Source organism: Moschus berezovskii, chromosome 9, assembly GCF_049115385.1.
Source record: "Moschus berezovskii isolate FMDL1 chromosome 9, NW_MosBer_1.0, whole genome shotgun sequence".
NCBI classification, from domain to species: domain Eukaryota; kingdom Metazoa; phylum Chordata; class Mammalia; order Artiodactyla; family Moschidae; genus Moschus; species Moschus berezovskii.
The window spans coordinates 42,570,001-42,822,331 of record NC_142468.1 but is presented as its reverse complement, the minus strand read 5'-3'; the positions used below and the strand labels follow the sequence as shown (position 1 = coordinate 42,822,331).

General features: G+C 40.3%; 3 protein-coding genes across 3 annotated transcripts; 2 read left to right on the top strand and 1 right to left on the bottom strand.

The window, feature by feature from the left end:
* Positions 1 to 24,414: 24,414 nt before the first annotated feature.
* On the top strand, positions 24,415 to 78,181 carry SECISBP2L (SECIS binding protein 2 like). The gene is made up of 18 exons (XM_088839591.1): positions 24,415 to 24,623; positions 31,892 to 32,070; positions 34,503 to 34,827; positions 36,921 to 37,056; positions 42,977 to 43,209; positions 43,501 to 43,525; positions 43,872 to 43,987; positions 49,666 to 49,800; positions 51,271 to 51,351; positions 51,879 to 52,046; positions 52,319 to 52,460; positions 55,605 to 55,774; positions 56,525 to 56,657; positions 58,261 to 58,423; positions 60,247 to 60,467; positions 61,415 to 61,569; positions 65,655 to 65,874; positions 73,927 to 78,181. Exons 1-18 carry the CDS (start codon positions 24,600 to 24,602, stop codon positions 74,607 to 74,609), a joined length of 3,309 nt encoding a protein of 1,102 aa, XP_088695717.1. The 5' UTR covers positions 24,415 to 24,599; the 3' UTR covers positions 74,610 to 78,181.
* A 36,470-nt stretch (positions 78,182 to 114,651) lies between these two features.
* On the top strand, positions 114,652 to 251,285 carry SHC4 (SHC adaptor protein 4). Its single transcript, XM_088839590.1, has 12 exons — positions 114,652 to 115,619; positions 163,473 to 163,543; positions 191,845 to 191,908; positions 197,226 to 197,345; positions 208,565 to 208,618; positions 212,077 to 212,128; positions 221,038 to 221,161; positions 222,680 to 222,851; positions 224,893 to 224,953; positions 233,918 to 234,097; positions 247,397 to 247,650; positions 248,823 to 251,285. Exons 1-12 carry the CDS (start codon positions 115,035 to 115,037, stop codon positions 248,976 to 248,978), a joined length of 1,893 nt encoding a protein of 630 aa, XP_088695716.1. The 5' UTR covers positions 114,652 to 115,034; the 3' UTR covers positions 248,979 to 251,285.
* EID1 (EP300 interacting inhibitor of differentiation 1) lies at positions 202,003 to 203,778 on the bottom strand. Its single transcript, XM_055436440.2, has one exon. It carries the CDS (start codon positions 203,689 to 203,691, stop codon positions 203,116 to 203,118), a length of 576 nt encoding a protein of 191 aa, XP_055292415.2. The 5' UTR covers positions 203,692 to 203,778; the 3' UTR covers positions 202,003 to 203,115.
* Positions 251,286 to 252,331: the final 1,046 nt, after the last annotated feature.

Genomic DNA, 252,331 nt, shown 5'->3' with positions numbered 1-252,331 from the left:
AGCAGGATTAAATAAGTTGGTGACGTCCAGAGAAATTTGTTTTCCAAACAAAGCAAACAACACAAGCAATTACATGGATGTTACAGGGAAAAAAAAGACAAACATTTTTTTAAAAAGCAGGAAATGCTGCACAGATTTTATTTTAACTCTCACAAGAATCTTGGCATGAAGGTACTTTTCACCAAGGCACAGAGAAGTCACTAAGCTCTTAAGAAGCAAGCTGGGATTTGAACCCCTGATCCAGGAGAGAAGTGCTTGACTGCTGCACTATGAGCAGAACCTTCTGATTCTGCAAAAATCAGATAATAGCAACTTGCCCTAGGACAGCAGCAGATGGGTTCAGTGAAGTGAACAGATTTGAACACTACTAAAGAAGCAAGGACTGATGCTAAAGCTGAAACTCCAATACTTTGGCCACCTCATGCAACGAGTTGACTCACTGGAAAAGACTCTGATGCTGGGAAGGATTGGGGGCAGGAGGAGAAGGGGACGACAGAGAATGAGATGATGGCATCACCGACTCTGTGGACATGAGTTTGAGTGAACTCCGGGAGTTGGTGATGGACAGGGAGGCCTGGCATGCTGTGATTCATGGGGTCACAGAGAGTCGGACACGACTGAGTGACTGAACTGAACTGAACTGAAAGAAACAAGAATAAAAGGACTTTGTGATTGACTGAAAAAGAAGCAGGAAAAAAGGAAAATATTAGTATGCTTTGAGCCTAAGGAACAGAGGACTCTACTAAAAGTGAAGTATGTCAGAGGCAAGGCGGCTAGCGGAAGGTTTGGGGCTCCAGGTTATCACTGAGGACAATCCTCAACTAAGATACCTCCTTCAGTAACTGCCCTATTTTTCTCTCTTCCAAAACAGCCAAACTTATAATTTTCTCTTTACATTTCTTTGTTTCTCTCTCCTTCTACTCCAGTCTGGCTTCTGTCATCATTCAACCACAAAATTTGATGTGCACATTTCAGCTTTTGAAAGAACAACTTTAGCCCAAATACTCCTCCTCAGAGAGCCTTATATCCAAAACCTTAATGACATGTCTATTTGGATATTCCATGGATGCCCCAGGGAGAAGGCAATAGCAACCCACTCCAGTACTCTTGCCTGGAAAATCCCATGGACGGAGGAGCCTGGTAGGCTGCCATCTGTGGGGTCACACAGAGTCGGACATGACTGAAGCAACTTAGCAGCAGCAGCAGCAGCAGCAGTGGTTGCCCCAAACTCAGGATGGCCCAAACAGAACTCATCATCCTCCATTTTGGTGAACTATCAATAATTACCCAGATAAGAAATACCTAGGCGATGTCTTTTCATTTTTAAAACAGCTTTATTGAGGTATGATAGACATACTTCAATAAACTACTTTCTCATCTGCATTTAAAAATACTCAAACTGTAGTTTGTCACTTTACTGTCATTATGTAAAATTTTAGTTTCAGTTAAGTTCAGTCGCTCAGTTGTGTCCGACTCCTTGAGACCCCATGAATCACAGCACGCCAGGCCTCCCTGTCCATCACCAACTCCTGGAGTTCACTCAAACTCATGTCCATCAAATCAGTGATGCCATCCAGCCATCTCATTCTCTGTCCCCTTCTCCTCCCGCCCCCAATCCCTCTCAGCATCAGAGTCTTTTCCAGTGAGTCAACTAATCGCATGAGGTGGCCAAAGTATTGGAGTTTCAGCTTTAGCATCAGTCCTTCCAATGAACACCCAGGATTGATCTCCTTTAGAATGGACTGGTTGGATCTCCTTGCAGTCCAAGGGACTCTCAAGAGTTTTCTCCAGCAACACAGTTCAAAAGCATCAATTCTTCGGTGATCAGGTTTCTTCACAGTCCAACTGTCACATCCATACATGACCACGGGAAAAACCATAGCCTTGACTAGACGGACCTTGGTTGGCAAAGTAATGTCTCTGCTTTTTAATATACTATCTAGGCTGGTCATAACTTTCCTTCCAAGGAGTAAGTGTCTTTTAATTTCATGGCTGCAATCAGCATCCACAGTGATTTTGGAGCCCCAAAAAATAAAGTCTGACACTGTTTCCACTGTTTTCCCATCTATTTCCCATGAAGTGATTTACCAGATGCCATGATCTTTGTTTTCTGAATGTTGAGCTTCAAACAAAATTATAAAAATTTTATGTAAATAGAGTCACAGAGCATGCACTCTTCTTTTACTTAGTGTAATTATTTTGACATTCATTCATTATCCATTCATTCATCAAATACTAAGTACCCACTCTGTGTCAGGCACCGTTCAAGGCACTGGACACACAGAAGTAAACAAATCAGACATGTGCCTGGTCTCTAGGAGCTTCGAGCCTACTACAGTGTACTCTTACCCTCTAAGAAGAATCCATAACACCTTCCTTTAACTTATCCAGCAATTCAATTTGATTTGTTGTTAAACAATATTACAACATTGAAGGAGTTTTTAAAAGAAAAACATTTTATCTAAAATAGCTAGATCTATGGGTGTTCCCTGGTGACCCAGTAGTTAGGACTCTGTGCTTTCACTGCCTTGGGCCCAGATTAATTCCTTGCTCGGGGAACTCACATCCTGCAAGCTTCATGGGTGGCCAGAAAAAAAAAAATTTTTTTTTTTAAATAGCTATAACTTCTCATAATTGTTTTGATTTTTCCATGTGCTTTACTAGTGTATGTTCATATATAAAAACTGGAGGCAAACTAAATGTTTGTCAGTATGCACTTTCCTGGTGGCTTAGACTGTAAAGAATCTACCCATAATGCAGGAGACCTGGGTTAGATCCCAGGGAAGATCCCCTGCAGAAGGGAATGGCAACCCACTCCTGTATTCTTACCTGGAGAAGTCCATGGACAAAGAAGCCTGGCAGGCTACAGTCCATGGGATCCTAAAGAATCAACCTTAGGTTGCAATCTGTACCTTAATGTCATGTGGCATCAGTGGGTAAACAGGATAGCAGTAATGTAAGGAGAAGTACCTATGGTAACAGTGCTCTTTCTTTGTGATAATAAATTAACATGGGTTCCAAAGTCATCAGCCATTTAACATTCTGAAAAATATTTCTTTGTGGTGTACAAAATTTACTTTTCCACCAGCAATACAATTACTCAGCCTTTTGTGGAAAAAAGAGTATAAGGAGTACCCTTCCAACACTGCCAAGAGGGCTAGGTACTTTCACAAATGTTCCCATGGTACCCTGTGTTTAATTCAGTCACAGCATCAATTATATTGTGTTTTGATGTCTGGTCATTTCTCTCCAGTGAACTATGAGTAGCTTGATGTCAGGGACTGTGTCTTTCATTAGGCCCATTACACATTCTCATTAAAGGAATTGTTTTTGTAATAGTGCATCTAGGGTTGTATGTGTCTTATGCTGCTGCTGCTAAGTCGCTTCAGTCATGTCCGACTCTGTGCGACCCCATAGACGGCAGCCCACCAGGCTCCCCTGTCCCTGGGATTCTCCAGGCGAGAACACTGGAGTGGGTTGCCATTTCCTTCTCCAGGGCATGAAAGTGAAAAGTGAAAGTGAAGTCGCTCAGTCGTGTCCGACTCTTCGCGACCCCATGGACTGTAGCCTAACCAGGCTCCTCTCCCCATGGGATTCTCCAGGCAAGAGTACTGGAGTGGGGTGCCATTGCCTTCTCCTTATAGTAGCCCCAAAAAACGACACTAGGTCAGAAAGTCCTTCTCTATAAAATGACAGGATTAAATTGCACCCTTGCAAATGTTGAGGACATCATTTTTCTCAGATTCTTAATACGTTGAAGTGATTTAGAACTGCCTGAAGTGTTCTCCCAAATCCACCCACTCTTGATTCATTCTTTTTTTTTCCCTTTCTGGCTACACCAAGCAGCATATGGGATCTTAGTTTCCTGACCAGGAATCAAACCTGCACCCCTTGCACTGGAAGCTCAGACACTTAACCACTGGACCACCAAGGAAGTCCCCATTCAGAAATTTTGTTAATAAAGAAGAGAATCTGAAACCCAGGGTCTCCATTAAGCACTGTATAACTCCAAGCATATCAGAGATGATGGGATAATGAGATGAAGATTCTCTGGGGATCTGCAGTCTTCTCTTCAATAATAAATCACTCTAAGTGAAGAAGCAGCACAAAGGATCACATATGATTCCATTTATATGAAATATCCAGAATAGGTAAATCTATAGAGACAGAAACAGTTCAGCAGTTGCCTGGGGCTGGGGGGAGAGGCAAAAAGCTGCTTTATGGGTAAGGATCTCTTTTGGGGGGTGATAAGATGATTTGTAACTAGATTGGAAGTGATTCTTGCATAGAATTGTAACTGCATAAAATGCCACCAAATTGCACACTTTAAAATAGTTAATTTTATGCTATATGACATTTACTTCAAAGAAAAAAATACAAGTCACTGATAACTTTGAACTAGGTCAAGATTTATATCAAATTTCATGCTCTGAAGTTACAGATAACATGGTATTATTTAACTGCAGACACTTAGTAAGGGTCTACTTAAGTATCTTATTCATCCTGAGTCTATAGTTCCAAAAAAGTCTCTTTGCCAATGGGCTTTTAAAATGATGATGCTAATAACAACAGCCACTAACATGTATTGTGTGGTTTCTATGTTCAAGGTACCCTTCTAATCTCTTTAAGGATGTTAACTCATCTAATTCTTATAGTAACCCTATGAGATGGGTACTGTCATTGTCCTGATTTTACACTTACCTAAATTTGGCTACGAGAGCCACAGGTGGCAAAAGTGAAAGTTGCTTAGTTGTGTCCAACTCTTTGTGATCCCATGGACTATACAGTCCATGGAATTCTCCAAGCAAGAATACTGGAATGGGTACCTGTTCCCTTCTCCAGGGGATCTTCCCAACCCAGGGATCAAACTCAGGTCTCCCACATTGCAGGAGGTTTCTTTACCAGCTGAGCTACAAGGGAAGCCCATAGGTGGCAAAGCTGAGCTCAAAACTCTGACCTGACCTATTCAAAGCCTATGCCTGTCATTTATGAATCTGGTTAGACAACTGATACAGCCCATGGTGGTACATACAACTTATATAAAGCAACCTTGTGTGATAACCAAGCTCTTCACGTTTTTCTCATAGCTAAACTATATATCTAGTTTTCAAGTGAATGAATGTAGTAATGGGGACTAGTTGGTGAACAACTCCCTTGAAGGAAGAGATGCCAAACAGAATTGACTCAAAAGATGCTTACTCCTTGGAAGGAAAGTTATGACCAACCTAACAGCATGTTAAAAAGCAGAGACATTACTTTGCCAACCAAGATCCGTCTAGTCAAGGCTGTGGTATTTCCCGTGGTCATGTATGGACGTGAGAGTTGGACTGTGAAGAAAGCTGATCGCTGAAGAATTGATGCTTTTGAACTGTGGTGTTGGAGAAGACTCTTGAGAGTCCCTTGGAATGCAAGGAGATCCAACCAGTCCATTCTAAAGGAGATCAGTCCTGGGTGTTCATTGGAAGGATTGATGCTAAAGCTGAAGCGCCAATACGTCTGGAAAAACAGTGGAAACAGTGTCAGACTGTGTTTTTTTGGGCTCCAAAATCACTGCAGATGCTGATTGCAGCCATGAAATTAAAAGACGCTTGCTCCTTGGAAGGAAAGTTATGATCAACCTTGATAGTATATTAAAAAGCAGAGACATTACTTTGCCAACCAAGGTCCGTCTAGTCAAGGAAATGGTTTTTCCCGTGGTCATGTATGGTTGTGAGAGTTGGACTGTGAAGAAGGCTGATCGCCGAAGAATCGATGCTTTTGAACTGTGGTGTTGGAGAAGACTCTTGGGAGTCCCTTATACTGCAAGGAGATCCAACCAGTCCATTCTAAAGGAGATCAATCCTGGATGTTCATTGGAGGGACTGATGCTAAAGCTGAAACTGCAATACTTTGGCCACCTCATGCGACGAGTTGACTCACTGGAAAAGACTCTGATGCTGGGAAAGGTTGGGGGCGGGAGGAGAAGGGGACGACGGAGAATGAGATGGCTGGATGGCATCACCGACTCTGTGGACATGAGTTTGAGTGTACTCCGGGAGTTGGTGATGGACAGGGAGGCCTGGCGTGCTGTGATTCATGGGGTCGCGGAGAGTCGGACACGACTGAGCGACTGAACTGAACTGAACTGAACTGATGCGATTAGTTGACTCACTGGAAAAGACTCTGATGCTGGGAGGGATTGGCGGCAGGAGGAGAAGGAGACGACAGAGAATGAGATGTCTGGATGGCATCACCAACTCAATGGAGGTGAGTTTGAGTGAACTCCAGGAGTTGGTGATGGACAGGGAGGCCTGGCGTGCTGTGATTCATGGGGTCGCAAAGAGTCGGACACGACTGAGCGACTGAACTGAACTGAACTGAAAGGGGACAAAGCCAGAATGGGCCTTATAAGCTCTTAGTCTCTTGGGAAATACCTTGAATTCTGCCGACATCTATTTCAATCAAACTTTTGTTTTTTGGTTGCACTGGATCCTTATTGCTGTGAATGGGCATTCTCTAGTTCCAGTGTGCGAGCTTCTCATTGTGGTTGCTTCTCTTGTTGCAGAGCACCAGCTCTATAGTGCACAGGCTTCAGTAGTTGTGGGGCATGGGCTTAGTTGCCCCGTGGCATGTGGAAACTTCCGGACCAGGGATAGAATCGGTGGCCCCTGCATTGGCAGGTGGATCCTTAACCACTAGATCACCACAGAAGTCCTCAGTCAGACATTTTCAAATGGCACAGATGTTCTACATGTAGGTTCCTGCCTTCCTTCCCAGGAGTCTTCATCTCTGGAAAGGAAGAGTTATACATTCTCCACAAAGGTGTCATTGGTAAGATCAGCTGTGTGAACACTGTGATGTTGGAGAAGTTCTGGCTTGTTCAGTAGTTCTGGGTTCATCAGTAATTCTGGCCAAAAAAAAAAAAAAAGCTCATGAGACAACATTGTGGGCAAAGCCTTTATTGATTTTTGAAGGGCTGCGGCTGAGAAAACTCTTCCATTTTTGTATGTGTGGCTGTTTGTTCATCCTATTAGGTTCTCTGAAGTATCCTGAGGCATATCTACTCAACCTTCTGAATGTGATGCAATCCTTGGACTGCAGTGTTCTGTGAATAATCTAGATCATCTTGATGTCAGGTGATGTGACCCTATGGCATAAGTTCTGGGCTTCCCTCCAGCAGCATTTGAATAGTGTATGTTTTTAAGGTGGCCCTTCTGCATCCAGAATCCATGCTCTACATCTTTAAATCTGTGGCTCACCACATGCTCTAAAAGTGCTTCATACACCTGAAAATGATCTGCAAATATTATGGGACACACATTCCTTGTGTTCAGCTACTTCTGTTGGCCAGAGTTTCTGCCTTAGTTAAGGACAGCATTTAAAGGAGCACAGGGTCTCACTAGTTGAGGCCCTTTTGAAATGTCAAATATTAATTGCTCAAGGGGCACAATTGGAGGATTTGATGGTGAACTCCATAAGCCTTAATATCTCATTTAATACTCTCCTATATGTCGCACTGAAACAGACAGCCAGGGTTTGCAAGATGGAGTGCAGTGCCCTCATAGGAGGTGAATTCCCTTTTTTGAAATTAAAATCCCCAACTGTTGACTAACATCTGTGGTAAGAAGTGTGCCTTAGTCAACACCATAATAGACATCACCTCTCAACGTGCTGCATGCTTGCTTCACAACTGCCTACTTGTCATCTCTACTTGGGTGTCTTAGGCAATCTCAAACTTGTGTGTGTGTTCAGTTGCTCAGTCATGTCCAACTCTTTGCAACCCCATGGCCTGTAGTCCATCAGACTCCTCTGTCCATGGGATTCTCCAGGCAAGAATACTGTTGTGGGATTGTATGTCTTCCACGGAATCTCAAATTTAATATGTACAAACTGAACACTTTGCTAACTATCTTCTCCTAGACTTTTCCAGTCTTAGTAAGTGGATCCATTATTATTCACCCATGTTCAGATTGAAAATTTAGAGGTGAGCTTTGAATCTTCTCTTTCGCTCACATTCAGTTCAGTCACTCATTCATGTCTGACTCTTTGTGATCCCCTGGACTGCACACCAGGCTTCCCTGTCAATCACCAACTACCGGAGCTTGCTTGAACTTATGTCCATTGAGTCGGTGATGCCATCCAACCATCTCATCCTCTGTCATCCCCTTCTCTTCCCACCTTCAATCTTTCCCAGCATCAGGGTCTTTTCCAATGAGTCAGTTCTTTGCATCAGGTGGCCAAAGTATTGGAGCTTCAGCATCAGTCCTTCCAATGAATATTCAGGACTGATTTCCATTAGGATTGACTGGTTTGATCTTGAATTCCAAAAGACTCTCAAGCATCTTCTCCAACACCACAGTTCAAAATCATCAATTCTTTGATTCTCAGCTTTCTTTATGGTCCAAGTCTCACATCCATACATGACTACTGGAAAAATCATAGCTTTGACTAGATGGACCATTGTTGGCAAAGTAATGTCTCTGCTTTTTAATATACTGTCTTGGTTCCCTCACAACCCCCATCCAGATCTTCCAGATCCTCTTATCTTTATCTGCAAAATATATTTCACATCGAAGAGCCCTTGTCCTCTTACTTTAACTACTGTAACAACCTTTCAACTTGCTCCCCTGCTTCCACCCCTGCTCTCCAGTGTCTATTATTTAACCGGAGACCATAGCGATCTTTCTCAAGCAAATCAGATCTTGTGACTATCTACTGAAATTCTTCCAGTGACTTCTCATCATGTTTACAATCCAATTGAAGCTACTTGTTATAGACCAGCAAGCTCTGCATACCTCTGTGATAGAGCTTCTTTCCTCTGCAGTCTATTCTAACCTAACTGGTTTTCTTTTTTTAAAAAATATTTTATTTATTTATTTGGCTGTGCCAGTCTTAGTTGCGGCTTGTGGAATCTAGTTCCCTAACCAGAGATGGAACTTGCTTTTGGAGCATGGAGTCTTATTCACTAGAAAAGTCCCCTAACTTGTTTTCTCGCTTTTCTTCAAGCTCACCAAGCTTATTTCCATCTCAGAGCCATTGAACGTGCTGTCCTTTCTGTGTTGAATATTCTTCCCCAGCTGTGTGCATGGCTCATTCCCTTACTCCTTTCAGGACTCTGCTTAAATGGCACTTTTTCAGTGAGGCTTTCCCGGGCCAGTCTGTCTAATATAGCCATTCTACATTTTTTACCCCTTTACCAAACTTTAATTTTATTTATAGTATATACACTTGTGACATATTTAAATATGTGTTGAATACATGAATGAATGGTGTATCACTCTTACCAAGAGTGCTAGGGAGTGAATTTTATCACCTAATTTTGTCCAACTTTCTACATAATGGTAGTGTATTTTTCCCCTCTGAATATAGCATGTGTATTTCTCCCAGAACACCCTTTCCTCTGGCAGGAAAAAAGAATACCTTAATGCTTTTGAAACTAAGTCCAAACTAATCACACTAACATACAATTTCAATAACAGAAAGGCACAAAAAACACCAATCTAGATCTCAGAAGGAATACGAATGAAGAGCACTGGGCCCCAGATTCCCACAGCATGCAAACATCTTCCCCCGAAGCAATGGAATTGCAAGATGTTGTACGAGACGTAGTTCAAAGGCTGCCACAGGATTGCAGGTAGTATAGGCAAAGACTCAGGACTGAGTTAACAAAAATCCAAAGAACTTTGAAAGTGCTACAATGCTATCAGGTGCTAACCCACAGGACCTGACTTCAGTGAACATAGGGATACTGGGTGGTTTGGGCTTATGTGTCTCTCTCAGTTCCTTTCTGGGTAAAGCATTGCAGTATGAGTCATACTCCAGAGCCAGGGCTGGCAGCTGTTTTAGGGCTGCATCCTTCTGAGTAGAGCATTTACAGGGTGATAAAATAGGCAGAGAAGAAAAAACTAAAGGATGGGAGATGGGAAAGGTAGGGGCAGGATGGGAAGGAAGAGCTGGAGAGGAAGAGACTTGCTGCGGTGGGATGGAGACAGATAAGGGTAGGTGTGGGCGGGATTCCCTCAGAACTCCCCTTCACCTCCTGCCCCTCCCACTGCCACCCCTTTTAGGCTAGAGTCCCAAAGAAGTGTCTCACTACAAGGAAAGCATGGTCTCCTTCTGTTCCTTTGTTTACTGTATTCAAATTCCAACTTTGCCACTTTTTAACTTTACCGAATCTCATGTAAACTAATAACTAATTTTTTAAAAATATCTATGTAGTGGCTTTTATTTTACTTTTTGGCCACAGGGCATGTGGTGGTCCTATCTTAGTTCCCCAGGCAAGGATGGAACCCATGTCCCCTACAGTGAAAGTGCAGAGTACCAACCACTGGACCACTAGGGAACTCCTTCACGTAAGCTAATTTAATGTGTGTTTCAGTTTCCCCTTCTGAAAGAAAAAAGAAAGACAATTCTTCCCTTGAGGATCACTGTGAAAATTCAATGAGATGCTTTCTGGGAGGGGTTCAGTACTGTTTCTGGCACAATCAGTGTAAGCTCTTGTTATTATTACTACTCAGCAAGGGGTCATTTTGAACAGCCTTTACATATCTTCATTCTTGACTGCCAGGGAGGGTTGAGCACAGCTGGGAATCCAGAGACCCCAAGGTCCCCTGACTGGTGAAAGCCTGGCCTGTTACAAGTAAATGTGAAGAAATGGGGCAGACGGCCAGAAACAACAAGCCTGGGATTGCTACAGTTGTCTTCCTTAAGGGTTCTGCCAGCTCAAACTGTGGAAGGACTGGGAAAGAGGCTGGCATTTTACAAGCACGTGTGCATGTGCGTGCTCAGTCGTGTCCAACTCTTTGAGACCCCATGCAGGTGAGACAATAAAAACACCTTGCCATGTGCTTTCTTGTTGACTCTGGTGCTGATGGATCTTTGGGGATGATACCACCATGCGGGAGTTTTCCCTGTATTTCCAACACAATTTTAGAATTTTATGTTGTTACCTTATTTGTCCTCTCAACATTTATCAAATACCACCTTCTACCTACAGGCTGAGATAATGCAGGGCCTAGATTACCTGGAGAGGGAGGACTGATCTGATATAACGTAAAGATGCCAGCTGTTGTTGAAAGGAATAGGAGTGATAGTTGAGATCCTATGGAGAAACCCTGTTGTGTTCTCAGGTCAGTGACAGGTGTCTGGACCTCCTGGGTCATACATTAAGTTGAGTGAAGCATTCTCTGGGATCAGTCATGGCCTCATCTCTCAGAGTCCCCATGTCTGCTTCTGGCTCTTCCCCAGCTCTCAGATCTCCTTTATACAGACTCTGGGCAGGGGGAGCAGTTATTTCTTCCTACCTCATTTCTAGAGAGTAAGCCAACATTCCTTTGTATAGTAGTTCTGAGAGCCTCTAGGTTACATAAACTAAACTATGTCCTATAGATAGCGATGCATGTCGATGCACAGAAACTAGAAAAAAAATCCTTCATATATTAAAAAGATGAGGTGCTGAGTGACTTTCTTTTTTCATTTTTCTCTTATTGCTACAGTATTATTAGGCAAAACATTTAAAACTCGAAAAAAACATTCTATCATCTATAACATACATTTCTTTTGATGGTATTCTTTGGAGTGGGATTCTTTTCAGAGGCTTTATCTCTGCCAGCTTTAGTTATTTAGCTAGCACTTGTTATTTTCCCTTCTGAGACTGATACATTTCTTGCTCAGTCTAGCTGATTAGAAGCCTTAGAAAAACTTGGTACATACCAAGGTGAATAAGAGTTATATATTCACAGGTTCAGCTTCATAAATTCCTGGCTTCAAAAAATCAAGCCCTGCTAATGAAATGAGCTTCTGCTGGCTCAGAAAGGACATTCCAGAAAGAACCCACGTTTGGGGAGCTGAAGACATGAGTCACTGACTTGAAAAAATCTAAACAGCTTGTTAACAAAGGTTTTTAAAGTCAGGGCGAAAAAAATCCCAGGTTGAGTTGAAGGAGATTTTTCAATTTCAGATTTACATAGCACTTCAGAATGAAGGGGAAATATCAGAGATTTATTGTTTTCACTATAAAGGAATGTCCTCTAAAAAGACTGAGATTTGGAACAGTTCATGAAAATAATCTGAAGGATATCATAATAAATCTGGAAAGTTATTTCCTGTTTCAAGCTGGCTTGGCTTAAAGACCTTACCACCATAAAAATAAATGTCATGTCTAATTTTTATGTGACTCAGGTTCCTTTATGGAATAAACTCATTCCTTTTCAACTCACTCTTACCTAAACTAGATTATTCATAAGGCAGTTTATAGTTTTATATGGTTGATCTTACCATCCACAAATTATTTTTGGATGTTACCATCTTCTGTTTTTATTTTACTCACATGCAACCTGTATTCTTGCAAGAAATGAGGGGGCGTGGGGTTGCCACTTAAGCCTACCACTTAATTCCCTCTCTTCCTTCTTCTGGTTAGTGTCTGATTCATCTGCAAAGGCAGGTTCTTTCGTTCATTCAACAAACATTGTTAAGCAACACTGTTTTCAAGGAGTGTACACTCTGAGAAAGGAAATAATTACATAAATAATTATATACAATACACAAACAATTTAAGGTAGAATGTGGCACAACGAGCTAGTGGAACTTTGAGGAGGACCTTTTTCATCAAGGAAATGAGTTTCAAGATGGGACGGGCACACGGAGTAGAAAGAACCACATGAGCAAAGTTGGGGAGGTAGGAAAGCGCAGAATACATTTGGAGTAAGTAGTGAGCTGTCCTTGAAGTGTTTAGGCTGGCTAAGGAGCAAGTTCAGAGTGTCCAGTTGGAAGAGCAACAGTTAATACACACTGAGGGCTTCTGAGTTTCTAAGCATTGGGACTACCCAGCAATGGACAAAACAAACAAAACCCCTGATCTCGTGGAGTTCACATTCTAGTAGAAAATGATTATCAGTAAACAAAATAAATAGCATTTTAGGTGGTGATGAGTACTGTGGAAAATGCTAGAAGCAGAAAGGGACTATGTGCATACCTATGTTAAAGAAGGTAGTCAGGGAAGGCCTCAACCAAAGGTCACATACATTCCAACTAAGGTCACAAGTTAGAGCTTGAGTCCTGTGGGATAACTCGGACAAGAGTGGCAGCTTGGAGGCTCTCAGGTATGAATAGGGGAATAGCAACAACCTTTCCATCATACCACTGATACTGTCAATGGGACCTTTTTTCCTATCAGTTTTCTATTACTACATGGAAATTTTGGTGGATTTATCTTATATGGAAAAAACAAGCAGATATTACCTCTAGTAATTTTCAGTTAATACTATCTTTATGCAGCTTTAATTCCATGGCCTGTCACTTTAAATACCTTCTTGACATTAGATCATCTGACTTTCCTGAAAAAAAACGAGATATATACTCAACTTCAGCTATGTTCTAGCCTTGTTATATGGCCAAAATGCCAAATTCTCATTGGTTCAGCCACTATGGAAAATAATATAAAGTTTCCTCAAAAAATTAAAAATAGAACTATCATTCAATCCAGTAACCCCACTTCTGGGTATTTATTCAAAGAAAACGAAACCACTATCTTGAAAAGCTAGCTATACACCCTTGTTTATTGCAACACTATTTACACTAGACAAGATATGGAAACAACCTAAGTGTTCATTGACAGATGAATGAATAAAGATGTGATATACGCATATACAAATATTATCCATTAAAAAAATGGAAATTTTGCCATTTGTGAAGAAAGCTGATCGCCAAAGAATTGATGCTTTTGAACTGTGGTGCTGGAGAAGACTCTTGAGAGTCCCTTGGACTGCAAGGAGATCCAACCAGTCCATTCTAAAGGAGATCAATCCTGGGTGTTCATTGGAAGGACTGATGCTAAAGCTGAAACTCCAATACTCTGGCCACCTTATGCGAAGAGTTGACTCACTGGAGAAGACTCTGAGGGGTTGGGGGCGGGAGGAGAAGGGGACGACAGAGAATGAGATGGCTGGATGGCATCACCGACTCAATGGACATGAGTTTGAGTGAACTCCGGGAGTTGGTGATGGACAGGGAGGCCTGGTGTGCTGTGATTCATGGGGTCGCAAAGAGTTGGACACGACTGAGCGACTGAACTGAACTGAAGGTAGACCTTGAGGGCATTATGCTAAGTGAAAAAGGTCAGAGAAAGACCAATACAGTACGATATGACTTATAAGTGGAATCTGAAAAAAATCCCAGACTCATAGAGAACAGATTGGTGGTTGTCACAGAGGGAGGAGAGAAGGTAGTTAAAATGGGTGAAGGTGGTCAAGAGGTACAAACTTCCAGTTATATGACAAGTCCTTGTGTACTGTGCCTAGGGTCATGTCCGACACTTTGCGACCTCATGGACTATAGCCCACGAGGCTCCTCCGTCCGTGGGGATTCTCCAGGCAAGAATACTGAAGTGGGTTGCCATGCCCTCCTCCAGGGGATCTTCCTGACTCAGGGATCGAACCCAGATCTCCCACATTGCAGGCAGATTCTTTACCTTCTGAGCCATCAGGGAAGTCCTTGGGATGTAATGTATAGCAAGTGACTATAGTTAAAAATACTGTGCTATGTATTTAAAAGTTGCTAACAAAACTGATTTTAAAAGCTTACATCATAAGAAAAAAATTTCTAACTGGTGATGGATGTTAACAACTTATTGTGGTAATCATTTTATAAGATATATGTATATCAAGTCATTAGGTTGTATACTTTAAGTTAATACAATGTTATACATAGATTATAGCTCAATTTTTTAAATTGTCAAATTCCTAGTTCACTTTCTGGCAATCCTAAACTTGGTATGCAACCCCCATCAGGTGATCTCACTGGGTTACCATCATTTCTAATCAGCATGACTATATAAGCTATGGGGCTTCCCAGATGGCTCAATGGGTTAAAGACATAGGAGACACAGGTTCAATCCCTGGGTCGGGAAGATACCCTGGAGGCGGAAATGACAACCCACTCCAGTATTCTTGCCTGAAAAATTCCATAGACAAAGGAGCCTGGCAGGTTACAGCTCATGGGGTTTCAAAGAATCAGACATGATTGAGCACATGTCACACACATATATAAGCTGTAAGAAAAAGGTACGTCAGAGAGCATTATTATTAATATATGGATATATACTTTTAAATATAAGTAAGCATTTTGGATGGAATCCTTATGTTGAAATTCTATTAATAGTTTAAATATAGAGTAAAGTAATAATGTTGATTATGAAAGTTGTTAATTTTATGTAAAAAGATTATGGAGAGCTTTCCAATATTTAAATAAATAGGGGAATTAACTGAAAGTTAATACAAGAAAGATTCAACTAGATAATTTTAGGAAGAAAATGATACCCTCTTGAGCCAAAAATATACATTTAATTTAGTAATAAAGGCATGCAGAAATAAACACTTGAGAAATTAAAACTCTAAATGAGAGTAACAATCTTAGATCTGCTTATGAAAATATTCATAAAGTATTTTCTTCAGAAAACAGCCCCTCCAGCTTCTAAAGGGTTTCTGTGAAGTTGAATCTTCTCCATTGGCCAGGAGATAAAGCAAATAGAATTTATTGTAGTCAGTTTCTATTAGAAAAGAAGGGAAGTTTAACAGCAGGTGCAATGTTACTATCATATTACATATTACAATATTACTGTGTAGAGAAGTACTCTATACAGAAGAACTAACCAGAAAATACTTTGCCCCTCACCTGACTGTAGTTGAGAGTAGGCTGTTCTTTAAAATCACAATGTGTAGTGGTGTGACTTCAGGAACATGTAGAAACTACAACGCTGAAAAGTTGTTCCTGCATTAGTTGAAACTCCTAAAGTTTGACTACTAATTTTTTTATGATAAAATTGTAATAATAACCCAGTTCTTATATAAACATTCAGATTTGTTCTTATACACTGTGTTGCAGGTGGATTCTTTACCATCTAAGCAAACAGAGAAGCCCTCTTATACACTAGAAGGTAAGTATTAATTTTAACATTTATCTTTTCAGCACTCAGTCAAAACATGAATTCCATGCACCTCTTTGAAATCTTTTGAATGGCTTTTGAAATTAAAGTTAAATCCTAACTCCTTATCATGGCCTATAAATTTCTAACATGATCTGGCTTGGCTCTGGTTTCATGTACCACTCTCCTCCTCTCGCTACTCTGTTCACACTTGTCTCCTCCTGTTCCTCTAATGACAAGATTTTTTCCTCCTGGGGCCTTTGCTCTTATTTCCCTCTACCTTTTGTATTCTTCAAGTCTCAGGCCAGATATCACCTTCTTAGAGGTCAGCCTATGAAAACGGTCCACCTCTGCCTTTATCTGCATTAATCACATTAGCATGCTTTATTTCCTTCATAACATTCATCTCCACGTGAAATTATCTTCTTTTTAAAATATACTTATTATCTGTCACCTAGACTTAGCGGTAAATTCCATGAGAGCAGGAACTTTGCCTTGTTCAACGTTGTATCCTTACTACCTAGACTAGTGCCTGGCATAGAACAAGTGCTCAAAAAATATTTGTTAAATAAATGAACATGTAACATGACATACATGCTGTCTGTTTTGACTGAGTCCCAAAAGGACAGTAGATAGGTGCCAATTTCCCCTTCATTTAAAGTCAGATGTTAGTCTACCATGTAAAATACGCCAAGAAATTGTGGCTCAGTATTATTCATCACTAGTCTCCAGTTCAAGGTTGGGGATGGCTGGGGGGGATCTGATGACTCAGAAGAGGTATTGCTTTGAAGATACCTGATATGTACTCACACCGCCCACGGGGGAAAAAAAGAGATGCTTCCTCTTACCTCAAGCTAACTGAGAGGAAGTTTCAGGGAAATACTTGGAGGACTTGATACATGTCACCTGAAGTCTGAAGGAATACAGGGACCTGGGATCTGAATCTTTCCTGAGAAAACCAAAGTCAGATCAGAGAGAATGCTGCAGACCAGCTGCATGTTCACCAACTGTGGGTACACATGACTTTTTCTCAGGAGAAAGTGTACTTATGTTAGCAATTTACTTTGTAACACACCAAAAGTAAGATTGGTTAATGGGATGCTTGATGGGTGGATGGATGGATATGTGATAAATAAAGTGTAGCAAAATGTTCCCAGGGATGGTGGTAAAAGCTGTTTTAAAAGGGAATCCAGCAAGAAGCCTGTTTGGCTGAGCACACAAGGGATCTAGCTGAGGGTTGAAACTTCAGAAACCCAAGGACTGAAGGCTAGGATCATTAGTGATGGCCTGAAAGTGCCATGCATGGCATACATCTGAGACCTCTGAGAAGTTCTACCATCTTCTCCTTCACAGCCCAAACCTTGAGGCATCTAAAACCTTAATCAGCATGTAGTTAAGGAAAAGGAGGCAGACATAAAGATAGAAAGCAAAACAAAAGTAGCCTGTGTTGCTTCCTCTACTGCAGTTTCCAGCCTGAAGGAGAATTGAGCTCGGGAAAAGGGAAAGGTTTAACCTGTAATGAAGTCTGTGTGATCTTCATGAGATTTCATCCAACACAGGGGGGAACAAAAAGTGACCCTCAGAGAATTTGAAGTCAAAATATAAAAACATTCACACTTTACTGAATCCTGCTCATTTAATACAATGTACATGTCTAACAAAACCCAACCCTGGCTGAAAGAATCCTAATTTAATAGCCTATCACATGTTCATTTATTCAACAAATATTTATTGAGCAACTTCTATCTACCAGACATTGGTGTAGGTAGCAAATTTACAACAGTGAAAAAGATAAGCATCTGGCTAAAGTAGAGAAGATTTATTTAATTTCTTTAAAAAAAAACCTGAAGTGTAGTTGATTGATTAGTTTCAGGTATACAACATAGTGATTCAATATTTTATAGATTATATTCCATTTAAGGTTATTACAAAATAATGGCTATCTTTCCCTGTGCTGTACGATATATATTTGTTCCTTATTTATTTTATATGCAATAGTTTGTGTCTCTTAATCCTGTAACTCTATCTTGCCCCTCCTCCCTTCTCTCTCCCCACTGCTAAACACTACTTTGTTCTTACATTCTTGAATCTGTTTCTGTTTTGTTATACACATTTGCATGCTTTATTTTTTAATTTCCACATATGTGATAACAGAAGAGTATTTGTCTTCCTCCATCTGAATTAGTTCACTAAGCATAATAGTCTCTAGGTACATTCACATTGTTGCAAATGGCAGAATCTCATTCTTCATTATGGTTAGGTAATATTCCATTGTGTATATATGCCACATCTTCTTTATCCATTCATCTGCTGATGGGCTTGGGTTGCTTCTATATCTTGTTGTTGTTGTTGCTGTAGTTCAGTCACTCAGTCATGTCCGAGTTTTTGTGACCCCATGGACTGCAGCACACTAGGCTTCCCTGTCCGTCAGCAACTCCAGGAGCTTGCTCAAACTCATGTTCATTGACCCAGTGACGCCATCCAACCATCTCATCCTCTTTCATTCCTTTTTCCTCCTGCCTTCAATCTTTCCCAGCATCAGGGTCTTTTCCAATGAGTTGGCTCTTCAAATCACATGGCCAAAGTATGGGAGTTTCAGCTTCAGCATTTGTCCTTTCAATGAATATTCAGGACTGATTTCCATTAGGATTGACTGGTTTGATCTCCCTGCAGTTCAAGGGACTCTCAAGAGTCTTCTCCAACGCCACAGTTCAAAAGCATCTGTTCTTTGGCACTCAGCCTTCTTTAGGGTCCAGCTCTCACATCCATACATGACTACTGGAAAAACCATAGCTTTGACTAGATGGATCTTTGCTGGCAAAGTAATGTCTCTGCTTTTTAATATGCTGTCTAGGTTGGTCATAACTTTCCTTTCAAGGAATAAGCGTCTTTTAATTTCATGGCTGCAGTCACCATCTGCAGTGATTTTGGAGCCCCCCAAAATAAAAGTCTGTCACTGTTTCCATTGTTTCCCCATCTATTTGCCATGAAGTGATGGGACTGGTGCCATGATCTTGGTTTTTTGAAGTCTGAGTTTTAAGCCAGCTTTTTCAATCTCCTCTTTTACCTTCACGAAGAGGCTCTTTAGTTCCTCTTCACTTTCTGCCATAAGGGTGGTGTCATCTGCATATCTGTGGTTACTGATATTTCTCCTGGCAATCTTGATTCCAGCTTGTGCTTCATCCAGCGAGCATTTCTCATGATGTACTCTGCATAGAAGTTAAATAAGCAGGATGATAAAATACAGCTTTGATGTACTCCTTTCCCAATTTTGAACCAGTCTTTTGTTCCATGTCTGGTTCTAATTGTTGCTTCTTGACCTGCATACCGGTTTCTTAGGAGACAGGTGAGATGTTCTGGTATTCCCATTTCTTTAAGAATTTTCCACATTTTGTTGTGATCCACACAGTCAAAGACTTTAGTCAATGAAGCAGAAGTAGATGTTTTTCTGGGATTTTCTTGTTTTTTCTATGATCCAGTGGATGTTGGCAATTTGACCTCTGTTTCCTCTGCCTTTTCTAAATCCAGTTTGAACATCTGGAAGTTCTCGGTTCACATACTATTGAAGTCTAGCTTGCAGAATTTTGAGCATTACTTTGCTAGCATGTGAGAAGAGTGCAATTGTGTGGTAGTTCAAACATTCTTTGGCATTGCCTTTCTTTGGGATTAGAATGAAAACTGACCTTTTCCAGTCCTGTGGCCACTTTTGAGTTTTCCAAATTTGCTGGCATATTGAGTGCAGCACTTTAGCAACATCATCTTTTAAGGTTTGAAATAGCCCTATATCTTGGCTATTGGGAATAATTCTTCTGTTAACATTGGTGTGCATGTATCTTTTCAAATAGTGGGACTTTCATTTTTGGTCATATACCCAGCAGTGGCATTGGTGAATCATATAGTATTTCTATCTTTAGTTCTTTGAGGAAACTGCATACTGTTTTCATGGTAGCTGCACCAATTCACATTCCCATCAACAGTTTAGCAGATTCCCTTTTCTCCTCGTCCTCACCAACATTTGTTATTTGAAGACTTTTTAATGAGAGCCATTCTGACAAGTGTGAAATGATGTCTCCTTTTGCTTTTGATGATGCTGAGCATCTTTTCATGTGCCTGTAAGCCATCTTTATGTCTTGTTTGGAAAAAAAAAGTCTATTCAGCTTCTTCTTGCACATTTTTAAAATTAGTTTTGTTTTTTTTAAATATATAGTTATATGAGCTGTTTGGGCTTTCTTGATGGCTCAGCAATAAAGAATCTGCCTGCAATACAGGAGACACAGGAGACTCAGGTTCTATCCCTGGGTTGGGAAGATCCCCTGGAGGAGGGCACGGCAACGCACTCTAGTTCTCTTGCAGGGAAAATCCCATGGACAGAGAAGCCTGGTGGCCTATGGTCCATGGGGCTGCAAAGAGCTGGACATGACTTAAGTGACTGAACACTGTATAGCACAGCACATGAGCTGTTTATATATGTTGGATATTAATCCCTTATGGATATCTTTCCATTTCTTTGTATCATTTTCAAATTCTTTCATTAATGATTTACAGATTTCAGAGTATAGGTCTCTCACATTCTTGGTTAAGTTTATTTCTAGGTACTTCTTTCTTTTTGATGTGATTGTAAATGGGATTATTTCTTTAATTTCTCTTTTTTGATAGAGACTTCAGGGTTTTCTATATATAATATCAGGTCATATGTAAATAGAGTTTTTCTTCTCTTCCAATTTTCTTCTCTTCCATTTCTTCTTTTCTGATTGCTGTGGCTAGGAAAAGTAGAGAAGTTTTGTTTTGTTTTTCATAAAATGCTTTTTAAAAAATATTTATTTGGCTGTGTCAGTTCTTACTTGTGGCACATGGACTCAGTAGTATGGTGCAATGGGCTTAGTTGCTCTGCAGCATGTGGGATCCTAGGTCCCCAACCAGGGATCAAACCCACATCCCCTGCATTACAAGGCAGATTCTTAACCACTGGGATACCAGGAAATTCCTGAGAAGCTTTAAAAGTTTAAAAAAACATTACAGAATGGTAATATTCTATATTTTGATAGAGATTTGGGTTACATAGGTACATGCATTTGTTAAAACTAGAGTTCAATATTTATTTATAGTGTTTATCTTTTGATGTAAAATTTACACATAGTAACATGCACAAGTCTAAAGTGTTTGCTGAGTTTTCAAAAGTTCGTGATCATCACAACTCTGCTTTCCTCCACTATCAGAAGATAATCTTGCCTCCCATTTCACTGATAAAACAGAAGCCATCTGACAGGCAATCTTTCAACTTAGAAATGTAGCCATATCTCTCCTTTCTTCTTTTCGTCACTGTAAACAACATATACCTACTCCCATCTGAGGTCAATTTCTTCTCCTGGTTTTTTATCCTATCCTTTCCAATCTTCTCAGAAGCCTTGCTTTAGTGGATTATTCCTCTCCTCCAGAACTCTCATTTCAAGGAGAGAGCTTGCTTAAGAACTAATGCTGGATTTTCTCTACTACCTGAGTCCTCACACATGCCATTCCTTTTCCTTGGAAGAATTTCCCTATTTCCTCCCCTTTACTTATCATAAAGCCTACTCACCCTTCAGGTGTTTCCTTAGATTCTATTTACTTAGATATACTTCCCTGACCGTCCATCCCACACTATGTCAGAAACTATTGAGGTTCCTGTTTCATGACACTCAGCTCACCTTTATTTGTTTTATGTATGTCTTGCCCACAAGACAAACATGGCCTCTGTTCTCAGTGTCTTATTAACTGCTAACCTCCAGTACTTAGCCTAGCACCTAGCACGTTAAGTATCTGTTGCTGAATGAAAGACTTAATTTAAATTCAATCATCTGTAAAATGTAATGTTTTTAAATGTCTTCTCTTCCTTCATAGATTTAAATTTTTATTCTAATAGCTATTAGAATAATAGCTTTCCTATGATTGTGTTAAATTAGAAGGGCACTGTGACATTTTTGTTCTTATAATTTTTCATAAATCTGTTCTAAAATTTAAGTGACTGTCTTATATATAAAAGATCCTCTGCAAGAACTATTTCATAGTCATAAAAGTTCTATAAAGTGGAAAGATCCTTCAAGATCCTATATTTCAATTTCCTGAGGTCATTCTTTAAAGAAAGAAAACAAAAGTACTGTGGTACTTTTATGACTGTACTGTTACTGAATTTTTACTCAGATAGGGGCAACCCACTCCAGTGTTCTTGCCTGGAGAATCCCAGGGACAGGGGGAGCCTAGTGGGCTGCCATATGGGGTCGCACAGAGTCTGACACGACTGAAGCGACGTAGCATGCATGCATACAGGGGTATCTTATGGCTAAAGGCACCATGGGGGAAATTCTGAAAATTCAGGGTTCTTTTTACCTTTCAAGTGTGAAGCAAGATGATCATCTGTTAGTTTACATAACTACATATTATAAATAGTTTAGTTTTTCTGAGCAAACCTAAATTCATTCAGCATTCACTGATAGACACTAGAGACTTAACATTACATGAATCACTCATGTATGTAACCATCATATACATATGAGCCTAAGCACATAAACACAAACACACACATATATGTACACACACGCACACACAAAATTTGAGGAAGTAGAACTACTAAAACTAAATAAATGAGAAATCTTTACATGCAAATATGTTTCTCCTTAGAAATAATGTCTGCTGCCAGCCTTGATGTAAGTCTTATTAAGTTTACATAACTTCTTTCACCAGGTCAAAATATAGTACCAACTTAAGTACAGTTGGGGGCTCCACAGACCACCTCTTCTTGAAGTGGAAGTGGAAGTTGCTCAGTCGTGTCCAGCTCTTTGCGACCCCATGGACTGTAGCCAACCAGACTCCTCCATCCATGGCATTTTCCAGGCAAGAGTACTGGAGTGGGTTGCCATTTTCTTCTCCATCTTCTTCAAGTCCTATTCAAATAAAGCTAGACTATTGAACCAGACTAACTGAAAAGGCAATGCAAGTTTTTACTGAAGCATAACAAAGCAAGCTTCTCAAAATTCTTCTCCAACTGTGTAACTCCATACCAGTCCTTCAAAACAGGAGCCACCTCTACTCGCTTCCTTCCTTAAGTATAATTTAGCTTTTAGGCTTTGATGCTGTTGAACTGTGGTGCTGGAGAAGACTCTTTAGAGCATCTTGGACAGCAAAGAGATCAAACCAGTTAATGTTTAAAGAAATCAACCCTGAATATTCACTGGAAAGACTGATGCTGAAGCTCCAATACTCTGGCCAGCCTGATGCCAAGAACTGACTCATTGGAAAATACGCTGATGGTGGGAAACACTGAGGGCAGGAGAAGGGGGTGACAGACGATGAGATGATTGGATGGCATCCCCGACTCAATGGACATGAGTTTGAGCAGACTCTGGGAGATAGTGAAGGACAGGGAAATCTGGCATGCTGCAGTCCATAGGGTGGCAAAGAGTTGGGCATGCCTTAGCAATTGAACAGCAAGCTTATATAGCTTTTAATTTTTTTTTCTTACCCTGGAAACTGACCAGCAAATAAGAACTCTTAGGGTATGTGTTGGAGGATGTGTTGGAGGAGATATCCAGAGGCAATCCACAGTGATTACCAAGTGTCCAATTTCATGGCAGTCTCTTTCTTCAAGGAACTAAGGAACCGAAGATAAGAGGGACAGTCAACAAGCACGGTGGAAAAGCAACATACCAGAGTATGTTACCTGTTGAGTGATGGGAAGAATTAGGGGTTCTGAGATAGGGTAAAGAAGCCTGAAGGTGAGCCTAGGGTTGAAGCCGGTCCTTGACAATGAATTACCTAACCACTATTTGTGGAGCTTCCTGTCTCAGCAGTCGCCATACTGTGGCATTCTCCTTTATAGTCAAGGCTTCCTTTAGCCAGATGACATAAGAAAGAATAACATATGTACAGGCAACTAAAAGCTCTTCCGATATACCAGAGGTAGTTTGGGATGAGAAAGTGGTCTCTGGGCTTCCACGGTGGCGCGGTGGCAAAGAATCCACTTGCCAATGCAAGAGACGCAGGAGACACCGGTTCCAAGCCTGGTTTGGGAAGATCTCCTGAAGTAGGAAATGACAAACAGCTCCAGTATTCTTGCCTAAAAAATTCCATAGATAGAGGAGCCTGGCGGGCTACAGTCCATGATAGGGTTGCAGAGTCCCACAGGGCTGAGACTGACAGACTCAAGTGGTCTCCGAGGTCGCTAAAGACTAAAACGCGCGTGTCCAAGTGGCTCCACACTCCTTAGTTTAGTCGTCCAGAGGAGCAGTTACGTCCCACGCAAAGCGCAGAGTGGCTCAGGGAACATGCTCCTCGGAATGTCCAGCTGGCCTCAGCCTCCAGAACGGCCAGCTCCCGTTGGGTTTCCGCCAGCTCAGGCCGCCTGCGATCACCCCGCCCACTGCCCCTGTGGACCTCCGCCCCCTCCTTTCCCTTCCGTGCTCCGCCATTTCCGACTACGCCTCTAGCCCGTTTGGGTCCTCCTCGGCTTCCGTCCCAGATGATCCCTCCCCGAGGCTGCCGCTGCCTCCTCCTCCCGGAGCTGGGGCCGCCTCCTCTGCCAGTGGCGTAGCCGGACTCTGCGTCGCGGCCAGCTAGATAGGGGCGGAGGTCCGGAGCCCGGTCTCGACCCGAGCGGGGGGCCATGGAGAAAGCGGCCCGAGGCACTCTCCACACCGACTAACGCGGGCCCGTTGCGGCTGCAGGCACCATGGACCGAGCCCCCGCAGATCAGGTACGCGGGCTTGAGCCAGGCCGGTCGGGCCGGGAGCTGGGGGTCGCGGCTTCCTCCTGGGCGGGCCCTGGTCTCCGAGCGTGGGCCCGGACGGCCGGAGCCCTCGGGTTCCTGCTGGAGCAGACCTCCTTTCCCCGGGATCCTGGCGGCGCCCCTCTCCTGCATTGTTTGAGATGCTGTCTCGAGCTTGGGGGCTTTTCCAGCCCCGATTACCCCCGGCCTGGGGATTTGCTTTTGGCCCCCCTGACTTGTTTGGTGAAAGGGGCCAGAAGATTCTCAAGCGGTCCGTTCTTTCCCGAGAGAGGGTTTATAACTTCACCAAATTCTAACCCCCCTCCCCCTTCCCTTCAGGTCTGGAATGTGTTTTCAAGGTGGAAAGGCTTCTCACTTAGTAAAACTGTCAGGGAATGTGATAACTACAGATGAAGGAGGGGTTATGGGCTTTTTAAGATCTGCGTTCCCTTGAGCGAAGCATTGTTTTTGCAGTGGTTTTAGGGAGGTGTTCTTTTTTAAATATGAAATACTGCGGTTTCCCTTTGCCCTTCTAGCCAGTTATTTTGCCCCCCCAAAAATAGTGTTTTTAAAACATCGCTTTTATATTTTAAAGATGTAGGACCCGAAGGACGAGTTCATTTCCGAGCCCGTTTTCGTATTCACGAAGTTTCATTAGTGTTTCAGTTGCATCAAATTATTGATTATCCAAGCTAGTAGGTGCTGGGAGGCTTGGATGGTGACAGTGTTTTAAAAAAGGAAAAAAATCTAAAATGATAGTTTTCTTCCCTCCAAAAAGTTTCAGTATTTTCCATTCTGAGATCTGTATGAAGGGATTTAATTTGATGAAATAGAAGTTTACTAACTGTCCATTCCCCCTCTTCAGTTGAAGGCCTTGCCCAGTAATGAACTCGGCAAATAGGTGAAGGAAAAAGAGAGATTAGGGATTAGCCTGATTACTTTACAAATGGATAATTAACACTTGAATAACGAGACAAGATTTCCCAAATTCTTGATTTTGTATATATGTAGCTGGTGTATTTATGTGTATATATGTAGCTAGTCAGAGGGAGTTCAGATTTTGAAATCGGGCTCTTTCAGCAGACAGCAGCTTCCTGGTTGTGGATATTTGTTTTTTTTTCTTTGTATAAAAATCTTTATTTAAAAAAACTTGTTTGAATATGACTGAAAACACAAACGAGTTTTATGAAACAATATGTGTATTTACCAAAGCAAAACTGATGGGGGCTCCTTGACAAATCAATGCAGGCTTTCCTGTGACCCAAGGTATTTTATATGCCCCCTATATCCAGTTTAATGAAAAATAATTTTTCAAGGTACCTATCAGAAAACGCCTGAAATTTCAAAGCCTGAGAAGTGAATAAGAAATTTTCTTGAATGATTTTCCAGTAGCGTGTCACTAATGAAAGGGTTAAACATTTTGTTCCTTCACTAGGATGACAGAACTATAACTAGTAATGCTGTCATGTATATACTTATGGTTCCATGTATATGGTTCCATGTATATACTTACGGTTCTTTTCATCCTAGAGGAAATGTAATTAACTATTTAGATGGTAACTTTTAGCATAGTTGTTTGTATGTAATTATCTTGACAGCACGTGCAATGAGCAAATTCTTTAAAGCCTCTTTGTCTTTCATCCTGTATCTCTCCAGAATCTGCAACCTGTTAAAATCTTGTAGAAATTTAAGCTTCAGAAAAAAACATAAATGTAGGTTTTCCGTTGAAGAATTTTTCTTGTTTTTTTCTCTCTCCAGTACCTCCTATCTATTCCCTTAGCCTATCCTAGGGGATTATGAGAGAATAATTTTAATCAATTCCTCTTTCCCCCACACATATACTCACAGGAAGCTGAGATCCCAAGAAGTGTTGCTACTTTGCCTAGTTCATGCTGTAGGCAGTTAATTCAGGGGTCCATGGATGACCTGGAAGGAGTCTCCTTCATTTTAAATTAGCACTTTTCTGATGGCAAAACTCCATTATTTTCATTATATACTCATATTCGTCATTGAAAAAAGGCACAGAACTATTAATGATAGATTAGGCGCTGGAACTGAGATCTGTCCACTGTGTGGAGGTCTTGATTGCTTTCACTATACCACTGAGTAATGTAATGGCTTTTCCAAGTTATTTGGAATGTACTTTTATGTTTTTACTAAATGAATTTAATAGGTAAAAGTCATTAAAAACAGATGCCACATGTACTGTATTTCCATTTTTCTCTCAAAACATTTATTTTAAACCAGTGTTGGTTTATATTCAGAATTTCTGGGAATGTCTACAGCGTTAAAACTTATGATATTATAGTAGTTGATTATTCATAGAAGTTTGATTTTTAAAGAAAAGTACTAATACAGACTTTCTGCATTTGTCTTAATCTAAGTGAAATCCTTGGAGTATTGCACAAATGTAACTTAAAAATATCTAAGCGTGTTTTGCCTGAAGACATTCATGTTGTAGTTCTTGGCATTACTTCTTGTTTATACATATATAAAATCTTTGTATAAAAGGATAAATTCTGTGTGTGTTGATCAAGATTATAAAAAGAAAGTTACTGGGAATACATGCTAGCTAGTAATCTTAATTGTAGTAATGACTATTTGAAAAAAATGTTATAACCATAAGAGAATCTCAGAATAACCTCTTTTAGCAAGACTGTTTTAAATCAAAATGAGTAGCTTATTTTAATTGCCAGAGGTAGTTCTGAGAAAGGATGCTGCTTGGTATAGTGCATTTAAAAAAAAAAAAAAAATCTGTTTTGTTTATTTAGCTGTGCCGGATCTTAGGTTTTGTTTTGTTTTGTTTTCTGTCCTTAAAGGGGGGAAAAATTGATATAAAGGGATGTGAAGACTAAATAATGGAGTTTGTTTATAAAGTTTTTGTATTTCTATTTTTAGGACTTAGGACGGTGTTTTGAGATTTTTTTTTTTTTAAATATACAATGACTTTAGAAGTGACAGAACACTTGAGGTTGACAGTGTCTTTGTATTATCAAATAATTTAAACTCTGGCTTAGTTTTTAGTACATTAATGTTATTAGATAAATTCTTTTAAAGTAATTTGCAATATTATTGATCACTAATGCCTTTAAATCTTAGAAAACAAGATGTGTGATAAGTGTACATGGTTTCTTGCAAAGAGCTGTTTACCAGTGAAGGTGTTATCTGGCTTATAATTTTTTCTTTAAATAATTATAAATGTCAAATAGAGTCAGCACTGCAAACTAAATATATTCTAACTCGGTGGACATGAGTTTGAGTGTACTCCGGGGGTTGGTGATGGACAGGGAGGCCTGGCGTGCTGTGATTTATGGGGTCGCGGAGAGTCGGACACGACTGAGCGACTGAACTGAACTGAACTGAAAATGTTTATTATTCAGTAATACTTAGAGTTAGCTTTTATAGATCCAAGTAAGCAATTGCCTTATCATTTTAAAAATGCTTTTGTAATCAAAACGAAAGTAACTAATGCTCATTTAGTGAAAATATCATTTGGAAATTTAAAAAGGTATTTTTCCCCCTAAGCTTTTAAGTCAAAGGGGAATTTAAAAGTGCAATTAAAATTTTTTTAAAACATAATAAAATACTGCATATTAAAATGTATGGGATGTGGCTGACGCTATACTCTGAGGCAAATGCATAGTCATAAATGTTTTCGTTGTTCAGCATTTTAAAAGGAAGTTAAAAATTAATCATCCAAGGAAAGAAGTGGGGGCGGGGGTGAGAACTCCTCAAAGAAAGAGAGAAAATAAATAGATATTCCAAAAGCTAGTATTTAGAAAGTTAGGTTTTAAAAAAGTATCATCAGTTTAACAAGATTAAATGTGGTCCATTTTAAGAAAAGAGGGAAAATGTATGAATAGGAAAGCAAATAGAGAGAGTCTAAGTTAAATGCTTTGATTTTTCTCTTCAGTATTTTCTAAAGTCTTGGAAAACTTGATAACTACTGATTTATTTTGCCAAGTGGCTTACTTTCAGTAAAAGACATTCCAACCAGAAAACAATAAAGCCAACAGGTATCTCTTAAGCACTTCTTCCTTCAGAAGACATTTATTTTATCTTTGGTCATGATATGTAAAACATCTTAATGTTTGATATATCCTATTTACCTTAATATAGCAAGAACATGGAGGGTTTCCATAGTCTTATTTTTTCTGTAGGTGTGTACTACATACTGACATTTCACTGTGGGAGCATGCTTTATTCTGTTCTACTTCAGTTTTGATTTTAAGTGGGTGTCATTTTTCTGTTGCTTAATCTGGGGAAATTATTTGTTCTCTCCTGGAAGTCCTATCTCAGAGGAATTTAGTATGCGTTTTCTGCTGATGTGTGCGTCATGCTCCTGTGGTGCTCTCTTCAATACAGGAGCTCAGTGTGTATTTGTTAAATTATACAGGTGCTCAGTGATCTGAATGCATTTGTTTAATAAACTTTTAAATAAAGTTTCTATAGTTTCTTGTTCAAATACAGGTTTCTAGGATTATGATTTTTCATTAACTTGGAAAATTCTGAAGTAATTTATGAAAGATAAAGGTAATTTTACAGTACAGTTTCTGTTGTTTTTTTTTAAGCAAATAGTAGTACAGGAGTAGATTTTGTTCTGTGTTTAGACTTCTTCCATATTTTTATTTTCTTTAAGGAGACAAAAACTTGCTATAAAATTTCTGATTTCTTAACAATCATGGCATAAATAGACTAAACGGAAGTACAAACTGAGGAGTATCATTGTATGAAGTAACTAGTTAATTTTTTCATAACATTTTGTTGTCTACTATTTAGGACATTTTTTCCTTTAATTTCTATGTTAATATAATTGAAATAACTGCCAAAATCTGTTGCTTGCTTAACGTATTATCTGTATGACCTTTATTATGTGAAATTTTAAAAAATAGTTTGCCATATGAACATTACTTTTCAGGCCTGAGGACAACTGAGGCTGCATTTTGATGTATGATGCTGAAGGCCCCAAAGTCACGACAAACAACTTTAAACATAGGGAGTTGTAACTATAGGAGAAAGTTTACCAGTCTGTTCCTACTAGTGACATCTTCTGTTTGTGCAGCTGTTGACTACAGCAGCTTCTCTTTTTTGTTAAAAACAAAGGATCATTTCAGTGTTTGTGAGTTTTAGTGTTGAATACCAATATCTAGAATTGCACTTAGAATAGAAGCCAATACAGACTTTAATTTTTGGGGGACATATACTGAGTATATGTTCAGATATTAGTTATAAATTATGCATGACACTTTTTGAATAGTGGTGACCTAAATTCACAAAACATATAAAGAACAGATGAGACTAGGTATAAAAAACTTGTTGCAAGTTTTTTTTTCTGTTTTTGGCTAGTCTGTGTGGCTTGTGGGGTATTTGTGTCCTCACCAGGGATTGAACCCATGCCCCCTGCAGTGGAAGTGGAGTCCTAAACACTACACTGCTGGGAAAGAACAAGGATATGAATTTTTTGTTAAAGTAATTTATGAGTTGGTATTATTTGGGGGTATCAGGAAAAGTTATTTTTAAATTGCCTTATTTCTTTATATTAGTATTCTTACTTTTTTTTCATATGGGACTAAGAATTTAATATAACCATATACCTTGAATTAGAAAAAAAAATCCAAGCGTCTTCTAGCCCAGATTTATAAAGCTGTTCAGGAGTCTCATATGTTCAAAGATTGATATTTTATACTGAACTGAACTGAACTGATACTATTAGCATTTGTTTTTGCCTCCTATGTTGGAATTCAAGAAACCAACTCACACGTTATTTATGAGTACAATTACGTTATCTACTTCAGATTTGGTCAGTAGTACAAAAGTAGACCTCAAAGTTACATCAGGTGGGGAGGAAGGATATTGAATTGATACTGCTTTATAGTTCAGATTTCTTCCCCTAGACATGTGTTTTGGAATGTTCACAGTGAACTCTTTTTGAACAGTTTCGAAAAAGGCTGTATATTCAATACATATATTTAGCATGTAGAATCTTTAGATTTTTTTGGATTTTCTACTGATTACTTTTGTGAGAAACATGCATGAAATTTATTCAGAGAAATATGCCTTAATGGGAGTTTCTAATAAATGCCATCCCAGTGGGGGAAAAGTTCTGGTTAGGTCTGTTGCTTTCACATAGTTGATTTGAGTTGTTGAAATATTGGATTGCATTCCACTCACTGGTTTCGCAAAACGTTTATCTTTTAATATTGTTATGTTTGTGGAATTTTTCCCCCCAAGTCACCTTGAGATGTTTGTGGTTTTTTAACTTTCTTCTTTTACAGAATGTGCCTATAGATTATTTTATACTAAAATTTTAAGAATTTTAGTTAAATATAGCAAACACAGAAAGAAGAATGTCTAAAACCAGTGTACAGCTAATGAGTTATTGGATGAACACCTTGTGTCACCCATGTTAGGATATAGTATTTTGTCGGGTACCTCAGAAGCTCTCCCAGGTGCCTCTTCCCAATCACAGCTTCCTAAGAGTAATTCCTATCCTGACTTTCATGGCTCTTCTTTACTTTTCTTCATAGTTTTGTCCCCAATTTGTGCATCCTTTGTATGGTAGTTTATTATGTCTCTTAAACCTTTATAGATTTATAAGAAAAGATAAAAATAAGCTAAAATGGAGCACGTATTCTGGATTACCTTATTTACTCGGTTTGTTTGCTGGAAAGCTGAAGTGCTCACTTTTTTCTCAATTTATACTGTGAAGCAAAAGTTTTTTTCTCCCTTGTGCTGTTTTTTTCATTTATTGTAGACATTATCCTTCCTTTTAATTTAACCATACTAATCTAATTTCCTGCAATGGACAGAAATACACTTTTTTAGGCTATTCAAACAAATATAGAGTAGTTATCCTTCAGAACTTTGTTCAGTGATTTCTTTCCACTGACAAAATTGACATAAAACACAATGTTTTGTCTGAAGAGCGAGTTTGTGTTTTGTTTTGTTTTTTTACTACCAGCTTTATTTTTGGACTCTGAGGTATGACTTCCTTGGACTCTTGATTTTTTTAACAGCTTTGGTTATGTAAGAAATGACTTCATTGAAATGTAGTAACCTTTGCTAAATTTTTTCCTCCAATTGATGGCTTTGTCTAAATAACATAATCAGGTTAAATTTTTTAAATTTGACCTTGCTCTTCCTTTGAATGTTTTGTGAATAGTGAGAAGACTGTCTCTTTTATTGTTAAGTTATGAATTTGTATTATTTAAGCTTTTGCTTGTTTGCTAGTAATGTGTTTCACTTTCTCTTTGAAGAATGTCAAGCTGTCAGCTGAGGTAGAACCATTTATTCCCCAGAAGAAGAATCCTGATACATTTATGATCCCTATGGCACTCCCAAATGATAATGGAAATGTTTCTGGTGTAGAACCAACTCCAATTCCCAGCTACCTGATAACCTGTTATCCGTTCGTGCAAGAAAACCAGTCCAATAGGTAATTTGCTTATTATTATTTTCTCTTGGTGGGGGAAAAAGGGGGTAGGGAAATGTAGAAATTTGCAAAGCACATTTCTTAGTTTTTTCCTTTTGTAACTTTTAAGTATTAGCTGTTTCTCTACTTTCTAAGAGGAGTAAATGAAACCAAATGATGTAGAAATTTAAAAATTATTGGGATGGATTATTGTTATTTTCTCATTCTAAGAAAATGGAATTCTTTGTATCTCCTATAATAAGTTATTGAAATTTTTTTTGAAATAAACTGACTCAAAGGGAAGGAATTATTCAGAAAGAGGTGAACAGAAACCCTTTTTTTGAGGATAGGCATATAATCCTAATTGCCAAGACAGTCTGTTCTAAGAAGAATATATCAAGGGGTAGCCCTTAACTTGGAAGCTTTTGTGGCCAGTTAGCTTATTATATCTCTGGACTCTTAATTGTAGTTTAAATTTTGTTTCTGTGCTATAGTCACAGAGTGATTTAGCAAAATGCTTACAGCTCAGTTACTATGTGACCTAGTGCTTGGGGTGTGTCTTGTGATAGCTACAACAGCCTTTCCAACCCTGCTTAGACTGTCTGAATGATTAGCACTTCATTGGTGTAGTTCATTTTATTGCTGTATGAAAGTACTTTCAGCATGTTTCATATTATATCACGCATAAAAATTGTACTTATCTAGCACTGTAGGCTAAATAGATGAGGTAGCTGGACTCTAGCCTTTGCCCAGCCACCCCTGAGGGCTAAGGCAAGTCAATATTTCTACACATGTTTAACCATTGTGTCACACTAGTGTGTTCAGGCACATTCTTTGAGAAATTCTGGATATATGAGATATATAGTCAGTAAATTACTCTCTCAGGTATTAAATATTCAAGTTATTACTCTAGAACTCCTTAATAGTTTGGGGCATTAGGCACAGTAGAATCTAAAGGATTCTGCACAATTGAGTCAGGGTAATATTACATTAAAAATCTTTGAACTATATTGGACTATGCTTGAAGTAATTTATAAACTAAAAATACTATTGCAGTATTTGACAAAGTGGCCAAGTGTACAGTATAATAAGTTTAACTTTTCTTATCTTACCAAATAATCTTTGAGAATTCATGAATAGGCCAGCCATCTGATTATTTGAAAATATTTTTAGAATTATGGCAGGGAACATTTTTCCCTTGTGCTTTGTCATGGAATAGTGAGGAAAAGCTCTGTAGTCCAGGTCCCTATGACCGTGCTCTCAGTCGTCAGCGGCAGCTGTCTGCAAGGAGGACTGATGTGATGGGAAGGACTCATGCTTTATGGGAAGACATCACACTAGAAGAACTCTAATGCTGGAGATAAGATGACACTGAACAAGCTTGCCTTTTTTCTTTTCTTTCTCTTGGACCTCTGGCGCCTGCTTCCATTGTCAAGAAGGGGAGCCAGGGAAAGAGCTGGACTTGGCCAAGTGGTTAGGGGAATATGGGAAAGGAGTAGGAGGCCCTCAGCCTGAACTGAAGAATGGAGGTGAAATAATCAAGTCACCTGCTGTAAAGACCACCTTATACAATGATCACCTGCCTTACCCTGCTTTTTGCAGAAGGCTGTTACAGTTAGTTGCTGCCATTGAGTGGGGACTTTGGACTGCTATTACTGGCAGATTCAGCAGATAGTTGTTTAACTTTTAGGCAGACATATTGTGAGGCTGAGGGAGAGAGCTACAAATAAGAATACTCTGTACATTTTAAATTTTGGAATGCAGTAAACTATCAGGTTAAATTTCTTTGTGTGTGTGTGTACGTGCTCAGTCGTGTCTGACTCTCTGTGACCCTTTGGACTATAGCCCACCAGGCTCCTCTGTTCATGAGACTTTCAGGCAAGACTGCTCGAGTGGGTTGCCATTTCCTACTCCAAGGGATCTTCCTGACCCAGAGATCAGACCCACAGCTCTTGGATCTCCTACATTGCAGGCAGATTCTTTACCACTGAGCCATCAGGGAAGCCTGAATTCCTTTTTACTGTCAATTAAAATTGTTATTCAGTTCAGTTCAGGTCAGTTGCTCAGGCGTGTCTAAAAACTAATTATAGCAAGGAAATTGATAAAAAATGATCTCTTTTTCAGAATTATTATGAGGCTACAGTTGGTGCTAGTGGTAAAGAACCCGCCTGCCAGTGCAGGAGACTTCAGAGTTGCAGGTTCGATCCCTGAGTTGGGAAGATCCCGTGGAGGAGGGCACGGCAACCCACTCCAGTATTCTTGCCTGGAGAATCCCATGGACAGAGGAACCTGACAGGCTACGGTCCACAGGGTCACAAAGAGTTGGACACAACGGAAGCAGCTTAGCACATTTTATACTGTTATTTTCTTTTATTAAAATAAGTTGAAAATTTGCTTTGTATTACTTTCAGACATGCATGTCAATAGATTTGTTCTTTTTTGATTTGCTTTTACAGACAGTTTCCATTATATAACAGTGATATACGATGGCAACAGCCTAATCCAAACCCTGCTGGACCATACCTTGCTTACCCCATTATATCTGCTCAGCCACCTGTTTCTACAGAGTATACATACTATCAGCTGATGCCAGCACCATGTGCACAAGTTATGGGTTTCTATCATCCTTTCCCTGCACCTTACTCCAACACTTTTCAGGCTGCGAATACTGTCAATACTATGACCACAGAATGCACTGAGCGTCCAAATCACCTTGGACAGGCCTTCCCATTGTCTGGCCATCGAAACAGAAGTAGTAATAGAGGACCAATGGTACCAAAAGTAAGTGACCAAATTTGATTGGCTTTTGTGTTTGATATTTCTGTTGTTAGTGGAAGTCATTTGCTACTTGTATTGATTAGCCTTTACTACTGAGTTTTACTTTTTAAAAAACAGTTAAGGATGTAGCATTTTTAAAATAACTTTTTCCATTGTTTTTGTTCCTCATTCTTAAATGGTGGTATGATTTACAGTCATTTTCAAGTCTGAGAGTTTACATAAGCATAATGCACAAATATTTCCAAATTATTTTAATTTAGTGATAAAAATTGCATAGTGACACAGTTTTAGTAAGGGATTAGTGTGGTTCCTTTCCTAGCAGTGTTAAGTGGCTAATGTACATCTAGATGTTTCAGTCTTCAGAAATAAGCAGGAGATATTATGGAAAAGAATATTGTGATGCATTAAGTCTCTTCAACTTCATTGTTTTCTATTCTGTCATTTTTAGTAGGAACAGCACTTTGTTCTTCAGAGAATGCTTTACTATATTATATGAACACAGGGTCTCCTAGGGCTAAAGAAAATTAAAGATAAATGTGCGAAATGACTTTTTGTCAACACCAGCCTTTTAACTAACTTAAAAAAAAAAGACACAAAGGCCTTGAAATCACAGGAGAGTTAAGGTTAATTCTAGTTGTCTGTTTCTTAACTAAAAGGTTACTTTTCTATTGAAGCCATAGTGTCAAAGCAAATAGGAAAAACCAGATTTCTTCTCATCACTTTTGAGCTAATGGAAGGCAGAGTGATCAGATGCCTTTTACGTCTGTTATTGTCAAGGAGTTCATGCTTTCCTAGATTCCGTTAGCTCAGCCTCTTCAATGAAAAGTCTATGCTGTCTTCTGGCATACTTTTTTCAGGTTAAAATACAAACAAGCTGCAGAAGTTGCTTTGAAAAGCTTATTAGTTTTTGTCCATGGAAACTTGCTGGGTCAAGGGAAATCATTTTGGGATATCTGAGAATGAAGAGAAATAAGTATTGGAAATAGACAATAGTATATAACTTTCAAGTATCGAAGTAGCATGGTTTCTCAGAGTGCATTTCCAGCACTTTAAGAAGTTATCTAAGAAGTTTAATTTAGAGTTCTTTTGTATAAATTACTATTAAGTGGTGGATACTCATATTTTAAAAAAATGAAGGAAAGGATCAGCTTTTTAATATTTTCTTTTTAAAGTCTAAAGCAGAAATTTCTTTTGTACATCATTGCTCTCATGAAACTAAAATTGAGCTTTTGGATAAGTTACCACCCTTTTTACTGATATTGCCTTTTTAAATAAAAATTTATAACCCCTTATTTGATGTGATTATACTCATTATTTATTATTAAGAAAATTAAAAATGCAAATGACAATTAAAATGAATATCTCATTAATTATAATAGTATTAATGGTTATTTGAAAAGTAGTATATAAATGTGTATATAATACATCATATAGCCTACTATGATTGGCTGTAGATAATGAAATCCTAACACAGTAACACTCTAATACTTTGGCCACCTCATGCGACGAGTTGACTCACTGGAAAAGAGTCTAATGCTGGGCGGGATTGCGGGTGGGAGGAGACGGGGACGACAGAATGAGATGGCTGGATGGCATCACCGACTCGATGGACATGAGTTTGAGTGAACTCTGGGAGTTGGTGATGGACAGGGAGGCCTGGCGTGCTGTGATTCATGGGGTCGCAAAGAGTGAGACACGACTGAGCAACTGAACTGAACACAGTAACCCTGTTTCCTCATGGATTGAGAGTCACTCATTTGTAGCCTACATTTAAGTATATTTTTAACGGATGTACTTTGGCCACCTCATGCGACAAGTTGACTCACTGGAAAAGACTCTGATGCTGGGAAGGATTGGGGACGGGAGGAGAAGGGGATGACAGAGAATGAGATGGCTGGATGGCATCACTGAATTGATGGACATGAGTTTGAGTGAACTCCAGGAGTTGGTGATGGACAGGGAGGCCTGGCATGCTGTGATTCATGGGGTCGCAAAGAGTTGGACACGACTGAGCAACTGAACTGAACTGATTGATATATTTTATAATGTTTATTAGTACATTGAATAAGATTTTAATTTTTCTTTACTTCAATCAGCAACAACTTATACAACAGCACATAAAAAGCAAAAGACCACTGGTGAAAAATGTAGCTATTCAGAAAGAGACAAGTGCAGCAGGTCCCGATAATCGATCAAAAATTGTGCTACTGGTAGATGCTTCACAGCAAACTGGTAAGGCAAGATTTTTCTTACTATATACATCATAGATTTAAAAATGTTTTTTATTTTATTGAAATATAGTTGATTTACAGTATTGTGTTAATGTCTGCTGTACAGCAGTGATTTCCTTTATACATACATATACAGTATATTCTTTTTCATTTTCTTTTCCATTATGGTTTATCATAGGATACTGAATATAGTTTTCTGTCCTCTACAGTAGGACCTTGTTGTTTATCCATTCTATATATAACAGTTTGAATCTGCTAATCTCAAACTCCCAATTCACCCCTCCCCTAGCACCTCCCCCGCACACACACACTTCGGCAACCTCAAGAGTGTTCTCTATGTCTGTATACATTGATTTTTATCTTTTGTCATGCATTGACTTTGTAATTATAGACTCTACCACTTTTTAGGATTTCGGACTTTCAATCTTCTGTTTATCCTGATACTTTGTGAAATTCTTTAGGAAAGATAAAACAGTCCCATGTTCTTCAAGTTCTTTCAACTTGGGTGCTGGCTTACGTAGTTTTGAGCAGAATTTGAGGTTTCCTTATCCCCTTATAATAGTGAATCAGTTCAGAAATCAGAGATGGAATTTTGAAGACATTGTAGAAATTTGAGGGACTCATTTTAGTAGAAGTTAGAATTGTACATATTTTATTTTTATTTTTCATATGTTTTTTAATAACTAGATTAAAATCCCTTTAAAAACATTCTAAATATATCTTTATAGAAGACCTTATCAAGTTTTGTGCACCATATTTTAGTATAAGATCTGAACCAGACCTATTAGCAGTAACGTGTATCCTCAAACAAGTAAAAATTTTGGGCTAGTTGTATATCATTTTGTTAAAAGTTTTACCAAATGAGGACTGTGTAAACATTAAAGTAAAAAACTTTATCCTGACAATAGGTAAGAATTAATAAGTAGTCTTAAAATTCTCAGTTTTCCAGTTATATATGAAATTTCATTTTGTAGCCCTGATAATTAGCTTAATAGCTATAGAGTAGATAGCTGTCTTCTCTCACTCATTGTCATTTAAAAATCCTTATTAATGATCCAGGACTAGATCTGTTCAAAGGCATGTTTGCTTTTTACCCTTTACAGTTTTTAAAAAAATGCTGTCTGGCTTGAAATGAATTAGATGGTACATACTTTCTTTCATTTGTACTGTACCTTTTATATTGGACATCCGTTCAGTTATCCTTTGACAATTCCTTAGGTTCATTAGGAGTGAGAAAGAATCTGGGGATCAGTTAAAAAACAGCTTGCTGATAGTACAATCATTGTATGGTTTGTGGCATAAAGTGATAAGATTAACAGACCGATGAATGCTTGGAATGGTTTATGATAAAGAGCCACAAGGTGATATATGACAAAGTTCTGTATGTTTTGGTTGTTCCTAGACACAGTGACCCATTTCTACATGCTTTGAACCCTAGAACTACTTTAAAAATTTGTTCTAATGTCTTTGGTTTGCTCATTAAGTGACCACAAAGACAACCTTCTGAATCTCAAGAATTAGAAAGCAAAAAGATGAAGATATAATTTGAGTAGAAGATTATACCTTCTATCAGGATTATTATTCTTCAGGTTGTTCTTAATTTATCAGGATGAATTGGTGTCAATTATCAGTAGAATGCAAATTATAGCTTAAGAAATTTGTAATACATTTTTACTCTTGAACACAAGCTTGTATTATTTAGAAGAGTTTAGTAAGATGGCTAGGTATAAGATAATACACAGAAGTTAATTATAGTGTGTTCCCAACAATCAGAATTTAAGAGAAGATATCATTTACAATAGCAACAAAAATATATTTTCTGGGATAAACCTGACAGAGTGGAAAACATTTATACTGAAAACTAACTTTATTATAGGACATTTTAAAAAAAACCTAAATCACTTGCTCATTCAGGATGATTTGATGTTGCAAATGGCATTTTCCCCTTTGTTAATCTACAAATTCAGTGCATTTCTGATCGAAATTCCAATGGGGATTTCTGGAGAACTTGACAAGCTAATTTCTAAAATAAAAGAGCACTGATCTGGAAAGAGCCACGACTTCCCTGGAAAAGAATGTTTCCTTTTGGGAATTTACTGGTGGGTGAGTGGCTAGAACCCTGCTTCCGTTTCGGGGAGCATGAGTTCAGTCCCTGTTTAGGGAATTAAGATCTCACGTGCCACGTGATATGGCCAAAAAAATAAAAATAAAAATAATTTTTTTAATTAAAAGCATTTTTTAAAAGTATTAAAAAAAGAATTTTTTTCCTAGATAGCAAGACCTACTCAGTCATTTAATTTTTATAGGCTTATATAAAAATATATAAAATACAGTATACAAAGATTAAACAGAACAGAGTCCCAGAAGCAGACCCATGTATGTGAAAACATATACAAGGAAAATGACAGAGATAGCATTACAGACCCTTAACATACACCTCATGCAAATCTTATGTTTTTAATTATTTAATTGATTGATTAATTTTTATATCATGCATATCTGTTCCAGATGGATTAAGGACTTATCGGGGTCCAGCCTCGATATGGCCCAGGGTATCCTCAGGATGAACGGCGTCGGCGTTAGAGAGAGAGAGAAAGAGAGAGAGAGAGACAGGGGCTGATGATTCCTTGGTTTACGCTGGAAACCAATAAAACCCCAGCACGGGGCTTGCTCTGTTTACGTAGGCCGCAGGCGCCCTCTCGAATCACTTGAGGCACCCCACCAGGGTACCCCCTCGAGTGGGTCTTAGAAGCCCAGGCAGATAAGTAAACTCAGAGGGCCCAGCGCTCCAAGGATCTCAACCAGAAAAAGGAGAATAGAGAAAAGGATGGAAAAAGAGAAAGAACGACACGGGGAGACCAAGCTTCAGTGAGCAAGGCCCAAAACTTTATTTTCCAGTGCTGCTTTTATACCCTAAGTTATGCGCATAAGAAACACAGAAAGGGAGGTATAGATTCACACCAAAATCACGTGGGGTCAGCAGTCTTGACCCTTATCAGGATCAGGGCTTATTTTTGTGTGATAAAAGTTTTAGGTGATTTACATCATCTTCTGGCCAGGGGGCCTGCTAACAGTTTTATGGCCCTCTCTCCTAACAATAGGTTAGTTAGCAAGTAAAAGGCTTATATTCTTTTAAGGTGACTTTCCTAAAGTTAGGTGCATAACAAAGTTGCATTCCTATAAGGCACTGGTGTAGTGAGCTGCAAGAAAGGAACTTATTAACTTAAGATCTGATGTGGTTAAATCAAAGGCTACTACTTATATTCTCTATATGTCGATTAATATATTTCCAAGGATACAATAGATAGAGGAAATTTTGCAGCAAGCATTGATTCAACAATGAAATCTTTTTTAGTACTACTCTAATGATTTTAACTTTTTCAACAGATTCCTGTATTTTAGAATATTAGGCTTTCTGTCCTTGCATGGCTGGGAGGCTATAAACAGTCACATTCGTAGTTGTAAGAGCCCGGACAAACTTGTCATGCAAGTTAGAAAGCTATCAGAGGGGCTTGGATTGGAACACTCCTATTAAGCTGAGGAGAACTTTTAAACTACAGCTCTGAATTAACGTTTTCAGAGAAAGGTGGTTGGGGGGAAGCCCCTGTAAGTATTAGAGGACTTGGTAAGAGGCGTAAGATAGTAAAGCAGTCAGACTCCAGTTTTCTTTGGGGTAGATGCTCAGGTAAGTCCAGGGGGTTCCTCGAGCCCTGATTAGCCTTTGCCCGTCAGGCCTCTTCCCCAATTGACCTTTGCCATGGGTAGGATTTCCCTCGCTGGCTCCCGGCAAGGACTTAAATGAGAAAACCACATGTAGAAGAAAATATAGGCAGATATCTTTATGATTGCATGGAGAAAACTATAAAATTAAGAATTTCTATTTATCAAGAGTGAATGAAGGGGCTTCCCTGGTGGTTCAGTGGTAAAGAATCTGCCTGCCAATGTAGGAAACTCAAGTTCAATCCCTTGTCCAGGAACATCCCACATGGCACAGAGCAACTAAGCCTGTGCCACAACTTTTGAGTCTGTGCTCTAGAGCCTGGAAATGCAACCACTGAGGCCACAAGCCACAGCTGCTGAAGCCTGCACGCACTAGAGCCTGTGCTCCACAACAAGAGAAGCCACTGCAGTGAAGTCTGAGCACTGCAACTGCAGAGCAGCTTCCAGTAGCCTCATCTAGAGAAAGCACACACGTGCAGCAGCAAAGACTTATTAGCACAGCCAAAAGGAAAAAAAAAAGAGTGAAGGAACAAGTCACAGATATTGGAAAGGATTTTACCATGTGTGTAACTGACACAGTATTAGTATGAGGACATATAAAGAATTCATAAGAATCAGTAAGAAAATTATCTCACCTTGTGCTCAGGGCCCCTGGAATGCAGTGCTGCCAGGGGGCTGAAACACTTTGGCAGAACTATAGGAATCTTTGTTTTGACCCAGTTGGCCTACTGAGGACAGTGTATCCAAATGGAATCTCCTCCCAGAAAGAAAAGGAACTGTTTGATTAAAGGTGTGTATACTGCAACGGTACACAAAAAACCACTGAAAACTTCTCAATGTCCTGTAACAGGCAACACGTCAAAAGAAGTGCCCAGGACATCCACTCAGTGGACTAATATGGAACCTTCATATATTATAATTAACAAAGAACATATATATAATTAAATAGCACAACTAAAAATTACATTGATTCTGTATAAAAGTTATATATAAAAAAATTGTGATTGTGAGAAAAGGGTTGAGGGGAAAAATTATGTAGTGAAAGGAATTTTAGTGGTGTGTTGGGTTAGGAGGAGTTGGTAAGAGGTCTTATTTTTTAAAATGTCTTGTAATTACAATTTGTGAAATACAAAAATGAGAAACAGGCAACTTAGTAGAAAAATAGAAATCAATCAATCCAAAAGTAAAAGTAACAGGTATTTCACCAAGGGGAAGACATGCATGGCTATTCCCAACCTCATTATTAAGCAGGAAAATGCAAATTAAAATCTGCAATGAGCCATCTTTTTATACCCAGCAATTGGGAGAAATTACAGCCTAGAGGACAGCGTCTAGTATTTGGTGAATATGTGCACCAGCAGGGTTATTTATATCCTCCTCTTAAGAGTGCAAACTGTTTTAACCACCTTTGAAAATGATTTGACATTACCAAGTAAAGTTGAACATTACATGTAACCGCTAAGCCTGCCAATATTTACCTTAGAGAAACCTTCATGTACATACATACATACTCTTACATCTATATAAGAATGTTTACAGAAGTACTGTTGTTGAGAGCAAAACCCCAGAACAACCCAAGTGACCCATCGGTGGTACAGAGGACAAAGGCACTCTGGTATATTCATACACAGGCATTCTAGATTTCAGTGACCTTAAATGAGTTATAGCCACATGCATCAAAATCTCAAAACCAGTCAACATTTAGGGGAGAGAGCAGCGGCAGGAAGAAGCAAGTCACAGAAGAATGTGGATGTATGATTCCATTTTTATAAAGGTAGAATTGCAAAAGTACATAATTTATGTTTTGGAAATACTGACGTCTACAGTAAATCTATTTTAAAAAGTGAAAGAATGATAAACACAATTCCGAATAGCCTCTGAGGGAGGAAGAGAATAAAGTGGTGGAGGAAGCATGCAGTGGACTTCAAAGGATTGGTGATATTTAAATGGATGATAATGGTTTGCTTTAATTATATAATATTAAATACACAAATAGTTTGCAGATACTGTCTTCATAATAAACACATGTTATAAAGCAACTTGTCAGGAACATCTTTTGCCGATCTTTTCAAAAAGCTTCCACCTGTTTTCTTTGTTTACAAAGTTAGATATGGTGCTTTTCTTACAATTTTAATGATAATTTAAAAGAATTGGTCAGCTTGTTCCTCAAGAGGAATTGTCACACTTTTCTTGCCTTACAGATTTCCCATCAGACATCGCAAACAAATCTCTCTCCGAGAGCTCTGCCGCAATGCTCTGGAAGGCCAAAGGCAGGAGGAGAAGAGCCTCCCAACCAACGGCTGAGTCCTCTAGTGAACAGGGAGCTAGTGAGGCTGACATTGACAGTGACAGTGGCTACTGCAGCCCCAAACACAGCAACAACCAGCAGCCTGCTGCAGGGGGGTTGAGAAATCCCGATTCTGGCTCCATTAGTGTATGTGACGTTACTTTATCTTCTCATTGTCATCTGTGTCAGTGTTCTTTGTGTCTTTGCCTAAAGCCGAAGTATCTATTTTCATTAATAGTTCCTATAATACAATGGTTAAAAATGTGTTTTGTATGTATTCCTATTAATAATAAAAATACTTATGGAGAAGTATTTTTTCTAAAATTATAATAAGCGTGCTTCACAGTAGATGGAATTGTGAAATGTTTTGCAAGGTATATGGTGTTTACTCTTAAGCAGAAAATAATTGTCTTTTTTTTTGTTTGTTTCTATTTTTAGCATGTGGACTCATCTATATGTGCAGGTACTTATTTTCTGCATAGTGTTTTTGCTCTATTTTCTTCTCTGTCCATGTCAGTTTTGCTTTTAAATGAAGCTTGCTGATGCTGCAAAAAAAATTAGAAGTCTTCCAAAGAAAAGCAAGTTAATTTGAAAGTATGGTTTTGTTGATGAAGTTGGGAAAATGTCAGTTGGAGGTATTCTGCAAGTTGACACTTAACATTACCAAGAACTGCAATGCCACTTAAAGTTTATGGAATTTTCCAGTGTTACATTTAGAATGACTGAGTTTCAACACATGATGTTAGGGGGCACTTTAGGTTTTGGCATCTTTATAATTAAATTATATTTTAAAATCTCATTTATTATAGGTGGTGTAAATTGGTCTAATGTAACTTGCCAGGCAACTCAGAAAAAACCTTGGATGGAAAAAAATCAGACATTTTCTAGAGGTGGAAGGCAGACTGAACAAAGAAATAATTCACAGGTAATTTCGATCAGGTTGGAGAAATAGGTGTGAGATGAATTATTATAAATTGTGGCTTTGAAGAGCGGTGTCCTTAATTTTTGGAGATGCATGTTTTGTTTAACATGGTAATCTGTAACTTTGAAGTAGTTTAACCAATGGAACTATTATTTAAATAATGAAACAAAATGGTAACATGTTGAATAGATGGGATATATATATTGTACCTTTTTCTACTTTTCTCTATTTAAGAAATGTATTTGGATATTTTATACTTAAAAAAAGAATACAGTCCTGCTTCATCTTCTGTGACTTTTTCCTATCTATATAAAACAACATAAAGGATATTAATGCCTTAAATATTGATTTTTTTTGACCTTCAGGACTGCAGCCTTGTCCATGTCTTGACTATAAACACCACAAACCATGCTTAGTGCTTATTGCAGTACCACAGTGATGGCCACCTCGTGCTATAATGTGGCCAGACTGGGTAGCTTCCTGGGTTTGGGAAGCAAGATTTAGCTGCAGTACAGCAGAGCAAGTTATATACAGCCACAGACTTCCAGTAACTATCTTCCTGCATTGGTTGTTTACGAAATCAGGGAGGTGTTGGTTGGTCAGTATTTTTCCTTATTTAATTTTTAGATGGCATTCCTGGATTTCTTAAATCTTGTTAATGGGAATTAAAGTTACCATATGAGTAGATCTAGCTGAATTGAAATAGAAGTAAGTTAATAATGGATTGAATAAACCAAATATTTGCCTGTGCCTTTGCCTCCCTGAAATGAAGTTCCTTAGCATTAATTATGCTGTCAGGAAAACAAATAGAATAGTGCCCTCTTCCCTACAGTTACTGCAAAAATGAGTCGTTGTTTGTGGCAGGCTTGTGAAGCAGTCTAGCTTTATTTGATCAAAAACAAGAGAGCTGAAACAAGAATTGTTTATATAGATTAGATAAACAAAATCTGTGGAATGTTTGGTCAAGTACTAAAATTTTATCTTGAAATTGTAACTGCTAGACCTGCCAAGCTTGCAGTCTCAGCTTTGGTACATTTGATATAAGCAGTCCACTAGAGAGTAAATAATCCCAATACGGAAAAATATTTTCTCTCTGCCTCAAAGCTAATGAGAATGGTGAAAAAACACAAAACAGAAAATTATGGAAATGCATAAACATTTATTTTGTATCTCTGGAGCCAGATGTTGAACAATGTGTTTTCTTTTCTACTTCTGAGGCTTTGTTTTACTTTTCTTAAGTGTGCAGTTGTTTGATTTTTTGATAGGCAGAATCTGTTTTCTTTTAAGTCAAAATATTTTCCCTTTGCAGTTTCTGATTGTTTAAAGTCTTAAAAAGCCTTTTAGAAATGTAGTAAATATTTTCATTTGTATTTTCTGCTACTTTTTTACAGTGTAATGTTTTCAAAACTTTTTTATCCAAGGTTTTCTTTTGAAGCATGGTACAACATAATGATGTCAATTTTCACAGTAGTTAACCAGTTGTCTTAATGTTGTAATATATTAATTTTTTTCTGATTTACTCTTTCAGTCACCTGCTAATTTCTTATGTTTTATGTTCTGTTTTTGAGCTTTTTTCCCATTTATTATTAGATTTGTACACCTGTACTGTGTGGTTTTAACTACTGAACAAGGACATGATTAATACTTTTACCAGCATCTTAACATTTGAAACAGCAGATTTTTTTCTATACTCTGCTGTAGCCTTAATTGTAAATGATAAAGTCTAAAAATTTAAGTTTTATTTTTTGAATAAAATAAAAATGGTTTTGTGAATAGGTTGAAAAAATATGTGAAAAAGGTTATACAACAAGCAATCTCATTTGTATCCTGTCTCCACATGTGTTCTCCTCTTACCTGTACCTGTGTATTTGCCCAGAGTATCTTCATGTCATTATAAGTAAATATATAAGTATGTATCTCATGTTTTATTCATTCTGTTTTGTGCTGTGTTCACATCTCTTAACAAAGTATCAGAGAGATATTGCTGTATTATTTACTTTTCTTTTTTTAAAGCAACTCCTAATGTTGTTGGGGCTTCCCTTGTAGCTCAGTTGGGAAAGAATCTGCCTGAAATTCAGGAGACCCAGGTTCAGTTCCTGGGTCGGGGAGATCCCCTGGAGAAGGAAATGGCAACCCACTCCAGTATTCTTGCCTGGAAAATCTCATGGACAGAGGAGCCTGGATGGCTACAGTCCATTGGGTCACAAGAGTCAGACACGACTTAGAGACTAAACCACCACCACCACCTAATGTTGATGAATCCTTGTTATTTTCTGGAGTCCTGTTGATGGACACTTTAATTGTTTATAAACTATTGCTGTTGTAGATATGCTACAGTGTTATTTTGAAATCTGTGTATAGAGCAATAGAATATATTCCTGGGTAAGTATTGCTGAGTGAAAAGGTGAAGTCACCTCTGTTATTTGATAACTATCACCAGATTGTGCCATTTTGCATTCTTAACAGTAATGTGGAGAGTGCTTATTTCCATAGAGGCTCAGAAATCATGTGTTTTCAAGATTTTGCATTTGTGCCAGTTAGGAGAAATAGTGTATTCATGTAGTTGAGCATCTTTTCATACATTTAAGGACCATTTGTACTTTTCTGTGAACTTATGTTCTTTGCCCATTTATTGTGTTTTGACCTTTTTCTCTGTTTTTGTACATTCTTAAATCAGTTTGATCAAGCTCTTACCAAATTTAAAGAGATTTTAAGAGCCTTTAGTCTGTTTTGGAGAAGGCAATGGCAAGCCACTCCAGTACTCTTGCCTGGAAAATCCCATGGATGGAGGAGCCTGGTAGGCTGCAGTCCATGGGGTCACTCAGTCGGACACGACTGAGCGACCTCACTTTCACTTTTCACTTTCACACATTGGAGGAGGAAATGGCAACCCACTCCAGCGTTCTTGCCTGGAGAATCCCAGAGACGGGGGAGCCTGGTGGGCTGTCGTCTATGGGGTCGCACAGAGTCGGACACGACTGAAGTGACTTAGCAGCAGCAGCAGCAGCAGTCTGTTTTATGAGTTGCAAATATTCTACTAGATTTTCATTTTTATTTTTGACTTTGCTTAATAATTGCCATGCACAAATTTGTTTTAAATACTGTTGATTTTTTATAAAGAAATTTGTCTGATTTCCTCCTATGTGTTTATACTCTTTTGTGTTTTTTACATTTAAATCTTTATTCCATTTAGAGTTTGTCTTAGTGGATGTTGTGAGAAATGGGTCTTATTTTGTGTTTTTCATGTGGCTACCCAAATCTCCCACCACTGTGAATTGACAAGTCCGTTACTTCATGTATTTGAGATAGCCACCTTTATCACCTGTTAAATTTCCGTATATTTTGAAATCTTGTTTCTGGATTTTCTGTTTTGTTGTTTGGTTGTCAAATTAATCTATCAGCTTAAGGAGAATGGACATCCTTTATGATGTGGCATCTTTCTAGAAAAAAAAATACATCATTCTCATTGTGAGTCACTTTTTTATGTTCTTTAGAAGTATTGTATAGTTTTCTGAAAACAAATTTGTACATATTCCTCATATATTAATTCTTAGTGTTTTTGTTATGTAAATGGAGTATGAAAACTTAAACCTTTATATATTAATTTTATGCTAGTCATTTAAGAATCTTAATATGTATTTGTTGTTTCTGCTTTCTTCTGTTCTGTATGCCCAGTCTCTACTAACAAAACTCTTTTAGAGGAACTTAAAAAAACAAAGGTTCATTCCAGGAGGTAATTGAAATACTTGCATATTTGATCCCCATGAACTTTGTTGGAACCATTAGTTGGGGATTTTAATTTAATCCTCAAATTTTGTCTCCAAGAATTAAGTTGCATTTATTTTTTTAAAAAGTTATTTTTGTGTTGTAACAACATTAATGCATATATATTAACTGTGGTTTACAAGAAGGCTAACATTTTGATGTAATTGTAATGCTGTTTGGAAGGCAGATTTACGTTTACTTTTTTGTGATAGTGACTGTACAAAGGAATGAAGATTTCTACTTAAGAATTATTCTCTCGCTTCCTATTCATCCCTATGTTGGAGCTTGATTGTTAGTACTCATTTCAGTGTGAATAATTTATGTGAATTAAGTCGTTTCTTTGGTACCTGGACATTGTAAATTGTGTTTGTTTTACCATCCTTGTGTGAGCTTCTTTTCATGAACCAATTTAAAAAATACTGTATTGTGAAAAATTTTAAACAGACATTAAAGTTGAAATAATTTTATAGAGAACATTCATTGCTAATACTGTCAAAGATTTTTCTAAAATTGGCTTCATCACATGGTGTATTTTTCTATCCATCTCTCTATCCATGTTCATGAGTCTATTTTAAGATGAAGTAAATATTTCAAACCAAGAATCTGTTGGGTACCTGGAAAATTATCTAGTTTCTTAACAGGTGCTGATAGGTTTAGGAAGTAGCCCAGTTTTCACAATAGATCCTCTAAGGAAGAATTATATATACTGTATGACTGTGCTCTAGCTTATAGTTCTGCCACACAACCTACTTCCCAAGACAGTATAAAAATTCTGTTTCTTATCAGCAAGTCTTTTTAGACCAGTTAATTAGCATGAGAATTGCCAGGTGCTTCCAGGGCTTTGTGTGCATATTTTTTATTTCATATCCAAAGCCTGTATACCAGCACCTGAAGTCCAGGTCCACTTCAAGTTCTGTTTATTATTAGGATTCTTGAGTAACTGGTAAAGAAAACTGTACTTTTCATATCTTCTCTAAAGTGTCCTGGTTAAGAAGGGCATTTCATATAAGTTGCATTGGGTACTTAAGAGAGGGAACTTAATTGTCTTAAGATAATGCTTTTTCTTTGTATGACAGTTGAACATTTTGCAGATGTATTAATAGGATAATTTATGTGACTTGAGATTTTTACACTCTTAAATCTTTTCTTATAAACAAAATTTTAAATTTTTAATATTTCTTAGGATTAAAAAATATGAAAACTGCAGATATTAAAAGATCTAAAATAGTTTTTTATAAAAAGGTAATGCGTAGTTTCTCTCTCAGTGGTAACATCATTCAAAACTATAGTGCAATGTCACAACCCCAATATTGACATCAATGTAGTCAGGATTCAAAACAGATCCATTACTACAGGGATCCCTTATGTCACTCTTTTATAGCCAGACTCCCTTCCTTTCCTCACCAGCTTCTCCTTAAACTCTAGAATCCACTAATGTGAATCTACTAATCTGTTTCCCCATTTTATGATTGGGTCATTTCAAGAATGTTGTATACATAAACTGATATGGTCTTTTTAGGATTGACTTTTTTCACTAGTGTGGTTTTTCTGGAGATTCCTACAGATTATTAGTTATATCAGTAGTTTGTTTTTATGATCGCCTACTGTTTTATAGGGTGAATATACCACAATGAGTTTATACTCTCAGTGAAGGACATCTGGGGTGTTTCTTGTTTTTGGTATTACAAATAAAGCCATTTTAAGTGTTCATGCATGGAGGGGAGTAACTTGCACTAATTATCAGATTTTTGTGTTTTCATTATATTTACCTCATTTGTCAACCTTTTATAATAAATTATGCACTTTATGAAAATTTGTTGAGTTGTATACTCTTGGGTACATTTCTGTATGTTATACTTCAGTAAAACATTTCACTTAAAAATAATACATTTCCCCCTCCTCTGGGGTTTATTTAGGTTGGATTCAGATGCCGAGGACAAAGTACTTCCTCAGAAAGAAGACAGAATTTGCAAAAGAGACAAGATAATAAGCAGTTAAACCCCAGTCAGTCTCACAGAGGCGACCCAAATTCTGAGTCTTTATATTTTGAGGTACTTATTTCAAACTGTAAATTGTTATAGCAGATGTTCCCATTAAGAAATTAATTTTTATTACATTATGATAAGTACTTTTTATGTCTTAACCCATCACTGCTGTTAGATTGTAAGTTACCTAGAAGTGTTGACTCACGTTTTTTCTTGGTTATATATAGTTAGCCTAAACATCAGCTTTATTAATGTTTATTTTTATAAATTTTTGTCATGAATATTCATCATTTTGGAGTAACATGCAGAGATAGAACTTAATTTTATATGAATATCACCTAATATGAATCTTCTCCCCAACTTTAATTATCCATGTTGAGTCTCTTTTGTTAAGACTTTCAAATTTGAAAATAGTTAAATCTGGTTAATTTGTGCTGCTAGTCAGGGGAGTCTTGAGAAGGAAGATAAAAGGCTATTTTACTTTCTCTAATAGGCAGACAGTTTATATTCTAATGGCAGTGTTCTTATTACTTATTCATCTAACTGGCACTCATTGGAGGCCTGTTATGTATTTAGTAAGGTGCTCTGCATGATACATTAAAATGAATAAACACACTACCCTTAGGGAGATTAGTTTGTAAAGAGGAATGTAAGCATGTACACACCTGGTAATTCTTAGGTGTGGTTAGAGTTGAAAGGAGTAGTAAGTTTTGGGTTTGAGGCAGGATAGGGTTAGCGTTTGGAATAGGTTTTAAAGAATGAGTAGAGTTTGTGTCAAGATGGTGAACAACATCCCAGGTAACTCATTTGAATAACTCATTTTTGTTAACACAGTTTCTGTAAAATGGCTTAATAGTTGGGTTTTAAATATACTGGAGGCCAGAGGCTAGAGATGAATAATATGTTACATAAGCTTGATAATTGCCCTAAAGGACTTGAGAGTGCATCTGAAGTATTGTATCAAGAACGGTACCTGTGGCAGATTTTTTATTTACCCTTAATCATGATTCATTCCATAGTTATATTTAAAGGTATTAGATAATTTTCAGTGTAAAGGAAGATATTGGTTAAGAAATTACTCTGAATAGGGTATTTATTTTTATTTTTTAACTTTTAATCTTATTGCTAGGTATATGTAGCAGTGGGACAGGGAATATATTAATGAAATTCATATGAAGCCATTTCTTTAAAATCCAAATTATGTGAAATGTGATAAAATTCTTTTGAATTTCTTTTTATTTACCTTGGGTACTACCTTGGATAGAATTAATAATAAAAATGGAGTTATAGATACAGAAATCCCAAGGATGAATGTGTGGCTGTGTCCCCCTCCTTGAATAATTAAATTAGCTTTGTGTTAGCCTGTGAGAAATGAGACTTCCTTTTTAAGACTGACTTAAAATAGTTCAATACTGAGTTAATTACTTGAGTTGATTACGTCCCCATTTCTCATTGCTCTCAAGCATTATAAAAGGTTGTTCTTAAGAATTTATTGCTTTGGACTATGTTTTTACTTAAAATGTGGAACTATTTCAGGATGAAGATGGAGTTCGAGAACTAAGTGAGATTGGAAACGCTAAAGATGAGAATATGCAACAGAAACTTTCTTCAAAAGTAGTAAGTGACTTTTTAAAATGATAAGTAAAATGTATGAATGTCTTTTGAGCCATGTGTTGGAAAAGAAATACTACAGGGAAGTATAAAGACTTGGGCAGATGGTATTGAAAAAACACCATATTTAGTACTGATTTAGTATTTTCAGCATAGCCAGAACAGACACTGACCTTCGAAATCCATAGTTCCATTTCAGAGCAGTAAATACCGTTTATTAAATGACATCATGCAACATACAGTCCATGATAAAATTTCCCCAGTTGTTGCAGAACTTTACTTCGGAGTGCTTTTGTTTTTAGCACAGAATCCAGATGGTTATGTCGCTCACTGCAGTATGCTGTTTGTTGCTCTCATTTTCCAGTCTCCCAGTCTGGAATGGTCCTGCCACCTCACTCTGTTCTTCATGACATGGAATCTTTTGAACAGTCTAGCCCAGTTATACTGTGGAACTTCTCATATTCTAGATTGTCTTTCCTTATGATTAGACTTTTATGGAATCACTAAAAAATGTTTTTCTCTGGTTATCATAGTTGGATGATTTACCAGAAAACTCACCAATCAATATAGTTCAGACTCCAATTCCCATTACAACCTCAGTTCCTAAACGTGCAAAAAGTCAAAAGAAGAAAGCTTTAGCAGCGGCTCTTGCCACTGCTCAAGAATATTCAGAAATAAGTATGGAGCAAAAAAAACTACAGGTATGTATTCATTCTTATGAATAAATATGGTAGTTTATTTGGTAGGTTTGGGGGAGAGGGTGGACAGAAGAGTGACAAATACAATTATCTTAAATTGCCACTTTTTTTTACCTGATCGCATGGCTTGCAGGATCTTAGTTCCCTGAGCAGGAATTGAACCCACACCCTCCACAGTGAAAGCGTGGAGTCCAGACCACTGGACTGCCAGGGAATTCCCTTAAATTGTCACATTTTCATATTATAACAAAAATGTTTTCATATTTATCTTGCAGGAAGCTTTATCAAAGGCAGCTGGAAAAAAGAATAAAACACCTGTGCAGCTAGATTTGGGGGATATGTTAGCAGCTCTGGAAAAGCAACAGCAAGCCATGAAAGCACGGCAAATTACTAATACCAGACCTCTGTCATATACAGGTAATATCATTCATCTGAGCAATATGTTATTTGACTTTGGTAATATATTTTGGATATTGTTAATCTAAATTATATACACCTAAAATAAAATTCAGAGTAATTACTCAGCAGCTCCTCTCCTGCCACACTGTTACCTACCTTTCATTCACCCTTACCCCAAGTCTATCTTCAAAGGAGTTATCTTCAAATATAAATTCAAAACTCTCCAGTAACTCCTCATCTCATTTGGAGTGAAGCCAGAGTTCTAAGTCTTATCTCAGCTGACCCTGTTACCTTTTGGCCCTCCTCATCATTCTCTCTTGGCACACGCTGCTTTAGCCACTTAGCCCCTTGCTGTTCCACAGACACTTCTAATGTGCTTCTAGCTCAGTTCTTTAGGCTTGTTCTTTCCTTTACCTGGAACTCTCTTCCCTCAGGCATCAGTATAGTGTGTTCCCTTAGGCCCTCTGGATCTCTGTTCAGATTTGTCAGTTGGTACATATCACTAACCAACTTTGAAGGTATCAGTAAGTATCACAAGTAATTTGGCTCTATAACTGTTAAATTATCCAATTTAAAACCAAATGGGAAACCTAGGAGTTCTTTATGTATGTGAGAGAAAGAAAGTGGGAAGGAGAGAGAAAATAATCTCACTTTCTCCTGAAACAGGTGTATTTTAACAAATCTCATCAGAGTTAGGCTCAGCAGCTTTGAAGTGCTCCCTCATTTGTTTTCATAGTCTTTGTTTTAGAGGATGAAGAATAAGAGAAAGGAAAGGGTAAGGCGCCAATAAAAAGCACTGATGTTGAGAGGCAGAATTGAATTTTCTGTTTCTTTTGTTCCTATGTAGGATCTGCTGTTTTTAAACAAAAAGATAAGTAACAGTTTATAGCTTTAATGGTGTGTGCAAAATGTTTAAACCTATAGTTAATTACCCATCCAGTATGAACCTTAGCTTAGAGTAACTGTTAGTAAAAATAATATTGAGTACATCCCAGGCTTTAGAGTTACATGCTGTTGAGACGAGGAGAGTGGTAGTAACATCTTACTAAGAGTAAAGGAGCCTGGGAAGTGGAACTGAGAGTTAGCAGTGTTCGGGGTCAGTGTGGTCTAGGGGTTGCATGCCAGGGCTTTGGATTTGAACTATCTCCTGGATCCTGTTCTTCCATGTATTCCCTTTGGCAAGTTATTTAATCTTCCTGTGCTTCAATTTCCTCATATTAAAATAGAGATAATACAGTACCTGCTTCAGGATTGTTTTGAGGGAGTAAATGGGATGATACATGTAAAGTGCTCAGTAACGTGTAACTAATTATTTAGGGGAAAAGACTATTAGTCTGTGATACTTCAAGTGGCTTATTATATTACAACTTTGATTCATTTAACACATGTTAATATATATAAATGTAATTATCTACCTGCAAAGCATGGTGTCAGGAACTGTGGAATTACAGATATTATTAAGATATGTCTGTGGTCAAAAAGATTATAGTGTAGTCAGAAAGACATAAACACATAGCTCATAAAAAACAGTGCTTCAGGAAAGGTGCCAGCAAAGTTTAATGAACTTATAGAAGAAAGAGTGGTTTATGTCAACAGGGCCATATGGGAAGGATGTTATAAATGACTTCATATGTGATTTGAACTGGACTTTGAAGGGAGAGTAAAGTTCTTGACAGAAATGAGATTAACCTCTAACCTGCTTAAATTGGTAAGGGTTGATTACAAAGAAATTAGCTTTCTTGGGAAGTCCAAAAGAAAGATGGGACTATGGCACAGATGTAAAGGATTTTAAGAAAGTTAATAGGATTTTTTAATTGATGGAATGTGGAAACAAGTCAAAGATGACTCCAGACTCGCTGACTTTGAGCATCGTGTTGGTGGTAAGGGATATGATGATTCCAAATAGACTAAGGATCAGGGAAGAAGAATTTTCTTGGGAAGAACAGACTCTGGCCCTGTTGTATTTGAAATGTTAGTTAGGGAGATCTTGATGGTTCCTGTTTAACAAAGTTAGGTATATGCAGTTCAGGTTAGAAGTCAATACATTTCAAATAGGGATGATTGTTGTAATTGGAAATACGTAAGATTGTCAGGGGAGAGAAAAATTAGGATAAAAGATGTAGAACGCTCAGACTTAAAACACAGAAGGAAAAAGAACCAGGAAAACAAGTTTGGGAAAAAGTAAGAAAAATAGAATGGACTGTAACAGAAGATGAGGATAAAATTTTCAAAAAGGGGAAGGATATATTCTTTGCTAACAAATGCTAAAAAGAAAAAAACTAAAAGTAGAGCAAAGACTCAAGAATTAGATTTGGCAATTGTAAAATTATCTTTGCAATAGCAGTTTCCAAAAAGTGGGTAAGGCAGGATCTAGGTTATAATGATTTGAAAAGTAATGGGAAAACTGACTATTTGGAAGTTAAGAAAGAGAGAGGGAGTGGTGGTTCTTTAGAAGCCAGTCACGGGAGAGGTTTGCCTGCCTTTTTTCATCCTTTCATGTAGAGGAGATTTTAACTTCTTTTGGGGAATTAGGGAAGAACTTGAAAGATTAAAGGGGAAAGGGATAGAGCAAAATCCTTGAGGAATTACTCCTGAGATGGGATTACTAGCAGAGGTGATTGGTGAGCCTTGGGTGAGAGTAAGGATGCCTCCTCTCAGGTGGCTTAAAAGCTTATATTGGAAAGCATCTGCTCAGGGAAGTAACAGGAAAGCTTTTCGGCTAGAGTGAGAGGATTGAGATGATTAATAGAGGCAAGGTTTACTGAAGGATAGGCGGTATGCACTGGAGAATGAGGGTAACAATCAATCAGGCATAAACAAATTGCTCTTGAATAGTACTGAAGAATACAGCTGAGAGGGACAATCATCATTCTTTACCGACAGGCTGAAATGAGGAGTGACAGAGTACTTACCTTATATAAGGGTCATTCTTAGATTCATTAGCAATAAGAAGAGGTACAGAGTTTTGACATTTTAGAGGTAGGATGTTTCTTTGGAGCTGTATCTGGGGGACATTTCATGGCCATGTACTGCTTCTGCTATTATGATGTCAGTTTTCCACAAGAAGAGGATGTTCTTGTTCTTAGACATTTATCATTAGAAATTTTGAAAGTATTTGGAGCTGCCCATAAGAGTAAAACTAATGTTCTTGTTTGCTTTTAGTGGTCACTGCAGCTTCTTTTCACACTAAAGACTCTACGAACAGAAAACCTTTAACCAAAAGTCAGCCCTGTTTGACATCCTTTAATTCTTTGGACATTACTTCCTCTAAAGCAAAAAAAGGAAAAGAAAAGGAAATTGCAAAACTAAAACGGCCCACAGCACTTAAAAAGGTAAATCAAAACCTGGGGATGTTTATTTTACAAGGTAAATAAGGGTTTATATCTGTTTTGCAAATGTAGTTGTGGCATTTTAGCCAACAAATTATTGTGGAAAGTTTGTTAAGCATGCGTCTTCATGATGACTAGTTAGTTAATATGAGGTTAGGGTCTCAGCATCATGACTATTTTTCTGTGTTGACCAAGGCCCTGGAGAATGAGTTCTGTCTGTAAGGCTAAAACAAAAAAAATTAAACATTTAGGTAGCCAAAAACTTTGGACCCTAGGAATCAGAAGCCTGAGGTTGTAGTACCAAGTTAGTACTTAGTGTTTTGTTTTAGCAAACCTTTCTTACCTTCATCTTCTTCGTCTTTAAGTTGGGGATAATATCTGCTCTCTTTAACTCAGTTTTGTTATTAGGAGGAGCAGGATGAGATAATATATAACCAAATAAATCTAATGTAACTCTGTGGTCTGGTTTCCAAACTTTTTATTTTACCTATTTTGGGGGAAGCCCTAGTTTGTCAACTCGGATTTAAAGAATGAAGCAGATCTGGTTTAATAACTGTAGTATTATATTGACTCCATTTATTTTGGATGTAGTACTTCCTTCAGCTTCACTGCCTAAAATTACATTTACTTTTTTGCCAGTTTCCATGTAGCCAGACAAAATCCTCATGTCCATTTTTTAAGTGTGTAATAGTGAACATTTTAATCATTCAGTACATACTTAAAGAGTAATTTAAGACTGGTAATGACTTTTAGGTTATTTTGAAAGAAAGAGAGGAAAAGAAGGGCCGTTTAACTGTGGACCATAATCTTTTGGGATCTGAGGAACCAATAGAAATGCACTTAGATTTTATTGATGATTTGCCGCAAGAGATTGTTTCCCAGGAAGGTAAGATCACTCCGTTTCCCTTTCTTCTCATAAAATGGTCCAAAGTTTTTTAATTGGTAGGTAACAGCACATCACTAGTTACTCTCCTAAATATGCTCCATGTTTTATCTACGTTTTTTTTTATATTTGAGAGTTTATTTGGAAGATGCTCCTGTAAGGAGATATTTAAAGGAGGAGCAGGTGTTAATAGTAGGTCTGTGGCAGTTTTGAAGCTTAAATCCTGAATTTATTGTGTACTCTCATAATTATGATCTCACTAATGTCTCCTCTGTAACTGTCACAGTTCCTTTTATTTTGTCTTCTTTTATATCCAGAACACAGTTGGCTATCTTTTCTTTGCAGGAATGCAGTTAACTATTGAACAATGCAGGTTTGAACCGCACAGGTCCACTTGTACACAGATATTTTTCAATTAATTTTGTGGAATTAACACATATGCCACAAAGAGAGAATTGTAAAGCTTGTTGCAGTGTAGAGTCCAGTGGTTGATAGGATTCAGTCCCCTATAGTGGGTCGCCAGCACATGATTCCAAATGGGACCTCAGAAAAACTGCAGATACCTTCAAAAACTTATACTACTGTGAAAGAAAGATTTTGAGAGAGACCTGACTAGGTCCCTTTTTCTACTGCTATTTATTCTTCAAATTTCAGCAAAATATTTAAATCCGGTTTACACGTAGATGTAGTAGCAGTGTTCCATTGGGTTTAGAAAAATAAATTTACCTCTAAGAATTGTTCCAATATATTTGGTTAGGGTTCCCCTTTACTCTCAGTTAAACATCTTTCCCTTTGTATTTAGGTGTTATCTGTTTATCCATTCATCAACAAGTGTTTTTGAATACTTACTATACTTTAATAACTGGAGTGGGGGTGGGAAGCTAAGGAAATGTAATAAAACTATGTAGTGGGCCGTCCCTGTTAAAATAAATTTACAGTCTAGCAGAGAGATAAGGTATATATGTAATTTTGCAAATTAATGAACTGGACAAATACTAACTCATTTCCTGAGTTCATCTGTTTGAGAAGGAAGCAGTAACTAAAGGAAGCAGTTGAGTCAAAAGATGACAAACGTGGCTACCTGAGCCCAGGAGCAAAGACCAGATGAAAGAGAAACTTGGGTGGTGCTTGGAGAGTCAGGAGTGGTGTGGAGGGAATGAGAGAGGTAGAATCATCATTGCTAGCAGCAGTGGGAATTTTAAGGCAGTTTTTAAAAATTATTTCTAAGAAGTGGAAAAATAGAAATACAGGAGGCAGGTAATATGATCTGGAAAGATGTGCAGAAGCAAATACGTCTTTTTGTTCTTCAATTTAGATCCTCTAAGGGTACATGTTTTAGGTTACTTTGCCTTCTCTCATCTTTTCTGTGAAGACTTATAGGCTGTGCTTGATTTTTTTTCGGAGTATATTTTAAGACCTAATAGGAAGATTTGATATTTGTAGTATATGAGAAATGTTTGTGATAGGAACAATGCCCAACTTGTAGCTTCTGGAGAATTTGAAAGTGACGCAAAAGAGACTGCCATTCTAAGTTGTTTTGATCGGTATAGGGCTTTTCAGCATTTGAAATTTCTAAATTCTTTCTCCTCACCCCACTTCTCCACAGATGCTGGACTGAGCATGCCCAGTGATACATCCCTGTCTCCAGCAAGTCAGAACTCTCCGTACTGTATGACACCTGTGTCCCAGGGCTCTCCAGCTAGTTCTGGGATAGGCAGTCCAATGGCATCTTCAACAATAACCAAAATCCACAGCAAAAGATTTAGAGAGTAAGTTTTAGTCTCTATTGAGGTTGAATAGTTTAAATATCTTGATTGTAGTTCTGAATTTAATATTGTATTATTTCTTGGTCGGTTGAGCCAACAATACCAGAGATCTTTCTTTCAGATTTAGTTTAGCAGTTGGTTTTATTATATGGAAAACATTTTATCTGTGTTCATGTAAAAGTGATTTGACAATAAATATTCTTTTTATAGCAACTAGTGTTCATCCCTAGGAAATTTGGCCTCTTAGAGCTTATCTGTAAAATGCCATAGTATGACATTTTCCCTCTCCAGTACTTTTGCTTTTCGGTTTATATTATCCTTCAAAAAACTCTCTAATCAATGACAATTCTACGACCCTACTATATGAAGTCAACCTATTACCTGAAGCTATTTGTTTTTAAGTGTATATTTCCAAGTTTTAAAATGCCCATCTGTGAATAATCTTGAATTGACGGTCATTGCTCTGAAGGATTTGGGAATATGAACATTTGTGTGGATGAATTAATTTTACCTTTATTCTTTCTTGCTTATGAAAGAATCCCAGGGTAAGAGTAAAATGTGTGTGAATTTTATATTACTTTTATATTACTGTTTTGAGCAAATACTTACCACCTAGATTTGAAAAGTTAATTAGTTAAGTGTCAAGTAACAGATGTAGGGCAGGTAAATGCTTGGAGAATACAGTTTTGCTCATGTATGAAATAAACAGCTTGGAAGAAAAGCAGAATAAAGAAAGTTGCATTTTTGGCATTTTATTCTTTAATTGCATTCCTTAATTTTGTGTATTTTATTAATCTTGTGTACAGTCTGTCCGGTTGTATCTTCTGTTCTGAAGTAATGTCATACTCGTACGTATTTAAACATTTTTCACATAAACATTAGAAAAACCTCCAACATTATTTTTTTCACTAGAGAAAGGCAAACCTGGATTTTCCCACCATATAATGTTGTTTACAAGTGGCAATTTGCAGGCCTGGCATTCTTAGATTAGAAATTACCCCAGTCCTCCTTGTTAAATACCTGCTTATGATAGAGATTATGGATGAGAACTAGCAAAGTAGAATATGTAAGTCGTTTACTTTCATGGGGTCGCAAAGAGTCGGACATGATTGAGCGACTGAACTGAAATGACCTTACTTTAACTTGAATGACTTCCTTACCCTTGAAATTAAGTACTGTAGTGGCTTCCCACTTCACTTCCTGTTTTCTGAGCTGTGGCCATATGTTATTTCACAAAGAGCCCCATTCAGTGGCTTTGCTCAATATAAGGGCGTGTGACTTTTACCTCTAAGATCTCTTTGGTTTTGACTTCAATTTAGTTACTGAATTCATCTTGTCTAGTCATAGATTTTCAGAGTTAGAGGGACCATTGAAGCTATCATCCCTATTTTTATGGTTCAGGAAGCCAGTGCCTGGAGACTGTGATATATCCAAGCGTGGATTATGAACTGTTGGTACTAGGCATTTGGTTAGCTTTTATGAAATCAATCTATTTCCTATTAGAGGCATCCTTAGTATTCATTGGAATAAAATAACTGTATGCATTATCTCCTTACCAAAAAATGCCTGTTTTTATCTAAAAGAAGGCTAATATTTGATTCATACCCTTAGGAATTTAGTAATTAAGGTGTTTAGATAGTACTTCCCCGAGGTCTGTCCTTTACATAAAAGCCGATCTGTTATAATTCAGAAGAACTCTGTTATTTTTCTCATTGATTGAAGTATTTAGGAGATTAAGACTTGGTTTTTTTAAAATGAAAACCTGTTACTGGATGTATTTTTTTCTAAGTAATTTTATAATTACCTATTTTTGGTTTCCTTTACAGGTATTGTAATCAGGTTCTTTGTAAAGAGATTGATGAATGTGTGACTCTTCTTCTTCAAGAGCTTGTCAGCTTCCAGGAACGCATCTATCAAAAGGATCCTGTGAGAGCAAAAGCAAGGAGACGGCTGGTTATGGGTCTTAGAGAAGTTACGAAACATATGAAGTTAAACAAGATCAAGTGTGTTATAATTTCTCCAAATTGTGAAAAGATCCAATCCAAAGGTATGAGCATTTTACTTTTGAAGTGTCTTGATATTTATGTAGTATAATTGTGGAACATACAGTGACTTTTAAAAGTGGAAGCCATTTGTTTTCTTTAGGAGAGTTTAGGTATAAAATATAATATTGAACATGAGGAAAGAAAATGAAATATTTCGCTTACTTCATTTTAATAAAATTGAGATCAGATTGTAAAGAAATCCCCATTTATGAACCCTGGTGAAGGATTTAGGTTGAACCAACCAAGTGTCCCCTTTGTTGTAAGAATTTTTTCAGTAGAATTTATTTACAGAGGTAAAGAAATGCACTCTTATAAGTTTACTACTTTAAAAATTTTTACATTACCCTTGATAGCTGTTTTCTCTTAAAAATAGTTAGGAAAAAGATAAAAGTGTCTGTTTCTATTTGTCTCAGAAATCAGCAGTAGCAAAGGCCTTTGGGTGAGCCAGCACACAAGTACTTTGTACCAGGTCATGCACCCTTTTTTGTCCTTTTTTCATGGAAGAGCCACTTCAGATGTTTGGAGTAGACAGATGCATCAATACCAGTAACAGGCATATTCTGCACAGGGGAGACATACTAGTAAAAAGAGTCATTTGTAATTGGTCTTCCTGCATGTGATGGGCTGCTTACATGAGCTGAGAGATTGGATAAAAGGCATCAGCTACTATTAACAATCTTAATTAATTAAAAAAATGAAAAGTATTATATTGAAAATTGATTCCTGTTGTGCTAATCCCTGTGGAGAAATAAAAATACTGGCATTACAGGAATATGGTATTTAACTGGGGAGAAAGAAAATATGTACCATAGATAGGAAAATGTGTAGAACAGCCTAAGTGACCCCAAGCATTCATAGAATCCTTTGCTGCTGTGTCTTTTGCTTTAGCTCTAGGGTGCTGAAATAGCTTCATTTAGGAAATAACTAAAATAAAACCTCTATGTCTTAGGTGGCCTGGATGAGGCTCTCTATAATGTTATAGCCATGGCACGGGAACAAGAAATTCCATTTGTGTTTGCCCTTGGAAGAAAAGCTCTAGGTCGCTGTGTGAACAAGCTGGTTCCTGTTAGTGTAGTGGGAATCTTCAACTACTTTGGCGCTGAGGTAAGACTTAGAAGACACCATCCCTCAGTGCCCTCTGCCACCACCCCTATAGTACATTTTCTTAGGATACGTGCCAGTGTTGTGTTTGAGAATTTGCCGAAGTGATATGCTGATTCTCCAGGAATGAGTGGAAAATTCTTGAGTATTACATTTCCTTTTTTAGTGTTGAGAACATTTATGTAAGTTAATCCTATAGCATTTTGAAAAGATTTTAGCTCATATTTCTGCCTCAGTGGTTTTTTTTTTCCCTGGGTTCAAATATGTAATACTTGATAATATATATAATTGCAGGGTAAAGATGTCCAGTACTGTGTAATGTAAAATAATTTTCTTCAGTTTCTATGTTGGGTTTATTGTATGCTATTAGGAGTCAAGCGAGAAAAGAACCCTTTATTTGGAGAGGATTTTCCTTTAGAAAACCAAATTCCTAAACCTGTTGAGAGAACAGTTCTTCACCTTTGATAGTTGTCTTCCTCTCATAGTCTGCTAACACAAACTTTGCCCATAGGAGCTGCTAAATGATAATGTTACTTATTTAGACTAATACTTATTAACTGATAACATAAGATTGGTAATTTTTTTGTTTTAATATGTGGGGTTCTTTTTAGTGTATCATTTGACTTTATTGTGATTTTTTACATTGATGTGTTTTCAGTTATATTTGTTTTAAATTGTATACAATCTGGTGCATAAAATAATACTTTTATATGAAGTTGAAGCTAAAGTATTTTGTGCCACCCCTGATGAAGTTTCCCCTCTTCTCAGCCATACTGTTTGTGTATATTTAAGTGTCTCTTTCCTGTCCAGTCCCTCTATTTGTATAGTCACATCCCCCTATTTATTCAGTTTCTCTCCCACTTGCCATTAAATTTTCTGTGTACCCACCTACTCTCTACAGTCATGTAATTAATATTTGTGCTTGCCATGGGAGCCCATGCTTTTCTCAGTTATAGATATCACACTGCCTTGCTGTAGTTAATGTGTTTCTTTGTATAACTGAATTCCTTGAGGGCAGGCCCCTTGTCTTTGTGTCTGACAACCTTTTACATTACTCGGGAATGAACAGGTGATAAACATTTAATAAATTGTGTGGTAGATGTATATCTGTCTCCTGTATTAAACTATATCTGAGGATTTGGATGGTAAATAGCTCTATGGTAGAGACATATAGGCTTCGCAGGTGGCTGAGTGGTGAAGAATCAGTCTGCAATGCTGGAGGCGCAGGTTCAATCCCTGGGTCGTGACGATTCCCTGGAGAAGGAAATGGCAACCCTCCCCAGTATTCTTGCCTGGGATATCCCCTGGACACAGAAGCCCAGCAGTCTACAGACCATAAGGTCGCAAAACAGTCAGACACAACCTAGTGACTAAATAACAACAAATGACGTATAATAAAAATGTAGCCCTTTTTTGTTCACTGTTCAGGTTTGTGGAATAGGATTGAGATCAGGAAAAGTAGACATGTTTGTTTTTAACTGTATTGACTTCTTACTGAATTAGATGTATTAAGTTATTTGAATTCTTTTATATTATAAAATGTTTGCCAGTTTTATTTGTACATTGCTTTACTTGCCTTTTTCATTGTGAGGTAGGTGAGTTGCTGCTGCTGCTGCTGTTTACCAAACACTTTCAAAGAATGGAGGTCAAGGAAGTACTGATACATTGTCAAGTATGTCTACTCGCAGTAAATATGGTAGCCCATCTAAGTTAAATTTACCATCTAGTAAGAAATGGAGAAGGCAATGGCAAGCCACTCCAGTACTCTTGCCTAGAAAATCCCATGGATGGAGGAACCTGGTAGGCTGCAGTCCATGAGGTCGCTACGAGTCAGACATGACTGAGCAACTTCACTTTCACTTTTCACTTTCACACATTGGAGAAGGGAACGGCAACCCACTCCAGTGTTCTTGCCTGGAGAATCCCAGGGACGGGGGAGCCTGGTGGGCTGCCGTTTATGGGGTCACACAGAGTCGGACACGACTGAAGTGACTTAGCAGCAGCAGCAGCAAGACTAACCTTTGAATTAAGCTTTTGGTCTTTACACTGATACTAGAGACTTTTATTCACTAACAGCTTCTCTCTTCAATTGTGTTTTCTTTTCTGTCATTTTACTTCCAACAGTTTCTGTGTTTTATTGTATTGTAAAACCACTGTAAATCTCAAAATTACGTATCCATATGCCTGTTTTCTTTGTTGGCTTCACTTAAGTGCATGATTTGTTGAATATTGCAAAGAAATATTTATGACATGTTACATGTTTTTAATGAAATCCATCCTCCTTCCTTTTTAAAATTAAGTAAATCCTGAATATATTTTTGATACTACTGTCTCCCACCTCTCTTCAAAAATCAAAACAATTAGCAACAGTGTTTATTGTACCTGCTGCTGTAAGGTATTTAAGCTGAAGCTGGGTAAAGCATGCTACTTACATTTTTTCTTCTCAAGTTTAATTTATAGAGACATGTTTTTCCATAATATGATGGCACTTTTTTTTTTTACCATGCTTTCATGTTATGGTTTATACTTAAATGACAGTGCTTTATTTAGGAAAAAAACAGTTGTGCTGTACTTTTCCTCCATTTTCTAAAAACATAATTTTATATACATAATTAAACATACTCTTACAGGCAGCCAGATTGTATCTACCACCTGAAATTTTTTACTTAATGTGTGGGTATATATATATATTGCATTATGTTACTGAATCAAGACATTAAAGAAGAGTAGAATGTTGTTAAATTGTGATGTAAGAACCACTAAAAGGACATTTCCTATAGCTCAGATGGTGAAGAATCTGCCTGCAGTACAGGAGACCCGAGTTCAATCACTGAGTCAGGAAGATCCCCTGGAGGAGGGCATGACAACCCACTCCCGTATTCTTGCCTGGGGAGAATCCCATGGTCAGAGGAGTCTGGTAGGCTACAGTCCATGGAGTCACAAAGAGTCAGACATGATTAAGTGCCTAACACACACACACACACACACACACACACACATACAAGAACCACTAAGTTGTTCTTTGATTATCTTTTTGTGACTCTGTAAACTTCAGTTTGCTTTAGATATTGTTATACCTCCTAGTTACTGAAGTACAACTGTAATGCTATATGAATTTTGCCATTTTACTAACATGTGTGCTCCATTATTTACCATTTCACTGGGATTGATAGTTCTATTCATGTTCATTCTGTTTTACTGATGGAAGAACATCTGGTTAACTCTATATTGTATTTCTAGGTTCTTTATTCAGTTTTTATAATTTGTCTTTCATCATTTTCAAGGCCTAGCTAGCCAAACACTAGCTAGCCAATCACTTGACTTCTGTTTGGTCTTTTTAAAAGCATTCTTTCAATAAACAAACATTATAGGGAGCTTTTAATTCCTGTGGAGACTGCCATCTCCTTCTACATCCTTATACATCACCCTGCATACACCCACTCTCTTATATTCAAACCCATATAAGATTCTTCACTGCTCCCCAAACAAGCCTTAAACTTAGTCTGTGCCTTTGTTTATGGTTTTGCATGCTTGGCTAAAAATGCACTGTCTCCAACCCTCAAAGCTGTGCCAGATTTTCAAGGCATATATCAGATGTTACATTGCTTTATGAACTCTTCACTGATACCCAGCAGTTAGATGTTTCCTCTATCTCTAGGTATTTAAGGTATTGTGCCTTGAATCGTCATTGTCTCCTCTCCTCTCCTTTCAGCCATTTAGAAGGTTCCTTGAGAGCAGAGTGGTGGTTCCAGTAGTCTCTGTACCCACTGTAGTGCTAGATGCTATAGGGTACAGTTGTTGAATGAATAAACTCTGTTGAGTTAATAAACTCTGCAAGAACTTTAATACAGTGCATAATTTAGTGGCTAGTACTGAATCAAGAATTTGCTTTAGACTTGTGAGAATCAATAAGTTACAGAGAAAAAAGAAAAGTTACAATATTTTATAGTTTTGTGGTTTGCATACCTTTGAATTTTGTGCTGATGAAAAGTGTATCCAGCCCTGAAGGAGTAGAGATATTTATTGCTAATGATAGTAATAAAGAGTGTAACACAAAATGGACTAGGCAATATCTCTTCTTTTTTTAGAGCCTGTTTAATAAGTTAGTAGAACTCACTGAGGAAGCCAGGAAAGCATATAAAGATATGGTTGCTGCAATGGAACAGGAGCAAGCCGAGGAAGCCTTAAAGAATGTGAAGAAGGTGCCGCACCACATGGGGCATTCTCGGAATCCCTCTGCAGCGAGTGCCATTTCTTTCTGTAGTGTTATTTCTGAACCCATCTCTGAAGTAAATGAAAAGGAATATGGTAAGTTGTTACATAACATTTTAAGTGACTGAAATTTTGAAATAGTTTAATGATTAAAGTCATTTTAAAAATTGCATTAAGCACATCCATTGAAAGTTAGGAAAATATATGGGGCTGAGAGTTTCTGTTAGACCCTGAAATTAGTTACATTTCCAAAATCTTAAAAAGAAAAAAAAATCCCAAAGGGATTTAAAAAAAACAAATGTACCATTCTTCTGAGCTATAACTAAGTAAATTCTAGGAAGTTTTATTCTAATACTTTATACTGTTTTTTAATTCACTGTCATTCATATAAAAATACTTATTGAACATCTACTTTGTGCCACACCATCTGGGTATAAGGAGAGATTAAGCCTAACATTATGTTTATTCTTGTGCAGTTTGCAATACAGTGTAGAGAAAGCTATTATCCAGATAATTTGAGAATGTGACATTGGGGCTAGGAGGTGATTAAGCCCTCATCTGTTTATATAGGTGAAAATTAAAACTATTAAGGTTAGGGCATGTGAGACAGGTGAACAGCAGTGGATGAAAGACAATTCTGTAGGTGAAAATCTGAAGAAGAATTCTTACAGGAAGCCAAGAATGAGTGGTCAGAGGGTTTGTCTCAGAAGCAAAACATTAGCAAAGATCCTGATACTTTATCCTTGACTATTAAAATTTTGTATCTAATAAGTAAACAAAAGTCCTGAATACTATTCAGTCTAAACTTAGCAAACCTAGACGTGTGACATTTGTCCTGAGTTAAATCTGCTGCTGCTGCTAAGTCGCTTCAGCCGTGTCTGACACTGTGCAACCCCATAGACGGCAGCCCACTAGGCTCCCCCATCTCTCGGATTCTCTAGGCAGAACACTGGAGTGGGTTGCCATTTCCTTCTCCAACACATGAAAGTGAAAAGTGAAAGTGAAGTTGCTCAGCCGTGTCCTACTCTTCGCCACCCCATGGACTCCTCCACCCATGGGATTTCCCAGGCAAGAGTACTGGAGTGGAGTGCCATTGCCTTCTCCGGAGTTAAATCTGATGGTAGTCAAAAAGAAATACAGCATTTATGTGTAAGATTTAAGGTAACAAATATTGACTGTAGTCTACATCTTAGTAGTTAGTTGCCAGGTCTCAAAGATAAACTGCATGATAAATTCCTAAAGCTGTGGATTTAGGGAAATGACAGTGATCTGGGCACATTTGGGCACATGATAAAAAGCACCTGTCAAAGACTTAGGAGATGTTTTCAAAAAGTACCAGATTTAAAGTGTTCAAAGATTGAAGCCTTGATTTTTCCACACTCTGCCTGGGGCATTTAGGCATAATTGACTAACTTCTGAGCGTCAGATTTGTCTTCAGTAAAATGAAGAGGGCTCATCTAGGTCCTATAAGGTTTTATTCAAAACTAAAGTTCTCTAAACTAATGGTTGAATTCTAAGAAGAGTTATGATTATACTGTGGAAGTGACAGATTCAGGGGATTAGGTCTGATAGATTGAGTGCCTGAAGAACTATGGATGAAGGTTCGTGACATTGTATTGGAAGCAGTGATCAAGACCATCCTCAAGAAAAACAAATACAAAATGGTTGTCTGAGGAGGCCTTACAAGTAACTGAGAAAAGAAGAGAAGCTGAGGGCAAAGGAGAAAAGGAAAGATATACCCATCTGAATACAGAGTTCCAAAGAATAGCAGGGAGAGATAAGAAACCCTTCTTCAGTGATCAGTGCAAAGAAATAGAGGAAAACAATAGAATGGGAAGGACTAGAGATCTCTTCAAGAAAGTTAGAGATACCAAGGGAACATTTCCTGCAAAGAAAGGCACAATAAAGGACAGAAACAGTAGGGACCTAACAGAAGCAAAAGATATTAAGAAAAGATGGCAAGAATATACAGAACTATACAGAAAAGATCTTCATGACCCAGATAACAATGATGGTGTGATCACTCACCTAGAGCCAGACATCCTGGAATGCAAAGTCAATGGCCCTGGGAAGCATCGCTGCGAACAAAGCTAGTGGAGGTGATGAAATTCCTGCTGAGCTATTTCAGGTCCTAAAAAAAATGATGCTGTTAAAGCGCTACACTCAATATGCCAGCAAAGGACATATTATACTGTTATGTATAATATAATACATATATTATACATATATATATGTAATATATATAAATATATAATTAAATATTATATATAATTATATATATTATATATAATTAAATAATTGTATAATATAATTTATATAATTAAATATATATATTATATATTACTGTTATATAACAGCTTATATGTATTATATAATACATATATATTACTGTTATGTATAATATAATATAATTTTGGGCTCCAAAATCACTGCAGATGCTGATTGCAGCCATGAAATTAAAAGACGCTCCTTGGAAGGAAAGTTATGACCAACCTTGATAGTACATTAAAAAGCAGAGACATTACTTTGCCAACCAAGGTCCGTCTAGTCAAGGCTATGGTTTTTCCCGTGGTCATGTATGGATGTGAGAGTTGGACTGTGAAGAAAACTGATCGCCGAAGAATCGATGCTTTTGAACTGTGGTGTTGGAGAAGACTCTTGAGAGTCCCTTATACTGCAAGGAGATCCAACCAGTCTATTCTAAAGGAGATCAATCCTGGATGTTCATTGGAAGGACTGATGCTAAAGCTGAAACTGCAATACTTTGGCCACCTCATGCGACGAGTTGACTCACTGGAAAAGATTCTGATGCTGGGAAAGGTTGGGGGCGGGAGGAGAAGGGGACAACCGAGAATGAGATGGCTGGATGGCATCACCGACTCTGTGGACGTGGGTTTGAGTGTACTCCGGGAGTTGGTGATGGACAGGGAGGCCTGGCGTGCTGTGATTCATGGGGTCGCGGAGAGTCGGACACGACTGAGCGACTGAACTGAACTGATACATATTATACTGTATATATTTATACATATTATACACAAATACTCTTATTGGTGTCAGATGTATTTGGCAACAGACATGAAGCCCACTGATGTGGCCTCAAAAATTAGAGTGTTTAATTATTTCACTGTGTTGTCAAGATCTCTAGGTTTTTCCTTCTCTTTTTCCATTTTCAGTCTGGGACTTCTTGTGCTTCTCATCTCATATCCATAAACAGCTGCATTGGCCCTGGTCATCACAACAGTAGTCAAAAAGCAGAACGTTCAGGCAGTGGGCTCTTCTTTTCAGTGAAGGAAACAGTTTTCAGAAGGCTTCACCTTTTGTTTCATTTGGCCAGAGCCAATCATGTCACTGCTTTTAGCTGCAAGGGACATGTGGGGAAGAGATTATTTGGCAAAGGAGAATGGGATAGTTGTGATAGTCTGAGAACAATTTTAATTCCTCCTGTGGGACTGAGCTCAAGTCCATCCCAAGTCTGGGGGCTGGTAGGCAGGAGGAAAATGGGGAATGACTGTTGGGTAGACAACAAATAGTATCTTCCATGCCATCCTTGTGTAAGGTTTTTAAAACGTTCTTTTGTGATTTCCACAGTTTAAAGAAAAAACAAAGCTGGGAAAGGATTGCTAAACATTGGTAGAAACAAAGGCTCCTGTCATAGTCCAGTGTTACTGTTCTTTGTGTGCACCTTAATTGTTTTGTTTGCTTGTGTTTTCCTTCCACCTGAGCTGAGTCTCAGTTCTGTCATACTTATGTGAAACAGTTTCAAACATAAATCCCAATTAAACTGTAAGTTTTTTGAGATAGAAATTTGGCAAATAATGGGCACTTTACATATAATAATAATAGCTCACTTACTGAATTCTTTCTAGGCACCTTTTTAAACTCTTCATGTTTATTAAGACATTTAATCCTCTTGAGTAGTCCTTGGAGATAAGAAATCTTGTACAGCATTTTACAGATTAGAAAGCTAAAGTGAAATGAGGTAAATAACTTGCCATTGTCACACAGCTCATAAGTTTCCATGTAAAACCTATATTCTTAGCCAGTGTGATGTGAATTTCCTGTCTGTTGAATGAATTCTCAGTAGGACCATACAGTAGGTTTTCAATAACCACTTATAAGGGAGGACTACCTCTGTCTGTCTGGAGTTTCCAGCTCATTCTCTGCCACCACACCTTTTGTCAGCTCTTGAAGTGACTTGGGTGTTCCTTTACTGTATACAATCTAAAGATGGATGGCTTCCTTCTGTGTACTAACTGAAGGGAGCATATGCATACCTCATCCTCTGACAAACCCAGTCGTGATTTGAAAGTTGAAAAGGAACTTTCACAAAGAACCAGATAACAAAACAGAAAGCACTGAGGGGTTCATAAGCAAAGAACAGCTGTATTGAATAAATTCTGCTAAAATAAGCAATTTAGAAGCAGGTTCTCTTTGGATCAGGAATATTTCCAGGTTTGTTGAGATCTTTGATTCTGCCTTTAAATTGCTTCCTAATCCCTTCTTCAAAAGTGGACTTCCAGATGTGCTGTTCTGGCTTTAGACTGCCTATATTTTTCCCTCCCTCTTACCCACCAATCCCTCATCCAAAGATGGCATTTTCATACTTGCTCTTTTCTCCTCCCCATCATGTGTTTGTGTGCTCGTTAGTTATTGATCAGGCTTCACCTGTTACTCTGAGGTGGCAGCCTGGGCCCTCCCCTGCATATGTGAACTCAGTGGCTCTTTGATCATTGTGGTAAATCTCTTGATGGCTAATCACAGAGTCCCTTGTCTGTGTTTCCAAGGTCATATCTCCCTTTCCTTTCCAAAGGACCCATCTGGCTTTCAGCTTACCTGCCTAGCAGCAGAATGCCAAAGATAGAACCTAGAGAGAGATCAGCTCTACTCAGTCTTACGACCTCCTTTCTTTCTCCTGTTTCTTTGGCTCACTGTCAGGGGAGAGGTGAGGCTTTTTCTGAGACCCCATGTGAATTCTTACAGTGCTTTTGAAAGAGGAAAATAAGTGTTGGAAGGAAATATAAATGTATACCTAAATTTTGTAAATTTTTTTTCTTTTTAAAGTTATTTTCTGCATAATTAACTGTATATGTGGAATTTTCGTTTATTGTAAAGGCTTATTTTCCCAGCGCATACTGCATGCTAACCTAAGAACACAGAGATGGATGGGAATGAGGAGGGAGGAGGGGGTAGAGCAGCAAACACAAAACAAATGCATTTGAACCAGATATGCAGGAAGTGCTATGGGACTTCAGGTTAGTGACCGTCTTTCCTAGAAGTCAGGAAAGGCTTTACCAAAAAATGACATTCAGGAGTAGTTATCAGAACTGAGTAGGACTCTGAAGGGGAAAGGAGAAAGCACATTTCATACGGAAAGAACAGCTTATACAAAGCCAAGCATAGTAAATAGAAAGGGTATGAATTCTGTGAGCAGTGAGAATTCAAAGTGACCTTGACCTGGAATGCATGACAGGGTTAAAATGAATGGGACCAGAAGGAAAATTATGAAGGGTCTTGGTTATATACTAAATTAAGGAGTTTGGATTACTAAGGTAATAAAAGCCAGTTAGTGATAATGGTCAGTTCACAAAGCCAATTAGATAGTGTACATGTACAGCAAGGTAAATAAGGCCATAATTAAGGCAATAATGACCAAATTTAAGTAGTTTTTGAGCTCTGGGTGACATGATATAGTTGTGAGTTCAATGGAGAAAGAGAATTAAGGATTACTGTAAGGTTTCTTCTGCTTTGAGTCTGAAAATGACGTTATTAACTGAGAAAGAATAAAGGAGGAGCACTAGATTTTTTGTCATGAGGTAGGAATGCAAGTAGAGAGACCTGTTCTACACTTGAAGTAGCTACAGGGAAGAAAGATTTTTTCCCAAAACCATGTGCCCTAACTTCAGGTGGCCAAAATATGGGATGTAGTGACAGAGGATGAGATGGTTGGATGGTATCACCGACTCAATGGACATGAGTTTGAGTAAACTCTGGGAGTTTGTGATGGACAGGGAGGCTTGACACGCTGCAGTCCACAGGGTCGCAAAGAGTTGGACACGACTGAGCAACTGAACTGAACTGAGCAACATGTAATTGATAGGTGGCACTCAGGTATATTTGTATGAATAGACTTGCTTTATCACTCCAGTTTGATCATTATTCCTACAAAATGAAGATATCAGCTACAATGCGAATAGAAGGAAATTTTTTAAGAAAAGGCAGAAGTAAGGAAGTGGGACTACACCAAATCAAACAGCTCTCTGCAGCAAAGCAAATCATCAACAAAATGAAAAGGCAACCTATGGAATAGGAGAAAGTATTTGCAAATCATATATCTGATGAGGGGTTAATATCCAAAACATACAAAGAACTCATACAACTCAGTAGCAAAGAACAATCAGATTTAAGAATGGACAGAGGATCTGAATACACATTTTTTCCAAATAAAGACCAGTAGGTACATGAAAAGATGCTTAACATCACCAGTCATCAAGAGAAATCCCAAACAAATCCACAATGAAATATCTCCTCACAACTTATTAAAATGGCTATTGTCAAAATGGCAATAATTAACAAATGTTTGCAAGGATGTGGAGCAAAGGGAACCCTTGTACACTGTTGGTCGGAATGTAAGTTGGTGTAGCCACTAAGGAAGACAATATGGAGGTTCCTCAGAATATGAAGATGAGAACTATCATATACTTCTGGGTATTTATCTGAAGAAAACAAAAACATTAGCTCAAAAAGAGGTATTCACCTCTGTGTTTATTACAGAGTTATTTATAATAACTAAGATATGGAAGCAACTTAAGTGTCCACCGATAATTAAAGAGATAAAATCAGTGGTTAAAGAAGATGTGTGGGTGTGTGCCACATACATTGGAATATTATTTAGCCATTAAAAAGAATGAAATCTTGCCATTTATCATAACAAGCATGAACCTTGAGGACATCAGTGAAATAAGTCAGAGAAAGACAGATACCATATGATTTCATTTTTATGTGGAATCTTGAAAAAGAAACCCCCCCAAGCACATAGATAGATAGAACAGATTGGTGGTTGCCAGAAGCATGGGGACCAAGGGTGGGTGAAATGGATGAATGAGGTTAAAAAATTACCACCTTCCAGTTGTAAAGTAAATAAGGCACGGGGATCTAATGTACAGCATTGTGACTACAATAATAATATTGTACTGCATATTTGAAAGTTGTTAAGAGGGTAGATCTTAAGGGAAAAAAAATTGTAATTCCGAATGGGGATGGATGTTAACTAGACTTCTTGTGGTGATCATTTCTCAGTATGTGCAAATACTGAATCATTATGTTGTGCACCTGAACCTGTTATGTTTTATGTCAGTTATATATCAGTGATAAAAAATTAAATGGAAAAAGTAAAACACACAAAAGGTATGTGCGAGGGTTGCTCTTCATCTCCTGACTCTTAGTACATTTTTGATGTAAACTGACTACCTGTTGTTAAAAATAGTACATACTATCACCACTGTATTATATAGTAACATTATATTTTTGGCTCCAGGGTCACTTGGTAAGCCAAGCAACATATATATATTATAAAACACACTTTCACAAATGTTAGAAATGCGTGCATGGCTTCTTTGCTTATAAATGGAAACACAAGTTCCATTATAGGCCAAGAGACAGCTTTTAGATAACTTGCTAAACAAGCACAGTGTAAACCTGTCAAGTCAGAACTCTTTCTTTTCTTTTTTTTAAACAGAGCATTTCTAATGGGCATTTTGGCTGTGCCATCTGTGACTTATGGATCCTTGAGCCCGGGACACTTCAGGGCCAAAAAAAAAGTTAGGCAGTTCGTTGATCTTTGTGAATACATGGGTTTTATATATGAGAGTCAGTGAGCTTCTGGTACTATTGGATCTTCTGCATTCTGAAGTATTAATATACTTATTTTGGCCTCTTTGTTTCTTTATGTTAAATGTACTGATTTACAAAAATGTTTTTGAGAGGTGTTTTCCGTTTATAACATTTAATCTAGTACTAGAATAAGCTAAGTTTTTAGTGTTTTCAGTTAGTAAGCCAACAGATTTCTGTAGCCTATTCTTCCCACTTCTAAAAGTTACATGATTCTGAAACAGTGTTCTGGTTTTTAAAAAATCTGTTTGATATTTGCAGAAACAAATTGGAGAAACATGGTGGAAACTTCAGATGGGCTGGAAACATCAGAAAACGAGAGAGAAGTTTCTTGTAAGCACAGCACATCTGAAAAACCCAATAAACTTCCATTTGACACAGCCCCTGTTGGTAAGCAGGCATCGTTAGTGACTGCAGGCAGTACTACCTCAGCTACAAACCCTGGAAAATCAACAGTGGGCGATAAGGAGGAAGTGAAGCCAGATGAGCTGGAATGGGCCTCACAGCAGAGTACAGAGACTGGCTCTTTGGATGGCAGTTGCCGGGATCTTTTGAATTCCTCCATCACCAGCACCACCAGCACTCTTGTACCTGGCATGCTTGAAGAAGAGGATGATGAAGAGGAGGAGGAGGAGGAAGATTATGCTCACGAACCCATATCTGTAGAAGTGCAGCTCAATAGTAGAATTGAGTCTTGGGTCTCTGAGACCCAGAGAACGATGGAAACTCTTCAGCTTGGAAAAACCCTGAATGGTTCTGAGGAAGATAATGCAGAGCAAAGTGGGGAAGAGGAAGCAGAGGTGGCTGAGGTGCTAGAGCCAGGGATGGATAGCGAGGCCTGGACTACTGATCACCAAGCAAGCCAGGAGCAGCAGAAGCCCAGCAACTGCAGCTCACTGAACAAGGAGCACTCCGATTCTGATTATACACCCCCAGATCTATAACTCAGGAAATGTCAGCTGTCTGTCTCTTAACTACATAAGGGTTACAGCCATTATAAATCTTTCATGCTTCATCTCAACATTTTGCACTGTCTAGTATTTAATATATGTATTTAATTCCTGACAAATATTTTGTAGCCTTTACTTGTTTTGTGATCCATAGCTTAACTGTTAATTAGCATCTGTGTCTTTCTAAGAACTGTGTGGAAAATTCAGAATTGTTTCAGCTTTTTTATGGACAATAATGATTTTAAAAGAAGACCAGGTTTTAAAGAAAGTAATTTTAAAATGCCTATTTAGTCATTTTGAAAGCTACAGATCGAGGTTCTAAGGACAGGAGCAATTACCAATGTTTGCTTCAAGACTACACCTCCTATACTTGTAACTGACCAAAAAGTTGTTTGGGTTTCTTTAAAATAAAAGAAACCTGGAGGTAGAGTTAGAAAACTTAAAAAATGGCTGAGGGTAATTAAGTTCACAGTGATTTGTGTTAAAAATTGATGCAATTTGTACTCAGTCCACAGATGCTAATTTCAGTAGTCACTGATCATTATAATTGATTAACGTTGGTTGGCTAAGTAGAGCCTCCAGCACTTAGGCTGGCAAGAGAGCCACCTTAGCAGACGAGAGCTGGCCTTATTTGTGGAAAGTGATAGGTGTTTAAATAGTGGGAAGTTGCCCGTTAGAGGACCTTCTGGCTTCTGGTTCACATTTGCTTCTTAATTACCTCAGGAATGCTCTTGTACATAGTTGCATTTGCGTAAAATTAGGCAGATTTGACAGGCGAATAACTGTAGCCGGTTGTATGACTACAGCACTTACATGTAAATTACCCAGAAACAAAGTCTTACACTCGTGTGTTCTCTTGCCTGCTTCTGATTTGGGATTCTCTGGACTTCAGATATGGATTTGATTGGGTATTCAGACTTGTCCAGAGTGAAAAACCGTTGCACCTTTTAAGAAAACTACTTTGTCCCTAACCTTGAGCACCTGCTACATAACACTGACCATAGTTACTGACAGGAGTCAGGGAAAGGAACTGTATGCAGTTGTAACATGTATCCTGATAATCAAGGCTTGGAAGAAGTTTTGAAGAAAAGAGAAAGTTGTTCTAATTGTGCCGAAACTGTTAGATTTCAGAGTTTGCAGGTAGGTGCAGGTATTAATTCTAGATCTTTGTTTATCTCTGCCCTTCTGGGATGTTTAAACTCTAGGGAGAAATTAAACTTATTGAGCTAAATGTTCTACTAATCGGTCACCACCTGTTAGTAACCTTTGCAAGTTTATAATGGTGGGAGAATTACGGATTACCTTTTTTCTGTCTTCCCTCCAACCACCTCCAGTTGGCCAATATGTATGTGCATGCACACATACACACAGATGCATGCCAGCTTTACACTTTGACCTCCCATAAGCAGGCACAGAACTGAAGAGGAAGGGCTGTTTTCCTTGTCCAGGTTTTATGGGGCAGAGAGCTTTGCCTTACCGAGGTGAATTGGGCAGATTCTTTACTGAAGCATAGGGACTACTGTTCTGGTATTGATGTTTTATAATCCTGGCATTTAATTACTGGTGAAACCAGATTCTTGGTTGATGACTTACTTGTTTGTGAATTGTGAACGTTTACGAGCATTGCTGTGTAGGAAATGTCAGTCTTAACAACTTTATTAGTGTGCTAAAAGGGGACACTACTGTAGTGTCCTGTCTAAACTGTTCTTCATCTTAGACTTCTTAGGCACAAAGTGTCTAGTACTTACAGGAATGTAGCATGTAAGGAATGAAGCCTCTCAAGTGGTAATCATGGATTTATATGTGGCAGATCTTAGTGTCTCTGTACATTTGGAAGTGTTCGTTGATTTAAAGAAATGATAGAGATTTTGAATTACTGACAGTCTTAAAAGTAAATTGAAAACTTTTCATACTTTTTAATGCTGTAAATTTCCTTTGCTTGGTGTCAGTGATTCAGAATAACTCTTGATCTTAAAATAATGAATAGCTTTTCAAAGGTTTCTTATATTTTATACCTCTACTGAATGAGAATTGTCATTTTAGATTTTTGACATTTGTATCAAAAGGGAAGTTGAGGAAATCTTCAGAACACCAGTAGCTTTGAATTTTGCTATAGACTTCAGAAGTGTTCAATTATGTGTTTGATAAATGCCCTTGAATGTGCAGTATCTTCTGCCAGCAAAGCAAACCAAGGGACCACAGCGTTTTTATATGAGACAGTTGACCTTTAGAGGACAACCCAAAATTTATTAAAGGAAATGCTACTATGTAGGATGTATGCTTAAGTAATTATTGATAATGTCTTTATAATTCATTTCCTTCAGATAAATTCTGGCATGTGTGTATATTGTATGCAGGTGGAGGTGTGAAATTAGGAAAGGGTTTTTTCCTGCATCTGGGTGAGTGGCTCTTTGGAGATCTAGAGAGATCTAATGGTAAGAGTAAGGGTTTATCATCACAAGAAATAAAAACCATAGTGATTTTTTCTTCGTGTGTAGAGATTGTTTTACTGGCAATAATTGATATTAGATTTCTATTTCAGTACATAAGTATATGAATTCAAGTATGAATTGCACTCCCAGAATTAGATTTCTGCTTCAGTAGGTTTGTTTGCTGTGAAGATTACTTCTCAAAAGACAAAATGTTCATATTAGCTTAACTCTTGGTTTAAATATGTTTGTAAATGATGTAATATATTTCTTTTGACTAAAGATGGGGGGAAAATGTGTGTTATACATTGAAAAGTTTTTAAAGGCTTTGACTGGAGGTCATTTTTGCAGAGATGGTATTTTATATGCTTCCAGTATTTGGAAAAGAATTAGTCAAAAGGAATTCACGTAGTTTAAATATTGAGAAATTAATATCCAAATAATGTACTTGCCTGATTTCTTAATAAGCTGGGGAGGTGGGTGGGGTGGGAGTTACAGTGTGCAAATGAGTAGTGAATGCCACATTCATTTTTTCAACTCTAACATAAAACTGTTCAATCCTAACACATTGTTACTTTAATATATGTATAAAGAAGTATTACTGTTTGTAAAGCTGCTGTTTGCTTAAAAATAAACCTGTCATTTAAGTATTTTCTGTATGTTGTGCCAACAAGGTAGAACATTAACTTATCCATTTAAACACTTTATCTATTTCTTGATTTTCAAAAATTTTTTGTGAAGTAATTTATTATCTTCCTCCTACCTTGTTCCTTCCAAACTTTACACACTTCCCAGAATCAACCAAACTGTTTGCCTAATCTGAAATCTGAATCCTAATTAATGATAAAAATTTAAACTTTGTTGGCACATCACACTTTAAAAGGATTTGTATTATTTTGTAATTTAATTTCTAAATATACCACATGAATTTATAATTTAATGTCTTAATTGTAATGCTCTAATTAAAAGCTGGCAAAATTATTGTGAATTATAACATGAAGGGATTTTCATCTTGTTCTTCTGCTGTATGAAGGATGATTGTTATGTCACATTTTAGAGGGTAATAACAGCTTTTTTGCACTATGTAAATACTAGTGGAGATTCTTCTGTAACTAATAAAATGATTATTGAAATGTAGTCTTGTCATTTCAGAATAGGCGCTTAAGGAATTTATGACTTTCCCAACATGTAGGATAGAGAAAATAAGAGTTAAGCTTATGGTATCCCTTAGTGCTCTCCTGGATTAGTATAAAGAAGGTTATGAGATGTGCAAGACAAAGTCATTAGTAAAAATCTCTGTTTTGGATGGTTAGTGTGATCTGTGTCATGGATCTAACAATCTCTCCAGAGACCATCTTAGTGTTAGGAAAAGGCGCCTACAAATTCTATCTCCTTTTTATGCTAATTACTCTGTGCCAGACATTGTTCTAAGCCATTTCCCAATGTTAACTCATTAATCCTCACAGCAACCCTGTGAGATAATACTATGATAATTTCTCACTTTTTAGATGATGAAACAGTCTTGGAGATGTTAAGTAACTTGCCCAAGTTTCAACAGCTGATAAATAGCAGAACTAGGATTTAAGTTCAGTCCTGTGGTTGGTATGCTTTTTTTTTTTTTTAAATAATTGGATTGTAGTTGATTTACAATGTTGTGTTTCAGGTGTACTGCAAAGTGAATCTGTTACACACATCTGTATATCCAGATTCTTTTCCTGTATAGACCATTACAGAGTATTGAGTAATAGAGCATGGCTAGTCGTTCACAGCTTTTAGCATGCAGTTGAATGTTGGTGTGTACCCATTACCTTGCACCTCATTCCCAGACGTCAGTTACCCTGGCACCACTGGTGGTCTTTATCAGCCATTGGTCATCGCCCCAGTGGGACCCTCCCCCAAGCAACCACCTGTCAGTCAGCAACCGTTAGTTGGTCTGTGGAGAGGTATTTGTTGCACAGAGAGTAAGGTAAGAAGCAAATCCTGGCCTTTTGCTTGGGGCCCTCCAGCTCACCCAGCGTTGGGCCAGTGAGTGAGCAGTGGGACCCAGGGAACAGACAGAGGGCTGTGTCCTGCAGGGCTGTAGAGCCCTCACCAAGGCCACTGACTGACCAGGCCCCGGCTCTGAGGCAGCAGTGAACCTCTCCCCAATCCCTGCCTTTGTGCAGACCACGAGTCTGTTTGGGTGGCCTGAGGAGCATGAGGGTTGGCTGGATCCTGGGCGCTTGGCTCCATTAGCGATGACAGTTGGACAGGTTCTGGGGATCTGGCCCTGAGGTAGCCAGCTGCCAGCTGAGATCTGCCTCCTTTTAGCCAGGACAAGGTCCTCGGAGTGTGAAAGTCCTGAGAGCCTTGCCCTTCTTGTCAGGACAGATTTGGTAGAGGTTTACAGGAACATCATTCCCTGTCCATGACCAGATCTCAAGAAAAAAGGTTCTGACACAAGAAGTTTGCAACAGCTAACCACATCCCTCACTCACCTTTCCTAGAAAAGGGCTTTGCAGAAAGCATTTTTGGGAGTTTGGGTTTTTTAAGGCATGAGCTACTCATCTCCTTGCATGGCCTTCAGTAAACTTTCCTCTGTTCCAAACTCCAATGTTTTGGTATCATTTGGCCTCACTATGCGGTGGGCACACAGACTTGTGTTTTCAGTAACAGGAGTATTTGTAACAGCAGGTTGAGTAGAGTTCCCTGTGCTATATAGAAGGCTCTTACTAGTTATCTATTTTATATATTTTAGTGTGTAAATGTCAGTCCCAATCTCCCAATCAAGTCTGTGCTTTTCTTCACTATGTCTTGTATGTCAGCAGAAGATGCTCAGTGTGTGCAGACTAAGCAGTGCTTCCCCTCATTGTCACGTGTCCTGCAGTATGCCATGTGCCATGTGCCAGGACTGAACTGATGGCCCCAGAGACTGAATTTATTGGGCCTCACCTGATCACCTCTTGCCTGGAGTTGTCCTAGATCTTGTCATTATATTGCAATTAGGGGGAATCTGAAAACTCACCTGTTAGAAAATAGTAGGTTCTCTAATTTTCATGATGAAAACAATTTTTAATGATCACAAAGAGAAGAATCACAAGTCCTTTCATATGTATTGTAATAGTTCCATTCTTGAACCAAAATTTCTACTGACAGAGTTCCTTTCCTAAGAGTGATCAGTTTTTCTTTGAGCTGACCAGAAGAGGGTGTGCATGGCACCTGAAAACAAAGTGACTATGTAATATTAATAAATATTTTAAAGTGAGGGGAGAGGAATGAGAAGTTCCCTGAACTATGGGCCTTACCATAAAAGGTGGTTAGTGCTGAGTCGAAGCTCAGAACTCAGGAGCCATACGTATAGGTATCTTTTCATTTTAGAAAGAAAGCATCATCATTTAGACCATATGTTAAGTTCAATTTTTTGAAATTTCTAAATTAGCAATTCAGTATTTTAGCTTGACTTGGATTCTGTTAACTTGTATGAAATACGACACCTGCCTTATTAGATAATAGGTATTAATGGCAGCCTTGTGGATCATAGGGCGAAAGCATGTTTCAGTAGAGCTCCCACAATGCAGAATTTGGAAAGAGGGGAAGATGTTTCCATTTGGGGCCCAGTCTCAATTCTTTTATTTCTCCTTTTCCTGCCCCTCTCATTTTTTTTTTCACACTCTGAATAATTATTTGGCATCCTTCTGCCAAGCAAAGAGAGGTTTCAGTTCAGTTCAGTTCAGTCACTCAGTCGTGTCCGACTCTCCGCGACCCCATGAATCACAGCACGCCAGGCCTCCCTGTCCATCACCAACTCCCAGAGTTCACTCAAACTCATGTCCACAGAGTCGGTGATGCCATCCAGCTATCTCATTCTCGGTCGTCCCCTTCTCCTCCCGCCCCCAACCTTTCCCAGCATCAGAGTCTTTTCCAGTGAGTCAACTCGTCGCATGAGGTGGCCAAAGTATTGCAGTTTCAGCTTTAGCATCAGTCCCTCCAATGAACATCCAGGATTGTTTATTCTTGCATAAATGAGTTGGATAATTGTGTGGCTATAATCTGACTGCCTGTATCCAAATGTCCAATTTGGGTACAGAGGGTTAGAGCAAGTAAGATACTGAATTGCATAAAATTTGAAGCTCCTAACTGAGCATAGTATTCTTTAGCCAGTTGCTGAGAAACCAGAGAATGCAGCTGTGAGTTAGTTAGCTGTGGTTTGGGGACTGGAGTAGTACAGGTTTCTGTGGAAGGAATGAGTGCTTTGTAATAGCCACAGCCTTCCCATGGTGGGACTCTTGATTTAAGGCAATTTTGATTGTACCCTTATCTGTTACAGGAAGAGTGATGTGAGTAAAAGTGATTCCTACTTAACTGTCTAGACTCCTCAGCTTATCTTTTCCTCTTTTATTTCTTTAGTTGAAACATTTGCTTTGTAAGTGCTCTGCTTGAGAATAGGATACTGATTGAAATTTAAGCAGTTAATTTTGTGTATTAAGGAGGAATAAGAGAAATGTTTGAAAATCATTGGTTTCTCATAGTGTAACTGGGAAGGGTTAATTTTGAATTTATGCTGGCTCTGCTCCTGTGATTTTAACCCTCATCCTGCCACTTTTATTGTTTATGTGTGTTAGTGGCTTTATCATGTCCGACTCTTTGCAACCCCACGGACTGTAGCCCACCAGGCCCTCTGTCCATGGCATTCTCCAGGCAAGAATACTGCAGTGGGTAGCCGTTCCCTTCTCCAGGGGATCGTCACAACTCCAGGATTGAACCCAGGTCTCCCACATTGCAGGCAGCTTCTTTGCCACCTGAGCCACCAGGGAAGTTGGTACCCAGAATGGGCCATGGTAGTTAAGTCAGTCAACCTAGATTGCTTGAAAATTTGAACTGGAGGTCACAGAAAGTGAATTTGAGTGGGTGTGCCACCACAGTGGCTGCTGCTGCTGCTAAGTCACTTCAGTCGTGTCCGACTCTGTGTGACCCCATAGACGGAAGCCCACCAGGCTCCCCCGTCCCTGGGATTCTCCAGGCAAGAACACTGGAGTGGGTTGCCATTTCCTTCTCCAACACAGTGGAGAGGCCACTAATGCTGAAAAGGCCTCTGTGCACCAGTGCTGAATCAAATCTGAGAGAGTTTGGGGTGAAGTAGAAAAGAAATCACTTTATTGCTTTGGCAGACATAAGGGGACACAGCAGGATCGTGCCTTGAAACCCTGGAGGATTTGGTGAGGAATTTTATAGCAATGGCTTCTTTGTGGCTCAGATGGTAAAGAATCTACCTACAGTGCAGGAGACCCTGGTTCGATCCCTGGATTGGGAAGATCCCCTAGAGAAGGTAACCCACTCCAGTATTCTTGCCTGGAGAATTCCATGGTCAGAGGAGCCTGTCAGGCTACAGTCCATGGGGTTTCAGAGTTGGACACGATTGAGCAACTCTTTCTTTATAACAATGGTTCAAGTTGCTGATAAGGATCAGTATGTGTGCAGGGTCTGCACTCCTTTAATTTGGTCTCAGGTGGTCTCCGGATAAGCTTCTATATTTCCTTTAATCTGGCCTCATTCGGTCTTCTGATTAGCTTCTTGAGGCTATCAAACTGTGATCTCTGAAATGAAGAGTGCTAATAACATCTTCCTTTTGTTGGGGTTTTAGTTCTGTAGAGAGCTCAAAGATATTGTTATGTATATAACTAGAGGTGGAAAAAGGGCCCTGCCCCAAAGCTGTGCTATTGTTTCTTTGCTGCTTCTCCCTTATCTCTGCACCCCCTCTCTTCCCTGATCAGCAACTGTTTGAATCTAATCTTTGGGACCCTGGGAAGATCATGGATGCTGGAGTCTATTCATTACAAACAAGAAACAGAGGACATAGAAAGGCTCTCACGGTGCAGGAGCCCCACAGGGTTCTGCTCAGTTTCATCATAAGAAAAACAGAACAATGATCTGCCTTCTATGCTGACAGCATATGTTATGTGGATCTCAACAAACTGTGGAAAATTCTGAAAGAGATGGGAATACCAGATCACCTTACCTGCTTCCTGAGAAATCTGTATGCAGGTCAAGAAGCAACAGTTAGAACCAGATACAGAACAACAGACTGATTCCAAATCTGTAAAGGAGTATGTCAAGGCTGTGTACTGTCACCCTGTTTATTTAACTTATATGCAGAGTATATCGTGAGAAATGCCAGGCTGGATGAGACACAAGCTGGAATCAAGATTGCTGGGAGAAATATCAATAACCTCAGATACACAGATGACACCACCCTTATGGCAGAAAGTGAAGAAGAACTAAAGAGCCTCTTGATGAAAGCACAAGAGGAGAGTGAAAAAGTAGGCTTAAAGTTCAACATCCAGAAAACTAAGATCATGGCATCCGGTACCATCACTTCATGGCAAATAGGTAGGGAAGCAGTAAAAACAGCGACAGACTTTATTTTGGGGGGCTCCAAAATCACTGCAGATGGTGACTGCAGCCATAAAATTAAAAGACACTTGCTCCTTGGAAGAAAAGCTATGACCAACTTAGGCAGCATGCTAAAAAGCAGAGACCTTTGCCACCAAAGGTACATCTAGTCAAAGCTATGGTTTTTCATGTAAAAATGTATGGATGTGAGATTTGGACTATAAAGAGAGCTGAGTGCCGAAGTATTTATGCTTTTGAACTGCAGTGTTGGAGAAGACTCTTGAGAGTCCCTTGGACTACAAGGAGATCAAACCAGTCAATCCTAAAGGAGTTCAGTCCTGAATATTCATTGGAAGAACTGATGCTGAAGCTGAAACTCCAATACTTTGACCACCTGATGCAAAGAACTGACACATTGGGAAAAGACCCTGATGTTGGGAAAGATTGAAGGCAGGAGGAGAAGGGGATGACAGAATATGAGGTGGTTGGATGGCATCACCAACTTGATGGACATGAGTTTGAGTAAGCTCCGGGAGTTGGTGATGGACAGGGAAGCCTGGCGTGCTGCAGTCCTTGGGGTCGCAAAGAGTCGGACACGACTGAGCGACTGAACTGAATGCTGACAACTTTACATTTTTAACCTGTTCCTAGGTATTTGATCACTACTATTTTTTAATTATAGAGAGCTTATCTGTTTTTGACAACCAACAGAGTCTTACAAAAGTGATCTTTAAGGTTTCTTCAAACCCAAGTGGTCTTATGGTTCTATGAAGAGAAGTGTTCACCATAAATGCTTTGAGAACTTTTTCCCTTTGTGGTCACATGTGGCAAGAACAAGCATTATGTCAGAGTGGGTGGCTGGGGGCATAAAGAGTGGTCCCAGGGCTTCAGTGGGGTCTGCATGTGGGACACAAGAGGATCAGGGTCCTCCGTCCAGGTGGAACTGTGGGTGTGAAAGCCTTTCAGCCACTCCAACCACAGTACTACACCCATGTAGGACATCCAGAGCCAGGGTCCAAAGCCTTGAGATCATCCTTGACCCTTCTTCTTCCTACACATCACAACCTGTCAGGAAATTCTGTTAGTTTCATACCAAAATATATCCAGAATTCAATGACTTTTCACTCCTTCCTGTCTTCACCATCTCTCACCTGGATTCGCACAGCCATCTGCCCCTTGGTCCCACTGTCTTCACTCTTATGCTCCTGTGGTCTGTTCTCAATATAGCAGCCATAATAATCCCATTACACACCTAAGACAGATGATGCCAGTTTTCTGTTCTAAGCCTTTCAGTGCCTGCAACTCACTCTACAGTGGTCTACATGTGTGTGCACACAAGAGGCCTTCTCTGACCTCATCTTCTGCCGCATGTTTCCCCTCAACCCTTGCTCACTCTGCTGGACTCTTTGCTGGATTTGGAACACACCTTCCCTAATAGCTCAGTTGGTAAAGAATCCACCTGCAATGCAGAATTACTGGGTTGGGAAGATCCCTGGAGAAGGGAAAGGCTACCCACTCGAGTATTGTGGCTTGGAGAATTTCATGGACTGTAAAGTCTACGGGGTCGCAAAGAGTTGGACACGACTGAGTGACTTGCACTGTCACTTTTCACCTCAAGCATGCCGCTGTCTCAAGGCCTTTGCACTGTCTCTTTCTTCTGATAGAAAGTCTATTTAGCCCACCCACCCAGTCCTTCTACCTCCTTTGGGTTTTTGTTCAAATGCACCTTAAAAGTGAGGCCTCAGGGGAGTCAAGGACCTACTTTATCTGAAATGTAGCACATCTTTATCATTTTATTCCCCAAACCTGCTCATCCCCCCACCTCATCTGTATTTACCAAGCTCTAAAGGTGTGTCTAGTCAAGGCTGTGGTTTTTCCAGTGGTCATGTATGGATGTGAGAGTTGGACTGTGAAGAAAGCGGATCACCGAAGAATTGATGCTTTTGAACTGTGGTGTTGGAGAAGACTCTTGAGAATCCCTTGGACTGCAAGGAGATCCAACCAGTCCATTCTAAAGGAGATCAGTCCTGGGTGTTCATTGGAAGGACTGATGCTAAAGCTGAAACTCCAATACTTTGGCCACCTCATGCGACGAGTTGACTCACTGGAAAAGATTCTGATGCTGGGAAAGTTTGGGGGTGGGAGGAGAAGGAGACGACCGAGAATGAGATGGCTGGATGGCATCACCGACTCTGTGGACATGAGTTTGAGTGAACTCCAGGAGTTGGTGATGGACAGGGAGGCCTGGCGTGCTGTGATTCATGGGGTCGCGGAGAGTCAGACACGACTGAGCGACTGAACTGAACTGAACTTTTATTCATCTTGTCTCTCCTCCCTTGCTAAACTCAGTGCAGGCCGTGACTTAGGACTGTTTTGTTTCTTCTTACCCTCAGCACCTAGCACAATGCCAGGCACAAAATAGGCACTCAGTAAGTCTTTTGAATTAATGAATATAAAAAGGCTTAAGGAAGTCAGCATTTGCAGAGAAGCCGTGCTCTGTGCAGCCACTCATACTCTCTGACTTCTTGACTTCCCTTGTTTTCCCTTTTGTTTATGATCTGGGATTGGAAGAACTAACCTGAAAGAGAAAAACTTTAGAATAGGGGGCTCCCAGAGATACTCTATATTTAATGGTCCTATATTGCTGATAAGGCTTCCTAGGTGGCTCAGTGGGTAAAGAATAAGCCTGCCAACTCAGGGGATGCAGAAGATGCGAGTTTGATCGCTAGATGGGGAAGATCCCCTGGAGGAGGAAATGACAACCCACTCCAATACTTTTTCCTGAAAAATCCCATGGACAGAGGAACCTGGTGGGCTACAGTCCATGGGATCGCAAAAGAATTGGACATGACAGAGTGCACGTGTCACTGATAATTCAAAACAAATGGTAGGTTTAGTATCTAATGATTCCTTTATATGTGGAGGTGACAAGTATGTGAGACATTTCTATGAGATTAAACAGGAAGAGGGCAAGAATACACAAGCAACTTCTGATATTTTTGTAATGTTTCATTTTTAAGCTATATGATCAGTACATAGAGTGTGGTGTATTATTCTTTATATACTTATTATATGCTTGATATATTTAATAAAAATAATCAAAAGGAACAGGCCAACTAAAATACAACCATTTTCTATTCTGTAACTGATTTCCCAAACTTTGTACTCAGTCTGCCTTCAATACATTAACAAAGAAAATTACTGCAAAAATGTAGCTGGAAGTCAGGACTAAATCCCTGTCTTTATTGATTTAGCAAATAGTTGCCAATAGCTACAAATTTTATCTTCTTGCCATATACCAGAAACTGTCTCATTTCATCCATCACCTGGCCTAAGTTAGGTAATGAGAAGTATGGCTCACACCTATGGCTTTCCCATCTGCTCTCTTGCTGGAACAAGGTGCTTTAATCTTCATGGAAAGATTGAATATTGTGTTGGCAACCCACTTATCTGGTTTCCTTAGCAACAAGAACATAGTATTTAAGGTGATGGCATCCCTTGCTCAGAATAGAAACTGAGTAAGCCTGATCCTGGTGCCCTGAGTCTGCTCAGGGATATTTTACCTCTTCAAAGACTCTTCCACACCTGGCTATTCAGGCAGCAAACCGCTAAAGCGACAGTTACCTAGCAGACCACTGGACCTGTTTCTACAGCCAACTCACCCTTGCCAGTTATAATGGCCCCTATTTCCAGTCCCTGGAAATATTGACCAAATTTTCTATTCCAAGAATTGAAGAAAATTTTTTCATGTCCTTGCAACTTCTGCAGCAATTTAGGTCAGCTGCCACCAGTTTCCATGAAATCTGAACAAGACTAAAGATGATAAAACTGCCTAGGCATTTAAGACAAGTACAACGGGGTGGGGGGCAGGGGAGAGCTTTTAAAGGAAATTGCTATTAAGGAACTGTGGCCAAGCATCTACTGTTTTGTCAAACAGAGTTTAACAAGTTTCCTTATTGTCAGACTTTTTAGAGCTTCTAATATCCTAACATATTTTGACTCTCCATAAAGGGAAAGATTTATTATAATATCAGGCAGCAGTTCCTCAACATGTTGGACCATGGAACACAGAATTTTCCAAATTTACTTGGGCATAGAGTGTTTTCTCTGTGGAAAAACGATGAATATCCTAGGGAACTAGTTTTTCATGTAATGAGCATCAAAGCATGCTGCTTACGCAGTGAAGGTCCAGGAAGATGGGACACAAAGGACACTTGGACTGTTCGAACTCAGAAGCTCTCAACCAGGAGGGATTATTTCCCCAGGGGACATTTAGCAATGTCTTGAAATACTTTTTATTGTAACAACTGGAAAGGGTGCTACTGGCATCTCACAGGACAAGACCAGAGAAGCTGCTGAGCATCTTACAATGAACCAGACAGCGCCCCTCAACTGTCAACAATGCCAAGGTTGAAAAACTCGACTGACTTAATGTCAGGATGTTTGATTAGTCCTGAATGGGTTCAGGATCACACAGTGCAATCTCTTTCTGGCACAGGTTTAAACATTCTCTAATGTTCCAGAGTGAACTTATCCAGACACATCCAGATCCTCTGGATAAAACAGGCCCTTCCCCACATGCCCTGGGGAAAAGGATGAGGAGAGTTCACCCGGAGCTTCCGATCACATGCCAGTGCCTCCTCCCACGAGTCCTATTTGTTTTCTCCCGTCACATGGGGAGGCGTGTGAGGAGCAAGAGGGCAGGGAGGTACCGCTGGGAAGGGCTGCTGAGTGAATGCTCCAAGAAAAGCATGAGTCAAGTGCTTACAGAAGTCCTGGGGAATGAACCGGTTTTACCCTAACCATACAATGGACTCAAGCAAGAGTGGTGAGGACAACACTGTAAAGTGGAATTCAGCGCCTGCCCTGGTGAGCGGCGTTCCAGAGCAGAGGCATGGAAGCCTCTGCTTGTTCCTCTAACCTCTTCTCAGGCAACAGCTGCCCAGGCCACGCCCCTTGGGCAGATGCAGGGGCTTGGAATTGCTTGAGCAGCCTTTGTATTCCTAGACAGGAGTGTATATGTATGTTAATTGCTCAGTCGTGTCCAACTCCTTGCGACCCCGTGGACTACATATAGCCCACCAGGCTCCTCTGTTCATGGGATTCTCCAGGCAAAAATACTGGAGTGAGTTGCCATTTCCTTTTCCAGGGGATCTTCCCCACCCAGGGACTGAACCCAGGTCTCCCCACTTTGCAGATGGATCATAAAACTCCTACCTACACTGGATTACTCTCTTCTTTAAGTCGTATCTTGGTTTGCCTAGGAGTGAGGAGATCCCTGAATTCATTTTAAAACCAAGACCATCCTGGCTAATCTAAGGAGAGTTGGTCTACTATTGTTCATAGACATAGGGAGACTTATTAAATCACAAAAAGAGGGCCCTTTATTATATCTAATTGAATTAATGAAGTATTGATGATTATGTGGCTATGACTGAGTTAGATGCCTTGGTAGAGTTGAGACAATCACAGTAGTCCTGACCCACACAAGGTTATGTATTAAGTGTGTGCTAGTGGTTTGCTTGGAACTCAAAACATTTTCCCAAAGAAATCACATTAAAGCATTGATTATACTTCCAAGTGAAATGGAATGATAGGTACCTCACCCCTACGGGAAACAAAGCTATTGGAAATGCAGTGGTTTATCTACCTGGGCGGACATTGCTGCTGTAATTTCCCCTTGTTTCTGGGAGAAAGTGCCTATCACTCAGGATGATAGGTACACACAGTTTCCTGATCTTCCTGACTCAGGGATTAAACCCGGGTCTCCTGCATTACAGGCAGATTCTTTACCCTCTGAGCCACCAAGGAAGCCACCTCTTAACACATGCAAATGAATACACACATGCATGCCCACATACATGTATGCATGTGTTCTGTTTTTTTTTCTTTTTTTCAGTGAAACCCAAATTCAGTTCAGTTCAGTTCAGTCGCTCAGTCTTGTCTGACTCTTTGCAACCCCATGAACCGCAGCACGCCAGGACTCTCTGTCCATCACCAACTCCTGGAGTTCACCCAAACCCATGTCCATTGACTCGGTGATGCCATCCAACCATCTCATCCTCTGTGTCCCCTTTTCCTCCTGCCCTCAATCTTTCCCAGCATGAGGGTCTTTTCAAATGAGTCAGCTCTTCACATCAGGTGGCCAGAGTATTGGAGTTTCAGCTTCAACATCAGTCCTTCCAGTGAACACCCAGGACTGATCTCCTTTAGGATGGACTGGTTGGATCTCCTTGCAGTCCAAGGGACTCTCAAGAGTCTTCTCCAGCACCACAGTTCAAAAGCATCAATTCTTTGGCGATCCGCTTTCTTCACAGTCCAACTCTCACATCCATACATGACCACTGGAAAAACGATAGCCTTGACTAGATGGACATTTATTGGCAAAGTAATGTCTCTGCTTTTTAATATGCTGTCTAGGTTGGTCATAACTTTCCTTCCAAGGAGTAAACTTCTTTTAATTTCATGGCTGCAATCACCATCTGCAGTGATTTTGGACCCTAGAAAAATAAAGTCAGCCACTGTTTCCACTGTGTCCCCATCTATTTGCCATGAAATGGTGGGACCGAATGCCATGATCTTAGTTTTCTGAATGTTGAGCTTTAAGCCAACTTTTTCACTCTCCTCTTTCACTTTCATCATGAGGCTCTTTAGTTCTTCTTCACTTTCTGCCATAAGGGTGGTGTCATCTGCATATCTGAGGTTTTTGATATTTCTCCCTGCAATCTTGATTCCAGTTTGTGCTTCCTCCAGCCCAGTGTTCCTCATGATGTACTCTGCATATAAGTTAATAAGCAGGGTAACAATATACAGCCTTGACGTACTCCTTTTCCTATTTGGAACCAGTCTATTGTTCCATGTCCAGTTCTAACTGTTGCTTCCTGACCTGCATACAGATTTCTCAGGAGACAGGTCAGGTGGTCTGGTATTTCCATCTCTTCCAGAATTTTCCACAGTCCATTGTGATCCACACAGTCAAAGGCTTTGACATAGTCAATAAGGCAGAAATAGATGTTTTTCTGGAACTCTCCTGCTTTTTCGATGATCCAGCCCAAATTAGTGAGCTCTGATTGTAGGAGAAAATTGACAGTTGTGTGAATATCAGTACTCTACCCATTCTTTTAAAAATGTTTTAAGCAATAATAGACTACAAAAGTTTTCAGTTAAAATAACAGTTGCTAATTTTATTGATTGAAGTACAGTTGATTTACATTGTTGTGTTAATTTCTGCTGTATATCAAAGTGACTCAGTTATACACATATATACATTCTTTTTTATATTCTTTTCCATTATGGTTTATCCCAGGAGACTGGATATAGTTTCCTATGCTATTCAGTAGGACTTGGTTGTTTATCTGTTCTAAAGGTAAAGCAGTAGTTTGCATATACTAACCCCGAATTCCTTGTGTATCCCTCTCCTTTTCCCCACTCCCCTGCCACAACCACAAGTCTGTTTTCTGTGTCTGTGAGTCTGTTTCTATTTTGTAGATAGGTTTATTTGTGCTATATTTTAGATTCCACATATAAGTGATATCATATGGTAGCTGTCTTTCTCTTTCTGACTCATTTCACTTAGTATGATAACCTCTAATTGCATCCTTGCTGCTGCAAATGGCATTATTCATTCTTTCTTATAGCTGAATAATATTCTATTATTATGATCATCATCTTTATTGACTCATCAGTCAATGGGCATTTAGGTTGTTTCCATGTCTTGGCTGTTGTGAATAGTGCTGCTATGAACATAGGGTTGCATGTATCTTTTTAATTATAGTTTTGTCTGGATATATGTCCAAGTGTGGGATTTCTGGATCATGTATGTGGTCTGTTTCTTACCCAAACTCCCACCCCAGTGGGACAGTGTGAGAATCAAGGTTTCCTCTGCTGGGGTATTCAGGTCTCAGGATAGACATGCTGGTGTGTTCAGATCTCAGGTAGACATTCTCCTATCTGTGGCCTTCAGATACTGATGACTGTGATGGGAAACCCAGCAGACTCCCTAGAGACTGTCAAAGAGAGACGCAGGGCTGACAGCCTGTGATTGGGGACGTCGTGAACTGAACCCAAGGCAGAGTTTCCAGGACATAGGATCTTTGATATGGAAAGAACCAAAGAGATGATTCAGTTCAAGTCCCTCATTTACAGATGAGGAACATGAGGCCCAGGGAACTGAAGGGGCCTGCCCAAGGTCACAGACTTTTGGAGGCATATTTAAAAAACCAGGCTTCCAAATCCCCAGACTCTTGCCACTCCATCCTTTGCCTTAGAAACTAAGAAAAACCCTGGGGGTGTCCCCTTACTCACAATTCTACTTTTGAAAAATAAATTCTCCAAGGAAAGCTTTGTTTTCTGGCCAAAATAGTTGTGCTTGCTGAGTTGGGAGTGATGAACTCCTGAGACAGAGATTGTCAAACTTCGCTGCCCCCCCAACACCACAGACCCTGTAGCTTCCCTGCAGCTGGATCTCCTCTACATGGAAAATAGCAACAGGGCAGCACCACCAACCACCAACAACCTCTACCAATCATCACCGTACTCACCTCCACCAGTCGCAGAGGGGGCTGCCTTGCTCCTGGCCATTTTCTTACCTCTGTAAATGTTCTTAAGCCTCAAGAGCTGTAAGACCACTTCCTGTGGGTGTGTGATGGTGATAAAGAGGGGGAAATACAGAGGCTTTGCAGAAAGATTTCATTCTGGTGTTTCATGCTATTCTGGCCACAGATGTCTGCTGGACTATTAAAATCTCTTTTCTAACCTGGAAATGCCAATTAATTCTCTCAAGGCCATGCTGCTTTTTGCAAGGGCCGGTGTCCAGCTGAAACTCCAATACTTTGGCCACCTCATGCGAAGAGTTGACTCACTGGAAAAGACTCTGATGCTGGGAAGGATTGGGGGCAGGAGGAGAAGGGGACGACAGAGAATGAGATGGCTGGATGGCATCACCGACTCGATGAACATGAGTTTGAATGAACTCCGGAAGTTGGTGATGGACAGGGAGGCCTGGCGTGCTGTGATTCATGGGGCCGCAAAGAGTCGGACACGACTGAGCGACTGAACTGAACTGAACTGAACAGGTGTCCAGAGCGGGTAGACATGCTCTGGATATTCAACTATTATATTAGTGATGCGCGAAGTATGCCAAGTGGTTCACACGTTACAAAATGCTCTTGTAAGACTCCCCTTTCCTAGACTCCTGTAGCCTCAAAAGGCTGGGCCATTTTTCCCCAGCATTTTCCCAGCCCTGACACTTGCCCCAACTCAGCTACTGGTGTTGACATTTCAACAGTGTCACTCACCAGATAGATGCTTTCTCCTTCCCATCAGCCTCGATTCTCTTTTTCTCAGATTTCCGCTTCCTTCCCTTTTTCTCTTCTTCCTCTCCCTCACCCCCCCATCATTGGTTGGCATAGAGCAAGCTCTGCTTTTCTGTCTGCAACAAATACTTTCTGATTGCTAAGCCCTCTGGTTAGGTCCTGATGATAGAACAGTGAATGGATAGAACTGATCCCTGCCCTCCGTATGTCCTCAGTTTAGTGGTTCCTTTACTGCCAGACTGACCAGGGTCACCAGGGCTGCAGCATCTTGCCTCCCATTTATTCACAGAACTTAGGGCTGGGGGGGATTCCTTCACCACCACCCTCATTTTATTTTACACAGACACATACATTCACATACATACACACGTGAGTGCTCTTTCTCAGTCTCTCAGTCTTTCCCCCTTTCCACTGTTTAGATTTTTTCCTAATAAATCCCATATATTTTTAGAAAAAAAAATGCTTGTTTGACCCTGTGAGGACAAGAGCACATCTATTCCTGTACTCATCTAATGGATGAAGAAACTGAAAATAAATTTGATTATTATTCAGATTTATCCAGTGGCAGAGATGAGATTAGAACCAGGGTCTCCTGGATTCAGTATCTTTTCACCAAAAATAAAGTAGTCTTTTAAAATATTCTAATTGTCTTTAACAAGAATACTGGAGTGGGCTGCCATTTCCTTCTCCAGGGATCTTCCTGACCCAAGGATTGAACCTGTGTCTCTTGCATTGGCAGATAGACTCTTTTCCACTGAGCCACCAGGGAAACCCCTTTAACTAGACACATCATTCAAAATCAAAAAGTGCACAGTGAAAAATAAGAATACTCCCTGCTTATCAGCTATTCCCACCCTGCAAATGCAACTTCCTGGAGACACAGCCTTCCGGAGCTAAACTAGGCACAAGCCAGCAATATATGGGTATGTAAATACATAGTGTGTGTAAACATAAATGAAGGACTGCTTTTATTCACTAAATGTGTTTTCCACTTCTGCATGTTCACTGCCTTCCATAAGCATCAGTAAGGCTCATGTGGCTGGGAGGAGTTAGACTCACATGCTCTGGAGTCAGGCAGATCTAGGGCAGATGTGGCACTGATCATATTCATGTTACATAAAGTTTCCGTGAACTTCCATGTTTTCATCTGACAAATGTACATAATAACATATAAGTGAGGCTGCATCTGTAACGTGTTCGGAACATAATACATGTGCTCAATAAATGATGGCTGTTTCCTTTGTGCCTACTTTGTGCAGAACCTGTGCTGGTACAGAAGAAAGGAGATGAGTAAGATAAGATGTTGGCCCTTGAAATCCTTATCATTTAAAATAAGGGAAAGGAGATCTAATAAGCAAGCAAATTATCATATAGCAGAATGATTGGAAGTACTCAATCAACGTAGAGGATAGGAGCATAGACTCCTCTAGATTCAGAATTCTTGGGTTCAAATCCCATTTTAAATAAGTTATCTTTCCCTGAGCTTTTTTGTCTACAAAACAGAAGTAATAGAGTTGGAAGGATTAAGTAAAATAATGCATTTAAAACAGTGCCTGGCACATGATAGAGATTCGATAGTGATTTTAATAATTATAGTATCTAATTCTACATATGAATAAATGCCACAGTAGAAATATCTACCACAATAGGTGCCAAGGTAGCAAGGGGAGAAGGTAGCATTACGATGAAATGAGAACCACAACTTCAGTCCCTCCACTGGGACTCCCACCTGCCAGGCCCTGTTGCTGGCATTTCACCTGCATCCTCGCACTGATGCTCCCAGCCTCCCTGTGAGCAAGGCGTTACTCCCTGTTCATAGAAGGAAACCAAGGCAGAGGCAGAAATGGCACCTTCACTCTCATCCTCCTCATACCACCTGGATCCCCATATAAGAGAGTCACTAAGACTAGGACATCAGGGACCAAGGGCATTTCCTGGATGGCATCTCTCCTTGCTCTCCAGCCGTGCATTGAGTCCTGCTGTGGCTTGGGACTGAAGCAGGAATGAGGTGACTGCTCCTGCATGAGGGACCAAGCGCCAAATCTCGAGGCGTACCCATGGCCACTCACAGCTGTGATAGACGAAAATGTGCCAGACCTGGGACCCGCCCAGCTCAGGAGAATTGGGATTCCATCGACCCCTGCTCTCGCCTCCCCAACATCTAAGTTTCAAGTGGAGACTGGAGGTAAGAGAGGGAGAGATGAGGAGCAGAGATGGGAGTAATTGGGCATCTTATTAAAGGAGGGGGAGGCAATCCAAGGGAGTCCTTTCAAGCGGCTCCCTGTGCCACTGCTGTGATGAGTGCCAGCTGTGAGCAGCACCAGCATGGCTCATACGGAGGTGGCCTAGGGGGGTGCTGAGTAGGCAAAATATCAGAGTCTAGTTTCTGTTGCTATCATCACTGTTGTTAATGAATGCTATCATTTAATCATTTATATGACACCTTTTAGTTTATGTAGTACTTTAACATTTAATTTTGGCTCTACTGGGTCTTTGTTGCTGGGCCATGGGCTTTCTCTAGTTGCAGTGAGTGGGGGCTACTCTAATTGCAGTTCACGGGCTTCTCATTGTGGTGGCTTCTCTTGTTGAGCATGGGCTCTAGAGCGAGGGCTTCAGTAGTTGCAGTGCTTAGTTGCCTCATGGCATGCTGAATGTTCCCAGATCAGGGATGGAACCCGTGCCCCTGCATTATCAGGCAAATTCCCAACTACTGGACCACCATGGGTATAAAAGTCCTACTCAGCACTTTTATACCGATCATTTATTTCAAACGTGCTTGCAGTGTTTCTGTACAGTTGGGGTATGTGGGTATGGGGAGGCTGGGAATGGCTGTTTACCACTGCTCACTCCTCACTTACTTCTGTTTTCTACCTTCTACAGTAGACTGGAAAGGTATTATTAGCCTAGTTTCAGCAATAAGGACACTCAGGCTGTGAACATTTAAGTCTTGCCCAAGGTCACAGAGCTTATATGTGGCCAAGTCAGGGGTTTGATCTATAGAGTTCTTGTGGTAACATGCTGTGATGCTCCATGTTAATACCCTATGAGACACAGATTCTGCCCTGTACCAAAGAGCTTCTTGGTACTACATTCTTTACCAGCTTAGAACAGCTCGTGTCCCACAGCCTACTGGGCCTGAGGGAGTAAGATTCTCATTGGCCTATCTGAAATCTTCTACTGTGTTCTAGGGACACTTCCCTTACCTAGGCTTTGGCGCCTCTTATGGGCTCAACTGTGTTTCCCCCATACTCTTATAGTACAGCCCTAACCCCCAGTGTGGCTATATTTGGAGACAGGCCTTTAAAGGGATAATAAAGTTTAATGTGAACCTAAGGGTAGAGCCCTAATCTGATAGGATACGTGCTAAGTCACTTCAGTCATGTACAACTTTTTTTGACCCTATGGACTGTAGCCTGCCAGGAGCCTCTGTCCATGGGATTCTCCAGGCAAGAATACTGGAGTGGGTTGCTGTGCCCTCTTCTAGGGGATCTTCCTAATCCAGGGATCGAACTCGAGTCTCTTATGTCTCCTGCATTGGCAGGTGGGTTCTTTACCACTAGCGCCACCTGGGAAGCCCCAATTTGATTGGATAGGTGTCCTTATAAGAAGACGAGATACCAGCATGCTCTCTCTCCACACATGCACAAAAGAAAGGCCACATCAGGACACAGTGAGAAAACAGCTATCTGAAAGTCAGGAAGAGTGCTCTCACCAGGAATCAACCCTGCCAGCACCTTGATTTGGTGCTTATAGGCTCCAGAACTACGAGTCTGGTGTTTAAGACACCAGTCTGTGTAACAATATTAGGAATAGTCAGATTTTAAAAAACAAATGAAGAAAAAAAAACTTTATTTGAAAGTTGATTACCATGCTAGGTACATTTGCATAGGCTTTCTCTTTTAAGGCTAACAGTAAGTGAGCAGCAAGGCTAGGAATGAAACTCAGGTCTGAGATTCATAGTTTGTGTGTCAGCTCATTTATTCATTATTTTGCTGTTGTTTTTAACTATCTCACCTCTCCAGAGCAAAAGGGAAAATTAAAAAACTGAAGTATGACTAGAGAGAGAGAGAGAGAGTGTGTGTGTGTGTGTGTGTGAGTGAGTGTGTGTGTGTGTGAGAGTGTGTGTGTGAGTGTGTGTGTGAGTGTGAGTGTGTGTTGGGGGCTGGAGGAGTTCGTGAATTGCTCTATGTTACACTTACTCCTCTCTCTGCTTCAAACCCCTGAAATCATTCAGGAATTCATCCAAAAGCCTCTTTTTCCGCTTTAGTGCCAATAGAGACCTGGACCAAGACAGCTGAACTTGTGCTAGTTCAAGGCGAAATACAGCAAAGGTCAGGTGGAAGCACAGTAGCCTTTAACCTCCGGCCATGGACCTTCCGCTGTTGATCAACAGGCGGCAGCTATCAGGCCAGATCACAGGGGTGTCCACTCTCTCTCGGGAAGAAGCAATAGCAGCGTCTGTCCTGCTGACAGCTGGTTAGGGTCTGGTGGAAAGAAATGTGTTCATCACCTGTTCTCCCCACCCCAACACAGGCAAATTCTTACTGCTCTGTAACATGTTTGTGGGCCCCTTCAGACTCACTGGTTCCAGCAATTCATACTGGCCTTCCTCTTCTTCCTTGGCCCTGGTCAGAGGAGGCAGCTATTGACACAAATACTGACTGATCTCCCAGCTAGCAGGCAAGCACATTGCTATTTTCATCTGAATTTCCAGCATCTTGGAGAAAGAGCTTGGCCATTCCTATCACCAGATCCCTGAGGAGGGAGGAGAGCCTGCAGGCTCCTTCTGTAACCTTCCTCTGACTTGGACTCAGAAGACAAAGGTGAACTTGAGTGCTGTGGGGACACAGCTTGCCTTTATGCTGCCACCAGGCCCCGGGGCTGCCTCCTCTCCAGCACTGAGGCCCTTTTGTCCTGATGGGGCACCCACGGCCTGACTGCACACACTGTTAAAGCGCAGTTTCAGCTCCCTCTCCCCCTCCTCCGTGAGTCGCTGTGCCTGGAGAGGGGCTTTTGAGTTTTAGGAATGCACACTGGCCCTTTTCTTCTCTGGGCGCCTGCAGCTTTGATGCTGCGCGCCTGGCAGCCTGGCGCTCCGCTGCTCTTTTTCAGGGAGGCCGTGCGAAAGCGCGCACAGGGCGCTCCTCGCCCCGGGTTTCCCGGGAGAGGCGCACAGCCACCCCCCCCCTCCCCCCGGCACCACCCGCGGAACCGGCCTGGGAGGAGCCCCGCCCCGTGCCGGAGTTCATCTGGGAAGCTGATCATTCAGCTCTCTTTCCAGAACTTGTAAACAGGCATCCTCATTGACCCAACTCATTCTATGATCTTAAATTTCTTTCACTCTAATCCTATTATTAAAAATTTCCAAACGTGCAGAGAAGCTGAATAATACAGTGGATACACAATACCTATTAGCAAGTAGCATTTTGTATGGAAGGGTTTAGCTATAAGGGCAATCACTGAAACTCAAATACCACCACTTCTGTTTGTTAAATTATGGCACATTTGCGTAATGGTGTGCATGTGTGTTCAGGCGAGTGGAACTCTTTGCCACCCCATGGACGGTAGCCCGCCAGGCTTCTCTGTCCATGGGATTATCCCTGGCAAGAGCGCTGGAGTGGGTTGCCATTTCCTTTTCCAGGGGATCTTCCCGACCCAGGGATCAAACTCCTGTCTCCTTCAGCGCCTTCATTAGCAGGCATATTCTTTTACCACTGAGCCACCTGGGAAGCCTGTTGCATAATGGTACCACACAGCAATTAAAATAACATTGTACATTTAGTGACATGGAAAAATGTAGGGTTCTTGTTAAACGGGAAAAAAAGCGGTAGGAAATTGTATGCACAATATTATGCTATTTTGAAAAAATGTTTGTGAGTAGGGAAAGAAACTACCCTGAGGTTATATATTACAATATTAGCAAGATTGCATCTGAATTATTATATCAATGAATTTGATTTTCATCTCTGGCTTGATTTTAGTTTTTTCAATGAAGTACTTCTATGTAAGGTAAGAAAATGGATTTAAAACATGTATGGTCAGTTCAAGAGGCTGACATGGCTCCCTTTCCAGCACCATTTATTGTAACAGGAGTCCTGGGCTGCTCCATCTCCTATGCAAACCCAGCTTCATCTCTTGTCCTGGCCATTTAGAGCTCTACCAGTCCTACCCAGATTCCCAAATATGAGCACCAGGCTCTCTTTCCCTTCACTGTCCCCACTTTTCTGCAGCAATCTAGATTACTCCCTTTCATCACAGACTCTTTTAGACAGGGAGTTTCTTAGCCACTGAAGAATAGAGTCCTAACTTGCCATTCACTCCTTGCCCCTTCCCCCCTCCCTCTCACACCCCAGCCCTGGAAGATGAAATTCCTCTTCTTCAAGAGAAGGCCAGGGCCTAATCCAGGGGCTCTATGCTGCCCATGGACCCCAAGGTCTTTCTTTGTGAGAGACCTGGCCCCAGTTAGACACCCAGGAGAGGCACTGCTTTAGTGTGGGTTCTTCAGGAAACTTTAGCACTAGCTGGATAATATTTTCATCACCATACAAAAAATGGTGCTTTCAGAGACAACAACAATAAGAGCTATCTTTGTACACATATTTTTAGTTATTTTTAGTTCACAAAGTAAACTCATATAATTTTATAGTGGTTCCCAGAGCAGCATCAAAAATGATTTGGAGATGGACAGAGTTGCCAACTTTTATTTTGCCATGTAAAACCATTTAAAATCTACCATTTTTTATCATCATTACTTCAGAATAAAAAAGACATTTTACCATACATACCAGAGAAGGCAATGGCAAGCCACTCCAGTCCTCTTGCCTAGAAAACCCCATGGATGGAGGAGCCTGGTGGGCTGCAATCCGTGGGGTCGCTAAGGGTCGGACACGACGGAGCGACTTCACTTTCACTTTCACACATTGGAGAAGGAAATGGCAACCCACTCCAGTGTTCCTGCCTGGAGAATCCCAGGGATGGGGGAGCCTGGTGGGCTTCCGTCTATGGGGTCACACAGAGTCGAACACGACTGAAGTGACTTAGCAGCAGCAGCAGCAGCCATACATACAAAATAGAACAAGCTCGAATAAATAAATAAATCCAGCATTTAAATTTAACTTAATAAAATCCTTACTATATAAGATATATAGATATACATACATAAGATACATATAATATATAAGATATATATATACATCTATATACATTTAATATTATTACTATTTCTTTATAAACTTCAAAAGCTTTTTCACAAACACAGGCTTAGGAACCAACATTTGGGAACCATTTTTCCATTGGGTTTGATGCATATGATCAACTACTTGCAAGTGAGAAAACTAAGTTTCAGAGATTATCCACTCATAAGTGGTTGAATGAAGACTCAAATTCAAGTCTTTTTGATCCAGAAAGAGCGATTTTCTCCTGCTCCAGATTGTGTCTGTGTAACCAGGCTGCCTTTGTGGTTATTCCAGGAAATAGTTGACAGAAAATAGGCCTGATTTGCTTTTTCAAAGTCTTGGCTAGACTTGGGTCACTGGAGTAAACTCAGTGGATCAAATTTTATCTTCGATCCAAAAATCACTGAGCTCATTGGATGGTATTAGCCTTTCAGAGAAGTTCCTCCCTAATTTCATTATTTGCTTTACCAGCAAAACTATCCTTACAGTTGGTTTCATGGGTAGGAACACATATTAGACATCTAAACTACCTGTATGCATCTACTGACTGATGCCTGAAGTCCTTCAAGTTTGCTTACCTACATTGATGTGTTTGAAAAACAGATCATTAAAAACCTGGGAATAGAGTGGGAAAAAAAGGTGAACAGTATATCCTTTTAATACTATAGAGAAGTCTTGTTTGACAGACTTAACCAAGATTATTTAATAATCGAGGGAATGTAGCTGTGTGACTTTGCTTTTTACTATTAATTAAGGGCTCAGACTCAAGTTACATGTTAACTTGTAGGCCTCGTCTAGAATAGAGGCAAATAATTTTTGTCCAGTAGAAAAGATAACCCCAAAGGTTATGGTTTTATGGTCCTGTAGAACATTAACAAGTTTTGTCCCTAACTTGGCAGACTTAGTTCATTATACCTTTCCTGGTAGACTATACAAACTCCTGTTCTTCCAATCCCCATTTGAAACAACTTTACCATACTGCTGGTTCCATCCCTCAGTTTGATTCCATTTAACAAACCACATAAAATGTATTTAAAGGCAGTTACCACCAATGCCACTTTAAAATAGTATCAATTATTTGCCTCAATGTGAATGAGAACAAATTTTGAGGGTCTGAGGAGGATGAGGGAGAGGTTATGTGATGGGAAGGGAAGATTAGCTAAACTTGTTAGGACAGTTTCACCAGAATACCTTCATTTTTTCACATAGTTCCTTTCTCCTTAAGCACCGGCCAGGAGAATGGCATCCTAGAAGCAGAATTTACAAGGAATAATGACTGGAGAAGAGGTTGAAAAGTTAGCTGGGGCTAGCCATCCTGAGAAACTAGAGTTTGATCATATATATCATGAGTCATTAAAGGTTTAAATCCAGGAACTGCGATGATCATATTTTTGAACTAGAAAGATAATTTTGATAAGAGTATATTGGATGTGTGGAGGGAGAATCTCAGTGAGAGATGACCATGGTTTGACCTGTATGTGAATACAGGTGAATGGAAAGTTGAGTATAAAATCAAATGGTAATTCAAAGGAAAAACAGACAGATTTGGTGAGTGATGAGGTATAGTGCATGAAAAGAGCAAGGAGTCTGAGATGATAACTGGATAGATGGAAGGATGATGATGGTGATCAAAGTCTGTATTTTTTACTTTCCAAACTTGAAGATTGTCAGAAATTTGAACTTATGAGTTTGGACTGAAAAGAAAATTTGAGGGCTAACTGCATTGGTTGTGAACAGAAGCCATGTACATGAATATGAGTGTTGAAGAAAAACATATCATTGGGAAACTTCTCCACCACTGTCTAGAAAACAATTGTATAGTTCATCAGAAGGCATCCTCTTTAATAACAGTGAACTACTGCCCAATGAACCGTGAACAGTCCATGGCTTTTCAGAGCCACGAAAAATTCACTGCCCAACACTTTAGCAAAAAATATTCATTCTCCACAGCCATTGTACTTTGTGGAATTGGAGACTTAGGAAGACAAAGCACATAAATATATGTTTTGGGACTGTAAGATTAGGCTGGAAACACCTCTTAGAGGTCATGTTGCAGTCCAGAGAAGTGCAGATGACCTGACCTAAACCTTACAACCCCTCATGTCTTCCCATCTATTGACATGCCTGATAAGAGCAGAGCTGAGTATGGCAAAACTTGTCTATCCTATTCTGTGCCCCTCCCCAGACCTGCTTTCTGCAAGGCTTTTTATTTGACCTCCATACTCTACCTATAGGATCAACATGATGTCAGCCTGCAAAAGTAGAGAGAAAAATGTAGTTAATTGCCACGTAACATCACCTAGCTTCAACAATTATCCACATGCAGCCACCTTGCTTAGTTTGTGCCCCATTCCCCTACTTTTTCTCCACTGTTAGATTATTTTTAAGTAAATTTCAGTGATCACATCACTGCGTCACTAAATATTTCCATATTGTTGTTGTTCAGTTGCCAAGTCATGTCTGACTCTTCCAGACCCCATGGACTGCAGCACACCAGGCTTCTCTGTCCTTCACCATCTCCTGGAGTTTGTCCAAGTTCATGTCCATTGAATCAGTGATGCTATCCAGCCATCTCATCCTCTGTTGCCCTCTTCTCCTTCTGCCTTCAATCTTTCCCAGCATCAGGGTCTTTTCTAATGAGTCAGCTGTTCAGCTCAGGTGGCCAAGTTATTGGAGCTTCAGGTTAACATCAGTCCTTTCAGAGAGTATTCAGGGTTGATTTCCTTTAAGATTGACTGGTTTGCTGTCCAAGGGACTCTCAAGAGTCTTTTCCAGTACCTCAGTTTGAAAGCATCAATTCTTTGGCTCTTTGCCTTTTTTATTGTCTAGCTCTCTAAAAAGACCATAGCCTTAACTATACAGGCCTTTGTCGGTAAAGTGATGTCTTTGCTTTTTACACACTGTCTAGTTTGTCATAGCTTTTCTGACAAGAAGCAGTTATCTTCTAATTTCATGGCTGCAGTAACATCCGCAGTGATTTTAGAGCCCAAAAAGAGAAAATCTGTCACTGCTTCCACCTTTTTCCCTTCTATCTGTCATGAAGTGATGGGACCAGATGTCATGATCATAGTTTATTGAATGTTGAGTTTTAAGCCAGCTTTTTCATTCTCCTCCTTAACCCTCATCAAGAGGTTCTTTAGTTCCTTTTCATTTTATGCCATTAGAGTGGTATCATCTGCATATCTGAGGTTGTTGATATTTCTCCTCACAGTCTTGATTCCAGCTTGTAACTCATCTAGCCCAGCATTTTGCATGATGTGCTCTGCATATAAGTTAAATAACCAGAGTAACAGCAAACAGCCCTGTCACGCTGCTTTCTCAATCCTGAATCAGTCAGTTGTACCATACAGGGTTCTAACTGTTGCTTCTTGACCAGCATACAGGTTTCTCAGGAGACAGGTAAAATGGTCTGGTATTCCCATCTCTTGGAGAAGGAAATGGCAACCCACTCCAGTATCCTTGCCTAGAGAATCCTGTGGACAGAGGAGCCTGGTGGGCTGCTGTCCATAAGGGTCGCACAGAGTCGGACACGACTGAAGCAACTTAACAGCAGCAGCAGCAGCATTCCCATCTCTATAAGAGTTTTCCACAGTTTGTTAAGATCCACACAGTTAAAGGCTTTAGTGTAGTCTATGAAACAGAGGTAGATGTTTTTCTGGAATTCCCTTGCTTTCTCTATGATACAGCAAATTTTGGGAATTTGATCTCTGCTTCCTCTGCCTTTTCTAAACCCAGTTTGAACATCTGGAAGTTTTTGGTTCACGTATTGCTGAAGCCTAGCTTGGAGGATTTTGAGCATAACTTTACTAGCATGGGAGATGAGAGCAATTGTCCAGTAGTTTGAACATTCTTTAGTACTGCTTTTCTTGGGAATTGGGATTGAAGATTGAGCTTTTCTAGTCCTGTGGCCACTGCTGAGTTTTCCAAATTTGCTGGCATATTGAGTGCAGCACTTTAATAGCATCATCTGTTAGGATTTGAAGTAGCTCAACTGGAATTCCATCACCTCCACTAGCTGTATTGGCAGCAGTGCTTCCTAATGCCCACTTGACTTCACTCTCCAGAATGTCTGGCTCTGAGTGAGTGACCATACCATCATGGTTATCTGGGTCATTAAGGTCTTTTTCGTACAGTTGTTCTGCGTATTCTTTTCATCTCTTCTTGATCTCTTCTGCTTCTATTAAGTCTTTACTGTTTTTGTCCTTTATTGTGACTATCTTTGGATGAAATGTTCCTTTGGTATTTCCAATATTCTCGAAGAGATCTCTAGTCTTACCCAGGATTGTGTTTTGTCAGAACTCTCCACTATGACCTGTCCTTCTTGGGTGGCCCTAGCATGGCTCATAGTTTCATTGAGTTACACAAGTCCCTTTGCCATGACAAGGCAGTGATCCACAAAAGGGAAATAATTCCATATGTATCTTTAAAAGATAAGGACTTTTGGGGTGGCATAATTTAGGGAAAATTTTAAGATGTTCTAGATCAGAACATATGGGCTCAATATCTACTTAGCCTTGCTACTGTTTACTACAACTTCTACCTTGGACCTCTGTTCTGATAATAATATGTGTGTGTGTGTCCAACCCTTTGCAACCCTATGGACTGTAGCTTGCCAGGCTCCTCTGTCCATGGGATTCTCCAGGCAAGAATACTAGAGTGGGTTGCCATTTCCTCCTCCAGGGAATCTTCCTGACCCCGGGGATTGAACCCATATCTCCTGCATTGGCATGCTGGGTCTTTACCATTGAGCCACCTGGGAAGCCCCATCTCACAATGATAGCTAGCTATTTGTCACACACCCATTGAGACCTTACAGTAATGCAGTGTATGTGATAGACGTTATCTTCCTTATATAGATAAAGAGAAACTGGGGCTCAGAGAGGTGAAGTAACTTGCCCATATTTCTAACAGTAGGCCACTCAAAGAAATCTAGACTTTTAAAATCATTCTTCCAGCCATTGCCTGCTGCCCAGTCTGAAATCTACTTCATATTTTGTATTTGCTACAGTAGCACTCCACTCCTGGTATCAAAATCTGTATTAGTTTTCTCCTGCTGCTACAACAAATGACCACCAACTTAGCTTAAACAACAGAAATTTGGTATCTTACTAGTCTATACATTAGAGTAGAGATCTGCCATAGGTCTCACCAGGCTGAAATCAAACTGTTGGCAGGGCTGCGTTCCTCTCTGGAGGCTTTAGGAAAGCATTCAGAGTTTTGTTTTTTGTTTTTGCTCATTTTGGGTTGTTAGAATTAAGTTCTTTGCGGCTGTTAATTCTAGTATTCCTATTTCATTGTTGGTTGTCAACTGAGGGCCCTTCCTATCTTCCTTGACTCATAACAAGCCGTCTTCTTAAAAGCCAGTAACATCAGGTTGAGTCCTTCTCATGCTTCAAACCTCTCCTCCTTTTTCTGTCTTAAATTTCCCAGCTCTTACCATAGCTGGAAAGGGTTCATTGCTTTGAAAGCCTCATGTGATTAGATTGGGCCCACCCAGATAATTCCCCCATATCATGATCTGTAATCTTAATCATATTCTGTGATATTGTGATTTATAGTAGGAAATATATATTTGGTCTAAAACTTATAGAATTTCTTGGACTTTCCCTGGCTATCCAGTGGTTAGGATGCCAAACCTCCAATGCAGAGGATGCAACTTCAATCCCTGCTAAGGGAACCAAGATCCCACAGGCTGTGCCCCGTAGTCAAAAATAAATAAATCCTATAGAATTTCCTAAGTGATAAGAGCAGCAAAGTTATCTTTTGTCATATTGATGCGGTGACTTTTGGAAAGCACCTCATTAAAGTGGTAGAGGGTTGGAACTTTTAGTTCCAGTCCTCAACCTCTGGGGAGGAAGGAAGGTCTGGAAGTTGAACAGATTGCCAGTGACCAATGATGTAATCAAGCATGTCGATGTAAAGAAGCCCCCATAAGAACCCAAAAGAATGGGGTTCTGAGAGCTTCCAGATTGGTGAACACCTGGAGATTTTGAAAGAGTGGTGCACTCAAAGAGCGTGAAAGCACCATGCTTCCCCAAACCTTGCACTATATGTCTCTTCAATCTGGTTGTTCCTGAGTTATGTCCTTTCATAATTAACCAGTCATCTAGTAAGTAAAATGTTTCTTTGAGTTCTTCGAGCTGCTCTAACAAATTAATCAAACCCAAGAAGGAAGTTGTTCGGACCCCCAGTCTTTAGCTGGTCAGTCAGAAGCACAGGTAGCAGCTTAGGCTTGGTGTTGCCATCTGAAGTGAAAGGCAGTCTTGTGGGGACTGAGCCCATAACCTATGGAATCTCATGCTATATCTGGATATAGTGTCAGAATTGAGTTGAATTGTAGGATACGTAGCTAGTGTTGCCAAGAGTTGCTTGGTGGTGTAGGGGAAACACAGCTACTACACACACTGGAATCTGGTCATTAGACCACCTTTTACATTTGCAAAGTTTCTTTTATCATGTTTCCTATATTACAAAGTAGATATCTTTGGGGGTCTTTAGTCTGCCTACCATATTATCAGCATCCCTATTTGAACCCAGTTTGGTCTGATTACATTCGGACTTTCTTCGTCAGACACCATAGTCGTTTCATAATGACCCAGAGGCTCTGTTTATTGTGTATCCTTGTTCTTGCCACTGTGTATATATCAGTGCTTTGGGCTGTAAGTAACAGGTACCAACTAACCAAGAGCCGCTTGAGTTGCTTAAACCAATAAAGGTTTATTTTTCTCACATAATGACATATTTAGAGATGATCGCTGTTCTTGTTACAGTGATTCAATAATGCAGTGATATCAAGTCTGTGGGCTTGATAACTTGGCTGATCTTTCCTTCATGATTGCAAAATGGCTGCCATAGCTCCAGACAGTGCATCCACATTCAAGACAGGAAGATGTGGGAAAACAGAGGGGAGGCTCCAATTCTCTCGGCCCCTTGTATTAGGAAATCAGATGTTTCTCCAGAAGCCCCCATGAAACTTTCATTACATCTCACAGACCAGAATTGTGTCACATGCCCTCACACCCTCCTGTTGCAAGGAAACCTGAGAAAGTGAATATTTAGTTTTTCCTAGTGGAGATGGGCAAAGGAAAAGAGGATTGGAATGAAGTTCAGATTAGCCAACTTATAATGCCAAAATTTCAGTTGGTCTAGGACCCTGCCTTTGGCTCTCTTTTGCCAATCCACAATTAGAATTGGTATCCTGCTCCTGGGTCAGACACCTCCTGATGACTGACCACCTGGCCAATACTCACTCACTCCTTGTAAGATATCCCTGACCCCAATTAACCAGTTATACCGCCATCTGGGTACATCTCCTGTTACTGCCTGCTGCTGGCCCTAGAAGCACCTGGCCACCTTTCAGAGGCCTAGAGACTCCATCAGTCCCTTTGGCTATGCACAGACAAGTTTCTATTCTGAAAGCACCTGTTTTTAAATGAGTCATTTTAAAGCTTTGTGTGAGTGCACATATGTGCAAAATGGTACACCTTCATGCAGAAAAAAAGGGGAAAATAGGCCACATTGACCAAAGACATTTTAATTCTATGGTAGCTTTAAATTCCATCTAGGTAGAAATTCAAATGGGTTTATCTTTCCTTTTCTCCTTTGCCTTTAGCTTCTCTTCTTCTCTCAGCTGTTTGTAAGGCCTCCTCAGACAGCCATTTTGCCTTTCTGCATTTCTTTTTCTTGGGGATGGTCTTGATCACTGCCTCTTGGACAATGTATGACCCTCCAGTCATAGTTCTTCAGGCACTCTATCAGGTCGAATCCCTTGAATCTACACCCATTTGAATTCAGAGTTTCAAAGAATAGCAAGGACAGATAAGAAAGCCTTCCTCAGTGATCAATGCAAAGAAATAGAGGAAAATAATAGAATGGGAAAGACTAGAGATCTCTTCAAGAAAATTAGAGACACCAAGGGAACATTTCATGCAAAGATAGGCACAATAAAGGACAGAAATAGTATAGACCTAATAGAAGCTGAAGATATTAATAAGAGGTGGCAAGAATACACAGAAGAACTATACAAAAATGATCTTCATGGCACAGATAATCACGATAGTGTGATTACTCACCTAGAGCCAGACATCCTGGAATGTGAAGTCAAGTGGGCCTTAGGAAGTACCACTACGAACAAAGCTAGTGGAGGTGATGGAATTCCAGTTGAGTTATTTCAAATCCTAAAAGATGATGCTGTGAAAGTGTTGCACTCAATATGCCAGAAAATTTGGAAAACTCAGCAGTGGCCATGGGACTGGAAAAGGTCAGTTTTCATCCCAATCCCAAAGAAAGGCAATGCCAAAGAATGTTCAAACTACCGCACAATTGCACTCATCTCACAGGCTAGTAAAGTAATGCTCAAAATTCTCCAAGCCAGGCTTCAACAGTATGTGAACTGTGAACTTCCAGATGTTAAAACTGGATTTAGAAAAGGCAGAGGAACCAGAGATCAAATTGCCGACATCCTTTGGATCATCAAAAAAGCAAGAGAGTTCCAGAAAAACATCTACTTCTGCTTTATTGACTATGCCAAAGCCTTTGACTGTGTGGATCACAACAAACCATGAAAAATTCTTCAAGAGATGGGAATATCAGACCACCTGACCTGCCTCCTGAGAAATGTGTATGCTGGTCAAGAAGCACCAGTTAGAACTGCACATGGAACAACAGACTGGTTCCAAATCGGGAAAGGAGTATGTCAAGGCTGTATGTTGTCACCTTGTTTATTTAATTTATATGCAGAGTACATCATACAAAATGCTGGGCTGGATGAAGCACAAGCTGTAATCAAGATTGCCGGGAGAAATATCATTAACCTCAGATATGCAGATGATATCACCCTTATGGCAGAAAGTGAAGAACTAAAGAGTCTCATGATGAAAGTGAAAGAGGAGAGTGAAAAAGTCGGCTTAAAACTCAACATTCAGAAAATTAAGATCATGGCATCTGGTCCCATCACTTCATGGCAAATAGATGGGGAAACAGTGGAAACAGTGACAGACTTTATTTTCTTGGGCTCCAAAATCACTGCAGATGGTGACTGCAGCCATGAAATTAAAAGATGTTTGCTCCTTGGAAGAAAAGTTGTGACCAACCTAGGCAGCATATTAAAAAGCAGAGACCTTACTTTGCCAACAAAGGTTCGTCCAGTCAAAGCTATGGTTTTTCCAGTAGTTATGTACAGATATAAGAGTTGGAGTATAAAGAAAGCTGAGTGGTGAAGAATTGATGCTTCTGAATTGTGGTGTTGGAGAAGACTCTTGAGAGTCTCTTGGACTGCAAGGAGATCTAACCAATCAAACCTAAAGGAAATCAGTCCTGAATTTTCCTTGGAAGAACTGATGCTGAAGCTGAAACTCCAAGATTTAGGCCACCTGATGGAAAGAACGGACTCATTGGAAAAGACCCTGATACTGGGAAAGATTGAAGGCAGGAGGAGAAAGGGATGACAGGGGATGAGATGGTTGAATGGCATCCCTGACTCGATGGACATGAGTTTGTGTAAGTTCCGGAAGTTGATGATGAACAGGGAAGCCTGGCATGCTGCATTCCATGGGGTTGCAAAGAGTCGGACATGACTGAGCTACTGAACTGAAGTAGAAATTCTTTTGAAAATATTACTATAGCAGAGAAACTATTTTTTATCACAATATCTATTATATTCTCCTTTCCCAATAACAGACTTTGGTTTTATGTGCAGCAGCCATGTACCCAGACAAAAGACTTCTTCATTCTCAGATAAAGAAGACTTCATTTTCTCTTACAGCTAGTTACAACCATGTGACTAAGTTCTGGCTAATGTGATGTAAGTGGAAACATTGTATTGGGCTTCTAGGACTTTTCCTTAAAGAGAATGGGCCTCCTTTGTCCTTTCATCCATTTCAATGTTTGGAGTAGAGGTGAAATAGCTGGAGCTCTATCTGCCAGTTTAAACTATGTGGAAAAGAAATGTACTTTAAGGATGGCCGAGAGCTGACACTGTCCTTGGCGTTCCTACCTCCAGGGAAATAAATTTTTTTGTTCAAGCCTCTCTTATTTAGGATTTTTGTGTTATTTGCAACTGAACCTGACCCTAAGTAACTCATCTACTTTTTGTCTACATGATGTCTAACTCTACATGGCACTTTCATGTATATTATCCCATTTTCAACAGATAGGAGAATATCCATTTTCCTGTTTCTATCTGGTCCTGGTTCCAGGAGAGTCAGTGATGGCCAACAGAAACCATTAGACAGCTGTTTACCTACCCAGGTTGAAGACCATGCGAAAACTGGAAATATTGGGTTCAGCAGGCAAAAAGAAGATGTTGTTTTCAAAGTTAATGACAACTCTAGGGGAAACTCTGCCTCCATTTTTTGAAACTAGGCTCTGACTGTTGGAAACCCAAGCCTTCTTCACTACCTCACTTCTTCATCTTTAAAATGGCATTGGTCTCTGCCAAGAACTTAATATAAATATTGTCTTGTGGAAATTTTTTTTCTAAAGTAGAGCTTCACCAATTTTTCATTCCTCACTGATTGGCTGTTGGACTCATCCTTGGTGTAAATTCTTCAGGAGTAGGTATTGCCCAAAGACAGCTTTTCAGGAGTACATCTGCTTTGTGATAGACATGGTATCCATGGCTGGAGTAAGAAGTGCTCTGATGCCACCTGCTGCACTTTGTTCCAAGGTAGCAACTGGTCCAGGATCTCCCAAAGTTATTTCTGTCTTGTTCTATTCCCACCTTCCTCTACTCTCTAGCACGTCCTTCCTCTACCCTAACTCCCACATTGGGTTCTCTTCCAAAGTTGGGCAGGCCAACTTTGCCCAGGTCCCCTTCTCTCTCACTCCTCTAGGAAATCCTAGCAGGACCTGGATAATTCTATCATGGCTCACCCTGACCCAGCATTTCCTTGAAACTGCCTGTTATACCCAAGGAACCCAGCCTGGGCAGGCTGTCCCTTAAGGTGACATTTTGATTCACAACAAGGCACCCTTGGAAGGGGTGAGTTGTGTGTGTCTCAAAGCAGAGGCGGCATACACAGTGGTCTAAGCAGAACCTTGCTTTCCAAGGGTGGTGATGAGAGGGGTTAATGCACTCTGATGGTTTAATGACAATCACCATTTTCTCATCTATTATTCATATTTTTACTCCTGGCAGTCCTATGAAGTATTTTGTGTGAATTTTATAGATATGATCTGCAAAGAGGAGAGGGGAGCAAAAACTGAGTTAGTGAGCACTAAGTATAAGTTAGGGTCTTGCACACACTGGCTGCTATCACAGCAGGGAGAGGCATGCAGCTGTAATGAGTCACCACTTGCTTCTACACGAGACCTGCTGCGGGGCCTGTACAAGCCAATAAATCAGAGGAGCTTACTATAAACTTGGAATCTTGACTGTCTCTTCTGCAGCACAGAGATGACAGGCCTAGGATCTAGACTTGAGCTCTCTGGTGCCCTGGGAGGCAGTGGAGTACAGTGGCTACAGCACTGGCTCTGTAGCCAGGCAGAGCTACTGGAGAGATTCTGGCATCATTGCTCAACAGTCAGGGGGACCTTCACCAAGTCACTGAACTTACTCTGATCCTATATTCCACATTTGTAAGGCAGTGATGGAAATTAGTGATGGTCTTCAAAAGTTGTATGGTTGAATGTGAATGAAGGTAAACTGTCTTTTGTTCCATAATTCTTAGGTCTCATTAATACTATTTTCATTGTTACTAATTGAAGAAGATGTTCTGACATTCTGGGAAAAAGGAAGTTATCTGCCTTGCCCACCCACCCACCTGGAATGGAGATCTACTCAGTTAATAAACCTGCTCTGAGGTTGTTGGGGCAGTTTTTCAGCTTCTGCCTTTGGACTGAAAGCTGCCTGGCTGGGCTGGCTGAGCCTCTAAGGCTGTTCCCCACTCCCCAGCTGCAGATCTGGTTTCTTTCACCTCATAAAAGGCCCAGGCAGAGATGACTGTGAAAGCCAAGATTTCCAGGGTCCTCAGGGACAGAGAAGCAGTCCACAGAGGCCATGGCTGCTTTCTTACCTTACCTGGTCCCACCTGGTTCCCCTCCCTCCTCACCCTTTCTGGGACTCATTCCTGAAGAATAGGGACTGGTCTGAGCCCCCGACCAGAACAGTGCCTGCCTGGGTGAGCAAGCTCTCCTGGGGTACCCCGTCCTCTAGGCATGAAGTGAAAGTTGCTCAGTCATGTCCAATTCTATGAGACCCCATGGACTGTACAGTCCATGGAGTTCTCCAGGCTAGAATACCAGAGTGGGTAGCCTTTCCCTTCTCCAGGGGATCTTCCCACCCTAGGGATCGAACCCAGGTATCGACCCCAGGGATCAAACTTAGGCATGAAGACTCAGCAAAGATTCACATCAACTTGGCAGGCTCCTATTGTTCCTTCCTTGTCCAGGCCCATGTGAAAGTTAGAAAATAGTTTCTTTGAACCGTGCTGGCTTCCTCAACTTCTGTGCAGTGCTATGCTTAGCTGCTCAATCATGTCTGACTCTTTGTGACCCTATGGGCTGTAGCCCATCAGGCACCTCTGTCTATGGGGATTCTCAGGCAAGAATACCGGAGTGGGTTGCCATGCCCTCCTTCAGGGGATCTTCCCAACCCAGGAATTGAACCCAGGTCTCCCACATTGCAGGTGGATTCTTTACTGTCTGAGTCACCAGGGAAGCCCAAGAATACTGGTGTGGGTAGCCTATCCCTCCTCCAGGGGATCTTCCCAAGCCAGAAATCAAACCCAAGTCTCCTGCATTGCAGGCAGATTCTTAACCAGCTGAGCTACCAGAGAAGCCCCAACTTCTCCTACTTTGTGCTAATTTTTCTTTTTAGTTGTCTAGGATGGTGTAGACTCTACTCTGTAGGGAGTAAGAATACCAGCTTCAGGGGCAGGCAACCCAGGTTCAAATGGCCTTTCTTTACACTGTCAGTCATATACTTGGTGAGGCAGGCACTGTGTGGCACACGGTGCCAAGTGCCCTACAGGGATTATCTCGTGAGCCCTTATAGCATCTCCATTAGGCACTGTTCCTAACAGATGAGAACATTCAGGCACAGAGAGGTAAAGTGACTTTCTCAAGGCAGCATAGCATGGGATCTGTAACAACAAGGGGGGAACCCGTGGGAGAGAAGAAGAGAGGTGAGGTGGAAAGAAAAAGGAAGTTTGCTTTTACGATTTTGCCCAGAGCCTGTCTCCTCAGCCCCAAGGATGTGGAGTCCAACTGGCTTAGTCACTCCCCTCAGTTTTGTCAGGAGAAGGTCTGATGGCAGAGAGAGGAGATCAGTGAACATTGATGGGAAATTTTATGAAGATGCAAAAAAGCCTTCCCAAGGAAAAACCATTCTAACAGGTTTGGCAGACAGGATGTGAAAAGGTGCAGAATTTCTGGGGCAAGCCGTGGGGCGGTGGGGGGGAAGCCAGAAGTCAGCGAGGATGCATTTTTAGCTGGTCAGGAGTAACCATTTAATTCTGTGTCTGGATCTCAAGGGAGTTCGGGCCACCAGAGTCAAAAATATACATGAGCCTAATGCAGCCTTATGGGCAGTAAAACAGTGAAGGTGGTGTCCCTGATTCCAGGGGCAGCCAATCTGTTTTAATTTTTGAATTAATGAGCAATTTCAGATGCAAAAGCCGTGGCCCACCAAGAAATGTAACTTTCAGCTGAGATTTTCTTCTCTCTTCTGATATATGCTTCCCACATCCTCTCAGTGTTTCAGTGCTTTCCTCTTCTCCATTCCAGAAAGAACCTGCATTTCCCTTTCTCAGCTCCTTTGCCGGAGTGGTGTGTGCTAAGTCTCTTGCAGTTGTCATCATGTCTTCAGAATGCATTTGATAGGTACAGGAAGTTGCACCAGAGGGAGATGGAACCAGCAATCAATAAAAAAAAGAACTATGTTTCTAAGAAGAATGCATCATGGGCTTCCCACAGGAGTTGTGTACCATATGTTCTAATATCTGTGGAACAATGATCTAATTTTTAGTTCTTCTGCTTGGCTTTCCCAGCCATCTCAGCGAAAAAGAAAATGGAAATTTTAACCTGCTGCCCAGCTTACTGATGACTTATACTAAAGATTGCTTTACCCTTTAACCCCTTCATTGTTATCACAGAATAAAATCTCTCCCTTCTCTTCCTCCAGTTTTATTTCTCCTGGCTACTAGTTTAGTATATTTATGGTGCATGAGTCATCAAGCTGCCCTTTGATTGGATAAAAACCAAGCACCCCTGAGACCATCAGTCAATTACAGCTATTCTCAGCTTCATTCACAGATTTATTAGCTTGCACACACAGAGAGAAATTCATTCAGCAAAGTTCATTCATAAAAATTTCAACACGCTGCGTATCATCCTGCACATTTCAGCCTTCTGTTGCAGAGAGGCTTCTGCAAGCTCTGAGAGGAGTCGGGGAGGGAGGGAAGCTCTGAGCCAGGGTGGGCAGGCTGGGAGGGGTTCTGAGGAACACGGAAGGACCACAAGTCAGAGAAATAATGCGGAGGAGCGCCTGTCACTAGTACTGCTGGCTTGTGGCCCAGATGGGATGCAAGACAAGATCTTCCAAGAGAGGGCAGCCATCAGGAGAAACGAACACAGGCAGAAGGGCCTTTGGCTCATATAGACGTTTCCTTTTTTTTTTTTAATGAACAATCACTGGAACAAATAAAGGGTTAATAGGCCAGACATTGCCCCGCCCTGTGGGAACCGGAGGGAGCAGGTTTGAAAGTTCCTGTGTGCAGAAGGGAGGATGGGGGTGGGGGGCGCTAAATATTTCTGCAAGGCTCCCGCACCGCCGGCGGCGCGGCGGGACCGGCTGGCTGGTTCTCCGCCCGGTTCTGTGCCCAAGAGTAGGAGGTGAGCGATCCTCGCCGCCGCGAGGCTGGGTCCAAGCTTTCCCAGCAAGGAATCCCCGGCGAGAACACCGGGTGTTGCCGCTGGGCCACAGACGGGACCGAAATCAGCTGGGTAGGCGTTTTCCCCTGGGCTGTTACCCTCGAGGACCCGGAGCCGAGGCGGGCGAGCGCGAGAGCGGAGTTGGAGAGCTTGCTGCCGCAAGTTGCATGGGGCATTAAGGCATTTGTTTTCCGTTCCGTTTATCTAGCAGACGGCGAGGCGATTTATGCAACAGTATCCTGTTTCAGCACTGCCAAGGCTATGCGAGAACGCGGTCAGGACAGCCTGGCAGGACTCGTGCTATATGTAGGACTCTTCGGGCACCCCGGGATGCTGCACAGGGCCAAGTACAGCCGCTTTCGGAATGAGTCCATCACGTCCTTGGACGAAGGCAGCCCGGGAGGCTCGACCGGGAGCAAGGGCTCGCCGCAACCTCCTTACCCCGCCCTGGCACCTCACCTGCCCGCTGAAGATGCTGCCTTGGCCTCCCAGGAGAGCCCCACCCCATTATGCACCTTGATCCCTCGCATGGCCAGCGTAAAGCTGGCCAACCCAGCCACCTTGCTGAGTCTGAAAAACTTTTGTTTGGGTACCAAAGAGGTACCTCGACTCAAGCTCCAGGAAAGCCAGGACCCGGCTCCCAGCAGCCCGGCTTCCCCTGAAACCAGTCTCAATAGGGCCGTGCCAGCACCTCCGCCTCAGCGGGACCCCCTGGGGCACAGGGCGACCTCTTTAACTCCTAACGCCTGCCCACTTCCCGGCCCTGGGGAACCAACCCCCCGGAACATACAGGACAGACACTTTGTGCAGCACCTGTTGGGGCTGGGCATGAACTACTACGTGAGGGTAAGTCTATTTCCCTCTCTGCACTCCTTCTACAAGGGGCATATTCTCTGCTTTCTGAAAGGGGCTGCTCATCATCTGGAGTCTTAGGTTTGGATAAGTCATCATGGGGCTTCCCAGGTGGTGCTAGTGGTAAAAAACCCACCTACCAATGCAGGAGACCTAAACGACATGGGTTCGGATCCCTGGGTGGGGAAGATCCCTTGGAGGAGAGCTTGACAACCCACTCTAGTGTTCTTGCCTAGAGAATCCTATGGACAGAGGAGCCTGGCAGGCTATAGTCCATGCATAGGGTCCCAAAGAGTCAGACATGACTGAAGCAGACTTAGCATGCAAGCACATAAGACATTGTGTAGCTGGAGGGGGCAGAGAAGGGAAGGTGGTCTTATAGGTTTCCCTACAACTATCTGGCCTGTATTGAAATCACACAACTTTTGGTTCAAGGGCATGAACTGGTGCTACATGTTAGTGCAGGTAGTTGCCAGGGGTAGGGGCAACCTCTCATAGAGAAAGCTGAGATGTCCCTGCTGGACTGAGAACTCTGTACAAGCAGAGTCAAGAATTTCAAATCTGATTAGTGATTAAGACTTAGTAAATTATACTGGCCATTGTGTTTCAGTAGAGATTTTTGTGCTGGAGGAATACATAGTGTGTAAGAGACCTGAACTGTTTTTTAAAATCTAATTCAACATTTAACAAACACTTCTCCAAACATGGCTGAGTCTCTAGTCTTGTGTTAGGAGGTAGCCTTAGGTCTTTGGGGCACACTTTTTTGTCTTTATTGCCTACACTGTGGCCGTGGGGCCTTGTCCATGAGCCATGTGCAAAATCAAGGTCCTTATTGGCTTTGCATCTGCCCTTTTCCATTCCATATCTGAGTAAAAGAAGATTTGGCTTCTTTTCTTCTAGTGCTCACAATTTCAATCAGGGAAACCAACAAATACAGGTGAAATAATAGAACAATATTTAGCAACATGTATCTGGTGTGAGATGCTGAGGGAATTCAGGAAAAGGGGAAGGTTGTTGTGGTCTGGGATTCATTCATAGGGGAACCCTCAGGGGAAGGTGCATCTTGGAAGAGCTATCAGATCTTTATTGGCAGAAAACAGGAGATTCCTGGCAGGGCAAGAATTTTAGCAAAGTCCAAAGGCAGATATCATTGTGGTTACTGCAGGGGAGCATCATGCTGGGCTTAACTAAAAAGAGAGGGAATGCTGGAGGGTAGCTGGTGGTAGGGAGCGTGACTGGCGCATAGTTGATGATCAAACAAATATGAGTAAAATAAGGCAAATTACAGACAGATCTCGGGTAGCTTGGGGAAGAGGGAACAGCTGACCAAAACTCTTAATGTAACACTGACTGGTAAACAGGAACCCTCAGAGGTTTATAAATCAACTACAACCTCATGAAGGTGGTTTCAAAAAGACCAATCTGTGAATTTATTTGTGAAGCAGGGAAAAATTAGCAACTGGGAGGCTGATAAGAAAGCTACTCTAGTTTAGGCACCAGGGATGGTAACATGGATTAATGTGAAGATGAGGGAAAACAGATGAATATGAGTCTCTGTGAAAAGAACCTCAATAGTCCTGGATGACTGAGCAGATCATTTCAGATCATCATACAGATAACAGACGGGTGAACATTTATTGAGCAGTGAGTAGACTGCTGAGTGTGTTTCTTGCTATTTATAGTGGCTGTGGGTGATTATTGATAGAGTTGTGAGGAAGGAAAGATAACTTCAGATGTAAGTCTCCCAATGGGATTAGCGATGTCAGTGATAGAGTGAGTTGGGAACAGGGTCACATTATGTTTAAAGTAATGGTATCTAACTGGTTCTAATTTGTAGATAGCAGTTGTGTAAGACTAACACTCTGGTGAGAAGTCTGACCTGAAGGTAGACATTTGAGAGATAGCCCAATAACTGTATCACACACAGACAATTAAGATCTCAAAGAACATTAAATAATGAATGCTGAAAGGGTTACAGGGAAAGCAGGCTAGGGGCAGCCTTGGTGAATTGATAACAAAAACCTCCAAGGAAGATACATTTATAGGACACTCAGCTCTTACCCTCCCTCACAGTGACACAGCTCATCATGGAAATAGTTTCATGTATCTACTAAAAGTTTGTGCGTACTTCTTACTGGTCAAGCTTAAGCATCCTCCAGGCTCTAATGGGAGAATGTGATTCTCCTACCCCATGCTCGGCACCTGCCTTCCCATCACCTGGACATCTGTCTTCTGCTTTGCTTTTCCTTCCCTCTTGTATCTCCTTCCACCTCCCCACACCAATACACATGTACAGTTTCCAATGTGAAAGAGTTGCTGTGTGATCTCCATTTCCCTAGGGAATGTCTCCACTGGCATTTTAGATTTTTAATGAGGATGCCATCTTTCTTTTTCCTGGTGATAACGACTGAGCCTAGGAAAAGTGCTGACCTCATGATCTATGTGAGTCACACTGTGTTGCCAATAGACAGTGACATGAAACACCAGTGAACACCTCTTTTAGGAAGTCAAAAATACATGGAACACCCTAATTTATTAATTTTTTATAAAACCCTAGCTTTGAAAGATGGAAGGAACTCACAATTTATCAAGCTCAACGCCTCGATGAAGAAACTGAAGACTAAGTGCCACACAGGCGAGTCAAAAGAAGAGTTAGTGGCAGAATCCAGTTGCCCTGTGTGTGCCAGTGAAAATTATTGTGCCAAGGAAACCAAAATTGTAATCTCATCTGTAGAAAAATGTGCATAGGAAGAGTTAAATCAAAGGTTTCTTGATGATGATGGAATCAGAGTAGAGAAGTGAGACAGATACTCTTTTTTGAGGAATTTATTTTATGACAGTAACACTTGTTTGTAAATTTCATGTGTATAACATTACATTTCTACTTCTGTATACACTACAATGTGCCTACCACCAAAAGTTTAGTTTCCATCTTTCACCATAGAGATGACCCCTTTACAAAGCTGTTTCACCCCTGCCCCTTCCCCTCTGATAACCTCTACTATATCCTCTGTATCTGCATGTTCTGCTTTATTTATTTTGGTTTTTATATTCCACATATGAATGAAATTTATGGTACTTGCCTTCTCTGTCTGACTTATTTCACTTAGCATAATACTCTTAAGGTTCATCCATATTGTTGCAATTCTTTTTTATGGTTAATATTCCATTGTATATATATATATATATTTGCGTGCATGCTAAGTTGCTCCAGTCATATCTCTTTGTGACGCTATGGACTGTAGCCCACCAGGCTTCCCTGTCCATGGGGATTCTCTGGGCAAGAATACTAGAGTGGGTTGCTGTGCCCTCCTCCAGGGGATCTTCCTGACCCAGGGAGGGAAGGAACTTACATCTGTCTCCTGCATTGGCAGGAGGGTTCTTTACTACTAGCACTACCTGGGAAGCCACGTAATATATATTTCACATCTTCTTTATCTGCTCATCCATTGATGGGCAGTTAGGTTGTTTCTATACCTTGACTAATATAAATAGTGCTGTGATGAGCATAGCAGTGCATATATCTTTTTGAGTTAGGGTTTTGAATTCTTTGGATGAATACCCAGAAGTGGCATTATTGGATGGTATAGTAGTTCTATTTTTAAATTTTTGAGGAACCTCCTGTTTTCCATTGTGACTGTACCCATTTACATTCCCACCAACATTGTATGAGAGTTCCCTTTTCTCTACATCCTCACCAACACTGTTTGTTTCCTTTTGGATAATAGCCATTCTAAGAACTGTGCAGTAATAAGAGAGATTCTTGATGGCTAGTGGACATAGGGACAACTCTTTTAGGCAAAAGACAGCCATATATTCTACTTTCTTATCCACATCATGTGAGTGCTCCTTTGTTTTGCTCCTTGCCCAAATCTGTTTTATTCATTCTCTTATCTGTTGAGAAAATATGTACTGTAGACCAAATTTGTGACAGGAACTATTCCAGGCCTTAGGGACACATCAGTGAATTAAGAGAGCAGATCTGAACCCTCATGGAACTTACATTCCAGTGAGGGAAGCTGAGTCATGATTGAATAAACCAGTAAATATGTATGTATAAGTAAATATAATATGTCATATGTAGTAAGTGCCAGGGAACATTAAAGCAGGCGAAGTAAGAAAGGCAGTTAGTTGGGTGGAATTGGAGGATATTGTATTCTTTTTGTATAAAAATGGCATAGTTAGAGCTCCTTTTAATTTTGTTGTCTTGTGTCTTTTATCTTCACAATAAGTACTTAATTTGCCATCTACTCTAAGTTAGAGTTGACTTTAGGTTAGATATTCTTTAAAAAATGACTATTTTTTTTTGGTCTTATGATATAAAATCAGTTATACAGCTGAGAATACTTTATGAATCCCAAGAAACTATTTTTGAGTAACTTTCGTTCAAGCTCAGACCTTAAACTGCCTGAAGGTTTCTCAAGTGGGCTAGCAAACCATTCTTTGAGAGATACCAAATTAGAAATGGACAGCCAGACTGGGTCTGAGCAGAGTAGTGAGGTAGGTGAGATCTGTAAATGTGGCCACATGGTGATATTTGTTCCCACCATAGTATTACATTTCAGTTTTTTATGAGGTCTTTCCAATTCACTTTGTCTAGCAACAAACATTCATGTGGAGGTCTCCCAGGTGTCCAAAATGGTATGTGTATGGTGAGCATGGAAAATATACAACGTGACCAGTGCTCTCATGTGTAAAATGAGAGAGTTGATCTCAGTGACCTTGAAGATCCCCATCACCAGCATTTTTCTCCTTCTTCCAATCTTATTGAGATATAATTGACATACAGTACTGTGTAAGGTTACAGTGTACAGCATACTGGATTTGACTGATATACATCATGAAATGATTACCACAATAAGTTTACTGAACATTCATCATCTCATATATTAATGGATACAAAAGAAAAGAAAAACAAAAAATATTTCTTTGTGATAGGACATCTTAGGATTTACTGTCTCAGCAACTTTCATATATAATGTACTGCAGTCCCAACACCAGCATTTACAGGCACTAAAGCTCCTTTCTCCATGTGGGAGGTATTTAAATATTAGTTTCCTTTCCCATACCCAGTTCCCAGATTGCCTACAACTTAGTTCAGAGACTGAATAAATCAGAGGCAAAGAAACTAACCTAGACAGAACTGCCACAGGTTAGCACAGTAGTTCTCACAATAGAACATGGAGAAAGCCTCTTTTCTCCAGGTGAGGACATTGAGACTCAAAGAGTGTATTGTCTACCCTACACTTTACAATGTAAGTAAATAGCAGACTGAAGATTCAAATCCAGGTTTATCTCACTCCAGTGCTCTTCTTCCCACCCTCTCCCCTTACCTCCAAGCAAGTCAGGCAGTCCTGCAGGTTCATAAATGGAGTAGCACAGATGAAGGACCATAGTGGGCAGCACTTTTTATAGGAGCAACCCATAGAACTTGCCTGCTTGCATTCATTTGCTTGATTTCAGTCTCCTCACTTCAGCTGCACCCAGTGCAACCATTTCCACAGACTGTATTAGTATCCTAGTGCTGTTGGAACAAGTATCACAAACCAAATGGCTTACAACCACAGACATTTATTCTCTCTCAGGTCTGGAGGCTAGAAGTCTGAAATCAAGTTATCTGTAGGGCCATGATCCCTCGAAGGCTCTAGGAGAGAATCCTTCAATGCCTCTTCTAGTTTCTGGTGGCTGCTAGTAATCCATGGCATTACTTGGCTTGTAGAGGCATCACTCTTGTCTCTGCCTCTGTCTTCACATGTCTTTCTTTCCTGTGTGTCCAAGGACACCAGTCATTGGATTAAGGCTCTCACTAATCCATTATGACTTCATCTTAACTTGATTGTATCTGTGAAGACTCAACTTTCAAGTAAGGCCACACTCATGGGTTTTGGGGGTTAAGACTTCAACTTACCTTTTTGAGCTATTCAGTTCAACCCATAACAGTTCCCCAAAACATTTATTGCAATGTGTTTGCCCACAAAAACTTTCTTGCCTATTGGGCTCATCAGTTTTGGGTGCAAATACGATCTTTTTACTTCCTTTGTAAATCTCATGGTATGTTCTCACCATCCATCTTCCCTTTTCCAATGTTGTATCTTAATACTGAGGCTGTAGACTAGTATTGCCTATTGTCTACACTAGATGTGGTCCATGGTACTATGATGTTACGTCTGCCCCAACTGTCTTTTTTGTAGGAGAGCACTGGTCTAGGAATTATGAGGTCTAGGTTAAAGTAATGGCTCTGACACTAGCCAGCTGTGTGACCTGGGATGAGTCATTTCACTTCTTTATTTTCTTATATTTGAAACAAAAGTGAACAGAATGCTATCTATGATCCTAAGACCCCATGTCCCCTTTCCCAATGTCTGAAATCTCCTATTAGGATCTGTTTTCTGAAGGAAGTAAATTTTCACACCTTTGTCTCAATAGAAAGGAGACAGAATGCCCTTAGCACCCTCTTGCTAACCCTGAGCTGGCTTCACCAGTAAAGCAGAAACCTTGCACTAGCATGGGTACGGGTTTTCAACATTTTAGAGAGATGGTGAGACAGGAGTCAGGTGGAACAGTATCCAAGTATGGGATTCCAGAGGAGTAGAGGGCAGGCAGGTCCAGGAGGCAGGTCAGTGTGAATGATGGTGGCCAGTACTCTGGGACCATGGCTTTGCTTACTTGGGCTAGCCAACGGGGCCATGCTGGGGCTTGGCATCCAATCCAAGGTCTATAGGAGTACCAGGAATTAACCCTTCTCTGTTTTCTCTGGGCAAATGTGATAAAAGAAAAAGGCCCTGCCACACACATCAGCAGTCTAATAACTCTAACCTTGAAAGTGGAAGATTTCTAACCCTGGGGAACCCTTGAAGAGACTGTCCCATGGTTTATGCAAAATTGTGGGACCTTGGTTGTGTGGAGTAGTGGTGTGTGCACAGCTAATGGAAGTGGTTTTCTGCCTCTGCTGTTTCCCCCCACCCCCCCTTTTTTTTTTTCGGAGTTATTGGATAAAAGAGACATCATACAGGTGGGAGGAAATAATTCCAGCTAAAACTGACTCTTTGGCAATGAGGGTATTATATTTTCTTACTGTTTCTTTCTTGAAGTAGATGTAGAAGTGGATTCTGCTATAACTTAGGAAAATCCTGGCATAGTTGACCCATTGTTCCTGTTCTCTTTAAAACTGAACATATCCCTTGATCTGACCAGTCCCTGCTCACCCCTGACCACTAGAGCATTAGTTGGAAGATAGTGTTTCAGAGATCACCATATCCAAAACCTTCAGTTGAAGAAAGCGGCTCAGAGATGTGAAATGACTTGCCCCAAGTCACACAGAAACTTAGTGATAGAACCCAGACAAGAACTGCCAGTTCTCTGTTCTGTGCTTAGTCATTCAGTTGTGTTCGACTCTTTGCAACCCCATGGACTGCAGCCCAACAGACTCCTCTGTCCATGGGGATTTTCCTGGCAAGGATACTGGAGTGGGTTGCCATGCCCTCCTCCAGGGGATCTTCCCAACCCAGGATCGAACCCAGGTCTCCTGCATTGCAAGTGGATTCTTTACCATCTGAGCCACTAGGGAAGCACAGTTCTGTCTACAACACTTTTTTTTTTTAATTGAAGTACAGTTGATTTACAGGGTCATCTTAACTTGACGTGTATAACATAGTGATCTATATATACATATATTATTTTTCAAATTATTTTCTCATATAGTTTATTATAAAATAATGAATGTAGTCTCTGTGTATACAGTAGGTCCTTGTTGGTTATCTATTTTTTATTTAGTAGTGTATATGTCCAGCATTCTATTTTCTGCCCCTATCTTGCCTCACCTCCCCTCACTCCCCAAACTAAATGTGCTATGCCAAACACATCTACATGATTGAAATATTGAATACATGTCTTTTTTAAAGACCAGAATAAAAATATTTTTCTGATAGGAAAAAAGCCTTTAAAAGCAATGAGAAGGAAAAGGAGAGCAAGGAAGGGTGGAAAGGAGCCCAAAATGCATTGGCTTTGCCAGTTTTACCCCTTTGTTTATGGAGGTCCCTGTGGGTGGCAACGTGTCCATGCTGGACCAGGACTTGTACAACATGCATGGACTGACCTTATTTCATTCATCTTCTAAAACCCTTTGGGGCCATTTCGCATATGTGGCTTTTCCTTTCACTTCCATTTTCATGTTACTTTAAAGCTAGTACCATACTGTGTCATCACATGGGTTGGATGGAAGCATCCCTGTTTCCCAGTGTGACAGTCTCATCATAAGGAGAGTGATCTAGAAGATACACAGGGCTCAGGCTGCAAGGCCATGTCACAGTGTCTTCCTCAGAGCAGGGTTATGAGGTAGCTGGGGTCTCTTCCCCTCTCCTAAAAGTTATAAGCTCTGGATCTCAGGGTGGTCTGGTCAGATTTGCAATGAAGTATCAAAATCATGGTGACCAAAAGATGTAGGCCTCAGTGTTGTGCGCAAGTAGCCACTGCATGAAAAGCTTGCATTTGAAACAGTTTTCTGAAAGGATATTTGGGAAAGTCAAGAGGCCTCAAAGAGCTGGACTTTTGAAAACATTTGTTGGGGGGCATCATATGAGAATTTATTGATAGCATAGCAATGATGGTAAGGAAATATAAATTTGCAACCATAAACTCAGATGTACAAGTTCAGTTCACTCAGTCGTGTCTGACTCTTTGTGACCCATGGACTGCAGCACGTCAGGCTTCCCTGTCCATCACCAATTCCCAGGGCCTACTCAAACTCGTGTCCATTGAGTCAGTGATGCCATCCAACCATCTCATCCTCTGTCGTCCCCTTCTCCTCCCATCTTCCATTTTTCCCAGCTTCAGGGTCTTTTCCAATGAGTCAGTTCTTCGCATCAGGTGGCCAAAGTATTGGGAGTTTCAGCTTCAGCAACAGTCCTTCCAATGCATATTCAGGACTGATCTCCTTTAGGATGGACTGGTTGGATCTCCTTGCAGTCCAAGGGACTCTCAAGAGTCTTCTCCAACACCACAGTTCAAAAGCATCAATTCTTTGGCGTTCAGCTTTCTTTATACTCCAACTCTCACATCCATACACGACTACTGGAAAAACCATAGCTTTGACTAGATGGACCCTTGTTGGCAAAGTAATGTCTCTGATTTTTAATATGCTGTCTAGGTTGGTCATAACTTTCCTTCCAAGGAGCAAGTGTCTTTTAATTTCATGGCTGCAGATGTCATTAAAATATGTGTGTGTATATATATATATTTAAACTGTAAATATTTAAAATCATGTGAAATCCATCACTAAGCCCTCTCTTGTTTGTTTGACAATATTTTCCATTTTGGTCACTATTTGTCCCCCAATCTCAGGATCACATAATGAATCAAGGGGATTAATTTGTACCCCTAAATAGGGGCAAGGCCTCTGACCTTCAGTTCGTTGTTTGTGGATGGTTCCCTAAAGGCAGGAGCACCCCAGCATTTGAACTTCTTTTGCCCATTCGGATGTTTACCCTCTCTGGGAGCCCCTTCTGAGAATCCAGCCTCTCTAGCTGCCCCTCCAGAGACCTTGTGTTTCCCTAGAGGCTGGCCAGGATGCAAATTGGGATCTGTAATGCTTAGAGGCCCACCAGTTTCAACCACCCATTGCCTTCCCATTTATGCCCCTGAAGAACAGGGATGACCGATGGTTGAAGCAAGCTCATGGGAAATCCAGAAGCAGCCAGAACCAAAGAGGTGATGCTTGAAGGGGGACCCAGAACGAGGGCAGGAAGAAGAGGGCGGACACTTAAGACTGGGGGAAGATGGAATGAAGTTGAAGGCGCTGCTCCCATTCGGCAGGGCAGACACTGGCAGCCAAGGATTCCGAAGGAAAATGAGGCTGAAGGCAGTTCTTGGGAGGAATTGGAAATCATGTGACCTGTGGGAGGTTCATGGGATTGAGAGAGGGAGGGAGGGAGGGAAAAGAATGCAGAGTACAGGCAGTGCCTACCCAGAAAAGAATCTGGAACACAGAGGTCATAAACCAACAGTTTAGTGACATATTTTGTCTGGTCAAATTAGAAAAAAAAATTTTTCTTTTGATCAGTGCCAACATTTTAAAAAACCAAGAACGTTCATATAAAACTGGATTTTTCTGGCTTCTTAGAAGAGCTGACAGCACTAGGCTAGCCATCCCACATGTTAACAGATGAGTAGAGGTGGGCACCGAGCCACAGTCCCACTGTTTCACTCACTTCCATCTGTCCGAGTCCCCACCTACCCAGCCCTCCCCCGCAAGGTGGCCGAGTTTGATAACCACCTGTGACATTGTCTTTTGTTTTCCACTTTGGAATACCTGGGAGAGAAGCTGAGAATGTCCTCTTCCTGGGCACCTTGGTGAGGCTTCTTTCTTTTTTGCAGTGGGACGGAGTATTGGGAATGGGTGAGACCCAGGAAACCTGGATGTGGCCTTCTCCACTCAGAGGGTCTCTTCCCATCCTAACAGAGTTGCAGAGTTTTCTTTCTTTTTTTCAGAGTTTTCGAGAGTAGTGGGGCTCCAGGACTAGTGCAGGCCATTCCTATTTTGTGAAAACGTGTCAGGCAAAGTTGGTTTGTGTTATCAGTTCTTTGGGATGATGAATTTTCCTAGAGAAATAATGTCGAAGGTTGATAAAGCTTTCTCGTGTGGGGGAGAGGATTAAGTGAAAAAATATTTATGTATAAAGATTAGCACAGAGCTTGTCACATGGTAAGTCTCAGGTCAGGGGAGAAGAATGAACTTTCAAAGTTCTAGGAGTGCCTTTGGGCAAAAAAAAAAAAAGAAATAGACTAGCTTTGATTTTGGTGTTTTTACCATTCTGTTTGGCATCCTTTCCCCTGGCCAGTGGTGCCACCCTGGTAGAACTGTCTTCCCTAAGCCTTTCCCTATGGTGCTCACCAGGGCAGGCTTGCCCTCTTCTCTAAAGTTGGCTACTATTTCTTTACTAGTCAGCATTCCTCTTCCCTCAGTACAGCAGAGGGAAAAGCATTTGCCTTTGGAAAAATGTTTATTACTTCATCTAATCTTCATTGTAGTATTTCTCAAAGTTTGCCAAGCATCAACTATATCAGTTAAAAATACTAGTTAAAACTGAAAATTTCTACTTTACTCCCAATCCCTTCCATCCCCCTGCTCCGGCCATCCTGAATTTGCTGGTTCAGAATCTCTGAGGCTGGGCCCCAGAAATCTGCATTTTAAACAACTCTATGATTGGAGAAGGAAATGGCAACCCACTCTGGTATTCCTACCTGGGAAATCTGACAGATAGAGGAGCCTGGTGGGCTATGTTCATGAGGTCAAAAAGAGTCGGACATGACTGAGGGACAGAGCACCACTATGATATTCTGATGCACAGGAAATTTGGGAACCTCTGCTGAATCCGGCTGGTGCAGTGGTTCTGTCAGGGGTTATTTTCTTCTAAGGGGATATTTGGCAATGCCTGGAGACATGTTTGGTTGTCATAACAGGGGAAGGGGAGGGGAAGTACTGGCCTTTAGAGACTGGAGGCCAGGGATGTGGCTAAACACCTTATAATGCTCAGGACAGCCCCCACAATGCAGAATTCTCAGGCCCAATGTGTCAATAATACTGAGGCTGAGGAATCCTGAGTCACAGGGATGAAGTGCATAAACCTGGGCTGTGCATTTGGAGGTAATTGTGAATAAAAGAATCAATATCTGATTCAGCATTTGACTCCTAAAAATCTAACCCAAGTAACTTCTAACTTTCTCAGGCCTTCTTCTTTATCTTCTCTCTCTCTTTTTAAAAAAATTATTTATTTATTTATGTGGCTGTGCTGGGCCTCAATTACAGTATGCATGGTCTTTGATCTTCATTGCAACATGTGGGATCTAGTTCCCTTATCAGGGATAGAATCCAGGCCCCTTCATTGGGAGCACATAGTCTTAACCACTGGACCACCATGAGAGTCCCTCTTTTAGTCTCTCCAAGTCCACAGATTCTCTAAAATTATAGTTTTCTTTCACCTCTACCCAAACAATGCTGCTGTGGCTTCCATATCAGGATCTCAGATGGTGGGAAGGAGAGTAAGGGCCCTATGTTGTTATGACTCAGTTGTCCATCAGATATGTCCACACTGGCAAAAGAGTTGACCTTTACTCAGGTGCTTTCTGGGCTCAATGGCATTTGTAGACTGACTTGGTATCCTAACCAGGGTTTCTACCATTACTGATACCTTCCTTTCTATAGGGAAATGCCTTCAGAATTTATTTATTTATTTATTTAGGTAATTAATTTATTTTTTATTGGAGGCAAATTATTTTACAATATTATATTGGTTGGTTTTGCCATACAATGACATGAATTCGCCCCGGGTTTACATAAGTTCCCCCTCCTGAACCCCCCTCCCACCTCCCTCCTCCCTTTATCCTCCCTCTGGGTCAGAATTTAAAGATAACTTACAAGTAGATTTTAAGAACAGAGCCTGTCTTGGGTTGGAAACTTCCTTTTGTTAGAGGGAAAGAACTGCTGGAAAGCAAGCAGCTTGAGCAGAAAGCATGTGCCCTATAAGTGTAACCCCAGAAATTAGATTTTTCCCTTCAATGTCATCAGAGAATAATTTATGTGAATCATTCTTTGGGGAATGGTGAAATGTATAATTCAAACCTTTTTTTTTTACATAGTGCCAACTCTGGGACCTTGAAAGGCATTGTCCCTCCGTGTCCTCTCTTCTCAGCATGACTCCTTTAACCCTGGACACAGGGCTCAGATGGATACACTGACTACAAAGTACTGTTTCATAGTGAGTTAGGTGATCCAAGGTCACAGAACTCATCAGCTGCTGAGCAGGGACTATAATTCAGGCTTCCCTACTCCTAGGCCAGGGCTCTTTTCACTACCTTTTGTGAATAAGATGTGATCTTGCATGAGACAGTTACAGAAAGGAAAGGAGCACAAAGGTATCCACACAAATTCCTGGAATATATGGCAGCGCTTAATAGATGACACCAAAGTGAACCAAACAAACTGTGTGGGAATTCAGGGAGGAAAGGGGACTCCTTCCATTGAGATGACTGTAGAAAACAGGGTTTCTGAGTCTTGAAAATGGATGGAGTTTCCATAGGCAGAGATGGAGGAAGAGTGTTCTAGGCAAAGAGCATGACAGGGTGAGGCGTGGAGGTGGGAAAGTGGAGGACATATTTTGAGGAACAGAGAGTACAGTTGGACTTGGATGGATGATGTGTTAGGTATGTGCTAGAGATCAGAGCACGGGCTGGTGCTATAACAAAGTTGTATAGTATCTGAGAAGTTGGGTTTTCCAACAGAAAACTGTTGAATAATTTTTGAATAGGGGAATTGCAAACTTGGAGGTATGTTTTAGAAAGATTACATGGGCTGCAGTGCTCAAAGAGGACCCAGAAGAAGGGAGGCTGGAGAACAGGAACCCAGGTGAGAGGTGGGTTGGGAATAAAGGCAGTGACAATAGAAACAAGGAAAGATGTGAGACCCACTCAATGAGGACAGGATTAGGAAGGAAAGGTCTGGGCATCAGGGGTGAATTCCATTTAGCATGTGCTGCCTTAAAGATGACCTCAAAGCATCCAAGTGGAAATCTCCAGAAGAAAATGGGATAGTTAGATCTGAGGAGAGGGTCTGTTGTTGTTGGCATCAAAGCCCAGGGAACGGACACGGCTACCAAAAGGAAAGTGTAGAGCAGAGAGATTAAGAGTTGGGGGCATGCCACATTGAAGTCCTCTGTGAAGGGGGAGGAAGAAGCCTTGATGAGCAGGATAGAGAGATGACAGGGTCCTCTAGGGAGAGAGGGGAGAGAGTTTCAAGGAGAGAGAGGTTGGATAAAAGAGTATCAAACCCATAGAAGATTCAAGGAAGATGAGAACTGAGAAAGAGCCGTGGTTTGGCCTTTTATCTTCTTACTCCCCGTCTCCACTAAGATATTCACATTCAACTGCTGCAAACCAAGCATAGAGCTGGATGTTCCAAACCTCCAGTCTCTCCCCTTGCCTTCTCAGAAAGTAGCATCTCCCACTTTCCAAGTTAAGACCACACACTCTGTCATACGCCACCCAGCCTTCACTTATCAAGTCCAGTCAATTCCACCTTTAGGATGTTTCTCGTGCACCTCCATTTTTCTCCACCTCCACTGCAATTTCTAAGTAGGATGCTCTACTAAGCAGCATTTTCAGACTTAATGATCAGCTTCTTATGGAACTATTTCATGAAACACACTTTGTGAAACTCTACAACGGTAGCTTTCAATTGAAATTAGGAGATAAATCATCATAATATAAGACATATACCTATAGAAAGTAGATACTTCAGGGTACTGGACTGTTAGACAAGTTCTATTTGGGTAGTCAGAGAAGGATCCCAGGGGATATGGCATTTAAGATGGTCCCTAAGGTTGAATGTTCAAGCAGGCTTTAGAAAAGGCAGAGGCACCAGAGATCAAATTGCCAACATCCGCTGGATCATGGAGAAAGCAAGAGAGTTTCAGAAAAACATCTATTTCTGCTTCATTGACTATGCCAAAGCCTTTGACTGTGTGGATCACAATAAACTCTGGAACATTCTGAAAGAGATGGGAATCCCAGACCACCTGACCTGCCTCTTGAGAAACCTGTATGCAGGTCAGGAAGCAACAGTCAGAACTGTACATGGAACAACAGACTGGTTCCAAATAGGAAAAGGAGTACTTCAAGGTTGTATATTGTCACCCTGCTTATTTAACTTATATGCAGAGTACATCATGAGGAACGCTGGGCTGGAAGAAGCACAAGCTGGAATCAAGATTGCTGGGAGAAATATCAATAACCTCAGATATGCAGATGACACCACCCTTATGGCAGAAAGTGAAGAGGAACTCAAAAGCCTCTTGATGAAAGTGAAAGAGGAGAGTGAAAAGGTTGGCTTGAAGCTCAACATTCAGAAAAGAAAGATCATGGCATCTGGTCCCATCACTTCATGGGAAATAGATGGAAAAACAGTGGAAACAGTGTCAGACTTTATTTTTTTGGGCTCCAAAATCACTGTGGATGCTGACTGCAGCAATGAAATTAAAAGACACTTACTCCTTGGAAGGAAAGTTATGACCAACCTAGATAGTATATTAAAAAGCAGAGACATTACTTTGCCAACCAAGGTCCGTCTAGTCAAGGCTATGGTTTTTCCCGTGGTCATGTATGGATGTGAGAGTTGGACTGTGAAGAAAGTTGAGGGCCGAAGAATTGATGCTTTTGAACTGTGGTGCTGGAGAAAGACTCTTGAGAGTCCCTTGGACTGCAAGGAGATCCAACCAGTCCATTCTAAAGGAGATCAATCCTGGGTGTTCATTGGAAGGACTGATGCTAAAGCTGAAACTCCAATACTTTGGCCACCTCATGCGATGAGTTGACTCACTGGAAAAGACTCTGATGCTGGGAGCGATTGGGGGCGGGAGGAGAAGGGGACGACAGAGAATGAGATGGCTGGATGGCATCACCGACTCTGTGGACATGAGTTTGAGTGAACTGCGGGAGTTGGTGATGGACAGGGAGGCCTGGCGTGCTGTGATTCATGTGGTCGCGGAGAGTCGGACACGACTGAGCAACTGAACTGAACTGAACTGAACTGAAGGTTGGATAGAAATCTAACCATGGGGATTATTTTTTTAAAAGGATATCCAGATGGAGGGGACATAGATGAGGAAATATAGGGTATGTACGAGGGAGAGCGCTGATTTCAGTTTGGCTAGAGTAGAGACTTTGTAAAAAAATCAGTGGATAGTAAAATTTGAGCCAGATTATATACAGCAGGCCTTAAATATCAGGCTAAGGAGTTTAGATGTTTAAGCAGAGGCATGAGGATTCATTTGTGACTGGAGGTGGGGAAGCCCTTCCAAAGGTTATTGAAGAGCTAATCAAGGTGAGAAGTGTCTAAATGAGGGTCTTGGTAGAGGGAGTGAAGTAAAGAAACACTGGTAGAGACATCGTGGAAGAAACATTTGATGAAGAGGCAGAGAGGGAGGGCAGATTCCAACCCAAACTTTTACCTCTAAAATTTTAAGGTAAATGCTTAGGGTGAGATGGGAGGATATGCCAGTAAAAAACATAGGGGATCACAGAAGGAGAAGCAGAGTTGTAAGGTGAGAGGTTTCATTGCTGACATGTGGAGCTTGAAGTCACGGAGAGTCATCTAGACAAGAGGGAGGTATCCTGCTGGCAGGCAGAGTTGGGGGGAAAATCTGGCAGGTTAGTCAAGCTAAACAATTGGGTGTTCTTATCTGACAATTGAGTGAAGCAGAGAGATTTTAGGTAATTTTAGAGGGTGGTAAAGAATGGAGTGTTTTCTAATGTTGTGGGTAGTAGAAGGCCTTTTTTCTGACGAAATATTTCGTGTACTGTATACTTTTGACCCTTAAGTTAAAATTATATAAATATGCTTTTGTATTGTTGAATCAAGGCCTTTTTTTCTATTTTATACATACAGTGCTTAATATCCCCTTTCACCATTCTTGCATAAATTCGACTCGTAGTTTATCATCTACATTCCTTCTTTCAGTTTCTTTAGAATGCGATGAGTTCTCAGACACGTCTTCAAAGCAGTCTGAGTACAGAATCAGTTTCATTTTTTAATATATCCTTTAGAGTTGACTTATCCACATTTAATTTAACGTGATAAGGAGATCAATCCTGGATGTTCATTGGAGGGACTGATGCTAAAGCTGAAGCTGCAATACTTTGGCCACCTCATGCGACGAGTTGACTCACTGGAAAAGACTCTGATGCTGGGAAAGGTTGGGGGCGGGAGGAGAAGGGGACGACGGAGAATGAGATGGCTGGATGGCATCACCGACTCTGTGGACATGAGTTTGAGTGAACTCCGGGAGTTGGTGATGGACAGGGAGGCCTGGTGTGCTGTGATTCATGGGGTCGCGGAGAGTCGGACACGACTGAGCGACTGAACTGAACTGAACTGAACTGATTTTAAAAAAGCAACTTAAAGTCTTTCCAAAGTTTTGATGTAATTCTTAGAGAAATTATAACCTTTTAAAAAGAATCCACACTCTTCTTTTGTTCAATATCTACTTGTTGCTGTTGTTTTTTAGTTGCTAAGTCATGTCCTATTCTTTGTGACCTCATGGACTATAGTGTGCCAGGCTCCTCTGTCCTCCGCTATCTCCCAGAGTTTGCTCAGATTCATGTCCATCTAGTCTGTGATTCTATCTAATATACTTGGATGATGTGATTTCAATAGCAATTACAGATGCCATATGCAAGTATGGCACAAATACAGTGGGATTCTTGGTGAGTCCACAATTCAAATGGTGGCAGCAGATGTAGACATTCCAGTAACCTGCTGGCTGCAGCAAGTTGGTGAAGTGGTAGCCAGTTAGCAGAGTTTATTGTAGTATTGTGTGTTAACTGTGTAGCAACTTGGTTTGTTGATATGTCTCAAGATCCCTAATTTTTTGTTGTCACATGGAAATATTTTGTTGCATAGTTGTAATCAATGAGCATGTTTTCCATTCTACTTTTTTTCCTACTAAACTTGACAACATTATCTTGCAATTGAAGAGCAGACAGCATTTAATGAATACTGTTGTACTGACTCTCCAAACGTAAGGTTTCTGTTCAGGGAAAGTGATACATGCAGAGAGAGTGTCTGAAGACAAACTAGGAAATATAAACCCAACTAGGAATACAGCAGATATCCTGACTGTCCATGAAGAATCCTATTCAAGACCCTGTTTTCAGGAGACGAAACTGAATCAGCAGCTATAAGGGTCTCTCTGGGGATTGAAGTTTAAAATTTAGAAATTCACCTATGGCCCTAAACCTTTCTCTTTAAGAAAAGCAAAACACATGCAGGATTTGAGTTTCCTCCACTATTGTATATATTTACCAGCTTGAAACTAAGAAGGCCCACCCTTTTTTCTCTTGATAACAATCTGCATTTTATAGGGTGCCCTTTGCATGTCCATGACATTTTGTAAAATTAAGCAAATAGAATAACTGTTACAAGAACAGATAAAGTTGTTTTTCAAGTTTATTTATTTTGGGCTCTTCTGGGTCTTTATTGCTGAGCACGGGCTTTCTGTAGTTGTGGTGAATCGGGGCTGCTTTTCGTTACAGGGTGTGGGGTTCTCATTGTGGTGGCTTCTCTGGTTGCCAAGCACAGGCTCTAGGATGCCCCGGCTTCAGTGGCTGCAGCATGCAGGCTCAGCAGTTGTGACTCACAGGCTCTAAAGTGTAAGCTCAGTAGCTGGGGCATAGTTGCCCCTTGGTATGTGGGATCTTCCTGGACCAGGGATTGAACCTGTGTCCCCTGAATTAGCAGGCAGTTTCTTAATCACAGGACCACCAGGGAAACCCAGGCAGTTGTAATTTATTCTTGGTAACTTTTGTTTGTCTCTTGGAAAAAATACATCTCTCAGGTGCAATAACATTAAATATTAGAAATATGCTCTACTCTACCAAAAACCAATTTGACTTTACATATCTCTTTACCACACTCAACAAAATGGATATATTTTAGCTCTTATCTACTCGGTGCTCCTAGGAATACAAAGCCCTCTTGGATCCTGATAAATGAGGTTGTTTTCTCATTTGTATTTTCCTGAGTTCTTTGTTTAACTTTTCTTTATTGTGTTTTCTGAAACGTCAAAGGTAATACCTGATCATTTTGGAAAAAATTCCAACAATGCAGAAGGTAAAAGGTAAACATTCCTTCTCTAGTCTAGGGTAATTTGCCACTATTAAGTTTGTTTTGTGTTCTTTCTGACTTTTTTCCTGAGCATTGCATATATGTGTGTGTGTGTATGTGTGTCTGTGTGTGCACGCATGCATGCTAAGTTACTTCAGTTGTGTCTGACTCTGTGTGACCCTATGGACTGTAGCCCATCAGGCTCTTCTGTCCACGGGGATTCTCCAGACAAGAATACTGGAGTGGGTTGCCATGCCCTCCTCCAGGGGATCTTCCCAACCCAGAAATTGAACCCAGGTCTCCTGCATTGCAGGTGGATTCCTTACCTTCTGAGCCACCAGGGAAACCCATATAAAAATATACACACACATACAGACATAGTTGTTAACACATATGAGGATTATATTAGGCATCCTGCTGCATCATGCTTTTTTGGCGGGGGGAGGCTCTAACTGGTAGATTAGGTTGGGGCGCCCTACTGTGTCAGTACATGCTGATCCTCAGTGGTAGCGTGGTGTACCAGAGGAGGGTCACGCTTCTGGTTTTTCCTCTGCTGAGAGACAGTTTGCTGACTTTCTTGGCCCTGAAGGGAGAACTCACTTCCCTGTACTGTTTCAGCTTGCTGTCCTCTGTCCCTCAGCTTCTCTCCTCACCTGCTCAGTTGCTTCCCCAAGTTGGGTTCTCTCAGCCCCAGGGGATCCTGGTCTTCAGTCTAGGGACATGTACCTCCATGTAGTCTGTAACTGGGGATGCTGAGATCATCAAGACAGACCATTTCCCCAAGGGAAGTGAGAGAAGCTTAAGTAATATTCGTCACTTTGCAACAACTCAACCTGGTGTGTGGGCATGTCTGTCGATGTGAGCATGTATATTGCTTTGGAAGGCCAAACCCGGGTGTTTTCTCTGAATATTTCTATTAGAGAAAAACACTGGGATTACATAAATTCTGGTGTGCATTTTTGGCTGGCAATTGGTTCATTCTTAGTATATAGACTAGCTTATTTAGGGCTAGAAAGGAAGGCATCATTTTAGGTTCTTGGTTTCTGTTTCATCATTCAGCTTTGCCTTAGCTTCTAGAAGTCAAAACTGATCATATGTGATTACCTTTGAATGGATGAGTGAAGGTGTAGACTCGGGGGTGATACTCCTGGGCAGATAGGATCCTCTCCCTCCTACCCACTGACCAGAATGACTTTGCTGGGGAGCACTGCAAGGCCTGGTATTTCAGCCAGGAATGGAACCTGTGGGGTGGGATGGAGGAGAACCCTGGACCAAAGGCTTGAGTATTTTTATGTTGGTTTTCTTTTGATTTTCTGAAAGGGTGTTAGAGATGCTATCCAGGTGCTCTCTCCGGCAGCACATATACTAAAATTGGAAAGATAATATTCAAGCTAAATGAAGAGATACTTGGAAAACTTTTTGATTTGAACATAAAATATCTTGGAAGTACTGAAAGTTTGAAATAAATGCCTAAAACTTTTCAAGATAGTACATCCACTCGCACCGCTGACTCCCCATCACCACACATTGTGGATGGACAGCTCATGGGAGCTCACACACGCCTGGTTGCATAATGCTGGACTCTTAGAACCTGTCTGAGTTATTTCAAGTATCTCTTCTTAATCCCTTCAGATACAGAGATGAGTTAAAAAAAATATGTTAACCCATCTGGAGTAGCTCTAAGCTGTTCACTCCAAAACAAAGAAATCCTTCTTCAGCACCAGACCTTAACATTCTTCCCCCCTGCCTCCAATTGCAAATTGATTTTAAGCAAGGGAGAGTGGGATCTTAGCTCTTATTTATTTATTTATGTATTTATTTGGATATGCTGGGTCTTAGTTGTGGCATGCAGGATCTTTGATCTTTAGTTGCAGCATGCAAACTCAGTTGAGAATCTTTAGTTGTAGCTTGTGAACTCTTAGTCTCAGGATATGTGATCTAGTTCCCTGACCAGGGATCAAACCTGGGCTCCCTGCACTGGCAACTTGGAGTCTTAGCCATCGGACCACCAGGGAAGTTCCAGATCTTACATTCTTTCTGTTTTACAACAGTCATAGGTTGCAAAATTCTGAGAAAATAAAGACTAAGACTTCAAACAGTGCATCACTGTGCCTGGCCCAGTGATAGGAATGCTCTGTGGAGGGAATATTCAGAAAGTACTGCACAGAGGGCAAAAAAAGAGGAGTGGATGGAGCCCTGCAGCAAACCCCAGCATGATGCAAGTGCAAGAGATTCTGGATTGAGGGGTGTGGTGAATTTCCAAATCTCTCTACAGAAAATAAAAGAATTGGATTTTCTAACTAGGCTGTCAGCTATGAAGGGAAGGAGCAAGAGGAGAAGGAAAGGAAAGGGGGAGGAGAAGGAAGCAGAAGGGTGAGGTGGGATGTGGGTAGTGACTGTGGGAGGCCCCTGGGTCCTGGTAAGGAGTGAGTATTGATCTTGGAGGCCTCCAGGAAGCGTAATATGCATACTCACGGTTAATATATTTATTTATGATTTATATCCTGCTGAGTTCCAGAAAGGTTTTAAGGTGGCTCACCTGCTAGTGAGCTAATGCTTCCTACACACACTGAGCAACGCTGAAAAATGAAAGGGCAGAAACTCTGTGAGTCATCACCCAACTGTTTAAGTGAGCTGTGAGCTAAGAGGGAGGCTGTTTCTTCTGAATGAGGTGCCCACGATGCTGTCAACACTACTGGTAGGAATCCTGATAAGTCAGGCTCATTCATTTAGTTGACATCACCAGGAAATCACTGAACTTCTCAGATTACTGAAGCTTCTCCCTTTAGAAGTCAGTCTTTTAGAACTTGAAATATTTTTATATGGAAACTTCTGTCTAATGAAAATTGTATGCTTCTTTCTCTTCAGAGATGCTTGATGGCTGATTGAAAAAAATTTTTTGAGAAGGAAGTGCCAGATTTTTTCCCTCTAGATCTATGCTTGATTTTTTAATAACAGTTTTATTGAGATATAATTCACATGTCATGAAATTCACTTTTTAAGTATACAATTCCATGGGTTTTCATATTAATATATTCTCAGAACTATGCAATCATAACCATTGTCTGGTTTTAGAACATTTTTATCACTCCAGAAACAAACCACGTACCCATTAGCACTCATTCCCCATCACACTCTCCAGCCCCTAGCAGCTGCTGGTCTACTTTCTGTCTTCTGTATTTGCCTGTTCTGGAAATTTCATATAAATGGCACCATGTAATACATGGCCCTTTGTGTCCGGCTTCTTTCACCTAGCATAATATCTTCAAGATTCATCCATGTTATAGCTTGTATCAGTACTTCATTCCTATTTTTGGCTGAGTAACATTCCATTGTATGGATAAACTACATTTTGTTGACCTGTTCATTAGTTGATAGATATTTGGGCTATTTCCACTTTTTGGTTTTTATCACTAATGCTGCAGTGAGTGTTCATGTATAAGGTTTTAAGTGGATGTGTGTCTTTAGCTTTTTTGGGTCTGTATCTGTGAGTGGATACAGATTAGAACGTAACCTAACTTTTCTTCTTGTGAAAACAGATCTCTCATTCTAATAATCGTAGTGCTGTGCTGGGACCCTTGGACGTGGGTTAGCTCCTCTCAGTCACCACCCCTGACCTCAGACGTGGGGTAACTCATCTCAGGTGCTGCCCCTGACCTCCGATGTAGGGCCTAGAGGAGCTACCCCACATCCAAGGTAAGGAGCAGTGGCTGTGCTTTGCTAGAGCAGCTGTGAAGAGATACCCCATGTCCAAGGTAAGAGAAACCCAAGTAAGAGGGTAGGGACTGAGAGAGGGCATCAGAGGGCAGACAGACTGAAACCTCAATCATAGACAACTAGCCGGGCCACAGCCTTGTTTAACTCAATGAAACTAAGCCACCGTGTGGGGCCACCCAAGATGGCCGGGTCATGGTGGAGAGGTCTGACAGAATGTGGTCTGCTGGAGAAGGGAATGGCAAACCACTTCAGTATTCTTGCCTTGAGAACCCCATGAATAGTATGAAAAGGCAAAAAGGTAGGACACTGAGAGATGAACTCCCCAGGTCGGTAGGTGCCCAGTATGCTACTGGAGATCAGTGGAGAAATAACTCCAGAAAGAATGAAGGGATGGAGGCAAAGCAAAACCAACACCCAGTTGTAGATGGGACTGGTGATAGAAGCAAGGTCCGATGCTGTAAAGAGCAATATTGCATAGGAACCTGGAATGTTAGGTCCATGAATCAAGGCAAATTGGAAGTGGTCAAACAGGAGATGACAAGGGTGAACATCAACATTCTAAGAATCAGCAAACTAAGATGGACTGGAGTGGGTGAATTTAACTCAGATGACCATTATATCTACTACTGTGGGCAGGAATCCCTTAGAAGAAATGGAGTAGCCATCATGGTCAACAAAAGAGTCCGAAATGCAGTACTTGGATGCAATCTCAAAAACGACAGAATGATCTCTGTTTGTTTCCAAGGCAAACCATTCAATATCACAGTAATCCAAGTCTATGCCCTGACCAGTAATGCTGAAGAAGCTAAGTTGAACAGTTTTATGAAGACCTACAAGACCTTCTATAACTAACACCCAAAAAAGATGTCCTTTTCATTTTAGGGGACTGGAATGCAAAAATAGGAAGTCGAGAAACACCTGGAGTGACAGGCAAATTTGGCCTTGGAGCACAGAATGAAGCAGGGCAAAGGCTAATAGAGTTTTGCCAAGAGAATGCACTGGTCATAGCAAACACCCTCTTCCAACACAAGAGAAGACTCTACACATGGACATCACCAGATGGTCAACACTGAAATCAGATTGATTATATTCTTTGCAGCCAAAGATGGAGAAACTCTATACAGTCAGCAAAAACAAGACCAGGAGCTAACTGTGGCTCAGAACATGAACTCCTTATTGCCAACTTCAGACTGAAATTGAATAAAGTGGAGAAAACCACTAGACCATTCAGGTATGACCTAAGTCAAATCCCTTATAATTATACAGTGGAAGTGAGAAATAGATTTAAGGGACTAGATTTGATAGCTAGAGTGCCTGATGAACTATGGACGGAGGTTCATGACATTGTACAGGAGACAGGAATCAAGACCATCCCCAAGAAAAAGAAATTAAAAAAAGCAAAATAACTGTCTGAAGAGGCCTTACAAATAGCTGTGAAAAGAAGGAAAGTGAAAAGCAAAGGAGAAAAGGAATGATATACCCATTTGAGTGCAGAGTTCCAAAGAATAGCAAGGAGAGATAAGAAAGCCTTCCTCAGTGATCAATGCAAAGAAATAGAGGAAAATAATAGAATGGGAAAGACTAGAGATCTCTTCAAGAAAATTAGAGATACCAAGGGAAAATTTCATGCAAAGATGGGCTCAAAAAAGGACAGAAATGGTGTGGACCTAACAGAAGCAGAAGATATTAAGAAGAGGTGGCAAGAATACACAGAAGGACTGTGCTAAAAAGATCTTCATGACCCAGATAATCACGATGGTGTGATCACTCACCTAGAGCCAGACATCCTGGAAGTGAAGTCAAGTTGGCCTTAGGAAGCATCACGACAAACAAAGCTAGTGGAGGTGATGGAATTCCAGTTGAGCTATTTCAAATCCTGAAAGATGATGCTGTGAAAGTGCTGCACTCAGTATGCCAGCAAATTTGGAAAACTCAGCAGTAAGCCACAGGACTGGAAAAGTTTAGTTTTCATTCCAAACCCAAAGAAAGGCAATGCCAAAGAATGCTCAAACTACCACACAATTGCACTCATCTCACACGCTAGTAAAGTAATGCTTAAAATTCTCCAAGCCAGGCTTCAGCAGTACCTAAACTGAGAACTTCCAGATGTTCAAGCTGGTTTTAGAAAAGGCAGAGGAACCAGAGATCAAATTGCCAACATCCACTGGATCATCGAAAAAGCAAGAGAATTCCAGAAAAACATCTATTTCTGCTGCATTGACTATGCCAAAGCCCTTGACTGTGTGGTTCACAATAAACTGTGGAAAATTCTGAAAGAGATGGGAATACCAGACCACCTGACCTGCCTCTTGAGAAACCTGTATGCAGGTCAGGAAGCAACAGTTAGAACTGGACATGGAACAACAGACTGGTTCCAAATAGGAAAAGGAGTACATCAAGGTTGTATATTGTCACCGTGCTTATTTAACTTATATGCAGAGTACATCATGAGAAACGCTGGGCTGGATGAAGCACAAGCTGGAATCAAGACTGCTGGGAGAAATATCAATAACCTCAGATATGCAGATGACACCACCCTTATGGCATAAAGTGAAGACGAACTAAAGAGCCTCTTGATGAAAGTGAAAGAGAAGAGTGAAAAAGCTGGCTTAAAACTCAACATTCAGAAAACTAAGATCATGGCATCCCATCCCATCACTTCATGCCAAATAGATGGGGACAGTGGAAACAGTGGCTGACTTTATTTTTTTGGGCTCCAAAATCACTGCAGATGGTGACTGCAGCCATGAAATTAAAAGATGCTTACTCCTTGGAAGGAAAGTTATGACCAACCTAGACAGCATATTAAAAAGCAGAGACATTACTTTGCCAACAAAGGCCTGTCTAGTCAAGGCTATGGTTTTTCCAGTGGTCATGTATGGATGTGAGAGTTGGACTATAAAGAAAGCTGAGCGCCAAAGAATTGATGGTTTTGAACTCTGGTATTGGAGAAGACTCTTGAGAGTCCCTTGGACTGCAAGGAGAATCAACCAGTCCATCCTAAAGGAGATAAGTCCTGGGTATTCATTGGAAGGACTTATTTTGAAGCTGAAACTCCAATACTTTGGCCACCTGATGGGGAGATCTGACTCATTTGAAAAGACTCTGATGCTGGGAAAGATTGAGGGCAGGAGGAGAAGGGGACAACAGAGGATGAGATAGTTGGATGGCATCACCGACTCAATAGACATGGGTTTGGGTGGACTCCGGGAGTTGTTAATGGACAGGGTGGCCTGGCGTGCTGTGGTTCATGGGTCACAAAGAGTCTGACAGGACTGAGCAACTGAATTAAACTGTACTAGCACCCAGGACCTCAGAAGTTAATGAATATGTTGGGTTGGTTGTCTTGAACTCCAAGTCCCCATATGGCTGAGCTTTTAAAATTTGTATATCTTTTTTTTCTTTTTGTTTTATAATTTTTCAGATTCTTTCACTTAGTCAGCTGTCACTCTTCGCTTTTGATGGTGAGCCTGTTTCCAGGACCCGAAACTTCATTGTAGGTTTTTGAGCTCCTGAGAAGGCCACCTTTTACAACTGTATCTAAATCAAGAGTTAAGGGGCTCTGAGAATATGGTGGCCATGGAGCAGATTTAAAACTAATTTCAAAACCTGCAGCTATATCCAGTCATTTCATAACTTGGAGGATAGCCACCCCAACCTATCCACAGATATGTAATTATAAGATTTAAATGTCATTTGTTATGAGCCACAGTGTTTCAGAGTAGCTTGTTAACAACATTATTCAGGCAATGTATTTTTTTGTGTGTGTTCAGTTGTGTCTTATTCTTTGCGACCCCATGGATTGCAACCGGCTAGGCTCCTCTGTCCGTGGAATTTTCAGACAAGAATACTGGAGTGAATTGCCATTTCTTCTTCAGGGAATCTTCCTGACCCAGGGGTTGAGCTTCTGTCTCTTTCATCTCCTACATTGGCAGGTGGATTCTTTTATCACCAAGCCACTTAGAAAGCCCCATTGATGTAATAGCTGACAAATATAGCTACTGTGAAGTCATCAAAAATCATATTTTGGAATTTTTTAAAATAATTTGAGACAAAACTGAAATTATGGTGTAATTATAAAATTATAATATAGTTGAATTTATGAGATAATGTTAACTGAAAATCTCAGGATAGAAAGTTACTTTTAAAATGGCATTAAAAATATTTTTATACAGTATATACATTGTCAAAATGAATAAAATAAATAACCAACATGTTAATAATGACCATTTCTGGTTGATATAGTTATGCTAAAATTTAGCTTTTTATTGTCTGTCTTGAAATAGGAGCTCAATTAATATTGGCTAAATAAAATTTGAATAAATAAATTTCCATATTAAAAAAAAAGGAGAGTAAATAGGCTTTGAGTAAAGGATTGAGGTGCTTTCCTAAGAGAAAGACACAAATGTAAACTTTAGTGTTAACTTAATTTTAAAACATCTCTCTGGGCATTTACTTCTGTATTCTCAGCCGTTTAGGACATTTATAGTAGTCAAGGATGAGACTTCCATTTATTATAAAGGCTTTGCCTTTTGGTAATAGGAATTAAAATGTTACTTTTGCTGGTATACAGGAAATTTTATTTAAGGACTACTGAACTGATTCTAGTCCTAAACCTTTTCACAGAGCTCTCATTCGGTAGGAAGGGACCCTCAGAGGAGCCCTGACTCCTTGGCTGCCATTTGCAAAGCATAGGTTAAGAGGCCTCTGTACCACTTTGGATTAGGTTATCACAGAGACTCAAATAACTAGAGTTTAAACAGAACAGAAATTTACTTTTTTGCTCATGTGGAAAACGTCCATTAGTAGGTAGACAGGAGCTACATAGTGGTCCTACAATCATCAGTAACCTAGGCTCCTTCCATCTGTGTGTTTGTCCATCTTTTAACACGTGGCTCTAATCCTCAGACTCACTCATTGCAGTATGGCCACTTGAGTAGCCTCTGTCATGTCCATTTTCTAGGCAGCAGGAAGAAGGAAGGGCAAGGACAAAAATGGTGCACCCCCTGTCTGAGTTAGCCTCGTTTAAGTAGCTTTCCTGAAGTCTTGCCCAATGACATTCTCTTATATCTCATTGGCCTCCTCACTTCAAGGGAAGCTGGGAAATGTTAGTTTTAAAGCTGGATATATTCAGGGTTCTGCTAGTATGGAAGAAAGAAGGAAAGGAAAAGGAGGGGAAAGACATAAGCAGGCCATCCAGAGTCTCTGCCCTGGCCTCCTGGGAGCTCATGGTTTAGGACAGACAAGATAAAGGCAGGTCATCACACAGTGTTACTCACAGAGCTGTGCAGAACTTTACAGTTGTCTGTCCCTGGATCACTTCAAAGTGTGTAGGTGTAGATTGCTGAAAAGGACGATTTTTGGTAATGGTTAAACTATCTCATTTCTTCAGTGGAAGGATTAGAGGACTTTCTGGAGGATGCAGGATTTCAGAAGGATGTTAAAGAAAACAATGCTATGAGCAGAGATGCTCTTTGGGTATTTTGGGAATGACTGGTCTAGAGCCATCTGTGTAGTGTCACACTCTCTTCTTGGTTTCTATTTGTGTCCTCATGAGTGCTGTTGGTCAGGGTGTTCAGGGCCATGGTTAGAGGTTCAGAGTATAGTTAGCTGCCAGGGAAGGAAAGAAGCTTCTTGAATTCCATGAGAATCTCAAACCTGAACTAGACTCCTGTTGCTAGCTATTATCGATTGACTTCTCTCTGCCCCTAGAATCTTGCTTCCTGCTCCCTCTTTTTGAGTACTTACAATGGACTATATTTTCGTGTAGAAAGTCATTATTCAATTTAACAACCGATAGTACTAATGATCTATCTCATGCTAATGGACTTTAAAGGAAAGTGCAGATCTTCCTGTTTTCTTTCTCCTCAACTAAAAATGCTGGTGTTTTGTTTTTTTTTTAAAGATACAAGCTGTAAAATAAGCAAATTAAACATCAAAGTCTGTTTGAGTTTCTTTCTGAAAGTGTCACTTTAAGTAATCTAAAGGCATTATTTGAGTCTGATTCACAAATCTGTCTTGGAATTCATTGGAAACTTAATGTCTGTAAGTGAACGGGTTAGCAAATGTTTATACTTGTTTAGAGCTTTGTGACATTCCAGGACATCATTCAAGTCACTTATTAGGGGTTGGGGACAAATAGTCTTTTCCAATGCAAAGGTTTTTTGAGTCTAGGGCATTTATTTATTTGGCTGTGCTGGGTCTTAGTTTCAGCATGCAGGATCTTTTTAGCTGCAGCATGTGAACTCTTGGTTGTGTGGCATGTGGGATCTAGTTTTCCAACCCTGGATCGAACCAGAGTTCCTTGCTTTGCAAGCTCAGGGTCTTAGCCACTGGACCACCAGGGAAGTCCTTTAGGGTTTAATTTTTTTCAAATATTGACCTGATCTGATCACAGTGTTTATTCTGAAACAACCCTGTGGTTGCTGAAGTGGTAGGATAATGCTAGTGTCCACTGTTAACAGCGTTTCTACTTACACAAACTTAGGCTTGGTCATGATTATTTAAAAGAATATTTAAGAATCTCCAAATACTATCCAAACATATTAAAAGGGAAAATGTTTCTTCCAAGTTTGAAAGCTATTTAATTTGGGTCCTTGGGAGAATTTGATTCATTATTTAAAGAACTTCTTTGAATCTGGCCTTACATATTTCCTGAGTGGTTTCCACTTCTGTCTCCTGGGGGCTGTGAGCTCACTCTTCTCTCCCCTCCTGCTGCTGTCAACCTTTCTGTCATGTGAACATAAGCATGCTCAACTCTGTTCCATCCTTAAAGTAACTTCTTCCTTTAGCTTATCTTTCTTCTTTCGTTAAAATATGAAGTTCTGAAAACAAAAATAAACTACAAAAGCACTCTGCTCACTGGTTTACTTCCTCACCTCTGGATCACACGCTAAATGTCCTACTCTGACTTCTACTCTTCTACTTTACTAATATTGGCCCAAACGTCAACTAAAGCCAGAAGTTAAAACTAATAGTTGCCAAATTCCAGAGGATGTGTTCCAGCCTCTGGCCTGGTGGTCCTCTCGTCGGCCCTGAATTCAGTTAACAATCTCTTCCTCTGTGAAACTCTGTGCCCTCAATGTCCACCATGTCACACTCTTCTGGCTCTCCTTGTACATTTCTGACTTTCATTTTGTGTCTTTAATGACTTTCCTCTGCCTGTGCTTTAAACTCTGAGTGACATCAGATAAACCACTTTGTTCTTTTTAATCCATGAAAAGTAGAGGGGTTGAAATGGATAATCTCTAAATTCCTTTCAAGCCAGTATCCTTTTAGTCATATTATCAGGAGTTAGAAGTCACTGAAACACTCTTGTGTTTCATGTACAAAGACGTGTAATGAGAGATGATTAACATTTGGGCTGCAGTTTTGCAAAGGCATATTGTTGGCTGCTTCTTTTTCGGAGAAATCATGAATGCTAAAAACTAGTACAGCATCACTCAGCAGTTTATCACAGAGTGGGAGACTGACTAATGTAATTTGTGGTTTCAGCATAACTGAACAACTGACCATTCATGTAGGACTTCAGTGCTGTGGCTATGAGGAAGGGTGGCGTGAATGAGGTTCTTCGGCCACCACGGCCTTCAGACATGACCACACAATGGGCACAGGTACAGTCTTAGAGAGCTGGAAACCACTGTCATACAGATGTTCCTACTGTGGCCATCGTGTTTGACTAAACATGGCGACTGATGACAACAATGTTAGCCTTTCCCAGTAACATTTAATTAAATGGTACCTAGTTTTTAATAGTAATTTAGTTATGTATATTACTACCCAAAATTTCAGATTATGTGTCAAGGGCAGGATTCAATATGATAGATGGGTAAAAGTTTAAGGATGTTTGATGGGTGCGTCAAATAGGGGGAAGGGTGCAGATACTGTGGGGTAGAGAAAAGTGAATAAGAGAGAGAGTTTGATAGGATTGCTAAAGTTTGTCTACCTTGTGTTAGTACTTGCAGATGTTCTCATTTGTGAGTGTACAGTGTCCCTTCAATAAGTGTTTAATTTTACAATAAAACCTGTGTCCTGAGTACTCAAGGCTGAGTCATATTTGTGTGACCTGGGAGTAAGGGTTATACTTTAATTTTCTGAGGTGCTCAGAACTGAGAAATAGGATGTTAAAACCCAAAGATGTAGCATTTTAAGTGGATTATGGGTTGGTAGGAGAGACTATCTAATAACACCATCATTATTAGATTAGATTAAGTTCTTAATTAGACAAGGATACAAATATATTGATAGGTCATCCACTAAGCCATTCTACAAAGATGTTGCCTTGGCTATAACAGTAACCAAATTAAGGCCATAGCCAACAAGATGGTGGACATGTTGGACCATTTATACACTGGACAGGGACCTACCATTTACTGACTATAAACCTGGAGTACCCTGTTAGCTTCTGTGCCAGGGCCCATCCCTGTGCTGCCCTGTATGGGAGGCACAGGGCTGCTGCCCATTGGCATCCTTGAATGGAAGCCTTAGAATACCAGATGGGCACTCAATGGCAGGCCTAGTAATTATATTAGCTGTATCTGTACAGTGATGGTGCTGGCATTTTGCCTCACCTTTCAGAGCAAAGGACATCCAGCAACACTCTCCTGGGAAGCAGATTAACTTCTGTGAGTCACTGCTTTTCCATCTCATTTATGATTCATGACCTGGGCTATATTTTTAGCTTGTATTTATTTGGGTCTGTGAAGTGGGCTGGTCGGAAGTGTTGTTTGGAAATTTATGGAAGCATGAGGAGAAACTGACATCACACTTAATTTTTGTTGTTGTTGTTCAGTCCCTCAGTCATGTCTGACTCTGCGACCCCATGGACTGCAGCACACCAGGCTTCCCTGTCCATCACCGTATCCTGGAACTTGCTCAAACTCACACCCATCAATTCGGTGATGCCATCTAACCGTCTCATCCTCTGTTGTCCCCTTCTCCTCCTGCCTTCCATCTTTCCCAGCATCAGGGTCTTTTCCAATGAGTCGGTTCTTCACATCAGGTGGCCAAAGTATTGGAGTTTCAGCTTCAGCATCAGTCCTTCCAATGAATATTCTGGACTGATTTCCTTTAAGATTGACTGGTTTGATCTCCTTGCAGTCCAAGGGACTCTCAAGAGTCTTCTCCAACACCACAGTTCAAAAACATCAATTCGTTGGCATTCAGCTTTCTTTATAGTTCAACTCTCACATCCATACTTCCCTGGTGGCTCAGACGGTAAAGCATCTCTCTACAATGTGGGGGACCCGGGTTCAATCCCTGGGTTGGGAAGATCCTCTAGAGAAGGAAATGGTAACCCACTTCAGTACTCTTGCCTCCCATGGATGGAGGAGCCTGGTAGGCTACAGTCCATGGGGTTGCAAAGAGTTGGACACAACAGAATGACTTCACTTCACTTCACTCATATCCATACATGACTACTGGAAAAACCATAGCTTTGACTAGATGGACCTTTGTTGGCAAAGTAATGTCTCTGCTTTTTAATACACTGGCTGGGATTGTCATAGCTTTTCTTCCAAGGAGCAAGAGTCTTTCCATTTCATGGCTGCAGTCACCATCTGTAGCCCAAGAAAACAAAGTCTGTCACACTTAATCTTAGGTGGCTTGAAACTTGGTTATAATCATCAGACATTCTGTGACTATTTATCGAGAGCCTACTGCATCCCATGTATTGTATGGGACTCTAAGAATGCCAGGTAAATGGACCCAGTTGCTAGCCACCAAGAGCGTATTGAGTTATGCAGGCAGACAGTGAACTAGATAACTAATATACTGTAGTTACATCTATCTACACCTCCAGCCATATCTCTGGACTCTAGTCATATTGAATGCTTTTGGAGCTCCTCTTGTTCTTGCCCTTTCCCTCTTGCACATGCTCTACCTGTTGCCTGGAAATCCCATCCGAATCCTCTCCCTAGTTGCCCATCATGACTCACACCAACATCTCCTAAAAAATCTTCCTGATTCCCTGAGGCTGGGTTGGAGCCCCTCCTACACACTCCCATAGCACCTTACATCCTGGTGTTTATCACACTGTATAAAAGAGTGCTCTTAATTGAGGTCCCTTCATAGTAGTTGAGGCTTATTCGTCACCTTCCCCAACTAGGAGGCAAATGGAACCAAAGAGGAGGGTGAGGAACGCTGTCATCCCAGGATAGTCACTGCCTTTGACTGAGCCCTTCTCCTGCTCCATCACTGTGCTGAGCACCACACCCGCCTCATAATAACCTTATGTAACAGGTAAGTTGTTGGCCCTATTTTATAGATGAGGACACTGAGGCCTTAAATGCAAGTTATTTGCTCACAGTGTCACAGCTAGTACATGCAAAGCTGAGTTTCAGATCTAGCCTGCCTGATTCCCAGAGCTCATGCTCCTAGACTCTGTGGTCTGTTCCTTTTTTCTTTTCATGGTTACCATAAAGGTCAGGATAGACTACGTCATTCTATGGTTAATAAGCAATCCAAGCATCTCAACAGCTGATTAAAAAAAAAAAAGGTTTACTTGTCACTAATATCATGTGTCTGCAGCAAAGTGGCTCGGGTCTCTTATTCTGTGTTCTTCCTCAGAACCTGGGCTAAGGGAGGCTCTGTCTCTTTGCCTCTCTAATTGAAAGAGAGGAAATTTGAAAAAAATCACTCCCAAAGGAATAGTCTGCTTGTATACATTCACTAAATCAGGAGCTACACCAGCTTCAAAGGGGCAAGAGAAGTGCCTTCCTAATCTGGGGTGGGCAGGTGAAAATTGGAAATATTCGTGGAAATGCACTAACAGCTTTCACATAAACAAAGAAAGGAGTGGAAGGAAGTATAAAATGAAAGCAAAAGGGAATGATAGTGTCTGGAAAAATGAGGACCTTCCAGGGAATAGGATGAAGCTTGCCTTTTAAAACACAGATCTCTAGTTAAATGGCTGTTGGGATCAGTTATTCAGTTTGTTCTTCCTGTAAGCAGCACTGCTAAGGCTGCTTCTCTTCTAAACATATTAATGCCTTGACACAACTTGGGATTTCACTGGATCCATCAGCAGAGAGTAGTCAATTGCTATTTCAAAGGCAATATAATCTGAGTAGGGCCAGTATTTCAATTCTCATTTTCATTATTGGGGACCAGTCCACCAAAATAGATACCTTCTTTAAGAACAACAGAAAATAGCATTCTTGAATTCCTAGGATTATACTTACACAATGATAAAACTTTCTTAAAACTTTCTTAGAAGTCTGGGTTATGGGGCATTTGCTCTTCCCCACAAAGGACTCAGCATGAAGCTATTGGTTGCAGTTTTTGAATCTCGACAGTATTAAAATTGAATATAAGATAAGCAGTCCCCAAGGAGTTTCTGCCAAGAGCACATTAAGAATATTTTTATGGAGATTTCACCTTTGTATGATGCAATTTTTGTTCCTCCAAAACACAAAGGTTGATCAACTGTGTGGAACTGACTGTTTTAGGTGGCGGTTGCAGCAATCACTTGAGCTCCTGTAAATTATTATAGAATATAAAAACACCTGTCACCTACAGAAGATGCCTGTCTTTCCCACTCTTTCTCTTCATGCAGCAACAAGAATAATAATACCTATATATTAAAAAGAGAAAAGTATTTTAAAAGTTTATACATATATTGTTCTTGTTGTTCAGTTGCTAAGTTGTGTCCGACCCCATGGACTGTAGCACGCCAGGCCCCTCTGTCCTCCACTGTCTCCTGGAGTTTGCTTAAACGTATATCCACTGTGTTGGTAAAGCTATCTACTCATTTCATCCTCTGCCAGCCCTTCTTCTTTTGCCTTCAATCCTTCCAGGCATCAGGGTCTTTTCTAATGAGTCTGTTCTTTGCATCAGGTGGCCAAAGTATTGGAGCTTCAGCTTCAGCATCAGTCTTTCCATTGAATATTCAGGATTGATTTCCTTTAGGATTGACTGGTTTAATCTCCTTGCAGTCCCAGGGACTCTCAAGAGTCTTCTCCAACACCATAGTTTGAGAGTGTCCATTCTTCGGTGCTCAGCCTTCTCTCTCTCTCTTTCTATCTATATGATGGCTGTTTGGGCAGGTGAATAGAGGAGAGATACAATGCAGTGTCTTCAGTCCAGATGTTTTCAGATCCCTGAATTCATTTTCATTTTACAAACGTCCCTGGACTTTACCCAGGTGGAGCATGGGTCACTGCAGGGAAGTAAGCATCGCAGGGAGTCTTCTCTTACCTGAGCCAGGTACTGTGGGGGAACTATAAGCAGATGCCTCATCAATCGGGTGAAGCACATCCTACATCTTATATTAGTGATCAAAATCACTCTGCAGTAGCTTGTATCTTTTATAGATGTAGGGCTTTGAGACTCAGCTTCTCCAGGTCAGGGAGATGATGTGGAACAGCACAGCTTTAAGTAGCAAAAGATCTCTGTTCTCTATGAACCAGCCCTGTGACCCTTGAGCAGAACACTGAACCCCTAAGAATCAATTTCTCATCTGTAAAAGGGGTGTTATATACCTGTTCAGGTTCTGTGACAGTTTCACTGTGAGGATCAAATGAGATAACACTTGAGAAAACAGACAGTGTAAATCGCTGTTCATACAAAAGCACATGATCACATAGGATGTGATTTACCTGGTGGGCCCAGCAGCAGAGAGAGCCATTCATGTCTCCCAAAAAATGAGTATACAGTTATTCCTAGGGGGAGGTCAGAGCCCTCCAAATGCTCTCAGTGCAGTTTTTGCCTCAGGGATGACCTCAAGCAGAGTGACTGTGTCTGTGCTCAGGTCTGTAGGCAGATATGAAACCACTCTCAGTTAAAAAAAAAAATGCCCATGTGTAAGGGATTTTCAACGTGAGTAGGACTGTTGGTATGAGATACTGCACAGTCGCCTGTTGTGGTATACAGATGGTTGTCATACTTTCCTTGCCCACAGGCAAACGGTACTGTTTTTCAGATGAATTGAAAGTTTTCTTTTGATGCTTGTAGGCAGTTTATATCCTAAAATATTGGAGTGTCAACAAAGTGCCAACCAGACCAAGATCTTTATTGTTTACCTGGGCTTCTGGCCCTCAAGACTTTCTGTCTGAAGGATCCAGGTTGCCCATTGTCAAAGAGAAATGCTTCCTCTGAATAAACTTAAAAATGCCCTTATTAATTCTAAAAATCCCCAGGAGATCATATTTAAGATGTTGTCAGTTCTGCTTGCCTTAGTGGGACTAGGAATGGAATTTTAAAATATAGGTGCCTCTTCATTTGCTGCTGGTGAAGGCATCTACTTAGCAGGGAAAGAGCATCTGTGAGATCTGGGCCAGAGTGATAGGGTTAGCTCCCTTCACAGCCCTGCTTTGCCTTGGACAGGAACCCTGGAGATAGAGAGAACCCTGGAGAACCCTTTCTTCTTTTGAAAGGACCAGCAGAACACACAGCTTACTTTAGAAGATTCCATCTTTGTAAATATTAAGGACTCAGAGTGTTGAATTCCCTAGTTGCAAAGACCCCAGTGGGAATGAGTGATCAAATTCAGATTTTCAGGCTTTTGAACCTGGAGCAGAAGGGGTTTTCATCAGGGTAGATGTTTGGATTTTAAAGACCTGTTCAGTTTAATCAACTGAGGGACTACTGTATACCAGACAGTATTCTAGTTGTTGGGGATAGAGCAGTCCTGTTGTCTGCTACTAATCTTCTAGTGGGGGAGACAGACTATCCACAAACATTGTTGTAAGCAGTAAATACTCTGAAGAAAAGCAAATATAAGAGGACAGAGAGTGGTGGAGAGCAAGAAGGTGTCAGCAGCCCTGTGCTCTTGGTGGGAAGTTTCAAAGGTGCTGTAAGAAATCAGCATCTAAGAAATCAGTCATGTCTGACTCTTTGAGACCCCATGGTCTATACAATCCATGGAATTCTCCAGGTCATAATAATAGGTAGCCTTTCCCTCCAGGTAGCCTTTCCCTTCTCCAGGGGATCTTCCTAACCCAGGGATTGAACCCAGGTCTCCCATATTGCAGGCAGATTCTTTACCATCTGAGCCACAAGGGAAGCCCAAGAATACTGGAGTGGGTAGCCTGTCCCTTCTCCAGCAGATCTTCCTAACCCAGGAATCAAACCAGGGTCTCCTGAATTGCAGGCGGATTCTTTACCAACTGAGTTATCAGGGAAGCCCATCTAAGAAAAGGCAGTGTTAATAGATTCTCAGACAAAAAACAAACTTACGGTTCCCAAAGGGGAAAGGTTTGGGGGGGGCGGTTATTGGGAGTATGGAAATAATTGATACACACCACTCTATATAAAGTAGATAAACAAGGATTTACTGTATAGCATAAGGAAGTAACTATATTCAATATCATGATATCATGTAATAACCAATAATGGGAAAGAATCTGAAGCTATATACCTGAAACTAACAGAATATTGTAAATCAACCGTAGTTCAGTTTTTTAAAAAGGGAAGAAGAAAGGTAGTGTTTGCCAGGACCACTTGTGCCTCTTCCCTGGAGGCTTGTCTCACTGAATTCCCTCTTAACTTGCTCCCCATTCCAGAGGCAGAGTCCCCCTCCCCAGCGTCCACCTGCCCCAGGTTTGCATGGATTGGTGCTGCACTAAATAGGGAATGACTTTCCCTCCCTTCTCACATGACACACACCCAACTCAAACCTGGCGTAAGGAGGGCTTTGACCAGCTTTACTTCAGGATTATTTTAACTGGAAATATACCCCTTTAAGAAAGAACACATTACAGATGATCCAGTTAGGATGCAGGCTATTTTGAGACTTCCTGAACGTTATTTCTTGGCTCCTTCATTCAAATAAATCATTTATTACCCTGTAAGAGGTGCTGGGGATAACGCTGACTAAGATGTACTCCCTGCCCTTGAGAAGCGCACAGTTTAGCAGTGGGCATAGACATTTAAATAGATAAATAGCAGCGTCACTGGGTGAGTACAGCCTTCGGGTGTGACCAAGATATTCTGGGAGCCCAAAGGAAGAGCAGTGAACTCTGCCTCAAGGGTGCTGAAGACTTCAAACAACTATAATGATCTGAAGCCTTATTCATAGATGGATTATTCATCCATTCACATATATTTCCTGAATAGTTTATATCAGGATCACACACTGCCTGCAGATATTATTTGTTTGGCCTATTGTTGTTATTGCTTGATAATAATTCTATTGACATATAATTACATTTCATATAATCCACCCATATAAAGTATACAATTCAATGGATTTTAGTATATTCACAGAGTTGTGCAGTCACCACCAATATTAGAACATTCTTCAGTTCAGTTCAGTTCAGTCGCTCAGTCGTGTCCGACTCTCTGCGACCCCATGAATCACAGCACGCCAGGCCTCCCTGTCCATCACCAACTCCCGGAGTACACTCAAACTCATGTCCACAGAGTCGGTGATGCCATCCAGCCATCTCATTCTCCGTCGTCCCCTTCTCCTCCCGCCCCCAACCTTTCCCAGCATCAGTCTTTTCCAGTGAGTCAACTCGTCGCATGAGGTGGCCAAAGTATTGGAGCTTCAGCTTCAGCATCAGTCCTTCCAATGAATATTCTGGACTGATTTCCTTTAGGGTGGACTGGTTGGATCTCCTTGCAGTCCAAGGGGCTCTCAAGAGTCTTCTCCAACACCACAGTTCAAAAGCATCGATTCTTCGGCGATCAGCTTTCTTCACAGTCCAACTCTCACATCCATACATGACCACGGGAAAAACCATTGCCTTGACTAGACGGACCTTGGTTGGCAAAGTAATGTCTCTGCTTTTTAATATACTATCAAGGTTGGTCATAACTTTCCTTCCAAGGAGCAAGCGTCTTTTAATTTCATGGCTGCAATCAGCATCTGCAGTGATTTTGGAGCCCCAAAAAATAAAGTCTGACACTGTTTCCACTGTTTTTCCATCTATTTCCCATGAAGTGATGGGACCAGATGCCATGATCTTTGTTTTCTGAATGTTGAGCTTCAAGCCAACATTTTCACTCTCCTCTTTCACTTTCATCAAGAGGCTTTTGAGTTCCTCTTCACTTTCTGCCATAAGGGTAGTGTCATCTGCATATCTGAGGTTATTGATATTTCTCCCAGCAATCTTGATTCCAGCTTGTGCTTCTTCCAGCCCAGCGTTCCTCATGATGTACTCTGCATATAAGTTAAATAAGCAAGGTGACAATATACAACCTTGACGTACACCTTTTCCTATTTGGGACCAGTCTGTTGTTCCATGTCCAGTTCCAACTGTTGCTTCCTGACCTGCATACAGGTTTCTCAAGAGGCAGGTCAGGTGGTCTGGGATTCCCATCTCTTTCAGAATGTTCCAGAGTTTATTGTGATCCACACAGTCAAAGGCTTTGGCATAGTCAATGAAGCAGAAATAGATGTTTTTCTGGAACTCTCTTGTTTTCTCCATGGTCCAGCGGATGTTGGCAATTTGATCTCTGGTGCCTCTGCCTTTTCTAAAACCTGCTTGAACATCTGGGAGTTCACGGTTTACATACTGCTGAAGCCTGGCTTGGAGAATTTTGAGCATGACTTTACTATCAACTCCCAAATCAACTCTGTAACCTGTAGCACTCACACCCCACCCCCTCAAACCTTCCAACCTTCCTTTCTATCTCTATAGATTTATCTATTCTAGTTATTTCATATAAATGGAATCACACACTATGTGGTCTTTTGTGACTGCATTCTTTCCCTTAGAAAAATATCTTCAAAGTTCATCCATGTTGTACCATTTATCAGTATTTCATTTCCTTTTTATTGCCAAACACAAGTCCATGGCATGATGTACCACTTTTTATTGATCCATTCATCAGTTGATGGATATTCAGGTTGTTTCTACTTTTTGTTATTATGACTAGTGCTGCTGTGAACATTTGAGTGAGAGTTTATGTGTGGACCTATGTTTTCACTTTTCATGAGTGAATATTTAGGAGTGGAATTTTTGGACCTTATGATAGTTCTAAGTTTAACTTTCTGAGAAACTGCCAAGCTGTTTTCCCTTATGTCTTCACCATTTTATATTCCCATTACCAACGGATGAGGGTTCCAGTTTCTCCATATCTTTGCCAACACTTGCTATTTTCAGTTTGTTTGTTTAAATTATAGCCATTCCAAAGAGTGTGAAGTGGTATCTCATTGTGGTTTTGATGTTCATTTCCTTAGTGATGAATGACATTGAGCAGTTTTTCCTGTGCTTACTGGCCATTTGAATATCTTATTTTGAGAAACTCCTATTCAGATCATTTGTCCATTTAAAAATTGTGTTGCTTGTCTTTTTACTATTGTGTTGTAAGTGTTCTTTATGTATTATAGATGCAAGTCCCTTATCAGATAAATCATTTGCAAACAGTTTCTCCCATTCTGTGAGTGATCTTTTCATTTTCTTGATAGTGTCCCTTGAGTATGAAAGTATTTGATTTTTATAAGATTCAATTTATATATATTTTTATTTGGGTGCTTGTACTTTTGGTGTCATAACCAAGGTTATGATAATTTTTGCATATTTTCTTTTAAGAGTATTATCATTTTAATTCCCATGTGTAGATCTTAGATCCATTTTTGAGTTTATTTTTGCATATGATGTGGAATAGAGATCTGATTTCATTCTTTTGTATGTTATTTCATTCTGTAATATCGAACTGCTCTAGCACTGTTTGTTGAAAACACTGTTCTTTCCCCACTTAAATTGTTTTGTTGCCTTCGTCAAAATTTGATTGGTGGCCACGACTGAAGCGACTGAGCACATGAGGGTTTATTTTTGGACTGTGAATTCTATTACTGATCTATATGTCTTTCCTTATTTAATTACCACACCTGTTTTGATTGTACAGCTGTGTCGGGAGTTTTGAAATTCGGACATGTGAGTTCTCCAACTTTTATCTTATTCAACTTTGTGTTGGCCCTTCTGGGTCTCTTGAAGTTCCATGTGAATTTTAGGATCAGCTTGTCAATTTCTGCAAAGAAACCATCTCGTATTTTGCCAGGAATTGAGTCAATGGATCAGTTCGAGGATTATTGTTTTCTTAACATGAAGTCTTCTGATTCATGAACTTAGAATGTCTTTCCAATTATTTTGGTCTTCTTAAATTTCTTTCTACAATACTTTATAGTTTTCAGTCTGAATTTTGCATTTATTTTGTTAAATTTATTCATAAATATTTTATTGTTTTTAATTCTATTAATAATGTAATTTTTAAAATTTAATTTTTGGATTGTTCATTGTGACATGTTGGTTTTAAAATTTAGGAAAATTCATAAAGTCTTATTTCTGACTTCTCTTGAAAAATCAGATCTGGTTTCCTAAATGGTAACAAGGGGCTAGAGTGAGTAGCTTGGGTTTTATCTTTCTTGTAGTCGGTATAGTTCCAGATTTGCCTGTATCTGGTTACTTTCTTCTGTCTGGATCCATTTACTCATTAATATCTTAATTATTAAACACTGAGCTTTTGACCTTTATGATTATTCTTTTTGAAAATTAAGTTAGATGAGATACAGTTTGAAAAAAGGATTAATATGATCTAAACCTTTAATATAATTATTTTTATATATGCATCTTATCTTTTCTTATAAGTTGTTCGAGCTGCATTTTACTCATTCATCTCAGGAGCTTTGGTGAGCTAGGCTCAATACTGAGGATACAAAGAAGAAACAGACACCATTCCTATTCCAAAAGAGGTCCAGACACACTGGCCAAAAAAGCCATATGGACAATTAGTATTTTATAAAAGGTCTTCTGGATGTCCATACAGTGTGTGGAGGAGGGTCCAGAGAAGGGAGTGGTCAGACTGAAGGTAAGAAAGGAGAAAAGGGTCTTCCCTAATGACTCATGGTAAAGAATCTGCTTGCCAATGCAGGAAACCATTTGATCCCTGGTCCAGGAAGATCCCGTGTGCCATGGAGCAACTAGGCCCTGTACCACAACTATTGAGCCTGTGCTCTAGAGCCTGCAAACTACAGCTATTAATCCCATGCACCGAACTGCTGAAGCCTACGTACCTTTGAGCTAGTGTTCTGAATAAGACAGGCCACTGCAATGAAAAGTGGCCCCAGTTTGCTGCAACTAGAAAAAAGCCTGAGCAACAACAAAGGCTCAGGACAGCCATAAGTAAATAAATAAATAAAATTTAAAAAAGAAAGGAGGAAAAGAGGAGAGATTTCATGGAAGTGAGTTTTGAATGATGATAGTTAGGGACCTTTTCCATTAAGCTAAGAAAGTAAGATCTCTTCCTGAAGACTGATGTTTTCTCCAAAGAGTAATTCTTGGACCTGCTGTAGCAGAATCCGTGAGTCCTTAATAAAACGCGTTCTCCTGGATCAACTGAAGCAGAAGTTTTCAGAACCCCAGAAATCTGTTTTTGAAAATCTTCCATTTAAGTTTCCTTGGTAATTCTGAAGTTTAAGAAGCTCTGCTTTAAGAAGGTGGGGGCTCTGTGAGAGTTTTAAGTGGGAATGAGGTACGGTATGTTGGAGTGATATCATGGTACACCTGCATTTTAGTAAGGTGCTGGCTATGCTGGGAAAAGCAGATTCAGAGGGTGGGACACCCGCAGAGACTCCTTCTTGCGGGGGTTGCATTCTAAATTCATCACTAGGGTGAAAATCAGGTGGAATAAAGAATACATTGGGAAATCTCTGAGGTCTCTATAATACCTGGGCACCTGGACCATCAAGGCTCAGTTCAGAGTCAATGGCTTCTATCTCTGTCTGAATTTGCAGAGAGGTCCCTTTTCCCTGGGGCAGAAGTCCAGTCTAATTTGACTAGTAGAGTTGGGGGCTGAGGGGCTGAATAAAGGGACTGATCTTTTACTTTCTGCAGGTCAGGTTGATACAGTAGTTGAACTGAGTAAATCAAACATTCATATGATGGAAGTCCACTCTGTTGCAATTGAGAGAGTGTGCCTAAACTAGAGCAGATACGAGAGATGACTAAATGAATGGAATTTGGCCCCTGGTTGGATGAGGGGTTTGAAAGAAAGGGAAGAGTATGTGAACCAGAGCCTAGAACAGGTCACTAGAGTGGACAGGATCATTGGTTTGCTCAGGCAGTTTCAACAGAGTCTTGAGACCGGAAGCTACTATAGTGAGTTGAAACATGAGTTGAAAGTAAGGAAGTGGAGACAATGTCTCAAGGTTGTCCTTTTCCCACTTCCCCTGTTTTTAATGGGAAAGATTAGATGTTATTTAGAGGTGGCAGAAAAATCCTGCAATGTCTTTAGGCCACGTTAGTGGCTTCTACCATCTAGCACAAGGGCAGGCGCATTCTAAGGAAGGGAAAATGCCATTGAAAAATAAGAGATTTAACCTTACTTGGTAATTAATAAATTGTGATTCCAAGAGGTTAAGTGGTAGACTTTATTTAATTTTTAAACTCTAAAATAATACCACTTACTTATTTTTTCAAACACAAACAATACAAAAATGTAAAGTAAAAAGTAAAAGTTTGCCTCTCTCCCATTCCCAGAGGTAATATGTATCCTTCAGACATTCTTTCTGAGGATATAAGAATATATATCCTTTTTCTTTAGATCTTTGAAGGTCATCATTCTGTAAGAGTCAGGATGAAAAGTTCCCACAAGCCAGCTGTCATTCCTGTTCTCTGAAAACCCCAGTAATAATTTCTTCTCTGGAATGCAAAGCCCAAGATACACAGGCCATGAATAGACTGTTCACGTCTCCTTAGAAACAAGTGGTTGAAGCTCAGACAGTACAAAAATATTATGACTGCCCTGGGGCAAGAAGGGAGTGTGTGAGCTGGGATCTAGGTGAGCCATCTGTCAGGTGCTGAATGGAAAGGTTGTCTGAGCGCTGTCACGTTCTTACCACCCCTGATACCTTTAATAAAGGTCTCCAGTGTCCTCTCCCCATCACAGGGTCAGGTATTAGGGCGTGTCTTCTGTCTCGGCTGCCACATCCTGCTGGCCCCAGAAGAGCCTGGATTCACGCCTCCTCTTACCACGGGGCCCCCAGGTGGGTCACCTTCTTTCCCACCTGGGAAGACCAAAGGAAGAGGCAGAGGGGGCAGCTGGATGACCTCCTCTCTTTTCAATTTTCCTGTCCCAGAAGGCTCACACACAGGTTCCCAGAAATGGACTGCAGCCTCCAGAATAAGCCCTGATTCAGTCTCACTGAATAAGTGAAACTGAGCCAGCCACTTCCCATTAATAAGGCTTAATTTCTTCATCTATTAAATGGAATTAACCATGACTAATCTCATAGAAAGAAAAGATAAAGATAACCTCATAGAAAGAAAAGAAAAGACAATCTCTTTCTGATTGTCCTATCCTCATGGGGCTAGGTTTCTTGAGAACGGAGACCGTGTCTTTGCAGACCTACACTTAATACATGAATGAGAGGTAGGGTTAGATTATACTGAAATCAACAAACTAAACTCCTCCTCCCTCAGGCCTGGACATTCAGCCACTTTCCGCTTGTTCAGTCAGGTACCTAAACAAAGATACTGACAGTCTTTTAGGCACCGTGCCCTCCCTGCTTCTTCATAGCGATGGTTTCAGTCTGAAATGGACTGGGTGAGTCAATGGGAAGACCAGGTGCATCTGGGCTTCAGAGTCACTGTGGAAAAACAGCGGGCATTGATTTTCTCCCTTCATGCAGCCCTGAGTGCCTTCCCCCTCACATGCGCGGGGTGGCTGGGGAAAGTGCTCATCGTCACGATCATCTCAGACTGTGACTCACATTTCCCGCAGCAAGGCCAGCAGAAGGTGTGCTGCTGCTGACAGACAAGTATGTGAAGCAAAGCAGAGGTTTCAGTGAAGGGGAGGGCTTTGGAAACAACTCCTGGGGCTGCCTTAGAAGGACGGGACTGGGGTGGTTATTGCCATGAAGTGTCATTAAAAACAAAGCCTTACATTTATACACAGGGTGGGAGGAGACGGGGACGAAAGAGAATGAGATGGCTGGATGGCATCACCAACTCGATGGACATGAGTTTGAGTGAACTCGGGGAGTTGGTGATGGACAGAGAGGCCTGGCGTGCTGTGATTCATGGGGTCGCGGAGAGTCGGACATGACTGAGCGACTGAACTGAACTGAACTGATGGATAAAATAGATAATTAGTGAGAACCTACTGTGTATCACAGGGAACTTTATTCCATGCTCTGTGGTGACCTAAATAGGAAATCCATAAAAGAGCAGGTAGATGTATATATATAGCTGGCTCACTTTACTGCACAGTTCAGTTAGTTCAGTTCAGTCGCTCAGTCGTGTCCGACTCTGCGACCCCATGAATCACAGCACTCCAGGCCTCCCTGTCCATCACCAACTCCCGGAGTTCACTCAAACCCATGTCCATCGAGTTGGTGATGCCATCCAGCCATCTCATTCTCTGTCGTCCCCTTCTCCTCCTGCCCTCAATCTTTCCCAGCATCAGAGTCTTTTCCAGTGAGTCTTCACATGAGGTGGCCAAAGTATTGGAGTTTCAGCTTTAGCATCAGTCCCTCCAATGAACACCCAAGATTGATCTCCTTTAGAATGAACTGGTTGGATCTCCTTGCAGTCCAAGGGACTCTCAAGAGTCTTCTCCAACACCACAGTTCAAAAGCATCAATTCTTCGGCGATCAGCTTTCTTCACAGTCCAACTCTCAGCAGAAGCTAATACAACATTGTAAAGCAACTTCAGTTCAGTTCAGTCGCTCAGTTGTGTCTGACTCTTTGCGACCCCATGAACCGCAGCACACCAGGCTAAACTCCAATTAAAAATGAAGAACAAAGCTTGGAAGATTCCCTCTCTCTCTGTCCTCCTCTCCTGCTGCTGCTGCTGCTGCTAAGTCACTTCAGTCGTGTCCGACTCTGTGCGACCCCATAGACGGCAGCCCACCAGGCTCCGCCATCCCTGGGATTCTTCAGGCAAGAACACTGGAGTGGGTTGCCATTTCCTTCTCCAATGTGAAAGTGAAAAGTGAAAGTGAAGTCACTCAGTCTTGTCCGACTAGTAGCAACCCCACGGACTGTAGCCCACCAGGCTCCTCTGTCCATGGGATTTTCTAGGCAAGAGTTACTGGAGTGGCTTGCCATTGCCTTCTCCGCCTCCTCTCCTACTCTCCACTAAAAACCTCTTCCCCTGTTAACCAGAATCCCACGGTCGGTGACTCACGTCACTGGGCTGAGAACTGCCCCATTTGACACCCTCCCTCATTGAGCTGTTGAGCCTCAGAGCATCTCTGCCCCAGCTTACATGCTTTGCCTCATTTCCCCCTCCCATCAGCTTTATCACTCAGGGTTTTCCCCACCCCTGGAACACCTGGGGAGTCAGGCCCTTTTCCCCCACCTTCCCCTAAAGTCTCTTTCTGAGACCTCAGTTCTGCTACACTCCTTCCTCATCCTCCAGGATGGAAAGAACAAACAGAAATTCACCTCCCTCTGCTCATTTTAAACTACTGCTGGAGCTGAACAGTAGAACCCTCTTTCACTCTTTCATCCCGTATTTATTGGGTCCCTTCTGTGACCCAGGCACTATCCTGGGGTGTTGGGAATTCTATGGTGATCATGGGCCTTGCTCTTATGATGCTTACAGTCAAGGGAATGAAGACAGGTAATAAGCAAGTTAACAAGTAAACTTGATTATTAGTCAGTGGCATGATGACAAATGGGGGGGCTGCAATGAAGGCTGCTAGGAAGGGTCTCTGAGGCAGGGACATCTGAATTAAAACCTGAAGGATAAAAAGGAGTCAGTCTTACAGAAGCGGTGGGGAGGATCTAGGCAGAGCTAGCAATGGAACAGCTAGTGCAAAGGCCCTGTGTTCGGAAAGAGTTGGCTGTATCTGAGGAATAGAAGGAAGGCCAGTGTGGCAGCAAAGTGCACAGGAGCAGGGGGGCAGAGCCAGAAAACACAGGGTTTAGGTGTCAATACTCGAGCTCCCATGAAGAGTGTGAGGAACAGGAATCTGGCGGAGAATGGCGGGGCAATTGTCTTGACCAGCAAACTCTCCCCTACATGAGGCTCTAGACAACACTTGGTGCACTGACCTGCTCTTAGGATGCGAAACGTACAGAATTCGCTGAGAAATACTCCAAGAGTGTCTGGAGAGGCACCTCCAGCTCCTGCCATCTTTTCACAAGCAGAAGGAGGCTGGAAAGGCTTCCAGGGGAAAGCTAAACAGGAAGCAGATCATTTCCAAGGAGCCGACAGATCACTTTCAATCAGACCACTTGGCTCTCATTGCATTTCTGAGCTCATTCTCAGAGAAAAACACTCTCACTCATCAACTGAGGCTCTAAGAGGATTACTCCCACTGCCTCACCAGGCAGAGCTACATGAGTGACTACTAAGCCTGCCTCCCTAGGCTTAATGCCTCTCCATGATTCCAGAATCCAGTTTTTAACTCTCAACTTGCTGTTTCCTGCATACCCCACCAGCGTTGTTCAGTGAACAGGTCCCAAATCACCTCATCTTCCCCTCTCCTGGCTTTCTTCTTTCTGTTAATGGAATCACCATTGCTCCTGCTACCCTGAGTGGAAACGTCTGAGTCATCCTTGACTCATCCTTCTCTCTTATTCTCTAGATCAAATCAACTGCCGAATCGTGTAGTATCTATTTCCGAGATGTCACTTGAATCTGTCCGGTCCTTCCCACCATCCCTCCTTGGGGTGAGCTTTTGTTACTTCCCTACAGGAGCATCCTCACTCACTCCCTTGCTATTGGCCCACCTTCATACTGCTGCTGACATTAGGCTTCTCAAACACAGAGTAATCCAGACACTCTTTCCACCAGCCTAACACAGCTCCTGCTTTTGCCACATTAAATATAACTGTCTTTTAGCTTTATGAGCCTCAGTGCCTTTTCCAGTACTCCATGTTCAAGCTAGATTTACTCCTTCCTGGTGTAGGACATGCCTTTTTCTTTCCTTGAATCCTCTGAATAAATGAGGTTGCAAAAAGTAGGATCTTCTTATGTTACTAAGCTTTGGGTTTATCTGCATTTACATGCTTATTTTATCTCCCTAGAATACTTGATATTTCTGTACTTGCTATTTCTGATATTTCTGTATTATTTGTCTCACATTTAGTTTTGCTTCCTCTAATATTTGAGCATACATGTGTACCATGTGCTGCTCTTAGAATACCTTAGGAAATAATTAAATAATTAAACTCTCACAACAATTGTATCTCTGTGTTGCTAGTGGCAAAACTGAGATACCGAGAAGTTGAGTAACTTGCTGAAGTTCCATAACTAATAACTGGCAGAGCCAGGATTCCAGTTCACACAGGCTAGCCCCAGAGCCCAAGCTCTCATATCCCTGAGCTCACATTTGTCAGGGATAACAGCTGTTTTTCTGATACCATATTAATAGTTTGGATTTAGCTGATGTTTTATAACTGAAATGAAGCTTAAGGTATGTGTCCAATAATGGTCAAGAATATCAATGGTAGGCTGAATGTGCAAATGTAATTTGGTATCAGGAACTGATTTAGGTGTTTCCCAGGAAATCACCTCTGAAGCTGAGAACTATTTTTGTGCCATTTTTCCTACTTGTTCTTTTTTTTTTCTCTTATTCCAGTACATGGGCTGTATTGAAGTGCTGCAATCAATGAGGTCACTGGATTTTGGAATGAGAACCCAAGTTACAAGGTAAGAGAACAAAAATCTGACAAGCTTGGAGGGTTATAGTCTAAAGTCACAAGAGTTTCTCCCTGCTGGAGTTTCATGCAAGGCTTCAAAGGCACCGAGGGTTTTTATTCGTAAGGCTGGAAGGTAGAACAAAGCCCAGTGACCTTGTGAGTGGTTCTGAATCATCATGTGAAGGATTTCTCAATTGTGCAGCAAAGTATCTGCATTTCATATGAGAACTGATAAGAGGATACAGTCAGAGAAATACCTGCTTTCCCAGATACTAGAAGTATTTAAAATAATATCTAGAAACAGGACATTATAGGATCTCAGACCTGTTGAAGAAGTCTCTGAAAGTAAGAGGAAAAACTTTTCAAATCAGTAAGCCCAAGCTTGTCCCATTTATGGCATCCCTGACACAAGAAGCTGTCTATTCCTTTTCTGGGTCTCTTTCCTCCACGTACAGTGAGCTGGATGGAAGGGTTGAACCAGTGGAGCCTTACCCAGAGTGGCCCCAGGAAGCTTAGGGAAAGAACCAGAGTTATTATTACACAGAGTGCAAGTCAGAAGCAGAAGCACAAGGTGTGTTTCTTTAAGGCCGTATTCAAAGCAGGCGTGGAAAGGGGAATCACAGTGCTGAGCCTGGAAACTGGGAAAATCGTGAGGTGAGGGGCATAAAGAGAGAAGACTGGACTGATATGAATCAATATGATTCAGAATGAAGCCCTGGGCATCTGTGGTGTGTGTGCCAGTGTGCAGTCCTCAGTGCCTGTCTGCTTCCGTGGTTGCTGGTCACCATTCCCATTATGAAGAGAGGATAACTTTTCTTGATGCTCATCCCATGGAATTCGAGGCCTGGAAAAATTGTCCTCTTCACCAAAAGATTTGGGGAAAGGAATCGTATGCTCTTTAGGAGAGTCACAGTATTAAAGACCCTGAGAAGTCCTGTGCTGTAGGTGAAAAAGTGTTAACTTCGTCAAGATGCTCTAAATTTATTTGGCCCCATAATTCTTTTCTTATGTAACATAAATAAACACTCCATGTATCTTTGGGGTTCCATGAAATGAACTTTAAGAAAGGCTATTGTAGACTTTCTTGTTTACAATGCATTCAAATCTATCTTTCCAAACTTCTCACTGATCTTTGGTACTCCCTCAGGATTTAAACGGATGAAGTCTGGTTCTTCCCCACTCAGTTCAGTTCAGTTCAGTTCAGTCGCTCAGTCGTGTCCAACTCTCCGCGACCCCATGAATCACAGCACGCCAGGCCTCCCTGTCCATCACCAACTCCCGAAGTTCACTCAAACTCATGTCCACAGAGTCGGTGATGCCATCTAGCCATCTCATTCTCCGTCGTCCCCTTCTCCTCCCGCCCCCAACCTTTCCCAGCATCAGAGTCTTTTCCAGTGAGTCAACTCGTCGCATGAGGTGGCCAAAGTATTGCAGTTTCAGCTTTAGCATCAGTCCCTCCAATGAACATCCAGGATTGATCTCCTCTAGAATGGACTGGTTGGATCTCCTTGCAGTATAAGGGACTCTCAAGAGTCTTCTCCAACACCACAGTTCAAAAGCATCGATTCTTCGGCGGTCAGCCTTCTTCACAGTCCAACTCTCACATCCATACATGACCACGGGAAAAACCATTGCCTTGACTAGACGGACCTTGGTTGTCAAAGTAATGTCTCTGCTTTTTAATATACTATCAAGGTTGGTCATAACTTTCCTTCCAAGGAGCAAGCGTCTTTTAATTTCATGGCTGCAATCAGCATCTGCAGTGATTTTGGAGCCCAAAAAAACAAAGTCTGACACTGTTTCCACTGTTTTTCCATCTATTTCCCATGAAGTGATGGGACCAGATGCCATGATCTTTGTTTTCTGAATGTTGAGCTTCAAGCCAACCTTTTCACTCTCCTCTTTCACTTTCATCAAGAGGCTTTTGAGTTCCTCTTCACTTTCTGCCATAAGGGTAGTGTCATCTGCATATCTGAGGTTATTGATATTTCTCCCAGCAATCTTGATTCCAGCTTGTGCTTCTTCCAGCCCAGCATTCCTCATGATGTACTCTGCATATAAGTTAAATAAGCAAGGTGACAATATACAACCTTGACGTACACCTTTTCCTATTTGGAACCAGTCTGTTGTTCCATGTCCAGTTCTAACAGTTGCTTCCTGACCTGCATACAGGTTTCTCAAGAGGCAGGTCAGGTGGTCTGGGATTCCCATCTCTTTCAGAATGTTCCACAGTTTATTGTGATCGACACAGTCAAAGGCTTTGGCATAGTCAATAAAGCAGAAATAGATGTTTTTCTGAAACTCTCTTGCTTTCTCCATGATCCAGCGGATGTTGGCAATTTGATCTCTGGTGCCTCTGCCTTTTCTAAAACCTGCTTGAACATCTGGGAGTTCACGGTTTACATACTGCTGAAGCCTGGCTTGGAGAATTTTGAGCATGACTTTACTAGCGTGTGAGATGAGTGCAATTGTGCGGTAGTTTGAGCATTCTTTGGCATTGCCTTTCTTTGGGATTGGAATGAAGACTGACCTCTTCCAGTCCTGTGGCCACTGCTGAGTTTTCCAAATCTGCTGGCATATTGAGTGTAGCACTTTCACAGCATCATCTTTCAAGACTTGAAATAGTGGTCCTGCGGTTAAAATGCTGCGCTGTCACTGCCAAGGGCCCAGGTTTGATCCCTCCTGGGGGAACTAAGATCCCGCAAGCCCAAGGAGAAAACACTCTTAAAAAAATACCAGCAGATTCCAATCAACAGGCACTTGACTTATTCACCTGAATAGAAAACAGGTAAGGCACCAAGGTTCTCAAGGCAAGAATACTGAAGTGGTTTGCCATTCTTCCCCACTCACCCACCCTATATTCTTGGTGCCTATTTCAGTTCTTGGCACCTGGAAGAGGCTTAATGGATATTTATGGAATAAATGCATGGCTCCACCTGACTACTTTCCAAGATTTGGAAATGGCTATATTTTCACTTTTCTTTTACCGTATCAGACCCTTCAACTATCCTTTAAGTAAGAGGTTTCTAGATTACCTCCTACACTTTTAACCCTAATTTGGGCACATTTCAGGTTTTATTTCATTCTGATGATGCTTAATCTGGAGAAAGCCCTTCCTGCAATCCTGAGGAAGTTACAGATGGGAGGAAGAGGGTCACTACCCCTGAAGCTTGGTCGAGGGGCACAGTACGAAGGAATGCCACTGTCCATACCTGAGGATGACTGCTTTTCTGTTCTTTCCCTCATCCATCCATTCATTGACTTATTCTCCTTCACTCAAATATTTATGGAGTGTTCATTAAGTGCCAAAAACTTTTCAAGAATTAAGGACACAGGCACCGCTGATCTTTTAGAACTTACATCGTAGCTGGAGAAACAAACTATGGCAAGGAAGCAAATAAATATACAATATACTTTCAGGCAGTAATTAGTGCCATTACTATAATAATGAAGCAGGGTAAGAGGACAGAGATGTATGGGGTGGGCTTTTAATTTCTTTTTCTAGTTATACTGTATGTTTATTTAGAACACTTAGAAAATACAGATAAATATGAAAAAGAAAATCACTCATAATGTCACCTGGAAATAACGTCTACTAGCATTTTCTGCTTTGGAATACCCTTCTGATCTTTTCTTTCTTACATGAGCTTACAGTGATTTTTGCAATCTGAAGAATATTTGATTCTATTTCTCCCATGTTGACCATTTTTCCTGTTGCTAAATATTCATAAGCATTTTTAAATTGTGGTAAAATATGTATAACATAAAATCTTAACAATTTTTAAGTATACCGTTCAGTGGTATGAAGTAAGTTCATGTTGTTGTGCAACTGTCACTATCCTTCTCTAGAAGTTTTTCATCTTCTCAAATTGAAACTTTGTACATTAGATAATAACCCTTCATTCTCTCCTCCCCCAGCCCTGGCAACCACAGTTCTACTTTCTGTCTCTATGAATATGACTGCTATGGGTAACTCAGATAGATAGAGTTATATAGTATCTGTCCTTTTCTAACTGGTTTATTTCACTTAGCTTAATGATTGCTGGGAGAAATATCAATAATCTCAGATATGCTGATGACACTACCCTTATGGCAGAAAGTAAAGAGGAACTAAAAAGCCTCTTGATGAAAGTGAAAGAGGAGAGTGAAAAGGTTGGCTTGAAGCTCAACATTCAGAAAACAAAGATCATGGCATCTGGTCCCATCACTTCATGGGAAATAGATGGAAAAACAGTGGAAACAGTGTCAGACTTTATTTTTTGGGGCTCCAAAATCACTGCAGATGCTGATTGCAGCCATGAAATTAAAAGACGCTTACTCCTTGGAAGGAAAGTTATGACCAACCTTGATAATATATTAAAAAGCAGAGACATTACTTTGCCAACAAAGGTCCGTCTAGTCAAGGCTATGGTTTTTCCCGTGGTCATGTATGGATGTGAGAGTTGGACTGTGAAGAAAGCTGATGGCTGAAGAATTGATGCTTTTGAACTGTGGTGTTGGAGAAGACTCTTGAGAGTCCCTTGTACCGCAAGAAGATCCAACCAGTCCATTCTAAGGGAGATCGATCCTGGGTGTTCATTGGAAGGACTGATGCTAAAGCTGAGACTGCAATACTTTGGCCACCTCATGTGACGAGTTGACTCACTGGAAAAGACTCTGATGCTGGGAAGGGTTGGGGGCTGGAGGAGAAGGGGACGACCGAGGATGAGATGGCTGGATGGCATCACCGACTCTGTGGACTTGAGTCTGAGTGAACTCTGGGAGTTGGTGATGGATAGGGAGGCCTGGTGTGCTGTGATTCATGGGGTCGCGGAGAGTCGGACACGACTGAGCGACTGAACTGAACTGAATGTCTTCAAGGTTTAGAACTAGGTCAAACAATATAAGTATTTTGAAGGCATTTGAAACCTATTGCTAGGTTATTCTGCAGGAGAACTGTAATAGTTGGTATCCTTCCCCCCGTCACATATCTGGTTTTTTGTTACTATCTTTTATTTTTATTGTATTTAAATTTTATATTGGAGTATAGTTGACTAACAATGTTGTGTGAGTTTCAGGTTTACAGCCAAGTGATTTAGTTATACATATATCTATTCTTTTTCAGCTCTTTTTCCCATATAGTTTATTACAGAGTACTGAGGAGTGTTCTCTGTTGATTATTTTATGTATACCAGTGTGTGTATGTTAATCCCAACCTCCTAATTTCTATCTTTAAAAAATATTTATGAATTTGTAAGTCTATATTTTCCTATTGTTTAATAAATGGCAAAAGACTATTTTTTCTCTGCCATGAAGATTCAGTGTATGAATAATATATAGATCCAAGGGGATAATATCTGGATATTGTTTCTTGTAGATGTGTCAATAATTCCTTGTAGATTCTGGCATTTTAGATTGTGTTTTAGGCAGATTTGTGGAAGCGTGAGAGTGACTCACTTTCCATAAAGCCTTTAGTTTCCACATTACTTCACAAATATTTACTCTTTCCTTCTCTACATTTTTCTTTATCTCCTCTCCTTTCTTCTTTCAGCTTACATATATTTTCACATTCAGCTACTATTCAAGTTGCTTTATTATCAATTGTCCTGGATGTTATTATTACATAACTGTTGAGTCAGGTTCAAATTGTTTAAAATTTCAATGTCACATAGTCACTGAGTTTCATTTAGCTCATAATCCTACTTAATCTAAGGAAAAAAAGTTCAATGGACCAAGTAGAATTCTAAAAGAAAGAACTTCATTTTGTGTGACCACAGCTATGTGTGTGTGCTTAGTTGCTCAGTCATGTCCAACTCTTTGCGACCCCATGGACTGCAGTCCACCAGGCTCCTCTGTCCATGGAATTCTCCAGGCAAGAATACTGGAGTGAGTTGCCATTCTCCTTCAGGGTGTCTTCCCCACCCAAGGATGGAACCCTGGTTTTCTGCATTGCAGGTGGATTCTTTCCTGCCTGAACCATGCCCACAGTTATCTCCTGACATTCATCATCAAGCAGAAGGTTAATCAGGTGTGGATGTTGATAAACTGGTGTAGCTAATTGCTGTTCTGGATATAAACAGATGTGTTCAGTCTGATGTCCTGTCCATGTTAATTCATCTTCCCATCTCTATACTTGCTGGTACACTGTTCCAGTTAATAGAGAGACAGCAGTATGAAGTTCTGGACAATAAAGGAGGATCCATGGTTAACAAACAACATTTGGGTCAGCAGTTGAAACGGAAGAGAAAAATAGAGTCAATTCTTATCTTTATGAGGGATCTTTCTACCAATTGTTTGGGGGTTGAATTCACAAGACCTCTGGAACATAGAAAATACTCACAGAAGAGAAAAAGAGAAAGAAAGACAAGGAGGCCATGTACTGTGTTGGCAGTTCCGGATTATACTCTTTTCAAAGCTCTTAGCAGGCTTCTCTGACTTCTGATTTAGTCACTGGGGAGCCCTTCCAATGGCTTTTATTATTGTTCCTCCACAAATTCTCACCCAGACATTTAACCACTTAGGACCAGATCTTAATTTTTAATAATCTAGTGTCTATGTAAAAGGGCAAAGGAGAAGGTTTTTCCTAATAGAAAAGAGAAACAAGATGATTAGGAAAGCAAAGACTCACAGTGATAGTTTGTCTTCAAGATGTCTGGAAAACAATGTCAAGAGGAAATAAGAGAAGGGGGAAATGAAAACCTTATTAAGGATGACATAGTCATTCCTCTCTCTAATAAAAACTTTATTGTCATAATTTTTATTTTGGGGGGAGGGATTCAAAAATTTTAGTAGGATTATCTCATTTAATCTCCAATAAAAACTCTCATTCTAGGAACTTCCCTGGTGATCCAGTGGCTAGAACTCTATGTTTTGACTGAAGAGGGCTTGGGTTCAATCCCTGGTCTGGGAACTAAGATCCCACCGGCCACATGGCATAGCTTGCTGCCCCCTCCACCAAAAAAAAAAAACCCAAAACAAAAAACCTTTCATTCTACTAATGAGGAAATGAAATTTAGATTAAGTAAGTACTATTGCCTAGAAAACCCCATGGATGGAGGAGCCTGGTGGGCTGTAGTCTGTGGGGTCGCTAAGGGTCGGACACGACTGAGCGACTTCATTTTCACTTTTCACTTTCACACATTGGAGAAGGAAATGGCAACCCACTCCAGTGTTCTTGCCTGGAGAATCCCAGGGACGGGGGACCCTGGTGGGCTTCTGTCTATGGGGTCACACAGAGTCGGACACGACTGAAGTGACGCAGCAGCAGCAGCAAGTTGCCCAAAGTCATACAATGAATAGGCACAAAGGTGGAACTTTAGGCTAGCACAACAAGAATCAAGAAACTTTGCTCTTTGCTGCTGTTTTAATATGTCATGATAGTTACATGGTATTTTCCCCTTTAATTTACTTATTGTAGAGAAGTTCATTAATAGATTTTATAATATGGAACAATCATTGAATTCCTGCTATAAACTCTTCTTAATTTTCATATCATCATAGGTAGTAGGTACATTCACATTGTTAACATTTTATTTCAAATTTTTGCATCCTTGTAGTAAGTGAGTTTTCCTTTTGAACTATACTCATGAAGTTTTGGTGTCAGGAATAGGTTAGACTAATAAGAATGCTTTCAGAACGTTTCCATATTTTCTGTGCATGGCAGCACTTTAAACAATATTGAAATTATCCACCACTTAAAAAGTCTTTGGTACTAGTCCAAACAACTCTCTGGACCTTTTACCTCCATTGTCAAATCTTCTTTTTTTTTTATTAGTCTTTTCAAAGTTTTTATCCTTTGGTAAAATAATTTGGATAATTTTACCTTAAAAGTTGGGTATTTTACTTAGATTTTTCAAATTTATCACAAAATGTTGGCCACAGTATTTGTATCTAATTTTTAAATAGCCTCTATATATGTGATTTTGCTTTCTACATTTCTAATCTGTGTGTGATCTTTTTAAATCAGATTTGCCAGAGGTTTGTTTATACTATTTCTCTTTTGAAAGAACCAGGTTTGGTTTTATTATTCAAATTTACTTGATTTTTTGTTTTCTAATTCATTTATTTCCCCTCTAGCTTTAGTATATCTTTCCTCCTCTTTAAGTCTATTTTATGCTGTTCTTTCTTTAATTTCTTAAGATTATTCTTTCATAATTTCTTTATTTTTATTTTTTCTCCAGTTTTACTAAGATATAATTGACATATAACACTGTGTAAGTTTAAGATGTACAACAAAATGATTTGACATATATATCATGAAATAATTGTCAATAAATTTAGTGAACACTGTCATCTCATATAAATACAAGGTTTATTAAAGAAACAAAAAAAATTATTTTCCTTGCCATGAGACCTCTTAGGATTTACTCTCTTAACAACTTCCATATAAAATGTATGACAGTGTTATTTATCATACTGTACATTACTTCCCAAGTACTTATTTATCAACTGAAAGTTTATACCTTTTGACTGCCTTCATCCAATTCTCCTTTCCTCCACTTCTGGCCTTTGGTAATCACAAATCTGATTTTTTTAAATGAGTTTTTGTTTGTTTTGGCAGTATAATTGACCTACAACATTATGTTAATTCCTGGTGTATACCAGGATAACATAGTGTTGTTTAACAGTGATTTGGTATTTCCATACATTTCAAAATGATCACCATGATAAGTCTAATGACAATTCATCGTGATTTTTAAAACAAGGATAAACAAAACAAAACAAAAAACCCTAATTTGATCTGAAGCACACAGATACACAAAAAATTATCTCACAAAAACCTAAAGCTCACTGCCTCCCTTGCATAAGCATTCACAGCATGCAAAGAAGAAACAAAAATCTTCCCTCTCCCACTAAGGATGCCTTCTTCTTTGTGTCTAGGTGAGAACCTGCCTCTGATATAGAAGGAATAAATTATACGTCAGGGTAAACCCAATAAGTGAAGCTGGCGGAACAGGGCTTGGTTTTCAACTCTGAAGATCAGAACTTCATAGGAAACATGGAGGGACTATTTAGTTCATCCCCACGGGACATAATTTATCCCAAGGGCAGGGCACACTGTTGGTGGGAGGGCCCTCCAGATCATTGTCTTACTACACTGTCCTCCTCCTGTATTTATTGCTTTACATATGTAACTCATACTTGGCAATAAATTCAGCCAGGCTAAGTGCAAAGCACCCAGCACAGGATCTGTCCATGCCAGGCTCCAGGAGAGCTGGGAAACAGTGGTTCGTGGTGGGTTTTTGCCTCATTCCTGTGATGGCCACCCGTGGGGGAAGGAAAAGGAGCTGTTAGAGGATGGGTGCTGAGTGCTTCCTTTTGGGGTCCTGTCTTCGATTCATTTTCCCTAACTGATCATAAGGGGTTTATTTATCTGCCACATTCCATTCCATGGGGTAGAAGACCCAGAGTAGTATTTTTTGGAACTACTGTCAACAGTAAGCAGCCTATAATGAGTGATTGGTACTAAGTAAAGCAGCAAGGAAGTAGAGATCATAATTCAGAGGATGTTGTAATTGGACTAATTTCCTGTTTGTAATGTTATTGCTTCTGAGCACTGATTCTGCAAATTTAATTCACTATCTTAAAATTTTGATTCTTTGGCTTTAGCAGGACATTAAAGGCACTTTTTCAGAGATAAATGCATACTTGTGTGTGTGTGTGTGTGTGTGTGTGCAACCATTACATGCAAAGCAGAGCCAAAATGCAGCTGAAATTAACATTTACCTGTGCATGAGGTTTGTAAGAAATGTGAATGTATGTCAGGAGGGAGAGTATTTTGTAGAGGTCAAATATCTGCATGCTGGGTGGCTAAACTGAGATATCTGTTTGAAGACAGGATGGCATTTATTTAATTGTCCTGAGAAATGTATGAATGAGATTGATTATAGCCATGCATGGATAAGCGTGTGTACATCTGTGTAAAATTTGGAGTTATTTCCAGCATCTGGTGTGTGAGTTTGTGTTGACTTGTGAGGAGACCATGCAGTGAGGAGTGGGACTGCAGCCCACATGGCACTCAAAGTAAAGACTCCAGAGCGGGGATAAAGAGTTTATTAATTTGCCAGACCAGGGGACACCCCCCAGTGAAGACATTTACCGAGAACAGTGGCAAGGAGAAAAACATCAAGAGTGTTAAAGTTTTAGCTCATCGTGGTCATGCTAAGAATTAATACTTACTGAAACAGAATGTCCATGGTTGGATAAAGCAAGTTTCATTGTTCATTGGTCAGAAAGGAATGTGAAGACCTCAGCAAGGGTCTGGGTTCCCAGGGTCAAGATTTATGACCTTTATCAGCCGGTGAGACCAGTTACAATGATACGTGACAGTCAAATCCTCCTTGGCAGGCACTGATGTAAGTGGAAGTACTTCCTCTCACACAGGCGTAGACATCAGGAAGCCCTTGTGGAGGTTTCATGTGTTGTGTGTGTGTATGTGTGGATGACGACAGCTTCTGCTGGTTTCAAGCTGTGCTGACCCCGGTTCCTCACAGCCTCTTTAGGACTGAGATCTTGCTTCTCAGATATCTGAGATGAAATAGCCAATTACATCCCTTTCAGAAGTCTTCAAAGATACAGTGATTTAAAAAAATGCTTGCAAGCAATTGAGAAGGATTCTGATAGGATGACAGAGTCAAATGCGCAGAGAGAGGATGTGGAAGTCAAGGGCTCCTTTTGCTCACCGTCATTAGCACAATGTCACATGTAGGTGCAATTTGAGCATGAGGAGGACCAAGAAATACAGTTGCTAAGTCTACCCACAGAAGGGAGTGGAAAAATATTTTTTAAATCAGATCTCTAATAAGGAATTAATATTCAGAATATATAAAGAACTCCTACAATTCAATAGCAGGAAACCAAACAGCCCTATTAAAAACTGGGCAAAGGTCTTGAATAGACATTTCTCTAAAGAATACACACAAATAGACAATAAGCACATGAAAAGATGCTTAACACCACTAATCATTAGGGAAATGTAATAAAAACCACCATGAAATAGTACTTCACACTCATTAGAATGGCTGTTATTTAGAAGAAAACCCCAAAACAACAACAAAAAACCCAGAAATTAAATGTTGACAAGGTTGTTAGATATTGGAACTCTTGTGCATGGCTGGTGGCAATGTAAAATGATGCAGCTGCTGTGGAAAACAATATGGCAGTTCCTAAAAAATTAAAAATAAAATTATCTTATGATCAAACAATTCCACTTCTGTGTATATATTTAAAATAATTGAAAGCAAGTACTCAGATGTTTGTACACTTATGCTCATAGCAGCATTATTCACAAACTCAAGATGAAAGCAACCCAAGTATCCACTGATGGATGAATGGATAAACAAAACATGATATATAACACGGTATATACATACAATGGAATATTAGCCTTTAAAAAGAAGGAAATCCTGCCGGTTTTGATGACCTGGATGCAACTGGAGGGCATTATGCTAAGTGAAATAAGTCAGACAAAGAAAGATAAATACTGCATGATATCACTTATGTGTGGAATCTTTTTATAAAAAGTCCAACTCATAGCAACAGAGAGTAGAATGGTTATTACCAAAGGATGGGACATCGCAGGGCTGGGAAATGGGGAGCTATTGGTTAAAGAGAACAAGCTTTTGTTATAAGATGATTAAGGCCTTTATGATCTAATGTATAGCATAGTGACTATAGCATACTAATGCAGTGACTAATACTGCATTGTATAATACAATTTAAATTTGCTAACAGAGTAGGTTTTAAGCAATCTCACCAAAAAAAAAGGTAAATATGTGAGCTGATGGATGTGCTCATTAACTTGATTGTGGGAATTCTTTCACGATATACAGAGCTATCAAACTATCACATTGTATACTTTAAATATATTATGATTTTGTCAATTATATCTCAATAAAGCTGCAAAAAAGTAAATTTTTACACATGCTACAGCATGAATAAACCTTGTGTTAATCCATTCAGGCTTCTGTAACAAAATACTACACTACAGATAGGGTAGCTGATAAACAACAGATGTTTATTTCTAACAGCTCTGGAGATTGGATGTCTGAGATCAAGGTGCCAGCATGGTGGGGTGAGGGTCTTTTTCTGGATGGCAAAATGATCATATCCTTCCTTGCAGAAGGGCCTAGGGAGTTCTGTGGTACCTCTTTTATAAAAGCATTAACCTCCATCATGAGGGCCCTGCCCTCATGACCTAATTGATTCCCAAAGGCCCCAATTACTAATACTGTCACCTCTGGGTGTTAGGATTTCAACGTAGGAATTTTGGGGAGATAGAAACATTCAGCCTACTGCAAAGCTTGAGGATATTGTGCTAAGGAAAAGATACAAAAAGACAAAGACAAAAAAGTAGTCTGATTTCCCTTGTATGAAGTGCCTAGAGTAGTCAGATTTAGAGACAGAAAGTAGATTGGTAGTTGCCAGGGGTTAGAGGGGAAGGGGATTAGTGCTTCATGGGTACAGGGTTTTAGTTTGGGAAGGTGAAAAAGTTCTAGAGACGAATGGTGCTGATGATCGCGTGACAATGTGAATGTACTTAATGCCACTTATCTATACACTTAAAATTATTAAAATGGTTATTACTAAAATTTTATGGATGTGTACTGTATGTGTTTTACAACATTTTTTAAAAAGCGTTGGTTACTAGATGAGTCACATTTTTGAAGTATTCAAGGTTGTCTAAATTTGTTTTGCTGAAAGCGTTCAAAGCCAGTAAGAGGACAGCTGAAGTGTCAAGGCCTGTTTCTAGCAGGTCCCACAGCTGAGATAATTTGGGGAAGAGTGCATGTAGTCTGTTCTAATTTCTTGAAGCCCAACCAGAAACTATGCTGGCCAAGAGGGCTGCTGTAGGACAGAAGGTGAAAGTAGTTAACAGTAGCTGATATTTGTTTCACTTGCCTTGCTCTCTTATGAACCACATGATCACCCTGAGAGGAAGGTACTGTAATTCCCCATTTTGAGCAGGGGATGCTGAGGCTCAGAGAAGTCTTTGTGACCATCTCCAGACCACACAGCTATTTCCCTGAGCTCAAACCAAGGAACCCTTACACCAAATCCTGTTCCTATAGCACTTAATGTTTCCTAGTGACATTGCTTTGGTTTGAAGCTGAGAAACTGCTCTTATAGCTGTGGATAGACTAAGATGATGGGGGACAGTGCAGGCAGTAAATGCAGGCCTGACTCATCTTTTAAAAATCACTTCTAAGTGAGGAAACAACTCAGCTATGACCATCTCCATCGCTGATGTCAGGTCTCTGGGACATCTGATTCCTAACATTCTTTTTCACTATATTTTTCTGATTATAAAAACTAAAACTGGCCTATTGTGGGAATTGAGAAATAGGGTAAAATTAAAGAAAAAATAAACAAATTGCTGGAGGTAACTAGTAGTAGCAGTTTGGTATAAGATTTTTCCAGTCATTTGTTTGAAAGCTAAGGTGAGATTAGATAGTGTGTATTAATTTGTAATATGCTTTTATAATCTAACGTACACATTTTCTAGGTCATTATGCATGAATAGTACTTGCTTTGACCTGAGATTTAAGGTGTAAGAAATAATTTTAAGTACATCTCCTTGACATGGGTATATTTATTGTCTTTGTCTTTAAGTAGCAGAAAGTAACTCTGCCTAGGTAAGCCAAAAGGGGAATTTCCTGAAAGGATATTGAGGCAGCTCCCGGAATCTGAGAAGTGAACAGTTAAACAGATAAGAAGGATAGAGTCAGGACTGCTGAGGCATCAGCAGCAGGGCTGCAGGGATTCCCCACCTCTGGTTTTCTCGATTCCAGATATCAAATTCCCAGGTAGGATGGTGACTGGGGCCCGGTGCTGGGCCAGTCAGCCTTGGCCAGGACAGAGTTGCATTGTGGCAATATGATAGTTCCGTAACACGCAAATATTGTGCTTGTCCATCCGCTAAGTTGCTTCAGTCGTGTCCAACTCTGTGCGATCCTGTAGACTGCAACCTGCCGGGCTTCTCTGTCCATGGAATTCTCCAAGCAAGAATATGGAGTGGACTGCCATGCCCTTTTCCAGCTCTTGTATATTGGGAAGGGCAATTACTGGGAAGAGGAAAAAGTAGCTTGTAAAATGGCAGTAGTAAATGCAGTAAAAAATAGATTCCTACCTCAAAGGGAAAAGAAGACAATAGATCAATTTCTTTGAAGACCTTAAAAAAAAAAAGATTCAGTTCAGTTCAGTCGCTCAGTCGTGTCCGACTCTTTGAGACCCCATGAATCACAACACGCCAGGCCTCCCTGTCCATCACCAACTCCCGGAGTTCACTGAAACTCAAAAGATTGGGCATATTTAAATCATCCCCCAAATGCTCCACTAAAATTTAGGGTTTTCAGAATTGTTAATCAAAATGTTGTTATTAATTTTTGAACATAATTCAATTGACCTGTTTGTCGATGCAGTGTTTGTATATTTCAAGAAACATTGAGGCTACACGTGTAGGTATTGTGTATTTTATGCAGTTTTTATGGGATTCAGGGCATTATTCTAGTGTTTTAGGTATTTATAGAGGTTTATAAAATGGTCATTAGTTTTGTTAATTCTCTTTACAGTATCTATATTTGATTTGTTGAGAAATCCTTTGTCAGAAATGAAACTTCCAATTATAATATTTTTTCCATGGAAAATATGATCCACTTTATGAAATTGTTTCTAAAAATATGTTGCAGCTGAAATCAGAACCTGCTAATTTATCCATATGAATCTACAGAAACTTACAGATGTGCATATATTATCATATAAACACATATGCACTCTTCTTCTAACAGGCAGTATACACACTTTCACTGATCTAAGTGAGACTAGTTAGCTATCTGTCTATATCTAAGTATGGATTTTAGTGGATGGCCTCAAGTGTTTGAGGAGAAACATTAATTTAGAGCTTAAAATGCATGAATGTTAAAGTGTATGCATTTGGGGGCGACCTCAGTATTTTTAGCTTCAATTGCTGAATGAAATAACTTTTTCTGGTGATATTTTTTCCCTCAAGCCTTCTTTACTATGCAGAGCCAGTTGAGAATGTATTCTGGTATCTCCCTTTTTGGCCCTTTTTGGTTTCCTTTAAAAGTCAGTACTGAAGGTTTGTAATATCCCAAGCATATTCCAGTATATTCTGTATGTCTCCGGGACCAAGAAACTGGGTTTCTAATTTTGATTTTGATCGATACACTGGTCATTTCCTGGTCTGAATCATTTAACAATGCAAGTAGAATAGGCCTTTGTACCATTGCTCCTAGAAACACCAGTGCTGCGGTTGCATAGGAGCCTCCTGAGAAAGCTTAGCGGGGGCCTCAGAGTGTGTCTGGCTAAGAAGGGATTGGGTCCCTATCCTTTTTCAGTGGGACAGTCAATCACAAGGACTCCATCATCCATCATCTTTGGGCCTTGAGGTTCTCCCTGGAAGTCTTGTGTATGGAATTTGGCTGGGATTCAAGATACCATATATCCAGAAAAATCAAAGATGCAGTTGCTTTTAGGAAGTGAGCTAGATGGAAAGCACTAAAAATTCATTAAAAAGTAATCTTAGCCTGACTTTTCTTTGATAAAAAGAAGGCTTTGTGGTCAAAAGAAATGCTAGACAGTTGGCAGTCTCTCCACCTGCCAGTCAGATTTGTTCCATTTCTTATCAGGATTCTCCTTTGGAAAACTGAAATGCCTAATGGAGCAAATGCAGGTTCTGACCCATTTACTTAAACATGAGTTGGAGCTTATGAGAGCTGCACCTCCTCTAGGAAAATGTGAGTTTGCATGCATGTTTGAACAAAAAAGCATATTTCACTATTAGCTGTGACAATGCAGATTTTTAAAAAGGGAAGATATCTTCTAGTTAAGTGTTTATGCCAAAGTAAAGGAACAGCAGCCCCTTAGCAGGACTTATAGATCTAGAAACAGATGCTGAGATGGAGAGTTAAATGCAAAAGGTATACTGGGAGAATTCTTAAGATCAACACATAGGGGAGTGAGGGTTGCAGGTCTGGATATGGTGGCAGTGTTGAATAGTGATGCTATCTCAACAAAGTCCTCAGCATATCTCCTGGGTGCAGAGACCAGGCCTTTGAACACCATATTGATTTGTCATGTCATGTCATGTCATGTCATTTGTCATGCCTCTTGGGAGGGACGTGTTTATGGATAAGGTAACTAAAGGAGAAGACAAGTTCTGGGGAAGGAACTCAGCTGTGAGACATGAGCAGTGAACGTTCCAACAACCAGGGTAATGAGTACTTCTGTTCTGAAGGGGGATCTGGGTTATAAAGGGGACAAGGATCATACTTTGTTTCAGTGCCATAGAGCTGTCTAAACATTTACATACTGAACATCCAGAATGTCCAAGGCAGCCCACTAGGTGCCATGGAGGCATCTAAAGAAAATCAAGTAGGCATTCTGCCTTTATAGAAACTTGGACTATCTGTTGCTGTATGTATAACAGACATAATTGGGCCTCTTCCACAACATGTTTTCTGTATAATTCCAGTTATAACCAGAGAGTATGCTGTTGGGTACTAGACATTGTAAAAAGCAGTTTAGACCCAGTTCTCAAAGCAGATAGACATTTTAAGGATAAAGCAATAATTATGGATAACATTTTTTGAGGCATTGTTCAAAGCACTATTATTATTCCCACTTTATAAATTTAAGAAACTGAGACATAGAAAGCTTTAAAAATGTGTTAAATGTCACAAGATTATAGGAGACTGTTAAATTTTGAATTCTGGCTGTTGATTGCAGAGCCCACTCAACCAGCCTTTTTATTATCATGGAAGAGTTGTAGATAAATTAGAACCCTCCCCTTTTTCCCTGTTAACATTTATAGTAATTTTGCACTTTTGTTTATTTATGTATCTCCCCCAGGCACTTTGTTCTGTATCATGTACAAGATATCATGTCACTTAATGAAACTTAGTTGATATCAAGAAGAAGAAGGATTTCGGTTCCCCTCTCCTTTCATTGAATGCTGGTGGGAGAGACAAAGAATGCTGCTGCTGCTGCGTCACTTCAGTCGTGTCCGACTCTGTGTGACCCCATAGACAGAAGCCCACCAGGGTCCCCCATCCCTGGGATTCTCCAGGCAAGAACACTGGAGTGGGTTGCCATTTCCTTCTCCAATGTGTGAAAGTGAAAAGTGAAAGTGAAGTCTCTCAGTCGTGTCCGACCCTTAGCGACCCCAGGGACTGCAGCCCACCAGGCTCCTCCATCCATGGGATTTTCTAGGCAAGAGTACTGGAGTGGCTTGCCATTGCCTTCTCTGAGACAAAGAATGGAAGGTGATAATTAACAGTACGTAAAAGCAGTTCCATATCCTTATGTTTATATAGTAGAAAACTCATCACTTATAAAACCCAGCTTCCTGTACCAACATACTGAGCAAGACCAAGGCCAAGTACATATAAACAATCTGTCTGTGATGATTAAAAGGTTATATTTTAATAGGTTTTCTGCCACATACAAGTCAATAGCTGATTGTGATCCCATGGCCTCTTACATTCATTTCTGGTTAGCTCCAGAAGAAGGCTCAGCAAACACCTGCTACCTGATTTTGATTTTGCCATATTTTGAGCCAACAATGGTTTTTGACTTTTTAAAAATGATTGGGGGTGGGGGATCAAAAGAAGACTATTTTGTGACTTTTGGAAGTTATATGGAATTCACATTTGTGTCTGTAAGTGTTTTTGGCACTCAAGCATGCCCATTCACTTACGTGTTGTTGGTGGCTGCTTTTTCAGCTGCAGCTGTAGAGTTGTGTTGTTGTGACAGTCTATATGGCTCACAGAGCCTAGCAGTTTTTACTCTCTGGCCCTGGACAAAAAAGGCATGCCGATTACTGCTATGAAGAGATTCTCAACCTGACTCAGCTCTATTGGAAACACTTGAGGGAGCTTTTAAAACTCCCAGTCCTCAAGTCCACCCTCACCCACTAAATCAGAATGTCTGGAGATGAAACCTAGTCATCAAGGTTTGTTAAAGCTCCCTCGTGTTTCCCCAGTGTGCAACCAAGGTTGCAAACCACTGCCTAGAACATGAATACATTTCAAGGGGCAGATGGACTAGACCTCTCAACATTCAGGCTGCCAGATAGGGGAGAGAATGCAGGTCACTTATCACCACCCATGTGTGCAGGGGATCATGGGAACAAAGATATTCAGGGTCTTCAGATACCCTCTGATGAAAGCCTTTCCTGTGAGAAGAGCAGAGTTAAAGAGGACAGAGGGGAGAGGAGAAGATTATACTAAATATCTATCCTAGCACATTGACTGACTAAATTGAATACAAATTTCCCCCCAAATGGAACATAATTAAATGTGTAGCCGTCCCCACCATAGCTGCCTGGAGCAAGTGACCCAATTCCTTAATGTCCACTAACACAGTCATCTGGGTGAAGCTGTAGAGCACAGAACCAGGTACCCTGTGCAGTGCGTTCAAGTGGAAGTTCTAGTCTACTGTGTAGTCCTTGAGCTGATCTGCTTTAGAATCACCTGGGAGGCTGTTAACCTGCAGACCTGTAAAATCAAAATCCCAAGAACAGTCCCAGGAATCTGCATTTTTAACCAGTAAGCCAGTTGATTCTTAAGAACTTGGAAGTTTGATCACCACTTGCCTAAATGGTTATCTCAGCGAATTCTTAGCTGATATGTAGGCCAAAGTTGTCCCACCAGTGGACCCAATTGGCTAGGCCAGTTACTGATTCCTTCTAGAGGCACACACACACATTTTTGAACAATAAACTTACCAGATAAAATCTATAGTATATATACCAAATAGCCCATAAAACTCTGAGAGTTACTTTTTTAAATGGTGGTGGGAGTTGTATACTCATATTACCCATTACTGTCTTGCTCAACATTATAGATACCTCTATGGCAAACTGTTTTAAGTATCTCTAATGGCACCACATTTTTCTTTTATGAGGATAGGCCTATTTTTGGAAGTAGATAAGCATCATTTGGAGTGAAATATGATGAATAAAGTGGGTGATTATGTTGAATCTGTTTTGTTATTTTAAAATTCATTAAAAAAATTCTTAAGTGACCACACTATATGATCAGTATACTTTTTAACTCCAAAAGACATGCCTTAATAATAATTTAGAATATTTTGTCTAAAACAGAATGGTTTTAGTTTATTGCAAAGTAAAGGAGGACAGTCTTTTGGATTTACCAATTCCAGTGTGTTTTGTGTGAAATCAACCCTGTATCGCATTTTGTATTTGAAGGTGTATAAGCCACATTGCATTTTAAAACATGTGATTCTTTTACGAGAAATCATTGTGGGGATAGAAGAAGATCAGCACTTCATTTCTGTTTACTGGGGGGAGACTTGCAGGGGAGGTGCCACTGTGGAGACAGGATGGTCTTTCAACTTCATTAAAGTTCATGGGTTAACCTTTGCATCAGAGCCAAAGGACAGAATCACAGAATAGACAGAACAACCTGTGTTCTGTGGTGGCTTGGGCTGGGTAGAATTGCAAATGTACTTTATAATCAGATTTTGAATAGAATTCAGGTTGAACAGAGTGGTGAGATAAGTCCATGTAAGAGTAAATGCTGTGGGCAGTCCTAAAAGGTTTGATTTGACCATCCTGGGACCCAAAGTGCCTATTTCCAAAATGAAAGGATATATTTTACGGGCAGCATTGACCTTCCCAGAGTGTGTGGGCAATGCCCTTGATAATAACACAAAGGGAGTTTGAAGTTTTCCATTTTCTGCTGGTCTAGGGCCATTGACTGCACTCATTGTGTGCTTATCACCATGGAGGCAGGCTCATGTTCTAAAGCGTCCTGTCTGAGGCTTGCATATATTCTTGGAGGTCTTTAATTTCTCCAAGCTGAACAAAATTGAACACATAGATCACTAAGCTTTGATGTTCTGAAGGTAAAGATTTCAAAAAAGCAGGTACTAGTTTGCCTAGAACAATTGGAACAACATAAAGCTAACCTGATGTGGAGACTGAATTACAATCCTCACATTCATCAATAGGAAGGCGATTTGAGACATTCAGGTGACAACTTGTCCCTGCACATTATTAACTGATTCATTTAAAGATTCATGTTGGAAATGAAAAGTAAGGGAAAATCCCTTGTGACTTTGTTCTACTTACATTTTTTTGAATTCATTTTTTGAAAAGGCTCTTTTGGGCAGTAAAAGTTATTCTCAGTTCTATTGGTTTGGACAAAAGGGAACCGTGTGTGTGTGTGTGTGTGTTCGTAGATTGGGAGAGTTGCCTGTAACTGCTTTCCTGGGCCATTTGCCTGGTTTCATGTGACACATTTTTCTGGCTTTCCTATTTACTGAAGAACTCCATTTTGACATTCACTAGAAACAATCTGTCCCACAGACTCCCACCCTCCCTTAAACGCTCTACTTTGTCTTGGATTAGGATATTGCCTTCCAAATTAAAAAAAAACAAAAACAAAAATACACAATGATTGGGCAACATTGCTTCCAGAGGAGCTTAACTGTTCAAGGGTTAAAGACATGGAAAAATTATAACTTAAGTACTGCAGCGACCAGGGGTTGATGAAGAAAGGTAGCTTTGTTTGGGTGACGTTTGGGCTCTGTTAAAACAGACAAAATATCTTTTTTTGGTCTTATGGCGTAGGCAGGATTTTATGCGCTTAAAAGCAAATCTTCAACTGCATTCTCATTCTCTTACATCAGCCTGCTTCTCCCCTTCCCTCTCATGTGGCAAAACAATAAACAAAGTGACCACTGTTGGTTCTCTGGGTCTCTCTCTCTCTTTCTAGAACAGGCTCCCAGGATGGAAATCTTTAGCCATTTAAACTCTGAAAAGTCCTGCTCCTCTAAGAGAGGACGTTTGCTGAATGTTTGCTTGCTGGAGAGTGTCCCATGGTTGTCAGCTTCCAAGGGGTTATGCAGAAATCCAAGCTGCTTGGGCAGCTGGGGTGGTGGCACCCTCATCCTGGGAGGAATCCCTGCCTTGGGATCTCTGTTTTCTTTTTCCTCAGCATGTGTAAAGTCAGTGCTTTAGGTTGCAGGGTGTGGCAAGAACGCCAGAAAAGCATTGAAAGTACTATTTGTTCTTGAAAATGTTACAGTTAATCTCCTGGTCCCAGTCTAAGGGGAAGAAAAGATCTTTGAGAAGAAAGGCAATGAAAAGCAAGCACATATGTGCCTTCTCTGACTGGGGTTTCAGATTTGTTAATACTGATGAAAGCAAAGAAAACAGTTTCAGTGGTTTCAGTTCAGTTCAGTTCAGTCGCTCAGTCGTGTCCGACTCTCCGCGACCCCATGAATCACAGCACGCCAGGCCTCCCTGTCCATCACCAACTCCCGGAGTACACTCAAACTCATGTCCACAGAGTCGGTGATGCCATCCAGCCATCTCATTCTCCGTCGTCCCCTTCTCCTCCCGCCCCCAACCTTTCCCAGCATCAGAGTCTTTTCCAGTGGTTTAAGCAGTGGTTTTTAACCTGAGATCTGTGAGTTCCCAAGAGGCCCACAGATGGTTTTCCAGGAGTATACTGAGGGGCGAGAGTTGGGGTGTTGGACCCTCTAAAATTGAAAAGAAATATTTGTGCAAATAGGCCTTTGTTGGAGAGAGATCTGTTGATCCTCTTTCAGTTCAGTTCAGTCGCTCGGTCGTGTCCAACTCTTTGCGACCCCATGAACTGCAGGACACCAGGCCTCCCTATCCATCACCAACTCCTGGAGTCCACCCAAACTCATGTCCATTGAGTCGGTGATGCCATCCAACCATCTCATCCTCTGTCGTTCTCTTCTCCTCCTGCCCTCAATCTTTCCTAGCATCAGGGTCTTTTCAAATGAGTCAGCTCTTTGCATCAGGTGGCCAAAGTATTGGAGTTGCAGCTACAAAATCAGTCCTACCAATGAACACCCAGGACTGATCTCCTTTAGGATGGACTGGTTGGATCTCCTTGCAGCCTAAGGGACTCTCAGGAGTCTTCTCCAGCACCACAGTTCAAAAGCATCAATTCTCCAGCACTCAGCTTTCTTTATAGTCCAACTTTCACATCCATACATGACCACGGGAAAAACCATAGCCTTGACTAGATGGACCTTTGTTGGCAAAGTAATGTCTCTGCTTTTTAATATGCTGTCTAGGTTGGTCATAATTTTCCTTCCAAGGAGTAAGCGTCTTTTAATTTCATGGCTGCAATCACCATCTGCAGTGACTTTGGAGCCTAGAAAAATAGTCTGACACTGTTTCCACTGTTTCCTCATCTATTTCCCTTGAAGTGATGGGACGGGATGCCATGATCTTAGTTTTCTGAATGCTGAGCTTTAAGCCAAGTTTTTCACTCTCCTCTTTCACTTTCATCAAGAGGCTTTTGAGTTCCTCTTCACTTTCTGCCATAAGGGTGGTATCATCTGCATATCTGAGGTTATTGATATTTCTCCCAGCAATCTTGATTCCAGCTTGTGCTTCATCCAGCCCAGCATTTCTCATGATGTACTCTGCCTATAAGTTAAATAAGCAGGGTGACAATATGCAGCCTTGACGTACTCCTTTTCCTATTTGGAACCAGTCTGTTGTTCCATGTCCAGTTCTAACTGTTGCTTCCTGACCTGCATTCAGGTTTCTTAAGAGGCAGGTCAGGTGGTCTGGTATTCCCATCTTTCAGAATTTTCCACAGTTTATTGTGATCCACACAGTCAAAGGCTTTGGCATACTCAATGAAGCAGAAATAGATATTTTTCTGGAACTCTCGCTTTTTCTATGATCCAGCAGATGTTGGCAATTTGATCTCTTGTTCCTCTGCCTTTTCTAAAACCAGCTTGAACATCTGGAAGTTACGGTTCATGTATTGCTGAAGCCTGGCTTGGAGACTTTTGCGCATTACTTTACTAGAGTGTGAGATGAGTGCAATTGTGCGGTAGTTTGAGCGTTCTTTGACATTGCCTTTCTTTGGGATTGGAATGAAGACTGACCTTTTCCAGTCCTGTGGCCACTGCTGAGTTTTCCAAATTTGCTGGCATATTGAGTGCAGCATTTTCACAGCATCGTCTTCCACTATTTGAAATAACTCAACCGGAATTCCATCACCTCCACTAGCTTTGTTCGTAGTGATGCTTCCTAAGGCCCACTTGACTTCACATTCCAGGATGTCTGGCTCTAGGTGAGTGATCACACCATCGTGATTATCTTGGTCATGAAGATCTTGTTTGTACAGTTCTTCTGTGTTCTTGCCACCTCTTCTTAATATCTTCTGCTTCTGTTAGGTCCATACCATTTCTGTCCTTTATTGAGCCCATCTTTGCATGAAATGTTCCCTTGGTATCCCTAATTTTCTTGAAGAGGTCTCTAGTCTTTACCATTCTGTTGTTTTCCTCTATTTCTTTGCATTGATTGCTGAGGAAGGCTTTCTTATCTCTCCTTGCTATTCTTTGGAACTCTGCACTCAAATGGGTATACCTTTCCTTTTCTCCTTTGCTTTTTGTGTCCCTTCTTTTCATAGCTATTTGTAAGGCCTCCTCAGACAGCCATGTTGCTTTTTTTCCATTTCTTTTTATGGGGATGGTCTTGATTCCTGTCTCCTGTACAATGTCACGAACCTCCATCCATAGTTCATCAGGCACTCTATCTGTCAGATCTAGTCCCTTAAATCTATTTCTCACTTCCACTTTAGTCTAAAGTAAAAAAAAAAAAAATTAATTATTTTTGGCAGTTCTTTATTTTCTATTGTGGTAAAATCACATAACATAAAACTTACCATCGTGATTACCATTTTAAAGTGTATATAGTTCAGTGGTATTAAGTACATTCACGCTGATGTACAACCATCCTCACCATCCATTCCCCTAATTCTTTTCATCTTGTAAACCTAAAGCTCTGTATCTATTAAACAATAACTCCCTATTCTCCCCCAGCCCCTCGCAATCACCATTCTCCTTTCCATGATTTTGACTACTGCAAGTAAGTGGAATCATGCAGTATCTGCCTATTTGTGACTTTCTTATTTAACTTCTCATAATACCCTCCACATTCATCATGTTGTAGCATGTGTCAGAATTTCCTTTCTTTGTAAGGCTGAATAATATTCCATTGTATGTATGTACCACATTTTGCTTATCCATTCTTGGGTTGTTTCCATGGTTTAGCTATTGTGAATAATGCTATGGATGTGGGTGTACAACATAACTGTTTTTTAAAAGCAAGTTCATAAGCACAAGTTTCCCCTTTTTTCTTTTGAGTTGTATATTAAGAGATTTTCAGAATCTGTGAAGCGTCTGGTGTCTCAGCCGACTTTCAAGTTCTGAGTGAGTGTGCTTTGCACACACGTGTGTTCTTCCCCCAAGGGCCAGGCTCTGGATGCTGTTATTATCCCTAAGGAGATAATAAGCCAGAGTATAGACAACAAAGGGCTGGGACGGCAAGGGACTGGGACATCCTAATGAGCCTTCTCCAGAACTGACTGCCATCACTTTGCCTCATTCCCTTGTTGGGTTACCACAGTCATACTGCATAAAGGACTTTTGCATACTGCATAAAGGAACCCCTTTCTATGTTGGAGAGCGAGCAGAGGAAGGACCAATATATTTCTCCCCCCAGTCCCCAGAGCCTAGATCTGCCCCCTTTTCATGCAACTGGTAATATGGTGCCTCCAACGGTGAGTCTGGGTTTCTAAATCAGACTTGGATTTGAATTCTGTCTCTCCCACTATCTGCTGAATTATTTAGAGGCAGTTATTAAAATTCTTTGAACTTTAATTTCCTCATTTGTAAAATGGGGATAAAATACTTACCTTGAAATAATATTATTAAGAGTAAATGAGATGATGTCCATAAGGTGCTTAGTGCTGAACCTGACATGTAAATAGGATGCCTCTTCATTAAAACTTGAACTCCCTGCTAGAAATCTAAAGATAGGGATTTCTAATGTGAAAACATTGCTAAATCTGGGCAAGAGTTTTTTCTTTGTGAAATTTTGGAGAGTGAAAATCAGCAAGTCTACCAAATAAACTGAAAAGAAAAATCTGGTCTTAGTGGCTATAAAGATGGAGGCATTAAAGGGTACGCTGGGAGGGGAACAAGAGAAATAAAGGTCTGTTATTATCTGTAACATGAACACTCTCTGACCTCTGCAGTTGTTGGCAAAAGAGAGACAGGCTGTGTCACTCCATAGGGACATTGTTGACATGCCCTCACATCTCCACTATACAGGAGCAAAACTCCTGCTGAGGAACTAACTTGCATTCTTTTGAATATTTTAAAAGATTATAATCAACTGAATGATGAAGAAAAACAAAACACTGTTTACATATAAACATCAATAGAATAAAAAACAGGAAACAGCAAATCCCATACATAAAAAGCCCTCTAAACCAAGTTATTGTTTAATGTTTTTACTATGTCCCTGTTTATACAGAATTAATTTTATATAGCTGCTACCAATGTGCATATGCTATTCCAAGTTCTTTTTTCCCACTAATTTATATAGATTCCCTCCATATCTCTATAGTCCTAATATTTAACATTGCAAGTAGCAATATTTATGTTGATTTGTTTTATGTTGGGGTTGTTTTTTTTTACTCTAAAATGAATGCTTCTGTTACATAACTATTCAATGCCGTTTCAATAAAAATTCCTCCTTCCTTGGCAAAAACTCTGATTAATATTATGACATTTGTCATCTTTTATATTAGTACTAAGTGAGGCCACCAGCGGTGTATAAATATACCTGAAGTGGAATTATTCCCTTTTTTCTGTTAATACTGGCTTTGTAATTTTCTTTCCGTGTGTGAAATTAATGAGAGTGGAGCAAGTATCTTACAGTTGTTTCAATTTTTACTTATAAAATTACACTGAATGTTAACATTTTCCTGTTTTTAAAACTGAATTATTTCTAACCCCCTTCCTGTGAATTATCTAATCAGGAAGTTGGCAAATTATGGACCTTGGCTGAATATGGCCAGCTACCTGTTTTTAGAAATAAAGCTATTGGAACACATCTGTGTTCATCTGTTTGCATGTTGTCTCCTGCTGCTGTTAAGTTCCAATGGCTGAGTTCAGTAGTTGCAACAGAACAGAGTCTGAAATATTTAATATCTGGCTTTATTCAGAAAACGTTTTCAGACTCTAATCCCATCTCTTAGCTCTTACTCATTCTTGTTTCTACTACACTTTGTGCTCCTGTAATATCAAAGTACTGTAGCTCTCCACATGTTGTAATTATTTATGTCTGAGTATCTTCACACATGCTCTTCCCTCTGTCTGAATTTTCCCAATTCCACCCTGCCAGGAAGGCTCACCCTTCCAAACTCTTCTGGAGGGGTGCTCATCCTATAAAGTATTCCTTTTATCCAAATTCACAACTTTACTTTTTGTTAGATGTTGTGGTCATGTATGGATGTGAGAGCTGGACTGTGAAGAAAGCTGATCACCGAAGAACTGATGCTTTTGAACTGTGGTGCTGGAGAAGACTCTTGAGAGTCCCTTGGACTGCAAGGAGATCCAACCAGTCCATTCTAAGGGAGATCAATCCTGGGTGTTCATTGGAGGGACTGATGCTAAAGCTGAAACTGCAATACTTTGGCCACCTCATGCGACGAGTTGACTCACTGGAAAAGAGTCTGATGCTGGGAAGGATTGGGGGTGGGAGGAGACGGGGACGACAGAGAATGAGATGGCTGGATGGCATCACCGACTCGATGGACATGAGTTTGAGTGTACTGCGGGAGTTGGTGATGGACAGGGAGGCCTGGCGTGCTGTGATTCATGGGGTCACAAAGAGTCGAACACAACTGAGCAACTGAACTGAACTGAACTGAACTGAATTGACAGTTGGAACGAGAATCAAGAAAACAGTGCCTGGGAAAGCCCTTCATAAAACTTATGAAAGTCACTACTTCTAATAATAACTGTTATTATACTTGGCAACATCAGTGTCCACTTTTGTTTATACTTTTATTTCAACCCATTCACAGGGAGGTTTTTAGACCAAAGCACCCCAACCGGCTCTCATGGAGTACAGGATCTAAGAACACCTTTCCCATAATCCCTCTTTGTTAAATAATAACAACAAGGGTGCCAGGTCTAGTTATTTAGGCAGTGCTGTAGGCTGATTCAGATCAATCAGATGTGTCTCATCAATTACTAACATTAAGCTAACTCAAACCATCAGCCAGCCAACCAAACAAAAGAGCCCAACTCTCAGAGTTGTCTTGTTTGACTCCAGAGAACAAGGTTGGAATCCTGGAGAAACAATAAATATGCTAAATCAAAAAGCTGCTTTATCCATTTGCTGCAGATAATTATGTTGAGTACATAGCTCTGTACTACTACGTGTATAGAGCTATATATAGATCTCTATTTTTTTGTCTATCTAATACATATTTATTTTTAATAGATCTGCATTCCTTTCTCAGCATCTCCCTTCCTTTGAAAATCAAAACATCTCATGGAAAATATTTTCATGAAATCTAATATATATAAAAACTGTAATAATATGTGTGTGTACTAATTTAATGATGATGTCCAGTGGATCCGGAAGGAGCTTAGAGATTTCCATTTGCTTTGTGAAAAGTTTAATATGTGTGTTGAAAGCCACAGGCGAAGGTTCAGATTACGCCAAGCAAAAGCTGGGGTGGTTCTGAATGCTGAGTCCCAGAGACAAAAGCTCTTAGTTATAACTGCATTTCTGGAGAGGAGGGCGCCAGTGCCTTCACCACTTCCATTAAGGAGCAACTACCTCTTTTAGTGGTGCTTTTCTCTCAGGAAGTGCAATACATAGTAAGGGCAGAAAAATAAGCAAAGGAGGAAATTTGCTATTGATTTTCTTTTCTTCTGTGAAATTACATGAAAGCTCAATGGCTTGTAGCAGTAACTTAGTCAATAAAGTTCCATTTGAGACCACCTTGAAGTTTAATTCTCTCCTGATCCTTTTAAACTTCCTCTAGTGTTGGATTCTTTTGTATTTAATTGTTTTTAGTGATGAGATGCTATGAAGCTTTTTATTCACAACACCACAGGGGATTTTGCTAAAGATAAAACTGTGAAATATTCCCAGACAGTAAAGTCCCATCCATCCTTTTTGGTTAGAAGTCAACAGTGCTGAAAACCAACCTTGAAAACCCAAGGGAAATAGACAATGAAGGTGAATATAGGACTCCTTATTATAAAACAATTTTTCAGTATTAGAGAGTTGCTGGATCTTCTTGGGTTTGAGCTGTGGTGAGAATAAGCTCATTTTTCTCCTGTGGAGTGGAGAAGGCCCTATATGTCAGACTTACCATTATCTGAGTGTACATTTTGGTCAAAACAACTTGCTAATGTTTATTGAACATTTACTATATACTTGATAGTTTGCTGAGTCTTTATATGGTTTCTGTTCTATAGGGAAGCAATAAGTCGCCTGTGTGAAGCTGTCCCTGGGGCAAATGGAGCCATTAAAAAGCGAAAGGTAAATAAATAATGGTGTGGGTTTTTTGTTTTATATTTCCCTAACTATGGGAAAGAAAGATAATATTGAAATAGTTGTTTGTTCATTCCACCACATGACCCAAGGTCCAAAATAGCCTTGATTAGTTGGCATGCTATCTGAGATGCACTCAAAGTTGTTCTTCTCCTTCAAATTTTCTGACTTGCCAGACATTGTCTGAAATGGTGATGCCTGGAGGGACAGTGTGGAGAAAGCACCTGAGTCTTTCCAAGTTAGAAAAAATCTGGTTGCAGGGTTGGGTCTTTACTTACCTTTGTTTCTGTAAGTTAAGTTGTTGACAAAGTGACCAGTTTTGATACCTTCCAATTTCAATATTTTATAATGTATGTATTCTGCATTTTAACATTTTATGCTTTTAAGATTCCATGGCCTATTTTCAAATGGAACCATGGGTACTGGTAGCAGTAGAATAGGAAATGGGTAGAAGGAGCTTTTTTTGCTGAAAGAAAGCACAAGACTCTATGTTAGACTTGGATTTAAACCCTGTCTTTGCCCCTAGTAACTGTGTGACCTTGAACAAGTCATTTCACCATTTGGATCCTTGACTTCCTCATCTATAAAATGGGAGAAAATAGCATGTACTTTATAGAGTTAGGTAAGAATTAAATGGAGAAGGCAATGGAAAGCCACTCCAGTACTATTGCCTAGAAAATCCCATGGATGGAGGAGCCTGGTAGGCTGCAGTCCGTGGGGTCGCTAAGGGTCGGACACGACTGAGCGACTTCACTTTCACTTTTCACTTTCCACTTCCACACATTGGAGAAGGAAATGGCAACCCACTCCAGTGTTCTTGCCTGGAGAATCCCAGGGACGGGGGAGCCTGGTGGGCTTCCGTCTATGGGGTCACACAGAGTCGGACACGACTGAAGTGACTTAGCAGTAGCAGCAAGAATTAAATGAAGTGATGTGTACATCACAGTGCTTAACATGGTGTCTGGGTTTCATTAAACTTTCAATGATAATGGTAGTTAGTATTATTTTATTAGCACATTACCGACCAGGAGTTTTTGCGGAAATGAATGCCTGCAGCCAGTGGTTTGTTATATGACTGAATAATGAAACACTCTGGTCAATCTTGTTTGGGTAACAAAAGATGTATTAATAAGTCTCTGCCAATTATGTATTATTTCCTAGAATAGTGCTTCGAAGTCCAAAGGAGAGATTCAAAGGCTCTTAAGATAGCCATATCAGTTATAGAACTGTAGATTGCTTAAGAGGGGAAGGATTTTTAGAGCTGTCCCAGGGAAAACCCTCTCACTTTGCTGGCATCTAAATTATGGCTCAACGAGACTTGCCTTGAGTTACTAGAATGATCAAGGTCAGTGCCAACTGTCAAAGCCAGGTTTTCAGTCTCAGCTTAGTGCTCTATTACCATACCACCCTAATTTTTTTTTTTTTGGCCACCCCACAAGGCATTTGGGATCCTAGTTCCCAGACCAGGATCAAACACATACCCCTTGCCTTGGAAGCATGGAGTCTTATCCACTGGATCACCAGGGAAATCCACGCCTCATATTTTTATCATTGCTCATTATTTCTTAAGGCTGAATCCACTGTCACCCAGAGTGACTCAAGTGAGCCACATTGTTCAGGAAACTTTGATGAATGGCCCTTTAATTCTATTAGAACTACCATTAGTAGTTTCTTTGACAGAACCGGTGATCTGTCTATAGCCTCTAAACTCCTCCTACCTCTCATCAGTTCAGTTCAGTTCAGTCGCTCAGTCGTGTCCGACTCTTTGCAACCCCATGAATCACAGCACGCCAGGCCTGCCTGTCCATCACCAACTCCCGGAGTACACTCAAACTCATGTCCACAGAGTCGGTGATGCCATCCAGCCATCTCATCCTCTGTCGTCCCCTTCTCCTCCTGCCCCCAATCCCTCCCAGCATCAGAGTCTTTTCCAGTGAGTCAACTCGTTGCATGAGGTGGCCAAAGTATTGCAGTTTCAGCTTTAGCATCAGTCCTTCCAATGAACACCCAGGATTGATCTCCTTTAGAATGGACTGGTTGGATCTCCTTGCAGTCCAAGGGACTCTCAAGAGTCTTCTCCAGCACCACTGTTCAAAAGCATCAATTCTTCGGTGATCAGCTCTCTTCATAGTCCAACTCTCATAACCTCTTCAAATAGGAGGTTGTGACTGGATGATCCCAACAAACGGTCTTATTGGCTTAAGACTTTCTCATTTCAGGATTAGTGGGAGTCCACACTGGAAAACAAAATAAAGCAAACCAGGCTATCATCTTTCCAGAAAGTAAACATGTAAAGAAAAAAGAGAAATTATTGAGTTAATTCCTTGATAGCTAGATTTGTACAGTATGTGCATGTACACTCAGTTGTGGCCAACTTTTTGCAATCCCATGGACTGCAGCCTGCCAGGCTCCTCTGTCCATGGGATTTCCCAGGCAAGAATACTGGAGTGGGTTGCCGTTTCCTACTTCTGAGGATTTATTGAGTACTTAATACATGCCAGGGACTCTTCTATGCACTTTATATTTTCAATATTCTTTTTCGTCACAATTTGAAAAATTGTGTTAAAAATACACATAAAATTTACCATTGTAACTATTTCTAAGTGTGTAGTTAAGTGAATACATTTATATTGTTGCTCAATCATCACCCCCGTCTATCTGCATTACTCTTTTTTTTTAAGAAAGAAAATCATTTATTTGAAGAACAGAATATATTTAGAATTGTTTGCTTCTAAAAAAGCCCATTTTCCCCAAGCCTTCACTTTGTAATTTCGTATTAAGCAATGAAGTTATTTTACACAATCTAGTTAAACAATTTAATGGGAATAAGCCCATAACTCTTTTTTTACCTTGTAAAACAGAAAGTCTCCACCCATTAAACAATAAATTTCCATCTCTTCCCTTCTCCAGCCCCTGGCAACCACCATTCTACTTTCTATCTCCATGATTTTGACTAATCTAATTATCTCATATAAGTGGAATCATGCAGTGTCATATTGTGATAGGCTTATTTCACATTACCTCACATAATGTCCTCATGGTTCATCCATGCTGTAGCATATGTCAAAATTTCCCTCCTAATTAAGACTGAATAATATTTCATTGTATGTATATATCACATTTTGCTTATCCACCAAGTGTTGATGGACACTTGTGTTACTTCCATGTTTTAACGATTGTGAATAATGCTGCTATGAACATGGATGTACAAATATCTCTTTAAGTCCTTGCTTTCAGTTCTTTAGGGTATATATAATAAGAAGCAGAATTGCTAGCTGCTGCTGCTGCTGCTAAGTCTCTTCAGTCGTGTCCAACTCTGTGCGACCCCATAGATGGCAGCCCACCGGGCTCCCCATGGGATTCTCCAGGCAAGAACACTGGAGTGGGTTGCCATTTCCTTCTCCAATGCATGAAAGTGAAAAGTGAAAGTGAAGTCGCTCAGTTGTGTCCTACTTAGCGACCCCATGGACTGCAGCCCGCCAGGCTCTCAAATCCCCGTCCATGGGATTTTCCAGGCAAGAGTACTGGAGAGAATTGCTAGATCATATGGTAATTCTAGTTTTAGTTTTTTGAGGAGCTGCTACCCTCAATAAGCTATTGTACCATTGTACATTTCTACTAATAGTGCACAAGGGTTTCAATTTCTCCACATCCTTGCCAGCACTTGTTATTTTCCCTCCCTTCCTTCCTCCTTCCTTCCTTCTTTCCCTTCCTTCTCCCTCCCTCCCTCCCCTTTTTTTCTTGCTTGCTTTCTTGTCTTCCTTCCTTCTGACTAGTTATAGGTCTACCCAGATTTTCTATTTCTTAGTGATTTAGTCTTTGTAGGTTTTATGTCTCTGGAAATTTGTCTATTTCATCTAAGGAATCTGGTGTGTTGACATACAGTTGTTCATAGTATTTTCTTTTACTTCCATAGAATTGGTAGTATAGTCCCCACTTTCATTTCTGATCTTTCTAATTTGTCTTCTCTTTTTTCTTAACTTATTTAGCTAAAGGTTTGTCAGTTTGGTTGATCTTTTTGAAGAACCAGCTTTTGATTTCTTTGATTTTCTGTATTGCTTTTCTAGTCTCTATATCATTTATCTCTGCTCTAATCTTTATTATTTCTTGCCTTCTTCTAACTTTGGGTTTAATTTATAAACTTTTTTGATTTCTTTAAATTGTAAATTTAGGTTGGTTTAAAATTTTTTATTGAAGTATAGCTGAAATACAATATTGTGTTTGTTTCAGGTGTACAGCACAGTAATTCAGTTATACCTGTATATGTATATATATTTCTTCTTCAGATTCTCTTCCCTTATAGATTATTGCAAGATATTGAGTATAGTTTCCTGTGCTTTAAACAGTAGGTCCTTGTTGGTTATCTATTTTATAGCTAGTAGTATATATGTTACTCCAAATCTCCTAATTTGTCCCTCCTCCCACTCCCTAAGTTAGGTTGTTGATTTGAGATCTTTCTTTTTTAGTGTGTGTTTATACCTATAATTTATAATGTTATATTATAGTTATAAAAGCACCGCTTTCCCTGTGTTTCATAAGTTTTGGCATATTGTGTTTTTTGTACTCTTTTAATCATCACAAAAAACCTAGGCAGCAACTTTTTCTCTCTTTTTTAGATTTGTGGTGTTCAAAATGACTTGTGAATTCAGTTAATCCAAACTCTCACGGGGGTTCCTTTTATATAAAGCATGCCTCTACTCCCAGCACTTGGGGAGAAGGGAATGTATGAGAAAAGGTCTGAGGGCTCAGACTTCACTGCTTACTCAAGAATTTTGCTGCATTTCAATTAAAAAAGGAATTTAGAAAGATGGTAATGATAACCCTGTATATGAGACAGCAAAAGAGACACAGGTGTATAGAACAGTCTTTTGGACTCTGTGGGAGAGGGCGAGGGTGGCATGATTTGGGAGAATGGCACTGAAACATGTATATCATCATCTGTGAAACAAATCACCAGTCCAGGTTCGACACATGATACAGGATGCTCGGGGCTGGTGCACGGGGATGACCCAGAGGGAGGATAAGGGGAGGAGGGAGGTAGGAGGGGGGTTCAGGAAGGGGAACTCATGTACACCCGGGGCGGATTCATGTCAATGTATGGCAAAACCAACCAATATAATATTGTAAAATAATTAGCCTCCAATAAAAAAAGTTTATATTAAAAAAACATTCCATCTCACTTGATTTAAAGTAAAATAGAAAGGAAGCGTGTGGGCTTTGTCCCATCTTTAACATTAAAAAAAACATAAATATTGCTTCTGTAACAAAACCTGTAACTTACAATGTTGTTTTGTTATTTTTAAAGCCTCCAGCTAAGTTCCTATCAACAGTTCTTGGCAAAAGTAATCTTCAGTTTTCGGGAATGAATATAAAACTGACCATCTCAACATGCAGTCTCACACTGATGAATCTTGACAACCAACAGGTAAGATTATGAGTGTCATTTATAGTTTAACATATCTTCTGTTTTTCTAGAACAGTCTGGGCATAATAAAAAGAATAAAGTTTCAGACAGTGTGCCTAAAACTTAATAAGACATGGGGGAAAATATCTGCCAAGGATTTATGTATAACAATAATTAGAACAACAGTATTATTAAGCCATCACTGGGATATTTAACTGCCTAATACTTGCCCCTACTTAATTGGCTTTGTTAATAAGAAGGAAGGCACAAAGATCATAGTAAATACCATTTGGAATATACTCAAGCCAGTCATTTATTATTCTCCACCATCCTGCCCCAAAGAGAAAGCAGTTCCTTCATCAGGACCAGGGATGCAGATGAAGGACAGAGGAAAGGAGCAATGTTAGGGCCACTGTTGCTAACCAAAATTTAAGCAGAAAACATTTTCTTTCAACCCTTATGATTGAAAAGCCTTCTTGAATGTTATTATATAAACAGCTTTTTCACCTTTGATGATTTATGATGCTATGGTGTGGCCGAGTTCTCACTGTAAATGTTATTTCTTAAAAACCAGCACTGCTGAAGCAAATATAAAAGACACACAGTCACTGGGCTAAATGTGTACTTTAAACTAGGACATCATTTGACTTTTTATTTTTTAAGCTAAATTCCTTTATGTATGCTAGACTTTAATTTTTGTCTAATATGTAATGATTTGAATTTCTTAGTATTTAAGATTTTACTGTGTGGCGTGCTGTTGTTCAGGGACTCATAGAAGGTTCAATGTGTACTTGGCACTGAAAAAACACTAAGAGGCTTTGACGTCACATACAGGTAGAAAGCCTGATTTGCCACTAACAAGCAAGTTATCATCCCACTCAATTCTTATTATCAGTGAAATGAGTTCTTATTCACAGAGCTTCTAAGAAGATCGGTTTAGCAACAGAATGTGTCTGTGGGGTTACTTGCTGCTGCTAAGTCACTTCAGTCGTTTCCGACTCTGTGCGACCCCATAGATGGAAGCCCACCCCGCTCCCCCGTCCCTGGGATTCTCCAGGCAAGAACACTGGAGTGGGTTGCCATTTCCTTCTCCAATGTGTGAAAGTGAAAAGTGAAGTCGCTCAATCGTGTCCGACCCCCAGCGACCCCACGGACTGCAGCCTACCAGGCTCCTCCATCCATGGGATTTTCTAGGCAAGAGTACCGGAGTGGCTTGCCATTGCCTTCTCTGGTGGGATTACTTACAGGATTGAGTAAGATCATGGATATAAATCACACAGCACAGTGCCCTTACATGGTACCTATGATTATTTTTTACTCAAACATTCTTCCTTGAGGCCTTTTCATATACTCAGTACTTAGCAGGGAAAGCACATCGTAATATGAAAAATTATAAAATGGTAACATTTAAGTACAGTTGTAAATGTTTGTATTTCTATTTTCTGGCCAAAAAATTCACTTGTGGTTTTGAGGTTTGCTTTATTTTTTAAATTCAAAAGCAGAATAAAATAACGTTGCTTATAAAACACCACAGAGGAAAATGTTTAATATGAAATAGTTTAAAATGGATTAATTGGGTCATAATTAGTTATCTAAGAGAGGCATACCATTGGTACCTGACAACAGAACATTTGGGGCTGTCCTTGGAAGATGCACCCTATCGGGGTGGAAGGCAAAGCATTCAGTCTTTCAGGTGCTTTGTCCTCAAGACATTTGTGGATGTAAAATTTGTTTTTAGTTTTCACTCATGTGAATGGTACCACCTCTGGTACCATTGCTTTTCGTTGTATATGATTTCATTGAGTATAGGGTTGTGTTGTGTATGGTGGGGGCATAAGTTATTCTCAAAATCTCTTTTCCCTCCACTACTTTTTTCCAGGCCACTGCAATTAGAGCTGGTACAATATACCCATAATCTTTTAGGTAAATAGAAGGAGGGACCCTGGGCATAGGTGGCTTCCACCACCAGTAGTTACAGCAGAGGTGCTTTGGGGAGTGGCTCCCATCTTTTCTACACTGCTGGTGTTGAAGGAGCTGTGTTCAGCCCACTGCTAGAGTGGGGACCAAAGTTAGGATCTCACTGATATCAGGCCCAGGGGCTGATTTTTAAAAATAGTTTTGAACTATTTTGAAGACCTGGGGAGAATAGCCACAGGGGGTGTGTAAAAAAGATGTGCCACTCTGGATGCTTAAACTCAAGAAGCTTTATAGATGCCATTAAAAGGGCAGCTAAAATGTCTCAGGGATAAAGGCAGCAGAAAAGTGACGTTCTGGATGTAGCATGAGAAAATGATTTATTAAATTTTCCTTAGAGAAAAATATCCTTTGAAGTTCTGAGATAAATACAAATACCGCCCCCCCCCAAATTCTAAGATATACTTTGAACTGAAATAAAAAACAGCTTCAAATTTATAGATACATTCATACATGACAGAACACTTACGGGTCAGATGGTTCACGTTTATCTTCCGTCACTGAGAACATCAAGAATGTAACCATTTGCTCCCAGAAAATGTCTCATAGAACCTCAGAGGCAGAAAATAAGATTATATTAAACACAGAAACACGCAGTGCTTACAATTTTTAAAACTTATGTTATTTTGAAATAGGAAAAAACATTTTGGAAAAGCAAGTTAGCTTTTAAGTCCTTGTTTTAGAAATTCAAGCAGCGGACCTCCCTGACATACTTTAATAAAGTTTTAAGAAATGTCAGTCTCAGTAGCTCCCATTCTATTTCTTTACTCATTTCTATACTCCTATTACTGACTCCTTAACAGCTACTGAAACTGAGAAGGGTAATAGATAACAAGGTAAAACAGGCAGAAAGTGGAGAAATCTTTTATCTCCAAGAGAGGCAATTCAAATACCTGGAGGCCAGGTAGGTAATGCAAACTGTCTGGGTTCATGAAAACACAGTGGTGCAAGCGGTGATAGATGATGAGTGCCACTTGTCCTCCACAGTGGAGAGAAAAGCTGGGGAACATGTCTAACAGAATACTTCCCCTGCGTAAAGGCCAATCCCATATGACTATAGATCAAGGGCTGACAGATCTTCCTCTACTTTTGGGCGGGGGGGAAAGATGGAAATCTGGGAGTTTTACTGATCTCTATGAATTATGAGATGTTGGTCTTTAAGAAAATTATAAGCATGAGCCAAACAAAATAGATTTGTGTCCTCGAAGGGAGCCAGTGTGGGACATCCGATATAAGCAAACATTTATGTAAGTATGGATAGACCTGGAAAGCGCTCCAGAAATCACACTACACACTCAGAAGTTTAACTTCTCTCTCCCCCATTCCTCATCTCCACTTCTCCCTACATCAAACAGGCTTAGAATCTCCCCGAACTCCTTTCTTTAGTTTACCTATTTATATAGATGTATATATCTTCATTTGAAGAAGGAAATGGCAACCTACTCCAGTATTCTTGCCTGGAGAATCCCAGGCACAGAAGAGCCTGGTGGGCTGCTGTCTATGGGGTCGCACAGACTTGGACACGACTGAAGCGACTTAGCAGCAGCATATATCTTCATTTAATTCTCACAATTTATAAGGTTCATTTAAGTATTCTTATTTTCAATTCAGGACCCTGAGGCAGAGATTAATCTCTTGTTACAGAGCTAGTAAGCAGTGGAGCCTAGGTTCAAATTAGGTAGGTTTGATTTCAGTCTGTGGTAACGGTAATGTTTAAAAATGTTACCCTTCTCTACTTTCAGTAAATATTAACAAGTATTAATGTCAGAGGTCTTTTAAGTTACTGCCTATTTTTAAGACTAACAAACCATCAAAAGAGTGAGTTAAGAGTCCAGGTCTTTCTCTAAATGAGCCTTCAAACCTAACAGGGAGTAGTTTTCTTTCCCCTTGCTCTTGCTTCCTACTCAATTTCTAAGAGAAATAGAGTAACACTTGTAGTTTGTAGATATGTTTTTTCTGAACCTAATTCCTTGGCATCTTATCTGGAGATATATGCGACTAGTCAATTCATATATATTGGCACTTTTCTTTGTCCAGAGTCCTATTAATTCACATCACACAAGCAGTTATCTATTCAGACTTGTACTGCATCTGTAAGCTGTTTGAAAATGCAAAGAAGTGAGCCATGGGAGACCAATAGGATTAAAATATAAGTGCCAGTGTTTAACCTCCTTTTTAGTCTTCCCCCATCTATCGCTCCTCTCCCTGCCAAGCTAGTGTCTGAATTATGATCATTCTTGTCAGCCCTGTATTATACAGAAAAGAACCCCCCTCTCTAAAACACAGGATGACTGCAACATAAAAGTGAGGCTGAGTTGTCCTGTTATATTGGATGTATCCTTTACTGCCATAATGTAGCGAAAACATCTGGTACCTTTTTACTAATCTTAAGACATGCTGGTATACTGTTTCACTGGGCACAGCCTTCTAATTATATTATTCACATAGAACTTCAGCATCTTACTAACCACAGTGAGATGCTTACTGATTTGGCAGGTTTTCCCAGCTTGGCAAATTCTCTTATAGGAATTTACTAAGTTTAATTTACACCAATTAACTTGTAATCTGGTATTTGAAGCTGGAGCACTTTCCCTTATAAAGTCATTAAATTAAAATCATAAAATGGTTGCAATCACACAATCAAACAGTATAGCAAATAAAAAGTAGAATTAGAGAAAGTATGTATACAATTAGACAAACAAAATACAGAGGACAAGAAATCTTTATTATCTTGAATGCTGGTGCATAACTAAAAACAAGCTTAATTAGAGGAGGAGACAGAGGGAAAGTTCAGATACTGAGGTGGATTTCTGGGCAGATTTTAAACTTTTAAGGGTTGTTCATAGTGTCTTTTTTTAGATATAGGGTTTTCCTTTTACTGGAATAACATTCACTTAACAGTTCTTACATTATGTAGTTCAACCAGTCTTTTGCCTGTAAAGTTAAATGAAAAAAGACAACAAGTGAAACAGAAAATTCTCTAATATATACTGATGTTTGAAAGAGTTTGTGTTCTTTGTACCTTCATGTACATTTTACATGTACATTTAAATTTGAAACTTTATTAAGGACGTCTTAAGTTTTGACTTTTAAAAATGTTCAAGGCAATGAATTTTCTTGAATTAAAGATTACAGTAGCTTTAAAAATGATCAAGATACATGTACAAACAAAATCTCAGTTGTTCTTGGAAACACGTTTTAAGATAAAGCACACAAGACACTTCTTTTGGGGCTAGATTATCCTTTGAGATACTGAAGAATACTCGGTAGAAGATTTATTTTACACTAAAAATTTAGCCTTTGATAACCACAGCTCGGATAGGTCACAAAGTTGAATCTTTAAAGTTTTCTCAATATGCTTTCAGTCCAAACAACTCAAAGACATCTTATGTCCTAAGATGGATAAATCAGTTACTTTTTCTCATGAATAATTATCATCAGTGGGCTCTTGTACTGGCGGTCTGTCTTGGTCATAACTTATTCTTGCAAAGCCATTCCTTACAGTGAAACATTAAAGATTATCTTCCTCAATGCAAGGAAATTACTGTGAATAAACAACAAAGTCAAAGCCGTAAGTGTCTCTGGACATTCTTGAAAACAGGTTTCAACAGTACTAAGATACTTTCCTTTAACAATTTTATTCCTTTTTCATAACTGTCCAGTCACTACCTTATTCTACTCTGCAAAAAAAAAAAAAAATTTTTTTTTGGGAAGATTAAGTTTTTCATTGGCACAGAACTATTTGGAATGAACCCAAAAGACAGTGGAATGCTGGGTCTCTCCTCAAGCAGCTTCGTCCTCTCTTAACAGCATTTAACTACTCTCTGTCAATGATCTCATCACAGCCGAGTTCTTCGGTCAGACGATTGACAACCATAAGTGAAAAAAGCTCTTCGATAAAAGCCAGTTGATCAAACGGGGTCTTCTCATAATGCATCTGAAACCCGCCATCCAGAGCCGCTTCTCTGGCTCTGGAGGTTCTCAGAAACATCTTGTTGGCTTCTTCAAGGGCCGCTGATACTCTGTAGCCCGCACCACTGAGCGGCTCCTCTTCCGGATAGTCATAGTCGTCCTCCCAGTCATCGAATTCCTCGCCCTCGTCCTCGCTCTCGAAATCAGGGGCAGCGATCTGGCCTGGCTGCTCCCCAGGGCTGGGCCGGCTAGCGAGGCCTCGGGGCCCCTGTGGCTCCGCCATTGGCTGGGCCGCCTCCTCCTCCATTGGGCCTTCCTCCTCCAGTTGTGGCGGGGCCCCGGCGCGGGAGGGGTTCGGGGATAGCTCCCGGCTCCCGCCGCCTACCTCCATATGCGGAAGGTCACTCTCACCAGGAATCACATCCATCTGCAGATCATTGCTCTCCTCATAGAGCTCGGACAGCTCGTTCATTTCAGACATAGTGCAAGCAGCTCAACCTCCCCAACAAGTCGTTGGTTTTCCACAAGCTAGGAGCTACGCGGGCGTGCGATTGTGCGCTTGCGCAAGCTCCGTGCGCAAGGCGCTTGCGTGACCTCGTGCGTGTGCGCGCGACCCCCAAACACCGCCTCCCGCTCAGAGCGCAGCTCCGGTTCGGCTGCTGGCAGTGCCCCCCATCCCCCTCTGGGAACATTCCCGGTGCTCGGTGGTCTGCGCTCCGTGCGTTCGAATTTCAGACCTAGGGCTGTGCATTGCTTGGCCCACCTCACCTAACCGTTCTGCTGCTTATGATGCTATAAACTTGAAAATACTCTATATGCCTTCTGAAAACAGAAGGTGGGAAAGATTGAGGGCGAGAGGAGAAGGGGACGACAGAGGATGAGATGGATGGATGACATCACCGACTCAATGGACATGAGTTCGAGTGAACTCCGGGAGTTGGAGATGAACAGGGAGGCGTGGCGTGCTGCAGTCCGTGGGGTCGCAAAGAGTCGGACACGACTGAGCGACTGAACTGAAGACCCCTTAATCTTCCTCGCCTCTCAACCCCTCCTTTCTCGCTATCCTCTTTCTGCTGCTCCTCTTTCCTCCATCCCCAGGCAGTCGCATCTGCTCCACTAACTTTATCTCTGCGCTGCTGCTGCTAAGTCACTTCAGTCGTGTCCGACTCTGTGCGACCCCATAGACGGCAGCCCACCAGGCTCCGCCGTCCCTGGCATTCTCCAGGCAAGAACACTGGAGTGGGTTGCCATTTCCTTCTCCATATCTCTGCGCTGCTGCTGCTGCTGCTAAGTCGCTTCAGTCGTGTCCGACTCTGTGCGACCCCACAGACAGAAGCCCACCAGGCTCCGCCGTTCCTGGGATCCAGGCAGGAACACTGGAGTGGGTTGTCATTTCCTTCTCCATATCTCTGCGCTGCTGCTGCTAAGTCGCTTCAGTCGTGTCCGACTCTGTGCGACCCCACAGACGGAAGCCCACCAGGCTCCCCAGTCCCTGGGATTCTCTGCGCTGCTGCTGCTGCTGCTGCTAAGTCACTTCAGTCGTGTCCGACTCTGTGTGACCCCATAGACGGCAGCCCACCAGGCTCCCCCTTCCCTGGGATTCTCCAGGCAAGAACACTGGAGTGGGTTGCCATTTCCTTCTCCAATGTGTGAAAGTGGAAAGTGAAAAGTGAAAGTGAAGTCGCTTAGTCGTGTCCGACCCTTAGCGACCCCACGGACTGCAGCCTACCAGGCTCCTCCATCCATGGGATTTTCTAGGCAAGAGTACTGGAGTGGCTTGCCATTGCCTTCTCCGCTAATGACCGCTAAATCTGCACCTGAAAACCACACGGTGTTCTCAACCATACATGAGCATATTAAGAACTCATCCATCCCTCTCCTATTTTTCTCATTTAAAAAATGTTAAATTCACAAATAAGCGTATTATCCGTGTTCTTTAAAAAATATGCAGAGAAGAAATACATGGGCCCATTTTTTTCCCTCAGGAGGTGACTTTACACTTAATTTGATGTGTGTTCTTTAAATCTTTTTCCGTGCATTTATATGAATCTTTTAAGTCCTCATGGAAAAATCTTATTTTTTTATATGTCTTACATAATTGCCTTCAACGTATAGAAAAGCAAAAAGCCCCTAAATCTTGTAGATTTAGCTGTTAGTATACATAGACCTGTTTTCATAGTATTCTGTTTGTATAGCTATACTGTAGTTGACTTAACTAGGCACAAAGAATTTTCCTTTTTTGTTTTTTGTGTTGTATCAGTTCTGTTCAGTTGCTCAGTCGTGTCCGACTCTGCGACCCCATGATTTGCAGCACGCCAGGCCTCCTCGTCCATCAGCAACTCCCGGAGTTCACCCAAACCCATGTCCGTTGAGTCGGTGATGTCATCCAGCCATCTCATCCTCTGTCGTCCCTTTCTCCTCCTGCCCCCAATCCCTCCCAGCATCAGAGTCTTTTCCAGTGAGTCAACTCCTCACATGAGGTGGCCAAAGTATTGGAGTTTCAGCTTTAGCATCAGTCCTTCCAATGAACACCCAGGACTGATCTCCTTTAGGATGGACTGGTTGGATCTCCTTGCAGTCCAAGGGACTCTCAAGAGTCTTCTCCAACACCACAGTTCAAAAGCATTAATTCTTCGGTGCTCAGCTTTCTTCACAGTCCTCACATCCATACATGACCACTGGAAAAACCATAGCCTTGACTAGACGGACCTTTGTTGTCAAAGTAATGTTTCTGCTTTTTAGTGTGCTGTCTAGGTTGGTCATAGCTTTCCTTCCAAGGAGTAAGCGTCTTTTAATTTTATGGCTGCAATCACCATCTTTAGTGATTTTGGAGCCCCCCAAAATAAAGTCTGACACTGTTTCCGTATGGGTAAATGAATATCTACATGTGCCAATACTTCTCTCTAGTAAAAACCTAGAAGTGGAAAGGTGGAATTACAGGGTATGCATACTTTAGTTTTAACAAACGTCAAATTCCTCTGAAAGTTATTGCGCAAATTTAAGCACTAGTCAGTGGTGTTCAAGAATATCCACACCCCTGCTACACGTGATTTTGTTGAACTTTAACAACTTTGTCAATTTAATGGTGTCTTGTTTTATTTTTCATAGCCTTGATTTTTTTTTGCAGGTTATCTATCTTTCAATATGTTTATCGAACTTTTGTATTACTTCTGAAAATTAAATGATCTTATTTTGGGTTTATTTTTTTTTCTTATTGATGTAGGAAATTTTTATAAACTATGTGGAAACTATTTCACATGTTGCAAATATATTCTCTTTGCCTGTTGTTTCGTGTTTTGGAGATCTTTTCTTATACAAAAGTTTTAAAATGAGCTTTCATGTAGTCAAATTTAAAAGTTTCTTTCCTGTATGTCTTTTTTTTTTTTTAGATTAGGATGGATTTGCCTACCTCAGAGAACTTAAGCATAATCTTTTATCTGTATTTTAATGTCTGTATGGCTCTTTTGTGGTTCAAATGTTTATTTACAAATATCATGAGGACAGGATTTATTTTTATATTTTTCATATATGTAGCTGAATCAGGTGACTCCACTAATTTAATCACTTGTCCTTTTGTATGATGTTTGGTGCCACATTTATCATAGGCTAAAAGAACACAAAAGTGTCAGTCCTTTTTAGTCTTTGTAGTCTAATGAATTTCTATTGTTCTATAATACTTCTTAATAATAAGGAAAATCTTTTCTCTTTGTTCTTTAAAAAATTGCCTTAGTTCTTCTTGCACATTTATTCTTCCAGTGTGAATTTTAGAAGTAGTTTAAAAAGTTCCCTGAATGGCACTGGTGGAATTTTTATTGGAATTGCATGGAATTTATAAATTAATTTGGGGGAGAATTGATGTCTTTATAATATTGTCTTCTCATCCATAAAGGTGATATATGTCTTTCTGCCTGTTCATGTGTTGTTTATACTCTTCACTGAAGTTTTCCAAAAAGTTGTATGTGATTCTTATTAGTTATATTCTTAGGTTCTCTTGTAAAATATACCTTTCCCTTCTTCCCCATACAGTGTCAGATTGGCTGTTCCTGGTGTACGGGAATGATCTTGATCTCTATATATTGATTTTGTTTTTAGTAATCATTTTAAACTGAAATATAAATATAGAAAACAAATATAGAATAATGCACAAATTGTAAGTGTAGCTTGATTATCACAAAATGAATTTGTTTGTATTAACTGCTACCCAGATCAAGGAACATCATTTGCAGGATCCCAGAAAACCACTTGTTTTCTCTTCCTTTGCCCCCAAAGTCACTACTATCGTGACTTCAAACAGAATGAAATAATTTTGCCTGGTTTTGAACTTGATATAAGTTCAGCTATGCAGTATACAGTCTTTGTGTCTGGCTTCTTTTGCCCAAGAAATATGTTGTTGCTGTGTAGTCCCGTGTTTGAACATCACAGTGATCATCATTGGTATTGTTTCCAGTTTGGGGCTATTATGAGCAAGGCAGTGATTATCTTTCTTGAGATCTTTTGGTATATGTATTTACACAGTTCTTTTGGATATTCATCTAAGAGTAGAACTGTTAGATTCTGTTACACAAATCTGAAGGCAGGATTAGTCAATTGGTACATAGATGATTTAACGAATCTTTAAAAGAGTATGACAAATAGGTCTCTGCAAATTGGTCATTACACTGTGGTTTCCAAATAAGGAAGCCTAGACTCTCAAGTAAAAGAGACAATCTTAGCTAACTTACTTGGATAGTCTTACTTCATATTGAAGCTCTTAATGTTAGCACCTTAGTAAGAATGCTGGCAAATGACTGAAACTCAAGTCAAAGTAACTTATAGAAAAATACATAAGAAAATAAAGGAGGGGGGAAATGTATTGGTTGAAGTGATGAAACAAATGTTACCTCCTGCTTTTTTTACTGTTTTTGACTCTCAGCTTTGATTTTTCTCCAGAGAAAAATAATTTTCTAGCAGACTTTTCCCTCATGACAGAAAAGATGACTCCTAGAAGCTTTGGGCTTGTACTAAGATATTAAATGACAGGGAGAGATGCATTTTCTCCTATTGTTCTCCTCATTTCCTCCTCAGAGATGTTGATTGTCTTTGCTGTATCTAGATGGATGGTGTTTTGTGATTGGCTAGGCCTGGATCATTTGTCTAACTGCAAGGGGTGGGGGCAGTAAGATGCAGTAAGATCAAACCCACATGAACCTCCTGATCTAAATAAGATTATTATAGAACTTGGATGGAGTGGTTTCCAAAGGGATGTTGAGCAGGCAAAATCAAAACAAACAAATGTATGTACATTACCGTTAGATGGTATATAACTAGGAATAATTAGTTTGTAGCATCATGTGTGTTTAATTTGTGTTTTCCAGATTATTGCAAATCATCATATGCAGTCTATTTCTTTTGCTTCTGGAGGGGATCCAGTAAGTATGAATTCATTTAAGTTCTTTTTTTTAATAAGGGTTAAAAGAAATTTCTATGTAAAGCATGTTAACCACTACCTCTCTTTTACAAATATCTTATTACGGTTCATAAATAGCTATATGTAGCAGGCAGTGAAAAATTTGGTTCTGACAAAATACTTCCTGTCACTGATTTTGTAAGTACTTGGATTAGTGGATAAACTAATAATACTCCATTGTGTTACTAGCCATGTAGTTATCATCTGAGAAGCTTCTTGTAGATAGCATCAAATTCATAAAAAACAAGTATGTTACACATCTGTCGATGGTCCTCCCTCAGAACTTTTCAACATAGAGTTCCAGGCAGATCCTCCTAATAGTTGGATTTGGCACATGAGGGGAAGCCTATTTGCCATTCTGGCAAGCAGCCAAGGCAACTGAGTCTAATCTGAAATGAGCAACTAGGTTTTCACTCATGCAGGGAATGTTGAGCTGGGGAGAGAAAACCTATTTTTCCAACCAAGAGGCCACGTGATGCTCAGTTCTCATGAATTGTGCAGGTCTGATTCGGTGCTTTCCCTCCAAGCGTTCTCTGCAGAGTAGAGGGTTGTTCACGGACCTCCAACTACATCATTTCTAGATCAGAGCAAAAGGAGATGGGCACTGAAGAGAGGAAGCCTGTCACTGACCAAGAAACACATCTGTTTAAACTGAGGGAGCAAGAGAAGGATTTTGCTCCTCTGTGACATTATGACATTATGACATTTTTCTTGTACCTACAAATGTTCAGGGATTTTACCTGATCTTACACCCAGTCAAAAATCTGCATATAACTATCCCTAGCTCCTCTCTATCCACCCTCCATCCAACCTTGTAATCTGACCTCAACAGCGACACCAAGGGATATGTTTGGTAGCAGAGAGCGTCAACTCCCAGCCTGAAAAGGCCAGCACTGTCACTTCTCTTCCTAACCCTCTATAACTTGACCATCCACGAAGGAACTTGATCACTTTTGTAAAGCACTGTAAAGTAATGAGTTCTGTAAGATCAGTGGGAAAAATAATTGTTGCCGTTGCCTTAAATTTCCCTTTTCAAGTTTCAAGAGTGGCTGTCATTTTTAAATTGATATGAAAATCCTCATTTACCCTAGACATGCCCTGCACGGTGTCTTTGATAGTTCTCCAGAATCCTAATTCTTTTTAGACTGTCTTTATGTGCCTTTAGTTCTTTAAACCAGCCAAAGCACTGCCCCTACCAAAGATAGTAAAGAATTTGTATCTACTGTGGGAAAGTTTGTGCCTACTGAATTGAGTGGCACCTCTGTGTTTTCTACAGGTGGAGAGAAAATCTGCTGATTTTACTTAGAAAAATGGGGTGACCAGAGCCTTGGCATTAGAGGTTCCCCCAAGTGAAGTTTTACCCTCAGGTCAGGAAGACAATATGGTGGTCTGCCAGGCTCTCAAGTCAAGTAGACTTGAGTTACTTACATTCTCTTAAGTTTCAGGGTCCTCTTCTGTAAAATGGGAAATGATCCCCCTTGCCTCAAAGTGTTGTGAGCATTAAGTGAAATGGTGCATGTAAACTGCTAGCATAGTGCCTGGCACGGAGTGATAAGAGATGACTGTCACCAATATCGCTAATACATGTCTATATTTTCTTAGGACACTGTCTGAGATAATTTACAGCTTCGCGGCTAATTGAGTCCAAGGGTTTGGAAGCTAAAAGTCTCCATGACCTAATGTGGTACCTTCTTCCTACCAGATTCCCTCCAAAGTTTCAGAAATACTGGGTGTTCCTTCTCACCTCTTGACCTTGCTCACCCTCACTTTTACTCCCTTCTCAGAAACAGTTTACTTGTCTCCCTTCAATCAGCCCCGAAGACAGTTCTTGGTAATGCTTTTGCATCTGTATACACTTTCTCCATCTCAAGAATGCATTATGAGTATGAGAAAATTAAATATCCTTCTTATATTTCCTCCCATTGTTTGTGCTTTTAACATTCTTTAAATTCTCCCAAATATTTACAGTTATGGAATTTTAAGAGATTCTTTTGAACATGAGGAAACTGAGGCCTGGAAATATAAGAAGTGTATTTAATTTTCTCATGCTCACAATGCATTCTTGAGACCTCTTTCCCATCAACTAAGACAGCAGACAACATTGCGAGCATCGTACCACCTCTTCAACTTTAAAATGAGCAGCCAAGCCCCCACAATTGTGTCTTTGCTTGTAAATTATATAATAAAAAACTTATTGGCATGACTTTATTTATATATATTTCAAATCTTTTGTCTTTTTGTATAAGAGAGATTTACTTAGGTATGTGTTAGTTTTTAAAATAACTGAAGGCAAGTTATACTGACCCTGAGATCTGTTTCCTGTATGATTCATTGTGGGTTATTAAGTGATTGTCCTTGAGGGTATTACAAACATGGACTTTTATTTCCTGCCGGTTGATTTCATCTTCCCTCTAGAGAGCCATACTTCTAATCTGCAAATGGCATTGTGTGTATTTTTTTCTGAGAAGAGATAACAAAAGCATCTTTAATTATTAAAATCTTACCATTCATCAGCATACTGTTTTCAATAAAAGTCAAAATTACCAAGTAGCTTTTTGTTTCTTTTTACAAAGCCAGCAACACATCTCTTTTTTTTAAACATAAGTTGAAATGGTGCTGTTATATCTTCTTTTTAAGTGTCTTTATTTTTATACAATTATTAAAGGTAAATTTCATTTACAGTTATTATAAAATATTGGCTATATTCCCTGTGTTATACAATACATCCGTAAGCCTATTTAAACCCAATAGTTTGTGCCTCCTCTCCCTCTTCCCTATATTGTCTCCTGCTCTGATTACCACTAGTTTGGAGCACACCTTTTGGAGTTCCTTAGGATTTTCATGGGTTCTCTATTTCAAAAATGATCTCTTCTTTCTACATATTGATCAAATAAATGCCTTTTATTTTTGCTATATTATTCCTTAAGTTGTGCTGCATAAAAGCAAGCTAATCACCACAAAACTATGTCTCTCTAATCAGCTTATTTTCTGATCTACATGGTATCTGTTTGGACAACTGGGAAATCGTGGTGTAACATCCTAGTTTATGACATAAACTTTGTGATTACATAACCCCTGATATTTCAACTTTCAACACAGGATAGTCCCTAACCATTTTAAAAGAATATTTGTCCTAGCACAGTCCCTACCTACATTCTCTTTTATTCTTAGTGATATTGTCTGCCTCTAAATTTTTAATCTTCAGATTCTCTCCCCAAGGGGCAAAGAAGGTAGACTCTACAATTGCTAAGTATATATTATGTATTTGGTTATGTTTCCTCCTAGGATGCTTTCCTTTGCTGTTTAAACAGAAACCTTAGTATCAGTCTTTGCCTGAATATCATACCTTAAATGTACTCTTTTATCTTTCACCAGTACAATCCGTTCATTTTAAATGCAGTCATTTTCCCTTTTTTATAGGATACTACAGACTATGTTGCCTACGTAGCTAAAGATCCAGTTAATCAACGAGGTATGGAAAGCAACTTCTAGATTTTCCTAAGAGTTGGTATATACCAACTTTTGAAAGTAACAAGCAACTATTTTCAATATGTAAAGTGATGAGTATTGCTAGAGTGTATTGGGGATCTAGAAATATTATGTAAATATGTGTTTGAAATAAATAGCCCTGCCAGCAGAGCAAAGGAGAAAAAATTATAGGTGGGATTTAAATCCCTTCAACTAAAAGTCTTACCATCTATTTGTGTAAGCGAAAGGGAAGCTGTTTTAGTAAGGATAGATGGGCTGGCAGCTACATCCCCCATGTGAATTGCACACAAGACCCAAATCAGTGAGGTCATGGGCCTGTAGTTGCCTTGGCAAGTGTGTGCACATGTGTGTTTATAGGTGTTAAGCCTGTGCCTTGCTGTTCAAGAGCCTGGCATACCACTTTGAGTGTCTGTCTGGCTTTTCCTCGTCTTTTAGATCTCAGTTTTAATGTCTCTTCTTCAAAAAGACCTTCTTTGACTGATAGCATCTACCGTCTTCAGTAGTATATGCCACTCTGCTGGGTTATAATACTTTGTTTCTCTTCTGTTGACACTTATCCTACACTTTTATTATTTTAGTTACTCACTTGTTTATGTGTTTAGTGTCTGTCCTTTCTACTAAAAGCTACTGGAGGGCAGGAACTTGTTTCTCTTACTGTTGTTTCCCAAGCACTCATCACAATGACTTGCGCGTGGCAATGAGTAACTATTTTTGTTGAATGACAGCGTGAATGGAAGAGTGAGTTGATGAGTTGTTTCACCCCAGAATTTAGTGAGATTGACTAAGAAACTCACCTGCCAGCCACATTTTATGTCAAGGGCCTGAAGTTAGGCCACTGGGCCTCTGTAGACAGACATGCTGAGTGTTGCTTCTCATCCCTGACTCTGGGATATTCAGACTCATTTTAGGGACTAGTGTTAGGTTGCCTCCTCTCCTTAACTAGAGCCTATTAGTTGAGCAGTACCCTTTGTCACCTCAGGGTGGAGTTTGCCCCCAGACATTCATTAAGTATGTATGGAGTGGAATTTGGAAATTCAAAGAGCTATAAAAACATGAGGCAAAAATGCATGTGGCATACTGGGGAACAGGGCTTCCCTGGTGGCTCAGTGGTAAAGAATCTGCCTGCCAAAGCAAGAAATGCAGGTTCAATCCCTGGGAAGATGCCTTGGAGAAGGAAATGGCAGTCTACTCCCAGTACTTCAGTATTCTTGCCTGGGAAATCCAGTCCATGGAGTCACAAAAGAGTTGGACACGACTTAGCAACTAAACAACAACAACAAATACTGGGGAGCAGGTGAATAAACACACTTAATAGGATGCAGATTGTGTATGAAGGGGGAAAAAAGTCAAAAAAGGACATCTAAAGGGCAGATAGAAAAGAGCTAACAAGTAGAGACAATCTTATGAGCAGATGGGTGGAGAAAGCAGTTTACAAAGCAGAGATTTAGGAAGGTTTATTTGGCAGCAGGGTGCAGTGGATGAATTCAGGGAGGGGACAGGTCCATTTGGAAACTATCATGATTGTGAAGAATGAAATTGTGAGGACCACCTGCTGGCACAGTACCCAGCACAGAGTAGATGCTCAGTAAATGTGGCCCAAGAGAGCTTGGCTCGATGAAATCGGAAGAAGAATGGGTTATAAATACTGTGCAATACTCCTTTAAAGTAGACTCTAAACTACATAATAAAGAGTGGATATTACTCAAAGAGTAGATGGGAGAGAGAGGAACTAGTGAAGGAAGGGGAGTAGGACTGGAACATAACAAAGGATACCAGAAGAGCAACCTCTTTTAATCAAGCCTGAGCTTCCCTAAAGTTGTTGTTTAGTCACTAAGTTGTGTCCAACTCTTTGTGACCCCATGGATTTAGCTCACTAGGCTCCTCTGTCCATCCTAAACATCAGTTTCTTTCTTTCTTTTTTATATAAAAAATTATTTTTAATTGGAGGAAAATAACTTTACATTACCTGCCTCTTGAACCTTCCTCCCCTCCCCTCACCCCACCCTGTTAGGTAGTAATAACATCTACTTGCTAACGTTGTCAAGAGGAGTAACAGATAATAGCAGGAAAGCACCATTTTCTTTCCTGTCTTCTCATCTTTCTGTCTTCTTAGGGAAACAGGTCTGTCTGATAGCAAGATGACTCAGAAACATAATGTGATTTTCTTGGGCAAAAAAGTTAGGATCTCCTCATCACGTTCTGCTCCTTTTCTTGTCCCCTGACTCCTTCTCTTGCGTACCTTCTCTGCGAGAAGCCATTCTGTTTACAGCATACCCACTGTTTGCACACCCCTCAAGTGTTAAATCCTTTCCCCTCACCTGTGCCTCTGGACTTTAATTTCTGCACAGAGGTACTGACACAGCTCTTGAGTCCACAAATAATTATTAATTACATACTAATGAGGTAATCGTTGTAGAAGAAAAATAACTGGCTACAATGGGCTCATCATCATGGGGGAGAGAAACAGAGCCTGTCCAATGTGCAGGAGAAGAGGGGAGCATGGGAACAGTGCCTGGAGCCTGCCAGGTGCTCAGGTAGGCTTTGTGCAGTAAGTGAATAAAGGCACAAGTGGAATGAGAGTTTAGGGCTGTGGGTTTGGGTGGTGGATAAAGGTGGGTTGCAAAGAAAACTAAGAGTAGAAGTAGAGGAGCCATGGCTGAAAGGGAAGAAACAGACTGTCAAGGCTTAGAATGCCAACCAAAAGGTTACTGGGAGCTGTTGAAGATTTTGAGCTTCATTATTCTGGTTTCTGCCATTCCCTGGTGGCTCAGAGGCAGAACGTCTGCCTCCAATTCAGGAAACCCAGGTTCAATCCCTGGGTCAGGAAAATCCCCTGGAGAAGGAAATGGTAACCCACTCCAGTATCCTTGCTTGGAGAATCTCATGGACGGAGAAGCCTGGTAGGCGATACAGTCCATGTGGTCACAAAGAGTCGGACACGACTGAGTGACTTCACTTTCACTTTCTGCCATTCTACTAAAATTATAAAATGATAACTTTTCTGGCCTTTGCCTCTGTAAAGGTGATGTTGAGGGCAGGAAAGGGGTCTGGAATTGTGGAGTTCAGTTTGGAGGACATCTCACTGGTCCTGGGCAGGTCTGATGATGCTCTAAACTACATGGACAGGAGAAGGGACAGTCTGGACAAAATTGTGAAGTAGTAGTTCTTGGGAGCTATTTAGATAAGAGCATTGATAAAGAAATAGAAATCAGGTGATCTCGAGGACTTAATGAGATACTGTATTCGATGCATGTGTCTCAATGCTTGGCTCATTATAAGTATGCAATAAACGATAGCCATTATTATTATTATTGTCCTGAGTGATTTGAAGTGGCTTGCCAGTGAAAAAACAGTCATTTTGACAAATAGGAAAAACAATCCAATAGAGAAAGAAGAACAAAAAAAAAGTTATCATTTATTTTGTGCTCACCACGTGCTGTCAGGAATACTTTCTGCATGGTCTCCTTTCATCCTCTCAACAGTCCTATGAAGTAGATATTAATGTTACTGCTTTTTTAAAGAAGCAAGCTCTGGGATTGAAAAGGTAGTTTTACTAAACTCACCCAGCCAGTAAGCACCTGGACCAACTTCAGGTCTGCAGCACACACAAAAGAAGATTACCAGGCACCAAGAAACATAAAAGAAAAAAAAAAATTTAAGAGCAATCAAAGAAACACAAATTATAAATATATATCATATTTGTCTCTTATAAAATGGTAAAATGTGATTTGGAGTTGTAGTATCTCCTGAACACTTCTGGTAGGAGTGTAGATCCAAATGTTTCAGAAAGCATACTGAAAATTTGCATCAGAACTTTAAAAAGTGTAAACACTTTTTAAAAATGACTTTATTTATTTCTGGCTGTGCTAGGTCTTTGTTGCTGCATGCGGGCTTTTCTCTAGTTGCCTCGAGCTGGGGCTGCTCTTCGTTGGGGTGTGCAGGCTACTCCTTGTGGAGGCATCTCTTGTTGCAGAGCACGGGCTCTCGCGTGCTCGGACTTCAGTATTTGTGGCGTGTGCACTCAGTAGTCACACATGACTACTACGTAGTAGTCAAATATATGTGCTGCTGTCCTGGTGACCTTGATAAACTGTGGTCTGACAGCTCCCTGGCTCTAGTGTACAGGCTCAGTAGTTGTGGTGCACAGGCTTAGTTGCTCTGCAGCGTGTGGGATCTTTCCAGATCAGGGATCGAACCGGTGTCTCCTGCATTGGAAGTCAGATTCTTTACTACTGAGCCATCAGTGAAGCCTGTGTAAACAGTTTTGAATCAGCAATTTCACTTCTAAGGAAATGAGACATGTACAAAGATTAAGCTATAAAGATCACTGGTGGCTCAGCAGTAACAAATCCACCTGCAGCGCAGGAGATGCAGGAGATGTGAGTTCAATCTCTGGGTCCAGAAGATCCCCTGGAAGAGGGCATAGTAACCCTCCAGTATTCTTGCCTGTAGAATCCCATGGACAGAGGAGTCTGGCGGGCTGCAGTCCATAGGGGCACAAAGAGTCTGATAGCAGATTATTTAAGTGAATCCATAGGCTGTTCTACCATGCAGCAATTAATGCTATTAAGTAAGAGTGTTTTGAGTTTACCTAGTGACCAATACAGCTTACCCCTGTAATTGCTGTAAATGAGGAATCGCTTCACTTCTTACTTCAAATGTGTGCAGTCCAGGACAGCTTGAATATTTTCTCTGAATCTAGTCTGTGAAGAGGTCCCAGTTTACCTGGACTACCTAGAAATAGGCATGTCGTGGTCCTGACTCTATATAAAGAAAGCAAAAAACAAAACAAAAACATAAAAAGAACCCTGTAAAACCAATTTAAATTAACCCAATTATGTATATTTATGTTTATGGCTGTAAAATATATGTGCTGCTGTCCTGGTGACTTTGATAAACTGTGGTCTGACAGCTGGCTAGTTGCTTCAGACTGACTTCTTCCTAAGGGCTGGTAGACCCTATGTTTCAGTCCCATAGCACCATCTGGTGGGTGATATGAGAAGCTGCACTTATAAATGTCTGCTGCTAAGTCACTTCAGTCGTGTCCGACTCTGTGTGACCCCATAGATGGAAGCCCACCAGGCTCCCTCATCCCTGGGATTCTCCAGGCAAGAACACTGGAGTGGGTTGCCATTTCCTTCTCCAATGTGTGAAAGTGAAAAGCGAAAGTGAAGTCGCTCAGTCGTGTCCGACCCTTAGCGACCCCATGGACTGCAGCCTACCAGGCTCCTCCATCCATGGGATTTTCTAGTTTTCCCATAAAAACCAAAACCAAAAGCAAATGAACAAAAGCAAAACTGGTCTATTTAAGCATAAAGCATTAAAGAAGGGTCTGTTATTCTCTAAGAATTGTTCTCAGCCTCTTGTCCATGACTATCCAGTTAGGAAGCCAAATGAAAAAGAAGAGTATGAATCTAAGATTCTTTTACATCCTACTTAATAGAGTACCTGATACTCAAAAATAGAATTGTAGGTCTGTTCACAGACAGAACAATCTTTTCATTTCACAATGAAAAGAAGCCAAGTCTGTGTCTAATTAAGACATGGAGGTCAAAGATCAGGCCCCCCACATCACTGGAAAGTCAAATTGTTTTTGGGAGAATTGGAATTTTCTATATGCTTGTTTTTTTTCCTTTCAGAAATTGAGAAATGTCTCAATCAAGATTGAGAAATTCTTGCCCAAGCTGGTGCTTATCTGAGTTTTTGGAAATGGGTCTAGCAATGGGAATTGGGCATATTTGTATGTGATTCAAAACCCATTCCTGTCTAGGTCATGACCAACCTAAAAAAGAACAGAGAGCATTTTCACAGAGCCGCATATAAGTGGCAACAAAAGCACCATCAAAATGTGTGTGCTCCCGAAAGTGGTGAGGCTGCACAGGAAACTTGCACAGGGTCAGGCATCGTGTCCAGTTGTTCCTTTCCTGGAGATAGGCACCACTGTTTTTTCTCCTCTTTCTGTTTAATCTTTAAAAAGTAATAGTAACATGGTTATCCAAAGGAAAGTAAAAAATCGTGTTGGTAAGCATCAGCCCAAGAAAAGGACCAAAGCCTCAACTATCAGAATCAGAAAAGTTGAGAGAAATAAAACGTTTTGGTAGTACCTTAGAAGTGGCAGAGGACGGTTGGTGGGTTTGGGTCATTCATTCATTCCCGCGTGCCCACATGCCTTGCCCTGTTCCTCGGAGAGTTTAAAGTACGATAGTCAAGGGAGGACAGGATTTCTGTAAAGCAGGAAGGGACTTCAGAGATCATGCAATGCCCTGTCTTGACAGGTGAGGGCCTGGGTGCAGCGTACCTTATTCACATAGACTGTGGTATAATTGGCCATTGAGCTGGGATCTGCATCTTATCACAGAGTTCTTTCAGCCATTATTGTTTTCTCATCCCTCATGGAGATAAACTTTGGTTTTTCTTATTTATCTATTTATTTACGGTTGAATTTCCCACCTCTCCCACTATCTTTTCCATCTTTATCTCAAGATATCTTGTTTATCCTAAGAGAAAGTAAAATTACATAAATTGTTTCCATTTTGATTTTTAAAAATATTTGTTTTTAATTGTTGATGATTGCTTTACAATATTGGTTTTATTTATGGCCTTGACTTCATTTTTAATTGGACCAGGAATTTATGAGATGAAAAAAATAACTCAAGTGAGTTACCTTTTTTTTTTACTATAGTGTGACACAACTATTTTTGGGCTCAACCAAAAGATACACGTCCAAGAGCACTTTATAGGTTTAAGGATGTGAAACCTAACCAGGAAGGAGGAGACCATTTCCAAAATTGACCCAAGCGGTCATTTGTACCACTCAGTGGTCATGAAACCTTCCCCGTGATAGGGGCTCACTGCCAGTCTCACTTCAGTAGAACTGAAGATGATTTCTCACAGCAGAGTTATGGGTGTGATTCAGAGAAATCAACATTAATTCATTCAACACATACTTTTAAAACACCTTCAGTGCATTAGTCACTGTGTGGCGCTAGTGTAAAGAAACAAAGGGGGCAGTATACAACGGTAATCTGAAAACAGACCGAACATTTTCGTTTGGTAAGAAGGCTATTAATTTATAGACATTGTTAATCAGGTTTTCAAAACTGTAATTAGCTCCTAAGTCTATTTCAAGATCCAGGTTGCTTCTTGAAAGGGGCAACCTTACAAGAAGTGATCAATAACCCTTTTGGAGATTTGATATCTTAGCATTGTTTGATTTAGTAATACCATCCCCTGCCTACACACACACAAACCTCCCTTCCAAAAGTTCAGAGACATAAATTCCTTAAGTAAACGTCCAGCTAATTCTGAAATGAGAATTGTCTGATATTCCTTGAGATAATTATCGACATAAAGCTAGGAAACCTTTGTAGGTTCTACCAAAACCTACTGTTAAAGGCTCTGCAAATCCAGTTAGGTATGAATGAATTTTGTGAAAGTGTTAGTTGCTCCGTTGTGTCTCACTCTTTGCGACCCCATGGACTGTAGCCCACCAGGCTCCTCTGTCCATGGGATTCTCCAGGCAAGAATACTGGAGTAGGTTGCCATTTCCTTCTCCAGGGGATCTTCCTGACCCAGGGATTGAACCTGTGTCTCCTGCATTACAGGCCAATTCTTTACCATCTGAGGCACCAGGGCTTGATTTAATTTTATTTTACTTTAAATAAATATAAACTCCTTCTCAAGACTACTCAGAGCCTAAAAACATGCCTTCATCACAATAGGTATGCTCCTTTCTTCAGGTATGCATCCCTTTTAGTAAAATGTTCCAGTATTGTTCGCACAGTCCCTTTTCACAGCTTCCTTTTTATTTAATCTAATTCCCTAGGTACCTACTTAAGCCTTTCCTGTTCTCTGAAAATAGCTGACAGTTTTTACAACATTCTTTATATATTGAATAATTATCAAGCTTTTCCCTCATTCCTCAATTCTTCAGGCTATACAGACAAATGTATTTTTGAAAATCTTCTCATGAAACTTACTACCTTATCTTAAGTCATCCTTATGGTTTTAAGCCATCCTTATGAAACTTCAAATTCAGTTCAGTCGTATATTAAGGCCCTGAGCAGAATATCATACTCTCATCAAGGCAACCGACATTCCATGTGATGGGGAGATTAATTTATGGTCCCCTGAACACAGGCTCTGGTTTTTACTTAGCAGTAACAGTTAATTTGCTTGTGATGTTCTGCCTCCTCCACGATTTATTTCTTTAATTTGCTAGTGATAGCTAGCCCTTTCTAGTAACAACTTTTTCGAGAAAGTATCTATAAAAATTTTAATATCCTTTGATAATATCAGTCTTCATGAAATCTTGATTTGGTGCTTATTGGAGATAGTTCTTTAGTAGGATTTCAAAGACAGGGATTACCACACCATCACTGATTTCGAGTAGCAATGACAGGGCAAAGGGATGGCTAGAGGAAAGGGTCATCTAAAGCCCCTGTCTTCACCAGTAGCTCATCCCACATTTGTGAGGGGTGCATTTAGAAAGTTATTTTGTTTTCAGTCATCTGTAGAGTACCATGCAAAGACAAGGCGCAGACATCATCTTGTCAGGTTGTTGCCCTAAAATCATCTTTTGTATTGAATTCTAGAGCTAACAAGGAACATGAATCACATTATTAGTCAAAATCAGTCTGCCTTTTTTAAAGTGTGAGCCCCAAATATCTGCCTTAAGACTGGAATTTATAAGTGTTTTGAAGTCTTTCATCGTAAAATGCGAATGTTTCTCTTTGACGCATGTAAAATATGAAGTAGGCAATTTCAGAGCTGCAGAAAACTTGGAAACCTACTTCCTTTTATTTATCAGTTCATGTTCTGGAAGTATTTCAACTTTATAAAATCTTCTCTTACTGAAAATCTATTGTAATTTTTTGGTATGTCCTCTTGCAGCCTGCCACATACTGGAATGCCGCAATGGAATGGCCCAAGACGTCATAAGTACCATAGGACAGGCTTTTGAACTCCGGTTTAAACAGTATTTGAAAAATCCTTCTTTGAATACTTCTTGTGAAAGGTCAGCCAGGAATTCTATGATTATTTGACTTATCATACTTTGTTTTGTTTTAAAATTAATATGGCATTTAAAATGGACTAATGAAATTAGTAATTTCTTATTTACCAATAGATACAGTTTCTGTACAAAGTAATAGTGACATTTTTACTCTTCTTTCTTTCTTATTTGTCTAGATATTTCCTCTTGCTTTGTAGTAGAATTAGAGGAAACACTAAAAGTGAGAAGGGGGTTGACCCTGTTTCTCTGATGTTATGCAGAGCTCTGAATTAATTAGTTAGTGTCATAAAATGGGCAAGAAGAAATTTCTCAGGTTTGTTTCAACCCCAGATCCCTTGTATATCAGTTAAAAGAATTAAGAAAGAACAAAATCCTAAGAATTAAATGTGTGTAGCAGGAGCTCCTGTTTGCTGGTGTGTAGTGCAGATAGCTCAGCTCCAGCCAGACCAAGGGGTAGAGCACGATGTGACCCGGGGCTCGGGTTGTCCTGTCTGCAGCACAGAAAGTCCACAGTGAAAGCTGAACCCTTTCAGTCCTGTCAGACTCTACCACGTGTTGAATGCAGTGAGGTCCCTGGCTTGCAGAATTCATACCCAAGAAATAAAATTCTTGGACACTTGTAAATGCATTTCTGGAACCCCCCCTAATTTATCATTTTGTGTATCAACAAACACCAGACTTGGAGATCTCCTCTCAGAGGTGGTTTAGCACGGCAAAGGAGAAGGGCTACCAGCAGGCCTTGATATTGAATTTTTTTCTAGGGTGGCTTTTGCATTTTAGTGCTGTCTTTTCATTGACATGTAATGAACCCAACAAAGCTGTGGGTTGTCAGTAGAGTCAACTCAGTCCAAATGGATTTGATTTATTTCTTTCTCATAAGAAACTTTTGACTAATTCCAGTTTGGAAGAAAAATCTGTTGGTTTTTTTTTTGCCCTATTTCTTAAAAACAATGCATGTTTACATGAATCTACCCACTTGCCACATATGGTTCTCATATTTCTTTATGAATCACATATACTCCAGATTTGTGCAGACAAGATATCTGGCCATAGCTCTTGTACTTTTTTTTTTTTCTTGTTGGTTTATAGTAAACTGAGCCAGGCCTTCTGCTCAGTATCTAAATTTTCTTTGAGCAAAAGTATTTCCAAAATGCTGCAGTGAAAGTGGGCTGAAGAATTCAAGGAAAACTTTGTATTTTTATTCGATTGACAAAAACAACCTACATTCAGGAAGTTAGTGTATATATATGTATATGTACATATTTTATCACTGAGAGGAGACATGAAAGCATCACCCATGGCACTATTTGTTGGCTTACCCCACTTTGATTGTCTACAGAAAGCTAAACAATTCAGCCATCTGGTTGCTTCTATCCAGATGTTTGACATCACTTAAGCACAGCTATACTCTTAAAGCACAAAAAGTTTTTCAGGGTGATTTGCATGGTTCTGATCTCTCTGCATCCCCTACAGCATATGAATTCCCACCCAGCCTCTTGCGGATCCTTTTTTCCCTTACAGCGAGGAGGTGCCTGTTGATGGCCATGCTGAGGAGAGAGAAGATCATGAGTATTATAATGAAATCCCGGGGAAGCAGCCACCTGCAGGGGGTGTCTCAGATGTGCGGATCAAAGTTCAAGCTACAGAACAAATGGCTTACTGCCCCATACGGTGTGAAAAGCTGTGCTATTTGGTAAGTAAGAGTTTATTGCTATTGTCGCTAATAATGCAATCCTGTCCTATCACTGACCTTAATTTGAGGATTTCCAAATGCTAGTTTACAGAAGATATCATCTTCCTCAATACAGAGCCAGAGAATGAATCATTGTCGGAGCCAGTGCTAAGTAACTTTTACTCCTAATCCCCCAACCTCATCCTCAGAAGGTGACCTCACATCTTACTTCTCTGGAAAGACTAGGACGGTCCAACGTGTAATCCTCAACTTCATCCTTCCCTGTCTGCCAAGTGTTCCTATGTTCTCCTTGGTTTTCTTCCCTAGCTACTGTCTCCACAGCTAATCCTTCCCCCGAGCTCCCGACCCTATTCCCTCCCACCAACACTGTGCCCTTGTTCTGTCCATCAATCTGTATTTCCATCTTTATTTTTTTCTCTGTATACCAGTTATTTCTCTTCTGTATGCAGATAAACATGTACTCCCCCAACCCATCTAATAATGTCCTACCTCCCTGTCATCTTCCTTTCATCCACAAACTTGTAGAAAGCACTGTATTTCTGCATTCACATCCACACTACACTTCCAAAATCTGAACTCTGCTTGACAGCTTGATAGTAATTTCTTTTACAGTGCTCACCAGTGGTTTTTTGGTCGTTTGGTTGTCAGTTTAATTGCTAAATCTATTTCCTTCAGTATTTTGAATCTGTCTATAATGTGTGATACCTGTTGGCTTTCTCTTCTTTTTTTAGACCTTTTCTGTTAGCTTCTAAAACATTTCCCTGTGTCATTCATTCTGCATCTTTAGTTGCTGCTTTTCTTTTTCTTGTTTTCTAAAATTTTATTATGAATATATTCAAACATAGAAAAAAGTTGAAAGAATTACACATGAATACTCACCACCTAGATTCTATGATTATAATTTTATTCTATTTGCCCTGTCGTCCTATGTAGCCATCATCCATCAATCCTTCTTATTTTTGATGCATTTCAAAGAAAGTTGCATCTTACCTTTTTTTGATCTTGTTTTCTTGCATGCCCACCCCTGTGAAACCAAGCATCTGCTTTACTGCCATGGACTCCCTTTCCAATGCTCTGCCCTTGGCCCTGGATTTTCCTCTGACATGCCACCTGTGTATACACTCCACCAACTTCTTTGTCTTCAGCCATACCTGCCTTTCCAGCTGTTTAAATGCTGTTAAATGCTGACTAAACTCAGCATTTTACCTTAACTCCAAGCCAGATTCCTCTCCTGATGTGCTCAAGTTTATTAGTGGCATTCCTATTCTTTCACTAACCTACAGTTTTTTGTTTTCTCACACTTTAGACCATATATCAACTCAGTCTTCAAGACCTAGGATCCTACCATGAAAATATCTTGAATCTACTTGGCCTATATCTTTCCTATTGCATCTTTCTAAGTTCTGGTTCAGATTTTCTCAGGTGACCCTGAAGACCCTTTCTCTGTCTCCAGTTTCATTCCCTTAAACCCTCCTGCGTGGTACTGATGGATTAATCTTTCTAAAGCATAGATATTGCCCTTCTCAAAGGTGTCAGTGGATCCCATACTGTTACTAAAGAGAGATGTGTATATGGATAATTGAAGCCTTTGATAGCAGGAGATTTTTCGATGATGAAAAGTGAGTCTGGCATACACCTCAGTAGAGTAGGGCTCCAATCTGCCAACTCACAGTTAGATAAAAGTTTGCTAAATGGCCACTGTTTGTTCAAGTGTCCTGGAAATCACACTTTCTGGCTGAGCTTGGATTGAGTCTTGGAATGTGACCTCCCAAGCAGCAGCAATAACCCTCAGGGTATAGACCTTACGGTTATGACCCCCAAACCCTAATCAGACCCACCTTTGCAGCTCCAAAACAATTCACTGGGAAAGGAGGCTATACTTCCCATTCAAAACATCAGTTTCTTTTTCTCACTTTATCTCACTTCCTGTGTTAGAAAGTGGTGTTTTCTACTAAATTCTGCTGGGAGCTTTATGTGTCTTTTGCAAGTTTATGAACTTATACTATGTTTGTAAATGTTTCACAATTTGTTGTTCACACAGCCTGGAAACTCCAAGTGCAGCAGCATGTATGAGAACTGTCTGGAACAAAGCAGGGCCATAGGTAGGTACAATTGCACTCCCCTATCTGCCACACTTCTTATTCCTTTTATGTTATGTGATCGTGTGTGGCCCTTGCTCTTAATATTTCATGGGAAAGTCAGGTGTATAAAACCAAACACTCTGAGAAGCCTTCCCACACTCTGAAAAGCTCAGGATGCCATGTGTGTCAGTGAGAAAGCTGTGGTTCTCGCTTGCTCCTGTGAACTCTTCCACACTACAGTTCTGCTTTATGGAGCCTTTCACTGCTTTGAATATCATGAAAGCTCTCTCACCGGAAAGGTGATTTCTCTACTCACAACTCAAGAGAGTTCCACTTCAAAGAATATCAGACAGTAAGCTAATATGAAAATTGATGCTTGTCAAATCCATTAGGATTAAGAGAAAAGCTTTATTTCTGCTTGGCAAAGGGAACAAAAAGAGATCTGAAATGTGAGAGTCCCAATTAGAAGTTTATACACCCCATAACTTGCCAGGGCATTAAATGTCTTATTACTGCACATGATAATTGGCGTTGGGCACAACTCTTCCACAACACGATTGTAGGGCATAGACTATCACGTTGGAAATGTATTTTCATTAAAACATTCTACTGCTAGTCATTTTATTCTTATAAATTGTTAAAAGTATTTCTTTGGGAAGGAAAGTTTTGCACTTTAGAGTAGAAGATAACTGGACATTATAAATAATGCAGTGGAGGATAGAGCTGGATAACTACGCTTAGGGACTCAAATTAGCGGCAGCTTGCCAACTAGAAGGTAGTCTCTTACTTCCATGGGTTTTTTCATGTTTCTTATAGAATTTTTTCAATGTAATCCATTAATTTTATTAATTATTAATCAGTAGGGATACATGAGAATTTTGGTACCACTATGATCTTCACTTTCCTCTACCCTGCAAAATAATAGGAGTTAAGAACTGAGGTCGTATTTTAAATTTTTAAAAACATGGTTCTTTCTGATGGAAATTAAAATTCCATGCCATTCTTTAAACTTACTTAAAATTCTGAATGCATTCTTAATAATAAGATTAAAAGCAAATTAAATTAGTATCAAGTGTAAATGTATTTTTAAACCTGTGTTCTCTAGGAGCTGCAATTCCTTTGTTCTTTCCTTTTTTCTTTTACTCTGGAAATTCCTGACCTAGGATTTAATAGTCAGGAGCATACCACATGTGCTTTGTACTGTCGTATCCATTTTCTACCTGTGCTGAAGCTCACTTTGAAATAGCTCCATGTCCTATTTTATCTCATTCCGTGTTCTTCATTTATCCAACAACACACTCGGTGATCATCAGGACCTCTGTGGGTCAGGCATTGAGCTAGTACTAGGAGTGGAGACACAATTGGCTTTCATGAAGTTTGCAGTGTAGCCAGAGGGCATACCTTAAACCAGTGCTTGCAAATATGATGAGCATTTCAAAGCCCAGGATACTGCAGGAACAAATAACAGGGAAACCTAACTTAATCTGGAGGACTAGAGAGGGTCTCCCTACGGAATTGACAACCAAACAAGACCTGAGCGGGTGAGTGGGGGCCCAGAGAGGGAGCGGGAGAGAGAGCAGGAGGGATAGGAAAGTATAAATGAATACTGAAGTTCCTAAGTGTGCCAGGACCACTTCTTCGATCACCGCAGGGAGAGAGTACAGGGGGAGCCAGAGGTGAGTTTTGGATCTGGGTCAGAGTCCCGTGGAACTCCAGAATGTTTCTCCCTGCCCCAGTATGTCTCTTCCCAGCTCATCTCCCTTCTCTCCATTATGTAGTCGTCATGGCACGCTCTTCTGATCTCAGCCACCTGGCTTCTAGGGGAACTCACTGAGTGAAAATCCTCAATCTTTCTAGAATGATGTTGAATGTGCTAAATCACAATGCTACCATCAGAAAAAAAGGGGCAAGGTTTTCTTTCTTTTGTTTCCCTCAAAAGCTCTCACCTTGATTTTTATTTTACATTTTTGAAGTATTGTTCCCCCTAGAGCACTGCTATTTCAACTTTACTCAAGATTTTTCTTTTTGTAAAGAAATCCTTTATATCCTTGTCATATAATCTAATTTGTTGTTTCTGTTTATCTTGGTTTTATGTCTCCTTTAAATCAACAAACAGTGTAAACCCTTATTCTTTCATGCTTTATACATGCCCTAATCTATTACCAGATCGAAACTCAAGAACAGACTTTTGTAATAAACATTTATTTGGAGCCTGGAACCTATTTTTCCATAGAATTAATTTTAGTCATGATGGCTGTCTCCTGGACAAGTGACCATGTTCTGCTATTTTGGTTTCCTGTGCTAAAACTTGAGTATATATTTTGTAATGACCAATACAAGAGAAGGCAATGGCAAGCCACTCCAGTTCTCTTGCCTAGAAAATCCCATGGATGGAGGAACCTGGTAGGCTGCGGTCCGTGGGGTCGCTAAGGGTCAGACACGACTGAGCGACTTAACTTTCACTTTCACACACTGGAGAAGGAAATGGCAACCCACTCCAGTGTTCTTGCCTGGAGAATCCCAGGGACGGGGGAGCCTGGTGGGCTTCCGTCTATGGGGTCACACAGAGTCGGACACGACTGAAGTGACTTAGCAGCAGCAGCAATGATCAATACAGCAATAGGAAATTCTGTTGTAAGCATCTGTTCTTTAGTTATACTCTGATTGTGGAGTAGTCTACGACTGATCCCAGCTTCAGTACACTGTCTTCCTTTTTGGTGGCCCTAAGGTAACAGTTCATAGCTGGGAACCTTTCAGAATCTTGGGGAGGTGACAGATGGTGTTTATAGTTTGAAAAAAACCCTCCAGCTGGATATCCTCTTCACCTGAAAAGCACTGAGCTACCGTTTTGTTTTCTTAGAAAAGCAGGTTCTAACTCCCAGTGGGAACCAGAGTACTGTGACGCCATTTCCCCAGACCTTAGCCACTCAGCCCTTGGTGGGATCGAGGGACTCAACCTCTGCTGTGGGGACCATGACAGGTATGACAGGTATCAGTCCCTCCTATTGTGGCAGTAAGGACTTTACTAACTAGATAGTCTTTTCATCTGCAGACACCCAGAAATCAAGGGTTCCTGTCTTGGGGCCTGTGATGACTTGGGCATGTGTTTAAAAGTGATCTGAAATTCATGACCAGTCTCTAAATTAAGAGGAGTTGCCAAAATAGCAAATAGTTTTTAATGACTTTTCCCAGAGATTAATATGTAAGCATTTGGGAGACACCTATTCAAATATTTGCTGGGCTGGAAGAAGCACAAGCTGGAATCAAAATTGCTGGGAGAAATATCAATAACCTCAGATATGCAGATGACACCACCCTTATGGCAGAAAGTGAAGAGGAACTCAAAAGCCTCTTGATGAAAGTGAAAGAGGAGAATGAAAAGTTTGGCTTGAAGCTCAACATTCAGAAAACAAAGATCATGGTATCTGGTCCCATCACTTCATGGGAAATAGATGGGGAAACAGTGGAAACAGTGTCAGAGTTTATTTTTTTGGGCTCCAAAATCACTGCAGATGCTGATTGCAGCCATGAAATTAAAAGACGCTTACTCCTTGGAAGGAAAGTTCTGACCAACCTAGATAGCGTATTAAAAAGCAGAGACATTACTTTGCCAAAAAAGGTCCGTCTAGTCAAGGCTATGGTTTTTCCCGTGGTCATGTATGGATGTGAGAGTTGGACTGTGAAGAAGGCTGATCGCCGAAGAATTGATGCTTTTGAACTGTGGTGCTGGAGAAGACTCTTGAGAGTCCCTTGGACTGCAAGGAGATCGAACCAGTCCATTCTAAAGGAGATCAATCCTGGGTGTTCATTGGAAGGACTGATGCTAAAGCTGAAACTGCAATACTTTGGCCACCTCATGCGTCGAGTTGACTCGCTGGAAAAGAGTCTGATGCTAGGAAGAATTGGGGGTGGGAGGAGACGGGGACGACAGAGAATGAGATGGCTGGATGGCATCACCGACTCTGTGGACATGAGTTTGAGTGAACTCCGGGAGTTGGTGATGGACAGGGAGGCCTGGTGTGCTGTGATTCATGGGGTCGCAGAGAGTTGGACACGACTGAGCGACTGAACTGAACTGAATTCAAATATTTTAAATAAATTTTGACTTTTTAAATCAAATATATTTATTTAAATATTGACTTAAAATTTGAATTCTGGTGTATAATAAGTACTGCAGTAGGCTTCTTGTTGTTGAAGGAGTTAATTATCTTATTGCCAGATGTATAAAAGACCCTGTCCTTAATAATAAATTCCCTTGTGGAAAAAAAATAATTAACAAAATAGCATACTGTTTCCCTAGCCTTCAAGTTAAAATGAAAATATTGATATTTTTAATCAAAAAGATGTTAAATTCCCACAAACCCTGAGGGCTTTCACTTTAACACTTTGGTAAGTCCAGTATACACACTATGTATGTATTTACTTTCTGCCACAAATCTTCTCTTTGGCGGATTGGATAGTTTCTCAGAGTAATACTTGGCACAAAGAACTTTTGGAATGCATAATGCCTGGCATGTGTAGTTAAGCTCTCATCAGCCACACACTTTACCCTAGGAAGATTTTAAATTTGGGCATGAGGTGAGTTTTTTTTTTTTTTTAATTTAAGACCACTTTGCTGACTTAGATATAATGGTGCATTTGAAAAAAAGAATGGTGGTTTTTTTAAGAGAGACTATACAGACATTGGTGCTTTTGTGTAAGCCTGTGGGATGGTAAACTTAATGTGTTCAGCTCATGCCAGTGCTCTCTGAGGGGCAGATGAGTCAGCGCCCTATGCTAAAGGTTAACTTGAGGTCTTCAGGATGTGGTAGGGTCACATTTTGTAAGAAAGAAACTGAGTAGACATTCAGTCATCTGTTCATTCAGCTGACAGACATTTTTCTTTTGACCTGCTTCATACCAGACATTGATAATGAAGAAGATACCTGGATAGATGGGTTCTAGTCTCTCCTCGGGACTCAAGGAATTTGCAGTTGTAAGGGGAAGACAGAGAAGTAAACAGAGCCCTACAGTTTATTATGGAGTAGCACCTTACCCAGCTTGGGATGGGGACAGGTAGGGAGGACTGTGGAAGGCTTCCTGGAAGAGTGGGATTCAGAACAGAATCTTAAAGGACAAATAGGAGTTAGGTCAAGAAATGGGTGGCAAGGATGTTACGGCCAGATACAAGGGTCGTGTGCAGAGGCCCAGCATCAGTGAATAAACACCCAGCTGAGCAGTGAGAGGAATGCCTGCTGCAAGGTGGGGACCGTGCTCAGTGAGGGGCTCACCCACATTCTTTAGTTTAAGTTTCATAATGTATTTTATTTTTTTTATATTCTTTTTAAAATTTTTTAATTTTTATTGGAGGCTAATTATTTTACAATATTATATTGGTTGGTTTTGCCATACATTGACATGAATCCGCCCCAGGTGTACATGAGTTCCCCCTCCCGAACCCCCTTCCCACCTCCCTCCTCCCCTTATCCTCCCTCTGGGTCATCCCCGCATACCAGCCCCGAGCATCCTGTAACATTCATCGACCCTGAACTGACGATTTGTTTCACATATGATAATATACATGTTTCAGTGCCATTCTCCCAAACCATCCCACCCTCACCGTCTCCCACAGAGTCCCAAAGACTGTTCTATACATCTGTGTCTCTTTTGCTGTCTCATATACAGGGTTATCATTTGCATCTTTCTAAATTCCATATATATGCATTAGTATATTGTATTGGTGTTTTTCTTTCTGGCTTACTTCACTCTGTATAATAGGCTCTAGTTTCATCCACCTCATTAGAACTGGTTCAAATGCATTCTTTTTAATGGCTGAGTAATACTCCATTGTGTATATGTACCAAAGCTTTCTTATCCATTCGTCTGTAGATGGACATCTAGGTTGCTTCCATGTCCTGGCTATTATAAACAGTGCTGCGATGAACATTGGAGTACATGTGTCTCTTTCAATTCTGGTTTCTTTGATGTGTATCCAGCATCTTTATTTTACAGATATGAAAACTGATGCTTAGAGAGGTTAAGAAACTTTCCCTGGGTTGCACAAATAGTAAGAGGGGCCACTGGGATGATCTGAACCCAGGTTCATGTCAGTTTAGAAGCAGACCTTTTACACTTTTGATCACATTCCACTTTCAGTAAATTTCTATGAGCAGGCACTCCTAAGTAGATATTAATTCAATCATGCACAAGTTCTCTATACTAACATATTATGCATAAAATACACAACAATGGAAAGTTTCAGTTAGAGTTAGCAACAGACATTTTTTTTAAAAAAATTTGCTAATTGCAGTGGCTGAATACCATCTTTAGATAGTTATCTCAAGGCCCAGTGTACATCTAGAGCATTACTGATGAAATAGACATAAATCCACATTTTAGTCTTGATAATTTTAACTGTTTGGAAGCCAAAATTCCGATCTAATAGGTGCTTTTATCCAGTAAAAGAATGATCTTCAGTCCTTGATTTCCTTGCAGTAATCTTTTAGCTACTTGTGAAAGTATTTTAGCTATTTGTGAAAGTTTAGTTTAAACGGGATCACCTAATTCATAAATCCACTTAACTAAGCAAATAGAACGGAGAAGGCAATGGCACCCCACTCCAGTACTCTTGCCTGGAAAATCCCATGGATGGAGGAGCCTGGTAGGCTGCAGTCCATGTGGTCGCTAAGAGTCGGACCTGACTGAGCGACTTCACTTTCACTTTTCCCTTTCATGCATTGGAGAAGGAAATGGCTCACTCCAGGGTTCTTGCCTGGAGAATCCCAGGGGTGGCCAGAGCCTGGTGGGCTGCCGTTTATGGGGTCGCAGAGTCGGACACGACTGAAGTGACTTAGCAGCAGCAGCAAGCAAATAGAAACAGTCATATGTACAGGCAGCAGAGAAACAAGGTGCCCTATTGCCCCTTCCTCTGTTAAATCCCACTCCTCCCTCAGAATATCCCATTAATGGATAAGACATGGGACAGGGTGATGGGTAAGGACTGGACAGACAGGAACAAAGGAGGATCAGGTAGTAGTGCTTTAGTCTTGACTGGACTTCCCCTATTTGTTGTGTTCTTAGGTTTCCATACTTGTATATAAGAGTCGTAGCACTATTCACTAAGATGTGAAATCCAGTGTGAAGTTGGTCCCCTAAAGGGGTTTAATTGACTGGAAGGACTGATGTTGTTTAAGTGAGACAATGGAGTCTTAATGTCACTTTTCTAGGTGCAGTCTCACAGGAATGTTGTATACATATGACCAGAGCTATAAATGTACTTGTTTAAACAGAAAAGCAAGAACATTCTATCCTGGCAGTCTCAGGACAGGACCAGTTCAGTTCAGTTCAGTCGCTCAGTCGTGTCTGACTCTCCGCAACCCCATGAATCACAGCACACCAGGCCTCCCTGTCCATCACCAACTCCCGGAGTTCACTCAAACTCATGTCCACAGAGTCGGTGATGCCATCCAGCCATCTCATTCTCCGTCGTCCCCTTCTCCTCCCGCCCCCAACCTTTCCCAGCATTAGAGTCTTTTCCAGTGAGTCAACTCCTCACATGAGGTGGTCAAAGTATTGCAGTTTCAGTTTTAGCATCAGTCCTTCCAATGAACACCCAGGATTGATCTCCTTTAGAATGGACTGGTTGGATCTCCTTGCAGTCCAAGGGACTCTCAAGAGTCTTCTCCAACACCACAGTTCAAAAGCATCAATTCTTCGGCGATCAGCTTTCTTCACAGTTCATTTCTTCAAGAACATTCTATCCTGGCAGTCTCAGAACAGGACCAGTAGAGTGGTACAAATTACTTCATGCCATTGGGTAGTGAAATAAGGTTCAATTATCTATTCATTCAGTAACTATTTGTTGATGTCATAGTGTGTGTCAGGCATGTGCTAGAGGCAAGGGCTGCAGCTGTGAAGAAGACAGACAGGATCTCTGTCTTCATGGAACATGCAGTCTAGAGGCAGTACAGATTTTAAGAAATAGCAGAATAGAGTTAAATTACTCTTGTGATACAGGCTTCAGAGGAAAGCAGAGAGACATTGTCTAGTCTGAGAAGGTCAGGGAACGCTTTCTTGAGAAAGACGTGTTGAAACTGACCTCACCTAAGGATGAGGGTGATGGGGAAGGAGAGGGAAGGGCATGTCAGAGAAGATGGCCTTATAGTGGGGATTATTTTGCAGGAAGCCCAGTGTGAGCAGGTGCAGAAATAGGAGAACTAGGGTGCTAGGGGAGTTGGGCGCCCTGGAGCAGGGTCTGGCTTGTTGAAGAGTCTGAGTTGTATCCCAAGAGCAGTAGGAAGCAGTGAATGTGTTTTTAAACCTCTGAGAAATAGGATCAGATTTTTAGTTGTAAAAAGATCATTTTGGCCACAAGTATTAAATAGGATGGAGGGGAGAAAGGAGTAAGGGAAAGGAGGAGGTAACCTGATGGGCGAGTTCTTTCCATTAGATGACAGAATGAACAGGAGCAGCTGGTGCAGGGCTGAGCTTGGTGAAACAAAACTTTGGCAAAGAGGGAAGAAAGACTTCTCACGGTTAATAATTTAAAATTAAGTAATGAGTCTTTTGAAAAGCTGTTTAAATAAATAGTAGATGTTCAAGTTCTGTATGGTATGTTCAGTTTTCTTGGTTCCAGGGCTACAACTCTGAGCAGTGTCATTTGTGGGTTTGTGCTGTTAGCTGGACAGTCAGCTCCCTTCCCGCCCCCCCCTCCCCGCACCCCTATCCCCCTGGCTGTTTCTTCTTCACATTTTCGTGGTTTGTCTGCTGTTGAAGCAAAGGGTCAGCTGAGGGACAGGCAGGGAGGGGCAGGGAGGCCAAGAAAGGATGCTTTCCCTCAAAGACTGGTTGTTATTTTATTTTTACAGGTCAAATCTCCAGGTTAATATTCATTTCTTGCATGGCATGGGCATGGCTTTTCCCTTCCTCTCAGTGCTGGACTCAGCCATGATTTTATTTATTGGTTATAAAGCAAAAACACCATACAGTGATCTTTACTCACTACAGGTAATGTACACGAGCGAGGGGTGCAGTCCCAGCGAGAGGCGTCATTGATGAAGCACTCGTGTCGGGTGGGTCTTTTCGATGACCCCTGCTACATCAACACACAGGCTCTTCGAAGCACGCTTGGCCCTGCTGGAAATCAAAGCTCACTTCACCCACTGGGGAGTCCATGGCACCAGGAGAGTAAGTGGCTGCTCTTTGCCTGTATTAGTTTCCTGTGCTGCTGTAACAAATTACCATTAAACTGGGTGTCTTAGAATTGGAGAGATGTGTTCCGTTACAGTGATGGAAGCCGGAAGTCCTAAATCAAGATGGCAGCAGGGTTGGCTCTGCTCGTCCTGTGGCTCTGGAGGAGAACTGGTTTGATGCCCATCTCCTAGCTTCTGGTGGCTGCCAGCAATTCTTGGTATTCCTTGTCTTCAGACATGCCACTCCAATCTCTGCTTCAGTCTTCATTGGCCTTTACCCCCATGTCTCAAGGCTCCCTTTCCTTTCTCTTATAGGATAGCGCCTTTCCCTTATAGGTGGGCCAGAAATCCAGGAAGATCTCATCTGGTGATCCTTAAATTAATTACATCTGCAAGGACCCCTTTTGCAAATTAGGTCACATTTGCAGGTACCAGGAGTCAGGACTTGAGCATATCTTTTGGGTGCCACTGTTTAGTTTACTGTCTCTCATTTTTAAAGTGCTCTTTCCTTAGCCTCATTTTTCAGGGAGTTAAAAAAATTCTTTATTATCTCAATCCCTCCCTCATCACAGTTAATATAGGTTAGAACTTTGTAAAGATGTTATGAATTTCAATGTTTGAGAACTTTGATTTTGAATCATCTTTTCAAACACTTTGAATCGACTCCCAATTTTTGCTTTCTGCTGTGTGCTTTTCCTGGGAACGATTGTCAAAGCCAAGAGGTCATGTTTGCTTGCATGAGGAACAATGACCTCTATTTCAGTTCTGTTTTAGTGATGATGTTAATTTTATTCATTGCAAAAACCTTTAGTAAGTCATCTATATACCGCTAAAATAAGATGACGTCTTTCTTCAACTGTATACTATGAATTAAATACAGTAAGACAAACATAATTTTCCTGCCAGATTGCTTCCAGGGATAAATCTATAAAGAGGAGCATAAATAAATAAAAGCAAAACACATCAAAAGCCTATAATCAGCTGAAAAATAAACAAATGCTTTTCATAAAACTGAAGCTTATTGAACTCAGAGATTAACTTGGTATCAAATTTGGCTCACTCCAAAGATGGAGAACCAGTCACTGAGAAAGTTCTTTCACTAGCCCAAGAAGTAGCTCTAAACTGCCAAGAGTAACTTTTCAGCTAATGTGGCTGCAGTAACAGAATGGAATTTGAAAGGAAATTTTGCTGAGGCTGGGCTTCACTAGACCACCTTAACTCTCTAGAATGAGACAAAGGTTTCCATTACTGTCCAGGTGCCAAGTGAGCTGTCTTCTTGCAAGTTTTCCAAGATCACTCTTGGCAGTGAAAGAACCCATTTGGGTTCTCTGGAAGCAGACTCTGAGATGGAGCTGGACATGCAGGATCTTTATTGGGATCAGTACAGGAATGGAGGGGAAGAAAGCAGGCTTGGGCAGAGGGAGAGGTGGCGCAACCAGGCAGGCCTGACAAAACCTCAGCCAACCGTATGGAGAGGACGGGGGCCCATCAGTGTTGTTCCATGTTGGACCCAAGGGCAGGGCCTTTTTAGCCCCACTTATCTCAGTCTTTGGCTGTGGACCCGTGAGGGAGGGTAGGCCATTGGGCAAACAACTCTCTGCAGCTGAGGGAGACCCTGAAGGGATCTGGGGTACTTGGGGTACTTGGTCCTTCCTTGAAGGGGGATCTGGGTAGTGCATCTCCATGTCCACCACAGAGGGCATCTTGTGCCATGGATGATGGGATATGCGATGAATTCAGCTTTCTGCAGTGACTTTAACTGTTTAATGTTGAGTAGCCTGTGTGGATAACGTAACACATATTAGAGGGATGGTGTTTTTATTTTTGTCCACACCCCATGGCATGTGGAACTTCCCTGACTAGGGATCAAACCCATGCCCCCTGCATTGGAGGGGTAGAGGCTTAACCCACTGCACCAGCAGGGAAGTCCTATTAGAGGGACAGTGTTTTGAAAAAAGTTTCTGGACCTAAGGTTTTGAAAGTAACTTTATAAGAGCATACACTCAGTAGCTTCCATTTCATGGACTTATCAAAGCAACAGTGTTGTATTAGAAAATACATTTAGTGAGTGGTCCAAATTAGGTGATCTGGGATATTCCATCATTTACAACTCAAGCAAAGAAACTTGGCCTTTTTCATAGGCAGTTCAATAATCTGAAAGGCAAAATTAATGCATAACAACATTCCTATCATCAGTTGAAAGTAAATAAGGTTTGTTCTGTCCAAAATTATAACGTCAAAATGTGTTTTCATTGATTCCAGTCCCTTTCTCTTTTTCATCCTTTTTCCCTCTCCCTACCTTCATGGCAACATGTTTAATAATTTAGGTCTCTGGTCCTCTCTCACTCTTTATTTCCATTGAGAATTTAATATACCATAGCCCTCCTGGATTTCTTGCTACCTTCTTGAGGTTAATTTCAGTATATCATCAGTCCCTCCAAAATAAAAAAATTTAACTCCAAAAGTATAAATAATGTTGATTTAAGAAAATCTAGTAAGACGGAGTGGGCCTTCCTTGGTAGCTCAGTTGATAAAGAATCTGCCTACAGTGCAGGAGACCTGAGTTCAATCCCTGGATTGGGAAGATCCCCTGGAGAAGTAAATGGCAATCCACTCCAGTATTATTGCCTGGAAAATCCCATGGACAGAGGAGCCTGGTGGGCTGTAGCCCATGGGGTCACAAGAGTTGGACATGAATTAGCAACTAAACCACCACCACAGCAAGATGGAGTAAGGGTAACTTTATACATAATTTTGTGCAGAATGTCTTAAATACACCTTTTAACATTTCCTGTATAATGTTTCCTCCTGTTTCTTTCCTTCCTTCCTCAGAAATCCTCTTTAGCTTCTTTAGGCATACTTAGCCTTCCTTGCCCAGATTAGTTACTAATTAGTTCACTAAAACAAAACAAAAACAAATGCAGAGACAAGAACCTATTATATCTTAAAAATGCCTTCAGGGCTTCTCAGTTCATCCTGTCATACCGCTATTGGAAAAGCTCTGACGTAATCTTTATTCTGATCAAACAGGGCAGAAGGAAATCATTCGTACTGAAACTTTATTTTTTATTATTTTCAGTCTTGGCTGCCATAAGAAAAAATCACCCTTAAATCCTATAGTGTAAAAGGACTGAAGTTTATTTATTTTACCCAATAGCCCCAAGGATAGATGGCAGAGGACTGGTAGAACAGCCTTGCCAATCTCAACACTGGCTTCCATCTCTGGTCTAAGAACTTCGCTTTGGTCTAAGTTCCTCTATCTTTAGTCTAAGAGCTCAGACTCTCACCATCACATCTGTATACAACCAGTGGGAAGTAAAGAAAGGACATGACCCAGAAGTGGCAGACTTCATTTGTTCTTAACCTGCAATTGGCAGAACTTAGACATGGGGCCATACTTAGCTTCATGTTACTCTAGCTGGGTGGTCATGTGCCCAGCTAAAAAAATAAGGAATTCCATAATGTAATGAAAGGGAGAATAGATATTGATACACAATTAACTGTCCCTGCCACAGCACGCCTTTCTGCCACTCAAATATCCATGAGCTCTTATTTTCACATAGAACATTTAACCTTGCAAATACAGCAAATAATTACAGTATCCTGCCTAAAGTCTGTGACATGTGGGTGATGGTGAAGTCCTCTCAGTCAAGACTGGATGGGGATCCTATTTGCCAAGTTGTCTGCCCCCTTCGACATCCAAAGTTAAGGAATAAGAGGAATAAGAATAGCCGCGATAAAAATCCACATTCACCAAAGGGAAGCAAATAAAACACACAGCAGTCACTTGTCCATTAAAAAAAAAGGTCGCTTCAGTCATGTCCAGCTCTTTGTGACCCTCTGGACCTGTAGCCCACCAGATTCCTCTGTCCATGGGATTCTCCAGGCAAGAATACTGGAGTGGGTTGCCAAGCCCTTCTCCAGAGTATCTTCCCAACCCAGGAATTGAACCCGGGTCTCCTGCATTGCAGACAGAGTCCTGGTAGCTCAGACTGTAAATCACTGGTCCATCAGTTCAGTTCAGTTCAGTTGCTCAGTCGTGTCCGACTCTTTGCGACCCCATGAATCACAGCACGCTGGGCCTCCCTGTCCATCACCAACTCCTGGAGTTCGCTCAAACTCATGTCCATCTAGTCGGTGATGCCGTCCAGCCATCTCATTCTCTGTCGTCCTCTTCTCCTCCCGCCCCCAATCCTTCCCAGCATCAGAGTCTTTTCCAGTGAGTCAACTCGTCGCATGAGGTGGCCAAAGTATTGGAGTTTCACCTTCAGCTTCAGTCCTTCCAATGAACACCCAGGATTGATCTCCCTTAGAATGGACTGGTTGGATCTCCTTGCAGTCCAAGGGACTCTCAAGAGTCTTCTCCAGCACCACAGTTCAAAAACATCAATTCTTCGGTGATCAGCCTTCTTCACAGTCCAACTCTCACATCCATACATGACGTGATAATCCTGCCAGGCAGTAATCGTGAAGACTCCCTGAGCTAGAAGTGGAGAAGTAGATTTCCTTGGACTGGTTCAGCATTATAGAGAGAATCTCCATGTCCACTGTCATCTGGGTTGTTGCTGCTATTATCCTTCGCATATCCATCTAAAGTAGATGTGGTATAAAGTGCCTTTCTTGGGGTTTCACCACTTCTGCAGCTTATTTCCTATTGATGTGGACTTGAGAGATTGGAGTTTGCTTTAGAGGGCAAAAAGACATATACTAAAAGGGACTGTGATTTCTTTTGCAATGTAACTTCCTTAAAAACTTAGTAGGATTTCACTCTATCCATTTAGAGTCAATTCCATGTGAAATTTCTTATAATACTCCTTCACTGTCCTTTTATTGCCTGAAGGATGCCTTCTCTCTTTCCTGTTATTTGTAATTTCTGTGTTCTTTTTTTCTTGATCAGTTTTGAGATTTATTAATTTAATTGCTCTTTCCAAAGGAATCAGGTTTTATTTTTTTTATTGTTTTCTGTTTCATTGACTTCCATTTTTATCTTTATTATATTTTCCTTCTACTCTTTTAAAATTTCCTCCTCTTTATCTAGCTTGTGCTATGTTTTCTTCTATTGCTTTTGTAGTTTTATTTCCAAATAAATTATTTATTTCACCTAAACTTTATATTTTCTATGAGATATAGGGCTCTAGCTTAATTTTATCTAAGTGATCTAATTTTCTAAACTACATTAACTAAACCATCTTCTTATTTTCTAAGGCCACTCTCCATTTTATTAGAGTCCTCATATATATGGGAATCTCTTTCTGGGCCTTTATTCTACTTTTTATACTGGCCCACTTGTTGTTTACCAGTATATTGATTACTATGTATGAATTACTGTGGCTTTGTAATGTATCTTAATAGACATGTAGTTTTTCCTTTGTCTTACATACTGTAAGATAATACCATTTTTACCATTTCGCCCATCCCTCACTCTCTGCTTCTGGCAGTCATCAATCTGTTTTCTGTTTCTGTGAATTCTGTTTTTTGGGATTTCACATACAAGTCAGATCACATAGTGTCTTGTCTTTCTCTGTGTTATTTCATTTAGCATAATGCCTTCAAGGTCTATCCTTGTTGCAGTTAGCAAGACTTTCTTCTTTTTTATGGCTGAATAATGTCCCACTGTGTATTTACTTCATCTGTTCATCTGCCAGCGGAATACTTAATATTATTTCCATGTCTTGGATATTGTAAATACTGCTGCAGTGCACATGGGGATATAGATAACTCTTTGAGATAATGATTTCCTTTCCTTCAGATGATGTATACCAAAAAGTAGAATTGCTAGATCATATGGCAGTTTTTTAAAAAACATTGTTTTTGAAGAACCTCCATTCCATTTTCCATATGGCTGCATCAGTTTATGTTCATTCTTACCAACAGTGCACAAGGGCTCTCTTTTCTCATCAACACTTATCTCTTATCTTTTTGATGATAGCCATTCTAACCAGTGTGAGGTGATATATCACTGTGGTTTTGATTTGCATTTTCCTAACGATTAGTGATGCTGAGCACCTTTACATGTACCTGTTGGCCATTTGTGTGTTTTCTTTGGAAAGATGTCTATTCAGTTTCTCTGCCCATTTTAAAATCAGATTGTTTATTTTTTGATGTTGAATTTCATGTGTTCATATATTTTGGATATTAATTCATCAGATAGATAATTTGCAAATATTTTTTCCATTTTGTAGGTTGCCTTTTCTTTGATGGTTTCCTTTACTGTGCAGAGTTTTGGTCTGAAGCAGTTCCAGTTGTTTGTTTTTGCTTTTGTTGCCCTTGTTTTTGGTGTCAAATCTAAACACCATTGCCAAGATTGATGTCAAGGAGCTTACTCCTTGTTTTCTTCTCAGAGTTTTATGGTCTCAGGTTTTATGTTCAAATCTTTAATCCATTTTTTTCTCTTTCTTTTTTACTTTTTAAATTATGAAAGTATGATAACACATTTACAGGAGACTTGGAAAATATAGAACAAAATTACATATGGTTCTACTATATATTACAATTTTTAAATAGATAAATTAAGATTTTTAATTGGAGTTTCAATATCAAACTCTCAAAAATTAACGGAATGAATATTCAGAAAATTAGAAGGATATGGTAGGCCTGAAAAGCACCATGAACCACCAGACATCTTGGAATGTGAAGTCAAGTGGGCCTTAGAGAGCATCATGACAAACAAAGCTAGTGGAGGTGATGGAATCCCAATTGAGCTATTTCAAATCCTGAAAGATGATGCTGTGAAAGTGCTGCACTCAATATGTCAGCAAATTTGGAAAACTCAGCAGTGGCCACAGGACTGGAAAAGGTTAGTCTTCATTCCAATCCCAAAGAAAGGGAATGCCAAAGAATGCTCAAACTACCGCACAATTGCACTCATCTCACACGCTAGTAAAGTCAGGCTCAAAATTCTCCAAGCTAGGCTTCAGCAATATGTGAATCATGAACTTCCAGGTGTTCAAGCAGGTTTTAGAAAAGGCAGAGGAACCAGAGATCAAATTGCCAACATCCACTGGATTATGGAGAAAGCAAGAGAGTTCCAGAAAAACATCTATTTCTGCTTCATTGACTATGCCAAAGCCTTTGACTGTGTGGATCACAACAAACTGTGGAACATTCTGAAAGAGATGGGAATCCCAGACCACCTGACCTGCCTCTTGAGAAACCTGTATGCAGGTCAGGAAGCAACAGTTAGAACTGGACATGGAACAACAGACTGGTTCCAAATAGGGAAAGGAGTACATAAAGGTTGTATATTGTCACCTTGCTTATTTAACTTATATGCAGAGTACATCATCAGGAACGCTAGGCTGGAAGAAGCACAAGCTGAAATCAAGATTGCCGGGAGAAATATCAATCACCTCAGATATGCAGATGACTACCCTTATGGCAGAAAGTGAAGAGGAACTCAAAGGCCTCTTGATGAAAGTGAAAGAGGAGAGTGAAAAGGTTGGCTTGAAGCTCAACATTCAGAAAACGAAGATCATGGCATCTGGTCCCATCACTTCTTGGGAAATAGATGGTGAAACAGTGGAAACAGTGTCAGACTTTATTTTTTTGGGCTCCAAAATCACTGCGGATGCTGATTGCAGCCATGAAATTAAAAGACACTTACTCCTTGGAAGGAAAGTTATGACCAACCTAGATAGCATATTGAAAAGCAGAGACATTACTTTGCCAACCAAGGTCCATCTAGTCAAGGCTATGGTTTTTCCCGTGGTCATGTATGGGTGTGAGAGTTGGACTGTGAAGAAAGCTGATCGCCGAAGAATTGATGCTTTTGAACTGTGGTGTTGGAGAAGACTCTTGAGAGTCCCTTGGACTGCAAGGAGATCCAACCAGTCCATTCTAGAGGAGATCAATCCTGGGTGTTCATTGGAAGGACTGATGCTAAAGCTGAAACTGCAATACTTTGGCCACCTCATGCGACAAGTTGACTCACTGGAAAAGACTCTGATGCTGGGAGGGATTGGGGGTAGGAGGAGAAGGGGACGACAGAGGATGAGATGGCTGGATGGCATCACCGACTCTGTGGACATGCGTTTGATTGAACTCCGGGAGTTGGTGATGGACAGGGAGGCCTGGCGTGCTGTGATTCATGGGGTCGCTAAGAGTCGGACACAACTGAGCGACTGAACTGAAGATTTATATAATTTTCACACAACAGTACAATACAAATTCTATTCAGGTTATCATAGAGTATGAACTAGGAGACACTGGAACATACCCAGGGACATAAGACTAGGTGCAAAATTCTTTAATCCATTTTGAGTTGATTATTGTGAATGGTATAAGATAGGCATCTGGTTTCATTCTTTTGCATGTGGTTGTCCAGTTTTCCCGCACCATTTACTGAAAAAACTATCCTGTCCCTGTTGTGTGTTCTTCGCTCTTTCGTTAGAAATTAATTGACCCTGTATGTGTAGATTGATTTCTTGTCTCTCTGTTTTGTCCCATTGATCTGTCTGTTTTTATGCCAGTACCATACTATTTTGACTACTATATTGTTAGTGTTAGTTGCTCAGTCGTGTCTGACTCTCTGTGACCCCGTGGACTGTAGCCTGTCAGGCTCCTCTGTCCATGGGATTCTCCAGGCATGAATACTGGAGTGGGTTGCCATTCCCTTCTCCGGGGGATCTTACAGCTTTGTAATATAGTTTGAAATCAGGACACATGATGCCTTCAGCTTTATCCATCTTTCACAAGATTGCTTTGGTTATTTGAGATCTTTTGTGGTTCCATACAAATTTGGGGGATTGTCTGTTCTTGTGTGAAAAATCCCATTGAAATTTTGATAAGGATTCTGTTGAATTTGTAGATTGCTTTGGGTAGTATGAACATTTTAAAAATATTCTTCTAATTCATGAGCCCAGAATTTCTTTCCATTTGTTGGTGTCTTTAGTTTTTCCATCAGTGACATAGTTTTCAGTGTACAGATCTTTCACTTCCTTGGTTAAATTTATTCTTAAGTATCTTTTTCTTTTTGACATTATTGTATATGGGGTTATTTTCCTAATTTCTCTGTATAATAGTTTATTATATAGTGTATAGTTCAGTCACTCAGTCATGTCCTACTCTTTGTGATCCCATGAACCACAGCACGCCAGGCCTCCCTGTCCATCACCAACTCCTGGAGTTTACCCAAACTCATGTCCATTGAGTTGGTGATGCCATCCAACCATCTCATCCTCTGTCGTCCCCTTCTCCTCCTGCCTTCAATCTTTCCCAGCATCAGGGTCCTTTCAAATGAGTCAGCTCTTTGCATCAGGCGGCCAAAGTATTGGAGTTTCAGCTTCAACATCAGTCCTTCCAGTGAATACCCAGGACTGATCTCCTTTAGGATGGACTGGTTGGATCTCCTCGCAGTCCAAGGGACTCTTTAAGAGTCTTCTCCAACACCACAGTTCAAAAGCATCAATTCTTCAGCGCTCAGCTTTCTTTATAGTCCAACTCTCATATCCGTACATGACTACTGGAAAAACCATAGCCTTGACTAGATGAAACTTTGTTGACAAAGTAATGTCTCTTCTTTTAAAAATGCTGTCTAGGTTGGTCATAACTTTCCTTCCAAGGAGTAAGTGTCTTTTAGTTTCATGGCTGCAGTCAGCATCCGCAGTGATTTTGGAGCCCCAAAAAATAAAGTCAGCCACTGTTTCCACTGTGTCCCATCTGTTTACCATGAAGTGATGGGACGGGATGCCATGATCTTAGTTTTCTGAATGTTGAGCTTTAAGCCAACTTTTTCACTCTCCTCTTTCACGTTCATCAAGAGGCTCTTTAGTTCTTCTTCACTTTCTGCCATAAGGGTGGTGTCATCTGCATATCTGAGGTCTGAGGTTATTGATATTTCTCCCAGCAATCTTGATTCCAGCTTGTGCTTCTTCCAGTCCAGCGTTTATCATGATGTACTCTGCGTATCAGTTAAATAAGCAGGGTGACAATATACAGCCTATACTCCTATTCCTATTTGGAACCAGTCTGTGGTCCCATGTCCAGTTCCAACTGTTGCTTCCTGACCTGCATACAGGTTTCTCAAGAGGCAGGTCAGGTGGTCTGGTATTCCCATCTCTTTCAGAATTTTTCACAGTTTATTGTGATCCACACAGTCAAAGGCTTTGGCATGGTCAATGAAGCTGAAATAGATGCTTTTCTGGAACTCTCTTGCTTTTTTGATGATCCAGCAGATATTGGCAATTTGATCTCTGGTTCCTTTTAGTGGATAGAAATGAAACTAATTTTTGTGTATTAATTTGTAACCTGTAATTTAACTGAATTTGTTTATTCTAGTAGTTTTATTTCTGGTGGAGTTTTTATTGTTTTCTGTATATAATGTCACCTGCAAATAAGACAGCTTTATGTCTTCCTTTCTGATTTGGATGTATTTTTTTTCTTGCCTGATTGCTCTAGTTAGGACGTCCAATGCTATGTTGAATAAAAGTAGTGAGAACGGGCATCCTTATTCTGATCTTATAGGAAAAGCTTTGAGCTTTTTACCATTAAGTATGATATTAGCTATGATCATATATGGCCTTTACTATGTTGTTGATGTACTATGTGTATGTATGCCTCTATGCTGACTTTGTTGAGAGTTTTTTTTATCAGAATGGATATTGAATTTTGTCAAATGCCTTTTCTGCGTCTGTTGAGGTGATCATATGGTTTTTATCTTTCATTTTGTTAATGTGGCGTGTCACTTTGATTTGTGGATTTTTAACTCTCTTTATACCTGAAATAAATCCCACTTGATTGTTTTAATTTATTGTTGATTTTGGTGTGTTAGTATTTCATTGAGGATTCTTACATCTATATTCATCAGTGATATCGGCCTGTAATTTTCTGTTCTGGTGGTGTCCTTGTTTGGTTTTGGTATTAAGGGTAATGCTGGCCTTGTAAAATGAGTTTGGAAATGTCCCCTCCTATTTTTTGGATGGGATTGAGAAAAATTGAGATTAATTACTCTTTAAATGTTTGGCAGAATTCACTAGTGAAGCCATCTGGTTGTGGACTTCTTTTGTTGGATGGTTTTGATTAGTCGTTCAATTTTCTTGCTAGTAATTCCTCTGTTCAAATTTTTTATTTCTTCATGATTCAGGCTTGATGGGTTGTATGTTTTTAGGAATCTATCCATTTTTTTCCAAGTTATCCAATTTGTTGGCATATAATTGTTTAGAGTAGTCTTTTATGATCCTTTGTATTTGAGTGGTATCACTTTTATCCTTTTTCTTTTATAACTTTTAGAAAAGTTATATTTTTAACAAATGTTTGGATGATTGAAATTGTAATAATTTGGGAAACTATGTTAGGAAAATAATGTCCATATCCTCAGGCTGACCCATGAGCTATTGCCTCTTTTCAAGATGATATAATGTCTGTTTTTCTTTTGTTTTGTCCTTGTCCGAGAGCAGTCCACAATCTCAGAATAAACGAAAGCCATCATGCACTAAGATTTGTGTGCCTAAACACACCGTGTATGCATCTCCCTCACACTCACATAACACTATCTCTTGCTTATACAAACAAACACATAGCTACTCATCAGAAGTTCTCTATTATGCCTGAAAACAGGCAATGCTAAGGGGGGGTGGGCTGCCGTCTATGGGATCACACAGAGTCGGACACGACTGAAGTGATTTAGCAGCAGCAAGGCCAACTACGAATATTATTCATCAAATCTGGACACATTCCTTCAGCCTTTTTTCTGCTAACAATAGATCAAGCCTGATTGTAGAGAAGAATATCTTTAGCCATTAGATACAGACTAAAGACATTTTCAAAAATATATATTTGTGAATACTGTGTTGAAATTGTGATATACAGAGAGTTGTTCTTAAATAGGGGAAAACCTATACTGTATTAACAGGAGACTGGATTGTGTCCACAGGGCACTTGTCTTGTGTAACTTGTAAAACTTAAAGTCAAGAGGATTTCTCATTTGTGAGACCCTTGGCTAAGGGCATATAAACATTTCTTTGCATTTATAAAGAGAAATCTGGCTTCTATGCAAAAGATCCTTTGCACTTAAAAAGAAAAAATCTGATTTCTGTGGTTATTTTCCTAGTAAATTTACTATACTAAACATACAACTTTTGGGAATCCCCTGAAGTCCAGTGGTTAGGACTCTGCCCTTCCACTGCAGGGGGCATGGGTTTGATTATGGTCAGGGAACTAAGATCCCACATCCTGTGCAGTGTGGCCAAAAAACTAAACAGACAATTTTTTTTTCTGGATTCAGATCTAAAAATTTTGTGTTATTGCTTCTGGAGATGTATATCATCCTGATGGCCTTGCTATCTACTTAGGGACCTTTGTAGAGTGGTTGGACCAGTTTTGAAAATGAAAAGATTTTCTCACCTAAACCAAGGGTCTTAGTGTGGTGATTAAGAACCTGGGCTCTGATGATAGATCTCATTTCAAATCCCAGATCTACAACATATTAGCGGTGTGACTTTGGGTAAGTCATTTAATCTTTTTAAAGATCCATTTCCTTCCTGTCTGATTTTGAGGATAATATATGTAAAGCATTGAGCAGTATCTACTCAATAAATGGGAACTATGTAATAGTTGTTATTACTGTGAGTACCAATAATACTATACGGGCTACCTGAATGTACCTTCTTAATCTCCAGGGCTCTCAACTTTGGATAGCATTTATCCTGTAGAACCATGGGGCCTTGCCTCAGGCCATACCTCCCTGATGTTTTACCTTCTTCTACTTGATCAATTCTGCTTCGTCCAGGCAGGTGAATTACAAAAACAGCAGAGTGGTCATTTAATAGGAATGCTGTGAGCTTTAGCATAGCTTTAAAGTTTTTGGACAGAAGCATCTCAGAAACACATTGGTAGTTTGGGTTAAAAGAAAAAGCTAGATGCTAAAAGTGGGAATAGCCCAAGTTACTGTAGGCATTTTCAAAGCATCTGGGAATGTTTTAGAAGTTATCTATAATCCAGGTACAGCATAAACCTCTTTCTCCCTAACCTACAGCCCTTGGGACATAAAGAGCCTCTCTCTGCACTTATGAAAGCAGTTCTCATGGGTCAGTTCCATTTCTCATTTGAAAGGAAAACTCCTGCACCTGGGCAAGCCTTTCCCTGTAACAGAAGCCAAAGGCAATGTTTGGATCTACCATTAAATTAGAGCCCATTATAAGTCTGGAAACAAAAACCCCAATTGTTCTAGAAATAGCACAATTTAAAAAGTACCTGGCACACAGTAGGGCCTCAAGTTGTATTTTCTGAATGAATGAATGACTGAATGAAAGAATAGATGAGGAGGTAACTTGGTGGTATCTCTGTTTTTTGACTTCAGAGGCACCAGAAACTGTTCAGCCAGGTGCCACGGCCCAGCCTGCCAGCTCACATTCTTTGCCTCACATTAAGCAGCAGCTGTGGAATGAAGAATGCTACCATGGCAAGCTGAGCAGGAAAGCGGCAGAGAGCCTTTTGGTGAAGGATGGGGACTTTTTAGTTCGAGAGAGTGCAACATCTCCTGGCCAGTATGTGCTGAGTGGGCTCCAGGGAGGCCAGGCAAAACACCTTCTCCTGGTGGATCCTGAAGGCAAGGTATCATTGACCCACACTACAGTTTCCCAGTCTTGTGACTCAGGTTACCTTGAATGATAGGTCTAAAACCTGATACTGAAGAGAGTTTAAGGTTAAGGGTTTACTTGTCTTGAACCCTCCAGCTGGAGCAGGAAGTGGTAAATAGAGGCTAGTGGAGGAGTTTGAGTGGGAGTCACCCTAGAGGATCACTTAAAAGGGCAGCCTCTTTCTGCCCTTCTTAATGCAATTCAGTGAATTAAATGACTACTGCATAGAAGTACAGGGATTCACAGTTAACTTGCTGAGTATCACACAGAGACTTTACTTTCAGGGAGCTTGTAATTTCATAAAACAGATGCTTAAATAATTAAGGGTGAATTGCATAAGAATGGTTTGGCCAAAGCATTATGGTGTTTCTCAGGACAGAAGGGGTGCTCTGGTTGAGGCTGACTGAAAAGGCTTTTTTGCAGGGTCTGACATGTACAATGAACCTTGAAGGAGGCCAGACATTTTAAAGGTGGACATTTGGAGCATAGGGAAGGAATCACAGGAGCAAACAGAGCAGTAGAATAATATTAAACCAAAAGGGGTATGGCTAGAGCAGAGGGTGCCTGTAGACAGAAATGAGCCAGGGCAAGAAAAATGAGCAAAATAGTAAGTCCTTCTCTATAAACAATTACTTTAAACATACATGGATTAAACTTGCCAAACAAAAGATGCAGAATAGCTGGATGGATAGCTGAATAGATAAGATCCAACTTTATGTATGCTATTTATAGGAGACTCACTTTAGATTTAAGGACACATATAGGCTGAAAGTGAAAGGATGGATAAAGATATGCCATGCTAACCCAAAGATAACAGAGGTGGTCATACTTTTATGCTGCAAATATTTATAGGAATAGGGACATGATAGAATGTATCAGAAAGTAACATGGCAAAGAAGTTGGTTGCAAATTTGGATTAGGTGACAAGTGTTTACCATTTTCCTAACTGGGAATGACAGTTTCTTTAAAAAGATAATTGGGAATGAGGAAATAGTTTACTAAAGTATACAGAATTGAAAAGTACCTTTTCTTTGATCAGCCAATTATCTCATTCAAGGATATGTCTGTTTTTACCCTGTGGTTGTTTATCCCTTTCAGAAGAACTGTTATGATTTTGCCTAAATACATTTTTATTTCCTTTTCAAGGTGAGGACCAAGGATCATGTATTTGATAATGTTGGCCACCTTATCAGATATCACATGGATAATAGTTTGCCAATCATCTCTTCTGGAAGTGAAGTAAGCCTTAAACAACCAGTGAGAAAAGATAATAATCCAGGACTTTTGCATTCCAACAAATGACCATTTGGAAGTACCATCACACTGATGCTTCAGGAAAGTTCATTTTGTATTAGGACACAAAGATAATTCAAATTTGGTTTCTAGGTACAGTAGAACGCAAACTGTGAAGTGTATCTTTCTGAGACCATCATGGACTAGGTCCTTTATGAAACAAAGAACTAACAAAAATTGATCTTCAGAGAGTGAAAATCAGAAAAGGGGAAGAGGATGTGTCCATTTGAAAAGAAATTACACATAAGCACGGATGTCACTTTGTAAGGCCATATTGTGTTGATAACAAGCTAAAAGCACAATTAATTTTACATGCTAAAGACAACTTGAATGAACTGCTGGAGCAGTGGTACGTGCCTTTCAACTTGATAATTTGGGGACATTTTCATATTGGGGAAATAAGTTCCAAATGTCTTCATATTCTTTAACTATAGAACCATTTGCCAAAAGAGTTTTTCCGTGTTGTAAAAATAAGAAGCAATTTGCTTAATAGTTACTGGTTTTATTTTCTATTTAGCAGCACTTTCACTGCAGTGTTAAAATAAATTTGACATTGAATTTGGACTGTGTCTATGCCAGTGGAATCAAATGAAAGGCCACTGAAAGCACTGGTCTGTTTCATTGGCCTGTCCCATTTGCTAGTTAAAAGGTTGGAGCCTAGCTTCTTTGGCCTAGTATTTCTCAATCTTTGCTATTTGGACTGTTTGCATGTAACATATGACAAGCTAAAGAAGCCAAATGTATCAGTCATTTCTGGTTTCATTGCATTTCTCCCTCCTTCCCTCTCCCCCTCACTCCCCCGACTCCCAAAAAGAGCTTATGAGTGCATGGATTTAAAAAAATGACAAGCTAGTTCTTCATGGTCAGTCTCCATATTGGTTTTATTCTTATTTAAAGTACTGAATTTATTTTAAAGTATGGGAAATATCCCCTTCATTGGCGGTGACTGACTCATAGTCCCTCATCTACATGTATCCTTAGCACCTTTTCTAGATATGACCGGACAAAATGTACCAGGGAGAAAACACTGAATGAAAAAGTTGAAAGGTTTGCCACATGTTGGCACACATGGTAAACTGATGAGGTAATGAACCATTGTGTAGGTTAAAGTGCTGGACTTGGTCTCAGTATGACCTTGAGCAAGTTGCTGAATCTGTCTAGACTCCAGATTCCTTGTCTATAAAATGAGGGAGCTGGACTAGGTAAATGCAGAGGTCCATTTTAGCCCTACCGTAATATGAGTTTATAAAAAGCAAATTTTCCCTTTATTGGGGGTTAATGTTGATAACCAATCTGTATAATTAATCTGGAAACCAGTTCTTTTCCTTTAGTCTGTGTCTGTACTCACTGAGTTCACCATCCAGATAGCAGAGATCTGCAGTCTTTCAGTTAAAAACATTGGAACTTTGGAAAAATGTAAGTAGTGGTGGTAGAAGTAGATTTGGTTATTTTGAGTAGCAGAAAACAGTTTTGCATATAGAGATGGCCATTACTTTAGAATTTTTTTTATCATGAGTTATCTGGACAATTGCCTTAATTCCACTTCACTTTGGCTATGTAGATAAATCTTTCAATTGTGAAATATTTGCTAAATTTTAAATAAAATATGAGAAACTTCTTTTGGATAGAAATCATGAGAAATCAAGCACACTGAACTCTAATTATGTGAAGGTTTATCCTTTTATTTTACTTACACTGTCCTTGGCTTCTTCGATATGTTGTTTTCTTTTATACAACTAGAAAATAATGTATTTTTCCTCAATTTTGCATACATTATAATTCTTGATTATTTGTCCTCGTAAAGGGGATCAGCATGGGTATAAATCAGTGAAATTTATGGGTGATCTAATTACCTTAACAGGGTTGTGGTCTCATTCTGGTTGAGCAGAGTGATAACTGGGTTGAGTGGCAGGAAAGAGTTCTTGATGCTATTAGATGCCAAGAGTATGACTGATGTGAGCAGTACACATAGATGAGCAGTATTTGACTGTCATGGTATAAGTAGTTAAATGGGCAAATACTGTACTTACAGCAATAGGCACAGTTAAAAGAAAAATGAAACAACAAAAGTTTGATTGCATGCTATTTTAATGTCACATTCTTATCTTCATCTGTCTTAAAGCAGAAATCCATTTGCATATAAATATCTGTAAACAATTTTTCAAACAAATAAATGATTATTGCTTAATGACAATTGACAGAATATGTCTGATGTTTGGGATTTGGAAAATTTATTGTTTGTAGAATGTGTCAGGGACCTGACAGGAAACAGATGGCTCACTTAAATTGGGTAACTGGAGAAAAGTTTAATAAAGGGACTATTTACAAAGGTCTGGGCAGAGTATGGGAAACCACAAGGGAGGAGGCAGTGCTCTTCAGCCAGTGGAGGAGTAAGGGGAGGGAGCAGTAACAGAATCTGGAGAGAGAGTCCTGTACAAGGGCTGCTTTTTAGGAGCTGTGGCCTACAGAGGAGGGGCTTTTAACCAGCCCTGGGGACTCCACTGGGAGGAGGCTAAGGGGCATTATACTCTCTGGGCAAAGGATAGCCTTTCAGCAAATGATGCTGGAGCAACGGTACATCTGTAGGCGTAAGAAAGAACCTCACACTTTATGTAAGTGTGGATTATAGATTGTGGATTAACTCGTATGGATTATGGACTTAAATGTAACATGTAAAACTGTGTTAACTTTTAGGAAAAAACACAGAGGAAAATCTTCAGGATATAACTCCTTAGACACTATCCATTAAAGGGAAAACTGTTACGTTGTACTTCATCAAAAGTACAAATTTTTGCCCTGTGAAAGCTCTGTTAAGAGGATAAAGGACAAGCTATGGACTGGGAGGAAATATTTGCAAACCACATATCTAGAATACTTAAAAAAAAACTCAAAAAAGTCAACAGTAAAAATTCTAATTAGAAAATGGGCAAAAAAAATGCATAGACATTTCACTGAAGATACACAGATGACAAGAAGCATGTGAAGTTGCCTTATTTCAGTTGGGCTCATTTCACATGCTAGCAATGTTATGCTAAAAGCTAGGCTTCAGCAGTATGTGAATTTAGAACTTCCAGATGCACCTTAGCTAGTAGGGAAATGCAAATTAAAATCACAATGAGATCTTACTACACACATAACAAAATGAGTAAATGAAAAATAATGACAACACCGTGTTGGCTAGGATGAAAAGAAAGTAGATCACGTGTGCATTCTTGGTGAGAATGTAACATAGTACAGCCACTTTGGAAAGCAGTTTAGTAGTTTATTAAAAAACTAAACGTGGAACTTGCATTCAACCCAATAAATTGTATTCCACGGTATTGGTCATACAGAAATAAAAACTTATGGTCCCACAAAAATTT

What these genes read in the sequence shown, in the direction of transcription:
- SHC4 (XM_088839590.1), top strand. Translation starts at nt 115,035, where the DNA reads ATGCGAGAACGCGGTCAGGACAGCCTGGCAGGACTCGTGCTATATGTA. An exon ending in TGAATCTTGACAACCAACAG is followed by an intron (nt 197,346 to 208,564) that starts GTAAGATTATGA and finishes TGTGTTTTCCAG; the next exon opens with ATTATTGCAAATCATCATAT. An exon ending in TGGTGGATCCTGAAGGCAAG is followed by an intron (nt 247,651 to 248,822) that starts GTATCATTGACC and finishes TTCCTTTTCAAG; the next exon opens with GTGAGGACCAAGGATCATGT.
- EID1 (XM_055436440.2), bottom strand. Translation starts at nt 203,691, where the DNA reads ATGTCTGAAATGAACGAGCTGTCCGAGCTCTATGAGGAGAGCAATGAT.
- SECISBP2L (XM_088839591.1), top strand. Translation starts at nt 24,600, where the DNA reads ATGGACCGAGCCCCCGCAGATCAG. An exon ending in ACCGAGCCCCCGCAGATCAG is followed by an intron (nt 24,624 to 31,891) that starts GTACGCGGGCTT and finishes TTCTCTTTGAAG; the next exon opens with AATGTCAAGCTGTCAGCTGA. An exon ending in AGTAAATGAAAAGGAATATG is followed by an intron (nt 65,875 to 73,926) that starts GTAAGTTGTTAC and finishes TGATATTTGCAG; the next exon opens with AAACAAATTGGAGAAACATG.